The sequence below is a fragment of the Dromaius novaehollandiae genome, chromosome 3, assembly GCF_036370855.1.
Source record: "Dromaius novaehollandiae isolate bDroNov1 chromosome 3, bDroNov1.hap1, whole genome shotgun sequence".
Lineage (NCBI taxonomy): Eukaryota > Metazoa > Chordata > Aves > Casuariiformes > Dromaiidae > Dromaius > Dromaius novaehollandiae.
The window spans coordinates 40,752,699-41,011,116 of NC_088100.1; the positions used below are offsets into that span (position 1 = coordinate 40,752,699).

A 258,418-nucleotide genomic window follows, 5' to 3' on the forward strand; every position below is an offset into this window, starting at 1 on the left:
TCCAGAGGAAGCTGGGTTTCCATGATGTATTATTAAAGCGTGTATGTTGTTTGTGAACTACTCTGGTACCCTTCGGCAGAGAGACACAATCTAAACAAAAAATAGCATTACTGTGATAAAAAAGGAAAACTCAAAACTCTGTCGTCTTTGCTATATGCATGAGGTGCACTTGGATGATAAAAGCTACCCTCTTCTGCATGTAAAACACTAGTATCTTGTAGTTTCTTCACTGAGATCTGCAAATACAGGAGCGAAGTCTGACTTCTAAATAATTAATGCATGCAACTTTGCTGCGGGTCTGAAAGTTCATTTTACACCCACCTGAAAATGACTGACTGGTTCATAGTAAACAGTATTTAATAACACGAAGAAATGCCTAAATTAGAACAAGATCCTATCCCATCAGTTGACAGGAAGCCTATTAGACGTTTTGTTGATTCATAGCACACAAATGTGAGAACTGGGGGAGACGGAGGCTCGGAACTGAGAATACTTTATTCACATTAACCAGACGTCTCCCAGCGTGACGGGTATAATTCCCGCCCCGGGAGAGCTCCGCAGGGACCGCGTACAAGAGCCATCAAAAGTGAGGCAGTGATGACCCTGCTCTGTGGCACTCCTTTGACTTAATAGGAACAGCTGGTCAGTGAAGTGTTTGCTGGAAATTTAACAAGGCTCAAACAGTGAGAAGCATCTGCCAATAAATCAAAAGGGAGCACCCAGCTAAATGAGGTTTAATTTAAATTCATATCTAGGGCTGACAGTTGAGAGCTTCATTGCTCTTTCACATTGCATTAGTGCAAGCAGGTCTATACCCACATCAGCACCAGCTCCGGGAAGATATTTCTGAGTGACAGCACAGGATCTCGGGTTAAGCACACAGGGACTGCACAAAACCGCACATCAAATGCAACCGGGGGAGAGGGAGCGGGGAAATCATTTCTCCCCAGCAGTATGTTTCCAAGCCATTTGGACACGATGAAAGTCACCACGGCCACAGATGTTTTTCAGATCGTGACTTGGTTCTGCGGCCCCCTCAACGGGCAAACCGACATGTCAAAAAAGGCGGTTTTGTTACAGCGAGGATCACCGCAGTGGCAACCGGCGACAACAAGGGTTCGGAAAGTGTCCAGCATTTGTGCTTCCGTGCCTGAAGGACCCAAAGCAACCTTTCACAGAAGGCCGATGGAGACCTCCCCAGAGACCTCAAGCATCCAGCTTGAACCGACCCCACTTTGCATCCATGCCTCCATGACTGCAAGGTGTGCCCGAAGCAGGGGGCATCTGATCACTGGCTACGCTGGCATGGCGTTTCTCTAATATATACTGAGGGGAGGGAAGTCTCCTCTTGGAGGAAACTTCACCAAACTTCTTGTTTGTAACACTTTGCAGAAGTTTCAGATAGAAGAAGCAACAGAAGTTGAAAATAATACGCAACAGTGCAAATGGAAAGATGAAATTGGGAACAACTGACTTATTACACTTATTACAGTTATTGCACTAGTATATTGACATTCCAGTTTGCTTTTTATATATGAATACACAGGCATGTGCGTGCACACACACACACACACACACACACACACACACACACACACAACACACACACACACACACACACACACACACACACACACACACACACACACAAAATGAATTAGTTAAATTCTCAAGCTTTTGAGAACAGCAACTACAGTTTTTACAGTTCACAGGCAGCCATATCCCCTTCCAAAATCATCTGGTAGGAAAATATCAAAAGCAGAATGTGCAGGCTTTTAAAGAAATGTGTAGGAGCGAACCAAGCTTATTTCTGTTTTAGTCCAAACTGAATCATATGTCTTATGTCAAAGCTATAAAAAACAAGGAAGGTAAAAGAGGTAATTCTTGTACTCCAAACTTTTTTTAAAAAAATCTTACATTAAAATATTTCCTTCACTTACACAGAGGAAGCAAAAAATTGTAAATTCCTAGCAAGGCAATTTCGCCACTTTCCTACCAATAATAAGAAACCAAGGGGACTCATCTTTTTCTGGTGTAGCCTGTTACAGCTCCTCAGGCTTCAACGGCACTAGGACGATTTCCAGCAATGGAGGATGTGATCCTCAGATTTTTAATAAGTGAAAAAACATCCTGTCTGAAGCTATTTGGGAGAGGAAGTTTCTCCTGACACAGCTAATAAAATAGTTGCAATGTTCTGTAAAGGAGATGAGCTGATCTCTTTTTCCTGAGGAATAGAGGAGGTGCTCAGTGTAAGGCTGCTGCTGTTCACAGCCTGACAGGAGACTTGCCCTAGCCCATGGCCTTCTCCCAAAGCCCCAGCAGAGCAGCACTCAGGTCAGATGAGCTGTTCTGCTGGCAGCAGCCACCATCTGTCCTGTTGGCCACCTCTGCTATTACATAACGGGCACATATCTGGTCGACCATCCAGGAGACCTTTGAGAAGGATGGCTTCCAGATGGCAGTCTGTTGCCACCACAGATATTTATTATACTACTCCTTGCTCAGGTCTGAGGAGCTTGGGGGAAGGACAGCATCTGGAAACAGGCTGCATTAAGTTCTTAGGTGCTAGTAGTGTGCTTCCTCCCAGCATTTTTCATGGGGATCTCAGATCCTGCCAGGGAATGGGCTGTGCAGTGCTTACGCCAGACTTTCTTTGCTCTGCAAATGTACTGTGAGCCAAGTGGTTCTGGGAAGTACAGACACACTGTGCATGTCGACCCTGCGTGTACCATCAGCATGTGCTCCACATGTATCATGCAATGGGATGGGACATGCTCTCTCCTTTTCCCTGACACTTAAAAGAGGCTTGGGGTCTGCCTAGCCAGGAGAGTCAGACACCACAGAGTAGAGGGCAACATTGGGCTAGTACACAGGGAGACTGAAAGACCTAAAAATCTTGGAGCAACCTAAAAACCTTCCAGTAGCCTTGGAGCCATGTTCAGATAAATGAACTTAGGCACTGATGCACCAAAAAGAAGATGTCTGGTCCAGAGAGGATTTACAGTGCCTAAATTAGGCTTCTGTAGGACACACACCCACAGATTTTACAGACAGCTTCAGTGCTGCCACAGGAGGCTGGAAAGTCCCCGCTCTCTGGCAGGGACCAACCTCCATCCAAACGGTAGTAAACTCCCGGCACTGCTGCCAGGCCGCTGCCTGCTCAGTAGCTGCATTGGTGCATAGGCAGGTCCTGCAATCTCGCTCTCCACTGCTGCAAAGCAGTATGAGTCCACTCTTCTCTCTTGACACTGCGATGGAAGATGAGACCAGCTGCTGCAGAGGCAGGTAATGTTGTTTCAATGGTACCAGTAGTTTTTGCCTAGCCCTCTTCCGTCCTAGAGCACACTGAGAGCTCTTTGTAGCATGACTTCTCTACATGGGTCTTGGCCCATGACGGGGACTCCTAAATGCAAGAGCAGAAGTGAATTAAAAAAACAGGGCTTGTGGTTACCTCCTCCAGCTACTTGCCATCCCATCTCCTTCACTCAGGTTCTGCAGCACTAACAACAGCAGCAGAATTGAAGAGGGAACAGACCAATACTGAGAAATTCTGGTTATCTCTGGAAAATCTTCCCGGAAGAGTCTGAAGTGGTCACATTATTTTAAAGAAGCCGGGATGATGTCCCCGTCACTCCAAGACCAAGAATAATTGCTGGGCTGGATCCATTAATGCCATCTGAGCAGCACAGGTCTCCAAATCTCCTTCCCCTTCTGGGAACATTAGTATGATATCAAACTGATACAAAACTATCATCACCCCAGGCTAGATTCATCCAGTGCTGGGAAACTATCTCATGCCTTTGCACTAATTATACTGGCTCTGTATACTACTGAAATAGCCTTTATTAAAAAGATTTAACCAGGTTCAAAACAAACCAAAGACCATTTGGCAGGCCAGGAAGTTGTATAAAATCACTACTGTAAAAAGGAACACATTTCTGAGCTGCTGCCTATGTATTTATTTTTTGCATATGGAATCAGTCATTTTGTATGCTTGATAAAATCAAGGACAATTAAACTACATTGAGCTTTAATTTCAGACAGTGGGACATGTCTACAACTAAGCATTTCTTCCTGCAATGTCTGGAATTAATAACCAGCAGCACAATCTAAGCTCAAATATCAGACAAGATAGGAACAAGCTCGTTGCTTGTCAGAAAGCCGACAATGATAAAGGTGCTGGGATACCTTGTGTTCCTGTCAGAAAAGAAGAGTTCAGACAAGATCGAGATTGCAGTCTAGTGTATATTTAGGATGAGAAGCAGGACAGTAAATGTTTCAGGAGCTGGGGAGGGATAAGACAAGGTCAAACAGAAATGACCCCGCTAATGAGGAAATCTACCATCCTGTGCAAGAGGGTAGATAAATGAGCCCCATCAAAGACAGGGTCCTCAGTATTCATGAATGTCAACACTAGCTGTGCTCTTCGCTTCCCTCAAGCTCAGCATCACCTCTCTGAGCTGCACCACTGAAGCTCTGTGAAGAAATAATCCTTTATTTGCAAATACACAACCGCAACAATTATTTTTAATCCCAGCCTCAAGTTCAACCTCCCTATCTTGAAAAAACTAAAAACATTTTTCTATGTTTCTTTTAAGTCTAGTGTATAGTGTATCTGCCTGTTTCAGGGTCTGGCGCTTTTCTGAGTAGCTGGCATTTCCTGTGAACTCACTGGACAATCAATCTTCCATACAAAGTTTGGAAGTGCAGCAGACATTATTTCCATTCCACATTAGCTCTCAATTTGAGTCCAGTTTTGAGAGGTCCCCTGCTCCTGCATCTTTGATGGCAGGTCTGGTGTTAGCCTTGCACAAAGTGCTGGGTTGGGGTGATTTTCATCTTTTGCTTTCCTCCAAAATCCTCAAACGACCTGTGAGAAGAACAAAGCTTTCCAGAACACAGAGCTGAGCAGATGGTCTGCAAGGGGATACTTGTTTAGGAAGGGCAGGCTGTGTTAATGACTTTTTCAAAGTCTCACTGCCTAGTTGCCAATAACGTCATTACCAAAAACTGAATCCTGATGCAAGACAGCAAGGGAAGGTGGTTCTAACAATGCAGCACTAGGTTTAGTCGATGTACATAAGTTGTAAAGTCATTAAGGCGATACAAACACTAATCATGCTGAATTTTTTAGAGGTTCTGGTGAGATGAGTCCTACAGCTGAGGGGGGTGAAAGGAGAGGACTTACATTTTGTGGAAAAGCTAAGTCAGTTGAGGCCAATGAGTTTCAGTGAATCATTTAATTAGAGACCACACAGTGTCAGAAAAGGATTTTGATTCCATCCAAACCTTCTCTTACCAGAGGAAGCCACAGAGTAAAATATTACACAGCTTAGGGGAAAAAAATTAATAAATCAAACTCTTTATTAAATCTTTCTATTCCTCATTTGTGAAAAATCCATCCAGCTCACTCTCTACGACACAATAGCTGGCCTCTCAGCAAGCAGTTATTCAAATCATCCCCATCCAGTGATGGCTGTATTACAGCAGAGGTGTTAGATGTCTTACTAGAGTTTTGCAGAGCAGCTTACACAGGGAACTGTGAGTCCTAGCATTTGCCCCGCATCTCTAGCAAACACTCATATCTAAAACAATAAAGACTCCTCCTACTAGTGATCACTTTGAAACAAAAATCAACTCTTAAGATGATTAAGATGCAGCTCAGGTACAGTAAAACTTTCTAATGTGTATTTCAATCTACCTTTGAAATGCAGCCTGCTACAAAGAGGCAACCAAATGTCCTAGTTTAACCTCTTACATGGTTATCAAATGAAAAGGGAGAACAGTGAGAAATTCAGCAAATCAAAGGCTTTGCAGGAAGGTTCAGGATACATCAAAACAGGCTCTTCTCACATGCAATACTTGTGTGGGAGAACAGAAGGGAGAAAACAGTCCATTCAGATCTTCAGTCAGTTTAGGACTTACTCTTATCAGTTTCTGACAGCTTCTTCTGATACCACAAAATTTGATCCACTTCACAGGTGTGACTATTATTGCCGGTTCTGTTTAGCGACACAGTGTGTCAAGAAAAAAACTTCATTACCCAGAGATCAGCTTCCTGTCTCAATCTGCAATAATGAAGCTACCAACTCAAACGAAACCCCTTGACAGCAGGAATCTTTTTTTTCTATTATTAATTTTTTTGAAGGAGATGGGAGTGCTATTTGAATGATTAGCTGCTCAAGCACATCAGAGAACAGAATATAAATAGGATTCACTTGCAAAATGGAGGTAGAACCAACCACTTGCAATATGTTGAAAGGGGGTTTAATCATGCCTTGTTTTAAAAAAGTAGCAAAACTATGCCAGTGAACTCTATAACCCAAATATCACAGAAATGTGCAACTCAGTGAACTTTTCAAAAATATTAAATTATACACTGTGCACAGCTATGGTTGAGAAATTACCCAAAGATTTGTTTAAGAAACATCAAAGCAGCTAAATTCAATCACATTTTGCCTGGGCCAGTATTCTTTTTCATTTTCAGCAAGTTTAAGGAATTAGCAGTGTTACTGGCAAACATTTATTCAGGAAGTTGCTCTGCAGCACTCCTAGTTACAGCATGAAGCCTCCCTGGATCCCATTTTATACATTATTCTATCTACCCAGCAGCATTTTGGAACAGAGATCTAGGTGCTGAGGAAGTTAGCAGCAACAGAAAATGTTAGCGTTCATATCCAATAGCATGGATGTCATTCCTGCTTATCCACAAAAGTAGAGGAGGATCCTAGCGAAGCTGGGCCAGCTGTTCTGGATGCCCCAGGAGGGCCAGCTAATTCCTGCTAGGAACAAGCCACACCTAGAAGCTAGTAGGATGATCTGTTCAACAGGACCCTTCATAGGTACCTTGCTTGTGACAGCCTTCCTTACTTCAGGTCATCAAAGGCCCAGTCTAAAACATGTCAGTAGAAGGTCTTACCTTTGCATTGCTGTGTTTTGGATCACCTATTGTATTTGGAGCAACAGAAGTTTTCTCAGCACTGAGCAAAACAGAAACAAGTGGTCTTTGTGAGCCAACAGGAACTTCGAGTTCCTATTTGGGGAAAGTCAGACATAGAAATGATCTTGGCATCACAGATATGAAGGAATGAGCTTGGTTTCTTTTTTGGCAAATTACAGCATTTTAAATATACGGCTGAGAATGAAGATATTTTTAGTAAAATCATCTCGTAAATACCCCAGGCTCTCTGCATGTGTGTGTCCTTCAGTCCTCACGTCCTTGAGAAAATGCAGAAGATTTTGGGTTGTCAGAGAGGGTGATCTTGTAGTGTATCACAGGAGCAGAGCTGAGCAGAGAGGGGCTGTAGGTCAGCACAGCTATAGCTTTGCCAGGTGGCCTTCGAGACATTGCTTACAGTAACTCCTCTGGCCTTTTATTCCCAGCTGTAAAACAGGACAAACACTTTACCATCTCTCAGGAGTGTGATGGAGCATAATCCACTGCCAGCATTTGTGAGTTTGCACCCCTATAACGAGAGGTACTCCAGAAGTACAGAATTTTATTTTAGGTATTATTGCCAATTAATGCATTTTTGACACCAATTAAACATTTCTAAAAGGGCATTGGCCCGGACTACTTTGAGCTGTGAGGGACATTCACAATGAACTTGTACAGATGATATCTTTTAGATTTGATCTGAAATAACTTCTTCCATTCTGTGTGTGCTTTGTCTGTTGTCCCAGACATCACACAGTAGCAGTTCAGGTACAACAGAAAGTAACTGTGGTATCCTAGATGATGATTTGTTGGCTGGTTAATGGCTGTCACTGAACATAGTGTATATACATTAGCTGTCTTGTTTTAATGAGGAACAGAACTCTTTAACGTTCCCCTTCTGCCTTTTTTTCATTTTTAATATGCAATTAAAAAGTGACAAATACAACCCTCAAAAGGGGTTGGACTAGACAATCTCTATGATTCTCCTGAACTATTTAAACAGCATTAGGGGGATTATTATAACCTGTGCACTAAAGACTAACTAAGTCATCAACATGGCCAGTGACACAAATGATACTATGGTGAAATGCTTTTATCACTATAGCAGCAGTGTCTTTGCTTTGTAACAAAACATGTGAGTGTCTGAGCTCACTGAGTACCATGTCAGACAGATGTTTGTTCCACACAACTTGCTAAAGCTCCACCTGAAAAGCCCAAGAGGGCTCTTCCTATAGGCAGACAGCATATGAAAGAAGCACAAGGCCAAACAAAGTTTGCTCTGCAGGGACGTTAATGCAGTGGTCAGAACAACAGTCGGAAACCTGTTGTAAATACAGAGCGGAAGTTGCTCAGGCTGAAGGCAACACAGGCTTTTCCATTCTGACTTGCACGCAGGACATCAGACCTTTGAGGGCTAGCTCTGAACAGAGCAGAAAAACCAATTCCATTTTCACTGGGACTCAGCTCAGCCCCATCTCTGGTTCGCTGTCCTGCAGCACAACCCCAAGACCTCCTCCCTCTGAAGCATCCTTCAGATGTTACCCTTCGGGATCTGCAGCCAGATACAGCGGTACAGTTAAAAAGCAGACTCCACCGACTCCTGGAGGGTTCTGTCTGCATCGGAGAAAACACCCTACTATCTCACCTTGCAGCCAATCCTAAACCAGAACCTAAAGGATCAAAACCGGTCTCTCTCCAAAGATGTTCACCCTACTCAGAGGAAAGCAGTGTCGTCTTCCTTCTCTACAGCCCTATGTGCATCATCAACAGCAACAAGCCATTATTTACTGGATACATTTCCGCTGGCCCCCAGCCTTTCTGAGCCTTGCTCAATACTTGCACACTAAATGTGCTTCTCTGTAAAGGACCTAAAGAAAATTTCACATTGCTTTAAAAAAGTACACAGTGCCTGTGCATATTTCTGTGCTGTTACAACAGAATAAGGAAAGTGTATGCACCCTCTGGTACAGCTGCCTACCTCCTCAAGCCTTTGGACTAGCATCACTTGCCACAGCAGTACTCTGGTACAAGTCATGGTCCACAGCAGCAAGCCTAGGCTTCTTGTTTTCAGTTGGTAACAATGGTGCAGGACATCCTGCTAAGCTTGTGCTTGAAAAAACGATTGCCTCCTCTTCCCTGTCCTATCATCAAGACCACTTCCATAAAGTAAGAGAAGACCAGTCTGTGACACACACACACTTCCGTTTTCTGAAAGCTATCTTGGTTGTCTCTTACTAAAAATTTGCTTCCTGTGACCTTATGTCAAGATCTTCTTCATTATATCTGTTAAACAAAATTGCTGGTGTCTAATTCTTGGCCAGCCTTCCAATAGCCTAACAGAATGAATGCAGTCTTGTGTTGTAAGCCACTTTCATCGGGGGTTGTAGCACTGATCACTTGTCTGAATGTCAGAACGAATCTTTCCACTAATCTACTTGCAGCTGGGTGTAGCAGGGAAATGATGTGACACGTCCAATACCATTTCCTTTAACAAACAACAGGAGCTCTTTGGACGTGAATTGAGTCCCATTGTCACTTCAGATCTGTCCAGGAACCTGAAAACGAGAGTCTTAACACTTCTAGTGTCTGCACTGAAGTAATTCGCACAGAGTATCACAAGCCATTTTGAAAGAGCATCTACCAAAGCTGAAAAAATATGATCTATGAACAGGAAATGTTTTTTGGACTCTACCTACCAGGAGGTAACTGACTACTGCTTCTTAAGAGTAGATAGTGCTTGTGGGTAGTCTTGACACTGCTTTACCATTTCCTTTCTGCAGTCACCGAACACCATTCACCCCACAGACTGCCTGGCCAGCACTTAGTTAACAAAAAGTCCTCTCAGGCTTTTGGCAGTATAAAGGATCTCAGTTTTGCTAGGAAAACCATTCAATGACCACATATTAGGCAATTTTGAATGCCAAACTGCGTATTTTGTTCAAGTAAGGCAAGCTGGAAACAGCTGTTCATGCACATGGCTCTACCTACCTGTCATCACAGTGCTCAGCTCATTGTGAGCTCTGCCCGGTGGCAGGACATGTCCCTGGCAGGAGGTCCATAGCACATACCAGCCATGTTTGTTCACATTGCAATGTCTCCTGCATCCAGTGGCAGGGATGACAGACATGCCACATTTGCACACTGACTAGTACTTTCAGATTTGATCTACTGACCCTGAACATGCCCATTGCTATAACTAGGCTGAAAACATTGCTGGTTCCCCTTCCTGGGGCATATGGAACAACCTATAACCAGTTATTTTCTGTAAAGGCAGGCAAAGCCCACTTCTAACCTCTCCAGAAAGCAGCTATGCTAAAGATGGTGGAAAGAGTCTAAGCTTAGCAAACGGCAGGCCAGCCTCTCAGTGTGGCGGGCCATTATGCTGAATCTGCCTGTTCCTACTCCACTGACTGGGAAATGGCACAAGCAAAGGTGCATTGCAGGAGGTAACAATCTTTCCAGCTGTCAGTCCATTGGTTTTAGCAAAAGAGCTAGTGCACCGGGAAGGGGGTGGAGAACTAACGCCAATTTGCTCAGGGAATGAAGCCCTGCTGCTTTGGGAAGGAGGAATCCATAGTAAGAAATGACTTTTCGAGAAATGAGCATAATTGTGAGACATTTTGTAGTCGTGATGCCTCAAGGATGGATTTGCATTTGCATATCACACACTAACCAGTCCCTTGTGCATCATTTAAACTCTCTCTGTACAGGCAACGCTCTGTCAGTTTTCATAACCCAGCTGCCTATACAGGAATTGTTGTGCTTTGCCGTCTGAAACTGTGTGTGAAGGCAGAAATGTTCTGCACTCACAACTGGCTTTAGGGAACAGGCAATTTTGTCAAATCTCAATGAACTCAGAAAATATTTTGCCTGACGATTTAACAGGAACAGCTACGTAACACAGTATGTCTTATGTTTTACACTTTCAAGAGCTATTCTTTTTTCCTCTTTGCAACTTTCATTAGCAAATGTTCCCGGCTTTTGCTATCAGGCACACAGTCCTCAGCACAGATACAGGCACACATGCTAAACCCTCTTCTCCTTCACTGTGGCGAAGAGTCCCAGTGTTGCAGGCTGCTGTTTTTTCACTCCATTTCTGGAAGCCACACTATTACTCCCTGTTCTTCTGCAATTCTGCGCCAGGACGGCCACCTCTTGATGTGTCTGTCTGTAATTTTCTGTAAAGCATCAGGAAGCCTCAGTGGCACAGCCGGACTCTGAAGGAGCACTTATTATACAGAAATACACAAAGCTTCATTACGCGTGCATCTACTCTTGTGTCAGGGGGTTGGTGGCTCCTGTAAATTGGAGGGATATAAAAATTGCATGAGTTATTAGCTACACAGCTATAGCTCATAGTGACTTCCTTTTGCTTCAGACCCTTGTGGCTGGCTTATTTGTTACTGATGGACCGCAGGCCCCTTTCCATTAGTGGGGATGGCTCAGTCCTGCTCTTCGCCCCTTGCTAGAGCTCGATCAGCCTCCCATGCTGCCCTGGGAGCGACCTGCCTCCCCTGCGGATAAAGCAGTGCCCTCAGGGCAGAGCACATGGGGTGTCCCACCACCCCATGAGACCAAAGTATCCCTTTCAAACACCTACATCTTTCTTCTGAAAAGCTTCGAGCCCTGATCTGTGGGAGCCAAAAGCATAACAAACCTGGGTGCTCCAAAAGCTGTGCAGTGGGCCAACACACACAAGTCCACCAGCATCCAAACGTCTCTGCTCCTCTCCAGGGAGCAATGTTCTTGCGAGGTCGTGCTGGAAACTGCCAAGCTTATGGAGCGGAGATGGCTGCTCTACAGCTGTGGGGAAAACCATATCCAGCCCTCACGCTGTCCTGATTTTACTATCGCCCTCAGCACAGTAACATGATTAAACTGGAAGTTTCTCAGGAAAAGGGACACGGTGAGCTCAACCTAGCTGTGTGCAGCTATAATGCTGCATGAACAGCACTGCACTCACTTCTCCCTCCTCTCCGTCAGGGCCAAAGCTTTTGGGAACATGGCATAATACCCTCCCTGCTAAGCCAGGTGTACAGCACTATCCCAGGATCTGGAGGGAAGAAGGAAGGGTCAAGAACAGTTTCAAGCCATTTTTTTTGGACTTTTTCTGATACTAATGCTGGAGGGGATTGGGCCGGATAAATGACTTTTTCCAGAAATCTAAATGTTTGTTCTAGATACCTGAGGAAAGGAGGATGCGCCATCACCCTCTTCCCCCGTATCTACGCAGTCCTCCCCCTGTGCCCCAGAGTCCAGCGCTCTGGAAGTCCCTGTCCCCATTTAACTACATGCACTTTTGAAAAATTACTTAACTATGACACTAGAACTAAAGGAGGGTATGTTATTCTCCTTGACGTTTGTCAGAGAAAGAGAAAAACCATCCAATAGCCAAACTGGCTGGCACAGGCTCCACTCGGTTTCAGGGAAAAAACACACGGCTTTGATGCAAGCAACAAATGGTCAAAGTGCAAAGCCAAACACAACTGCTGCAAATTTCAGCATTTGTCTGCCACAGATTATTTTTGCAGAACACCAGCAGGCCACTCACTCAGGTGGTAAGTATTAACTGCCAGCAGAATTATCATTGATTTCATAGGATTGATTTTTCAGCATCACAGTAACATACTAAATCTTTTCTTTTAAAAGAACAAACTGACATAGCAGGAGAAAGCAAATTATTCCAAGAGCCCATTGCTTTAAAGACCAGAAAACCTTTCAGAAATGTGAGTTTTCCACTGCCTGATGGAGAGAAGAGGCTGCTTTTTTTGCTGTTTAGTGCTTTCTTAGCAGTTATTTATGTATCTCAAACCTCCATATTGTCAAACCAACATTCTTCATTAAAAAGATCCTGCATAAGATTGTCTGTAAACTGAACCAAAAGAGATTAGAAGTACTTAAATACACAGTGAAATAGCATTGTCTGCCAAACAAATTGACAGAGGGAATTCAGACAAAGATCTTTTTTTTATTCTTATCTTTGCTTACCCTGGAGAGAAACTTATTTCTGGTTTTCCACCCTGCTGCCCCTCTCAGAATCTGTCCCCCTGTCACAGTGCTGCCCGGGCTGTGCCATCCACATGACCAGAGATATCGCGGAGCAGCGTTTGTGTCCAGTTTCTGTGGCTTCGCACTCTGGAGTTCGTCAGAATGGTGCTTGGCAGGGGCAGCTGCCTCTAATTCATTTTATACCTCCCTAGTCCTGGGGCCAGCGCAGCTCCTCAGCTTAAATCAGCATTTACACTGGCAAAGCCTGTGTATTTTTATTGGCAGGATATGAGGCCAAAGGAAAGTGGCGCGTGTAATGCCCCTGCTCTACCAGGAGCCCTATTCACCCTACCCATGCAGCTTGCTGACAGAGCTGGTGGTGGGCAGGCCAAGCACATACCCTGTTGCTGGAGGAGTAAAACCCGTAACTGTGAGCTCTCTTTGGCGCTCCAACACTGCGCAGACATTTATACAGCACCGACTTACCTAATGGGTTCAAAGGCGTCCCCATGTCACTGCGCTGCAGGGATGTGCCTCACATACCTGCTATTTGCAGTTATCTGGCCCTCACAAAATCCACTGGCAAGTGTATAATTGCACCCCAGAGTAACTCTTGAGAAAGGGGAAACGGCTTACTTGTTCCTCCGCTCTTTCAGCACCTCATCCCGTACACTTTGGCTCTTGGTCCTACCTAATTGCTACTGGCCCCTTGAGAGGCAGCTCATTTCAGTCTTCCAGCTGTAGGGTAAGTACTTGCTCCTCATCCCCAACCCTGCTGCCTTCACCTGTTCCCCCGCAAGCCCCCAAGTCATCTCTTTGCATTTAAAAGGCGAGGCCTTTTCAGTGTCACTAAGGTCTGCTCTCCCGTCCCCTGTTGTGACAGCTGCCTCCAGATCTTGCCCCCTCTTCACCTCCCTCCTTCTGTAGCACATGAGACGATACTAGTTTTTACTGCCTTTCATGCCCTTTCTCTCACAAGACCGCCCCTGTAACGTCAGTAGTGGAATTCCCTGTACTTTTGTCTGTCCTTGAGTTGCTCACCTTACAGCATTTACACTGCTGATTTTCAGGTCATGGAAACATTCAGCATCTCCTCCCAAACCTGCTTCAGTCTTCCATGGAAGGCTGTACTCTTCTTCTTCAACACTACTATCTTTCCTGTCGAGCAGTCCTACCATTTTGAATTGAATTTTTGCCCTTTGGATTAAAATTTCCCATTCTTTGATGACCAAATTAGTTCAGACACTCTTTGAAGTGTGTTCTGGTAATAACAAAAATCTGTTCCTCCAGTGTTACATACTTAGTGTTTTTACAGACCTATTTCATATGATAACCTTATCACCTCCTCACATTAGAGAAAGTTCTGTGTAAAAGAGTTAATCAAAATTTAATTTTCTCAAAGTGTCATAGCTGAATGCTCCTGAACCCAATTTGTGCGCTTTCTTCTAATCCAACAGACCAAAAAATACTGAGGGAGGGAAGAAAGGGGCACGAACAGTATTTCTGATTAAATAAATTCCTATCATGGGAGTCAATATGACTATAATTTGATTTTATTAAAAACTATTATTTTTTACATCCAGTGTTTTCCAAATGAACTATAGATGGGTTGCATTTAGGGTTTATTTTGTTTTTGCCACACTGGAAAGAAGATTACTTCCTCTACTCCAGTTTGTTGAGTGTCTTCCACATGGATGCACCAACGTCACTGGAAGGTTCCTGGAGTAGTGCTTGGTAGAAGGTGCTCATACACTCCCTTACTGCTGACCATTACTGACTGAAATACAGCAGGTTAAAAAGAGCCCCTGACTGAGGGGAAAAGTGTTTTGTAAATGTCTCAACAGACCTCCAGCCTCATCTGGAACATGTTTTCAGCACATTGGGAAGGTTCGCAAAATCTCACCAGGGGAGCAAAAGTTAACCTATATTCTCACTGTAAACATTAGCTAATCTATCCACATGTCAATGCAAAGACAGTAGGACTTGTCTTTCTCTATACATAAAAAAGGGAGAATAGGGTCATGGGGGAGAGGAGGAGGAAAGACTCCTTGCTCATATGATGAGTACTGTCACATCTGATAGATTCTGCTTTGATTTCCCTGCATGAGCATGACACGTAGAGACAGTACTACCATATCCATCAAACTTTTAATCTGAAAGGCTGGCATCATAGGGGGAAGAGCACATAGGGTTAGGGTGGAGCATTGTCCTCTTGGAACATGAATGGATGGTCAGCCATGGTTTCACTCAGTCTGATGTCAGGACAACCTGAAAAGCAGCTAGGTAGGTGTAACACAGGAACGCAAGCTTGAAGCACTATGCTATATACACAAATTGTAGAAATTTGATGATGGAAACAAAGAGATATAGGTGAAATCTAAACTCCACAGAAGTAGTGATTCCTGCAGCAGTCACTTCTTAAGCCCAGGACTTGATCCTGAGTGTAAACACTCAGGTGTTTACATGATACACTTGTGCCACCAGCTTTAGGGTTGTGCTAGATGATAAACAGGCAGTGAAGACCTCCGAAGCTGCCTCTTCCACAGCTTTCTGATACAACTGCAGTTTAAGCTAACTCTGAATAAATAAGCTATACATGTTAGCCTGTCATAAAAGACATACTTCACACACTTTTTCGTTTCTTTCTGGTTCTAGTGGCAGGAAGAGCAAATTGTACTTTAAAAATGGCAGAATGGATCACGACTAAAAAAGACATTATTTATTGGCTTGGGGGTGCTGGGGGCTCCTATCTTAGAGAAAAAGCATTGGCTTCTGAAAACTGTGGAAAATTTTCTTGGAGGACTGAATAGTAATAACAACATAATTCTCTTGCTTGCACTGTTACCGGGAAAGCACAGGCATTGAAAGCAAACAGGTCCTCAGCAGAAGTATTTTAAACCATTGACTTTATTAAAATACTTAATACACAGTTTGTAGAGGAATGTACTTACATTTTCTGGAAACTCCACTGAAACCAAATTTTAACTATATACTTAACAAATGACAAAACAGTGGATGGATTCATGCTGTACACCAAAGAGTAGACAAGTTAGGGTTTTTATTATTATTATTATTATTGTTATTTTCCTGGCACAGACTCTTCTTTGCTTCTTAGCTTCAGTCTCTGAGTATCTAGTGACAGGAGAAGGGAGTTTAAGTTTCTCATAGCATTAGAACCTGTCTGGTGAAACTCCATTTGTTTTCATCAGATTCTTCATACTACCCTTCCCCAGGTGATTGACACTTGCTAAAAAGCTGCCGGGTTGTAGTGCAAGAAGAGTTCTACAGTCAAATGTGAACGTGGAGCTCTAAACTAGTTCTCAGTTCATTACTCTTTCAAAATATTCATTTCAAGCTGAGCATGGGAAAAAGACACTGTCAAAATACAAGAAGGACCACAGTGCATTCATGAACTCAGTGGAATACACGTGGAAGACAGCCTGTAGTGCTGCTCTAAAGCAAAAGGTAAATCAGAAACTAAGTCTTGTTGAGATAAGATGCAAGGGCTCAGAAGGAGACAAAAGGAGATGATCTGGATACATACTTAGAACAATGAAATGTCCTAACTCATTTAAAATGCTGTAATCATCATAGACATTGCAATTACCATAGACCATGAAGATCACTGAGAAAAACCGTTATGACAGTGTCAATGACAAGAGTATAATCTAGGGGAAAATACTTCTACTCAGTGAAGAAATAACTGTGTGTTTCAATGCAAGATGCTCAGAGGTTGCATAGGTTTTCACATCGAATTCATAAGGCTCTTTTGTAGGAGATAATTTTGCAACCTTGCATAGGTGATATTGTATCTTTTCTATAGATAATATGCAGAAAGTATGTACAGTTTGCTGAACACATATTTTCCCCTCACTTTGTTACCACAGTATAAAAAGTAACTTATTTAACTTCTTCAGTTCTCTAAAACACATACGGAATATCCCAGAAAAAGACACTAGGAACGCCATCTAAATGATACCGTGTGTATTTATACAACAGGTTGAAACAACTGGAGAAGCAACTACAAAGCATAGGCTAGTTCCCATAGAAAAAAAATACTGCAGCAATTAATTTTGTTTACAAACATTAAAACTCATTTAAATAGAAATATATTTTAGTCATTATTCCAAATTATTGATGTTTACTAATCAGATTCCTGATGTACCTACACATCAGGTAAACTATATAAACAGCCAATCAGATCCCTGCTTGTGAAGTGGTCAGTAAACTTTAAAATCTGCATTAGTTTGGCTTCTAATTAATCCCAGCTCAGAGCAGCTCCTCCATTAGACAACCAGAGTGCAGCCTCTCAGAATTACTGTCCTGAACAACTGTCAGCAGACTGCAGCAAGAGCCATCAGGGTATCTGCTTCTGCGTTCAGTATGAGAGAAGTCAGTGGATTAGGATGCTCTCATAGGACAGCCTACCCCACCCCTGAAAACGAGCATCCCTGGGATGCTAGCTCACTTCCAGAAATGATTTATCTTTGTCCTGCAATTATCTAAAACAGGAGACTTTCCTTGTGACATGGCTCTTTTCCGCTGAAATTTCCTTCTCCTTCACACAGGAGTTGTCTGGCATTTCTTTTGCCATTTTGTGCCTGGATCTAAGACATCGCTATTAGTACTGTTTATTACTCTTGCATATCACAGTGAAGTGTACTTTTTAATAATATTTACAACGGTATCACTGTGGAGATGTAAGCCCTGCACTAGAAACTGTCTCATAACAGAGACCTCAATACTAAGGATTTGGTGTATGTTCCATACCTACAGAAAAACTTAAAAGACAAAGCTAAAATCAGTCCGCTATACATTTGGTGTGTTAGGTTCAAACGGGAAAAAAACCAGACACACACCCAGCACATTTCCTTTCAAAAGGATGGGTGCTATTTACAAGAACAATTCACTTTCTTAATATTTCAACAACAAAAACTCAACTAATTTTAAAATTAGTGAAATCTAAGAAGGCTTTGTTTATAAGCAACACATTGCACAAACAACATTGCTGTTTGCTGTTAAACACAAGTCTCAGAAATGCAGGGAAACTATGATAAATTATACTATGGATGACAAATCCCAACCAGTTGAAAAACAATAATAAAAAACCACATTTTTTTTTAACACAACTTCTAAAAAGTACAGCATCCCAATGTCTTCTCAGTTCCAGATCGCTGACAATATAAATTAAAGGTGAAAAGATATCCGTATATAAACAAGGCAGCTTTCCATTGATTCCATTGTACTGTTCTTGTCTAAACCTTTGGAAATTTCATCTTCAGGTACCACAACGTACAGTTGAATTTTCAGTTACAAAAGAATGTCCATTCATGATGTAGAATTGAAAAAAAAAAAAACACACCTAACTATTTACAGCAATTCAGATTTTTTTTTCTCCAGTCCTCACACACTGGCATTTCACCTCTGCACAACTGTAAACATGCCATCTGCCGAGAGCAAGCCTTACGTTATGGTACGCGGCCTCTTGGGTGGTGGGGGCGGCATGAGCTCGGTGTCGGGATCGAGGTGGTGCTTCCGCGTCTGTCCCTGCGAAGCTGCCGTACACCTATCGATGAACTCAAACAGCATCTCCTTTGTGACTGGATTTTGGATACTGTTACATACAGCTGGGAACAAAGAGCATATTCTGAAGTTACTAAACCAACTTACTGCAGTCAGTGCTTGAATAATTTGACTGCCTCTTTGCAAAATAAGTAACATTTGTTTGGCATAAATATTGAGCCTTAAACACGTATTTTTGCAAGACTATTGTGTCAGGAGTCAAGTGTCTCTGCTTTGCCCCAGAGGGCTGTGGAGTACAGAGAGCAAAGCACTGTTGCCACAACGAGCAGCTACCTCATGTTGAATTACTCTTTGTAAAACAAACTACAAGAAGAAGCATGTAAGTACGTGCGTGCATGTGTGTGTGTGTACATATATATGTATATAGGCTTCATGCAGTAACTATAAAAAATGCCAAGAATTGACATCCTATCGAGGCAAGTGACAGCAACAAAGGCTTTGTGAAATTGGCTTTACAATGCTAACCAAATCATAACAGATTAAACAAAACTGGCTAAAATTGAAAAACTTGGAATTAAAGTCACTATTTTTCCCCTACTAACTACTACAAATACTATAAAACCACAATGTGCAGTACTTATTTTATTGCCCACATACCTTCATGTAGCAGAAAGAAAATAGAACATATATAAAATGTTTATGTTCACAAAAAGGTTCAATTCTCTTTAAGTAAATGGATATTTTTAATACTTTTCCTATGCAACTTTAATTTCCTCTAGTTAATCATGAGACTTAAGGAGAAGGAAAAAAAAAATCCCCAAAGAGCAAGAAATTAAGTAGGAATCCTATGACTATCTTTAAAAAAAAGTATAATATCGTTAAAAAATAATGCATTGCACAAAAAGAATGGCCACAGTATGTATACAATTTCATGCAAGACAATCTATTGACCTCCTACATTCCTGAACAAAATTAAAACTCCCTACGATTGACTTGAAATATAGCACTGTTATGAGCAACAATCAACTTATGATTTCCTGACTTTTAAAAACACTCCTTTGCTGCAGAACAATTCACAGCATTAATTTACATTTAATAAAACATCTTCCTAGCATTATTTTATGATTAGTAAATTTATTTTTATGCTTTAAAAGTTCTACTATGTGCAACTTCAGCAGTTAAAAAGCATTTTGATTGTAAGTAGTTTGCGGAAAAACTTTTTTCAATTTGAAGGGCATCATAATTCAAAAGCGAGATGGAGACAGACACTTATTTTGTTGCTTTTTCAACCACGGAGGAAAAAATAAATAGTATTTTTGACCATAAGATAGTGAACAGAAGAGAGAAAGGATATAGAGAAAGGAACAATGGAAGTCCCAAATGGAACTTTTGGAGATTTCGGAAACAGTCAAAGTAAAAAATGTGAGTCAAAAGAAAACTTTCTGTTCTAAAATTTCCCCATGGAAAATTTAAAATACTTCTTAAGAAATATTTTATATTTATAATATTTTATATTTCTTCCTGGGGCATTTTGTTTAGGAAGTTGATGGTGTTTTGGTGGAGAAAGAAACAAGAATAACATTTCAACTGCTCTAGAAAAGGAGAAAATTGGCAGTTGCATATGCCTTTAAAAAAAAAGGGGGGGGGGGGGGGAAGGAAAGAAGAAAGAATATGGTACCACTCAGAAGAGAAAACTCCAAGGAGGAATAACTATTGAAGCAATAAGGCAAAGAGAAATTTAGGTCCTGGTGGCAAAAAGAAGTCATTGTACTTGTATGTGTTCTGTGGCCCATTCCTCTTTCCCAGACAGGACAGTTCATCAAGGAATTCAGCTACATTCTGAGCTGGTGCCCTAAGGTGCCAACAGATTTATTGTCACCTGACCCAATGACCGTATTTTATTCTTTCAAGAAAAAGTAGTTACTGCTCAGGCAGAAATGCAAGTGGTAGAATGGTTTACAGAAAATCCCACATATTATATATGCGAGTCCTAGTAAATAGCATGGTCTTAAATATGATTAAACTTCATTTTGGCACTAAACAAAAGTCAGTATCAGTATGACTATTGTTGGACATACTATTCAGCCTTGCCCACTATCATTCAAATTCTTAAATTCCAACCTGGAAGTAAACAAGAGTGTTTTATTCACAGAACTTGAACAAATGATTTTCTGTAGGAGAACATAAAAGTACCACAGCTGTATAGGTATATGCCCACATCCTTCATTTCTTTCCTTCTTCTTTGCTGGAAATACTATTTTGGGAATTGAGATGACATTTTTTTCCTAATAATTTTCTATCCCATCTGACAAATAATGCTTTTTGGTGTTTTGAACAGAGGTGACACCATCATAGATCTTTTGTTCAACTTGTAGTGTGCCAGTTTTATATCAGTACAAGCCAACAAAGCACTAGGAATAAAGGTTTGTTAGTTAATTACTATTGCAGGGCTATTGCAAATAAAAATGTTCTTGGATCTCATTTAAAAGGCATATCCTACCATTTAAAAATCTGTCCGAATAAGTGTTTGCAGTTTTGCAAATACACAGGCACTTGCTTTTCTATTACCTTTGAAATACTGCCTCTAAGTATTTGTTTAACTGGCTTCATTAAACAATCCTGTTGAAGCCAAAGGACTCGTGGTATATAAACACTAAACATGACATAAGCCCTTGCAAGGTGAGGACCTACTATTGTAAGTTACATACATCAGGGCTCAAAACTGGTATGAGAATGCAGAGTACCTTTCCTCCTTAAGCTAGAACAGAGTTAAGAAATTAAACTTGGAACCTGAAAAACTTTTAAAGCAAATTATTCTACTCACCCATGGCAGTGCTGTATGCATTTGGAAAGCTCTTGTCTATTCTCTGTCTCATGAAGACCCAGCTGTTGTTTTCAAACTTGCACTCTATAATTTTATTGTCATACTGTTTCAGTTCTTTCGTCACCTGTTTAAAAAAAATCATTTGGGATAAACATATTTTATCTCATGTTTCTTCTTTCTTTTTGTGATAAATAATAGAAGATCAGAAGCTGCTCTGTATTTCTCAGTAACATGCCTCCATCCTACACAAAAAAACTGCACAGACTACATCTCCATTATACATATGTTTAGCTACTCAACATTTTAAAAATACTTTTCAAATCTGCTGTCAATATACAGCAATTATATTATGCTAAAACATCAGCAGCTCTAGCAGAGGGGAAAAAAAGTCACTTCTGGCCCAAATGCAAATGGGTTTCCATGGGAATAAACTGCTTCCAGTGTAAGTGCTACTGCCAGCCTAAGTGCACAAAATATATTATCCATGTTTCATCAACCTTCTTTGTTGAAGGTCTCAAAGCCAAATGTCAGGTTTCAGTACAAGAGCTTAGGAAAATCATTCCACTCCTTATATTATTACAGATTTTGCTTTTTTCTTCATTTTTCTTTAAAATATAAAATTGTAACCCCAGAATAATATGGTATTTCAGATCACATACATCCAAATATCCTTCAGGCCTCATTGTATTGATTCATAGATCTGTCAGCAGCCAATATCCTCAGTTCTTTGTCTTTCTATTTGGCAATACTGGGTGTTTTGGAAATGTAGTTTGTATGCACTGGACTTCCTAGTTGTTTTGGCTACTTCATCCTATGCATCCTAATCTATGACACAATGCAAAATATTCAAGTAACCATGGTAACTTGAGATCCTTATCTAATGCTTTAACAATTTTACCCATACACTTTATTTTGTTCTTCGTAAGTATAAACCTGTATTTAACTGCTAATTTTGCTTAACTCTGCAATACTTCACCAATCAAAAACTATACAAGGTAATGTAACATTCCAGATCCTATGGATAAGTGCTCTTATACAAGAGATTGCTTATTTCAGTTCACTAGCATAATTTTTCATCTCTGTTGTCTACTTACTCATGAGTAGTGACACGTGAATTTACCACTGTCAAAGGGATACAGATTTGAAAAAGGCCATGACTGTCTACAGGCAACTTAATAGCACATACAGTGAAAAAGCCCAAGAACCTGCTTTGCATTAATTTCCAGATAAAGGAATTAATTAAGGAAAACGGGCCCTGAACAAGGACTCACAGTCCTCCTACACTGCATGCAGCAGGTCTTATCTGTAAGCTGATAAGCAGAATCATAACATTTTGCTTGGTATTTACTCTGAATACTTCTGCTTATCCCAGGGAGCCCTGGGATTTTACTTGTCAAGTGAAAACGACACCGCGAGACAATTCTGTTAAACCTGCTCACAACTGAGGCCTGTTACAGCGTAAGGCCGAGACACAGAGCCAGCGGAACGATTCCATCTCCCGCATTATTCCTTCATCCATTCCCTCACCCACAAAGAGCTTTTCTCTAAAATCATTTAACCTCTTCAACGCAGTTTGCGTCTGCTGATGATCACCAGGATGAAAATAACCAATTACCCATACCACGAATCTTTATCTTTTTAGCACTCTCTGCACAGCACATTGGTTCTTTACATACATGTTGAAAATCTATATACAGTCCAGATGTTTGACTGACACATGCAGGGGACATATTTGTTTCATTAGCGTATTCAGGAAAATGCAATATCCTCTTCTAACACACTATAGATACATAAACACAGGAAGAAACTTTTGGCTGCACAATGATTCGGGAAGGTATATTACTTTGAAAACAGCTGCACAGAGGAATTGGCGGCAGTGTGTGTGGGGGTAAAACTCTGTGTCTGTCTTTCTGCCAAAGCAGGAAAATGTTGGAAAGATCACCTACTAGAGAGAAATATATAAAACTGCAAGTAGTTACTTCAACTAACAATCTTATAAGGCTTTGTCAGAGTTTATCATTCTCCTAGTGTTCAGATGCTCAGAATAGCAATAAATTATGTGGCAGCTCTATCTGACTGTGGCAATTAAGCAGTATTATTAACTGTCTATACAGTTGCTTGGCCATTCATTAGCAATCTGGGAGATAGATCTTTCCAAAAAATATGAATACCTGCCAAAGCACTGACTTAAATGATTTTCCTGAAATAAAAGTGGTGATCATAGCTTGTAACAACTGCAAGCTGTAGCAATTATCTTAGAAAAGAAGAAATACGGCACCTATCGTTTCCTGTATTATGTCAAGTGATCTCAGCCTTGTAAAAGTACTTATTGTAATGTTTACATACAATTTAGGAACTGTTAGGCATTTGATCAAGACTACAAGTACTCTGTGCACAGCATACCTGCAGCATTAAAATACTTTTCTACTCCTATGTCTTGGTAGAATTCTGCATGTGCAACGTCTATGCACAGGTCTGAACGAGCAACTGAAAAGCCCATAACGATTCTTGTATCTATCATCTGCACCCTATATCTACATACCACCTGCATGCTACTTTCTGGTATTTAGCTTTGAAGAGGGACAGGGAACCTTCAGATCTGCCTGTCTTGAAATTCCTTCCCTTTGTAAACTCTTTCTGAGATGATGTCATTGTGATTCTCCCTTTGCAGCACCGGGTTCATCTCTCCTCCTTCTCCGTGAGTCCTGCAGTCTGTAAGGGTATCTGAGGAATGCACCACCACCTCTCTTCCGGAAAGGTACTTCCTCCAGCTTGTGCTTAATAGCAATGGGAGAAGTGCCTTGAGAATGATGGCAGTCCTCAGCCAAAATGGCAACCCTCATCAGCAGTGATGCCTTTGGTAGGATGCCAATGTTTCTGCCATATTGTTGATAAATCCCTTGAACGAGCATCCAATGATTTTAGCTTGGAAACTTCTATCACACTACAGGCTTTGTGGAGCCTCGCTTAACTAAATATTTATTCCCTAGCCTGTTCTCAGAGAGCCAGTCAGAATCAGAATCCCAGAGGAAGACATATGAGACACTGGGCTGTCAGAGGGGCTGTACATCAGGACACTATTTCTGGTCAGGGCCACAACGGTGTCCTGCAGAAGGACGAACACCAACCTGTAAATCACTTCCCTACAGGAAGGCAAGCGCTCCCCAGGGGGGACACTTGCTGTTCCTAACTGCATTTGATCTAGTTATCAGGAACCAGCATCGTCACCCAATAGGAATCACCCACCAGAAACACAGATGGCTTCCTGTTGGAAACTCACCCACTACGTTATTGCTAGATGCGACAGAAAGAAAGTGGGCAAGAGCTGCATCTCCCTTTCGGCAATAGCTCTCCATCAAATCAGACCTGACATAACATAAGGCCATGCTCTAAGAATGTCAGAGTAAATGAAGAACACAGCTATCTTTTCCTCACTGCCGAAAAAGGTTTCCCACTGCCATCACCATCTATATCATTCACCGTGAAAACCTTTGGGGTGATAAAGTTATCCCTTTTTGCAAGAACGAAGAAAGTCAAAGTTTAGGAAATCTCCCACTTTTCATTCTCCCTCCATCCCCAATCTTCTGAAAGAAATTCAAAATACAAAAGAAAGTGAAGTATCTAACCCAACTCGAATCATCTCACCTAGCAGAGTATTGTAGCCATTTTGAGATGAATCACAACAGCTTGTTTATATGCAGCCATATTTTATAGTCATTTAGGTCACAATGTGAAAAAGTTGAAAAAAGAGGAGAAACCAGTGCCCTAGAATGCAGTTAGCTCCTGTGAGAACAGCTATATTATCTGTGCTGACTACCAATAGTCAAGGATTCTGTATATTTTTGTGCACTTATACAGTGCACTTTATCGTCAGACTGGGCCATAATTCCACCAATTGAGTCATTCTTTCCTTTATTTAAAGCATGTATACTTTCCCTGAAGATTTCATTCAAACATCAGTCCCTGACTCACTAATAAGAACGAAATTCCTGTGTAAGCTGCTACTTCACATAAGCAGTAATAACAATAACAATTTAGATTTTAAGGTAATTAAGCTAATATTTCAGACAGTATGTTTACACCAGGAAAACTCAAACTTATAAATGCATCTATTTTCCCCATATTCAACTTCTTTTGAAAGAAAAAAGGAAGTACATTGCTCGATAAATGAAGACTTGACTGAAGGAAGTTCTATGCTACCTTTCTATATGCATACTTTTTTCAAAGCAATTAAAATGATTTTATTTCAGTAAAATAAATAACCCACTTAAAAGGCAGTAATGTTTGTACGGAAAACCTTAACGCATTTCCTTTCCTTTCTCTCTTCAAATTGCCTTTTTATTGCACTTTTCCCTCTATTACCAAACATTTATGGAAAGAAAAATCATTCTTTAATTCACCTGTTTCTATTGCTTATTCCACATCTGAAGCCATCAGCCTATTTCTGAGATCCCAGAAGAAATGATCGTAATGGCAGACACAGAAAATGTTAACTTCCATGATAGAACAAATGAGCAAAAGCAGCAGTTGAATTCTTATAAAATCAATTCTATGCTTTTACTTCTTAATATAGAATAAAAAAAGGAATCATAACACACATGCAAGATAGACTCTAAACATAATGGCTTTCTATTTTCTAAGCAGGATCAGCTTTTATAATAGCTAACACACAACAAAAGCGTTCCTTTTTGCTATGCTCAAGTACACAAACTGGTTTTGGGCTTTTTTTTTTTTTTTTTTTTTTTTTTAATTTAAACACAAGTTCCAGTGGCTGGAGGGAAGAAAAGTTTAGCGCTGCCATGTAAAGTCTGGAAAGTAATTCTCCCCCTCTCTGATAACATAACTGATTTCTCTCCATTAGGATCCATTCTCATGGCCAAAGCAAATAAAGCAGTCAAGGCAACACATCCCAAAATAAACCACCAGCTGGGGGTACATGAGGGGGAAACCTTTGGGTCATTTCTGGGTCTCCTACTGTAAGCACACTGACGCCCACACCACTATTCAGCCATTCTGCAAAAGGTAAATGACACTTTTCTAAAATAAGTGTCAAAAGAATTTGAAGTTCATGAGCTCCTGATCCTGGATGTTACAAGGTACGTTCAGGCACAAATAAGAGTTTAGAAAATGAAACCTCTCAACAGAATAGCATGTCTCATGTCCTGATTTCTATATTACTTTCAAATGCTGTGACTGCCCTATACCACTCCGGTAAAGTATTAAAGACATCACTTCAAAACTTCTCAAGCAATGTGGAACATCCTAGACAACAGAGAGAATTAACCTGTCCACGATACTATGACTGTGGCAGCAAGGACATTATCTGAAGACCGGGGAGAAGCAATGACAACAGCCAGGGAACAAAAAGAACAATTGCATGGGAATTTGAGGAAATGAAGAGTGGTCAAGACTTCCTGAAGGAATAGGATGGAGACAGAAAGGAAGAAACAACAGTAACAAAACAAACAACTCCTGCAAGTATAAAGATAAGCCAAATTCAAAATGAGACATTTTGAAGACTCACGACTTAAAGGTGATAAGCAAACACCAAAGAGCATCACGTCAAACCAGGCCCACTGAGAGGAAACAAGCTGTGAGAAACAGGACTCCTGCTTATTTTAGGACTATACCTAAAACAAAGCTTCCAGTGATTTAAGTGCATACACACCCTTCCAGGAGGGCAATGCACAAGGACTGTACCGGGAAAGTATTTCCATGCGTGATTACAGGTAAGGACATGAATATAAGAAATTTCAATGATTTGACTAAGAACATCCAAGAGAGTCAATAGCCAAGGTGTTAGTAAGAGTCCCACACCTCCAGGGCATGATGCAGTGCACCATAGACATAACCGCGTTATTCCACCAGTGCGTCCTCCTAATGCTCGGACAGCTTGTTCAGACCTGGCATGGGCATAGCCCTGAGCTCACCCTTAGCCTGCCAAACTTCCCCACTCCTCTTCAAGCTGGCTGTCACCTGTGTTTAGCAGGGGCCGGCCTCGTGGCAGGCCATGTATTTAAGGGTGACAACAGGCAGAAACACTCAGCCCTAAAAATCTGAGATTTAAACTAGGTCTGAAGAAGCTAGGCCTCTAGGCCTCAACACTGAATACTTTTGATACAAAAAATTCCCCAAATGGGGGAAAAAAAAAACCCTCTAACTTTTAAACACCCTTTTAAAAAACTTCTTTCCCCTTTTAGGTAAAGTATCTCGGGTATCAGGGCAAAAGCAAAGCCTTCCGAGGAAATATAAAAATATAAGCGAGGGTTATTAAAAGCCTACTCATACAATTAATGTACACAAGACCTCAAATATTAACACTGTTGACTACAGAAGTTAATTGGTTAAGTGCTTCATATTTTTCTTCAAGCCAAAATAGATTTTATGGTGTAATTTAACATCCATATCATAATATGGTTTAAAAGATTATCTAATCTTCTGGATAAAATGTTGGAAGTGTTGGAAGTAAAATAAAAGCATTGGTAACCAATTCAATTGCTAAATTACACATACTGGTTATGTGTATTTTTAAGTAATATATTACCTAATACACAGTTATCAGCTTGGGTAAACATAATGCAGCTGATATGTTTATTCAATATTAAAGAAGGCTTCTAGGTGCAACTACACAGTATCTTGTGTACATAAGAAGTGGAAGTGCTCCAATTTTCAGATCTCATTCCTGGAAAGGAACATTAAGAAATATAAAAAATATTAACATTTTTGTTCACAGTGAACCACACTGCTAACATCAAGAATTGGAAAAATCATGGAATATGCCAAAAAGTAAAAAAAAGGGGGGGGGAGGAGGAGGGAGGGAGAAAGAAAGATGTTTTAAAATCCCATGAAAAAGGGTTTTCTTTTTTTTTTTTAACTGTTTTTTTTTTTTTTAAACTTCCAATGTCTAGCACTCATGGTTCATGATTTATTCTTTATTGTTAACATATGAGAATAAGAGATTCTCTGAAAACATCCTATATATAATATTTTCAAATATGGACAATTTTCTGATACATAGAAAAGGATGGAGTTTATTATTTTTTTTTTTTCCTGACAACTGACTGATGGGAACATCAGAAGTAAAAAGCCTTCCCCTTATCAGTGATATTACAAGGTTAATGACTCTCTGTGCCAGAGAGTCTCCACTTCCACTCTCTGTGGAAATAGATTTCTTAACGTATCCTGGAAGGCCTCCTGCACACCTGACCTCGCAGCACCATTTAAACTATTCTGCAAGACCTGTGCAAGAAACCAATGTTTTTTCTGAACTTTGTTTGAGACTCTCAGTGGAACAGAGGTATCTGCAGTAAAGCAGACCCCCCTTGCAACTGTTTCACCAAAGACTGCTAGACCTTGATGTGGGAATATATACGTGTTTGCACAAATGTTTCATTTCTTGATGACATACATTCTTCAAGATATGGACCTTTTTCTAATACTCAGCTGAGACTGGCGCGCCAAGAATAATGATGCCACTAATAATCACTAAGGTCAATGCTGAAACTTGAGGACATTTGTCAAAGTACCAAAGAAAACCAGGCAGATGCAGGCAAAGCCATAGAATACCACAGAAAACTGCAAAACCAATGAACAGATTACGCAAAAACAAATAAACAACAACAACAAATCTCTTGAGCAAAGGACAAAGGATCCACTGGAGGTTTCTGTAGCAAGCTACACCCTCACAAGGAATGTAAGCAGCTGTATGAGAGAAGACAGGGCCAGCTAAACCAGCAAGGATATGCAGTGAGAGTAGACAGAACAGCTGTAATGATAACGTAGCAAGGACTCCAGGAGGAAACATTTCACCCACAGACTGAAATATTGTGAGGACTGTATTTCCACTCATGAGATAGCTCATGAAAGCCAGTCTTTGCCCCAATTTCTGTTTCACTCACTCAACACTGCTTTTGCGAAAGGGAGCCAGCCCTAAACTGGGACCGCTTTATGCTAAGAAACCAGGATCCAGATAGAAGAGTCATGCACAGATAATACCTAATAGACTTTGAAGACAACACTTAGCTCATTCATAAGTTATGAATTTCATAACAGTATTCTCAGTTCGCAAATGGGGAAACAGAGAGAGTCTGTGGTCACACAAGTAAAGCATTTGCTTAACATCAAGTTCTCTAAACCCTATTTTAATTACCCTTTGGGTATGTACTCCCATGCTGCCAAGAAATCCAGGGACACAGGGCTGTTGACATATCTTTAATAATTTATCAGTAAAAAACAAAACAAATCTACCAGAGACAAAACAATGCTGTCACTATTTTACAGCCTTTGGCAACTCTATTTCTATACCTCAAAACAGGAAAAAGAATCTAGAAGACAACTGTCAGAAGAGACTAAGGAGAATTTACTCTGACATTTTTCTGTCTTTTGAGTGTTGGACTTCACTTCTATAATAATGGCTCTTTTAATAAATGTGTGTTTATCATACACAGATTTTAGAGTGTACTTTCCTCATATTTTTGTTTTCATCTTTTGCTTATACTCAGTTCTTCTTACTGTAGTATTCTAAATTTATCTCATTTTCTCTGTCCTTCTTACATCTTACAATGAGTTCCTTCACTGCTTGTCATACTACTTTGGATGGGTTTACACAGAGCATCTCTGTAGCAATGCTATCAGAAGCTTCTAATCAGCCTTTCTGTATAGTCAGAAGGAAAAAAAAATAATAATAATACTTCCACTATTCATTTGGCCCCATCTGTAAAAACTCTTAAGTTGCATACCTCTAAGCAGAATCATAAGATCAGCCACCTTCCATTATTGTTATCAGGACTCGGTCCTAAACTTACTTCTAGTCATTGCTTATCTGGGCTGTGAGATATTCTTCAAAACACCATTTTTCTTACTCTTTCTAAAAAGTGTCAGCTGACACCAGAATAAACCAAAATAAATTTAAACTAGAACGCAAAGTAGCAAATAATTGCAAGCGAGTCTTTTAAACCCACCTTCACTTTTAACAACATGCAGCTTTCAAACGACAACCATTACGAATCATGCTCTTTCCCTCCATTTAGCTCCCAAAGAAGCTAGTTTTATAAGCTTAAAGGTTTTTTTTTTCATAAATCAAAATTCACCACTGAGAACAATTATGTTAACACTACAAGGAAATTTGTTTGCTTTGTTAAATGGAGCTTCAAAAGCATCAATTGAACATACATTTGTGATTACAAGTAATGCCTATTCTTATATCCATTCAAAATGCTTACTTTATTACAGCTTATTATAAATGTACTGTCTAAAATGCGGCAGCATGACTGTTCAATTTCCAGGCCATAATTTTATGATAATCATATGTAATATATTCATGTGTCTACTCCACTGCCTAACAAAGCCCAAACTGGTTTGTTAGCAGCTCTGCTTTCCCCATAGCTCAAATTTCTTTGCCTCAGAACATTACTGAATAACAACATTACAGAAGATTTAATCATAATTTTGCTTTATATTCCTACACTACAGTAGGCATACAAAGAAACATATAACCTTGGAAGCTGAATTTGGTATACTGATGTTATCAGATGTTGGTATCTAAGTGATATGTAAATTATTAAACATGCTGTGCGAGCATTATTAGAAAGGTGGGGGTAGGGAGCAAGACTGTAAATTTATAAATGTTTTTAACATCTAGAAATGCTATCACTACCTGAAAATGTTGAGATGGATGATAGAGAATGTGCAAAGACAAGACCTAAGTGTGAGACCTAAGAACACGTGAAGACCAGAACTAAGTAAACTTGCTTTTAATCTCCAATATTTAATATGCTTTTTAGTTTTTGCCTAGGACACATTTACAGAAATTAGTCAATTTTTTTTCTTACTATATTTCAGAGGTATTTGCTAGTAATTGATAAACCTGACACTAGAACATATAAGACATACAAAGAGGTTTAAGGGACTTGTCGGAAATAAAAATTCAGACAGTCTCTACCACCCTTCAGTAGGTTGAATGGTTTGCCATCAACCAAGTCTCCTAAGAACCAAAAGGTCAAGCTGGGGAGGATAGCTCTGTCTTGTTCATTGCAGCTTTTAAAAGTACTAAATATTCCAAGTATTGTATAAAAGAGCACCAGATCTTGAAATTACACAAGACTCTTAAATTAGAATAATATCTTATTTTTTAAAGTAAGTTTGCAGTTTTTGTACTTATGGATAAGAAAGAATGAACTTTAAATTTTCAAATATAAAATGACAAAAAAGTCAAACTGCAATGATTTTTAAAATCTTGCCATTTGGAGGGGCAAGGTTTACACCAATTGCTAAGAGTTTGGAGTCCACAACACTGCTGACTCAACCTTCATTTTTGTAATTAGTTTCAGGTTACTACTAGGACCACCTAAATGAGAAAGTTGATAAATGCCTTAACAAAATACTGCAATAATATAAACACAAAACCAAGAAGAGCCAAACATTAACAAAAAGTAAAAATCTGTTCAGCAGTGCTATGCAATCAAAAAAGCAAAGATGTAGGAAAAAAAGTGGTGAATGCCATGTTAGGGATATTGTACAATTTTCATTGCATTTTTAACCATTCTAAGATTTCAATTAGAAGGAAAATAAGCTTTTAACTTTTTTCATTACTGATGTTACTATCACACCATAAACAGATCAATGGCTGCTGCCTTAATGTAGACTTTCAAAAATTAGATTTGATCAAAGCAACTGCTGTAGTGAAAGTCCTCAACTGCCCTAACTCACTTCTCAAATGCCTTTATAGCTTTGAGCCAGCATGAACTCCTTCCCTTTCTTAAATAGTTTGCTTTAAACTTCAAAGCCTAACTGGCTTTGAAGCTAAAAATCACGGAAAACTTTTTTCCTTCTTTAAAAATCAATTAAAGACATTTAGTATAAGCTCACCTATAACCTAAAATCTAAGTGTGCGGGTCTTCTTGATCACCACGGGACTATAGAAAGGAAGGGGCTAGATAGGGGACTGATGGTGGTTCATATACCGCAAATCATTTTATGGTGCCTGCCAGCTGACGAGGTCAGCCCTCTAAAAAGAAAGGTAAGCAAGGGATAATCTATCAATGGCACAAATTTGATGGTAAATGAGGCAGTAGGGAGGTTCTTACTGCTCTACCTTTCAGAGCATGCCCCTCTTTTCCACTCCTTGTTATTAATGAATCTGGGGATTTGGGAAACCAGATTTCCCAGGATACCATGGTAATGTGTGTTGGGGTGGGGAGACAGTCAGACCACAGTAATTATGAGGCAGAGGAATGCACAGTAATTGACACACAATATTTATGGACTTAGAAGAACTACAATTGGCTTCAGAGGATTTTATGGATTTTGCCAGAGGTGATCTGAGAAACCTCTGAACTTCTTGGTCAGTTGGGCAGCAGTCCATGTAGACAAATCAATATGAATTTTATCTGAGTTTCTGCTTTGCCATCAACTAAACAGGATTACAACTTGGAGTGATAAGTACTGACAAAAGGAGATACTTCACGGTTTCATAGTTGGTCTTCCCATATCCATGAAGGATAGGAAATTTGGGAAAGCCCTCTGTACCTCAGCACAGCTTCTCTGCCTTAGCTCTTATGCTTTGTTATTGTATGGTAGATCAATAACAAAATAAACAAGGAACAAATTTTTAGTCTTCATTCTTATTTCACAAAATGACCTCAGCCAGTTAGCTTGTGTGAGCTAAGATGAACAAAACAAAGAGAAGTCTCTTGGGTTTTCTAACTAGATGACGCTTTCCAAAACCTCTGCTAATAAAGCTCTGGTCTGCAAAGAGTTCTGCATGGACTGACTCTTAAATCCTCCAGAATTCAGCGTCTAATTTGAGCTCTCTACTCAAGTGCTTAAGTTCTGTTTGAGTGGTCCTCTTCCCACACCTGAGGCCGAAGACTGTAACAGTATTAGTTCTTCAACACATACAACTTAAAAAAAATTGATTTGCTTCTCACGTGAGATAACAGCATGACAAGCAACATCATAAACACATTCTAGAGACAGCTAATGTCACAAACAATTCTTTAATATTTCAGTCAGGAAAAAATCAATAGGAATAAATTAATCTTTAAAGGCTTTTCTCCGCAAGAATCAGCAGCACTGGAAAGAGGTAAGAAAAGAGAAATAGTAAGCAGGTAATAGCATGGCACCTCTGTAACCTGTTGCCTGAGATTCTCAACGTATGTTTTTAAACATATAAACCAACTTCATTACTCTCCTTTATATAAAGAGTATTACATACATAATCCTGCAGTTGAAGAACCCAAGGTAAAAAGGAATGGATTTGTCACACAGGAGTGCACATGGTGGGGAAACTCATGAATTGTTTTGTAGTTTCCTGCTATAACTACTAGCACTAATTACAGACTTTTTTCATTAAAGTTCTGAATGAAATATTAACAAGTTAGTAATTAAGCTTTTATTCAGTCTGTTTGCTTTAGTGTTAACTTTAATGTTGTAAGTCCAAAACCTCTGATGCACTGGTCTATAAATGTCCTTCTAAATTATTCAGAGATGCCCTCTGTTTTGCCTTCTGTTGTAGTCAAGCTACTCTGAAACCTCTTTCTATGTATTAATGGCATCCAAGGTACAACTAGTGGAAGCTCCTATTCATAGGGAAAGAGAATGTAATGATGTAGAAAAATACAGTAAGTCATATCTTGCATTATTGTGTAAAAGAACAAAAACATTCTTGCCTCTGATTTTGCTTTTGCATATTCCTGTACATTGCTTGAAGGTTTCTTCAGAGCTTTTGTTTACATAAAAGAAATGCTACAACATACAGTTAGACTGCTGCTGCAGTGCTCAGCAATCAGGTTTGGCTAACCATGACCCACTAATGAAAGTGGAAACAGGGTTAGACTTGTACTACTGTTAGATTACAACTGGATAGGTTAACATGGGATACTAATTGGGTATTTCATTTCTTGTGATGCAGCACCAAACATGCAGGCAATGGGCAGCTCCCCAAAGCAGAGAGGACCCTGTCTGAAGTCAGACACCTCTGGGAGACTGCCCAAGTACCAGCAGACTGGGCCTGAACAGCCATACCCTATTTTGCTATAACCTTGTGTCCTCTGTCAGGGCCTCAAAGGAAGACCCTGCAAAAGAAAGCCTATGGACAAATTTTGCATTGCTTAACTGAGGCAAACTGTCTGAGGCCTTTATTTCCCTTCTATACCAATGCTGACTGCTCTGCTTCACATAGGGGCTGAAGAATAGATTAAAAATCTTGCACCAATGACTCTACAGAAGTAGAGTGGCATCTCATGAATCTACCAACTGAGAACATACTCAAAGATTTTTTATTACAACACACACAGCTAAAAATCAATAGATTCCTTTACTGAAACAAATTTAATACTTCATCTAACGAAGAGAAAGTAACATTTTTCTGAAAAGAAGTGACATTTTATTATAGCATTTGGTTGTAAAGTCACTGGCAGAAAATTGTTTATATACCAATTAAATAATAATTCAATGAGGTTAGTAACATAAAAAGCAATACTGCATATCTAGAGTTTCCTCCCTAGTAAATGAAAGCATCTATAGTGCTTGGCAATTCAGATAGAATGACTACACAGTGGTTCTAATAACACTGCCACATCTTTGATCTTCCCTTTTCAAATATTTTTACCCTATTTTTCCCAAAGATATAACATGCTATTTTATCTATAATCAACCCTTTTTTCCTTTGCAGAGAAGCAGAACTGGCATTTTGAAAACTTCAATTTGTTGAAATATAACAACACCACTGAGCTCTATTGCTCTTCACCTTTATTCTCGTTTTATGCTAGAAAGATAAAACTGCAGTAGTTTTACTGTTATCTAGCAAAAAGTAAATAAATAAATAAACCTTTTGTTGGCATTACATAACAAGATGCTGCATCGCTATTACTAACCTGAGTTGTAGTACATATTTCTCTTTCTCAGATGTGATATTCTACAAATACGATAATAATTTGGGAGTATTTCCAAGCAAGCGTATCTGTGAGCCTTGCGACAACACATGTGAAAACAAATATGATGAAAAAAATCACGTAATTAGGTATTTCACTGTAATTTATATAAATATAGGATTGAAATAAGAATGCAAAAAGAGAAGATCTCACCTGATTTCCTGTCTAAATACAGTTTGATTTTTCCCTAGGGTAATTCCCTTCAGGGTATCAGAGACATTCTTCAAATTCTAGATGTGCTCTTTATCATCTCCTTGTGTAAGATATAAACATCTTTCTATTTTTACTAGTATGGAATGTCACCTTTTTGTAGACAGGTGAACCTTCTCTGGGCACAATCTAGTTTGATTCTTTCTTCCTCCTTATTTGCTAACCTTCTGCGTGAGTCACTAATTTCTCATCAGAGGTCTAACAGCACCTAAGCTTGCAGGACATATCTGGTTTTACAGATTATATTTGAGGATGTAAATGGTGGAAAGGACTGGGTCTTAGGAAATCTATTAGCAGTAGCTAAAGTGACTCTTAAACCACAATGCTTGTCTGTGGGGAGTACTATACTGGAAATGCTCACTTGTAGTTAAAACAGCTGTACTGTAACAATTTGTTTTACTCCAGCCTTTAATCTCATGATTGAAAATGTCCAGAGAGGCAGGCGAGAAGGCGTATTTACAGAATTACTTTAGGTACTTAAATTCAGGGCCTTGCTTCTCCCTGTAATCTGCTGAAAGAGACTGGCACCTCTCACAAGCAATTCAAAGGACCATCAGAGGCAGCTGTCAGGCTCTTTTCTTAGAGGTCCTCTGACCTCCCCTCTGGACTCAACTATCCTCCACTGCCTACACCGGGAGCCTGTGGGGTATATGGTGGCTGACATGAGGCAACATGACTATCTGCCTTTATGGGTATTGTAATTACACAGGATATTATCCATAACCCTTTTTCTTTTGTAAGCTGATATCCTGCATAATTATCTCATTTGATATTTCTTCTGCCTTCTGTGTTATTGTTTGTAGGCCTATTCTTATTCATTTATCTAAATTTAATCTGCTTGTGCCTTTTACTAGTCCTAAAAGAGCACAGTACCCCTCAATATGCTAATTTTGCCATCAACTGTTTTTCTCCAATCTTATCAGTATCTGACATTTAAAATATTTCTCATTCAGAATGTTCCCTATGTTTTATATATATTATAAAGAAAGGTCTCAGAAACAATTTCCTCAAAGAATTTCCCTGTTATAACATCTCCCACCCTTTACAACTTCAACATCTTGATTTATTCATGAGTAATTTATTTTAAAGAGATTATCATCTGTATTTTGCAAAGGTACTACAAGTTCAAGCTCATTTATCAAGTTCAAACTCATTTGTTCAGTTTTGACTCAAAATAACTCAAACCTAAACAGTTTAACAAATTCAGATCTATTCCAACTATAAACCATTTAGGACAACAACTCTCTCCCCCGTTCCTTTCTCCCCTCCTCCCTAATAGCCTGCTCTTGGCTGTTGTTCTTGGGATACTTTAAAACAATAACCAACTAAGAAACTGCTTAAAAAGACCTAAAAGATTTTGTCCAAATGCCTTTTTATTGTCTTGTTCCATTAGAATAAATTTCTAATAGACTCTGAGTTTATAATTTTTTTTTTAGAAAATATTTGTGTATCCACTGTTTCTCTTCATTATCCATTCTACTGCCTTTAATATCTTTTATTTCATTTGCCTAAAGTACCAACAAATGCCTCCGGTCTAATGCAGAAATAAAAGACAAAGAACTGATTTCAAAAATCAGAACAGAGATTAATCACAAATATGACAGGAATATGAGAATTATGGAAGGAAAAAACAGTAAAGACAGAAAAATAAGACATGACTTTCTCTGAAAAGACAGTATCTACAGTGATTTCTCTAAATTGCCTAAAACTGAGAAGCTCAAGCATATCTGCTATACTGTTGAATGTTGTGTTCTAGTCAAAAGAAAATGCAAATGCAATTGCATTGAGGGAAACTAAGCATGATATCTATATTAAAAGAAAAACTGTGTCTGCTGCAACTAAGTCAAGCACAGTAACTAGCCCCATAAACAGCTGCTGTCAGCGAGGTATCTACAGTTACTCAGAACAAATTAGGATATGTACAGAGATACACCCCAAACAGGTTTGACAATGCAGTGATAACAGGATTATGGCTGCAGCAACAAATTATCAATTTCAAGAGTTTAAAGATCTTTCTTCTTGGTGAAATCATCCTCCTTCTGCAAGGTCTCTTTTGTAAAACATAAGAAAGCAAAAAGAAAAACGGTGCCAGCTCAAAATCACAAGAGAGCCAGAATGCTCTTGAACATGGAAGTCTGGGAAAAAATAACATGACAAAGACGACGAGGACAATAAGAAACCAAATCTTGCTCTAAGACACAATAAATTCAGCAGTTTTTACAATGAACTGATCAGTTATTCTCCTGTGACAAGTATGATGATCAATGGATCGCAGATGAGAAACATCTGCAATGTCTATGCTCACTTACTGCTAAAACAAACCTCCCATTCCCAGTATTTTTCTCAGTAATTTTTTTACTTGGTGGTAGTGGTAAGCAGTAACTGTGTGGTTCTGTGACATAGCTTAGCCCATTTGTTTTGCCATCTCTTCAATTCAGAAAATTAAACTATTTGTGTATTAACAATAAGCATTTTTTTAATAATGAGACATAATTTGCATGTCCCAATGTTTAGATTTATCATAGTATGTTTTCATATCACTTGGCATAGGAAAGCTACAAGCACAATCTGCATATCACTTTGAAAATCCGATTTTCTGTATGACTGATATTTCTCAGAATAGTATTCAATATGGGGTCAATTGAGTCTAGTAAATTATTTAGAAAATTACTCGGAAAGGTAAGACAGCAGGTAATTCAAGAAGAAGGCATGCCAAGACAAAAGAAGAAAACTGCAAAAACTGAAGTACGATGGCACACATATAGGCTACTGCTGGTTTCAGTTCTCATTATTTATAAAATGAAACAAAATGGGAAACTCCAGATCAACCATCCCTAATGTGATGCTGCATTGCTGGCTGGCTTTACCTCACAGGTGTTATGACAAGAGCACAGCAATCAAAAGAAGAAATAAAAATGCACGGCCTTTGGGATTGCTGAAGAGTCACTGTAGGTCACTGTCACTCCCGGAATAGGACACACAGAGAAGATGGGGAAGAAGGGAAGGTATGCCCATCAGATGGCATTAACACGCCTTCCAAGCAACTATATTCAAGTTTTGTTCCTAGAAAACTCAGATGTCCTGTGTGGTGCATTGCTACCCGCTGGGCTTCCCTTTCCACAGCCATTACACGCAACACATGTACCTTATTTCACTCATTTACAAAGTCTCCTAGGCATTATTACATATAAGAGGTACACAGCCGCAGCTCTCGTATCAACCTATTACTCTTGAACTTTGCTACTAATACAGCCAATCTTGCCACTTTCAACTTCTTTTTTTCTTTGCTATCATTCTTTTAAAAATAGTTATACAGCTTTGAACAATCCATAAACCTCTTAAAATTTAAACATTACTGACAACACCAGCTTCTTCCAGTTCTAGTTATGCTGACAAATTGTAAGTTTATCCAGATCCTTTCTCTCAACATATACCACACACTCCATTTAAAAATCCATACTGTCTCATTAAGTGAAAATAGCTGCAAAATGACTTCAAAGGAAGAAACCCTTTGTTCTTCTAAATAAACATTTTAGTGAGGAAAATACAGCATGTTTTATGAAAGAAGATAATACAGTCTCTGGAATGTAATTCTTAATGGAAAAAACCCACATCTTTACATTTTAGATATTATGACAAAAGCATTCATTTACAAAGATAATCATTTAACACAGGAAAACAAACAAAAAACCAAAGGGGAACCAGAATGAAAGCACTGAAAGTCTTGCATAATGCAATAAGGGGTTGACAGAAATTATCTTCTATTCAATCAATAATAATGGATGCTCAGAAATATCGAACTGCACAATTTCCTAGTAAACATAATAAATGATACAAGTTTCATATATCCTTAAGAACTAGCTATATTTCACAGTGGTGATTGCTTACATTCTCAAATGTCTTAGAACCAGAAAATTCAGGTCACAAGGGACTTGTAGGGATCATCTATTCCAACCTCCTGCTCTAGACAGGGCTAACTTCAAGGTTCAGCCAGGTTGCTCAGGGCCTTGTCTGCTTGAATTTTGAAAGTTTCCAAGATGGAGATTTCACAACCTATTGTACCACTTCACAATCTAGGCAACCTTTTACTGTGCTTAACCACCCTCACTGTGATTTTTTTTCCTTACATCCAATTTCCCTTGTGCCACTTTTTCTATTGTCTCTTCTCTTCACTGTGCACCTCTGAGAAGTGCCTATTTTTTCTGCAAACCTATCTGAGATGATGGAAGATTGTAATTAGCTCCCACCATTGCCTTCTCTGCTCCAGACTAAACCATCCCTATTTCTTTAACCTTTCTGAATAGTTCATATGCTCTGCCCATCGTAGTGACCTCCTGAAGGAATTGCTCCAGCTGGATGATTTCTCTTGCACCAGGGAGTCCAGAACAGCATGCAGTACTCCAGATGTGGTCTCATGAGTGCTTGACTAGAGGACAATAACGATTTTCCTTGATCTACTGGCTATCCTCTAGCTAGCTCTAGCCAGGATGCAGCTGGTCTTCATCACTGCAAGGGTACACTGCTGGCTCGTGTTCAACTTCTTGCCACCAAGACCCTCAGGTCCTCTCTGCAGAGCTGCTCCCCAATCAAGAAGCCTCCAGCCTGCACTGATGCATGGGGTTGTTCTGTCCCAGGTGCAGAACTCTGCATTTCCTGTGTTAAACTTCAAAAGGGTCCTTTGTCAGCACTTATTTTTCTAAGTTTGCTGAGATATGAGGTATTATCATACTAATTTTCTATTGCTAAGATGTATTTGTATTGCAAAACCCAGGAAATGGGAGGCTTAAAGAATTGCAATCTGTTCATTTTTACAATACTCATCAAAAAAGCATTTGAAGATTTTTTTTCTTAAACAGCTAATAATGAAGTAAATAGAAAACTGAAAAAAGTATTAAAATCTAAAGTAAACCAGCTATTATTTTAACTTTTCCAGAAGGCTTAATTTACCCTATGCTTAGCAAGAACAAACTTAGTAGTTTTTTTGAAAATCAGTCCAAGAGCTGAAATAACAAAAGCTGCCCAATAAAACAAAAAAAAGAAAAAAAGAAAACATAGTCCAAAACCAAGCACCAATTATTCTATCTTATTGGCAGCAACAACAGAAATCTGCAGAGGTAATCTTCCTAAATCTGTGGACTTCTATGGAACACCACATGCTTTGCAAAGAACAAATTTTTTAACTGAATTCATAGGCATAATCATGAGAAAAAGCAAAACTGGGGACTATCTGATCTATCAGAACACAGGGAATTCATAAATTGCAGCCCATTAACATTTTGTTTTTACAGACAGCGATTGTGACAGTATACGAAATCACTGCTTCATTTCTTTGCAATGTTCATGCAGATTTGTTAGCTGTTACTTTTCTCCTGTTTACGCTGACATTTTGAAGGTTAGATTTTTTTTTCTTTTGCAAGAAAGTCTATAGAGGGCATGCCCACTGTATGCTGACATTTATTTAATATATACACACAGAAAATGTATTACTATTCATTTATATTATTATTATAGTGTCTAGCATTCCCAAGCATGATTGAGGGCTCTCATATTCCAAAGACTATACAAACACACAGGCGATCAGGACCCCACGTCCCTAAGAGTTAGCAATTGCTTTTGAGAAAACCTGCAACAAAGAATGCCAAGATGTAGAGAAGTGAAAGAAAGTCAAGGGATACAGAATTAAAACATTTCTTTATTTAATTCTTAAAGTAATGGTTCAAAAGTATCCCTTCTCAAAAAGGAGCTAAATTTGCTATCTTTAACCAGCATAACTTAAGAATCAGCAGTGGGAGATTTCTTGCTAACACCTTATAACATTTTCTAACTTGCAGTTTGTTCAGTGAGTTCTGTGCAGCACCTTCCCTCATGTTCTTTGCAGAAGAAAAACCGTGCGAGTAGCGTAGTGTTTTATTTTCTTAGAGTTTCTGTTATTGCTGTCACTACTTCAGAATTCTGTTTTTAAATATGTTCAGATTATTGTTTAAGACACAAAGTCAAAGAAGTACACCTTGAACTTGGGAAGGAAGATTTTGATATGCAATCACACTTAGATTCTGTGAAGTTCATTTGAAGCCCTAGGCTGCCCTCTTGAAAACCCTCTTGCTACTGAGAATTAACTTTACTCTTAAAGTAAAACCTTCCTGCATTCCTGATGAGTGCAAACACAGCTCTTCAACCAAAGTCAGGTAACCTGTTAGGCACTGCAAACCATGCGAGTGCCTTGAAGATAAAAATTAAGATGTTGAATTTGACTCAGCCCTTTATGTGAAATCAGTACAGAGGAAAGGAATGAGTGGTAAAGAAAAACAGGCTCAGGCACCTGAGGACATTATCTCCCTGTTATATAACTCTCCCACAGACTGACTAAATCTTCTTGTAACCAGAAACATTAGGAACTCTTAAATTCCCACTCAATTTGGAAGTTTACTTTGGCAATCAGCCCCACTTCTCAGGTGTTGGTGCTAAAGCTATTTCCATGTGTTGACTTCTGCAAGACACACAAATATAGGTGGCTTCCAAGAAAGCCAAACAGAAGAAAAAAAGGAAGAGAAGAGACTTCCTTATGTGGCTTCTCAACAGCTAAATACTAGCAACTCCAATGATACCCAGTGCAGCTGCCATGTCTTGCAAGGGCAAAGAGGACGTGAAAAAAACTGTTGTAACATCTCACAAAACTCTCTAAAATATCAGAGTCACCAGTTCTGTTTGGAATGTTGTTTGGAACAATAACAAATATATATTAGTAATGTTGATGACTTTATCCCAAAGATATATTTTCAACTCCAGAAAAGGTAGAATACAGCTTAATCACAAGCACTTTGGTGTGTGTTTTAATTCAGAGTTACTGTAAGTGTTTAATGAAACACAGAGACTCAGGCTATGAGGTCTATCTTCTTCTTTCACAGTCATCCAATCATGTAATTATCACATTCCTTCTTAAAACTACAAAGGCGTTTGCTCCAAGTGGAAGTTGGATCCAGATCTGTTGTTCTCAAAACTCAAAGATATTCTTCAGTTTTCAGAATAGTTTAAAATGATTTTCTCCCTTCCTTCTTCCTCCTGCCCATGTTAATTTTGCTACCGTATCTGCAGACAGAAATCATAATCGTTCTCACACACTGTCTTGATAAACTAAACAAGCCAAGCTAAATCTATTCTCTTCTTATCTGACGGGCCTCTGTTCAACCCAGTGGTGCCTCTGTCCTCTTCCAGTCTGAAATCATTTGTCTCATATGTGAGCAACCAGAACGGCACAGCTATGGATGAACCCGTGTCTCCTTTTTCTCAGGAATGGCTCCCTCCAGAGATTCTAGGGCTACATTTGCTTTTTTCATGGCTGCACCAATTCCATTTCTCTCAGCTCCCCTTTCTTGAGGGGGAGTCATTCTTGAGTCACATCACTGTCAAATAAGGAAGTCTCAGAAAATGGCAGACTTGTCTGTGGTCCCTATGTCTCCATAATTTTATGCTTTGAGCTATTATTACATTTCATCCTACCTCTATTAACTAGACTGAAGGTTCAGTCAGTCCTCGCTGTGCCAATTCTCTTTCGTACTGGCATTGCTTTCAGACTTTCATTATCAGTACATAGAACCTCAACCAAACCAAGCTTATTAATAAAATTATTAAACAAGCTTGTTCCCAAGGTTAATCCTTGGGGAGCTCTGCAAGCAATATGCTTCCAACCCAACAGCACCCCACCCAGCGGAACGCACTAACAACTGAAAATGACTTTTCAAGTGTACTGGCAGGTTATTATATGGGTAACTAAGTCAAGAGTGAACTGCAAAGCCATGCCAAGGTGACCAGTTATTTTCTTCAAACTAAAGGCATGATATCCCTATGTTTTATTCTACGGCATTTTGTATCACATAAAATACACTAACAGTGCAAAATAATAAGAAAGGGAGATATGCAGCAGAACAACACTCAGATTATGATAAACTAGAAATCCTTTCCTGCTGCAGTCATGAAGGTTAAGAACTCTGGCAATATTTAGGAAAGTCCAGGAAGCAGAACATCATATAATTACGGTGCCAACATACTGTTAGCTGCTGCCTATAGGCACAGAGGTATAACTTTCACAGGTACTTTGCTAAAAGACTGAACAGACCAGGTTGCTGTTGCAGAACTTTGTCAGGGTAGCAATTAGGTGGGTGGGGAAAGCTGGACCAGTTCTCCTCCTAAATTTGAACAGTCTGGAGAGCTGTGCTCTAACAAGGTGCTACACGTCTGTGCTTTGGGATTAGATTTGCCAGCAGTAGCCTGCCCAGCTTTGGGATCACTAATTGACAGTAGAAGTCACTGACACCCCAGGGAAGAAAAACATGCCAGGTTTAGTCAAGAAGTCAGCAGCTGATTCTGGCTTAAGAAACGAGCTCTTGAAAATGGCAGGTTCACCAGTTCATGTCACTGTAGTCTTCTTTTTGGAAAAGACTTGTGCAAACTGTGGCCAATCACTTGGGCAATCACGTACAGATATTTGATATTGCTGAAGGAGTCATGAATGAGATCTACCCTGGTATTCAGACAGAAGCATTAATTCATCCTCTATGTCTGGACAAGGGTGAAGCAGCTCTTTTGAAGATATTTCAGCTTTTGGGAACTTCACAGTAAAATCACAGAGGTGCTGATAACTTGCTTGCGGACCTTAGAGTAAAGGTGGATCAATTTGTATCTGGAAGATTTTCTGGTTTTGATGTGATCGGAGAAATTATTTGGGGCCAATTACCCATTGCAAGGCTCTCTTTGCTAGATCTTTGCTATGTTTTATCACGTTTTTAGTTAAGTGTGTATTTACTGAAGGAAAATGACCAGTTAGGCAAATAACAGCTTAGAACAAAACTGTAATCCCAGAGTGCATGTGGTAGTTTTATCTACCACAATCAGCAATACTGTTCTTAAGTTTGATAAAATTGCAGATAACAGCTACTGAGCTGCAGGTCAGAGTACAGAGCTGTATTCTGTGCTAGTCCTTGACATAACAACTGCTGTAACTACGGCAGCAATATCCCCAGAAGCAAACTTAAAACTTTCAGTATCTTTCCACTGGGCTTATAGCATAAAAACAAAATATTAAGAACATATCACTATTTCCAAAATACTCTTTTCACCGTAACTGTCCTCCTATTCTATTAAATTGAACAGTTCTACTGTGAACAAAGTAGTATTTATAATATAACCTTTTAATAACTACTCTTAAAATAAATCTAAAAATAAAATAGCAGTAATTAATCTTTATTTAAATGGTAATTTAATGTGTTAAGAGCCCAAAATGAAACTGGTCATTAACTCAATAGTAAAGACTGCCAGAAGATTCATTACTGATTAATAATGGAGAACACAGTGTACTGAACAGCTTCCTTTAATCCCAGAAGCAACTAGAGACTGAACTGCAAAAAACTTTCAAGCATAATATATTGGTGAAGCAATATAATTTTCTTTATAGAAGTTATAATTACCAGATATAGCGTACCTAAGTTTTCATTTTAATCTACACTGATCAAGTCTCTCTTTTAAAAACATGAAGACAGGTATATCATGAAGACTTCGTGTTCTATAAACAGTTTAAAAATCTTGTAACACACTCTTTCATCAGGTGACTACTGTGTATGCGGGAACAATTAATTTAATCACTTCTAATAAACACAAAATTTATATAATAAAATTGTTGCTTCAGTAACTCTATTGTTAAAGATTAGTAACAACATTTAATGTAAATGGATTTAAGAAAGTTTGCCAGTTAATCACATGGGATGTCAATATTTTATTTTGCTGATCGAGATATTGATCTTCAGAAACTTTCTTAATTTTATCCAGTTTGTAAGACAGAGATATTTAAATATGACCACACTTAAGATCCAAAGAAAAGCTGAAAATCACTGAATTGCTCCTAAGTTGTTTGCATGGACAAGTAACTATGTAACAGTAACGTCTAATGAATGTTTATATATAACTACCTAAATGGGAAGAGATACAAAAAGTAAACTTATTTACTGTGAAACTCTGTGAAAACCCTTTGAACAGATGCTAAAGTTAAACAAAAAAAATAGAATAATTTAATTTAGAAACAGAATAAAATAATAAGGGGAACTATCCTACATTAAATCAATTCCTTCAATGTAAGCTTAAAGAATAGCCCTCTGAAAATGCAAATGGGAATTCACTGCAATTATGAATTTGACTTTCAAATCTTTAATTCATTTAATGCTCTCATCAGCTCGCTGGTATGGACATCACTTCTATTAGGCCATTGAACTTACTGAAATTCACTGAATAAAAACTCCAAAACAAGAGCAATAACAGCAATAAAATATTAGTTAAGGGCTCTGTATCAAGACCTCCATTCAAAATAGTAATGTACAAAATCCTATAATATCTGTGAACAGTTACATAAAACTACATTGCTGGAAAGAAAAATTCCAGGCAGATTTGTCTTGTTCTAGCCAAGAAAGCACTCTATTTCCGTTTCTTCTAATTTACTTGCTATCAGATCCAGGATTCAAAAACTTCAGGAATGAATACTTCACATTCCTTTTATATAATGAAGCACAGAGATCAAACATCTGACACTACCACTGATATCACGTAAAGGAAGTCAGGGGGAAGGAGATAAGGTAATTTCAGTTAATATAACCACTTCATCCATGTCTCAGAAAAAGTATAAATATTAATATATATATAAATATTAATGAATTATTGCATATGAGAAAAAAAGACAGAGAATAATGGTCTTAGAAAAGATGTTAGTATTTCAAAAATCTTTTCCCAGATTTGCCATCTACAAACTTCATCAAAGACACTGTGCAATTATCTCCCTGTATAGTTCTGGAAAATCAGACCTGTTTGCCTTTGGGCAGGGATACTTTAATAAGGAGTCTCTCTCTCTCTCCCCCTCTTTCTCTGCAGTTACGTGTATGTACATAAACTGAAATAGGAATTTTTGAGTACTAACATGGCAGTTTATCTGTCTAGTATGAATATTTCAAAGACCTGGTAACATTCCTATTTGTCCTACTAAAAGTGCACTAAAATGCATTTGAAGTACTGGTGTACAATAATGGTTCACTTTGAGCAATAAATCTACATTGACAGAGGAGCGTAGTGGTTTTGTACATTCCTTAATGCACAATTTTGGCAAGAAATGCCTAACCTTAATATAATACCTTAATATTTAGGATATTTGCAAACGAACATGAGTGGGTAATTTATATTACAAGAGAGACCAACATATCACAGAGTGAGCAAAAGCAAATCTAAACTAAAAGGTTACAAAGAATCAGTTTTAAGTATATTCCAAGACAAAGTTTGGTTCACAGGTCTTTTAACTGATGGAATTATTAGCAACCATGTAATAAAGATTTGAAAAAGTACTGAAGCAAGAATTAAAGAAACTCGTGTCAACAGTTCCTAAACAGCATTGCATATCTCCAGAATATGTAAGTTTATTTTAGCAGCACCCACTCCTATGCTAAAATATGACTCCTTATTTTTTGTTGAAGATATCTGAAAAGTTGGAACCCCATCATTGTATATCAGCTCCTCCTGTGAAGCAGCTGAAGTCTTTCTAGAATCTCCAAACAACCAGATAGGAGTCTCAATAAAAAAAGCTCCTCTCTATTAATTGTATGCCACTTCCCAGTTGCAACTAATATTATAAACCATAAAAAATGTTTCTGAGACAAATTAGCTTACCATTTCAAGATTACCTTTAGCATCAGAAATTAAGCTGAGCAACACTGTACAAATTTACATCTTACTGATGAAGAACTATCCTTCTGTAGTTCCAAAAATAAATGCTATGCTTTAGACAAGTACAGCCATGTGGAAATAGCTCCTTTGAACATGTTTATGTAATCCAAACATAATTTAGTAGATAAATAAGGCTTTGTTTTCTCTAGGTAGTAACAGAAAGCTATTTTGAACATCCAAAGTGTCTTTTCTGTGATAAACACAACATTTAGGATGAAAATACAGTGGTACATTAATAGAAAGTCAAATACTAATCTTCTCAAATTAAAATATGTCAAACATTTATCAAGCATCACACCATAAATAAGGTGTGAATGGGAAACAAAGCAGAAAAACATTGCTGTGCCCATATCTTGAACACTGTGTGCAGTTCCCTAACTTAAAAAAGGCAACAGTAGGAATACAGAAAGGTACAAAGAATAACAACAGCGTTGATTGAAGGTACTGAACAGCTTGGATATAGGGAGTACTAAATGGATTAAATTACTTCAGCTTGGAAGATGCAAGACCAGGGTAATGTGAAAGAGGATAAAATCACAAACAGGGAATGACTGCCCACCAGTCCTCACAATGTAAGGCCTAGGTTAAACCGAATTGATTAGGAACAGGTTTAAAAGAAATAAAATAATACTTCATATACACTGCATAACTCATGGTAATAGTATGGCTTTGCATGTTGAAAATATAGTGGGAAATCCCTTAGACAAATTCAAAGAGGAAGGTCCAAGTCTAAGTCTATTAAGCACAACCATGAAGATACAACTTCCAGTTGAGAAGTCCCTTCCAAAACTGCAAACTGGCAGAAACTGGATGGCATACTTTGCATTCACCCTGTGCTTATACTCCTTTCCTAAGCATTTGCTAACACCACTATGGGACACAATAATCAATCCCGCGGTTTGACCCTGCACACTTAACAGCACCACAGCCAGTCTGTGAGCAGAAAGGCTTCTCCTTGGCTGCAAGTGATGGACAGAGCACCACAGTTGATTATAAATACCTGAAAAAGAGTGCAATATAAGCCTGTTAGCTTTCAAATCCACCCAGTGAATTTATAAAATCTTCAGAGCTGTAAGGAAAATTTTGCCATTTTGCTTAAAATTAGAAGTGGAGGAGACAGGTGGTGAGGCCCAATTTGGAAAGGGAGAGCAGTGGGAGAAGTCTGGCTATATCATGCCAGTCCTTTTTCTGTGGGAAGGATGAGATTTTTTCTTTGCTGCCTGACAGACTTGGGTAGCATGGGCTCTCCTTCCTCTGCTCAGCCTAGAAATTACGCATGTACATTACCTGAAAGATTCATGCTGTCAAAGCTTGCATGACACCTACAATTAGTCATTCAAGACAGGGTTAAGTTCCTTGGTTAACCAGAGTGAAATCTGGGGGAAGCAACTCTTGGAAGATGGCTCTGAGTGAAGCCAGTTCCAAAGACTCAGTTAATAAATAAATAAATAAATAATAATAATAAATTATCACTCAGCCCAGGCATGTCGCTCCTTAGGTGTTCCTGGATAACAGCATCTTAGCAACAGTATTGCGACTGCAGTAAAGGGATGGAGACTGATAGCAGCCCTCTATGGAGATTACAAAAATGACATACATTTCAAAGGAGGGATAATCTTCACCAGGTAAGTTATTGCCAGATTATCCAGAAGCATGGTCTACAGAGCTGTGTAGCTTATTAAAACAGATTTCTGGTATGTTTTATCCTGGAGGTCATAAGGCAATTACAGGTTGTCTTGCTGACTGAGTTAGAAGTCCCCTGGAGTCTTTTTGCATTCTTTATATATTTATATTTTTGTTTATTTACTTATATAAACATTTAAACAAACTCTGAAGGGTTATAACCAAAATTATACAAGTTTATGTGAGATGAAACTTCTTACAGCATAAAGTTTTATGGAGGAAACCTTTAAGTTGCTTATTAACCAAACTGAATAATATACATGTAGGAACTGGGTGTGCGTGAGGTTGAGGGAGGAAGCAGAAGGAAAGGAAGAGGGGAGGTGGAAAGCCTGCATCTATTCTTTGAAAGCAATTTTAATAGAAGTACTCGGGTTTTAGGTTAGAAAAAGCAAGCATTTGCCAGATACGGTTGAGAATGCTGTTCTTCAGTAATGTAATTAGGAATGGCAAAAGAATACATTTAAGTTTTAGAAATTAAGTTTCATTTTGATGTTAAAAAAACAAAACCCCAAAAAACCCAAGACATTTAAAATTCAGAGAGGCACAAGTGTGTGCCCACGGTGCAGGGAACAATGCTGCCACCAGTGCAGAATACACAGTGACTGCAGGTATCATCTGGGACAGGCAGATGTTTCTGCATTCCAAAAGAAATACCACATCTTCACATGCCAGTGTAATGACTGACATGCTAATGGCTCTCTTTCTTTGCCCTAGGAAAAATCCCAATGAAACTCATGAAAATCAGTCTATATACTCTTTTAAAACAATTTTTGTTTGCAAGGGACATGACAATAACTAACTAGCAACTGGCAATTAGAAATGTGAAACTATTACAGTTCAACTTACAAAAAAAAAATAAAAAGAGTAAGTCACAAAAGACAATTTTTTTTCAGCAACTGCATGAGTCTTTCATAATAAATCTAATAATACTGGGAATACAATCTGTGCTTTGACTGCAATGTCTTCCCTGTCAAGGATTTCTTGAAGAATTAGAGTTCCAAAAGTGGCTTTGTTTTGAAATGACAAGGTAATCAAAAGAAAAAAAAAAAAAAAGAAAAAAAAAGGGGAACATTTTCCTTTTGGTAATTATACCAGATTCAAATTTAATCAAAAGAAGATAATAGGAAACACTACACACTTCTTTGACAAGCTAAGTACATAGATGGAACTAGAAACAAATCCAGAATATGGTAAACATTGCAAAAATAACAATATTAACTGCTATTTTTCCTGAAATTGTATTGATGCACTTAAAGTTCTTCTAAACCAAGATTTAAAACAAACAAAAGTGAAACAAATTAAGTGGTCCCTCCCCCCACCCCCAGCTTGTTAATCGTACCTTAATTTGTGCAAAAGGTCTGTCAAAGTTTCCAACATAAAGAAGACCAACATTCTGGGTGAGTAGCCTAGAAAAACGAAAAGAATCTTTTAAGATATCACTTTACATTCACATAAGCTCTCTGCGTCTCCAAGAGCTGCCGCTGAACTCCAGCAGGGTAACCACCTTCATTACGGTACAGCAAGATCTACCGTTGAAAACACAATTACAGAATTCTGCTCTTGCTAGTGCAAAAGGAAAGACATGCATTAAAGATGGATGTGCCCTGGTAATTTGTGTTTATTGTGCAAGCAGCTCTTCAACAAAATAACTTCGCAGGCTCCTTTGTGACAGGCAAGAACGGCAGGGTACATGCCTATTCTATTTATCAGACACCATTAGAGACAGAGGAGCAGCAAGAGAAAAGACAAGTGTAAACACATCCAGAGCAGCAGGCCTAAGAGTTAAAACAGATTAGGACAAATAAATGTAGAGTAACATGAAAGTGACAGCACTGGAAGAAGAGAAATAACAGAGAATTTCTGCTATATTTTCTAATGGCTTCCTAAATAAAGAGAGCACTAGACACAGTTTGTGCTGGTTATTCTCTAAGTCAGTATATACACTAGTGAGATGCATAAAGACAGTGGGACAAGCGGATTCAAAGGAGTGGTGGTACTTCCAAATAAAAGTTAGTTTGATTTCTTCAAATACTGTGCAAAAAGTTAGTTTTACTACAACACAAAACCCAAACACCAGAGGAGCATTATGGTGCCATTCCTAAGAAAATGAAGACAAAAATAACATTGAAGACAAGTGACCAGCTAACAGTGTATCAGAATACTGTGCAGCGGAATGGTAGCATCACTGTGTTGCTATTGCTAAGCAAAGGTAGAGCTGTCATCGCCTCTCGCTTAGCGGTTCCTAACAATCTTGCACTGGGATGCAGAAATCCCATACGGAGAACCAACTGGTGACAGACTAACGAAAGAATTTGTGCTTTGATTAAGAGAGACATTCAAAACTCATCATAATCTGCAGTAGCTCCAAGTCTGCATGAAGTTATTAAACACTTTATAGTTTCCTTTGATTCTATATCCCATTTGCCCTAATAACAAGGCACTACATACAGACTACATTTCCCCCCAACTAGAAATATCCCCCAAAAAGCAGGAATGCAGATGTCATTCTGCTCAAGTCTAACAGTTTAACTGAGGTATCTATCTTTAATAAGATATTTATATTTTTATGCATATACATCATAGATATGTATTTTACATTCATAGAGAACTGCAAGTTTTTTCTATGTATAAACTTGTCACTTTTAAACTAATTGTTCATTTTTAAAAAAACAAAACAAAACAAAACACAAATTAGATGGCAATAAATCATTATTTTGGCCTTCATTCCACACAACGAACACATGCTACTATGGTTTTGAGCCTTCGCAGTTCTCATAACACACACGATATACGCAACTTTAAATTGGGTCCGTAACAACGTCTACTGGTGCAACTCAGTAAAATGGCAAAGTCGAAGCAGTCAAGTATATAAAACAGTAAGTAAGTGGTGGTGTCAAACTGTGTATCGTCTTCAAAATCCTTTTGCAATTAGATACTGTATACAAAAATATCCTCAGGATTGACAGGAATACCCAAAGGAAGAAAAGATTAGTAAAGACTGGAGAAAGTCACAGCATGGCCAGGCAAGTCCATACATTTTGCCCATTAATGTGCTGGGCTCAGTCTGGAAGACTTTTACTGTTTTGCAATGGTTCTGCAGTATTGACATATGGAAGTCAGGATAAGCTTGTCAAACTCATTTTCAGTCATGATAAATCAAATTCATTCAGAATGCAAGTCTCTGGAGATGAAAAAGCCAGCATATAGATCAAACATTTTTCCTAGGAGCATAAAGCAAAATCAGAAAATATTTAAGGGTTTTCTAAATGAAAAGAAATGTATGTGAAATAATCAGTGACAACTGGTTAAAAGAGAATCTATAAAAAGCATTCAAGGTATGTCACTAAATGTGAGAGAGGGATACCTCAAAGCAACAAAGCTTTTTTAAAAAGAAGAGCAAATAATTTTTGTAAGGCAGAGAAAGAAAAAAAATCTACCAGCTGCATTTCTATTAAGGGACATAAAGAAAAAAAAGATATACAGTGTGATTATTCTCTCATGGTCATGTTGTTTTCTTTACAGAATAGAAACGCAGGATCATTACAAATTTGAGTTTGTAGGATGGCTTCATTTAGAAGTAATGAACACCTAGTGAATCTCAGGACTGATCTCTCCAAGAGACCTCACAGCTGTCCATATTCTTTAACTCAGTATTACTGGTGTTCATCCAAAATCTGTAAACATACTCAAAGGATTGCTTCCCTAAATAGATTGATATGCACACAGAATTACAAGCTTACTACTATTTATTTGCATTTCACTACCTCAGCTGAAAAACATTTCACTTTCTTTTTTCCCCTCTGCATTCATACGCCACTTCACAATTCAATGCAGATTTTAGCAAAATGTTTAGGGGATGGTAAGTTGCTTGTGATTCTCCTTTGTATTCTCCTTAAATAAAAAGTGGTATTGTTTCTTCAGTTTAAGAGTCTTCTTGAGTTCTGAAGTTCAAAATTTTTATCACGAACATGCAAAGCTGGTCAATTTTCCATATAAGCACTCAATAGGGTTGAAATGAGCCTCCCAATATGATCATAATTTAGTCTCCAGAAATACTCTGTTTTTTTCCTCAAATGGCCTAAGCAATTAAAAAATTCCCAATCTCATGACCAGTATAAACTCATTTACTTCAGGGTTCTTCTTACCAACACAATTCAGACTTTGCAGGGATTGGGCTCGCATAGAAGAGCCTGGAGAGGTGAGAAGAGTGCAGTAAGAGACACTGTTGTGGCTCTAGACCAGCCAATCTATAGCAAGAATGGTACTTCCCCCTCAGTAACCAGCAGTGGCAGTATCAAAAAACCTACGTGCATCGAAGAGAGGGACGAGAGAGCAGGATGCGTCAATCTCCATCTCACCCTTAGGAACTGGGTTCAACTGATCTCTAAACTGCTCAGTTGATCATTAGAAAGTTCCTAAGAAAGTTCAAATTCTACTTAGCCTTTCTTTTTGTTCTTCTTTATAGCAATATAAGGCTGCGTCTTTTACGTACCTAAAATTAACTTTATACCATATAGTTTAACACATCTAAATTGGTATGGATATTCTCTCCTAATGCTTTCAATTAACTACCCTTTTATAGTAACGCAATAAACGTTTGCCTTTGAAGACTTTTCAGCTGCATGCAGCTATGGTTATAAACACTTATATGTTTCCTTTTGCCAGTGCCCTCTTAAAATTGCAGTCTACTATTTCTTTCGTAATTTCACATTTACATAGTTTTATTCTCAAAACACCACCAACAGTACTCGGCACCTAACCATGCTAACGGCTGGACATCACCACGCCATTCTTTTCTGTATTTGGCCAAAATCAGTGTCAGCTTATGAAATAGTGGCAATAGTATCACAGTGCAATTATCATATTTGTATTCACATTCAAATAATTACTCCTTAAAATTACAAAACGCAATCATCAAAAAAGCACATTGGCAGGTCAATGCATATATTTACTTTTACTTGAAAATCAGCTTACAGACTGCAGTGTATTTTATTTGTAGTCTATTCTATTCAATATATTATCAACAGAATTCTTATTTTTTCTGTGAATAACAATACAACAGAACAAAGAAAAGAAAACATCACTCTGAGAAGCAGTGGCTCCTTAAGATGTGTTATCCATACAGAACATTCCACTGCTGGTACTGCTGTCACTCAAGCGAGGAGACGTCTAGCCAGATGGGCATATCAAGGCTATACCATTACGTTCCATATAAACAGCATAAAAAACGCATAAAGACCAACTGCTTCTGACTTTTTCCAATATAACATCAAGATCATAAAAGCCTTCCCAGCACCAAGAAAGGGCTACCATATAGTTACAACCAAATGCCCTATTTTCTGCCTTCAGAATCCCAGACTTAGCCTTTTTTGCACTGCAAAATACATCTGCCTGTTCAAAATCCTACCTGCAGGAGCCAGGTACTATGTGTCCACAAGGGAAGCTAACTGAGGGAGTAGGTATGGTCAAGCAAACCAATACCAAGAAGGCAGTGGCAACAGTGGGTATGAGGACCAAAATTTAGGAAACGAGGGACTTTGATAAATGGGGAAAAGTGAGGTAAATGCAAATATAGGACAGGGTTGAGGGCTCAGGTGACAGGAAACTTGGCGTACGGAGGAGTATGTGACAGCAAGAAATTTGTAACTGAACGGGTATGAGAAGTCTAAAGGAGTGACAATGTAACCTGGATTAGAAAGCATAGGGGCAGAGCTCTGGGATGGGAAAGTTCGGTGCATTAGGGGTACTCATGCAGCAGGGGCTGATTTACCAAAAAGCTCACCCTCCCCGAACACAGCTAACTATGACCTTGCTTTGGGAGCTGGGACAGTCACAGTACCGTTGCCCTCTTCGTAACATCTTTGGCCATGAGAAGTAGATCTAGCCTTGACTATGGATTTCCTAAGCACAACACATTCCAAAGAAGATTGGTCACCTTCTCTTCTCCATACATATTCTATTTCTGACAATAACTTACTGAGAGTTGTCTATTTTAGATGAAGGCGGACATTTCAAGATATCCTCAACAAAGATTCAAGCACAGCTCACTGACACAAAATGCTTCAGCCAGTAAGTAGTACTTCATGAAAGTAGAAAGCAGGCATCAAACAATTCCCCCATATACTGTAGAGAGATAGGCTTCCAGGATACCACTTGAGCTTGACCAGAACCCTAAACATCTACGCCTTCAGACTCAAAGGATCGTCTTGCAAATCTGCGCTGGCTATCTCACAGTGCTATGCAAACCACAAGTCCGAAAGCCTAACTTGAGACCAGTTCACACACCATTGGTCTACCAACTGCTAGATTTCCTCTGGACTATCCGCATCCTAATGTTGCCACACAGAGTATGGAAGAAGCTTTCCAGAAAGGAGCATGCACAGAAATAAAGGGAGCAGGGGTGGAGCTAGGAGCCGCTACCTCTCACAGGAGCAAGTTACTGCAGATTAGCTGAACGCGGTAACTTGCTCCTGTGCGAGGCAGCAGCTCCTTTGCTTGCTCTGTTGCAAGGTCTGTGGTGCATTGTGCAGGAACACAGCCAGTGCTGGGACTTGCAGTTCTAGCCAACAGCACAGAGGTCAGACAGGCTTGGAAAGCAGGGAATATGCAGTGGAAAATACAGGGTGTGCAGTAGAATGGTTGGAGACAGGTAAGGTGCATGGCTTTAGAAAGGCCAAGTGTGCAGTAGGAAGACAAAGTACAGGGACAGCAGCTTGAGTTCCCTTTTTCCAGGGGGAAAACTGCCATGAAATAGGCACAGTAACAGAGGCATGCAGAGCAGCCTAGAGCAATGCTTCAAGTATCCACTATCCATCTAAAATGGAAAATGTAACTTCTTCCTCAAATTCCCACAATAATGCATCATCAAAATCCAAGAACTGATGACAGCTCACCAAATAATATCTTGCAGCATCAGTAGGCCATCCTAAAATTTACCTTGACATACATCCTGGTTGATAAATAGTTCATCACTCCACATAAATTGAGTCACTCCATTCTGTATTTTTTTGTTTTGTTCTTGACTAATACCTGCTCCTTTCACTAGCTCTTGCGACCAAAAAGCCTGATTCTAGATGAGTAGACTGCATACCAGTAGACAGCACCTGGTGCTTTTTATCTGGGTTTGGGGTGTCTTCATTAAAAAAAAAAAAAAAAAAAAAAAAAAAAAAAAAAAGCTCAATAGTGCCATAGCCTGCTGTCAAGGCTTTGTTAAATCTAACAAGACTTCACTGTTATATCAGATAACCAAGCAAGTTAGGCAAGTACTTGAGTGCATTCAAGATTGCAGAAATGTCTAAAAAACCTCAGCTTCACACCTGTGCAAATCTGTTCTTCTAATGATGGTGTAGACAGAATTCACTGCTTTCATCAACAGATGAGCAGCAGCACCTAGCACAATTTGTTCTGCTACTGGAAAAAACTCTCTTCAGATCAGAGTTTTTTGGTTGATCAAAGTGGTGGACTGATACCTGAAACATCCTTGGTGTCAGTATGGGAGTGATTTCACTGTTAACAGATACATTATATAGAAATACCAAGTCCACTGATGAGACAGCAGGATTAAGATGCATGTCCTAGTTCCATCTTACAGTCAAAAGCAGCAAAAGTGAGTTAAAACAGGGCTGGGATCTGATCTAACTACTTTGTCCTTCACACACTGCCCAAAGACATTTGCAGCCTTCACAGAGTTTGCTGGTCAAAAGATTCCAATCTCGAGAACACTTGTATCAAATGTGGAATAGATGTGAAGCAAAACTGAAAGAAAAAAAAATCCTGACACTCCGAAGTGCTACTGACCTTTGTGCACATCTTTATCTTTATTAGTAAGAGTATCTCAGCATATGCATTAGTGGATGATCAAGGCCAAAAATGGAATATAACCAATTTAATACACAAATGGGACAGCCAGATAAAATTTAAGGAAAATCACTGTAACCACTCACATTCTAAACCCCCATATTTAACATAACTATATCCCTAAATCCCTATATCAATAGAGATTAATATTGATTATGGTCTGAATGCTTCTATATTTTATTTTAAAAGATACCATTTTTGTGATAGGAATATACATAAGAATTCCAGTGTTACACTCCATATATGCTTTTAACTATTTCTGAAAGTTGTTCCTGATGCATTATCACATTTTAGGCAGAAATAATTGTTGCAAGTTACAAACACTGAAGAAGAGCAGTCCTGAGAACAAAAGCAACATCCTCATATGTTCAATAAGTATATTTTTAAACATCATTTGAACTGAGTTTTCACAAATACCTTTGAAGATAAAGGTAATGACATCATTTTACAAATTTTATACCTCAGTATATAAATAAATTATCCTAGTATGTCATTATTACAGAATAAGGCATGAATGCAAATAAAGCTTCATGCCATGGCAGAGAAGCCACCATATTCACAGGATGCTGTTGGCACCCTCTTAAGAATAGAGCAAACAAACTGTATTTATCCTGAGTTCACTTAAACTGTCAGATAGAACTGTGCACTGTGCTGCAACATCTTAACCAAGGAAAGAGAAGGAGTTTCTTAAACAGTCTCTAAAGCCATATTTTTGATTCTACTGTAGTGACATTACAACTGTATTTTGCTTCTTGCTTAGGCTAATTACTCTTCGCTGCTTCTCAACTCTTCTTATCATGTAGTAATATTTCTAGGAATATTAAATTTAAAGAACATGCAGGAAGAAAATCAGGAAATCAGAAACAAAATTATTAGAAATTGGTATTAGGGTCAAAATAATTAACTTTCTACATTCAAGATAAGTTTATTTTTTAAACATTAATTCATTATTTTATTAATTTATTTCACAGACCATCATAGGAAAAACAGTGAAAATATTAGATTAGGTTATTATGAAATATGAGAGTATACAAAAGGATCCAGCAGGAATTCTGAAAAAGGCTAATATCAGTGCAAGGGTAAGCTTGTGAATTTTAACTGAAAGGCATATATGGTCAGCAAACAATATGCATTTAATTCTGCTTCAAAAACATACAGAGCCAAAGAACTTGAGAGTAGAAACAAAAACATGAGTTTTGTATATGTAGTAGCGAAGACTGTACACAGAATATTAACAGATGGAAAAGCAGCAGCTTCACATACAAGACAGAAGAGCTCCTTCCTGCATGCTACAGTGATAAAAAAGGTGGCCATCAGACCACCTTTTCAGGCTAATGGTAATACTCTAACACAAATTTTTTACTCACCAGTCATGCAAGAGTGTTTTTTGATGGAGGAACATAAGCTGTTCTAGTAAAACCATCATGGTAAAGAACAGGCAAATAGACTGCGTATCTGATTTAGGACACTCTTCCTCAAATTACAGCACGCACTGAAAAAACTGTAAGGTGACCAGGAAAGATACTAAGCAGTTACTTACATGGTAAAGATGGAAAAAACCTGTGTTTGTACTCAGAGGGGAAAAAGGTTGAGAAGAGATACAACTAAGTAGTAAGGAAGAGACTACAAATAATTTTACAATGCTAAATTCTATCTCTGGAATAAAAGACCCCCAAAGAAATTTAAGCAAAACTTTTTCATTCAGTGGATTCTGAAGTAGCAGAATATCTCAAGCCAACTTGACTGCGAAATCCATTAACACAAAATTGTAAATACGTAATATTCATGGAAGAAAATGCACTGGATAGCACAAACCACAGACGTGAATTCAGCTTCCTCAGCCTTCCTACCACTAACAGCTTTCCAACAGGGTACATTGTTAGTCATATTAATAACAGTGCTGCTTCCGGAAACACACACAACTCAGGGAAAACATCAGTGTTACATGTTAACTGCCCTTCCTAGGAAAAGCTCCTATGCATGGTATTTTAAAGGCTTCATGGACCTACCTCAATCTTTACAGATAATAGGAATCTAGAAAGTAACTGGTCCCCGAAAGACATACTTCCACTAAATAACGTAACCACTATTCTGTACCAAATGCAAAAAGAATGACATTTAGAGAGCTTGAAATTGTAAAACAAAGAAGTGATGTATTCTCTCACTCATATTTGAGGGGATGGTCTGTAAGCGATTCTGGACCAAGGTCAAAAGGAAAAAACTAACCAATATCACGGTGTACGTAGAATTAGGAGAGCTTAAATAGCATTAGTTTTGATTATAAGTTTTTGGCTGTTTGTTTGGGGTTGGGGGGAAGGAGGGGCTTTGTATATAAATGCTTTCCTAGAGAGGGAGATTTTTAAGAAACACACTTGTACTTTATGAAGAAAAACATATCAGATGTTTCCAAAAACACGTTCTTCTGTTTGCTGCATTTATATCTAGTGCTGGTAATGTGTTTGTGATAATATGCTGATGTTTGTCCAGTCTTTGCCTTACAAGCAAAGCACATAAAGAAATATTTTTACTACATTTACATATACCTCATCTAAGAAAAGTAGAAAGGAAAAATAATAGAAAGAAAAAGTACCTATTAAATAATCATGTCCATTCCTCCACCAGTGGAATATTATTCCCTGTAGTATAATGAACAATTTGGCCAGGCTGGCCATAAATTATTTGAAAAATGAGGCTGCTTGCCTTTTCCTTTGGGAGATTGTTACGTAGTCTAAGAGAATTCACTAATAGAACCTATTTCTGATCATAAACCTCAGTTTTCCTTTCTGAATATCATGCCTTTCATCTCACTGAAATACAGGGCAGGAGTTAGGAAAAATGAGGCACTATTCCCCATTTTACAAAAGACATCCTGTGTGACATAGGCTGTGCAGCAGCTCTGCACAGACTTATCTACACACCACAAAGTAAGAGCACTCATATACCAGCATTAGATTAGCTGAACCGTAAATCCACATTTTAGTTTGGCCCTAGCACCCTGTCTGCCTGACCATCTTTTGAAGTAACAAAGACCACAGTATTAGCAAATTCAACACAGAGAATTAAGGTAAAAATTGACACTGTGACACTAAACTTTTCAACAGGAGATTTCAATAAAATAAGGAGTCTAGGAACAGAGGTTCCAAAGTGCTAATAAGACATTTTAAAAGCATCTCGGGAGCTACATAAGAAAAATAGTTTTCTAATAGCAAATAGATAAAGAAGAAACAAGGGGGCCAAGGCAAAAAAAAAAAAGAAATCTCAGGTATATCCCAAGCAAAGCTTGTAAAAAGTTCAGTAGATTCACTTGATCATGTGGAACTACAAGGAACAATTAATGAAAACAGGGATACTGGTGAAAAGCTAACTGATTTGTTTGTTCCCACTGCAAAAAAATTACAAAGACATCTAGTCAGGACCATATATTTCTAGTAAACAAAATGAAATGCCAGCAGAAATGGAGGTATTAAAAGCAAAGCTGGGCATAAATTGATAATTAAGGTGAAATGAATCACTAAACCCAGATGCTACATATCCAAGACTTCCAAAAGAGTTTCACATCAAGGGTCTGAACTGCTAGTAAAACTATCTTGTCAGTCCTTTAACATCGAAATAGGCTAATTTCTGCAAACTTCTGTTACCAGCTGTGAGTCCTAATCTTGAGTACAGCGTGGTTCAGCATGCCTACCTTGGCCATGTAGGGCTGTACATCCCCTGCATTCGCACTGCGGCTGCCTCTCTTTTGATCATTTCAGTGAAAAAGCATTTAAAAAGAGGGGGTGGGGAGGCAGCACCACATTGACATAATCAGTTTAGACTGCCAAAAGGCTTCTGTTACAGTCTCCCACAGTAATTAATTAAAAAAAAAAAGCTAGACAGTAAGTACTTTTATATATAAGAAGCTACTTATTGTTATGGATCAAAGCCTGATTAAGAGACTGGAAAGGCAGAATAAATAGTCAGTTTTCTTCTTGGCAAAGGCCACATGACTATTCAATCTACGCAGCAGACTAATATATTTATTAGTAATCTGAGAAGTCGTGAACAAAGAAAGTCTGCTGATGAAGCAAGTCATGAAGCAAATGCAGGCAACTTTAGCTAGATTACAAAGTTCATCAATTTGAAAGGGAGCTGATGCCATATTTGCCATCACCCATGCAACCTTAACTCTACTTTCCTCTGCAATGAAAGATGTGGGCACCTGAGAACATGATTTAGGGAAAGGAACCTACCTCATTTAATTAAGGACTGTATCATAATGTATATGAACCTGACAACTAGAATTCAGCTATTTCCTAATATTCAAAGGCTTCACTGTGAAGCTAAGTAAACGTTCTTTCCACAAGAGTTTTTGCCATTGCTTTGTCCTCGCTTTTTCTATTAAAAAAAGTTCTGCACAACTATTCATATCATCACAGCAGAGTTGAAAATTGAAACATTCAGCAGTTTTAACACAGGTTGTCATTGCTGAAAACCCATGACAAAGCATTGGCAGAAAAGCCCTGATGCGATGGTCTCATCTGGCTGTAATCTCTGCCGTTCTGCCCTTCATTTGCCAGTGCAGCTGCTCTAAGTTTCCTGCTGCTCCCAGTGCTCTGTCCCAGTGGTGGCATAACCCCGCGGCAGTCCCCAGCTTTGGCTGCTAGCACTTCTAAGTGAAACAAAACCCCATTCTGCAGGTTGGCCACATTTAGAAGGAACTGCTCCACCATAAGGAAAAGGCACTTCCATATCCTGCGGAGGTGACTCTACCATATATCAAAAATTTGATGAACTATGCATCCAAAAGTTTTTCAGAGAAAATACTGTAAACCACTCCTAAGCATAACAAGGTCTCCTAAGTAAATCATTGGCACCAGTATCCTTTTGACAATACAGAGCAAAACAAAGATTGATCAGGTGCTCCATACCTCCTTTCTCAAAACAAAAGAACAGGGAGTGGCTGAGTGAAGGAGAATTCAAATCTGATAAATATCACAAAACATGTAATTAGACTGGAGCTCATTGATGCTGCCATGGTAGAATAGAAAGGACTGAACATGTAGATGTATAATAAAAATTATACAGAGCATTAACAAATTCTCTTTAAAAAACAGTAGAGGATATAAAATTCTCTGGTATAGGTGGATCACAGATATAATCAGTACAAGAACTCCCACACTCCTATCGCAGACCCTCAGTGGGAAGGCATCATGAAAGAGCATGCTCAGCCGTATGCATGTGCATTACCAGACCACTCTAAGCAATTTCTTTTCTTCCTGACTCCCCACATCACCTTAATGATTTATTCAAAATAAATACTTTATTAATTAATCATGTACAACCACAACAATGATTGAATTACAGCCTAAGAAGCATTTAGGTATGAGTTCACATGGGACTGTGCAGATTGTAATCCCAAAGAGAAGCACAAAACAGACAAAGAATTCTTTCTTTCAAAGCGGGTATGATACACACACAACTATCACCTACCCAGACACGAGTGCCACCAGCAGAACTCAAAAAAACAAAAAACAAAAAAAAACCCACATCTGTTATGAACAAACCTACCACCTGAAACTGAAACAAGGCAGGAATACTGTTAGAGACTTCATGAACTCCTCTAAAATCTTCACTTTTATCTCTGTTCTTTCCAAATTAAGTTCTCTGCTTATTTAATATATGACCTTTTTATGAACTCCTGTTTTACAGGAATTCTTCAGGCAGCAATAAATGGAGAACAAAGTTTTCCGCATTCTGTAGGATTCAGAAAATTCTGTAGCATTAAGAAATGCACTTGAAGAATTTTCTTGAGTGTCATAGAGGCTCATTACCTCTGTAAAACTAACTACCAACACTGTAATACTGATCATTGCATCTGTGATCTGGAAGGCATCCACAGCAAAGCTGTACTGCTTCTCTGGTGTTTTGCTCTGCTCAGAAACCAGTATCCTCACCTGTAAGGTTGCCTTCTCCATAAGGGAAACCACTGCTCTGATATCAGCATGCTCTGCTTCACTCCAGAAGGGCCACACCTCCAGTTACCACTTTCTCTATTTCTCTTCTTTTTCTTTACTTCTAACTTTAACACGCAGCAGCTACTCTAATCTGTTGGTCCCTGGTTTTGTTTTCAACAGGCTTTTAAAGAAGATTCTCCTCCCCCTCCAATACATTTTGTGCCCCCCCCCCCCCTTCTCTCTCCAACTTGAAAGCCATTTATTCTAGGAATCTCAAATTGAGGGAGGGGAAACAAGCTTTTCTGGAAATGCCTTGGAGCTGCTTGGAGGGGAACGGGGAATGCACTGGGAAAATGGCAGCTTGGGCAATGCTAAGAAATAGAGGGCAGCTAGAGAACAGACTAGGAACAAAAAAACTTCTCTCATAATCCTAACGAAAGGAGCAAGAGTGCTCCCCGTAAAACCCACAGCCCCTCTGTGCTGCTTACGCACTCCCAGAGCCCAGGATCTGCCTCCGCTCCACATGCAGCAATGGCTCCCAGGCTGAGACCAGCTCTTCCAGCCTCCCCTGAGCAGCCACGATCTCCTCGGAAATAGAAATCAGGGATAGCTACCAAAACACATGTGGCGCTAGCTATGCTCCTTCTTTCCAGGCACTTGGGGCTACAGTCACATCAGAGGTCACAAATACTACGAGAGCTCTCCTGCAGCCAGATCCACTTGCTTCCATTTGCATGCTCCAAGTAGCAGTACCAGAAAGCATTGTGATCTTCTGCTTGCAGCCAAAACGTGCCTATAAGCAGATGTCTCATAAGAGGTGAAGACAAATGGGCTGTAACAGGCCATCTCCAAAGCAATCCCCCCCTGTGCATTATATTATAATTTTGTATTTCTAAACAAAATGGCAAAGAACAACCAACCGTAAATCAGTCAAAACCACGTGCACTTCAGATCTTCAGATATAGATAAAAAGTAAAAAAACAAAACACTCCACCATTTTTCAAGGTAATTTGCAACAAGTATATAATGAAGATGAACACAGAAAGAAAATACAATCAAAGCAAAGAAAGCACGTAACAGTGAGCTGCTTCTACAAAATTTTTGGTCTAATAGAACAATTTTGTAAGTTTTTCATATACTATCAGTATTCCTAGTCTCTTCTTTTTCAATGCTAGTTTTATAGACTTAAAATGACTAACCTATTTTGTGACGTGCTCTCTAAAAGGCAAAAGAACCTGGGCGCTGCATGATAAGCAACTTGCAAAAATATATCTTTCCTATGAACCGAGGGAGAAATACTGAATTCGTCATAAAAATTGCTCTATTATTATTACAGAAAGAGAGCATCTTTTCATTTACTGTCCTTAATTACGCATTTTTATTACGTAGGGCACAAGCAAAAGAACGACAATGATTAAACACTAAGCAGACAAAAATTTAGTTACTTCCAGTCCCTGGCTGATAACTACTGATTTAACTGGTACTAGGATGACCTGGCTCTGTCTCTTCTTTCATCTAGTTCTGAGAAGATTTATGTAACATAAATTATTAAGGTATTAATTAACAAATGTACAGTAAAGCACTTTTTTTTCTTTTTGCAATGTGCAAGACATCATTTTTTTTGCATGTCCTTTTGGACTGTATTTTACCCTTACCAAAATGTTTGCTGGAAAATCAGTGTAAGATTGTTCAGTGTATTTTGATTTTCCAAGTAGAAGATTCTCTTGGCAGTATGATAAATTACCTGCACAGATAAAAAGCCTTTTTAGGTACAGAGTTTATTCCAACTAATTCCAGATGCTGCAGAAAAAAAATTTCACATTATTCGTTATAAACACTGTGAACTTCAGTAAACAATGAATTCAGGTCTGACTTGAAATAAGACAAGGTCTGTAGGAAAAAGTTGTATGTTCTATTAAACTAACTGATATAGCTGGGAAGGAGGAGGACCGGAACATGCAAATTCATCTTAAGCCTGAAGAAAGGCTTTGATGTCTCAAAATTTGTCTATTTTTTAAATATATCAGATGGGTTTAGTAAAAGCTATTGCCTTTTCCTATGTATCCGGTCTTACCTACATCTTCAGACCATCGCAGACAAACATAGCAACCAGCATATAATAATGCAATTTCAGTTATTTCATGGAAATCCTATGCATTTTAATCAGGACTTTAATCACGTCAGAGTAGTAACTGAGCGCAAATAAAAAATAATCACTTTTACCATGACACCAATGCTGAAAATTCGTATGCAGATTTGGAGGAGAGAAAGGAAGAGAGAAGAAGGAATGAAACTTCAGCAGGAACACAAATATTGTTAGTCTGTATGGGGACAGTATCACAGAAGTGAAGACAAAAAGGGCAAACTTGTGGAGCACATTCCTGTAACAGATTATGGGAAACCTACATTTTAACACATCCCTGCTGTCAAGTTTTATAACAGCTAGGAAGCCCAACAACAAAGGGTCTCACATCTCCTTTTACAACCTGGTTTCCTCAGAGAACTGCAATTTAGAAGCGGTAGAAGTTATTCCATTTACTTAGCTACTACAGATCTGTGCTTTGGTTCTAACTGTTCCAGCACAAGTAACATAGAGTCCCTGGGGTCAACTCTTTTAGGGGAAATTCCAGTGCTTTTGAATGCGAGGCTGCCACCTTCACATTCCTTTGATGCATTTTAAGTGTATGGCCTAGGATCAATGTGACTACTTGTGCAGTTCCTATAATTTTATACTTTCTGTCTAATATATTTAATTTCAAACTCATATTATTGTGTGGGTTTTTTTTTTCAGCCAGCACTTACACAGGAAGAAGATTTATCTATGATTGATAGAAAACGCTCTATTGTTAAGTAGAGAAAGAATTAACTCTAGATTTACTTTATGAGCACACACTTATTTTCCTGAACCAGTAAAAGAACATTTATCAGATGACAATTAATATAAATGCTGCAAAATCAAGTTTTAATTGTTCTTTTAGAGAAATCCTTTATCTGTTTAAATACGCTATTCCCTTCTTTGACGCTACTTTCAACACCACCTTTTTATTATGGCTAAGAAGAATTATCAGACAGCAAACAGTCACTTAATTCAAGCATAAATCACTCAAGACTAAGACAGAATGTAATTACTGTGTTTGACATTTGAAAACTAAATGGAAGGAATGGAAAAGTATTTTTCTTAGTACTAGAACAGAGGAAGAAGAGCTTTTAGATCAGTTAGAGCATTCTTCTTCTCTAAGCTGTTACGGAGACACCCAGGCCAAAGGAGTCCGAGTGTGGAAACAGGGTGCAACCTCATATCTGAGAGCTCATGCGTTGCAAAATTCTTCACTTTTTCGAGCTCGTGCACACGGCCAAAATGGATTTTCAGCAATTGCCCTAATATCCCAGGCTGTTCTATAGATCCAAGCCAGTCCCGGTTTTTACAGCAGCTGAAACGAGGGCTGGTCTCCTGAATATCTCATCCTTCCTCCATTCACCAATTCACCACAAAACCTATGCATAAAGTTTATCAGTAGACTCTCCTTACATAGAGACTGGTAGGTATCTACAGAACATCAGAGCTCATGGGGATGGGAGGTGAGCAAGTGTTAAGTAGGTAAACTTGAGGAGAAAGCTGCTGCAGCTACCAGTAAATAGACAGATTATCCAAAATGAGGTCAGAGATAACTCTCTAGAGATAGTAACTGGAACAGCCCCCCCCCCCAAACACCATTGCCCTAAGTCATCCTTTCCCACTGCTAACATCTTATCTTCTGCATGGCATTTTCATCTTTAGAGGTCCCCTTGGTAATTAAACTTCAGAAGGTTTTTTTCCTCAAAAAGAACACAAAAAACCCAATTAACTTCTCTTGTTGACAAACTTGCTGTTTTAGAGCTTCAGAAACCCACTCAGTCTAAAAAATGCATGAAGTTGATTCCCCTCTCCCTTATTTTAAGTTCAGAAACTACTTGTGATCCTGGAACTACTATATCAAAAGAGTGAACTTAAGGTTTTTATCATTATATTCTTGCACTTTTATCACATCTACCTCTACTTCTATCACAACATCTTCTATGCACTTTGTCTTGCAAGAAATTCAACTTTAGTGAATCAAAGGAATAATTTAGGTTGAGCTATAATAGAGATATATCTTTTATATTAAAAAAAGTACTGAACTACACTGCACTGTTTAAATATTCCCTTGCTAAAAACAGCAACAGAAAAGGTACTCTGCAAAGTCCGTATCTATAGCATTTAACTGCTGTGGATTTCTGAATTCTTTAAAAATATTTCTGTATGTAGCTTTCATTTAAAAAGAATCATCAGTTTCATAACACTTCTTCTAGCAATAAACACAAGTTTGGACCAAATGCTATATAAAATCCTTTGGGAAATTACATAACAGAAAACAAGAGAATAGACAATGCTGTATAATTTCAATATTAGTTCTGTAAAAGAAAGGCTCATCTGCACTAGTTAAGGGTCATTCCTGTTCCTTAGGTTTGTCTAGTAACCTTCCTTAACAAAGTTAATAAAGTAATTTGTTCAACACCTTTAAAGCATGCCATACCCTGTACCAATTTATTTTTCACCCAAATGACAGTGTTTTACAAGGCTAAAACACTGGACTCTTATCTTGCCACGGACTGAGTACAGGTGCAGCTCTTGCCTCTACACATTCTATGAAACCACAAAAATTAACCAGTCAAATGACATCAAAGAGCCTTAATTTTAGCTCTGACAGAGGCAGCTTATCTTTAGAAGACATTTGGAAAATTCCACTGTAGTGCAGATCTCTCAGTATTATACAGAGAAATAATTCGCAAATGATACATGAAAGAATTTTTAACGTATGCAATAATAGCTCCCTTTTATTTTCAACGTAAAATAGAAACTAAGGTAAACAATAGAGATTATCAAGTTTGGGCAAAAAATATTCATCAAACTCTTTTTCAAAATTGAGTAAAGAAGAAAATGCCCAGTTTTAATCACCTAGTCTTTAATGACATAATTCAAATAACTGAAGTTTAATACTTATGCTATAAAAAAACCCCAAACTGTATTTATTACATGCCTCAGCTGGAAGAAAGCTTTTGTATGTCTTACCTCTTCTAAAGATAAAAATCAATCTAGTTTATCCAGATACACAATTCATCTTTCAAAATACGCTTTTCTTAATGCATAAGTAACGCATGAAGATTTTTATTGAAGAGATTATTGTGCAGAAATGCAAGTACATGCATCTTGGTCAGTGAGTCTTCAGAGACACTTCTACTTTTCTTCTTGAATGAGAGTAGAAAGAAGAATAGAAGTTTGGAATCAGATCTTTGTACAGATCACTGTCATCTTAAATTAAGACATCAGAAGCACTGTTATTACAGTAGCTGAGAAGGGTTAATTATGCCCACAATGAATTTTGCCTTCTGAAGGGGAGGGAATAATTCAGAGCCTTTAATAGCATTTATCCAATTCACTCTTGAGTTCATCAGTGCTAAACTCCCCAAATACTGTGATCACCTACATTTGAATGTCTATTTTTAGTAGAACTTTGTACTCTTTAATAAAGGCATAAAAAGTCTGAGCATTTGAGATTTGCTGCTCTAACATTCACCAGAAAAGTGAAATACTATTATAAATATTTGGCACAGATGATGGTTTTGATATGCAGACTTGCAGGAGGAGGAACTAAATCAAGTTCACTATGCTACTTCGCTCTCCTCATTTCAATCTTCTCTAAAGTATCCTGTAATTAGAGGTATACACATTGTACTTCAGTTATAAAACACTGATAAATATTTGCCCACAGTAGAAACTTTTAATACTTTGTGAAAAAGTTTTAATTGTTAAGTATGAAGATATCCAAAGATTATAGCTTTGAAAATATTCAGTACTTATAAGGGAAAAAATGCCATCTGCTGGGTACAGCTGAAGACAGATCAGATTTTTTTTTCCTTTTCTTACTAACATGCCACGTTACCCTGAGTTTTCTCTTAACTTTGGACCTCATTTTTCCCATCTTAGAACCTGATATAACAAATGCGGTGCTTTTGGGCAGCATGCAATAGCTGCTTCATTAGAACTGTGTAACATATAAAGCTTCTTACTGTGCCACTCAGAGCAGGGAGCCTGACAGTAATAGGTACGATCACTAGAATATAAATAAGGGTGCTTTTAATCTTTCAAGAACATTAGAATTGTCTCTAAAAATCCCAATACTTTATATGCTTTTGTATCTCCTTGACTATAAATTTTATGGTTAGACAATAAAAAAAATCTATTCAGCTTATACCTACAAAGCAGAGCATCATACTGTGATTTGTTTCTCTAGTAGTCATACACAACTTTCCTATTATTCATAAGCTGGTGATTGAATATTTAGTGTTAGAGAACAGATGCAGAATGAGCTAGTCATCTAGCTTAAAAGGCTGAAGCATAAAAAAATCCATACATGCTGTAAGCCATATTGTATAAGCAGAAAACAAAAACAAAAAGGAGAAGTCAAGAGTGTCTGGTTAAGAAAGATACCTATATGAAAATTTTCAAGAGCTAAGAATTAGAAACAGCAAAGTCTGATTTAATAAGATAGATAATTTTTAAAATTAACAAGTAGTACAATGAAAGAAGGACAGGTTACTCATACACAAATTTGAGGGGAAAAAAGAGAAGACTTTTGTTTTGATTTATACAAGCCAAAGGGATTCTTTTACAGTTTGGTTGATGTTTTTAATTTTATAACAGAATGAAGCAGCTGTCAGTCAACTCTGTATGCATATGTATGCATACACACACCTATGTATGTGCATATAGGTGTATATATTTATAAATAAAAAAAATGTGATTCTTTTCACTGAAAGCTGAAGCAGCTTAGAATCTTGGAAGTTTGGGTTTCAAAATTAAAATAAGAACTTATTTCTCACATATACAATGATTCAAAAAATGAAGGAGGTCTTGTAAATCAACACATCTTCCTTGTGTTTAAGATAAAAACACTGAAGTTGATTTCATAATAAAATTCAATACAAAATTTGGCACTTTACAATCACTGTCATAAGACTTCTTGGTAAAAAGCAAGCAAGCAGCAACATAAAAGGTATCAAAATAAGGAATACTGGCCTTTTTGAGAACCTCTGATAGGATGACATGCTTACATCTGTTGTCAGATGTACCAAGTCTCTAATGAGAACTATTGATGGCTTTCTGCAAGACATTTAGATACTTCCCATCAAAGCGCACCATGCACACAAGCTCCATACCCAGGAGCTCCCGTCCTTTCCTCTATTAGATAAGCAACAAAATGGATCCTTCGTTACCATTGAATCAGATTAGTTTTCCACAGATACATGTACACATGTACACATTCTAAAAATAATTACGTAAGCTTCTTTTCTAATGTCTCTGAGGTTTAAGGTAAGCATATGTACCAAGAATTTCTCTTGGCTATCGAACAGAGAAGGTGAAACTGCTGATAATCTCCCTGTGTTTTAGAACATCACAGTTGCATGCATACCATATTGATAACACCGCCATGGCAGAAATGCCAACAACCTGTATCAGGGTCATTTATTTTGTTGACATGCTTTGCTGATTCCAAAGTACTTGGGAATTCAATAAGACAAAAAAAAGCTGGGCTTCTGTTTTCAAAACCAATTTCAAAACATTTTTTTTGATGGTATCAAAGCAAACAGAGCGGTACTCTTGGAGTCATGATTGTCATGAATTATTTTTTATCTTTAATGTATTCATTACTTAGTACTTATATCTATTCTTTTATGATTTGTGTCTTTGGTATTATCAGAAAATTAAATAAAATGTTCAGAGTAAGACCGAGGAAGACTACAAAACATGTACAAATATCTTTTGTTCTCCAGGCTGTTTATCCAGTTCTAGCACAGCGAGATTTTTTTCCCCTCTAAGTCTGCTTTATTCTTCTTTCAAATGTACAACAGTGTGCAAGGAAGTCATCTGAGTTTTGTCTTTTTTTTTTTTAAATACCTGTTTCCTTAATTCCAAATATCATGACGAAACACTCGATTTTATTACATTAGAGATCTGCAACAGTTCTATACTAATGCTCTCTTCCAATTACAGGAGTGGTGCATTTTTAAATGCATTGATCTGTAAACTCAGAAAAACAGACAATAAAATCTCTTGTTAAGCAACAAACTAAAAAAAAAGTCCAAATATTAACTGATACTATAGGCAATTAATGGAGAAGAAAATACTCTAAATTATCACTTACAGCATATTCACAAAATCTAGCAAATACTCCTAGTCTGAAGAAGACCAAAAAGATACTATACGCAAAAATGCATTTCAAAGAAGTTAACATTGAATCATCAAATCCAGATTTAAAACACTTTGAAGAGAATATAAAATGGGCTTTAATAATGCCAAAATCTATCACTGATACCTTCTACTAACTTCCATAATTTAAAAAGTTAATTTATACTGGTTCAAAAGAAAAATACATTCACAATTGAATTTCAGTAAGTCTGACAGCAGCATACTTATTCCTCAAACTATAGCAAAGGAAGATGAACATCTTCCCTATTTAAATTAGACAGTCTTTAAATTACGCATCTGGCAAACCTTTACAGCACATAACATAGAACAATATCAAATTCCCCACTAGGAAAAATGCATGTTATTTTATTTTGCAACTTAAAAATCTTCTCTGAAAGGATAAATCTCCTATTTGTATATTAATGTTAATGAAGATGTTAAAGAATATACTGAATCTCACTATCGACCACTGAGGAACATCACTCAAAATTGGCCTCCAGTTGGACTTTGCTGACTACTGCTCTTTGAGATTGGCAGTCCAGGCAATGACTGGAGATACACATGATAGTCCACTTAATCAGCCCATATATCACTAATTTGGCTATAATGACACTATGGGGAACCATGCTGAAGGCCTGTCTAAAGCTAAGGTAAACAACTTCCACTGCTTTCGCCTTGTTCACAGAGCAGAGTTCTCATCATAGAGGGCAATTAGATTGGTCAAGCACAGTGTGCTCTTGGTAAACCATGCTGGCTGTTCTCAGGCACTCTCTGGTCTTTCTCATGCACAGATTTGGCTTTCAGGAGGATTTGCTTCATAATCTTCCTGTAGTTTCCCAGATACTTCTGGCCCTTCCTGAAGATGGGTTTGACATTTGCCTTTAAAGATGACAAAAAGCAGCCCATCTGGTTTCATAGGCTTATGTTTGTACACTTTGCTTAAGTAGTTCCTAACTTGAACTTCCTCATCTCACGGCAGTACTTCACTTCCCTACACTCTGCCATGAGATTCAGGGACCTCACAGACAGGCCTCAGAGTAGACCTCGACAGTCAAGACCAATGCAAAGAAGGCTGAGTACCTCAGGCTTTCCTATATCTTTTGTAGCTAGGTCTCCCACTGCATCATCAGCAGGCCATTTTCCTTAATCTTTCTTTTGCTGCCAATGTACCTACAGAAGTCCTTCCTGTTGCCCTTCACTTACTCTCAGCTCCAGCTGAATTTTGGCTTTCCTAATTCCTTCATGAGGCTTCTTCCAGTTGTTTAAAGAAGACTTTGTCTCCTTCTTCCTTTTGACTGTGTAGCAGATTTCTACCATGCTAACCCCCCTCATCTCTGATACTGATCCACGAGCTTCAGACCATTCGGCTACCCATTCCATAGCAGACCTCTGGGCATTCCAGTTGCTTTTTTGCAGATGGCACACCTTCTCCCATAACACAGGTGTAAATATAGCTATTTATTTCACTTGTTATTTTAAGAGGGCATAATTTTATTAATACATAGGGGTTAGTATAGGAACATGGCTAGATTTGTAAAATTATTAAGAAGATATAATAAAAAAATACATAATGGAAAGCTTAAAACATCAGATGTTGTTCATATTTCCCTGCAACTGGACACATATATAAATCAAATATTTGGGATCCTGATGAGCTTAATGCAAAACTGATTGTAAAAACTTTAATTTAGTCACTAACACTTATCTTCTAATTAGCATTCATATAGGAAAAGCTGTTATAAGATGGGTTAAATATAGCAGAGAGCTTGGCACTAAAGCAGCATAGCACTGCTATGGTCCAAGAGATTTCTGGTCAAACTGCTCAAAGGTAGTGATCAGGCTGAAGCATACTAAACACCTATCTGGGAAATGTAATCACAAAACATTGCCAGGTAAACTACTGAGGATCCCACTCACTCCATGAATTCTCCATCGTTTATTTTGTTCCATGTGAGTGAAAAGCCTTGCGGGGCTGTTTTTGTACATCAAAACCATGAAGAATATCTTTTCATTATTTTGATTCACGTTACTTCACCCTATACACACATAGTCCCTCAAGCAGTATTTCTATACCCCTAAATCTAAGCTACATGGGCAAACAGGAAATTTAGAATAAAATATTTATCTAAACATATAATAGGACAGAGTGGTGCATGAGAAATAAACAAATTTTAAAGGCATATGGTATTTGGGAGCTTTTCTTGATCTAATCTATGGATAGGAATAGGCTAGGAACTGATCTTTAACAGAACGGATAATTATAATGATAGCTGACATTAGCAACTGGAAAGACTACTTTAAGAAAGCAGAAAGTTCAGGAGAAAGAAGCAGGGTCTACAAAACTTGCAAGGCGACATTTACAATCCATTTTGCAAGCATATAGATAATTTTAGGATGATATGAGGCAAAGCTTTTAAAAATCTGGAGAAATGAGTAGCTAAAGTAGAATAATTATCTGACAGATGGAGATTGCCCAAGGCTGCCACTTGAACATATAAAAAGATGAGGCTGAGTTCATTTCTGAAATCCAACATTAGAAATTCCAAGAGCATCTTGAGTATTAGCTGTGGAAGGTACAACATTATGTTCAGTATACCAGAGTATAAATACTGCTTAGTTTCAAAAGCCATACTTTGAAAATAGTTTTTAAAAACTGAAGCATGACAAAACAATTTTAAATACTCTTATATAAGTAATATAGCACAAATACTGACAGCGTAGGAGACCTGAAGTATCTAGATAAAATGTACATCCTTTTACAGATTTCCATCACAATGCCAACGGTGGCAGTTGTCCATGCATATTCTACCACAGTAGTTTTTGTGCTTTGCATCCCCTTCCTGCTCTTTCTACCTATAATATTCTCTCTCAGTCAGCTTGCACAGTCCGGTCTTTAAATTTGTTCAGCTCTAGTAAGATCTACTGCAGTAACAGCTGACTGTCTAAAGATAATAGCTAAACAAATTACTCGTTTACTTTCATTTGCAGCTCTTTCATTCCGCAGAAAGTAAGCAACTTAGAAGCACACACTTGCTTTAACAACAGCATAGCCATAAATGCAGCTAATACATTCAAACCTGCACTCCCTCCTGCTGTCATCCCAACACTGTGCATCTTTGCATCTATTTGCAACATCTTGTCCTTATTTGTTCCATAATTGCTGTGGGACGTCATCTGCACTCTGCTTCATAACTCCACTGTATTCAACATAAATGCAGCCCTAGTCTTGACTGTGATCTCTGGAGGATACAGGAATAGGGGATCATTATTTTTACAACCAGAGTACTACTTGTAAAACTCCCATCTCTGATGGATGCCACGTGCAAGAACAGGCTTGGGTTGTTTGAGAGTGGGGCATTCTGCAAACAGGTGAAAAGGAAAAGAACTCACAACCCAAGCTGACAACTCATGAATCAAATAAAAGAGGGAAGGGAAAAAGGGAAGGGAGCAATGAAACACAGGTCAAACAACTATTACGTTAGTTCTGCAGTTCTTAGCCTATTCAATTAACACTTTTGATTTTTCAGTCATTTTTTTCCTAGAGTAGAAGAGTGAGAAAGACTAGTTTATAGGATAGTAAGCCACCTTGTGACAAAACACATATCTATATGAGACAGCAAAGCAAGGCTATCTTGAACCAGCTGTAGCTTTTTTTTTCAGATGCTCTTTCTAACTTACACTCACTACAGAAAAAAATAGTACAACACTGCATCTAACCAAAGCTGAAACTCACCTGCTTGAAGTCATGGCATCTACACCCCTTTGTCAATGGTTCAATAGATATTCCTTTCCCATTTTTTGCTGATTGCCAGCGTGTCCAAGATTTGAAGCCCTTGCTGTCCTAGAACGTATTGTACCTCATCTCCCATTTTTTATAACTTGGTGATGCCCAAGTTAAACAGAACTTTTCTGCAATGTTTTTTAATGTGGTTCACATAATCATGGCTATGATCAAGAAAAAATTATAGACTTGCTATTAACAGATAGTTGATATCTACTTCAAGTTATGATCTTTTTTAAAGAAACAACCTTTTAGATGAGCAAAATTCCTCTGATTCTTTCCAATAACTCAATGTTCCAGAAAAAATAACATCTATTTTGTGATTTGAAATGGCATTAAATGGCTGATGGTCTAATTCTTTGACCCAGTAAGATATTCCATTCAGCCAATAAAACCAAAAGCTTGCTTTTCCCTTGATTTTTAATGCCTTACTCCTATAAAAACTAAAGGAATTGCATAGGACAACTGAAAAACTGTAAAAGGAGACATGGGCATTTTAAAAATTCTGTCTTTGTCAGCTACTAATCTAGCAGTTTATAAACACTTTCAGTTGATATTTGTGACATTTAAAAGAAGGCTCAGAACTGGTTTGGGGTTTTCATTTTTTCTAAGAAATATTCTTAGAGTCGGACATTTTGAGAAAAGACATCTCTACTGTTTAAAAATAGTCTTCTCTATAATATAACTGAGGTTTTGCAGATGGCAATTAAATACCCTCCACATTCTCTTCTGATAAGGTCATTTAACTAGTAGCTCATTTAGCAAAGCAGTTGATGAGTTTATATTCCTGAAATTTTATTTTCCATGAATATCATAATAATTTAGGAAAAATACAGGTGATTGTCATAAAAGCAAAGGGTGTGGCTTCACATTGCTGATGTGAGACAACCACCTCAGTAAACCAGAAATGGTACAAAAGTGTTGGAAGGTGGTGCTACCTTTTTAAAGCACAGGGAATGTGAGGGCTTTTCAGTTCAACTTCTGTGTTTCACCAGCAAAAAGCAACAAATACTCTTTCATTCCACTGATTTAATAGTTACTTATAAAAGTAACTATACTAATGTGACCAGAATAGATTAAGCATAAACTGAAATTGCAGCAAACGCAAAAGAAAGAAGAGTTTATCTAAACCCATCAGCCTAGCGGTTGGCCGGGCTGCACTACAGGATTACACAGGGGACAGTTACCATGGCTCAGCTGATAAGCTGTAACTCACTAAGGTGCAATAATGCAGTTTCTTTCAAGTATGTGCACTGAACTGGATTGTCAGGATTAGGTCGTCTGGGTTACAGAAATCCTGCCTTGGGATTGGGTTAGGAAAGTATTTTTCCTTTATTTTCATTCTTTGTTATGCAGTATTCATTTTTATAAGGAAACTTGTAGAATAAAAGTACTTTACAGATCATAAGCCTGATCCTTCTTTTTAATTCAGTGGCAAAACTCCCTCTGATTTCAACAGTGAAAGAACTGAACCCTAGATAAAAACAATTGGTCATTCATCCATAACTGAATTACAGCCATTTCTGAGGTGAAACATAGCAGCTATTTTGCAGTTAACATTACTATTATAGGCTGATCTATGGATGGAAACGCACAACTGAAAGCACAGGGGAATAATAGGTAGGTGGAAAATAATCAAACCGACTAAAATCTGGCAAACCCCCTAGAGATAATTCCCTTATTCATATGAAAAATGCACGAGACTGTTTACTATTGTTCAGGATTTCAATCACATATGCCATGCAAAAGGCAGGTCCAAGAGCTGACAGCGCGCTAATGCTAAGGTACTGAATAAATAATGCTCCTATATGATTTGTTCCCTATTTAAGTGAACAGGGAGTTTGGGGGATTTTGCTTTTTGTGCAAGTGGGTTTTATTTTTTTCAAACATGGCTCAGCCTGTATTACCACAGGCTAGACTGTGAACTGTGATACGTTCGCACATGCTTGTAGCACAGATTTAGATATCTGCCTGCATTTCAAGGTTTAAAGATGAGGTGGTGAATCAGAGGAGAGGACTTGGAAATTATAGACAGTCGGTTCCCATGCTCAATGTTTCAAGCTGTCAAGTATTTGAGATCAGTACTTTGGCTTTGGCTCCTCGTTTGTCAGTAAGAGATCAATATAGAGACCTACATTCTGTTTTCATAAATAATATTGCTTAATTGTACCAAAGTAACACATGAATTTTATAATAGTATATTAAACACACCTGAATTACTCTGCTGTCAAACGTATGCTAAATTTCTTTCTCGATTACAGGAAAAAAAAATGAAATCCTTTTCACTTAAGAAGTTGAAACCAATATCAATCTCGTCCTTGCTTCAAAAATCTCAGTGGGCTGGGGAGAGGCAGGAAACCTAGTGTTGTCATGTTAGAATTGCCAGTAGCAAGACATTCGGTTCATCAGGACAGAATTTTTAGTTATACCAGAAATCAACCTAACAAGCTTTCATCATAGCCATTTTATTACGGCAGCGCTCAGAACTCTGGAACTGCCTTTTTAAAGTCTAAAATAAAATATGCTTCTTTGGAAATTATAGTCAACAATTTCAAAACCAGTTCTTATATTTTATTAAACAAGTTCATCATCTTAAGATTTTCCAAGCAATAAATGAGATACTCAAATTAACAATTGAAGCAGTTACTTTTGTAGTATTTTTTCATTGTTTGTGGTTAACTGGGCAGAAGCTACTGTTTCATAGGTCATTACTTAACATAAATACCTCTCCCCCAACAAAGGCAAATTATTTTTTCCACTCAGTACTTCATTAGCTTTTCTTTTTGTTGGATGACTGCACTTGCACTTATGTTAATACTGGCAGTCAACTGTCATATGAGATGAAGTAAAACGTATTTGGAAGAATTGTACTTTATTAATCAACTGTCAAATTTCTATTTTTTTTTTCTTCAGGCATGTGAGAGGAACATAAACATTAAAATACTTAAGTAAATCTATAGACTAATCCAGAAAATTATTTCCACAGTAGGAGCAATGCACTTATTTTTACATAACTGGAATATGATAGAACATTTTTGAATGGTAGAAAGTGTTTCCAATTCCATATGGAAACAATCATTATTTAATAACTTGCTACTAACAGCTTTCAACCCGACTTTTTGGAAACAGTTTTTGCTGGCTATTGTTTTACAGTGTTTTTATACTCTGATCAAATAATCCATAATCTAATATATTAAATATAATACAATAACACTGACATTTTTCTGTTTGAAATCAGTGTTAACTAGAAATGAATTATTCATTTGATTAATGTGAAATGAAAAAAATCTCATTTTTTGCTTCTGAATTACAGACTGCTGTACATTCATAAGCTTATAAGAAGTCATAAGAATCCCATATTAAAAATAGTTTTTTGGTCAGATACAGGATAATTTTCTTTATAGATAGTCTTGTGACTTAAAAGCTAGGCAAACATAAAACATTTGTAAATAGACACATCCGATTCTTTGAAGTCAAACATAAATGTTCCTATATATTCTCTAAAACAGCCGTGTTGTTACTGAGTACTTAATATTCAGTTTTCATACACAAAAATGTGAACAGATACTTCTAACCTTATGAAATGCTCAGATGTTAGCAGCTGAGTACATTTTGTTGAATAATCCCCATATCCTTAGGTTATCAGATATTCACCAAATATGTTCATCAACACAGCACACAAGTGTCTAAAAGTTAGATGTGCCATCATTAGCACTCCGGAATAAGCAAGCAATATATGAATTAACTGTTTAATCATATTCAGTTGCCTGTAGCATCAAGGAAGAAAAAAAGCTAAGTGTCAGTACTTCAAACTGTCAGCTGAAATGAGTCCCAGATGTTAAAATATTAGCAAACTAAAAATCAATTAACTTTATTTTAACAAAATCTTTTAAAGGCAAGCTTAATCTAATGACTCATAATCTTCCCCTTCTCTTCTCTGGCACAATCACACATGAAAAGTGCCCCTGTTTAATATATGCAGTGACTGGACTAGACAAATAATATGTAGAATTGATGTAGTCTAAAGACTTAAATGTCTTATGGCATTAGAACTTTTTCTTTCTTAATAAAGATTTTCATGGTTTTAAAGACAAAACTGAAGAATAACTATCAAATACACTTATTTATAATTTTGTTTTTCTTTACAAGAACATGTGCCATTTGTCATTGTACAGAATTCCAACAAGGAATAAAGCTTAGGTTGTTACTACTTTATATGAAAACAATGAAAAATAGTCATTTGACGTAAGAATTTAACCTAATAGGGCCTGCCTAGTTTCTAAAAACATACAAGGTATTGTCAAATTCAATAGGACTTTTTTATTATTATTATTTTTATGGAATTTAATTTATGAATGAGTGGATTCACATTACAAATATCAGTCATTCTTTTCAATGCAGCACTGATTACAACAGTTGCCTATATTTTCAATGGACAAATTCTACAGAACATGTAGAGGCTTAGCCCCAGAAAACTTCAAGAAATATCAGAGAAGAGATTTACTGCTAAGGGAGACTCATATAAATGTTTTGCATTTAGAAAGGGAAGAAATTACATACCCTTCTCCACCAATTCTTGTTATCTTTAGACGAAAATCAACAGAGTTCAGACTGGGTGGCTTCCATTTCAAGATATCATCACATCGGCCAGGCTTGTATTTCTGAAGCAAATTAAAAAAGCAGTTTAATTATGCTTATTGTTTTTTACTGGGTTTTAAAGTTACCATTCAGCATTTCAGAACTATATTAGATGTCTCTAATGAATTACAATACTTACACTAAAACAACGAACTCCATTACTACAAAGGTAGTTGTGCTTCAGTACTTTATTTGCTTTCGTAACTCCTTGGCACTGTAGCCAAGGCACTGCATATAATAAGGAACAAAGAACAGAAATACAAACCAGCATTCTTTGTTATATCTACTTGGCCCGCGGAATATTTCAAAAAAGAAAATAAGACAGCACAGTAATAAACAAAAATGCTGATGAGACATACATAAAGACAGGTTGTAGATAACCTCAACATTTCGAACAATTTTATGAGCATTGTTTTTGTTACCCACACAGTTAGCTGACACAAAAAGCCAGCAGTCACTATCCTGCCAATCATTAAAAAGGCCAGTCAGAAATACGTCTTTTTCTATCAAAGAAATCTAAGTTATGTAAAGATTAAAGAACATCATGACATATTATAACATAATTAAGGGAACATTTATTGCTTAAGAGAAAGGGTGCACACTTGACTGAACCAAAAGATGCCATACTTAACATAAAAGGAGCAATTTTCTCTTAAATCAGAGCTTTGGCATATCACAATCTCTTTTATCATCAGCTTTAATTTATTAAGCTGCCATTTTGTTCAGCCTAGGCTAATAGTGAGAGCCAAGCCAACAGCAGACTACACTCTTTCTTACTAGAATATCTTCATAGCAGAAGAATAAATCAGAATGAGTACGAATAGGGCAAAAGTAAAAGAATATAATTTGGAGATACACAGAATGAGAATTTTTAGTTGTTAGCTTTTTAATTTATTAGTCCACAGTGAGAAAATTCATGTAAGTTTACTTTAAAAAACAAGAGTGCTCAGTGTCTTTTGGAAACAGGGTGACCACTAGTCTCACATAGCACCTACACAGTGTTAAATATCTGCAAAATGCAAAAATTAGTGATGATAAATGTAACAGTTCTAAATCTAAAATAACAAAAGAAGATGAACAATTTTCTGTTTTCCGATGTAAAAATGGAAAGTTAGCCTTCCTAAAATAAATGCAGCATATCTTATTTATTTTCTATGGATGAAAAGACCACCCATGTGACTTTTGCTAGACAATTATTAAAGATAAGCTTCACCTAACCAAATCAGCTCCAAACCTTTTTAGCCTTATTTCTGAAATGCATGACAAAAATAAGCTACTAAAAGCTCCTTCTGGTATTTGAACATGGCTGGCTAGAGTGTTTTCTCTTCTTATTTTTTGACCATTGCCCTAGATTGTTTGAGGGCAAAGGCTTGAGGCAGTCTGTTCTGGTTCCTACTCAGAGCGTTATAAACACATTGCAAATGTCAGTGTTAAATCACCTGCCTGACTTACTATTCTAATCATGCACAACTCTGAACTGAATTTCTCCATAATCTTCTCTTCAACATCTGAATAAAATTTAAATTATTTGGCCTTGTCCTCAGTACAGCGCACAGAAGCTGTTTCTGACACCTCTTATCTATCTATCGCCTGCTTCCCTTCCACTTCTGCCGTTTTATTCTTCCCCAGCTATCATCTAGCTGCAACTTGTCTCTTGGAGAGCAACTTTCTCCAGTGGTCCCTCACATCTGGAACTTTTGCCTCTTTACACTTGAATCAGAAAACTAGTAAAATATAGTGTGATGGTAATGGTAACTATGTTTTTTCCTGTCTTTTCTTCCCATCCAGTTTCCCATTGGCCCAGTTTCTGTACAGTAACATCAGCAGCTATTTGAGGACGGCTAGTTGTCTATACACCTTTTCAAAATGGGACTTAGAAAGGTATTCTTTGAGCAATTTACAAAAAACAAAATGTTTCTGCAATCAACTAGAAATATTCCTTTAGTTGCCACCATCTTGCTATTCTCAGCGAACCTCCCACCCATTTCTCTGGGTCTTCATTCACAAGTATTTTAAAATCTCAAAGACCTCAGGTTTAAACTCTTCCAATAATGAGATTTATCTTGCCCCTTAGCTTTTTCATCTCCATTCTCAAACTAAAAATTTGCTACCATGCATTCTGGTGTTAAAAACATGCCATATATACTAATTGATCTTAAATAGATAAGACAACAAAATATACAACGTATAATGCTCAGTAAAGCATTTAACCTTTCCAGACCATCAACTTTTATAATTATATATGTATATACACACACACACTTTCATGCACAGATTCTGTATTTAGATACATTGTAAAGTATTTACATTCCATTTTAGAGAAAACATTTTTGAATATATTCAGTTGGATGTGTGCCTTGTATATGAGAATTATGGTTAAGGTGAATGGCACTGAAATCTCTTTTTCAGTCAAATTTTCCTGCAATTTTCTTGTACTTATATCTGATATTGAGGAAATATGGAATTAAATTATAACCTTTATTACTAAAATATATTCCAGGAATTATTCAACAATACAGCATGTGCAAATGTATTACTTGTTGCTCTCTCTCATCTGCAGTTTCTAATTTGTCCAGAGACGATTACTACTGCTAGGTAGTGACTACTTAGTTCAAATAAGAGCTATAGGGAACATACCAGTTTGTGGCAAATTTCTCCACAGACAATGAAAATTTAATTCATGAAACAGCAGGTTACCAAGAAACACGGCATACAGCTGAATAGCAGAAGTTTTTGGAACAGTTGTGGCTTTTACTGTATGGAATAGAAGATTCATCTTTATAGCTGTTCTTCTGTCTTTTCAGCATGACTGAGGTCCTCAACCACTACCTAAAAGTGTAACCAGTCAATCATGCAGAAGCCCTAAAAACTGATATTAGGGCTTGGTTTCTAATTTATTGACCTGCAATAATTTTCTGAGCCAGATTACTGGAGTGTTTACAGTGCTGAATTTATTCATGTATACTCAGATAATCAATTTCTTCAAGTTCTTTTGAGAACTTCTAAGCTGTTAAGACTAGACTTAGACTAATTGACTTTAGAATACCATCTTAACTGTTTTAATATAGGGGTCTAAACCAGCCTTTTACATGTCACTCCTTTAAAGAGAAAATAGAGACTAAATGTCCTCAAGACAGAGGATATTTTCTCTTCTGTACAGAGGTGCCAGTCTCAACCAACAAACATCCCATGTTTTCTGCCCAAAGGGTAAATGTGGACTGGTTCTGCATTCATAAGCATTAATATTTCCTCCCAACATTTCCTCCTCCATTAACAGGAGCCATATTTTCTGATGGGACAGATAACAGGATTGAAATGTACATACTATAGTCTTGGAAATCAAAGATCAAGATTTCTTCTACATCGTATCATGGGAAGAAATTCAAAGGCCTCTAAGAAAGCACCAAATGCTTCTTTCAGGATTGCAGACTTTTTAGCCTATTTCTTTTTACTTCTGCCTCTAACAAAGTCTGAAAAAGCTAGAAACTACTTCAGGAAATGATCTTTCCTTCATATACACACACCTCTCAGAGTCATAGCATTAAATGCCTGCAGAAAAGATGCATCTAAACTATAAAACAACACAAGAACAACCTCACTGGATCAGACAAAAGCTATCCTTACAGCGGCTAAAACCATATGCCTAGGGAAGGTTAAAGAAAGGGCAATCATACTTTCTACTAATACTCTCTGAGACAATCCATTTTCAGGCTCAGAGACTTCCTGACATGGATGCGATTTCTATGTATGTAGTTACTCTCAGTTTCCCCTGCATGAGCTTGTCCAGCTCCCCACTAAGAGCATGTAAACTTCTACCATCTATAACAGCAAAGTGTTTCACAGTCTAACTACTTTGCAAGAAAAACCACCACCTTTTGTTTATTCTGAACCATCAGGTTTCAAAAATTTATGCTGTCTAGGACTCATATTAAGAGAGACAGTGAACAATGACACGCCGCTCTTCCTATGCTACTCATTGTTTCATATGCTTCTATAAACAGAAGTAATTTCAACTCAGAGGCCATCATTTTATATGTGAAGTTATAAAAATTTTCTGTACGCTCATTACTCTACATTCAACTATGCTGATTCTCCCACACTGTTTCATTTCCCAGGCACTCAACCTTGCAAGGGCATATTGTAATTCTCCACAGCTAACACTAGCTCTTGATGATGATACAAAGCTACTTACACTAGGCAGCACCATCTTATGCTTCCTCCTGGTTTCCCACTGCTTATGTTGAGCAGCATACTGCAGGTGACTTCCTTCCATCGTGAGAACTGACCATTACTGCAGCCCTTGACTCCTATCTTTTAACCAATTATTTATCCATGCAAAAACTTTTCTTTTATGTCTGGTATCTGTTTTAGTTTCTTCAAGATCCTTTTGCAAAGAACTTTGACAGAGGCTTTCTGGAAATCTTACCAGAGAATATCAGAGGACCCTAATCTCGTGATTTTTGATCACTTGGTTTGAGAGGCAGGACTTCCCTTTCAAAAAGGCATGCAGTTTTTCCCTATTAAATCACATTTACCCAGGTATCAACTACTGTATTCCTTACTGTAGTTTCTACTACTTTGTTCGGTGCAGACTTCAAGCTTACAGGCTGTATTTCCTCCCCAATCTTCCTTGAAACCTGCCCTCCCCACCCCCTTTTTTTTTAATTGGCACCATGCTTGCCACCCTCAGGCCCTTAGGCACCAATGCATATATTCCACATAGAGGATCGTTTGTAGCATTTTTTTAAACTCTTTCTCAATATTGACAAGTTAAATTCTCCTAAAACTCAGTGTGAAACTAACTTTGCAACAGAAAAAAACCCAAATATTCCAAGATCACTAATAAAAGAAATGTTTTGACAGGATACATCTGCATAGCTGTAACTGCACTGTTGGATCCACAGTTTTGACCTAAAGCTTGATTATAAAATTAATTGGCTGGTTTGGTTGGCTGGGGGCAGGGGGAGTTGGGGAGTAGGCACAGTTCTTTAAGATGGAGTTACCATTCTTGCTTTTACCTCCAGGACCAGCAAAATGTGAATCAAATTTCAGCTAAAAATTTTTGTCCTATTAATAAAAAATTGTTCAAACAAACAAACAAGATATCCACCACACAACCACAATTAGCCAATCCAAGAGATCTTGGCTAGAAGACAATGGCAATAAAAATATACTAGTTTGGACCATTATCAAATAAGACTATTCTCACCTTGCAGTAGATTTGTTAACACTGAACACCTGGTAAAGTTATCAAGTATCTTACAAATGTTTTAGAAAAATATTGGTAAAGGCTTAGATAAGCTATCAGACCTTAAAGCTCATATTAAGAACAAGTTGTACAGTCTCCATACTTCTACTGTTACCACGAAAGACAGAAATTCACAGAAATCTAGCTTAAAATGAAAATTCAACCTAATAAAGGCCACATAATCCCCGAGAAGGGGATTCACTTTTGTAATGGGCAAGTCTATACGTACAATACAGCAGTAGTAGGTTCTTGAATTTGAATGCTAAGTGCTAAATCAAGTATTCTTCAAATATCAGCTGGAACCAAACAAGAATTCTGCTTCTTAAGTACTTGAAAACTTCGGTTTAGATGAATCACTGCATACTGAAGGCCTGTTCTGACTGAAGTTATTCTATATTCTAATTCCAAAACAACATGTGAAGCAATCTGTCTGGGATCAAACTACTCCCCAGAGTTTTAAATATAGCACTCACAGCAATGATATCCTAAACAACTCTCTCCCCTTAAATATGCATGTACATGACACTTTCTAAAACACATCAGGTCACATAACATCTGAAATACAAAGTTTATGCTTCTGTCTGAACCCTTTAGACCTAGGATAAAGACACCCTTGCCAAGGTAACTTTATCTTCCTCCTCTTGATGAGGCAAGAACTTCAGTCCTGATCATCTCCCTACCTCTTCCTTTACAGTTGTTAGGAGAAACGATTCATTTGTTGCATCTAGGCTTTTGGCTGAAGTTACTGTGCTCTTCCAGCTTCATGGTGGTCCAAAACTCTGGTCAACAATGTATACTGGAGTTGTAAAAGTGAAGACTCGCAAAAATTGCCTACCCCAAATATGCTGTTCCTCCATGATGAGTCTTTGTTGGGCTGATAACCTAACCGGAGACCAGAGGGGATATAGGCACCAGGCACCATAAGGAAGTGCTGTCTCATTCATAAGTGAGCAGGAACAGGAATAAGACTTGTGAGCCTTATATAGTGATGGTGGAGGTGGCAATGACACACTGCTATCATCTGTGTGAGATGCCAAAAGGTCAATGTGGCATTTTCTATAGTGGCCCACTGTGGGGCTGGCAATCCATAATCCAAAGGTTTGTGGAAAATAAGTCTCCTTTTGACAGCTTCAAACCATGCGTTCAATGAGAATATTTGGTCCAGGGGAGACCAAGACTAGCTCTAATTCCAAATAAATTCCTAAAACAATAGAGACATAGCGTCTTCAGCACCAATTACTTCCTGCTACTGATCAGCTTCTCTTGCACCATGTTACTTGCACCACTTATAGACATAATCCTTTTACACCTGAGGTTTGTGTCTAAAGCTCAGAGGGTTGTAGAGAGGTACTGTCTCCTAGGTGCTGGAAGCAGAGTCAATTTTTCCATTAAAATTCAGAGACTGCTAAGGTTTGTTTCACAGCCAAAGCATGCTGATTGTGTTACCTTTGCTGGTTACAGTCCTTACCCTGTCTGCAGTGACACAATTTAGAAACTTGTATATCCACAACAGTCAGAAATGCACCACAAATGACTAATACCAAGTATCTGCCTGAAATTTAAGCAAGGTTCATGCTTTTATAAAATATATATGAAATTCATTAGTATTGGCAGCTTAGTTAATTCAAGCTTCTTCATATATTTTGTTAAAACCGCAATTTTATTAAACAGTGAAGCAGTAAATAAAGAGTTAATTATTTCTGTCATGATGGTTGTTTAATTCTTTTAAAATTACTACTAGATTATGGTGCACAACTACATTTTAAAATAATACATACAGTAGTGCTTCTTCCTGGAAAAGGTGCAATAACTATGCCTGAATATGCAATAAATTATATAACTAAAATTACCCTTGAATATGAAATTGCTTTAAATCAAGTGTCTGAAAGTGTTAAGTTTCAAAGAAAATATTCATATTTTAATACCAGGAAGAAACTTCTACTATAATATAAATGATATTCTGATATTTAGTCAGCCTTACTTACCAGGATAAACACATTAAAAGCATTCTAAAAACAATTCTAAAACACCTCAGATTCACAAGCAGTAAGAAATATTTGTTATCTTGTAAAATCTACCCATTTCAGTTACCATACTCTTCTGTGTTTTATTTAAATTGTTTGCAAGCACCTTTGCATTCAATATGATACTAAACCTTTCACTTGAATGGAAAAGGTTAACTATTGCACACCTACATACACAAAGTCTGTTCCTCTCAGCCACTTAAAACAGTGATTAAATGTTCTCTCTGAAGTGGTCTATTTATTAACTCTCTTAATAGCCATACGGCACCTGCCCTGCCCAGTGTAATAGTTTTCATTCAGTCATGTAAATATAAGGACAGAAAAATTACCATAAATGTGTTTTTATTTTCTTGCATTTAAACAAGAGCCTGGACCATTTTAAAGACTCAAAAGGACTGATTATAAAGATGCCTCAAGCAATCATTTCAGGCTATAATTTCATAGTAAAATGAGCCAAAGAATAGAAAAGTTGTTCATATGGTTGTCTCATTATGTGAATAATTTGCATCAATGGATCAAAAAGCCACAAGATGAAAGGCAACCCTTGACGCAACTGTACGTTCATAGATTTTTCAAGGCTGGAAAGCATCACTGGGCTCATTGAGCCAGCTCTGTTGCATAAGAGAGCAGAGAAACTCAGACAACAATTTTTGAATCAAGCTGATAGCTTCTATTCAAATTACAGGATATCTCTCAGAAAGACACCAAGTGATGAAGAAATGACAACATATATTCAGGGAGGTTACCTTACCATGATCATTTATTATTCTCATGGTTAAAATTTTATGCTTATTTCTACACTGAACGCCACTGAATCTTGTAATGACTTAGTTTAGAATGAAGCCCAGCTCTCCATGTAGTTGCTTAAAGACTATGGTCAAACAGCCCCTAATCTTCTCTTTGTTAAGACAAAAAGATTGAGAGTCTCACTGCACAGCTCATTTCCCAGTTGGCAAAACTTTTATGCCACTGCAAAATTTGACGAAAGCCTTTAGCAGAGCAGACAACAGACCTGAACCTCCTATTCCAGTATTATTTCCACTGCTTATGTACACAGCAGTATACAATTTTTTTTTTAAATCTACTTTGCACCCTTTTGCATTACATTGCATTGATAGACACTGATAACCACTGAAATAATCCTTTTTGGATTAGCTGTGACTTAATACTCTTGCTCCTAGATGTATACTTCACATTCAGCTGTACTGAAACACTGACATAAGATCAGGTGATCCAGGCCTATACAACTGGTCTTCTGGGAAAATGAAGAAGTTTGCTGAAAAAGTTAGAAATAATCACAACATGATCACACACAAAAAACTCCAAAACCTATCATTACAACCCTTCATTCTAATGTACTTTTTTTAATCCATCACTAAAAGAGAAAAAAAAACACAAGAGAAGACACTAAAATCTAAGTGAGGAAAAAAGTTATGCCACAAGCAGTTAACTTGTGACTTTTGGCCTTCTAAAGTATTTTGTCTTCTGTCTTTCCTAGCTTCCCTTTTCAGTTCCAACTCCTATTCTTCAAAGTCCCCACACAAATAACTTACATCCTTTCCATATTCCCCATAGCCCATCTCTGCAATATTCCCAGCTCTATCCCATGTAATCTCTTTATCATTCCAGTTCAAAAGCTATGCAAAAGGAAACGTGGCACCATTTCTGGCAGTGACCAGAAATGTCTTGGTCAAGAACCCAGTTGAGACAGCTTGCTTAGATTTCTAAAATGCCTTTTATAAAATAGTCATGTGGGACCATATAGGAAAAGGCATTTATATGCAGGGCTTCAAGTTAAGCCTATGAAGCTGTATTAAAATTGCAGTTGCCATTGATCTGAATGTTTAAGTGCTCATTATCTCTGAAGGTTAAGAAATACACTTGGGTGCTTAAAATTAGTATTTAGGATTAGTGCAGTTTTCTAGATGCAGACACAAACTGGTTATAAGGCAATGAAACAATAAGATGCTGAAACTGAGGTATAAACAAAACTGGTTGATCAAGATTTGGAAGAACTCGAAGGCAACTTAGAACTTGGTATCAACGGATGCAGTAGATGAAGCTCATTTTTGACAAATGCAGGTTAACAAGGGGAAGATTTGTTGTGTTTAACTTGACTGTATATATTCAGCTAAGAAAAGGTGCTTCCATGAAATCTCTTCAATGGCACTCAGTGCCAAAGATAATCAGGGTTCATTTATTATTTAGAAAGACAAATCAAATGTACCCAGTACTGTTTTCTTTCATGTAGATGCTTTAGATGCTTTACATAATTTCTGTATAAGCCCTTGAATTTTTAGAGCAGGCAATTTTTATAAATATGAATCAATTGTTCCTACACTTGCAAAGGAAATCCACAAGGATGTGATTTTCAAGCAAGAGCAATCAGGCTGGAAGAAACTCCTGGGTAAATATCAGTACTTTCCAAACACCTGTCATTTGTGAAAGGCATTTTCATAGTTGAAGGAAAACAGAAGAATCTAAACACTGAATGGAAAACACAGAACATAATGGCTACAAAATTTGTACCCCTACAAACATCACCCAAACACTGTCCAGCTTCATGCAAATGCTGTATATGCCTTGTATCAAGCCCTTCATCATCAATCTGCATTTAACCACGGACAGATGGCCACGAACATATTACCTAGAAGAAGAAGAAAGCAAATTCCTCCCTTTCAAAAAAATTCTTCTCAACTAAAAATAAAACAATAAATGTTGCTTTTAATGTTTCATGTTCTAAATCAGAGATTCAAACTGCCTGAACAATCAAAGAACTGCAGTCCCCATGAAACATCGGCTTTTTGCCTGGATCTATAGTTTAATCAGAAAACAGAGATATACTGATGTTCAATAAGCAGCTGATCAGTTTTAAAATAAGGTTGTTAATGAATTCCAAACATCCAGTGTTGTGACAAGAGTAAATTGTAAGTAAATCCGTAGGCAGTAACTTCTAAAGCTTATAAAAGATAGGGAAAGACAGATTTATTGGCTAAGCTCAAATCATTTAATATCACAACTAAGCCAAAAGAATAATAAAGTTAATTCCTGATAAGAATATTCTATATAACTCATCACTTGATAATGAACAGTGGAGTAACAATGATGCTTTAACTCCATGTAGTCAATTCGATTTGTACTGATTCTTTCATTCCTACACTTCAAAAAGTAAAATAAAGAAAAGCTAAAATTAACACATGCTCTAAGACATACTAACTTTGGTATCTCCATAAAATTCTTTCCTCAGAAAGCGAAAAGGCTAAATAGGAATGACACCTTTTTAATACATTAACACTGGCTACCCAGAATAGAACTAGCAGTTTTTATTGTGAAATTGTTATTGCACCATAATTTGTCTCTTATGAAAATGTGACTTGAAGCTTACGAAGTAGAAAGAAAATGGTTATAATCAAAAGGGCTTCTGAAATATTCAGCTTAGCTGTCAGATCAGAGTGACAGGCAAAATATGCTGCTAATATTCACTCATTTAAATAGTGTTAGACTATATTTCACACAATGGATATTAACATTTGCATGTAAATAAGGTTTAGAAAGTTAACCTGTATGCAGAAATTATTCTGTTAATATTTTAATAGAAATTTTTCAATTGCCTTTTCCAAAGGCACCTGCAAAGTGCAAGTCAATGCAATATTTATTGGACCTTTTTTATAATTATTGGGCTAAATGTCTTCTAGTCTTGCACTTTAATTTAGCTTTATACCTCCGGCTTCATTAAACATCTTGTTTCATAACTATACTAATAGCTTTTCTTAATATTCCATTAAGCAAGGAGGAAAATGTGATGAAATTTTCTTCACAACTAACTACATTTAAATATTAATCCTATTAATATTTGATAAATGAAGTTCAATTCACAGCCAAAATCCATGTTTATAGCAATCAGAATATGGCAGTCAAAATTATTCATTGCTCATTTTTTTAAGCACATCACTGTAAAGCAGGAGCAACCTCTTCTCACTCACTTCTGTCTGCAGTCATCCTTTTATTTACTACTGCAAGTCAGACCTAGAAATTCCAATACCTGGTCTGAAGCAAAAAGGATAAAACGAATAACTTCAAATTGCTGGCTAACATATATGACCCAAAATGGACTAAATGCTGTCTGCCTTCAATTCTAAATTCTACTTTTGAAAAGGGGCAAATTAGGCTAACTATTAAAAAGCTGCATATTTGCATCTTTGCGACAACAGTACAGTCCCAACAACAGAACTACATTCCCATCAGTCAAAGGAACTCGTGATGTTCCATGGTTGCTGCTTAACATAGCTTTATATTGCTATTATTTTCTAATTTCTTATTCTTCACATCTAGGATTTATTACCTCTTTAAATCTGTGCTATGCTAGTCTCCAAGAAAAATTAATGCAATAATACAAACAATAAAGATACTTCAGTTTGCTTTCTATTACTTTCTTTGTTTCACTCTGCTTATTTCACCTTATCACTTACTTGTACTAAGATGATCCTCAGAGTATAACTGCAGTATATGCCAGGATGCCAATATGGTTGGACTACAGAATACTATTGTATTTACTCCCCTAGATGAAAGTTTAAAAGAAACTAAACTTCACAACTCTATAACAGCCTTAAGCTGAAACTGATATAATGGTAAAGATCAAATCTACATCATTTTACCTCAGCTATACACTGCTAATTTTTTTCCTTTAGAAATACAGATATAAATAAACCAAAAGGTAAGAAACTAAATAATTTTAAAACTGCACCAAAAGACTGGTAAATAAGAGTTTCACCCTGATCACCAAAAGACCCTATGAAACGTAAACTGTAATTAATCTTCTTTCATTTGCATTCACCTTTTCCCCAAAACAATTAGACATCTCTCTCATGTGATAAGGGAACCCTTTTCTTCCTGAAGATTGCTAAGAATTGTTGCTAAAAATTACCAGAGTTTACTTGGCACTAAGGTTATGGTTGTGTTTACTTTTATTAATTTTAAAAGAACCATAATTATTGAAGACTGCGGGTGAAATCCAGTCTAATTTAGGCACAGTGGAAATGTTAGAGGTATAGGTGCTTCACAAAGCATCTCTCCAACAAGTGCCTGTTCCCTCTGGAGCCAATGGAGAAAGGTGAGTAACTCAAGCTTTACACAGGTACACATACCTAATTTAGGAGGACAGTATTCCCTGCCATGTGCCCCTGCACAGTGACTACATGCAGTGCTTGGCACCTCCTTTACAAGGCTTAGCTCATACCCTGCTCTCTGTATTTTCATATGCAGTTACTCTTCTCCATATATAAGTATATAAATACAGATATATCATGTATGCATATATATGTACACATGTTCAAGTCAATATATTACCACATATCTGAAAGACCCAACTTTTCCTTAAATAATTGAAACTTACTTGATATCACTAATGATGCTTATTTTTGCTATTCTTTCAGGCCCAATCCAGTTTATTAATATATCTAACAGAAATGCATTTTTTTCAATGACAGGTCATAGCTTGGACTGTGAAAGAGAGAAGCAATTTTAATTCTCTTTAATTTATTAGCTGAGTTTATTATTTTCAGTCTGTAATTCTTGAAATTTAAAATGAAACAGAACAACCTTTGGACAATTGTACTGCTAAATACCACAACAATGCCCAGCTTGTTTTTTGTGAGCAAGCCATAACCTTTTAAAACTATTATATAGCTAGTAACTCTTCAAATTTTAAATGGTCACATTCTCCTTCACTACTCTCCTTCCAGAGTGTAATATGACTCTATCCAAATTCATCTCCTTAGGACTGTTGAAGACACTGTTCCTTAATTCATAGATATAGAAGCTGATGACCAAATATGAAGGGATGAATTTAAAGTAAACTGTTGGGACAGCTGAGATAATACAGAACTGTTCCTGCAACCCAGTTCTTTACAATTTTTTTTATCATGTCCTAAATCAATGTTTTCCTTCCTTCCTTCTCTCTCCCAGTGATGCACCAACTCGTCAAAAGATTCTTAGGGAGATCGTCTTCCTTCTTAATTTTAATTTCACATTTTTACTGTGAAAACATCATTAGTTACATGAAGTAATGTTAGAGAAAACACTGATTTTCATTCCAGGATGTGATAGGTGCAGCTGCTTCATTAAATCACTTGTTTTATGAAACTCACTGTTTCTGTCTCTTTACATGTTTAAAGCTTCATAGTTACATGAATTTATATTCATAAAATTCATTTATATGAATTCCATATTATTATACAAATAATTTATTTCATATTTATCATCCTAAAACTTCTCTCATTTCTTAAAGCCCCCCTGCAGCAGTCTCTAGCTCTTCTTTACATTCTGTCCTTCTGTTTTTACTGCCTTTGTCCCAACAGCTTAAATGTAGTCTCTTAAATTTACATCAGAAAAGGATGTAAAGAAGAACAGATGAGAGAGGAACTTACTTCTTTGTGGGTGGTTTAATTTGTGGTCAAAGGTTCCTATAAATTTGGAAAAACTGGATTAGACCAGCAGAAAGTATGAACTGCTTGAAGTCTGACAACAGAAGGATCCTCACTGTAACAAAAGAACCACCACGAAACAAGAACCACTGCTCTTCGCTGGCTATCTACCATAACCTGATCTGCAAGCTGGGTAGTCCATCAGCATTAAAGATCACATTCACAGCAGCTACAAGGCCTCATCATACCATTGCTTTTGTCGACATTTTTCTGTTCAGTATACCAAGAAAAATATTTCAGCAGATCACCTTAGAGTTCAGGAAGGTTAATGAAACCTACAAACCCTAAATAGAAGGGTGTGAAAATATACCAAAATACTCCTTGAGGAATGTCAATCTCAAAAAGCAAACACACACACCAACCCCTCTCATTTCAAGGGGAAGACAGTGAGCTGTACCTTTAAGCTAATCTGAACATAAGGAGAAACGTACAAGTACAAGCTAAGAAACTGCAGCATGCTGGTCTCAGATGTAGTCTAATTTCTCTTTTTAATTCCAGAGCTGAAAAGCCCCTAGAGCTGAACTGATATGCATGAAAGATGATGCATAGAATTGCCAGCAGGATTTTTTCTACATGTTGCCAAATGTATGTTACACAAAATTGTCATTAAGGGCTAGCTTATTACATTTTACAGGGCTACAAATCTCCTTGAATTAAACATTTATGAGTCTTGCTTGGAATACCGAATCCTGCAGTATTTTTAAAAAGAAAAAAACAAAAGCTATCCTTTTAGGCTACATATTCTAATATATAAATTATAAAATACTCATCATTAAATTCATCATTATGTATCTAGAATAAAATAGTAAGAACTATACTTGACATTCTTGGTTTCACAAGAAAACATTCACACAATTATTCTCGAGAAGGAGAGAGGAAATCCAACCAGTAGAACTCAGCATGTACTTGACGGCCCAACTGTTTCACAAGTAGCAAGCTGATGTATTTGCAAAGGTAAAGCAAAGTGGAAAAAAAAGCGTATATTGAGCAAATATTTGAGAATACGTATTTTCCCTTTCAAGTATTGAGCTATCAGATTAATACAATTAAAACCCTCATTTTGAGAGAGCAATTTGGATAGTGAGAAGGGAAAACTCCTCCTGCAAGAAGAAACACTGCACCCTAAAGGAGAAAATGAAAGAGTCCTGCCCACTTTTTGTGGGAAGCTAATCCTTGCAGTTCTGATTTAGGAACAAGCAAGTCAGTGGCTCTGGGTAAGTGCCAAGAATTTGAACAGAATAGCTGCTTCCTGACCACTGCAAGTAAAAGGTAAAAAAGTGTAGGCTGTTTAAAAAAAAAAAAAAAAAAAAAAAAACTCACTCAAAAAACTTCAGTTGCACTAAAGAGTAGTTGCTTTCCTTCTTAAGGATAGATATTGTCACATTCCACTTATGATGACCTAAAAGCAGTGGTTCCAAAATGGGTTAATCTTGCTTACAACTTCTAACCAATTTGAAAACACAACAAAACAACAATTTCAGCCACAGCAGAGGTTCTATCCCTTCCATAAAGCATGACTGCACAAAAGTCGATGAGGCATTCAACCCAAAATACCTAGTTTGAATGGTGGCATTGAGCAACTGTGGTGAAGAGCCTCTTCCAACATACCTGCTGCTGGCAGGGAACATTCAGGGTGTTACTAGCAGAATGGTTTTAGACAATTCCCAGTCTCAGTCACTTTTTCACCCTCTCCTCCTCTCAAATATTTCCTTCCCTTTCCTTATACCTAATGTTAAAATAATTGTGTGGCTATGCTCTGAGAAGACAAGCAGCTGAAGGTGCAGAGAATCAGGGAAGGGGGTAAATGACAATTATCATTTGCAAAAACAGACAATACCACATTTAGCCACACTACATAAAGTTCCACGCACTGACAAGAGAAGAGAAATATTGATTAAGCACAGCTTCTTCATAACCAAAACTATACTCAGAACTTTAAAATACAGAATTGCGCTTCTTAAGAGAACTGCTCCCAGAGTTGTCAATTCACAAATAACTATCAACTGAAACATTCAGTGTACGGTCACTCAACAATTCTGGGAGAAGAAAGGAGACAAACTTGAGCCACTTTATGAGAAGTTTTTTCACAGTCCAATATCCCTATAGCAGGTTTATCAGTTTCCCACGCATCCTTTTTGCTATTGCCATAAAAGGACCGAGTATCTCCCTCATAACTGAGAATGATGTAGTAAAAAAAAAAATTTTAGCCACTGGTCAAGCAGGAATCTGCAACAATTTCTGGAAGATACTGTATCTCAGTGGTGAGAAGGGATTTGTAAAATGAGGTGATCATTAAGGACTACCTTTCACCAACATCCTTCCAATGTAAATTTTACTAAAACACATGGATATAATAATAAGCACACTATTATGAGCTCAGAGCCAATAAACTAGACTTCCATAAAGCAGCATCTGATCTGTAATACACAGATAGATAGAATCCTTCAGATATTTTTCTTTTAGAAGAGTAGAAGAGGAGGAGTATGGAGATGGCAGCAAAGTGAACAAATGCACCTGTCTGATCCAGTAGGTATTCCAAAAAGGATTTGAGACTTACGTTGAACTACAGCTCTCTATTGACACCAAGAACACCCTGCGCGTTTTATGAGCTATCTTCTAAAAATCTTTTCTGCTATGTAATATGCCCTCAGCAGAAGGAGAACTGGGCTTTTATAGACCAAAAGCATTCAATAATCTATTTTTTGAAATAAAACGATTCTAAAATCTGGACAAAGAGCTTAACTTTACTGTTAGCATATTGGAAGTCAGTGGTAGCATCTTTGGCAAAAAGATCTAAAACTTCAGTTCAAGTGGAAACCAAAGCCATCTTGGCTAAGAGAGGCCTATAACAATGACTGTGATGGAAGTGGAGGGAGCATATTACGTGAAGCACCACCCTCCACTTCCTACACGTTTACTTCTAGACACTATCAAATACCAAAACACTAAGATAGGATTAAACAAAAATACTAAGACTAAACAAAAATTTTAATTGTATTAGACTGGACAATTCTCAGGTTCTCAGGCTGCACATATCTAAGAGTGACAAGAACAATGCTCCCTCAGCTGCACATGTATGTTTGTGCTTTCAAAAATGCAAAATTGGGTATACCTCTGGGGGAGAAAAAAGAAAAAAAAAGTTTCAGAGAAGGTATCAGCTCAAGTCTTGACACCTGTTTATAACTGCTGTAAGCAGACCTATCAGAGAATAATCTAGTCCAAGAAGATATCACAAAAGGATCAAATTTTCAGACTCCCATTCACAACCTGGCAAAAAAAGAAAGACTACTAAAAAAACCTCTACAATTCTAAAAACTAATCAGAGAGGAAGAGTGGTATACAAAGGTAAAAATAGTCAACAGTTCAGTAGGAACCGAAGATGAGCAATTTTGCCTTAGAGGTGGGCAAAGAACACTGAATAGTGCTTAATCCACCGCATCCCTCTTCCCCCACACCCTTCGTGCTGGTGAGAACAGGACACGCAGCAGTGTTCAACAATCCATACTGTGGCCAGCCTCCCTCTATTCAAGCACCTGGAGGACATACCCACCTGTATTAAAATATGTGCAATCTTGCAGGAGAGAACTGTAAGTACATATGTGACTGCAATCAGAAATTTTCAGTGTAGGAAATATGCAAAAGCTGCCGGTAGATTACCATCATATTGCATAATTATTGTTCTGGGGAAAAACAGTCAGCGACGAAAGCATCTCCTTTTTGAAGATCGCTACCAAATATTTCAAAAGCTGTGTGTCTTTCATCCTGAGAAAAAACGGCTTTTTTTAATTTTACCTCTGAGCCAATGACTGATTCTTGAACAGTGAAATACCTCTGGACTTGATTTTAAATCTGTCTGTTCTCCGTAATTCCACTCCATTAGAAGGCAGACCTCATAGTATAAAGCCATTAGCTACAGAGCCAAGCAATTTTTTCCTCAAATCAGTAAAACTCTGCTTTACTAGCTGTGGGTTTTTTTTAATTAACAAAAATATATACAAGCAGAGTACATTTATTCAGTTAAAACCAAGCCAGAAAGTCTAAGTCAATTTAAAATATTATAAAAATAACTTGCCTTCTGGATGCTAGAAGTTTTAACAACAATTTTTTTCTTTTTTTGGACGGTCACCATTAATATTCCTCACTAATTAATTAATATACGTTTGCCATGAGACACTGCAGAGTTTGCGAAGTAATGGAGTAACACCCACCAAATCTGACAGAGGACAAAACCCTACTTCTTTCAAAGGCCTACCAAAATATGCAAGCAAATGTCATGGAAACAGAAGCTCTCTCCATGGTAACACCATCCCTAGTATGGTAGCTAACCACTCTAATTTCTAACGTGCTCCAAGGCAAGGTATTAGCTTAATTCCAGTTTTCATTTTATAGTCTTCCTATAACATTTCATAAATCTATCAGTGGTAAAGATTTAATAAAAAATTAATAGTTCACAAGTATGCAGTATTAAAGCCAAAGCTGAATGTAAGTATAAGAGCAAACTGATTGTGACAAAGCAAGTGTGAGCAACGCTACCTTGGAGAAAAACAAGATCCTCATGACAACATGGAGAACAGTTGTATTCAACATAGAGAACAGTTGTATTACAGCTGTTTCCCATTACACCATCTGACTCCGTGCAACAATTGTCATTCGTGCTTCAGTGTCTTGCACAAACACATGAAAGGAAGTGCAGTATAAAAAGGCACAATTCATAATTATAGTTAAGCAGTCCTTGATACCTGCCTTTATACAGTATTTTAATTTTTTTTTAATCAACCAACCCAAGCAACCAACATTCTCAAATACAGCTGAAGACTGTTACTAGCATTGCAGCTGCTTTCCACAGCGATGGACCAGCTACATGTGCAGCAATTAGAGCTAAGTGAATGATTTTCAATGAATAATTTATTTGACAAATTAGGTCCTGTTTGTGGAATATCTGTAAGCAGCTCATGAATCTGACAAAATTACTATCCAAATCTATTCTACAATGATGTATGAGTATATTTTCTGATTTGATCACCAATACTATACATTTCACTTGTATCTACTAACAGGTAGTCAGATAAGTCACATGGTGTTATGTGCCCATCCAATCAAGAAACAGAAAAGACACAGCACTGATAATGTGTAAAAAATACATTTCTTACAGTATTTTACTTATGAAAAATACTATGTCTTGCATAAACATACAATACATACATAAAGCTGCTAATCCTGCAGAAATCAATTTGTTTTAAAATGTGAATAAATAGTCACGAAAATACTCTACCTTGTTGTTCTGATTCATCTGCAAATTATGAAGAGTACACTCATGTTCTTTTCCAGTTCAAATATTTTAATATTTTAATGTAAATGTAAAATTTAAACCAAGTCAGCTAACAATGATGAAAGCATGATGATTATATTACTTAAGCCTTTGGAAAGGCAAAAAAAATACTGATATCCTTCATTTGAAGAATTACATAGAGAAGGTTCAGTTTTGTTCATATATTTAACCAGTAGAATGGAGAAGTATGTTTTCTACAGTCTTATTACCTGGAAATAGTACTACACTCCATACTTTACAGAGGGTTTCTGATTCTCTGATTCTTCTCTCAAAAATAAAATGCACCCTCCCAAAACCTTATTAGTGCTCTGGAAAAAAGACTTGAATGTTTTATAAATACAGTGTATCTGATGTTACCCACTTCCTACATGATTATCTGCCTAACAGAAAAGTCTACATTGCTTAAAAATGTTATCTTTTATATTTTGTAAATTATGTATACAAACAATAATGCTTGTGTCTACTGTTCTTTCGTATTTGTCCTTGGAGCCAGAGGCATTTTCTTGTAAAAGCCAAAGCAATTTGAATTTGCTTAAAAGCTTATTCAGCTGATGCTAAAACCATTGCATAGGAATATGCTGCTTAAAAACTAGCAGAATCTGACCTCTGCCATTCTGTTCCCCAACTGAACTTTAATTTTTTTCCCCATCTTTGTGATACCACAGTATCCAACAGAAATCTTTTTAAATTTATTTAGATAAAAAATTAGAGCTTTGCATTGTATATATCAAAACACAAGGAACAGCCTTGAGACCATTATTTTGCTAACCACATATCAAATTTTTTTCCCTGGTTCTGAGCTCATCCTATGACCACTGGATCCCGTGACAGATTTACATTTGCTAAACAATGAAGCATTTCCAAAAACTACACTACTCTGAATTACTTTTTAATCTTCTGTTGTTCCAGTTATTTATTACTAGCGGAACAAACCATATTTTCACTTAACAATGGCAACATCAATTCACAATCTGACAAGTCCCAGACACATGTATTTTAATTGCTCTCATAAGTTGATAGCTCTCTCCAGAGAACCCTGTGTTGTATAAAATACATGTTTTGTTTCAGTAGTTGGATGAATATAGAGATAGGAGATCTTGGGGTTTCCAGTCATCATTGTTTGGAAACAAACAACCTGCTATCTGTCAGTTCAAACTTTTCAATACTTTCAGACAGTGTTTTATGAGTGCACTAATTGCTTCTTGAATCACGTTGTTCCAAGTACACAGAACATCCACATTTATGAAGACTGGGATATTTCCACCTAAGACTTTTACTCATTTTTCCCTTTTGCAATGAACTAGCAGATACTTCAGAGTTCCTCTATCTTGGTGGGCAGCTTCTCGAGTGACATGGAAAAGTCGTTCATTTCAAAAAACACAGTCAACAGCACTAAGAGAAAACAAGGTTTTGCTTTATGATTATCTGCAGTAATTACTGAAGCACATCGTTGGTTTCATGTCTCTGATTCCTTTGGTTATGTTATAAAGTCCAGCACTGCCCTTTTAATCCTATATTTAGAAGGGTATATCCCATATGACAGTCACCTCTAAATTATTCAGTATGTATATCAATGGAAGACAGTGGAATTTTCTTAACAGCCATTTATAACTTTCATATGAAGATCAAGACTTTGATATTACCAAAATGGTAAATGCAAGTCTAAGAGAGCTTTTGAATGACTCTGATGAATGCAACAGAGAATACAATTACGACTGAAACGAAAGCTACCAGCAGCCAAAAAGAGATCAAATTACTACAGTTATGTTCTGCCCTACTTTGTCAAAACAGAGTATAATTCAGCAGGCACCAATAAGCCTTGCAGAGCACACTATGTTCTGTACACTACAGGGCTAGGTAGCTAAGTGAATATACTTATTTTAAATGTGTTGATACTAAATATACATAGCTACCTTCATAGATTTATCTGATAACACATCCTAGCAAGAAAACTAAAATATGTTTTGATAAATACAATAATTCAGCTACCTGTTTGTGATACTGACTCTCCATTTTCACATTTACTATCTATAAGAGCATTGACCCAGTAAACCTTTCAAACTATGAGTAATAGATGCAATCATTGATATTCCTCTGAAAGCAACCCTGCTTTCACAACCCTCCGGTGTATATGTCATCCTTCTGATATGCTGTGTTACTGCTTACACTAAAACAGCAGGATGAAGACCTAGCTAAATATTTTTCCTTATACTGATACAAACTACAATGTTTTGCTTTGCTTTGCTTTACTATGGCCTTGACTAACAAAAAATAAGGACATTTAAGGAAGGATCTTCATGGAAACTTAAGAGGTCTATTGGTTCTCTTGGACATGCACAGGAGAAAGTCCTGGGAGAAAATAACCCCAACAAGGTTGTTCTTCCAGATATTTTCCTAAATCTTTTCAGTTTGATAGAAAGAGTATGGATGAATCATACATGAGGCATTCTGTGTATTGATAGCTATTCCAGTATCTGAAGAAAAGAGAGTGCTGATATACTTCCCACTGTATTTTCCAGTTTCCAAGTCATCATTCCTGATCTACCAAATCCTCAGTTCCAGAAAGACTGCTGTAAGATTCAGTATGAGTAGGAACACTGCCATGGAGACAGCTGACCATGTCCTTAATGGCAGCCTATGTTAAGGACAACAAGCAGAACCAACTAATAGGATCACCCAGTAACAAGCTCTCATTAATTCAAAGCAAAACCCAGACTTTCTTATCCAGCCATAGAAGAGACTTCATTTTTCAAAGTTGATCCACCACACACATAAGTTAACCTAATTTGTGTGAATACAACTTTATTCTCCTAAAAGCAGATATGTTTGCCAAAGCTGAACAATTGTGTTGGCATTCTCACCTGAATATCATGTTTACAGTATATATTCTTAACATTCACTCATTGTCTTTTAGTCAGAAAGTATGTGCAATCTGGCACAGCTGGGAGCATAGTAGCAAGTGTACTCAGCAAGCTCCTAGGCATCTAACTTTGAGACAAGAGCAACGAAAAAAATGTATTTGAAGGCCTTTATGAGCACTGATTCTATCCTAGCACAAAATAACATCTTTATTTTCCCAACATTTAAAATGGTAGCCTTCAGAAAAAAGCATCTTTTTAGAGAATCTCGCAAATGGCACAAATGCAGATGCCACCTTTTAAATGTCAAATGACAATCCTCAGGATGGCTAGTACACATAATGTAAAATGTAAGAAATAGCTCCTGTCTAATGCCATTGGCAAGCAATGGCTGCAGGATGATTAAACTGCACATCAGAAGTTTAAGAACCTTTTTAGATAACTGTCATAAATGCAATTCATTGCCTTACAAATCAGAGAACTTCGTATGGTATAGGTCATAAGCAAACAAATGAGATAACCTATCAGTTAGAACTAGTACATTCCTTAGGCAATCAGACTTAGGGCATTGACAACTATTCAGACAAAAGAAGGAAGTCAGGCTAAACAATTTTGGCAAATTACATATAGATTTGCACCTCTAAATATACCAGAAAACCAATTGTAGAAAGTTAAGCAAGGAAAACTTTAGAGACGTCGTTTTCTCACTATATGCAGAGCTAAAAGTCATTCGTTTCCCTCGCTTGGCCATTTTTTGTCAAGTGTGGATGCTAGGAGTTCGTACCTGTAAGAAATGTCCTAATTCCCTGAGGTGACAATTATCTCCGGTTCTTAGAAAGTCAGTGGAAATAATAAGTTTATTATGCTTGAAAATTATAATGTTTTTCTTTAGGAGTCTAGCAATTTAATTAGATGAGGACTCTACTTATTAGTTTTTCTGTTGGTTTTTTCTGTTGTTTATTAATATAAAAAGGGTATAAAACCACCTGAAGATAGCAAAGATAAACTTGAATTGGCACAAAAAAAATTACTTGTATATTCACAGAAAAATACTCAGAGAAATACTGTGCATTGCTAGTACATTTTAGCAGGTTCATAAAGCATATGATAGGATGGTATATTTGAGATCTGCGTAGCAATTTAAAAGAACTGCTAGGAACATTGCCATGGAAATTGAATGTAACAGCTATTCATAGGCAGAAAAGAGTTGTAAAGCTCGGTGGCATTTCAGGAGACTGACAGCAAGTTCTCCTTTAAAGGAAAGTCTACCACAACACAAGAAGTGCACGCTGACCTGACAACAGCAACCACTTTGACTGGTAATAGATTCAGGCAGAAATGTTCCTCTTACAGGGGAAATCACTTTTAGCAATGAGATCCTCTAAGTAAACATAAAAGGTTTAGGTAGTAGGGGTCAATACAAAGGCTGATGAAAATTCTTCTCCTCAGATTATCTTCTGCTGCAAAGTCTACAAAACGTAGGCAATCTACATTAAGGAACCACTACAAAATTGGAAAACTAAGTCCAGAAAGTTGTAAAAAAGCAAAAACTTATTACGGACGATTGTTAAAAGCAAAAATTTGTTATGTATATGATAGTTCCTAAGGCTTTATCCATCAGCTTTTGTATTGAGCCTACATCTGTAGCGAATACCTGCTATTGCAATAGAAATATTTAACAATAAGTGATGCCTCATCACTAGCAAACATGATGTCTGAGTTTCAAACGTTTGCCAGTAACTAACCTGATTTATGTTTTAAAATTCACAGCAGAGCCCAGAAAAGGTATTCTCTGCTAGGAAAGGCATACCAATTATATAGGGTTATTTAGGAGAAACTGGCCCTGTTTAATGAAACAAAACATGACCTTTTGGAGATATTGCGCTCAGTGGTACCTTTCAGAAATATTTCACTCAATTTCAGTAATTGAAAGTTGAGGTAACTTTAGTGATTTTCAGTGAGCTTTTACAATGATGAAAAATGATAATACAGCCTACTACACAATGGGAATAGTGCAAATAATTAACAGGCAATCAAGCATTTCGGACCACCACTAAGTCTGCCAAGGGAAGGGAAGGAAAATATATTAGTCTCATGCAAGTTAGTCAGTAATAAAAATCTGTTTATTATTCTCCTTTCAGTTTAAAAGCTAAGTTTTTTGTTAGTGCTTAATATTGAGAGTTATGAGTTAAATAATTCAGTTATTCTTTAAGATAACATTTTTCTTAGAAGACTGGAACTCAACAACTGTCCTTCTTCCTTCCCCCCAAAAATCCTAAACCCACACAACCAGATTTTATTCCTCATCCAAAATAAGAGCACAGAGTATCAAGCAGAAATCAGCCTGAGCCAAGACAAAAACATCATAGAGTTCAGGAGGCAAAAAGATGAAACAGAAAAGAATAAATCCTGATACAAGCTTTCCAAACATGCTCGAAAAGTGTCCTTAGGCCTTCCTAAGTGGTGGCCAGATAACCTGCTTTTAGGTTGCTCAAGGAATAAAATAATTATTTCATCCTTTTTCCAAGCAAGACAAAATAATAGTTCTAGCCAGCAAGAAAATCAGTTATGAAGAGACTGCTAGCATAAAAATTAGATAGCCTCAGGCAGATATCTAGTGAAGGTATGATTTACAAGGTAGATAGCAAAAGTAATTTCACTGATGAGTGGGTACAGGTCAGCGAGCTGATTCTGCTATCCAAAGATAAGAGGCCATTTTTGAGATTTCAATTAAAAACACAGGTTGGCAAACTGCAAGTGTTAAAACAAATGTACAAAGTTGTTCACTCTTTGGAAGTAACCTTTTAGAAAAAAATGATTGAAAGTTTCCAATCTTATATGAGCATTCAGAAACTGTGAATAATGCATTAGGCTTTTACCTGCAAACTACCAGGCAAGTTCACTCATGATCTGGTCATAATCACAGGGCAACATACCTGTCCATGAAGTTTCCTGCTGGCCTGTTTCACTCCTCCTAATTAGCACTTAGCTTCGGTCCCTGCTCTGCCAACCTGTTACATGTAGAGGGATCAGAAAGCTGATCAGATGGAATGGAGCTGACTCAGTAATATGGGAATTATATCAGTAGCATCTTAAATGGACAGAAAATGATGAAGGGAAAAGAAGCATCAGGGAGAAAAGACATAAAAGGGAAACCAAAAGGAATGTGGGAAATAAGCTACTGGACAGAGAGGAAGCATGAAAAGGAAACAGAAGAAAGGAAAAGAGTACAAAGGAAAGAAGAGAAACAATAGTAAGAAAACATTGTCTTATATTTGTCTCTCACCATGGAGTTGTTAGAGGATGGTAGGTATGACAGGGGATGTGCAGGGGCACTATGAAGCACACATCACATCAAATCACCTATGTAACAATCTTAGATCACAAACTAGGTAAAAATCTCCATTGCTTCCCCTAAACATGCTCTTCCCATGATCTGTGAAAGCATTTAGTCTCTGGAAAAGGAGGAAGAAGGGAGGCCTTAGTCATTGGCCTTTTATGAAATTAAAGTACTTGCATGTCCTGGGAAACACCGCAAATAAATAATTCAGATAACTGGTGAATTAGTTAGGAATAACAATGCAGAGTTAACATGATCTTGCAAAATAAACTAACCTGCACAGGCAGAATACAATCTTCTTAGTCCTTAACATTGTGTCTACCATCACTAGTCACAGTGCAAAACAATTTATGTTTCAGTACAAGCAGCTTACAACTCATATTATGAGTTTAAAAGGAGATGGGAAGACTAACAGAAGAAAATAGACCCTATTATACCTAGTTGAAACACTAAATTTGGTAGTAAAACTTTTCACAGATCCCTTTTCATCAAAATATCCTGATTTCTCCAAATTGAACTAACCCACAGGCACTATTATGCTGAAGCTCTCGATATCTGAGAGAAAAGTGAGAAAAACTGGACCTCTAAGGGGCTCCGATTGCAAGCACCATTCCTATTCATGAATCATTTCAGGTACTTTGATTTTCATTATAAGACATACTTAAACCAAACTTCAAAGTAACAAAATCTTCTTTCTCCACTCTTCTTTACTCTCAGTACCAGTGTTGCCTACTGTTAGTAGGGATTATATTCAGACACTCAGGTCTGGATGCCTGTATCTAAATTCACAGATCAAGAGAATAGCATCTTTGAATAAACTAGAAACACTTTCACCAAACAGACGGAACTAATAGGCTCAGCTTTCATTATACTAAATAATTAGTTAACTAATGCATTCTGTTTTAACTACTAAACTTACGGAAAGTGTCTCCCTCCTCCCCCCAAGCTTTCCTGTCTGTAAATGGTCACATCCCATTCAACCTTCTCTGCTGCCACTTTATCCCTCTTTGTGACCTTGCTCAAATTCCTGTCCACCTCTGCTTCCTTCTTCCTCAAAAACGCACATGAGACTTCATGAGCTCCCAGAAGAAATTCCTTAAATTTTGCTGCTTTTCTAAATGTCAGCATCATCTCTGTCTCTTCTTCTACACGATCAAACGTCAGTAAAAATGGTTGTTGAAAATTGTTTTCTTCTGGATATGCACTGTATATTTTGCAGTCTGCCTTACTCTCTTTTCACTTGAGACAAACTAGGTTTATCAAAGTTTCTAGGTCTCACCATGACCAAAACTCAGGCATCTACTCCACCCAGCAATAAACATCTTTCTCTGTGAAAAGCACCTAAAAACATCATAGATAGGACTGCAGCTATAATGTGAAAAGAAAAATAATTTCAGTTAGTATTCTCAAGGGATCATTAATGCATTGTTATACTCTCTTGCCCTTGTATTGTTGCCAATTATTCTATGCTCTCTGTAACGCATAAAATAAAAAAGCAATGTCATCTACATTCCTTCACTTTTTTCAGTTAAACAGGTTTATTATTTCCCAATTAATAGGTCTATAATCATTTCTTTTCCCTAAATATTTTATTTATATTTTCCTGAACTCCAAAAACCACTGAGAAAACTTAATCTAAGGAAAGATCAGTTTAACCACAGGTACAATGAACTTATGTTCAATAAACCCTGAAATAATACTGAAATGTGAACAATAAATTGGACTAAACAAATACAATCCATATTTTAAAGAGAAAAACTTATATAAATATTTATGCAGCAAGAGACAGTTTTTATTGGGTTATAAATTTCCCAGTATGCTAAATCAGTGAATACAAGTTCTAGAAACACAAAACATATCATATATTAATTTCCTGCAACAATAAGATTAGAGAGACATTTAGGTAATTTCATTTCAAGTGGAAAAGGTAATTTCAAATTTAACTGTAGTAAATCGGAATAGCATAACCTCTTATATTCAAAAAAGTGATCCTGGAAAACCTTCACAACCACCTTAGATTTTAACAATATTCTGTGACAACAGGATTTCCTATGAAAATACAAATTTTTTTCGCCCTTGTAGTTTCGCTTCGAATAGCTGTATATTAAAAAAAACAACCATTATGTTAAAGAAACAAAAGGACTAACTGATCATTTATTTTGTGGTTAGCTGATGCAGAAGTAGCCATGAAGAACAAGGTTAATCTTATTTCCAGATGGCAGTGGCATCACCCTTGCTAAGATCTACAATATAGAAAGTAGACCAGGAAAAAAACTGTATTAAACTAAACACAAATGTTTTCAACGAGCAGCTGTCAAGGTAGTAGTCTTGGTCCAATTTAGACAATGATTCCTTGCTTTACAAGGTAAGAAAAAATGTCAACAGGGATGATGTTTCAGTAACAATGTGTAACTACATAGATTATGTTTGTTGCATCAGTCAGCAGTAGCATCAGTAGATTGGAAGAGGTCACGCTACTGCTTTACTTTTACAAAGCCACTCTTGCTGCTTGAGAACGATCCATTTATACTCTTTTTGGGTTGCTAAGAAGTCTGCCTGCAACTCTTCTGGTCATTTCCCCCGTCCCATCCCAGTCGCATGTTTACATTGGTAAGCAGGTTTCAAAGATATATCATGCTTTACTTTCACTAAAATAGTACGTATCACATAAATTTTATTAAAATTTTAGCGCGTGAAACATCCTGGAAGAAGAAAAATAACCTGAGGGCTCAGATCAGTGGCTGAAAGATTCATGGAACTCAGGCAATCACAAAAAGTCCTTCCTGATTTAGGAGCACATCACATCACATATGTGGAAAAAAACCATGAGCTGATTTCTGGAAAATATTACTTTGGATCAATCCAAAGTCACACACGCACACACTATAAATTAGATGAAAACTGGTTGAATGTAAGCAGTTTGAGGAACGAGAAAATTAAAATCAACTTTGAAAAGTAATTCTGACCAAAACAAAGGTTAGGTCGTAGATATTTGGGGGGGGGGGGGGGGGGGGGGGCCAGGAGGAATGGAAATCCCATTTAAAAAAATAAATGAAAAAAAAAATCCATTCTTATACTACTTACTCCTGTAGGCTGAAAAATCAGTCCATCCACTTCATGGCTAACTTCTCTAGCAAAGCTTCCTTCAAGGAGCTGTAGAACAAAAGGAAAATACATCTTTTTGCACAGAGAAATATATCGCTTATAAGATTCCATCCTGAAGCAGCTGCTAAGCTACTACTGTAATTGCTCTCTAGCAAACAGTTTCAGTTAAGATGTAATGTTAGAGCTTGGGAAATGTCAACATAGAAAGCCTCAACAAACTAGCAGTTTTTCCAAAGAGCACTTGAGGTCCAAACACGTTTCAGGGAGGTAGCAACTACGGCAGCACTTCCAGAAAAAGCCGTCGTCCAAAAAGAAACATCAGAAACAGTCCACAGACTAGAAGAGAGAAGCAGCGCGGCTGACGAAAGAGCAGTTCTGAGATAGGACACCACAGTCATCCGTGGCCAAATTAAAAAACAAACTCACCACTTTAAAACATAAATAGTGCTTATTTTTGCTTGAAAATACGTATTGAAAAAATTAAGGGCATCATTGAAAACTCCCTTTTGGCACACTCCTTAACTGGGGCATATCCCAATAACACTGCTACACTATTGCTAAACAACCATCTGAATTATCTAATTATTTTAAAATAATAATATATATTTTATCTAAAAACTAGATACCTGCACACAATAATTCATCATTTTGCTATAAAATAACTAACCTTTCTTATACACACAATGGTTAGAATATTTCCGTTTATTCTGTATAAACAGTTACAGCTTTCATTATTCAATTTTTAGATACAATTTAGTTGAAAAGCATATTTTATGAGAGTATGCTTAAGTGGAAAAACACTTAAGGATATTAGATTTTAAGTCAAAAATAGTCCAGTGAAACACTATTTTTCACTATTTCAGCATAGAGCCCTAATTCAGAATTTGAAGTCCTAGCATACACTTACCTAATTATCATATCAAAATTTACAACTGAGGCTCACAAACAAGAGTTCATTAAAAAAAAAAAAATCTGATCTTCAGAATTGTATGATTACATGGGAAACCCACGTACATAGAAAAATAAACCATTCTAGATTTAATGCATTGTTTATTAGACAATTATACAAAATAGTGAAAAAAATAACCCCTCACTGTTAATCTTTGCTTCAGCAGAACAACGAGCACACTGGAAATCTTTCAAATACTCCAAAAAGTTAAAAAAAAAAAAAAATCAAAACAAGCTAAGTCTTCTGGGGATCACTTTCAAGATTACTGTGTTGAGCGTAATATTTCCAAAATCTACAGGCCAGTGAGAAATCTGTAATAAGAATACACTTGATACCTACAAAAGCACATGGGAAATATTTTATTAAATTCAAGTACCAAAAACCCCTCCCTTCAAATACAAAAATACATTAAAAATAAAATGCAACCTTCAAATTAGCTGAGACCATACTTATATATACACATTTCTAGCTAGCCAGGCAAGTGAAACCAATCACATTTTTACTTTATTTGAAGTTCTTAAAGGAATTTTAATTTGAGGACAGGGTTGCTTCAGTATTGGAGATTAAACAAAGTGTATTATTTAGTACTCCCCAAAATAAAACTTAAGAATAAAGAAACAATCCTTTAATTCAGAGTGTGTGACTCTCTCAGCTAAAACACAAAATTATTATTGTGCACTGTTTTACCTGTAGCTCTCTGTACTCTGGTCTAAATGTATTTTTAGAAAACTAGACTGAAGTATTATTACAAGTTTACAAATGGGAGGAAAAAAGTAAAAAAATAGAAAAAAAAGAAAAAGTTACCATTTAGAAAAATGTATTCTGGTATTCCCTTTTATTCACGTAATTTATAAAAGCACTACTCTCCCAGAACTACAAAATGCATGAGACTCCCTCTTATCACATTGACTTCCAGTTTCAGATTTGTTAAGCGGCTTGAACTCATTCTGCTCATTTTGGAGGCACCCGGTAATCTTACTAACATATCTTCTCTCAAGTGTCCATTAGATATTGAAGATAAAAAGATATTAGAAGCTAGCATAAGTCTCAATAGATAACTCAGCTTCTTCATATTCCCACTTATTCCACTTTCTGTCTCATTATGTCAACAAAAGTATTTCAGTGACAATATTCTAGAACAAAATTTTTTACTAGAAAGAATCAACAATTTTTTTTTGAGGGCAGGCAAAAAGAGAAAATTTCTCTGCGTTTCTTTCTATATACTTTTCCTTGACAATTTAACTACTTAGACAATATCTGTAAACAACAGAATACAAACCTATTTGACAATCTGGAAAGCTTGAAAAGACAGTAGAATGAATAGGAAACAGGTACTTGACTTCTAAGCAAAAACAGTAGTATTTTTGATACTATAAAGTATAGTTGATATAAAGGTTTCTAGTTTCATGAATTTCTATATGCAGATATACATGGCTCATCTTTTAAAAAGCCTATCTTCTTGTTTAATTTACCACACGTTAACATTTCTAATTAACTTGAACAGTACAATCTTTTTAATCAGCACCATGATAAATGGCACACCTGCTTGACTGGGACCACTGCCAGGGACCAGATAAAATGCAATGGATCTCAACGACGTTTTATAAAAGATGGGTAAATGATGCATGCAAGCCAATTCTTCTGGCATGCTATTCCTTGTAGCCTACCGGTATGTATTTCCACCTGTGAAATCTTTCGTTCAGATCTTACGGCTTCCTGCTTTATTGTGAACATCACAAGGAACCATATATTCATGCTACAGTTTATTACTCAAATTTTTTTCCATTATTACTTTAAAATTAAATCAAATTGAAAATAATTGCTACATCTAATAAGAGTATTCCTCTGATGAAAAGAGTGGTATAATCACATGAAATGAATGGAGCCGTGTGACAAGTAAAAGGATTTCTCCTTGCTGTTTAACCGCTGTGATTAAGAGCAGCAGTATGACATCAAAAGCAATACTAATAACCTGAATCACTGAAGCTGATTTTGCTAAAACTCTGAATCAGTCAGCAGAATTTCCCGAGTGGATAAGTGAACAATCACACGTTAGAGATCTCGCTACACTTTACAATAACAAAATCACTTGGCTCCTCCAGCAGGAAGAAGAGGAAATTTCCTTGCATACAGATTCCACATAATCCCAGTCATTTTTAACTAGTGTTTCTTTAATTCCAAGGCAACTCACACAATTCTTGTAAGTTTTCAGATGTCAATTTATTCATAAAATAAGCAAGTCTAGTAGGTACTACTGTGTCTCTGCCTTTTCCTTACAAAAAAAAAACTCATGGAAACACAAAATACTATGCAAAACACAAAACATCTATTAATGTCTTTCTGCTAAAAGTCGTATTGACTTTCTACAAAAAAATTTGTCTAGAGTCCTTGCACACACTTATTACCGATTTTGTCTGTATTTCTGATGCAAAGCTGATACCATTTATTGGCTTGTAAAATACTCGGAGATACAGAAAAAAAACCCACTTTGTATTACAAGACAAATATGTACCTGGTTTTCTTGCTTTTTCAATTTCACAACTGCTGTAGGCTTCGTTCAGTTTTAAGCCAAGCTACAGCAATTCTGCATGCATCAGCCCTCATGTGGTTTTTCAGTTATCTCCAAGTTCTACTTCTTCACTCCACAACCAAAGAGAACAGACTTTATTCAAAAGTATCAGATACAAATAAATTAACAGTTGAATTAACAGTCTGTTGACTAGCATTCGAAAGACCTTCAGACATGCACGTACTGTTATTCCCGACTTCATATAGCCCCAATATCTTAAGTCACTTAAGTTTCAGCTCACTTTCAAGGACACTAATTTTATCTAATGATTAAAGTCTTCAACGTGACACCACAGACTAATCCTCACATCCTAAGAACTGCCAGGTTTTACAGACATTGGTTTCACAAATGGTATAATCTCTATAAAGATACTGCAGATTTTTTCAAACATATTGCACAGTTTTCAGAAAAAGATTTATAAGTTACCAGCACTAATTATCACCTTATTTAAAAGGAAATGATTACTTAGTCTCTTTGCCCTTCTCTAAAAGAGATGGCATATTCTGTTTTAAAAATAGGATATTACTTCTGGTTTATTTTTGCATTAATTCGTCTTGTTTGCCAGTTTCTATATTTCTCTAATTTCTTCTGTCTTTTTTTACATGACAACCTCCTCAATATCTCTGTCTCGCCTCAGTATACCATGTTCCATTATGCCTTAATTTTACAAGTTCAGTAGAAAAATTACTCACTCTAACATTGGTGCCTGAAGTATTTAAGAGGTCCCAGAACAAGTTTACTTCCAAAATGGGAGGCACATATTTTTTAAAATGTACAGTGGTTAAGAGCATGTAACAAAACTGCTGAACATATTCAATGAATTTAATGCATGTCTGCTACTAGAGAGTTAGCTAACGCACGTCTGCTAACTCTTAAAATAAAAAAAAATCTTCACCTCTTTACTGCTTGCAGAAGCTTTTGAAGAAATAATCTCTGGATCACATATTCAGTTGAAGAACTGTGTAACAAAACCAGTATTTCTATTGGCTTTTACATATTCCCAACTTCCAATTTTCCATTTTTTTTAAATATCTCTAATATTTCCAGGAGTGGCAGCCCTGATTTTAACTTAGGAACAAATACTTAAAAAAACAAAACAAAACAAAAAACACTGCTTGGCAAAACTATTTTGCTTAAAAATCAGGACAGAAATCATGTATTTCGGAAATCCTGATTTTGAAAGACATCAGAAACTCTACTCATAACCCCGTGTACTGAACTGTTACGTTCAGTTAAGCTAAAACAACACAAAAAGGTTTGGCTCAGATTCATCCCAAAAATTCCATCTCCCAAAATAAATCAATAAAAGTAATTGGCGGCGATAAAACCATCATCCAACCTATTAACATTCTAACCTCCAGCTATCCAACATTACCTTTTGAAGAGGAAGCCTCCTGGAAACATTATCAATTGCAGTTTAACATCAGATGTGTGAAGCTGGTTTCTGCAGACTAAGGTTAGTCTCTGCTATTCTCTTCTCCCCAGAATTTTTCCAATTTCCCCTCTTCCATAGCACATTTTATTTTACTTTTTAAATCAGAGAAGCTATTAAGAATCAAACAGCTAAAAAGCTGATTTCAGTCCCAAAAATCAAATAGAATGAAATAGCATGATTAATTATATAAGAGGAAAGTTTCACATATATTGAGGAAAAAAAAAAAACTTAGAATTTCAAACGGTCTGCATAAAGTTGGCTAATTCATTTTTTAAGAGAATTATTGCCCAAAATGAAGTAGTAAGAGAAGTTCTGGTTCTCTGATAAAGTGGATATTTACTTGGACTGGAATTACTTCAAGTATGTAGTAAAACTTTCAAGAGTCCTTAGGGACCCAGGGGAACACACAGTTTGGGGGAATTAAAGGGAGCACATACCTTCTGAAAAATGGGACAAACTGAAGCCAGTTAGATTTTGATCTTTTTCATACTTGGGATACAATTCACCTTATCTAGCTTTAGCATCTAAAAGTAAACAAATCTAGTCCAAATTAATCACTTTTGGGGGAGAGAGGAGAAGACTCAAACAACCACCTCTGGTGATTCCGCTGCTTCCTTGCCTCCCTGCCCTAAAATAGATAAAGCCTAGATCACCAGTTTAGATTAACTTTCAGATAGCTACAGTAAAATGAGACAAAAAACTTATCCCCACATGCACATTAAAGTAACTTTTAAAGTGATATGCTCAAGTCCCAAGTAATCTTTTGGAAAAGGGTCCACTCTCAAGTTGCAGCAGGCAGTGCTGGAGAACCACAATCTCTGTTAAGTTGCTCTTATGAACTGTTGCATGCATAACTAAGAAAAAAGAGAGAAAAGAAAGAACTTTCCCATAAAAATCTTTTCTTGCTTCAACTTTTCTTCCTTGTTCCTCCATAGGTATCTAGACTCTGAAGTCACCTTAGTGTTTTTCTCTGAGAAAGAAACAAGCTTCAGATTCCAAAACATCTCCCAAGGATGCAGATTTAACTCTTTAAACATTTCGACAGTTTCTCCTCTAAACTTAGATTTATCAATTTTTTTTCCATTAGCTGAAGACATCAGAACTAGAGTGGACAGTGTTCCAGAAGAGCTGTATCATCAAGAAAAAAAATGCACTCCCCTTTACCCTACTCGAGAATCTCCTTTCAAGTAGATCCTTGGATACATTAACACTTGCCAAAGTATTTCACCAGCTGGTTCTTCATTACAACTGGATCCTTGACTGAAAGCGATTCTTAAGTAACTGTGAAGGTCTTCAAAGCACGGCCTATGATCTCAGAAGTGTGACTTGACACGCAGCCATAGAAGTAAACATTTTTTGCTTGTATCCAGTGATTCCAAATGCCATAAGTGGCTCAACATTAGCATTTATTACTCACATAAAAACACATAAATGAGAGACAGATTACTAATGATTTCATGTTTCCCTCCAAATTGCCAATAAGAATGAATAGCAGACTTTTAATCAATTTAGCATGACCCAGTTTCCTTTTCATCATTCTCATTTCCTAATCAAAACATAATATGCTACTTAACGTGAAATAAATGAGCTGAAAACAGTGTTAATGTATGAATAAAAGTGCATCTTTATGGCATGTTAAAGTCTGATTCTCCAATGTATTTTCAATCATTCATTGTATTTGGCTATACTTATCTTAAAATTTTTGATTTGCTGGGAAATGAGTCTTTTAAGGCAAGACAGACAATATAACATGTTAACTATGAGAGTAAATTCACGAAACCACAGTTAGTACTGCATATTCTTACACTAATACACTAAATTATCAAGTGAAAAAATATTTTCTGTCCTATGGTAATGGTCTAAAATATGCGTAAAGAAAGAGAAGGATCAGAAATTGTAGAAATTAAATGAAAAGCTTAATTTCCCCAAAATAATTATCTAAAGAAGTTTTATATGCTCATCAAAAAACACTAAATAGTGAAAGGTAATTGCTCCATTTTCAGTAAACCAGTGAAGAAATCTACTTTGCAGTAACTGCATAAGGAACTCAAAGTGTAAACTTTTTGGTTGCTTATTACTTAAGATGAAATTTCATGCTCTTTGACTGCAAAATCAGTGTGCAATTCAAGTTGCATGCAGATCCACTAAAAAATTATGCATATAGCTCAAATCCTAGTTTCATGCAGCCATTCCCTCACGATGTTGATTTGTATAGACAAGAGAAAAGCTGTAAATGTTATTTTGTCTATATAAATATGTACATGTTGAAAGCGTTTTATGTTAACCAGTAAACAGGAAGAATAAAAGTAAACTTCAAAGGCTCAACTATTTACCAAAATCACTACTATTTTAAGTAGGAATCTGTTGCAATGATGAAAGTTACTCCAAATGGCTGAGTAAAAAAAGGGGGGGAGGGGGATTTTTGCAGTTGATAACATTAAAAAAAATTTACTTTTTATAACGTATTTTATGGAAAGCTTTTCAGTTTGATAATTTACTAGAAGCTCCAAAAGCAATCATACTGAAAGACTAAAAGACTAAAAATAACCTCTTTGCCAAGTTAATCACACAGAACATTTTGGCTCAAAAGACATTAAAAACACCTAATTACTGCAATGGATTTGTTCCCTATCAGAATGAAAGCAGATAATGGCAGCAATGTGAGACTGATGTTCACTAATATGATCAAGAGACTCATTATTATCCATGAATCATTTGTAGCATTCAAAACTTGATTAATGTCAGGTCAAGTTTAACATGTGATAGGTTTTATTAGTAATGCTCGGCTATCCCACAGCTTATCAGTTGAAGTGAGTGCCATCTGTTACATGCAGGAATAGCCAACAGTCAAAACAAAAAGTGCGGTGGATACGACTGGTCACTGAAGTACATTTGAAGAATTCCGTAAGGCAGCGACACTAATAATTTTAAACATCTTAGACCAGAACCCAGCACAAAAACACCTGCTAGAGACAGCAAATCTGCCTCAAAATCAAGCACACAAGGTAGGCTTTTACCCTTTTAAAGCCTGACTGAAGGAGTACTTAATACTACTGGATTTAGCTGCACAGTTTGATCAGTGTCTAGCAAGAAAAAAATAAGTTGCAAGAGGAATATGCACAGCTTCCGCTCTGTAATAGTTCATCATCTTTAGTAAGCGTTTTCTTGCATAGAATACCATTTATTAGAACAGTACTTTATTCTAAAATATCACTCACCATATTCATGTGCATATGGCCCTATGGCTCATGTAGCACAACACTGTCAGAAGACCACAAACCTGATATTCACATTCCACGAGCAAACGCACTGACAATCTTTTACTTGTTTTAATTATAGATAATCACAAGAAGAAATCTTTTTGCAATAGGCTCACTTTCTAGTATTTTACAGCCACTTTGTGGGAGGCCAGCTTTACCAGTGGCCCCTTCTCCCATGTACCAGAACGTTCGCAGTACTTGCAGCACAATGGGAGCTCACCTGGTCACCTCCATGCGCCCTACCCGAGCTCTGCACTAAGAATAGCAGGAGCAGTAAGGCTGAAATAACACGAAGAGGCACCAGCCAGGTGCGTGCACAGAGAGGAAGGAAAGTGACCTCATTGCATTCGGTGCTGCTTTTGCACCTACCTACTCTCCTCTCTGGCCGAAAACTAGTTAGAAACTCAGCAGGAGCACACATTTATTTACCTCACAGCCACAAGAGCCCTTTCGGGTGTGCAATAAATCTGCTCTCTTGCCGGTTCTCTTGCATTCTAAGCAGATTAGGTGAAAGCCGGTGGATTCGGGCAGCAACTAACAGCATCTGTGGCCTGTACTTCAGCTCCGAGTAGCTTGCCAACTAAGAGCACAGCATGCAGGGCTCCCAAACACCCCTTGATGTCTTCAGGTGTAAGGCAAGTATTCTGAAGACTTGATGCTGGCAGGCCACAGTCCATAAAAAACATGGCAATTCAAAGAACCATAGCTACTGTACAGCTTCCTCTTTGATCAATTGTCCACACAATTTCATAGCAGATGGATCACAATGACCCAGACTAATAGCGTGTGTGCATTAGCATGCTAACTAACGGCATGACTCTTCATTGAGTCACGCTCTTTTTAGAGGAGCAATTCTGTGGAAAAGTCTTTACAGGAGTTAACGTATTCCTCCCAGGTGAACTGGAGACTATCAAAATTACCATGGAGGAAGCTGAAATTCTTTCTAGAAAGACTATCTTAATTCATAGCCAAGTCCAATATGGTTAATACAAATTCAATACAAGTACAGCAAAACCTGCCCATCATTAACCCTTCCTGCAACAGCCGCAAAATAACAGCAGTATCGCCCAGCCCTTTCATTCTGGAGATAGGTCACATAGCCTTTTATGAATATTCAAGAACTATATGCCTCAAAGCCTTCCTTTGTCATAGAAGCATATTTATCATGCAACCCAATGTGCACATCAAATTTCAAGGACACATGCACTACAGCTATGCTTTTGGTCAAATAGTCTTGTTCGTACTCAACATAACAAGGAAAGAGCAACACCCCAAGCAAGAAAGCCAGAGACTGATCCATTCTGTCTGCAACCTGCTTCCTTGTCAGTGATCATTCTTACAGAACATAAACAAGAGAAGACCAAATATATCATCATCTGATACTTGCTTCTTAATCCTTTCTATTACCTTTCTAAAGGATTTAAAGAAAAACTGTTTTCAGATACCAGATTGGCTGGGAATTACTGTAGTCAGTAATGGGATGCAAGTTCTGGCATTAAAAATGTGAAAAAACTTGCTACCTTGATTTCATTAACCAGCCATGGGCGGGGGGGGGGGGGGGGGCGGGGAAGCTATATACAACAATACAATATATTGTAATGGGTTGGAGGCAATGGTTGATGGTTCTTTTTGCTCTACTTAATTTTTGATTTCAGAGCTAATTCATTAACAGTGTTCGTGTTCATGTCCTTAAAAACACTACTAACACTAGCTGTATGTTTTCTTCCTTATTATTTGGATAGGGACACTTTAGAAAAAGGAAGAGCACACTGCAGTAAGAGTCCCGCTAAGCCATCAACAGTTTGCTAGTTCTGAGTGTACATATCCAAAAGTCATGTACCTAATATATTCAAAACAATACCCCAAAATAACACAAGCACTATGTCTGTTAATGCTTAATTTGACAGCACATCTGCATTACTGAATTCAAAATAGGCATTAGCCATCTCTCACTGTCACTCTCTTTTCAAAAACACAATTGAAAAATTGGCAATTACCTAAGATGTTTTCAAATGCTTCTTTCAAATAAGAGAAATAGGCCAGGCATGGAGAAAGTTTAAATGACTTTGGTGACAGTTTCAGAAGGAGAGAAACAGGGATTCCTCAATGCTATGGAGGAATCTTTCAAAGAGTAATAATCTTTCATATTTATTTTAACTGATGGAGAAAGAGGCAGTATATTTCATAGTTTTTCAGTTTAACTTACTGTGCTCTTCCCACTTCCCTACTTCAACCCACAAGGTACCTTTTCTCTTTCAGAGACTGAGACTTTGTCCTCATTGCTTTCCCCACCTCTCACCATCATTCGTGGGAGATAACGATTAAAGGTGTCAACACATTGTGCAAACTGGAAGGACACACCTGCCTGAGACTGGAGTTCTGCTGAAGCTGGAAGATGTTTAATAGGTGCCATTAACAAATTCTTTGATCTGTTGGTAAATGATCTACAATCTGTGACACTAGTGAATGGATGGCAGCAGCTCTGTAAAGGCTGTGTCCTCAGCGCAGGAAGATTCTGCCCACTAATGCTGAGAAGTTCCCCAAAACTCTGGTTTTGACCAAATACAACATTTGAAAGTTTCATTGTCAAATGAAAAAAAGATACAGAGTTGAGCATAAGACCTTGCAAATGTGGCCAAGTAGATTTTAATTTGTTCTCTAAATGATTTTCCAACATTTTAAACTTGATAGGTTTTATTTGTCATCCAGTCCCTGAGTAAACTGCTACAATATAATCCAGTCTCCAGTTGTCAAGAACCTGGACAGGCCTGTTTAATTAAATCAGATAATTAAGGTTCAAGTTTTATTAAGCATTCCCACTAAGACTCATCAACAAAGACAAATTTGTATATACAATAATTCAATTAGACCATAAAATGCATATTCAACAATACAGAATCTTCGCACATTTACTGTCACACTGCCTGATTCAAATCAGGTTAATGTATTCCACTGGGCACAGATGCAGCATTTTTAACACAAAGATTAAGATTTAACATTATATTCTGGATGCCTAAAAACATCTGATTTTTCAGCTATGCAATGGCACTTGAGGGCTTAATTTGCTAAGAAGCTGAATTAAAACTTGCTCCTGTAAGACCATAACAGTAAAATACTGCAATTTTGTTACGTCTTAATTAAAAAAAAGATTAATTTTGTACTTTTTTTTTTCCTCGCAAAACGGGGCATACCATAAGGAAAGAAAGATCTAGCAGGGATGTCCTATAATCTTATATCATAATAAATTGCTTTAAACTTCACCCCATCTTCCCCATTTTCTTTGTGCTTATATCCAAATTAAGTGCACGTCTCTTGAAAATCATTCCACTACAAGAACGCTGATGGCTTCCCTGTGGAGCTCGATTGCCAGGAGGCAGTTTGGAAAGTGACAGGCTGTGAAGTGGCACAACAGACAATATTAAACAGTTGCCCCTCAATTAATGAGTAGAGTGACCCAGTTAGTCACCACAGCTGAGTCCTCTAACTAATTCAGAAGACATCAAATACACCTTTTCAACTGCCCATACTGGGATACCAACTGGTAATTAGGTCCAAACAGATCTGCGTTTTCTCTGTTTAGGTAATATATCACAATGGTAAAAGTAGAAATTAATGTTAAACACCTATGGGCATCTCTCTGACAGAGAAAGGTGTATTACTTCCATTGCACAAAACACAGAATAATCTTTTGTAAATTTTAAAAAAGTGAAGGATGTTAACAGCTAAATATGTACTGTTCTAATGCTTAAATTTACAACATGCACTAAGTATAATGCTTCATCCACATGTGCTTATTTTTCTGCTAGTTTCATTGTTTTCTTTTCCACATTGTAACATGGAAAGGCAGAATTTAATGATATATTTCACATCTGAATTACACTATATTAATTTAATTTGCAGCAGTAGCAATATCAAACATGGGTCACTAGTTATGAAAATAATCCTTCATGAGAACATTCAAGACTGCTTGTTTTAACTTCATCAGGTCATTTCCTGAAAAATGTGAAGAGTAACTAATGCGTGGAATAATTTCTTGAGCCAAAGGCACAAAACTATCTCCCCTCTTCCTTAACCAAAATTACATCGTGCTGAAATATTATACTTGAAGTTCAACATCACAAATCATAATAATCAAAAGCGAGTAGCCTAATCCTCCTTTGTTAACTCTAGGAAATGAACAGAGATTCTTGCTCTTGCATAGGTCTCCTCAAGTGACCTCACCACTGCAAGGAGGCTCAAAGTTGGCCACAGCCAAGCCATTTTTTCCAGCACAGGGGAAAATTTCTTTGTGTAAATCCGGAAAACCTAGCTCTTGAGACAGTATTATATTGCTCGGAGATGCTCCTTGAACAAGAAGGGAGCAAAGCAGATTTCTCCCATGAGCTATGCCAATCTTTAGGGGGTACGTGAAGTGTCCATAGAGAAGCATTTTCCCCACATCAACCTTCATGCAGGCTTGCCTAGGCTAAGCAGATTTTTGAGGGGAAATACAGTCCACAAACTGCTTTATAAACAAGATTTCTGAAGCTACAAAGAAGTAACCAGTCAGACATCTCTGGCTGTATGATTATTGTTCACTGTGCACAAATAGTTCATTCTGTACAACAATATCTGTCTACCCAACTTCTTTCATATAATTAAGGAACAGCATATAGTATGCTTCTATTTGATATCACCACGGGTAGTCTAAAGCATATAAACAAAGTTATGAATTCTGCTTGGTGTTGGCAACAGACTAGAAACTCTACCTACCATGCAGATGAGATGTGAACATTTTGAGTGCCTGAACACTGCCTTCCCAATGGATTAAATACCTCCACTGAAATTCCTAAACTGTTACTCAGAGCTGATAAAGATTAATCATAAAAGCATGATTCCCACTCAGCAAGAAGATGGCTTGAAGATTTGGGGGGGGGGGGCAATAACTATTTAATAATTCTCAGAGTCAGTGTGCTTTCGAATGTTTCTGAAAATTGGAAAGGGTTAATGAAGGAGGTTCAAGCAGCGGTCACAAAACCCCAGACAGCTGGGCCATGGGATCTGGAACAGACAATATCGCAGCTTCTCTGGATCACAGAAAGCAAAGAACACCCAGAGGCAGCTGGATACCCCCTCAATGCTGGCCTTAAGAGTTCCTGCTTACCCTCTTCCTCCCACAGCCAAAATTATGTTTATCTAACAGTATCTACATCATTCCAGCGCAGCATCTGGTTGCATAAAATAACTCCCGTTAAAGCACCAAATTTTAAGTGGTAGTAACCTACATTCAGCTCAAGAGCCACAGTTTGGTCATGTATTTCATATTATAATATACAAGGCTTCCATTTGGTCTGGTTGGTGGTCCTTATCTTTAAAAATAAACTGAAGCACTGTATCACTCAACAAGTTTAGCATTTACATGGTAAAGCATTCTGAAAAATAGTCTGAAATACTACATGCTGGGATACAGGGCAGCTGTAAATTGAAGATTTCTCAATTTCAGAATGTTCTAATCTGAATCTGAGGTAACATCTTTCCAGCTTCTTATTCACTACTTATTTACTAAGTTCACCAGGTCAACCATTATTTGCATTTACAGGAAGAAAAGCAGTCAAAAAACATTTGAGTGTGAATAACCACCAGCAGAAAAGCGTATAGGAGGGGATTAAGGCGATACTGCTTTGATAGCATTTAACTTTCAATTTTCAGGGAGATGGCATAAGACAAAGTGAGGAAGCAAATGTACAAAGTAAAGAAATAAAAGCAAACACAAGCAAAATGGTAGAGCACAGACAGTTAGAAGGTAATTAAAGGAGATGATAAACAGGCCAAAAACCTGGAAGAGAACAGATGGAGCGAGGACTGTGGTGTAGGCCAGACACAAAAGAACGACTGCCAATTCTGGGTCAGGAAATGGAGGATTGACAGGTGAGCCGATTAAGCTACTCCTCAAGGCATAGAAAATAAAAACAAAAATAAAAACAGAGAAAAGAAGTCTTTTTGGCATAAAAAGGCTTCCAGATGGTACCATTCTTCCTCCACCAAGATACGTAATTCAAAATCTACGATAAATATACTGAGATTATTTGACACTTCTGCTGCTGCCATATCTACCATTTAATTCTTTTGGTTTTTATCCCATGACTGCAACCCTCCTCCACATCCTTGTCAATAGGCTACTTGGTGACCTAAGAGGAGGGCTCTGTGGTCTTTTACAGTCACTTTTGAGTTAACAGCTCTCTGAGCAGACAAGAGTGAGCTATGTCCATATATATTGTCTATTATTAGGACTCATTTTTTTCATGCCTGCACCTTATGAGCTCTTAACCATGCAAGTACTAGATCATTGCTGTCACAGTTGCCTGCAACTTATTTTATACCAACACCAGCATGTCATGCACCTACACAGTTTTATTAATCATGACAGAGGTCCACAGCCACTTAGTTATCCAAAGCAAACCATCAACAGCGCATATAAATTTATCAGAATAACCTTCTAAACATATTATGTTCCCAAATTACAAAAAACAGTTTCAAATGGGGGGGGGGGGAGGGGGGCGGGGGGGGAGGTTTCAAATGTCAAATAAACCAGGAAAACAAAATGAATGATCTGTCAGTCCACAGATTCGGCTGAAAACTTTCAAGAAGGTCCTAAACCATTTAATCTTCTAGCAGAGATTACTCACCTTCATTCTAATCCCTCTCGGACAAGCTGTCATTTTAAAATCAGATAATAGCCTAAGACCTGACAAGTCATTGATACACAGTGTGCTAGCATTTGCAACAGGCTGTTCATTTGACCTGTATCGCTGTTTAACCTTTAGCCCTGTTGTACCGTTGAGAGCAATCAGCAATTCTCCACAGGACCATGAACCACAAAGAAGGAAACTTTTTTCCACTTTCACTAGACAGCATATTCACTAGACACCAGGCTTTGGCCCACAAAGAAAAGCTTTGCAAAGCAATTCTTGTTTGGCTTTGGCAATGAAAGTCGAACACTTACATCATTTCTAAGAGTTTTATTGCCTATGTACCCATACTTCCTGTTCAGTGTAACAAAGATAACCTCACTTCTGAAAATCCTAAAGTATTTTTATAAATAAAAATATGACTCCCAGGCTAAGAATATGCAGCATATAAAACATTAATACTATTGGTCTTAAATGTTTTAGCATCAAGGAAGATGAAAGAGAAGATACTAAAATTAATAACTTTTTAAAAGTATAAACCAGAGAGGAAGCATTTTAAGTGTGCCACATACATCCATACAATTAGTGATTAAAAACAGATTAATCTCAAAAAATATTTCAGAGCTTTTGAGTGTACCAGAAACCAAACATCAATTTGCCATGGTCCTTTCTGCTCCCCCTTTGCTTAGAAAAAGAAGAAAAAGAAAAAAAAAGAAAAAGAAAGAAAGTATGCATTGCACAGATTCACATGAAAAATCATTCATTCTTAATAAAATCAATTTAAACTATAGCCCAAAGTTTCTGGGCAACAATGAAAGTGAATCAGGAAAAAACAAACAGTTTTAAGAGAAATCCTAAAACTCAGACTGCTGCCATCCTTCATGATGGGACAGAGAACTGATTGATTTGACCATATTATCCCTTTGAATTCTGTTCCACGCTAATAAATGAAAAGATAAAAGCTATGCAACCAAAATGACTAATCATACAAACGCAATGACAAAGACCAAAGATTCAACATTGCTCACAAATACCTAAAACGTACATGAGAAGAATTTGAAAGTTACATAAAAAGGTCAACTTGCTCCGTTCCTAGCTAAAAGAATAAACTGTGTTTAACAATTCTTTCACTATAGAAGTTGACAAATTTAGTGATACTGTTTTCCCCAACAACATCAAAGTTCAGCATGGTAAGATTTCTAAAGACATGCCAAGGGAATATAGCTGGTCCTCAGGTGACTGTCCCTTTCTTTTCTTCCACTTACAACCAAATCTCAGTCTTACCAAAAGAAACAGAAGCTCATCAAAAATTGTGTCAAAATAATGTCTGCGACAATGCTGTAAAGATATAGCCCTTACTTCTGAAATCTAGTACAAACAACAGATACCAAGGCGAAACTATAGATGCTACCATAATATTCAATAATTACAATTTAAAGCACCACACTTCATTTCACAACAATTTATTTTCAGATCAGAAAAAAACAGTCAGTGCTCCAAACCTAGTATTAGATTTCCAAATCTACAACTTTAAGAACAATTTAATTATTTGACATGATATATGCTACAAAAATTTACTGCTGCTTCAGGTAATTACTTTCACATTTTTATGAACATAGAAAATAACCAAACTTATGTGGACAAAGTTTGTTTTTGCTAGTGTAATTAAATTCTTGATCACTTATTCAGCTATTAATGCAGTGCTGAGACTCCTGCCCCTTTCAGCATTCTTCCTACAATCCAGCCAAACTAACCCACATTTACTTATATGTGATATTGTTAATAAAAGGAACGGCCAAAAGATTTCAGTTTGGAACACTATAGCTCTACTCATTTTACAAAAAGGAATGAAGGAGCCAGGCTTTGGAAAAAGAGGCCTATAATGTTTACTTTTGTGAAGTTCAAACTGTGTCCTGGGAGCACATTTCAAATATTGAAGCGTCTCAAAAGAAAAGTAAGATGTGATGTGTGGTTCCAAATGAGATGATTCAGAGGTACACTTGATTCTTTTCTTGAGCCTAAGCAAAACCCAGCTATGTTTCAAAAAAAGCTGAGATATTCTACTGCTGACACACTCTACTGTTTACACATATTAATTCAGGCACTCAAATTGAGACACCTATTTTCCTTTAACAGCAGCCAACCACTATACATACACCCTGTTTCTCTTCAGGCTCTATAAGGAGTACAAAATATAATATACATCTCTCTCCTCAATTTCTTCTCAAATGGAGCTGCTGGGATTTTGCAAGAATGGAGGGATGGCTACAAATTGTGTGTACATATTTCATATCAAAGAAGTCAGCCTATTTCCCTTTCAAATGCACACTGGCTTGCAACTCAGAGTGTGCAATTACGAGGTACCACCTACTTCACAGGCGGAATCTCAGCGTCCCTGATAAACTGTGCAAGAGTGCAAGACTGCTTCCCAAGCACAGTGCCTGACACAGAGGCAGAAAAGTGCTGCTGTGCAAAAAACCTGAAGTTGTACAAAGGACTCCAAGTGACTGACTTGCAGATGTCCATGATGAAAACATTATTAAAAGAGACCATGCTTTTTTTCCTGAATTTTGGTGAAGTACCTGCCAACCAGTGGTGTGGAGTTCCCACTTTTTCAGTCTCAAGTATGCTGATGTTACCAGAGATCCACCTTTCTCTCTGGCAAAAACTGCTACGTCCTTTGATTTTCCTGTGACAATAATGAGCCTTGGGGATGACCTGAGAAGCTACATCTTCTGTCAGTTAAGTGCAAGAGCTGGAGGTAGCAAAGAAACTCACGCTTATGAAAACACATACTTTTCCTGAGACTACTAAAAGGTGTCAATCTTTCAGGACCTCATCCAGTCAAGGAAGAAAGGATCCTGTTGAATTCTTTCTAAAGAAGAAAGAATCCTGCTGTTCTCAGAGAAGAACAAGTGAAACAGTTGGTTAAATACAAGGAAAAGATCTACCTTGAATGGTCCCATTTCATCAGTCCTTTAACATTCATTTCGCTGCCACTCTCTCTGGAGATGCACTGATGGACATGCTGAATCAAGCTGAATATGAACTGACCTAGAAAGTAGAAGGAATTCCTTGCCTCCCTCCGAACCCTTGCTGTTGCTGCACATAGAGCTGGTAAACCCTATCAAGACACTCGTGACTGATGCAAAAGAAACCCAGCTTGCTCTCTCAGCTATACTAATGCTGTATTCATAGCTATGAGTACATTTGTTGCTATAGTTGCAAAGGTGACTGAATAAACATAGGAAGATCTTGAGCAAAGCAATACTATTTTCACATAGTTCTTTTCCATAATAAGGCATCACTTTAAAAAAAAAAATAAAGTCTATTCTGACTATATATAATGAAAAATATTTTTCACAAAGTTGTAAACAATATGAAGATGTTATCCTTGTTTCGTTATATTAGGGGAATGTTAGAGGAATCATATATTCACCAAGTCTTTTACTGCTAGGATAGGAGAGCACAGCCTGACACTTCCAGAATGCAGGAAGGTTCCAATGCCACATTATCATTTTCGTACCAAATAACACTATGTGACCCACACACTTAAAATTGTTGAGATCTAGAACTGTATTTCTGAGGTAAATAAGAGCAATAATAATTTAGTCTAATTATTACTCTTTTGAGAATAAAAGTATTATTATAAATATTATTTCAAATATTTATCTGCTCAAAAAAATAAGTTTTGGGTCTATAATGATTCCTCTTAACCATTTACCAATATTGCCTTACATAAAATTTCTCATCAGTATTGATACTGCTACCTAAAATTCCCTTATTTATCACAGGGCATACAAACAATACCTAAACGCTGACATAAAACTTTTTATCTATTTAAAGCAACTATCAGATTTAAAGTAATTATCAGATTTAAAGCCTCCTTAGCTGTTTTATGTTCTAACAGTAGTACAGTGAACGTGTTTCACTAGAGAACAGTCATTTTAAGTCTACATTATTTCAAATCCAAAATGCAGAAAGCTTTAGAGTTTGTCCTGCCCATTGTCAAAAACAAATAAAAACAAAAAAACAAAAAATACTCCCACACAAAATATCCCAATAAATTAAAAGATAGTCTTAACTTAGAGATGTTTTTAAGCTGGTGGTAACACAGGATGAGAATTTGCTCACTGAACTGTACTTGCAACATAGTAATCTCACATGCAAATTACAATGTCCTTGAAGTTTTATCTAGTACTGCAGTCTTATTGATATTTTCAAATATTGTTTTTTAAAGTTTGAGGTGAGTAACAAAGAAACACCCATGGCTCACATTCTCAGACACCCTGCTCTCAGACTATGTCACTGCTACATTTGCTCCAACGGTATATGCATCCCTCAGAAAAGCAGCAAAACTCTCACAGTCAGAGTAAAATGCGGGGGGGGGGGAAGTATTACATGCAAACCAGCAGTGAAATTTACTCTATTTAGGGGGAGAAGATAGCTGAGCAAAGAAGGCCTATCAAAAGGAAAAAATGGGGATTTTTGGTGGAAAAAAACCTTTCAAAATATACAGTTCAATAAAACTCAGGATATGACTCCTCTTTGCTTTATTTTCTTACCATATCTGATCTAATATAAAGTGGGTAAAACACAAGTGGATTGAAATAATTAAAAGAAGAGAAAAATAACACTGAAGCTTGCTCTGCACTGAAGATTGCCTTCCCTGTTTTCTCTGTGCATTTCTGACTGCTGCATACAGTAATATTCTTCACAAAAAAGAAGAAAATTCACCAGAAAAAAAAATGCTTCTTTCCATAATTCACACTTTAACCAAATCTGGTAGCAAAGACAAGGATTAAAAAAAAAAAAAAATTGTCCAATCATCAATGTCAAAAGTAATTATAAACCTATTTTGGAACAAATTCGAGCACTGTATAACACTTTTTTCCTCTCCCAGCCACAAATACATTGAGACAAGGAAAATTAAAATAGATACACATGCAAAAAGCAAGTCACAGATATAGTCAATTCTTTTTCAAATAGCAAAAAAAGAACCCAACAGATTTGATGCTTTACTGATGGTTAATAAGACAGTCATTGTCTTAAAGAGTTTATGACGTTTGAGAAAGAAAGAGAAAGAATAGTAAATAGCATTATTTCATTGCTGACTTTGAAAAATGCCGTAGTTGGAAGTGCTAAAATCCAATATATTGGAAACGATATGGGCAATTAAGAAATCTTATTTAAACAGAAAAAAAAAAGCAATTGAGCAATTGATTTTAAACTCCTAGGTTTTGGGAACTCAACTTCTAGAACATGTGCCCAGTACCTGCTTCAGATTCCCAGAGGATCATTTCAACACTCCTCTGCTGACAACTCATTCTGAGTTGTACCAATTCTGACAGATCTACAGTACAAAGTATATTTTGCTCAACTTTGAACTTTACATCCTGACATCAGCCAACTCTTAATGAATGTCAACAGTTAAAAATTTCTTGTAAAATAAGCATTTACCATCTTTTCCCCTTTTTGAACTTTGCACACATTGTTTTTATGTTTTCTGGCACAGAGATTGAAATTTCCTTACTATTCCATCACACTAAAAAAGAACAATGATTATCAGTCACATTGTTAAAAAAAATGTCGTTGGCAATGCATACTAATACATTGTTCTACTTCTGACAGAAACAGTCACTGTAATAATTCCTCACAGCACACAAAATTCATTATAGAATTAATTAGCAGCTTGTTAATAAAAACCTGTTATCAGAATTAACACTTAAATCCTATTCTTCGAGACACCTATCTTCTTTAAGCTGAACTATTTGGTATGTTAATTTCTTTTCTTTTTGATAAGACTATTCTTTTGCCCTACAAATTTTGATATGTATATGCCCATGTATTGTTAGATAAAAGAAAAAGTTTAAAACAAAATGCTTATTTAATACCAATTTCATGTTGGTGTCTACTTATGCAAGTATGCAATTGATTGTTTTTGCAAGTAAAATAAGATTATTGGGGTTGCTTTGACTGTTTTCAGCTCTATCAAAAAGTTTTGCAAAATTAATGGTTTTTAACCATCCTTCTAGTGTAAGAATCATTCATTGTTTTAGAAACTGGTATTTGTCCTTGTTCTGCTATCAACAGATAGCAGATATCAACTTTTCTAAATAATGTTTAAGTACATGTCTCATGTTGGTAGAAATACATTTTACAAAAAAAAAAAAAAAAAAAAAAAACGAGTGAAGTGATAGGCCATGCTATAGGAGAAAGATGAAAATATGTTTCATATGTTTATGATTCCTTATAGAAAACCAGTTTTAAACCTCCCATGTCAGAAGAACTCAAAATTCAGTATGAGTTACCGGAGTCTTTATAGTCCAACAAAGGAAAGACTATAGCCAGAAGCTGCTGCTCTTCCGTGACTGCTGTTTTGAATTAGAGCTATTTCTTGTTGTTAAGTATCATTTACTCTTACAGTAAGAGGAGGAAAAAGAATGGTGGAAAATAGGACCCTTTCACTGTATTAATGCAGTTTCTCATTTTTTCCATCATTAACTGGTTTGGGATTCCCCAAAAGTGGAATATATGCACCTAGCCAGGCTAACTTCGGCTGCAGTTATGCTGTAAGAATTTCTCAGCCAGCTAAAGATGCCTCAGTCTCTCAAGTACTGTCCTCCCACTGGCAGAATCCCTAGTGAGAATCTGCTGTTCTCTCTCTATTCCCCAACTACATCTTCAAGAGAAGCACAAGAGATCACCTTCAGTACCAAACTTCAGGAAAAAAAGCAGTTTCAACATCTTCATCTTGTTGAATTTAAGGTATTGTGTTTCACCCTGTTCTTGTTTCACCAGGAATATTGCTTATAGATTTCACCTACAGATTTTTCTAGGAAAGCTTCTGAGCGTTTGTTTTCCCTATGATTTTAAATCACGTTAAATAGTCTGGAACCTCAGCACACTTCAAGCAACTAAAAAATTGCTTTCTTACATGAATATATAAGCTATTGGTTCCTTTTGTTCTAGTTTCTTTTAATCCCAAGCTTAAAGTGATGTGGTTCTGGACAAACAGCCTGTTTCCCTATGAAAATTCACTTTCAATTCATGATGTTCTTATACTACCTTAATTAGACAATATACCAACTTGACAATCCAAAAATGCAACAATACAAATAAAAACAAGTGATCAAAATGGTGCTTTATGTATATAGCCACCTGATAAAATTTTTCATGGCTTAGACTTTCCCAAGACTCCTACTCTCTGCCAGGCTTTTTCTGAGCCTAACTTATGCTTTATCAAGCTATTTAGTTTTCAGCCCCCACTTAGTTAGCCAAAAATTCCATTAGTACTCCTCTCAGGGCAAGACTCATTACCTGCTACACGCTCAAAGAAATGACAAAAGCAAATGGAAGGAAACAATTTGAATTTCATTGCTGATGAGACATGGGACCACTACCAGCAGCGCTAAGAGAAAACTGGTTACTCTAGAAGGAAGTATTACCCATGGGCCATTTAATTCACAGAAGAAAACAAAAATATTTTGCACAATGTTGGGATATTTCTATACTGAAGTAAAGAGCACACAATGAAAGATAGGAACTAATACATTTATAAGACATACACTTTACTTAAGATGACCTAGGGCAGTATATTAATAAGTAAAATGTGGAGACTTTAACTACCATGGGTTCTTAGTAATCACTGCTGAATATGAAGTGGGAGTTCAAAGATAACTCATGCTTCTTACAATATAGCCAAATCAGGACTGGAAGCAAAAGAGAATTAAATTCTCATCTATGAAGGAGGAGAGTGTGAACAAAATAGCTCTCAGACATTTCCATGAGCTCAGAGACATTTCAGACGTTAGCTATTAACTTTCTATAGCATCACTCAACATTATGAAAGGGGGTTTTGGCACAGCAGTTTTTAAATAAGGGAAAAGAGTAATTTAGGAGGAATAGGTAGCCTAAAACTCCTTTCAGAGTATCCCCAACTATAAAATCCCAGCCAAGGATTGCTGAACATTTGCTTTGCAGAGAAATTTGCTTAAAGCTAAAAAAGCTATGGGAAAACTTTTACTCAGCACTGCATTACTGCCTTCAGCACCACAACATAAACAACAACTAAAATGAAGTTTACCTTTCTTGCAGTGTAGATGTCAAAAAATGGTTTGTTTCGAACACTGAATGGCTCCTGTGCTTTGTCAATAAGACCAGTCTTCATCTTTTCATGCCGTGGAAATATAATCTCTTTTTCTATACATGCGAGTCGAACATTAAAATCACAATCTCCAACTGGCTGTCCCTGCCAAATTAAAAAAAAAATAGTACTTAAACTAATACTTACCAAATTATTTGAACAATCTGATGTTTTCCTTACAAAGTGTTTATAATTATACAGACATACAAATGCTATCAAATCACTAATATACAGGTTTTCGCTAAATATTTCGTTTTCAAGCATTTGTCTCAGGTTATAAGAGGTTTAATCAAATCAAAGTTCATAGAAAAATAAAAGTCTATAATTTGTATTCAAGCATATAAGAGCTAAATACCTTTTAAAATTCAGCTAAATAGTTTAAAGTTAAATATTTCTTAACTACAGCTTTGGATATAGCAACCACATACTTTTCTGCACAGTTTACCTGTGAAGTAATTTAGCTCATTTTGTTCATAATACTGTTAATGCCAGCATAACAATGAAATTTACAGAGCTAAGCAAACCCGCTGCTTTCAATGCAATATATTAATGCTTTGAAAGAAGCATTAGTTACATAAATTTTAGATTTTCTGTTACAAAAAAGAGAAAGATATAGCTGTAGTTGGAAAATTTTCCAATAAACAGTGGCAGCAAAAACTCGCAAAGTATGTTAAGATGCAGCCACCAAAAGGTAGTAAAAGTTCTCTAATTCTCAGTAGTATACTGACCTTTCAAAATCTGAAATAAATCACTGACTGTTCATTGTTCTTTATACATTTGGTGTATTGCACCAGATCAATACGAATGTTCAAAACACACATTTATCACATTAATAATTACCCATAATGGAGTTTATTGCATTCTGAGCATTAGATAGTGATGAGAACACACCGTAGATATCATTAAGTGAAACTGAGCAACAGGCAAAATAAAAATTCTAAAGTCAGAGTCAATAAGCTGTGCCACTTTTATAGCAAAGAGGCACCAAACGCATACATTAGTGTTGTTTCAAGCACAATATAGCAGCAGAACTTCTTTCAATGAGATCATCCCTCATTTTGCCACCTCATTCACACACAGAAATAACTTGGAAAAACCCTCCCTTTCATGGCCCACAGAAAGGAAGCCCACAAAGCTTCAGCTTTAATTACAGAATTTTTCAAAAGTTAGAAGCAATGAACACAGGATCCCGGCACTGCAGCGTTTACACCTCCAACCATGGTTCTCATCATAAATGGCAGCTGTACATAAATGGCAGGAGAACCGGTGACCACATATTTCCTATATTAAACACAACTAGAGGAGAAATGGACAGCATCTGAAAAGAAAAAAGCCCCGATCCTCAGCACAGATCAAAGTGAATCAGAACTGGTTAATCGAAAAGAGCACAAAGTAATTAAACAGCAAAATGATACCTGAAGAAATTCTGAATAGAGAAAAAACCAAGAGCTTATTTTAGATTAACATGAGTTTAACCAAGTTCTTTCAACATTTATCATCCCCTCACTGATAACACTGGCTTTCTCCACAATCTCCCACATTTCATACTCCCAGAGGGGCATTAGGTTTCTGTTGGATTCCTTTCTTAGCAGTAAATCCCTACTGGACCTCTATCAAAGGTCCTCAATTTTTCATTGTAACAGCTTGAAGAATTGTTCATTGTTTCTATACCACTCTGCTTGGAATAACATGCAACCACTTCCTCACACAAGTCAGCTTGGATCTATACCAGGAGAGGCAGCAGAGCCGCCATCACCTGCAAGGGAGGCACATCCTGTACAAAGCCAGGACTAAAACGGGTGAAATGCCTCCTATCCTCAGCTCTGATCATCAATCCCTGCATGTAAAGAAGAAAAAAAGTATCTGGTTGTTAACATCTTGCATCTGACACTTCAGCAGCAGGATGGTCAAGCCAGGCTGCAAAGCTTCAACTTTGCCTTCCTTGCATACGTTGGAGCTGTTATTAATTTAAAAAAGTATTTTAATGAATGGAAAATTAGCATATGGAAAAATCCTAGACACAGGACAGCAGCGCATTCTTTATTCACCCTTCACAGAACATGGCTGCGTGATCCAGAGAATTTTAAATGCTGCAAATACAACTCCAGAGATTCATTTATTCTTTCTGCCTCCATGTACAGCATACTTGAGAACTCATCTATAAAGTGATTGATCTTGTCTTGTTTTGTATTTCTAATTAAAATACAGAAAATTCCACCATCTTGACCTCTGTAATAACCACTGGAAGACTGTGTAATTCTCTCCTGGGAGATGTTCATACTTTATTATTTTTTTGAAGAATACCATAAACTGTTCCTTAAGTAAGTTTGAGCAAAATCTAGTGCATATGCTCTCTTTCCTAAACTAGCTTTCCCACTTGGCCACATTTTATGTGTAGTTCTGAAAGAACAGATGAACTAACTAACGTTTCAAATACTTGAAACCTACAATAAACAGTAAAGATACTTACAGAGCTTCTTTACAGTGATTCATTCCAATGTGTTTTAGTATAGTGACAAATTTATTTCAATCCTTTAATAGTTAAAATAAAAGCTCAGACAACCTTATACACTCCACAAGGTAGTCTAATCACTTTCTTTTCCCTTAAATAACCCTTTCGTTTTTCACATCTACTCAGCACTAATTATTTCCTGCAGCTCTGCCAATCATATATTTTTATTTCAAAGCTTGTTAAGCAGAAGGGTACATTACCACGAGGTTCCATCATATAAAGGTCAGAGCTAGGCTGACATAAGATTATATGGGATGGGAAAATACAGATAATGCTGCCAAGCAAATTCTTCATCAGTCAAGTAAACTAAAAAGTTGAAGAGTATTTCATTCTCCCAAAAGCACAGGATGGTAGCAGTAAGAAAATTAGCATAACTCTGAATTTAAATCAAGGACATATTGAATAAAAACAGTATTAGGGGAGAGGGCTTTTCCTGTGTAGCTTTTAGAAGGATCTTTTCTAGAAATTGGCCATAATTACAAGAAGTGTTGCTAATACAGGATATATTTATCTCAGACGATTTAAAACCTTCAAGCAGTAAAATCCTAGCTTTTAGCAAAAAAGTAGGAGGGTAATGTAGGCTGCAATAAGTAATTTGCAGACATTAACAAAAACAGGAAGAGATTATTTAGTATATAAAGCATCCATTTATAAGTTATCCAAAAACAGACTACAATACATTTGTAATCTGACTTGAGGCTTTGAACACGAGTATTTAGTCAATATAGATATATTATTAAACATTCTGATATTTGAGACTTTATTTCAATATGCAAGCTTTTTCTCTTTTGAGAAGGATGAGGGTCAACACTGCCTAAGGGCACAATTACTGAAGATGTTTCAGGGTGTTAGGTGATAACTCCTTTTCTACACATCTTTGTCCCACAGTAAGTTAGTTCGCATAGGGTAAAACACAATTAACAGGTAGCGTGTTTCCTAACTATGCTAGAAAGTAAAATTTCCTCCTCACTTACAGTAATTAAAACTTATTCTAAAGCAAAATATCATTTAGACAAGCCTCAAGAGAGAAGAGTCATCTGTTGAATCACCATCTGTTGCTAGATCAGCTGAGTTTTCTTCACCTGTTGAAACTTTGTGCACTGCACTAAGAGGTCACAGCATAAAGCAGGCTTGCAGCAGATGTGACATTGAAAAACTAGTTTTGATTTTAAATGCAATCCTCCACAAATCCTCCAAATGTAAAATGAAATCTCTAATGAAGCAGATTTCAAGCCCAACAGCTTTCAAATCTATACAGAATTGAACTCCTCAAAATTTGAACTTACTATAGTTCAGATGAGCTCACCAACTGAACTCATACGCAGTAAGTCACACAAGAACCTAGTGTACCACAAAAGAAATATGCTTAAATGTACTAAAAGACAGTCTACAGCTCATTTAGTATCTATTCTCCAAAAATAAAATAAAATAAAATAAAAATAAAAAAGGCAGTTTATTTGAGGAAATGCGCTAAAAGGGAAAAAAAAAATCTCAGTCCCAACAGGATTCTTCAGAGAGAGAGAGTTTGGTCAAGTGCAAGCCTGTTCTCTTCAGGTACATCAGAGGTGGCCAAATTGTAGCTTCACAGCTCCATTTGGCTGTGAGGGCTGGTGAGTGATTCAAATCTCAGGTCATTGAATAAAAGTAAAGCAGCAGGAACTGTGGAGATGGGTTTCACGACATAATGGGAATTCTGCTGCATGCCCAGCTCCGGCCTCTCTCTCTTGGAAAGCGGAAAAGTACCTCTGAGGAGTCACTGTCATCCTCCAATTCTAAGTCTCCCTTCCCCCTGCCTCCAAGGCAAGCCTTGTGGCCATAGCTCAGGAAATTTGGCAAGTCTTAACTATACTATTGGAAATCTTTTACTCAGATTGATGTGGCACAGATAACAAAGTGGGGTATGCAAGTATATGCTAAATCCCATAAAAACACTTTCCAAAAGAAATTGATACTTACCTGGCTACTGCCAAATTCAATTTTAATAAAAAACTGTCTGGGTTTATGTACACAGCTGATAACTAGCTTAGTCTAGGATAAGGTAAGCATATTTATTCTTTCTTCTATGAGATATGGTTTGAAGTCTAACTGCCAGCAAAGCACATTCCATTTGATTCCCCAAAGCACCTTAACCATGAATAATTCAGTACATACACGCATATACGTTCCACACACATCTTCACTTATCAGGCCATAACAGAACTTATGTCACAACTGTCTTAGCTTTAATGATTTTGAGAGAAGAATAAAGAATAAGCACAGGCTGATATTCTACCCTATGTTTAGCATTATTATTGACAATCAAGGCACCCACAGCTGACATCTGCATTTCCAACTAAAGCCCATTATTAGTTCTTTCTCGCCTAATATTTTACATTTTATATTAATGACCTAGCACGTATTTCTTTTGCCTGTGGCTTTATAACTGCTGCCAATTTTTTTTGCTGCACGTAGTTTTTAAAATAAAAAAAATCTAAAGGTGCTGTTGCATTCTCCAAATAAGATTACGATTACATTCAATCACTTAATAGGGTTTTTTTTTCCATTTGTGAAGTTTTCTTTTTAAAGCAGGATGAAGAGTAAAATACTAGAGAAACGAAAAATGTTGTAGAATTATGACCCTTAAAATTTTCTATTTCTAAAAAACAAAAGGCAAGATGACCATTATAATCTGAAAATACAATCTAAAATGTGCGTTTTCGAACTTCAATTACTCAAATATTCAAAACAGATATGTTAATGGCAAGGAATTTAGTAGTTTCAATATGTTTTCTAGAATTTATCTTGGCAACAGTGAGATACAGCATGTGAAATACTGTTTCAATTGTAACAATTCAACCAGTGTGCTGCAAAAACGTAATTACTATTTATATCTTGTCAGTTTATACAATGGAATGTTGCATTGATTTACCACAGATCAAAAATGGTTTGGGGAGTCAGACCTATTAAAAAGAATACTTAAGACAAGTATTGAATTATTTGCATTTCCTTTTTTTTAAAAAAAAGCTCACTGAAAATAAATTCAAATATGTATGAATAAACAAAAGAAAGAAGCTTATATCCCAAGCATAAAGGCCAAGGCCTAACAGAACAAACAACTGTAGCTGAATGCATTGCTTATTAGCAAACATAACTTTAAGGAAATAGCATGACAGTCAGCACTGTGACTAAGCAGATAAGATAAAAACAGAAAATGTAGATTGTACTACAAACATTGCTCCCTTCCCCACTTTCTTTCTTCTTGGATTGCTTAAAACAAAATACGAATGCGAGATAAAAAACAAAGCCTACAACTACAAGAGGACAAGCAGCACATTTCGTAAGTGTTAATGTAATGTATACAAAGCAGAGCATTTGTGATCATCTAAGTGATGGAAATATGATTCTTACTATTAACAGTGTGCAATAAAGAGGCAGATTTATGGAAACTGGCAGCTACAGTGGATGAATGCCCGAACCATCTCTTCTGAAAACAAGCTCTAATTAGGCACCAAAAGACGCGATCATTCTGGCTTAGTAGCTGTTAGTTTGGGCACACAGAAAACACAGTCCAATTCATTGTTCAACTGCATATACAGTGGGTTCATTTGGAAACCTCATAATCCTTATAAATCCTTTCGAGTCTTCAAAAACAAAATTCAATCTGTGGATTTTACTGGAATGTAAATGATTAAAAACAACAGCAATGATGCTCTGTCCAGACTGGTTGCCTCCCTCAAGTAATCTGAGGAATAGGTCAACTTCCCATTTTTAACTACAGGACAAAAAGTCATAATTCTAATAATCTGTAAGTGTACAGTAGATATTCCATCATCATCATTGGATATTTACACACAAAAAGATTGCATGTGGTCTTCCTCTGTGAATATATATTTAAAGAATTTATTTGGCACTGAATTTAGGCTATCTACAAAGTAAAATATTGAACACAGAACTTTACTGCTTCTAGTTTTTTCCTTGCTGTTTTTGCAAGTGCTATTGTTGCACATAATATGGAGGCATCCAGCTACAGCTATTAGATGGTTCAGTTTTCCTCTTGTCAACCTCCTCCTTTCCCAACATTTTCTCCTTCTGCCCCCTCATACTCTTTTCCTTCCTTTCACAGTAACTCTTCATGAGAATAGTTATTGTTGGCTTTTACAGTGTTGTCCTTATGATGAAGAATTATCATTCCAGTGAGTTAAAGGACCATGGGAAAATCCCAGCATCTTAGAGACACTGTTCAGGATCTTCCACACTTGAAAAGATTGTGGTTTATCCTTGCTTCATATTCAGCATGTCATCTGATACTTTTTTTCTGAAGAGTCTGGGTCATGAAGTCTATTTATACAGCTCAGGTGTTTGATGTCACTACCTAGGCACGGGTTCTTTAAGATAGCAATCACTTTATAGTATTTAAAATAAGGCTGTTACAGTAAGTGTAAAGTGCTGGGGTGGGGGGAATCAAGCAACGATTAGCACTGGTTTGCAATTGCTGTCTTAGAAGGAACCACATACCTTTCATAAACCATGACAGATCTTAAAAAATAAGTAGCTGCTTATAATAGATTTTTAAACTTTTTTTATTCTTGAAGAATTTAAAAAGCCTAAGTACATAATCTTTTTGTCTCTCTGGTATCTAGCTCATTGTGTGCATTACTAGTTTACAAATAAATAATACGGAATAATTGCTATTGCATTTATTTCAAAAGAAAAGTGGCATTTTACTTCATATTTCTTCTAAATGAGAGAAATAATCTAAACAGCATGAAAATACGGCCTTCCTATTCTTTCCTACCGCAAGCCCTGCACTAGACCATAAAAGTCATTCAAGTTATCAGAACACACTGAAGATAAAATGGAAGACCTTAGAGAGGTCCTGCTTTCAACTTCACAAACTCTATCCTAAATTATGTGGTTACTTTAGATTTGGTAAATCCTTCTGATTAACTCTGATTTTTTTTTTCTTTAGTTCTTTTTTGATGTAACTCCTCATAAAAAAAGAGGAAAGAGGTGGGAAGACAAGACACAGAGAAAGCTAGCAATATGAAATACCAGGGGATGGGTTAAGTGTAGAATAGGAGGAATTAAAACTAAGCTAGGGAAATAAGATATGACAAAATTTGAACAGTCTCCCTTTAGTTTCCTATAATATCTCATCAGCCATCCTCCATTTTGCCTACCTTGATGTATAAGCTCTTAAAAGTTACATTATACTTTTTCCTTTTTTTCAAATATACTGGACAAAAAGCCCTGTGTTAGCCTCCATGTCCACTCTCCTAAGGCCTGGCAATGACCTGCCCCACTGTAAAGTTTTTCATGTTCAGTTGTGACGACTGCCAGATTTTTGAGAGGATTCAAGTATTTGACTGAGACAGAAGTTGGGTCCAGTTCCACTTGGCAGCTCCTACGGTATTGATTATTACAAACTGCAAGGAGAGGGAGACACTTTCATTTAATCACATATCGCAGTCCCTAACACAACAATAAAAAGGTTAAAAAAAATCAAATTAAAAAAAAGTGATTTTTAAGGCTAGAAGCATCAGAAATAGAAAACACAGAATTTAGTAGAAATAGTGAGAAAAGCTCTTTAAAGAAACACTCCAAGAACAAAAAGCATGTGGACTTTCTTCTCTGAATTATAGCAGGTCTGAAATATTTCAATATTACTTTCCATGTATAACGCAACTTAAACATTCAGGTCTCATTATGGTTTGCTGAAAAACCAGCACGTCACAATAAATAACAGTAAAACTTATACAACCCAAGCACCTGAAAATAAAGTGGATTTAACATTATGACAACTTCTACAGCTGTTCCTGGAGAAGTACTTGTCTGCTTGTACCTCCCCCAGGAGCAAAACTGTCTCTCTCCTCCTGACAATTACACTGGCGGTAGTCTGCTATTCAAAAGGCTCTCATGAGCCACACTTCATATTAAGCTATGGAAACACTTACCTTTGGGAAATAACAAGACATGACAAAATTCAAATGAAGTCCCTTTGCTTTTAAATAACATCCCATTAAGCATCCTCTATTTTGTCAAATGTGAGAAACAAACTACCTTCACTCCAATTTGTAACGCCCTGAGGTCGGGAAAAGGAGGCTCCAACTCCGAGGTGCAGGGGAAAGGAAGAAATCAGCTGCATTTTTCAAACAATCAAATCAGTAAGTAACACTGTCATACTTCAGACTCATCACACTGTAAAAAGACTGCTTCCCCACAACAAGCAGCTTATTTGATAAAAAATACAGTAAGAGAAACAAGAAAACACCAAAGCTATCCTGTTCAGCATTCACTAGTTATGACACTCAGCAACCATCTACTTTTTGTAGGCCTCACAGCAAGTTTTAAAGAGGGATGCAAAAGTGCATAACACCACAAGTTTTCAGTTGCCTATGCTCTTTTCTGAAGCATGAGGAACAACAGGCAAGAAAGTTCAGGGAATAGGTGAGAAGATTTGCACATTTTGCTGACCAGACATACAAGTCCATTTTTCAAAAATAAATAAAAGATGATCAGCAGAGAAGAGGGGTAAGTCAGGTAAAACTTTCAAAAAGACAACTAGCTAAAATACATTTCTGTCCTGTCTTTGCAGCCCTGAAAGCTTCTGCACCATCATTCCCTTGTTCTGTGTGGACTCTGTCTTACAAGCTCTCCTAGCCCACGACTTGTTGCCCTCTCTATTCTGCAACACTATCCTATTCATACAGCCTAGAGAACACTAGAGCATACTACAACATGTAGGTTTACCTGGCCAAGCTGGCCCTGCTCTCTAATCATCATCCAGCAAATTGCACTATAAAATCAGAGGAGGAGAAGAAAGCAGTGGAGCTGGCAGCTCTGTAACCCCATGAATTCAAGCATGAAATAGCTGAGAGGCTCTGGAATCAAGGTGTCAGAGCACCGCAGCTACAAGCAACCATACCATACTTTATCCAGCGTTACACCAGAAAGCAAGGGTGAGGTACAATTTAGCCTACATAATTAGTTAAGTAAATGCTTTGTATTTCATTTACCTGGCAGCTCTTAGCCATGATAGAAGAAACAGAAACATTAACATTTTCAGACCATAATGCAACGTAACCTCACTGTTAACATCTGGGCACTTGTCTAGTATGTCTCCGCACAAAGTAATTAATAGAAAGGATGCAAGAATAAACATATACACAGAACCTTCATTTTCCAGGGTACTGTTAGTACTGTAGCACCCAGATTTAAAAACATTTTAAATCTGTATTTTTAAGTGACACCATTCGAGAAATAACCTCAGAATAAAAAGCAAGAGCGGAGGGTCATTGGTAGTCAGATACATTTGTAAAGAGAAAAGATTCTGCAATTAAATTTGCTTTTTTGAATTGTGCCCTCAAAATTTTCACACTACATTTTTAGATAAGGTTAATAGACTAATGAATGAGAGACAGCATGTACTGTGAGCTTTAAATCATTTTAAAATGAGGTTTATAATGGAAAAGTCTGACACGGTAGTATTTTACAGGGATTTAAACAAAAATTTTTCATGCAGGAATTCAATGAATGCAATAGCTGTGGGCAGGATTTATAACCAGAATATCTGTTTACAGTGACAAATTTTATTTAATAGCAACTACATCTTTATCCATATTGACAACCAAAGAAATTTTGGCATTAAATATTACGTTTTAAGCAAAAAAATTAAGAAAACTCAAGCAAAATGCTATCTCCTTCCCAAACATTAAAATTATCATCTTCCTTTCAAGCATTCAGTCTATTCTTACCATTGCAATCTGCTCTCATGAAATCTTGGCTAGAATTTAAAAATTTTAAAGGCCAGAGTTAGAAAGGAAAAGGAAAGTACTATTCATTTTCAGTTTCTCTGCTAAGAATGCATTAATTAGATCCCACATTATGCCAATTTTACTTTTTAATTACTTTGCTAAGGAAAAAAAAGTTGCATAGCTGTAGTGTTTACACACCTATATGTAGCTACTGCATAGAGATCTAAGAAAAAGCTTCTCCAAGGTTTCTCATGAAGAGCTGTCTCAAAGATGCCTAACTAATGAAGACATTTCCTTTTGTAGATTGCTTCGGATGAACAGGGACTTGAATTTACTTTTATTTACTTCTAGGACTGTTAAATATTCTATTGTCAGCTTCCTCTCTTACACTAGAATAACCTACCAAATCCAAATTTTTCATTAACTATTTGGATTAAAGAGGTAATGCTATAAAACTACAGCTACTATTAAGATGCACTCAACTACATACACACCCAAATCAGGAAGCTGGAAAGTAACAGGCATTGAAGGGATTTAGCATTGCAGGGATTTAGCTCTGTACTCATTAAGAGTAAAAACAATAAGGAACGTTGTGCGCTGTTAGCCTTTTATGTTCAGAGGTAAATGAAAAATCCAGACTTCATGCGTGAAATCAGAGCACATACATAACCAGTGACAAAAATGTGGACAAACAACTTCAATTAGGATTTTAAAAGCCAAATAAACACATGCAGTTGTAAGCAATAATATGTCATTTTCCAGTAAGAAAAAGATTCTTAGAAAAAATTCTATTTAGCTTGCCTTGAAAGATAACTGATACAATTGTTGTCTACTTCTAGAAACATTTCACATGCCGGACACAAGACTTGACATGATAGTGACATCTTCTCCATAGACAAGCAGAAGTGACAAATTAGTTTTTGATGCTTCTTTCACCCTCCATAACACAACTCTTCCATATTTCATGATATACTACTGTTTCTTATTCCACCTTATTTCCACTCTTTTTTTCAGTATAAGGAGCCTTCTTGTCCTCTACTGTACACCCCTAACGGCTCATGAATGGCAGAATACCTGACATTTCAAAAATAAAAAAAAAGCACTTTCTGAACTTCAGAGAGGTTGAGCTCAACATTTGGGAACCAGAAGACACCTAAGGTACATCTACACTGGTTAACTGAACACTGCCCTGAAGCCATTTAGCAGTCTGACCACGTTCATACTATTCAACTCTCTTACTCTCCAAAAGAGGACGGCAACATCTCAGAATGCCTGCTAAGAAAAGTCCCTGAGCTCTGCTAACTCTTGAACTATTCCTGGGAATTGTTTGAGGGACACTAGCCAGCCAGGGCCAAGACTGTGCCAGAGATCATTCTAACTACTCAAAAGAGGAACAAGTTTCAGTACCTGGACCCTGTCCCTTGCAGTATAGCCTCCTAGGATGAGGTTTGTGGGATGATGTTATATACGTTGAGTTGCTTTTTCCAAAACGGGATGATGTTATTATATATGTTGAGTTGCTTTTTCCAAAACAACAAAATGAAGCAGGAAAAAAAAGTAGGGATTGTTCTGGGTTTCCTCAAAGACCTGAGGTTGCAAGGTTGACTTTATTCTACTCGTGTATAGCTTCCTTTCTATGAATTTGATTTTAGCATGCAAGATGAAAGCAGTAATATGGCAGTGTCATAGTTTGAATTACTATTAATAATAATTAAGGTTATATTAAGATAGAAGAAAATAACAGTAAAATTATTTTTTTAATCTCCTAAAGAATCATTTGTTTTTCCAGACACAGGTATCCCCTGTAACACAATGGAATGCACTACCACGAGCTTCTAGAGATGTCACAGAAACAGTGATTAAAGAGAAAGGAAATCAAAGCGTTCCAGAAGCATCCCTGAAGACTACAACCTTTTCAGCAGCTACAGGTGATAAGCATCAAAACTCAATACAAAATTCATCACGGAAGCAGGCAGCCAAGGCAGATTGTTTGTGTCCCTTAAGAACTCCAGTACAGATCTCTCCCAATCATAGAAAACAAATTTTTCTTTTTCCTTCTTCCTAATATTTCTTCTGTCTAGACATCTGGAGCCAAACGTTCAGAGTATATTTCAACCACAATCTATTTTGTCTGTTTCCTTCACTTCTGTCTAGAAAAGCCTGTTGTAGTTCATTCCAGACACATCACAGTAACACTGAAGTAAAAGCTAAGCAACAAGAAGTTTCAATGATGACAATGTGATTAAAACTTTTAAAAGGTAGTTCTTTTTCTACTCTTCCTGGGTATTCTCTTTCGTTTATATAGCCTCTACTCCCTGTAAAGTTTCTGTTATCATTCTCTCCTGATGACCACTTCAGCTTTACTTTGCCTTCCTTGCCTTCTCTTGGACATGCTCAAATGAAATGCTGACTAAGCCTGAAGAAAGACACCACGATGTACTGAGACATTGACTCCATGACTCCATATGTTCTCCTAGATCACCATATTGCACATGAAGTGAAAAACCTTAATTTTACGCCCAGCTAATCCGTTACAGGCTGACAGCTCCTGCTCTTAAATCTCAAATCGACATTTGTCTCTTAAATAGTTAACTTAAAAAGGGCACAAAGTTGCAAGCACAATTTCAACACACCTATTTATAGTTTGGTTTGTTTGCTTGTTTTTTAAGGTTGAAAGTTTGTACATAGAGCTTTAAAAATAAATGTTCCATCTCTGTAGAATTTTCACTACTGCTCATAAAGGCAACTGTGGTCAAAGTATTCTGTGACCCTACAGACAGAGAAGCCAGGCTAAGCTCTGTAGGCTTCATTTAGGTATCAGTCTTCAGTCTTTAATGCTCCCTTGTTAAAAGCCATAAAACTATGGCATACAACAGAGAGATTGCCCTGCATCACCTGGTGTATTTCCAAACATCAGTGTAAGAATACTTAAATCCCTCAAAACAAGAGAATGAAGAACTAAAATACAAGTACAGAGTGCATCCCAATTCTGAAGCACGACAATAGTACTGGTTGAAAATACTGAGAATAGTCATATCAAAACCATATCACAGTAAATTACATTTGGAAATTTAAAATTATATGGCATTATTTTCCTGTGGTCTAAAACTTTAATTCCATGATTTTTTGGTATGCATATTAACAGCCTTCACTGTACTATTTACAGCCATTCCAAGGGCACAAAACTTAAATCTTACTACAAATATACAATGTATTCTGTAAAAGAACTATATATCACCTTATTTTAGTACTAATTTCTATATTTTTGTATTGGTACCAGTCATCCTAACACACAAATTCTCATCAGTATTAATAGTTCACATAAGTCTTCGGGACTTAGTATGGAATTTGTGAATGCCATATTTGAGAAGTAATCTTCTTGACAAGCCAAAAGAAATTGCAAAATTTAGCTAGTATGGGAGGGTGTGCAGGCAAAATAGGGTCAGCATTTGAGAATGAGGTCACCTGAAAGTCTCCCTGGTTCACTGTATCTGACTAAATATGAGGTTTGGCTGAGCAGACAAAGGTGTTTATGGATGGGGTTCATACCCACATTTCCTCAAATGCAATACAGCATCTCTAACAGCAGGGTATGCTGAGTCACTGCTCAGGAATGGCAAGGGCAAGTTTGGGTCCCAGAGCTACACATCAATTTTGTTTACAGGGATCTAATATGATGGACGAACGATCCATACTAAAATACTGGCACTTTAAATATTATTGCATTTTCCGAATTTTGCTTTTTTTCTTAAAGATTCCTTTGGTCCCTATATTACCAAAGTTCAGTTCTCCACTTTTACTTGCATGTTGACCGTGCACATTCTTGGTTCCTCCCCTCAAATCAAGGCTAAACTCTTGTGCTGTACACTGAATATGCTTATAGCTTTCCACCACCCAGAGTAGCTTTTGCTCCTCTCAAGAGTATGCTCTGCTTCTGAATTTGGGATTTTCGAAAGGGTCCAAACCATCATTCAAGCTTGTCACTCATATGCTGACCTTTAATAGGTAGGCCAGAGCATAACCTGAAGCTGCAAACGTTGGTAATGTAATAGACTGATATAAGGCCCAGCATGGGGAATTGGCATCACTGCAACGGGCGTGTTGTTTAGGACTACAATCATCATTTCATCCTAACATGATTTTGTAGATTGCTGATTGGGATAGAAGATGAGGTAGGGGGCAGGCTGGAAATCCTTTCATTTACACAACGGCCAGTCAGTTCAGTAACTCCACCATTCACCTTCAGAGGACACAACCACTTTCAAGAACAAAAAAACAATGCAGAATTTTTGAGCACATCATATGGCTTTTTTTTTCCTGAGAAACAGAACTGATGCTTTATGTAATTATTTGATTTGAAGCTCTACTACAAAAATGCTGAATTACACAATCTAACCTACACAACCTAAACAAGGAACTTGTCCTGTCTTGCCAACTACAGGTTTTCAATACACCTACCTCTCTTACTGATAAAATTCTGTTGATCACTTCTTGCCAAGCCAAATATCCTCGCTTGCCCAGTTTTGTAATTAAGCTTCTAAAATTAACCTAAAAGCCACTGTACTTTTTAATCTTTCTAGTAGGACCACTGCTAATGAATTCTTGCAGCTGCAGTCCTGTTCATACTCACACATTGTCTAAATTTGTCCTTGACATCAAAGTTGTATTACTCTCTCACATTCCCACTGCATCCAAAAGAGGAAGGGACGGGGAGGACGACCTGAAAAACTTTTCAGCATTTATAGCCCTTTTCTCCAAACCTTAACAATCCTCTGAAAGCACTCTGATCATTTTTGCTGTTCATCAAGCAGGACTTTTTATGTTAAGTCTGAACACTTTGCTATATATGAGGGTCTATTACACCCACCTCATTCCCCAAAATACTTACGACTTTTGAAAAACTTATTTTGCTGAGACAGTGTATGTATATCCTAAACTGAGGGAAGAGGGAAACTGTTCACTTCTTACCTTACTTTTGTTTTTCAGAGGGAGAAAAATATCAGTAAGTGACAGACTAGACACAGAGTAAGATCAGAGACAAGAACAATGATGACATGAAGGAAAATAAATGTGGAACGGCAGGTGGAGGGAGAAGTGAAAAAAATGTAAAGGACAAATAAGAACCCAGGAATTATTATAGATGATGATATTTTTCAGAATTCTACAAAGAATTTTTGCTTATTGAAAAGTCTAAACCATAGAAAGATCAAGGAAACTACCAACTACTCATCAGAAGAGGTTAAAAAAAGTTCAGAAGCTTCACCCATTAGAATGTGTTAACAATAAACTTGTATTCCTAATTTAACATGTATTCCCACAAAGTATTACTTTTAAAAGCAGATAGCCAGAATGATATAAACAGTAGCTGTTCTAATTCACAGTATGGCTATACTGCTCAGAATAGTATTTTTCAAAGACCTAATTCTGCAATTCTCCCTTACACTGAGGGACCTACTCGAGCTGAATAATACCGTACCGAAGTCTGCAAGAGTCAACAATAGTTTAAGAATTCTGAATTGCATTGTGTCTTAGTAGAAATGTTCATCCTATCAGGAAGACTAAAACAATAATTCCATATTTCCAGAAACATTAACAGATACTACAGTGTTATTCCATGGACTACTGAGTCACAGCTCTAGTGACCAAATTTAACACATTCTGTTTTCACAAAATTATTTTAAACAGTTTAAGAAATATACATAGTTAAATTAATCCTTCCTAAAAGACATTTTCTCTGACTCAAACATAACAAACCAATCACTAAAAAATTTATTTCATAATAAGGGTTGACCAGTGAAACACTTTGTCAAGGTTTCAGGGGGGAAATTAACAAGAAATAAACAATATGGAGAGTGGGAATGAACAACTTTTCTTTAAACCAGCTTTCAAACCTAGTAAAGATTGGAAAGTGCCCAAAGGGCTCCTGCATGCTTTCTTTTTCTAACCAGGACCATACAGACTTTGTTCCCAGCTGTCAGCAAAGGCTCCTTCTTGCCCACAACTCCCATGTTTCTTCCTTACATATTTGCCCTACAGCCTGTGTAAACAGGAGAACCTGCTATTGAGCACCTAAGAGAGGACCAATTGCCTGGTTTCAAAGAGAAATTTGAGAAAGAGGTGATGGAGTAGCCTAACAAGAAGCACTGGGAACATATATACCACTTACAGGCTAACTTCTCCACCCCCCTCCATCCCATCTCAATTTCCCTATCTACATAAAAGATAACTATCGCTATTGCAATATAGATTCACCTACTAAAAACCTAGATTAGGTATACCATGCCAGCGAGACCACCTGTTCCAGAGACAATTCCATGATCATGCAGTGGCTTCTGCACTGATTTTGGTATAACAAGTTCATTATATGAAATAATGTCAAAACCTTGTTATTGCTTCTTACCCGTTCCAGTCAAACTATGAGAAAATAAGACAACTACACGTGTACGAAACTTTTTTGCTTCTTTGGGATTGCAAAAAATGTCAGAATTTAAAATTGTGCCCAGACTGTAGCTGAATTACTTATCTAATAATCAGTTTTACATTGGGGAAAAAGTCTGATTTACTATTGCTAAGACCTAAATTATGTTCAAATATGCTCAAATATACTCTAGAAATGGAACATTTTTAAAACAATGTTTAGCAGACCTTTTCAAACCACTACCTTCTCTTGAGCAGGTGTAAATAAATCAGTATCTACTACAAAGCTGCTTTCAATCTTAATTCTGATGCATTGCCTGTTACCAAGCTACACAATACCCAAACACTTCTGGTGTTTAAACTTACTATGAATTTCTTAATTATACAAATAAAATTAAAATAGAAATGTGAATCATAACTAATGATAAATGCAATAAAACTGAAAAAGTACTTACGTTAAATTTAATAATATCATATATCAGGTACCGAGGGACAATCTGTCCATTAACCTTGTCGATGATCATTTCCTTAAAAGAAAAGAGATGACATTTACATTTATTTCATGAATATAAAAGAATGTGAACACATTTATATCTAGTGCATATACCTGTAAGCATTATGTAATCAACTACTGGCCACATCTTACAAAAGAGATTGTTATAAAAAAGATTTTACAATAGATCAAGATTATAAAAATAATATGATGGTGTTAAATGCTTCTCATGAAGCATTCAATAAAAATCCAGAAAGCTCTACTGAGAGTCCACATTCTGATCTGCAACATTTACACATCACTTTCTCCACAGCGTTCAAAACCATTACCTTTCTTGAGTGAATAATATATATATATTTTTAAACCTCAGTAAAAACTGTGATGAGTTAAGTAAGGACTTTTGGAAATCTGCCCTACAACAAGCAAGTACAACAGCAAGGAAGTAAAGAACAAGCATTAATGTCCATTTTGTATGTTGAGATTCTATCTTTTAACATTAACATGCTCTAAGCAACAGTAACAGCTACAATTTGCTTGAATGTTGCATTGTGACTAAGCAGTAGGATTCCATCAAATGGAAATATCACACAGAATAGCTGCATCACATGAAGTTATTTAAAATTCAATATATACTGGTAATGTGTCTTGAAAATATGTCTGCCAGGACAAAGTCTATTAACTATCAAGATACAAACGCAAAAGTGTTTCCTGAAATTATATTACAAATACACATACATCTTACATGCTGATACTTGCACCTGAAACAGACTGGCTATTATATGAATTGGACATAAAAATGATTTAGTTTGATAGGAATTAGCCATGATTGAAAATGGTAACAGTTAACTGCAGTAAATCATCGTCATAGACAATTTTGAAGTATTCCCTTCCCTAAGTGCAAGCAAACTCCCCCCTCCCCTGCAAAGTCTTGGATAATAGGAAATCTGTGCCAGCTAAGGATTTTTTGCTGCTCATAACAAAGTAAAATGCTAAATTTACACATATGACATGAGACAGAAGGAAACGGTAAAAACAGTTCACTATCGCATGAGGAAAACAAGATTATGAGCTTGACAATTAACCCAAAAGAGAACCTTAAATCAAATTTATTTCTTGTTAGGTCAGTAGCTTTTTTACATTTATAACTTTTTAACCTCTCTTAGAATCCATTACTTCTATAAAGTGAAGCAAAACAAGACTGGCAGTGTAATTTAATTCAATGAGTGAAAAATACTCCTTTGAAATATTGCAATATCTTATTCTTAACTCTAAAAATCATTTAGTCATAGATTCTGTCAAATAATATCCAGAAAAAGTCTTAGATGTGATGTAATGAAATGCCATTCCATCACTTCCCAAAATTTGGTAGGATGCTGGCAGACTACCAAAGGAACAGCAGAACAACTTTGACAGTAAATTTGGTAAGTAATTGTGAGAACAGATGGAATGGGTACACCCTAAGACAGAAGATGACGTGATGCTTAAACTTGGAAGAGTGTGTAAAGATACCACTACTAAAGAAAAAAAAAAAAAAAAGAAAAAGAAAAGACAAGACATGAATCAGGAGAGTGTTTTCCCATTAGAAAAAAGGAACAAAGTAAAAAGGAAACAAAAAGGCTATCATATTCCTTTAAAGTTTCACTTGAATTATGTAATAAAACTATTTTTTAAAATACAAATAACATATTTAAGTTTGGGGGATTCATTTCCTCAGAATGCATATTCAGAGATTCAGCTTTGATAAAGCTAGCATTTGTATGCAAAACTGAAAACTTTCTAATGCAGGATATTGCATGATTTTATGCCTAATTTTCAAAACCTGAATTATCTGAAAATGCAGTTTAAGATTTGTAAAATACAGCCCAAAAGACCAGGCGTGATTTTTAAAAGTTCTCTGGAATGCTTAGTTTTAACAGGAAACTAATTTCATAACAATACTTTTTCTCTACTTCAGACATCAACTTTTTTTGCCTCTATTACTTGTCAAACTAGCCTCCTCTCATCATCTCTTCATCCCCTTTTTTTTTTTCCTTCCCCACCTCTTGTTCTCTTGCCACATTCTAACATGCCAGCCCCTGAGGCAAATACACAATGACTCAGTATGTCGCAGGAGCAGAGCTGACAAACTCCGAGATGCTCATCTCTGGCATGACACTAACACTCACTGCTCCATTAGGTATGCCAATACAACTGTCATAGGGCAAAAGCTGTAAAGTTTATCATGAAAAGATTCAGATTAAAGGTATTCTAACATATCATCATTTAGGATTCTGATTTCAAATATCTCCTTGAAATTATGAGAATTGAAAAATACCTTGGGATTAGATCCCAAAAGGAAGTCCATTGCATAGACTGTTGGAAAAATGTAGTATTTGAGACATTAATCAAATGTGAACCCAGTAAATCTGATTTGATAAATAACCTGATACTACAAGATTGTATTTAAGTCAACTTTTAGATAACTGAAACAAAACTTAAAAGCAAAATAATCAGGTGACAACATAATAGAACAAAACTACCCACAAGATATAGCTGTATCCATGCATTTCCATTTACATAGCCTGTGTAGATTTACAGCCGCTATAGTGTGTTTTAAAATTCCCACTACTAGGACATACGATCTTTACCACCTGTCCATTAGCCATTACTTTCAGTCCTAGCTTAACCTTCAGGTTTGCAGAACCGGGTCCAGTGGCCAGCTCCTTTGATGTAAACTGACAAAACTGCAAGTGTTAATCTCCTTTTCTTAATCTTCTAGTGTTGCAGAGCACAGTCTTAGAAGCAACTGTGCTAAGAGCTTCTGGCTGGACAAGCGCCAAAAGAACAATACTGGAGCGACAGCTCAGGAACAGTTTTTTTTCCTTGAATCATGTATCTAGCAACAGCTTGGACTTAAAAAATAATCCAAAATTTAATCACAAATCAAAGGATCTTATCTTACCAGCAACTTGCAGAATGTATTTTTAGTTGAGACAGAGTATGAAATCAAATCTAATCACACATTTTTTATTGTTCCTTTCCCCTCCTGTCCCTTGCCTTTCTTTTACTTTTTTACCTTCAACATAATTTTAGCTGCTGCTATATTCTAGGAATGAAAAGATCTTAAAATCTATATTGCACGAAGTGCCAGTCTTTGCAGGCTTACAAGGCTACAAGTTATGCCACTTCCAGCAGAACTTACAAGTAAGAGAGAGAGAGAGAGAGAGAGAGAAATAAAAAAGCCCCCACACAATAAGCTCTTACCCTACAGTAACTGCAGTTCTTCTGTATGCTGTCACCAGTGTAGATCTCGCACTGTGCTCACGTGCCCAGTAAGCATTAAATCAGAGCTCCACGAGAGCCACGTCCACCTCGGACCACGCGCGTCAGGTACTCCACCTCGAGGGCATTAGGGCAGAGTAGCTGTAACTTTCCCTTAGCCCCTCCATCTGAAGACTAGGCTAACCAGAGACTCCAAAAGTGGGGAGTGACAGACTCTCATAAAACAACACATACGCCTATATCACTTTTGCTGTTTTTAAATGTAAGTAACAAAATTTGACAGCCTTAATTGCTTGGAGAAAACCAGAAATGTATCTGTTTTCTTCTAGTGTGGGGTTACTAAGGAAACCCTCACACAGCTGAATTTTATTGGATGTTCTGCCACACTTGTGAGCGGTTTTGAACACCAGATGTATTGCTCACAAACATAGATGGCTAACAACTAGTTTTATTTGTGAAATGAAAGGAACAGCCTGGCAGCTCAAAGATTACAGTTTATCGCACTTGCTGAAAAAGAACATTTTTATATACTTAGATGCTTTATATTTACAATAAACTTACAAGTTCCTTGTTCACACAAATAGTAAACAGCAAATCAAAAGAACAAAATTTTTCATGTCTAAGGGCACCTCTGCATCTTCTATTCAATTGTTGCAATGACAGGTAGAATGCCAAGAAAGTTCCTGGAAACAACTAACTAGTTTTCTTGCATGACAGCCAAAACATTTAAACAAAAGTCTTTCCATTCCCTCAGACAGTAGTAGGGAGGCAAAACACTTGGCTTCTAAAGAAATACTTCATATTCTACTTAGTCGCCTCTGGGTAATGTTCAAATTAGCTTTGATGAGCTTTGCAGAAAGCTGTCTTCAATACCACAATAAGTTACAACTCGAGAGCTGAAGATGAGCAATGAGCCTTCCAGCAGATCTCTTGCCACCCCAGATGTAATTGATCATACTAAGAAATGTTTGCATTTGATAAATATATCTAAGATTCTCAGGGACACCTGCATGAAAGGCTTCCATCACAAGCATTAAAGCAAGTTAATAGAACACTGAATTCACAGAAATTGTCTTTATGGAAGTTTTGTACATTGTCATTTTAGGTAAAGGTTGGGGGTGGGGTGTTATCATATCCTTAATACAAGTAGTTGTTTCACTCCATGGCAGTGATAGTCAGAATAGGACTGTTTTGTTTTTTCTTCTTTCCAATACATTGATATTAGCTTCAAACTTTGTAAGATTAATATCAAGCAGCACCACTCGGGTCACACCATTCTACACTTTCACTCTCTTGAAGTGAAAGAGCTACTTCAAGAGTAATATGTATGAACTACTTCTACATGTAATTAAAGAATTAACTGCAACAACCCTTCAGTACTAATTAGCAAAATACATTAACGCAAAAAAGCCAGAATTTTCTTGCCATGGATTAAAAAAAGAAAGCAATCGTGCACATATAGCCAGAGTAAAGGAACAGTAATGGAAATAATCATTTGGTACCAACATTAAGGAAACATTCAGCTACTGAGTTGAGCTGTTGTGATGCTTCAAATAGGCAAATTTTACTCTCAAACATGTTGACAGGAATTTCTGAACAGACAGTAAATTCCATCATCAACTTTTTTTTTTTAATTCATCGTACTTAAATTTAGAAATCTGAATTAGCCATAGAAAAGTTTTAGTTTTATCTCGAGGTACTTCATTCAGCCAAGACTTCTTAACTTCATTCTATTTTGCTTTTCACTTCATGAAAAAAACTGAAAAAGATCACACTAAGACTAACTTTATGCCAATAAAGTGAAATACTGTGATGCAATTGTAGTTCATGTCCTGGGTAACTGAGAGAATCTGACACAATCAGTAACTAAGTTTTTCCAGCTTCATCTCTTCTTAAGAGACTTCAGAAGCTATAAATCTGGGAGTTACTGGCCTCACAAAACACAAGATCAGAGCACCCCAATAGCCACTGCCACATTTATGCACATTTATTGAATAAATGTGCTTCCCTGTCCTCTGCTGTGTATATATTAGTCACCCTTACTAAATCATCTGCTTTGAAACACACAAAGAGAAGCAGCTTCACTCAAACACAGCCCTTTGAATCATCTTTTCCAAAGACTTCCTTGCAAAAGCCTGACAGCAAACAATTTGCTCCTTTTCAATTCTGGTGAGAGACAACGAAGGCGAAGGCAACCTACAATTTCACTTGGAGACCTGCCAAAGTTCAGTCTAAAGACTTCACCCTATCTTAGTAACTTCTGTGCAACTTTTGCTTCCTGAAGTGTTCTTTTTTAATAAAACCCTCAGTCACTTTCCTGGGTAGGAATGCTCTGCACAGGTCATGGTGCCCGTTAAAAGAAAGGCACTATAAGGACAGGACATACTTTACAGCTTATTCCCCACTGGTTGATGGCCATAATGATACGATATGTATTGGTACAGTAAGCCTTGTATTCTTAAAAGTGTCATGGGCCAAAAACATTTCTGTAATCTTTCCCCAATTTATCAGCTCTTCCATTATCTCCTCCAGTGGCAGTCTGCCATTTCCTCTCGTAAAGGACAGTTCAGTAGTTTTCTTCCTGACACAGTTGAGACCTTGCCAGGGACTCAGGTACTAAAAGGAAGCACTCTTTATTCTGCGATTAACTCTGATCGTTATCAGCAAGATGATTCTGCTCATACACACCTCCTTTGACCAATGTTAATATGAATCTCAAGTTCTCTCCCTTCTATTTCACCTTTTATACAAAACTTACTCTGGTCTCCCTTTCCTCTCTAAGCATCCTTTATATCAAAGTTATTTCCTGGACTCCAGACCCTGCCTACTTCTATTAAATTCCTTCATCCTGCTAACCAATCACAACTAAAGAATCCTAATAAATATGAAGAAGTGCTATTTTCCTTTTAAAGAAACAATGCTAGTTTAAAGCTAACAGCCTGTTCACTTGATCTCAAACACCTGACATTTCAACAAGTTTAGCTGCTCCTGAAACATGATGTAGTAGTCCACAGTTATGGATTACACTTTTTTTTTTTTTTTTTTTTTTTTTTTTTTTTTTAAAATCCTGCAGTCCTGGTACAGTAGGCTATTCTAATGAAGCACTGCACATGTTATCTAGCTGTTCAGGATAGCTCTTTCTGAAGCCCCTTCAGGAACAAGTGGCATCAAGCTACTTGGTCTGGTTTTGTTCCATCTTTTATTCTTCCATACAGTGAAAAACAGTAGGTTTAAGGTGCATACCAATTTGTTTTGATAGCACTAAAATCATTTCACTGCGATCTCCAGTGCTAGTTTCAAAAGGACAAGCTCGCATTTTTCTCATGTTTCACTGCAAGCTTATAGGAACACCCCATAGTAAGTACAAAGCCAACATTTCCTTCTTTCAATACAACCTCTAGATCCTCCTTCACCAACACAGCTACAGAAGAAGAAGAAGAAGAACCACAGAAAAAAAAAAAAAAAGCCCGAACCCACACTCCCCAGTGGTTTGGCTAGTGGTGAGCTGAGCACTGTCACTCTTACTGATTGTCTTCTCACAAGACATATCAAGTCAGTGCAGGCAGAGCTCTAGAACAAGTTCTGATGGCACACTCATCCCGTTCATCTCTCAGACCAGAACCGGTATATCACTGAAAGCACTGTCTGAAATATACTGACTACAAGCAATTTCATCAAGTGATTCAAAAGCAGCTTCAGAGACTTTGCCAAACCATCATCCACAAGCACTGCTTGGGTGAGGGATGAATAGTTCCTACACGGGTTCAACAAAATAGAACTGCAGTTTATGGACATTGGCAAACCATTATTTTTTCTCAAGAGCTTTAGAAACAGCAGAAAGACAAAAATAGCACCAGTCTTATCTCAACAGTATGGAACCTAAAGTATGTTATTAATAATGTTCTTAAGTATGTCATTAAGAAGCTGTCTGGCTGAAGAGGTTCCTATCAGACATGCCAGCTTGTGCAACTACTTTTGGGCTGAGAACCTCTCATTTATTGTATTATTCTCTCAATCTTTCAGTGAAGTAAAAATGGTGGAAAGTATTCCATTATCTGCTTCTCTGTCTCTGACAAGGTTCACTTTTCCTTGCAATAATTCTCCTCACAGATTTGATTTATACATGCTTCAGGTGTAAATATGTGTTCAATAGGGCAGATTATTCACAGAAGTGACATTTCAAGGGGGATACTGACAACAAAGGCCCCAGAAAGGAAAGAAAATAACAATGAGAATGACAATATGGTCTTCCATATTTGAAAGTTGCATTGGACCTCAGAAAACCAAAGTGGAAGATCATCGCAGACGCTCAGCATTCCACCAAGAGTAACACAGCCAGGTCAAGAGACTCCAGCACTAATGAAATATGATAGCAATTGACATTCATGTACATTCACAGATACTTAGTGTAAGAGCTAACAAAATCTTTTTGCTAAAATAGAAAAGTCAAGAGGAGTATCCTCTTCTTGTGGCTACTGTTCTGAAAAGCTTAGCAAGCAATAATAAACACTTCAGGACAGCCTTTAAAACAAGGTATAAAATGGATGTATTTATTGTTTACAAACGGTATTCAGAGTTCATTAGTCGTGCTAATTTATGTAGACTTGCTACTTAGAAATGTGCTAGTCTTAAACACATGCAACTAAACAGTTTCTAAATTGCAGTCAATAATTCAGATCAGCTGAAAATAAAGATGACGAAAGCAAAATTCTCAATTAACAGAAGTATATCAAAAGACTACCAAAAGCTTATCAAATTTTAGAAATATATATTGGCAATGCTTACTATAAAGCTATAATAACAAATGAGGTTCTGCACTTATTTCTTTAGATTCTCTTCAAGCCTCTTCTCATATTCAGAGAATATCTCAATACATCGATTTACTTTAAAGTAAACAGCTCCCCCCAGAGCAGTCATCACTGCTATTCTATAATATAAGAAGTGACATAAAACAGTGTGATTCCCACATGTAGCCAGCGAACAAATCTATATTACTCCTAAAACCCCATAATTCACTGATCCAGGCATAAAACTTGGGCCAGTTTCTGAACCAGATACGACAGCACTAAAAACATTAGATGTATTATATGCTCCTTACCCCATCCAGAAGAGTATTTGCTAGATGGCTGCGAAGATCTTTACGAAATGGAAATTCCAGATTAGATACATGAAAAATTGAATTATCTCTATCAATCATATAAACTTCATTTTTGCCATCAATCAGCATCATGTACCTGTAAAGACAAGGTTAAGACATTATACTTATAGATATGTCCTCTAAATCTCTATTTTAATTCATATTAAATGTTAAAAAGCAGCCATGACAGATGTTATGAAAAAAAGCATTAGAAAAGAAAGTTTTTACCGTTAGAAGTTAAAACCTTTTGCTTCATAAAAACAGTGAATTTAATTCAATACAATTATGATTGAGGAAATATTTCATAGCTAATAGCTTAGACTATACACATAACGATGCCTGTGCATACAGATACAATGGTGCCTGAAAATCTAATAAAAATAACACAGGCTTCAAAACCATAACAAAAACATGAAGCTAATTCAGTTAGGTTCAGCTAAAAAGACCTCTTACTTCTGCTTTTTCTTTATGAAGCGGACCAGAACTTTAGCTGGTATAGATCTGCAGAGTTTCATCAAAAAGAAAACCCTTTTCCTAACTATCACTGGTTATTTACATTGCAGGACTGCAAAGTCTCAGCCAGCTATGGAGCCTCTTTCACTAAAACATTAACATATTTAGCTAAGGAAAATTCCTCCTTCAGTACATATAAAAAACCCAAAACCCCAAATCTTACTACAAGCAATTTTTAAGCTTAGCTCAATTGCAAATTTCTAAATTTTCAAAATATATGCAATTTGTTTATGTTATTACAGCATTTAGGAGCCCAGGTGATGAATTTAGACATCTCTGTGCTAAACACACAGAAGACACTTTTAGCCCTATAGAGTTTACATTCTGTATTCAATAAAACCCAGTGAACAAGTTGAAAGACAAGCTATAAAAGAAAATAAGACACGCTAACCATCATGATACGTGTAACACACCTGAATTACCTTTGTAAAGTTTCTCTGATCTTTGCAATAAGAGTATTAAAATAGAGTTTCAGGAAGGACAGCAAGGTAGCTGAGCAAAAAAGTACTTCTCAAACATGTGCAGCAGCCTAGGAGAACACATGCTCTCACTGGAGGAAAAAAAACCCAACTACTAAGATATTTTGGTGGAAACTAATACCAAGGGCCAGATGCAAGAGTCAACATCTTGGCAATGAATGATAAGCAGCCCTGAAACTAAACATAGCAGCCTGAATCTGATACGGTAAAATAAGGTAGAAACTGCTGAGGGACTCAGAAAGCTGGCAAAGTAAAGAAGACCAGAAAAGGGCCTTTTCAGAACCACTAAACAGATAACGACAAGGCCTGGCTGCACTAAGTAAAACCAGTGAAATGAATGCCATCAATGCTATCAATGTGCGTTATGTTGTGAATATTATGAAATTCATAAGAATTACGGATGTTATCAAAACATGATCCAAAGGCAGCCTGAAAGAGCCGTTAGGTGCACAGACAGGAAAGATCACAACTTAAAAGTGGTAGGAAAAACATCTACAAGAGAGAAACTTGACACGAAGATTCAAAAGGAAGTCTGAGTTTGGTCTCAGTCAAAATTGAGTTATGTCAGTAAAACAAATTACCACCTGCCAGCTGAGCTGCCATAACTGAATTTATGCCCGATCATGCCGTAACACCCACATTTGTGGCCTACAACAAAACTGGGAGCATTAGCTTAAGCAGAAGTTTCTTTCACTGAGCCTGACATTTCACCTTGCATGCAGACAGGCTAAAAGTACAAACATGGTAATAGAGTTTCTACTGACTAAAGTCAAAATCACAGAAACCAGAAAAAGAAGAAAATAGGAGCACTATCAACTGCCAAGATACTACAGTGGTTCTAAAAGTTCACAACATTCAGCATTCTCAAATACTCTCGGAGGCAGGAAGAGCAGGGGTATAAACCTTCCCAGAGCAATTAACCCCTTCGGATTGCAGTACAGTTTTCTTTGATAGCACAAAATAGGGAAACGCTTCATTAGAAGTAAGCAATGACAGGAGTTTCACCATCCACATCAGGCTGTTTTGAAACAAAGAAAGCAGGTTTTGAAGACTAACTCAGGGGGAAAAAAAAAAAAGGAAAAAAAAAAAAGCATTACTTCTCCTTGAAAAGTCCTGGTTTTGCAGAAATAACAAGATAACGGTAGTCTTTTCTAAAATTCACCGTTGCTCTCACAAGTAATGCCCACAGAATCACTGTTGCCCAAGCAAAGCAGCAGCATTGCCCAGAAACCCTTCAGGCACACGGTCCCCACAAGCAGCTCAGTTGACTTCTGCACAGATCCTACCACTCAGTAAATCTGCTTTACCAATCAGTTATCTGAATTTACCAATCGGTAAATCTGATTATAGGAGCACAATACCACCTATGCAGCTTAAATAAATACTTTCTTTCAATATTATGACTACAATAATAATCCACTATAGATCAGCTTCACTAATGTTTCTCCACTTACGAGTACTTAGAGATGTTCAGTATCAGTTGTATAAAAAGAAAGTCGATGTGTAGGAGTGGAAAGTGAACAGGAGAGCTACTGGACCCCATTAAAAATAACTGAAGTCTTCAGGAGGGAACAAGTAGAGATTATATCAATAAAATATTAGGAAAGCTGCACATGAGATGCTTTATAAAAAAATAATTCAGTAGACGTGTTCAGCTACGTGACTTGACACCATTGCTTTAGCGGTGAGAATCTGCAGACAAAATTAATTCTTCAAACCATGTAAATTTACTCAAAATTAAAACTGATTATAAAAAGTATGCCGCTTTTTTTTTCTAAATTAAAGAAACCATGGGGAGGGATGGACAGATGCATAAGCAAGGGGGAAAATTACATGCATTAATTTACTGTTTTAAATAAAGCTTAATCGGCTTCCTCTGCAGTCTCATATTCATTACAGTTTTAAGGTGCATGTTTTCATTGCAATCTGCCTTACATATAAAATAGCCTCAGAAACAAGTTCTAATGCGTCCAAAGAACTAGCAGTTACAAAAACAGTATTTGTATCACGATTAGAAATACATACAAAATAAGATCTTATAACTGCTTTGAAAATAACCAAATTGTTAAAAGCTTTGGTTTTGGCCACCTGCAGTAACCAGAGGTTCTGATGACATATGGAAGCCTTCAAAGGCTGTTACTCAAACAAAAGTAACAACTCTTTCTCTAGATCATTCACTCAGAATTTTTTTTTTTTTTTTTTTTTTTTTTTTACAGAAATGTACTTAAAAATTGATAGGTGGATAGCTCAACAACAGTGCTGACTCCTTTTCCTTCAAACCACAGTGCTCACGTTGCATCTCTTCTCTCTCCATTTATCTCTTTCTCTTTTTAAATTATTTTTCTTTATACTGTAAATTCAAAATGGCAAGAGCATCATCAAATTTTATGGACTGCATGCAAAGGATTTCGAATCAGAGATCATCAGGACTCACAAGCAAAGAGAGAGAGAGAAAGAGCATGGGCTTACTTGGCAGGGGGAAGGGGGAGAGATCTGGGTCACAGGACAATAAATTAGCCTAATGTAGACCATTTGTCATCAGCCTCATGACAATATATTTGTCTAACTTAGAAGCTGCACAAGTTATTTGCATGGGTAAGACAGGAGACAGACCCAGGTGCGCCTGTTCTGAAAGAGGTTTTTTTGTTTTATTTTGTTTTTAACTGAAAGACTGGACTCCCCTCCTGCCCCCAAGATTTGATAAACTATTCTAATTTATAGATTTAATATATTCAGGCATAGCAAGGAAACACAGATACACACACCACATAAATATTCTACTTACCGCAAACTAGAACTCAAAACCAATTAGGCAGATGGAAGAAACCTTTTACATTATCTAAGCCATCACCTTGACATAAAACAGCTTCAAATTACATACTTATATACTGAAGTCTATCTTTAAACTGTCTCCCATAGCTACCTTTGAAAACACTTTTCGTCAAACCCATCTTACGGTATTCATCTATATTCCCTCTTTGAATTTCTTTTTACTGAAAAGAGCTAAGTATATGCAATTCATATTTTTTTTTAGAGCAAGGACTATAGGAGGAGTCCTTGAACTAGCATTCTCTCTCTACACTGTGCTATATTTAAATCATTATTACATATTCATTTCAATTATCAAAGTTTTCTCAAAACAGAAAAATCAAGTTATTTCAAACAGTAAATGCAAATTAGCAATACTGGCAAACCAGCTGGTAGAGGGAAATTTGTGCTACCTGTGTACAAGTACAGATGATTAATTCCACATATACATTATCCCAATCCAGTGAAAGGGAAAAAAACAGCCCTGAAATTCTAATCCAGAGACAGAGAACTGCTCTGTATAGTGAAAACCACATCTCAAAAAAAGCTTTAAAAAGCTTAAAACTCATTAAAAATCTACATATCAGCCAGCAAAACACATAAAAATTAGCATAAAAGCTATAATTAGATACATCTCATATCTGCATGGTTACTATCAGAAAGCATTAACCTTTCCTTACGGTTATTTTCCTTAGGAAAATAATCAGCAAAAAGAAAAAATTAAAGAGATTTTTTAGAACATGACTTCTTGCTGCTAACACCTTGTTCCATCTTAGCACTTAATATTAAGTTAGGTTTACTTAAATAAGTCAGTTTACTTAAATAAACTCAAACATCTAGAAACATATGACTACGCTCAGCAGTAACGTTTATTTCCACACATTACTTTGAGTTTGTTTCCACATTTACCAGTAAAAATTTGTTATAACAAACATCAACTTTCTATGCAATAATTTCAAGCTTTCAAACAGTACTAGCACACACAGAGTATATGGTGGGGGCAAGTCTTCTTCCCCAGAAATAACATCTTAAACTTGCCTTCAATTATCCCTCAAGGTCACAAATACAGCCTAGGTGTTAGAAGGCACTATTATAATTCAGTAATTCAGAACAGCTTGTTACAGCTCACTCACTCTCCTGCTATGCAACATAGTAAAATAAGCAGCAAGCCTGCCAAGTGAAAAGGTAGATTTAAAATATATGTGCATTTCTAGGAACTTGTCACATTTTAGGTAACTTACAGTAATGCATCTGCTTGGATTTCCTAACACTTCAAATACTACAAACTCACACAACAAGTGACCTATTCCATTGGCTAAAGCTGTAACGGATTCAGTGGCTGGAAGTGAGTTTGATTTGTTTAACAAGCCATTATGGAACACTGAGATAAAGCCTATTGCAAGTCTAATTTAATCAAGCTCTTCAAGATGTATGATAGATATTTAGCATGCTCAAGACCAGATTTTTTTTTTTTAACCAAAAATATTTATTTATTTAGTCCACACATGCATTCAATACACTGAAGCATCCTTATTAAGGCTGAAAAATTTTGGGACAGGGACTCAGTCACCTCAAGTTCTTATTTCATAGCATATAAGTTATGCCTCTTTCTCCATGTACTCATCCATAGTTATATTTCACTTTCCAGTCATCTGAACCAATGCATGCCACGAGTTTTCTTGGTTCCTTTAGAGTGCCACAACCACTGTGATCATTTTTGTTAGAGTATAGCAGCTGGAAAAGACATAATGCAATCCATAAAATAAGCTCACAGATGTCAAATATGGGAATATTTCTCAGCAAATCAGCTAGAGTTACCTGCTTCTTTATATCTACCTCACCCATAAGTAATTTGGCCAATAGAAAATTTCTTTATTCTACCTCACCCATAAGTAATTTGGCCAATAGAAAATTTCTTTATTCAACAATCAAGACAAAGGTAGATATTTCATTAGCCCTGTTAAAAGTTACAAGAAATTTAAAAGGCTGTCTAAAAAGTTTTGTTTCTTTAATATTAAAAGTTAGTTTTTAAAATATCCAGACCACAAAGTTTAGTTTCACTGTGATTATAAAAAGCAGGATTTAAGAAAAGCATGGATAAACTAACTCAAGTCAAATAAAATACCCATTCTTTGTATAAAAAGTCTGAAAGTGATCCAAGCAACACAGTTTGTCAGAATATGAATTATTACCAACATAAAATAGAATAAATTTGGTCAAGGATGGACAAACAACTCTCAGAAGTGTTCCATAAGCAGGTGATAATTGAAAATGCACAAGAACCATAAAAGCTATGCAAACATGTCAAGATTTTGGTTAAACTGAATTTATCAATTTATCAGATTTTTTTTTTTAGTCAAAAACAGAAGTTCACATGCTTGACGTCAGGCTTCAAGTTTTCTCCAGACCAAATTTTAGACTTTCTCAGAGAAATCTTGTAAACTGCTGATCAGTAAATTTCTGAGTATTATCTGGACATGCGCTGACAGCATATATTTGAATAAGTTAATTAAGATATTAGCAGCATAAGCACTTACACCAGACTATGGAGTGAGCTTCTGTGGACAACACCACATACACAAAAGAAGAGAGGCAATTTCTCATATAAATTCAGTAGGAATGAAAACAGCATATAGGAGCTTAACTGTCATGCTTTGTACTGCATATTGTGAACCATACATGCTATTACAGCTGTACATTTTTTTTTATTACTAATTATCTCTATTGTGCAAGCACCCAAAAGCTCCAATTAGTAACTAGGCCCCATTGTACTAGATTCCCTGTAAGTACACAAGATGACATGGTCCCTGTATCAGGCAGCACAATCTGAATTTAAAACCAGACAAGTGAAAAAAACAGCAGGACTGGAGCGGCAATAAAAGAGTAATAACAAAACCTCACATTCATCTATGTTAACTATACATAAAGCTGGAGAACCGTCCTTGAACGACAAACAGCAGCTCTCCAAACTGCCAGTCAAGCCATTACAGACCACCGGATACTCACCACAGCAAAAGTTCTGATGAGGACTTAAAAAAGAAAGGGTTACACTGTCCACACAGATTAATCTCACAAGCAGATAAAATACCTGTAATTATAGAAATGGTGTAACCTACAGCTCCATGAGAAGCTACTTTTCCTTCACTTCTGGTCCTGAGGCAAGGTTTATTACTAATTCTAACTGGACATTAGTATTAATAAGATAATTTAGGAAATAGGATGAAAGTTTCATTAAGAAAAATTTACAGTTCTTGGCATTAGACAAACAGATCTCTAAATCATTTGCCAGAGTATTAACAACTTTCATCTTGAAACTTTTCAAAATTTCAGCAACCAAACATCATTTTGAAAAGTTTCAGTCTCCTCAGAAGTCAATTATTTTTAGCATGTCCAAGGTAACTGGTTCGGAGGCCCAAGTTTGCTTCCTTCCTAAGATATCCTGTAGTTGTTCACACAGTGCATACCACTCAGGCACAAAACAAACATGTTAGAATTTTATTAAATTTTCATTTTTAGGGTTGCGGGGGGGGAGTTGGTTTGTTTGGTTTGTTTTCTTTGTTGTTTGGTTTTTTTTTTTTTTAACAATTCCAAGGCTGACTCAAGCTATAGTGAAAATGACAAATCAAAAGCTCAAGTTTCTCCTTTCTATGAATGTTTAGTATTTTTCATCATTAAATTTTAAAGAGAATTTCAAAGAAATAATATTGAAAGCAAAATCAGGCAAATTATTTATGTCTCCCTCAATCTAAAGTCATTCAGCAAGCCAGCAACAGAGTCATGTCTCCCAGACTCCAAATGCAGTCCTGCATCCCCTAGAGCATGCTGCCTCATTCCTCCTTCCCAGCTTACGAGCACTGATAAAGCTGACTTTGAAAATGCTCCTCAGCACAGTGGCTAACAGTCTGCATAGCAACTGCCAGAAACATTTATGGTGAAAGTGGCCTCCTACAAGTTCACAGAAGTTTTGCCACTGACTTCATCTTATGATGTGCTTTACTTGTTTAACTTACTTCCCTCATTCACAATCCTAGCAGCTACTCTACTAAAACATTACATCTGTTTATTATGTACTTTTTATATGGTTTTACAACCTTAGGTATAATAAAAACAGTATAGCACAGCTTCCTCAAACTTTGAGAACTCATCTTCTGAGTTTAAGTTCAATACAAAAAGAAATTTCCGAAATCTATAAATAGTGTTTGGATTGGAAATAGTTTTTAAAGGAGGCTTAAAAATTCAGGAGCTTTCTTTGTCCCACATTATTTCATTAGACAGGATATATGAAAGAAGATTATTACTATTTGAACAGGCTATCATTTTTGTTGCTCTTTTTAATACACTAGTGTCTGTATCATCACATTAAAAGACAGCAAAACATAAGGATTTCCATCATTAACTCTCAGAGCAAAATACCTTATAGTTCTTCATTCCCATGGGTGATCACTACACAGGCTGGAATTCAGTTTTGTGAAAGCTCTGCCATTCTCTACGAATAAGCATTACCCATTTCAGAACAGCAATTAGTATCACTAATACATTTGCTGACAGAGAGGCAACAGTGAAATCTTGTTGTAGATATCAGTTTTAACTTCTTAATTTCCTTTAATAACTTGCAACACTTCAAAATCATAAACATGTTGCCACACCTTAGATCCATCCCCCAGGCCGGATTCAAGTCACTCTACCACTTCACTTTGGACCCTACCACTCCTTTCAGGCAAGACATCATCAGCTTCTGGCCAGAAGCATCAAATGCTGTGGAAAGGCCCAGGAGAAAGAAAATTAATCACTCACTGCCCTCTATCCACTGACACTACAGAGCATCTATCAGTGTCACTAAAGCACTTTCAGTTCCACGTCCTGGCCTGAATCCAGACTGTGCTGGGTCTAGAGTAACAGTTTAGATTAGATGAGTGTGAAGTTGGCCTGTGGCAGATGGAGCAATACACCCTAAAGTCCTGATAAATGGTAAAGGCTCAGCTTGCCTTCTTCTCTTACATTAACTGCTGCTGGCAATGGTCACCACTTCATACTCTGTCTTCTGAAGGATAACAAAACCTGGATATAGGGACACTAACATGGAAAATTATGTGGAGATTAGTAATGCAAACAATATATTTTTAATAGCCTACCAACAGCTATGTCACAAATACCATTTTCAAAATTATAATCACATTTTCAATTGTACACGCAAATAACACATCAAATGGCATAAAATACAGTTGCATGTAAACACTTGTAGAATTACATATTTGACTGGGTCATCCAAATTCTGAAAAAAACCCAAAAAAACAAAAAAACAAAAAAAACCACAAGCCCTTGGAATTTAGCCCGCTCTGAGAACACCAACACTTTATATTTCTCTCACTTGCTTCTAGGTCAAATTCTGCCATCAACACTCCCTCCGCTATTTTGACCTAAAAATTAACCAGATTCTGACTGGCAGTCATTTCCAACAAACAGCCTCCAGCACCAGTATTTCTTATTCATGACTTTGCATTTTCTACAAGTACATTCCCTTCCAATTTTATTATTTCACTCTTCAATGTCTTCCAGTCCTTGTAGTGACTTGTCTTCTTACTTTGCTCATCAGAACATACTTGTTTTCTGTTTCAAAATTCTTAACAACCACCTAACTGGTTGGTCAGACAACCGGTCCGATCATCTAGCATTCAGAGACTTCCATTACGGCTTTCTAAACACTTTCTTCCAAAGCCATAAGTTTATATTTTCTTTCAGTCCATTCTCTATTTACCTTACAATTCTAGTAGTAATCTTCATTAGCTTTAGTCTCTATAATAACCTAAAGAACATCAAAATTTTGCTGAAGTCTAGATGCATAAAATCTATCACTATTCCTTTGCCAGAAAACAAATTATTTCCACTTTACAGGTATACAAATTACAAACTGTTAGAACTCAAAAGAAATTTAATTACTCTTCTACACTGAAACTTTTGTGTTCCTCAGTTCCTAACTCCATCAGCTGGTTCCCTTAATTTATCCAAATCTGCCATTTTTGAAATGGGAAACCTGCATTATTGATCCATTTTTATCTCACGTTACAATCAAAATGCTTTAAATTTAAAGCAGAACCTTTCATCAATGAACCAAACATCATCTACAGGCAAGATTTGATTTTTTGTTTGTTTTCCTCAATATTAAAGTACCATGTTGCTAGGCCACTGTTTGATAAATAAATGTATCTGCTATTATTTCCAGAAGCACCTGGATTTGTCAGTCCAATCAATCAATTTCTCCTCCAATCAATCCCTGGAAAGAGAGAGTGGAATTCAGCTTCTGATTAAGTTTTCTAATTGTAAGATGTCTATTTTAGGGAGAAATGAACAGCTCCCTAGGCTTCACTGACTGGGTTGGCTAAATTCCTATTACATCCATGGAAATCAAGACACACAACTCGCATTATTGAAGCATGCACATGACAATTCTAATGAAGTCGGATTCCGCAGTAACTGAATCTAACTGAAGTCAGACGTTTATCTTAACAATCCTACAGTGATTTTTTTTAAAAAACCCAAATTCCATGACATTTTTCTAACCTTCAGTTACCAAGAAAATGTTATCCTTCAAGTTTTGTCTCTTTCCTAAACAATGAATGCTTTTCAATGCTTGTGCTCCAGTCAAAAAAAGTTATCCTACTATATCTGCTATCCCAATGCCTAAGTTCATGAAACATATTCCAGAATGATTCACATTCTGAATCACTTGTTCAAACGACTCCAACTTGCCACCCTGGCTTTATACCAGTATAGAAAAAATTCATTTTCTCTTCTTGTTGATTGCATCCTATATCACGATGAAAGGGCTATGCTTAATTTCAATATTGTATCATTCATCAGTTCCATCTGCATATTTAATGTTAGAACTTCCTTTCTACAAAACTCTTTAAGGTGGTATTCCCTGCATATATACACCTTGTATAAGTTACCACTATAGGATAAAGGACATCTCACAGCTCATGAAGGTGATCAGTCCTCATCATCTTTAATATTGATCAGTCCCCTACAGTGTTGTGCCACTCAACATCATACCCTTTTTCTTATTCTTGCCTACCGCCCCTGTCCTTTCACCAACTCTGACGGGGTTTCCTTTTCATTTGCTTCTCTTGACAGCTCAAGGTCCAAAAATTTTTTTGTGACTATCACAACCCAAAAAAGCCACAAAAAGCAAAGCAGTGAATCTGCAGATGACAACATATACTACAGAAATCTTCAGAACACCCCAAGCTGCAATAATGAACAAAGTAAGTTCCAATATCCAAAAAAATACCAAAGCTCAGGCAGGAAGAGGTATGTAAGACCACACACACACCCCTTACAATGTTCTAACTTAACTCTGCTGGCTGAGAAGGCAGATACAGCAGCTACTTTACAGAGGTCAGTGAGAGCACTTAAGTGCAGCTCAGTCAGAAAAGAAAAAAAAAAAAAAAAACAAAGAGGCAAACAAGTCAGTCATTAGGTCACATAACTAACAGGGTGGTGCATAAATACCAAAACAATATAGCATCACTATACAACTTACTGGCATACCCTCACCCGGGATACTATGTGCACCCCACATCAATAGGGAAACCAAGTTTTGAATGAGAGATAACGGTAATGCTATGGAGCATGAAAAAACTCATGCACAGCTAGTGTAGAAACTGGCACCGTTTCTCTCAATAAAGTATCATAATTTAGACTTAGTTCAAAGTTTTGTTTTTCTTGTTTTATAAATCAAGACTAAAGATGCATTTGATTAAATTAACAGATGGCAAATTCAAAACCAATGTACAACTACATTTTCTATATAATGTATCATCAGACTGTGCAATTCTGCAACAGAGTTGGTAAAAAACAAGAATTTAGCAAGGTTCAAAAAGACTATCCAGTTGCAGAGTATCCAGTTTCTTGACAGCCATCCAGGGTTTTAATTAAGTTAGAGTGCTGCAGGTTTTTTGTTTCTTTCTTAAAGGATATTAAACCTTACGGGTTAAAATTAAAGCCATCTTGTTATGTATGATTCGACCTACAACAAACAGTACATTTATCTATAACTAATATATGTTGGAGAGATCTTAGAGTTCATTAAAAAGTATCTGATGTTCAAAAGAAAGGAAGAGTAGTTAACTAACTAGACAAGATGTGATCCAGATAAAAAAAATCTGATAGTACACAAATCATGTAATAGATTTGCTTCATGTTACCCAAATTTTAATGATGCTAAGTAGCCAGCTACGTATTAAAGTAGATTTCTATATTCCAAGGAGGAACACTATCAGCAAACAACTGCCCAAAAAAAGTTTCCTTAAGTCTTCTAAAATTACCCTCTCAATTCTTATTCAAGGTAAATGTTCTGATTACTGCTTTGAAAAGCTAATCATATGTTCCATTAATCTGGTATCTCAAGCTGGAATGAACTACTGGATTTTCTTACCAAAAATAAAGCGTAATATTTATTGCAAATAATTCAGCTTTAAGCTTTCTTGAACTTTGTTTAACTACGTGCCTCCTCCACAAATTTTAGTCTGAAAATACCTTGTAGATTCAGAGGGAAATTCATGCCTGAAGCAAAGGGCTCAAAAATGCAAAGTAGGTGCTATGCAGAGGTGAAATGAATACACAAATGAATTTAGCTTCAGACAACAAGTACTTCCTTACCCAAACAAGAGAATCATGAAGTGTCTCACAAAGGTCCATAAAGTAACAGTCAAGAAAAGGAGTATCACAACATTGAAAAAGCAGGCACCCTTAACTTTGAACTGATAATGACAGAAAGTATGCTAGATCTATTCAGTCTGCATATATGGCACAAGCCACAGAACAGTACAACTGCCACTTGTCCTCACAGGTTGGAAGAGCAGCTGCAAGTGAAAAGTGCTGCCGTAAATATTTATGTAGTTCTACTTTACAGACAGATTTTCATTCTTCTCTGAATAAGCTTAATAAGTTACACTTCATGAACGTGCCCATAGTGCCCCCCAAGAGAACCAGCAGCACTGGACAGTGTTCCACTCTCAAAAATGGTCTGTGAGGAAGGAAAAGGGGGGAAAAAAAGTAATCATTGATGCACATAGCTTGAACATCAGGTACACACGTAGGCACACCATTTATCTTGATCTAATTAGAACATTTTAGGACTGCAGCTGAATACTCTAAGATTAGTATTCATAACACAAACTACTCAATCAGCATTTTAATACATTAAATCTTTATACATAATCAAAAGAGCTTGCTTAGCAGACAATCTGTCCAAATATTCAAACAATTTTATACGAATAATTACTTAAGTAATACTTTTCAAAAGGCTTAAGTTACCCTTCAGAATTATGAAGCATCAAGTCTGGTATTTCACAAATACAAAAACACATCCTCTTCTATGGTATGCTGTCATACCAACAGTACTCCTTAACCACCAAGGAAAGTGACACCAAACCAACAATTTTCTTCTATCATTTCATTTCGTTGTTACCACCCTATAGCCTTGACTCTGTCGTAGGCACATATGAAGGAAAAGCCACAAACCATCTAGAGTAAGAACACACCTTCTTTGGCCATTCAAGCTCATTTGAATCCAAATTGGGGATGATATATCTTGTCATACCTACTTATTCATTTCTCTACATTAATTCAAAGACTTAAAAGACAGATGTCAGAGGATAGAAAAGAAGCAAAACAATACAGATGTGCCTTCGTAATAAGTAAATAAATAAAAACACCAGCCTACTCCAAATGCAGGTATCAAAACAATTTCAGACGCATCATCTAGCACAAGAGCCATGAAACTAATATGCCAGCCTGTAATACACATCTCTATTTTAAAGCCCAATACTTCCTTATGGGAACTTCTTAGGACCAACATTAATTATATACAGTAGTTACAGACATCAGTCTCTCACCTTATGACACACTGTGCTGCCTCATTTGACCTAAGGTCTTTCAATTAAGACAGACTTTTCCTGGTTCATAATTAATATAGTCAACAAACAAAACTAATGAGTGATCCGGTTACTCCCATGGGTCTGACTACCAAAAAAAAAAACAAAAAAAAAAACCCAAAAAACAAAAAACTGACAAATCCTGTTGTGCTGCAAGACCACCAGAAAGTCTAAGTCTGCTCTCATTCCCCATAGAACACACAGGAGAGCAGAAAAGGACATGACCTATCAGGTGGGGATGATGAAGGCAACCTTGTGCTGGAGATTCTTTACCTTGAGACAGGGGACACAAACTTAATATGCTGAAAGTGCCCCTAATCTTACCTCAAATTATCAAAGTTTTGTTTTTTGTTTTTTGTTTTTACTCTTAAATAAAAACCTCAAGTAAGGATGCAATACTCCTGGTTACTACCACTCCAGGAAACAGGCTGATCTCAAACAAATCTTGTAATCATAAGGTTATTGCCCAATGCACATAAGGGATAACTCTTAAGATGCAGAGTGAGCAAAAACTCGCATACCTCAGGTACCAAAAAAAAAAAAAAAAAAAAAAAAAAAAAAGCATCTTCCTACTCCCAAAATACATCTTGCCTGCTTCCTCCTCCCATCTCCTCTTCCCCGCCTACCTAAATACACTACATAAAACCATGAATCGGGTATATGCTTTTTCAGAAAATGAAAAATTATTTTAGAGTGCTGCAACATCTATGAACTGTTCTTTTCAGCAATCACTAGAAAAGGCAGTTTACACAGTTTTCTCTTCTCAAAAAGCATAAATCAAGTAGGTGCAAGTTTTGAAAGAAAAAGAAAAAGCCTCACTTTTTAATCTAGAATTCAGCAAAAAGCTAAACTATTCTCAACTTTAGAACTGACATATGTGGCCCTTATATACTTTAGCAGAAGCTTAATATTATATCATCATCTCACACTTCAGAGCTAAACTGCAGGTGCTCCACAACTGATTAGTATCATAGCCTATAAAAGTTATTTGAGACTTTTACACTAGATTGGAGGGATAAAAAAGCTTTATTTCAATAAACTCCACAACTTCATTTTTCCAGACAGAACAGATGCTACCTCCATATTAAATATATTCTTCAAAATAAACTCAGCAAAATAAATCTTTCGTGAATTCCTGACTCATCCTAGACCAAGGTTCCTCCAACTGTGGAAGCAGAACTACAGAACTAGTTTAAAAACGTGCAAGTTTGTTTCCTCTTGAACAACACCACCCAATAGTTAAAAGCAAGGACCACACTAGGGACTATGCCACATAAACAACTGAAGATCTAAAATTGTAGGATACAACAAAGTGGTGCAGATTTAGGAATAAGGAAATTGCAACACTTACTTTACCCTTTTAAAAGCTAAGGTTTCTGTCTCACGTCTTCGCTTTAAATGCCTTCCTATTTTGATACAGTTTCATAGGAATAACAGAAAAACCCTTGCAACTACTACTTTGAGATATGCAGTGAAAATAATAACCAGCGTTTGAACAGCAACTGTCCTACACACACATGAACAAAGTGTATAATTAGCACTCAGCAACTGAGGCTTTGCACATCGCTCAGTTATATAAGCATGTGCTTTGAATACAGCTTGTTTAGCTTGGAATCCAACCACTTGAGTTAAAGTCCAGTTGTTCACAAAACCTGTCACTCCCATAATAAAAGCATTTGTTTCTGAAAAGTCTGTTCAATACATGTTCAAACCCAAACCCCTGAACATTTGTCCTTTAAAATTTCAGACCATAACAACATACCCCAACAGAGTAAGAGATACTCAGCATTACCAACCAATAGTTCAAAAAGTTGGTAAATATTTAAAGTGTATTTTTTAAGATGGCAGTGGGGGGGGGGGGGGGGGGGGGAGAAGGACGAAGGGCAGGGCAGGGCAGGGCAGGGCAGGGCAGGGGTGTTTAAAGGTTAAAAGTGCCCGGATGAGTCTAGTGTGGGGTCTTCACCCTGTCATATCATTATGGAGCAAACTTTCCTTCCTGACACCAACACAGGTGACATGTATAACCCTGAGCATGACTACATAACAAGACACCCAAAATGCAATACACAATTCACTATTATCCACCTAGGGTCATAAAGGAGGCCCCAGAAAGGTGAAATCCATACCTGAGAAGAGCTCTGTGCTGATACACATTTTTCACTCACAAATGGCCCTAAACCTTCTTGTTTGATCTTGATGATCAAAGCCATCTGTCAAATCTCAAAGCCCTACATCTTTGTCCTCCTCCTCCAAAACAGGGAAGAATCCACTAACAATTTTGTAAGCCTCCACTTCAGACATTTTCTACTCCCTGGCATAAAATTCCATGTCCACAAGAATCCAGTCATTTTTACCAATCTGAAGATTAATCTATGGCTTCTTTCTTATTCCCAGAGTCTCCTTCAAGCTTAACTCCATAGTAATACCTTTGCTCCCAGGAGACAATCTTTCTGTTCTCTAGATCTGCTTTCATTAGTACTACTCTCCAATATTCTCTATCCTTCTTTGTTCTAGCTTTATGCCAACTTTCTCTAACCTTCCCCTCTCTCTCAGTGATGACAGTTTTTCATGAACCCACTTCACTCTCTTTTTTAATCGTTTACAGACTGACCACCTTTTTTCTTCCTTGCCACTTTATTTTACATTACCTTCTTTTACCTTCTGATTCCTAGAAGAGCAAACCTCTTTTTCAGTTTTCTCCTTTTCTTGTAGAGTTGTTCTTTAGCAATGATCATGTATTTTAACAAGTTACTGTCCTCACAAAAGACCTTTGGATCCTTTCCATAGTAAGGGTCTGCAATTTCTCAATTATGCATGTAAACTCCAACTCATCATCTACAGGGTCATAGGACAGGAAAAAGTACATATTGTGCCATTCAAATTCATCGAAAATCTTTAAGCTCTGTGTTTGTCACCTTTTAACAATATACATGAAAAGTTATCATAAAATATAACAAGTAGACATCCTTCAAGTAATTGCACAAATATGTTTCTGGAGAGCCTGTAACTTCCAGTGACAAAAGTTCTTCATAAAAATAGGAATTTTCTTCAATTTCTACAAAAAACTAAAACTTGTGACACCTGGGAAACTATCACAGGTTTAATAATTTTAGTAACTTACATGCATAGGATTAATCATATTTATTTAATAAACACAATCCAAAAACTTTGACCATCATTTTTATCACACAGTTAAGTGCAGTTTTGCTGTTTTTATTTTGTACTACTGTACTAACAAAATGAAAATTGATTAGGCAACAAACTCTTTTCCATAATGGAGTGTGCTAATCATGTAAAAATTGTCAGATATTTGTAAATATTTTGGTACAAGGGGATTTTAGATAATTAACAGCAATTCTCAAAGAGGTGCTTTACACTCTGTATCTACTTATTTGTATTTAGATCTTTGTAAGCCATCAAATTCATATGAACATTTTTCAAATACAATAGCCTTTGGCAAGCACTACCTGTTCTTCATTTTTTTAAATAGCTGCCTTACCATAATTGAACAGCTATAATATAAGGACTTTTTTTTTTAAGTTAAAATTGCATGTGTACAGATGTGAAAAACAAGAGGTACTCATACAAATGTAGAAAAATTATTAAAGCTATTAAGAGCTTGCCTCTTGTTCAGGTCACATTTTAACATTTTAAAATACATGTCCTGTTTGATTGTACTATTTTGAATTACTCTGCAGATATTTTAAAGATTTTTATTATTTTTTGTGGTAATCGTCTTTCTTTCTTTCTTTTTTTTTCTTCTCAAAATTAGCGTCTCATTACCTTACCTACACTATTCCTGTCTGAACATTCAGCTCCACTCATTAGAACAAACATCTGCTACAAACATTATTAATGAGATATGTATCAAGGGATACATGCAAGCCGCTAACCACCTGGGCTAATCACTTTACAGTACAAAGTTGGTAACAGTCATGCAGTATGCCTGGAACATACTGTAACAATTATCTGATCCTGATAAGCGACTGATATTTCTGAAACCTAGCCTTACATAAATTGATACGTTTCTAAAGCCATACACAGATTGTAGCTACTGCTAACATACAGCATATACTTGTATTAACAAAGCCAAAAGGCATCATTTTAGTAGGGCAATTTTTTCAATTTGCCCTTTGAATTTCTGTGCCTCATGAATAGATTAGCATTAAAATACTTTAAAGACATCAGAGGTTTAACAACTATTCCAATAAATATACAGTATAGAGTTCACACCATCCAAGCAAAATAGTTGCAGAGAATTTTTTTTTATATAATTAATAAGTGGTTTTTTTCCTCAGAACTGAATGGCTTACAGATAATATTTACATATGTGCAAATAATTGGCATAAACAAAATACTTTTCCAAACGGACACAACAATAAGTGAACCACAAAGCTTTCTTAATTCAAAGTTATTTTGTCTATATCTGAGTTGAACGCATATGCATGTTTATACATAAGCTTGGTAAGTTACTATTATAGCTCATGAGATCTAGTCAACCCAGAAAATGAGACCTTGAGTGATCCAGCAGACCAGTCACAAAGTATCTACTGCAAACCTAACTGAAACACTCTGTACAAGGCACTGACTACAATGGGAGTTTAGTTACCTCCCATGCCTGTAGCTGTTGGGGTGTGTTAGGGTGGGACTCAGTTCAAGACTAACTGTGGATGCCTTTTCCATGCCGCATTGTGCTAGTGCTCCGTGGAGCACTGCGTGTAGCACACGGCTTGCTCTGTCACAGTCCCTCTGCAAAGAAAGAGGAGAAAATGAGATCAGATCTCAACAGCCCTCAGTACCTATCACGCTACACACCACGGCTTTCTCATATGCTTCTTGACACCCATGGAGACATGATAGTCCTGAAATACTTGCTGTCATTTTTCAGTTTAGAAGGGTATAAAATGATGAGAGCGCTGTACTGCCAGAGCACTGTTCTAATAGCATGTGCTATGGGTATATATTACATACTAAGGCATACAGCGTAAGAGCATTTAGGAGTGTTTGAGAGCACAAGACCAAACTGAAGGACTACCTCAGGCAGGAAGAGACAAGTATTTATCCATACTGTTTGCTTACGCTAAAAATTGGACCAAACTATCCAGACAAATGTACCCAAGTTTCCTTTTGGAGCAAAGACATTGGTTTGCTCCAGAAGGAAGTCTGGAGAGAGAACAAGGTGGTGTGCAGTGGCGATGCTTGTGGAACAAGGGCTCAGGAATAAGGCAAGGAACAAGCAAAACCATCAGTGCAGACACACACACTGGGAATAAGTACAGACTAGGAAAGGATAAGCCAGAAGTTTTTGAACTCGGACCTCCATGAGAAGGGAGGAAGATGAGTTTCTACCCAAATCAGACTTAGACCCCATACATTTACATAAACGCGTATGATGCTACTCCAACTAAAATTCCCAAAAATACTTTATAGACTATTTGCCAGTAATTCTAACTAATCAACTACACATTTTAGTCAATGAAAAATATTAAATAGCGCTTTTACGAAAATATATATATTTTTTTAATCAGGAGAAGAAAAATAAAGCCATACTAAGAAAGCGAGAAACGTGCACTGCTGTGCCTCTGTAAAACACAGCTCTTAAAACCAAAAGGGTAAAAATTCAGCTCCAGCTGAAATCAATAGGAAAAATAGATGCCTTTGGAAAAAGAAAAAATGTCCTCAGTGAAATTACTGACATTATATGTTGGTTTAGGACAACCTATAAAAATGGCTTAAACCATACAACCTCTTGAGAAAGCTACTGCTGCAGGAATAAAATGCAAATATTTAACAACAGCGGAATATAAGAAGTTTGGCTAAGCTGAATAACTATTTTTCTTCACCAGAATGAGAACGTTTTATTTAAGTGAGAAAGTATGAGATAAGGTTTTTAGTCAAATATCTACTTTTCTGTAAGTCAATATAAGGGACTATATAGACTCTGTAAGAGTCTATGTGAGTCTTCTCTAACAGTTCAATCAGGTTGATGAAACAGCAGTAGTCTTTAAAGGAGAAAGAATAAAGCCTGCAAGCCAAATAATTTTGTAATAGGCAAGCCTCAGACTGTTATACCTAAAACACACTTAACAGGACAGCTTCAGAATAGCAGTGGATTAGTAAACAGATCTCCACTAACTTAGTATGGCCTAATATTAAATTCAGGAAAATCATGCCTGTCAACACAAGCATTCAGAATAATTAATGAAAATCTGTTTAATTGCAAATGGAGCCTAGATCTCTTGAGAGTTTCTGGAATTATGTCCAGTGTAAAAATTGCCTCAGTCATCTTTCATTGTTGACTAGGATAGCTATCATGACACACTGTCTAAATGTCCAAATGGCAGCTGAAGTTTTCATCTGTAATCTTTCTTTTACAACATTCCTTCAGCTCAGTTTCATTAATACTGGATCTCTGTAGCACTCTCCTCTCTGAATATATCTAGCAGTCTGAGCATCTCCACACTCAGCTTTAGGTTGCCTTATGATCTGTATTGAGAAAATTCAACAAAACTATTCAGTTCCCTCAATTTTACTCTTCAAGATCCATTCTGTTTAGGCAGCAGTCTAGAATTTTAAAAACACAGGATATAGTGTCCAAAATACTTAGAATTACTATACAAAATTACATGCCCATTTTAATTTCTTTCACAAAAGGCACTCTTTCAGGTGCACTACTATTGTATATACAATTATTTCACTATTTCCAATGTGTGCATCCTGTATGCTTGAATAAGAAAATAAGAATATTCCATAAAACTTCAATTTTCCAAATGAATAACAAAATATATGACAGAGAAATACTTCCCATACTGAAAACAAGAACACAAAAGGAAATGGGAAAGAAAATAGCTTACAATCCTATAGCATAGCACTAATTATGCTTTTTATAGCCTCTTAGTATTTGTTCTAAATCATATCAAATTACATTAGCTAAGGACTCAGGGTTTTGAGCACAATAAAAAAAATGCACACAAGAGGCATTGCAGATGAAGCTTTTTTTTCCTTTAATACCAAATGGCTTTCTATAGATAAACTGTTTTAAAAACATAAAATTATTTTCTGCTATTTCTATGAAGCAGTACACTTAGATTTTTCTAAAGCTTTTTCATAAGCTAATACCTTTAATATATACAAAAGTACTGGTGTAAATCAGTCTCTAAAACAAAGGCTTCCTTAAGGAGAGATATGTAAGAAAAGACAAGGATTACCGATATGTGAACTACACAGAACATTAATACTTCGTAAACATATTTTCATAGTTTCATGAGTAAACTTAATGAGTAGTGTACCTGGAATGTGGATTAACTGCATAATGAGTGCAAAGACTCCCACCTGCGCCCCTGCGCAGTCAATTTAAGTTGGCTGGATTTGTGTGTTTAGGCTCAGCAGCATCTGAATGCACCTGTACTACTCTGAGAATAAGCCCAGATCTCCCAACAGCCTATTTCTGTAACCTGGCTTTCTGCGAACACCTGCATCACATTTCTTTTGTGGCTGTGCATACAGTTAGCCAATGTTAATAAGCCCAATATTCCCAGGCAGCTCTTAATGCTTGGATGCAATACAGAGTGGGAGCTTACTTTACACTTTCACATCATGCTCTGCCCAAGCAAATAAATCACTGAAATACAGAGAGCACAAGAATTCAGGAAAACTCTAGAAGACAACCTACACTATTTGTTGGTTTAGTATCAAAACTTTGTCTCAGGATATGAAAGAGTGTACGCTTTCCATTACACGGTGCTAAAACCAGTTTTTACCTATGTCAATACACAAAAACAGTAGTTGAACTTTACCTGTCTGAAAACACAAGTATCTCCTCCTTTTTCTGAAAGCATACATCTCGTCCATATAACTGATACTTTCCAACTTGAGCCTGTGCGCTAGTCTAAAACACTAAGCAGAAATGAGTGTAACAGTCCTCTTCTTACCACATGCACGTTAATTATCACACTTTTTCTGATGAAGTCAAAGCAGACTAAAAAGATATAGTATTTAATTTTTATTCACTTAGAGCAAATGAAGTTATTCCACTCAGTACAGATTACAATCGCTTTAATATTATCATATGAGAACAACATATTTTAGAAATAAAAATCAAACTATTGAAATGAATGAAAAATACCACATTATTTAAATTCTTCCTGCTGTTGAAACACTATTATATGATGCAAGAAACGCCATTATCAATTACTTCATGGTAATGCCCACAGTCAAAAGGAAAATTGTCATCTGAATGCTATGAGTAGCATAGGTTAAGGCCATTTCCATGAATATCTGGGCCTCTTTATTTTAGTTTTGAAACCAGAAACACTGAAGAGAGATAGACGTTTCAATCCCTACTTACGACAGTTCCAAAACCTCGAGAGAACGGTCGTCATTTCAAAAACGTTTTAACCTACTAAAAATATTCAGATTACATGTCCTATGAAAATAAGTACAATTTTGGAATTTTATTTGCGGAAGAATTGTTTATAGGAAGAGTCACAGTATCTCTCTGTAAGAGTACAAGGACAATGGAGTATCTAACACCTGGGGTTTTTTGAATGTGATTTACTGTAACAACACACTGGAATAGCAAATATGTTCTATCCCTCACCCAAGGATTTTTTTTTTGGGGGGGGGGGGGGAGTCTGGGGGCGAGGGTGGCAGACGGACAACCTGTGTGACAGGACTTTTTCCCTACAAGACTGAAAGCAAAGAAAGGCAACATGGTAGAAGATGTTCAAATGAGAGTCTCACAAACTAGTCACCTTGAGTCCCTGTCCTGGAGGATGCCTCAAGCAGGATGCAGTGGTCTTAATAGGCTAAATTGCTTTCATCGTTTAGGAGGCTCTGGTTCCAACCAATATAGGGAAGGTGATGCCTCGTCATGGTAGGAGTTAGCTAATACTGAATACATTTGCGAAAACATTTACAAGTATTGATTGACCTATGCTAGCAACAACATTCAATAAATGAACAGTTAACACAGTACATAATACATCATAATTCTCATAAAGCTGTTCAGTGATTTTGATCAATATCATAAGGTCTTGTTAACGCTCAAGTAAGTGCTGAAACACTAAAATTGCAAAAAGGCAACTGCAGTTGTAGAAGTTACAAAGTAGTAAAAGCAGGAATTCCTTGTTTATTAGCACTCTGTTGCTGGTATTTTACTTCCATCACTCATACTGTGGAAGTAATTCTTTGACTTGTATATTGAGAAATAATTTTATTATTTTTGCAAGTGTAGCCAGCTGACTTCCAGCCCTTTTCAATACGGCTGCTTAGGTACAGTGGACACCAAACTAAATATAAGCCAACAATGTGCTCCTGTCACTGAACAAGAGCCTCTGTATACAGGGCTACATTAGAGGAACATGGCCAGCAGATCAGAGTACTTATTAACTCCTCCTACTCAGCACTGGTTAGCTACCCCAGAGTCCTACATCCATTCTTGAGACCCTGGTCCTAGAAGGGTGTAAAGAAATTGAAGAAGCTTCAGTGTAAAGCTACAAAGATGGTCAGGAGCCTAGAGGACAAGACCTGCAAGGAGAGGCAAGAGGATGCTAAGCAGTGATCTAATGCCAGTCTACAGGTTTCCGAAGGGCAATTAAAGACAGAGCCCATACTCTTCTCAGTAGTGCCAAATGATGCAAAAGGCTATAGCTACAAACTGTTCCTGGAAAGGTTCACTTTGGATACCGGGGTGCAGAGGGAGGTGTTTGACTTCCTTCCTGGGTGGGTGGTGCAACACTGAACAGATTACCCAGAGGCTGTGCAATCCTTGTCACTGGAAGTTTTCAAGACTTGACTAAACGTCACAGTTAACCTTGTACAGTGTTGGCAATAGTCCTGCTTCATGCAGAAAGTCAGATTAAATGACTACCAGAAGTTCCTTCCAACAGGCATTTCCATAATTTTATGATTTTTGTATGCAATGCCTCAGAGTCTCTTAAAAGCAAAATATTTCTGTTTTGCAAAATACAAACTGGCAAATATGTCAAATGAACTGGTGCCTAGAATCCTATTACAATTTTTCTTACAGTAATCAGTCATGATTGGGTGGGACTAGCTGCCCAAATACAGGCACCTAGTACCATCTGAGTACCACAGAATAGCTCAGATGCTCTCAGGATGGGGCAAATATGACACAGAGCCTGCGTGAAACCTGCACTATTCTGTACTAGCAGTTGGATACAAGGCAGAGCATCCTATGACACCTAAAAATGATACCAGATGCAAATGTTTAGGTCAGTGAATTCCATCCTGTTGAGACAGATACATAATCAGTTACAATCAGAGAAAGAAGTTTCTTGCTATTCTGTATTTTGGTAATATATGAAGTTTCTTCTATTTTGAAATGCTAACATGAGGAAAACCACAGAAGTTAAATACAAGGATGTGTTTCAAACCAGATTTAATATCACTGAGTAATTTCAGCACATCAATCTGATCAGGTTGTAGTCTGTTACAAGAAAACATCACCTCTGCAAAGAAAGTATAAGAACTGGCCTGCGAACACGAAACTATCAGCTCTCTAACCAACCAGACATACAAATTTGAACAAAGGACCACGGTATGAATAAAAGAAACTTAAGAAATTTTTAGTATTAGTTGGCCTCTGAAGAATCAACTAGGAGTTTTAATTTAGTTTTTATATGACAAATTCTTCAGCTTAACAAATGCTTACTGTTACCTTGGATTATTTTAAGACCTAGTGAGTCTTGCCTGACAGATAGGCAAGGGCCATGGAGAAGAAGAGTACATACATTGAACAGTCAATCTACAGAACAGCTGCTAAAAAGAAACTGGACCACAAACTTCAGTAAATGTTGGGTACCCAGACAGCAACAACAACAAAAAATTCACCTTTGAAGTCAGTTTTGTTGTTAGACTATGCTTTGTCCATCGTACAACCAAATTTGCTTTCCTGAGAAAATACAGACCGTCTACCCTATTTGCCAGGCTTTTTTCTTTTTCCATTTAAAATAAACTTACCGAGTGCCATCTGCTTTCCAGCTAACTTTGTATGGCTTCTGCTCTAAAAATTTAATATTTTGCTTGTCCATGGAAACAGGCTGTGCTCCAGGGAATCCGGACCTAAAAGAAGAACCATGTTTATTTATGTTCTACAAAGGGTAGCCACAGAAGGCAATGCATTTTTTACATCAGACCTAGAGAAGTCACACTTTGTACTAGACTTGCTGCAAGGTTAACTTTCAATTAGAACATCTTCCCCAATAAGGTATTTTGCAGGAGAATCCACATGCTTTTTGATAAGAACATAGTTATTTGTTCATGACAGAAACTGAATTACGTAGAACTTCAAAGTTGTATCTTTAGGGGAAGAGAGATTTGAACTCAAAACTGAACTATAAGCAACAGCAAGTTAGGAAAAACTATGAGCAACTCCCTGAGTCTTCCGTTTTAAAAAAGAAGTTTACAGTGTGAAACATTAAAAACAGTGTTTCCATTAACACCGGACACAATTTCAAGTTGGCTTTAACTATGTTAAAGAACTAAAAGTGAATACTATACCTCAAGACTGAAGTGTAATTGCAGTTGTATGAAAAAGTCTATTGCTTGGACAAACGCTAAATTTTACACAAATAACTGGACTAGACTACACTTGGAATTTGCATAGCAACTATTCACACGAAAATATTTTGTTAATCTCAGTGTAGAAGCAATTTTAGAATCCTGTTTCTTAATTTCAACAGTTGATCATTCTATTACATAGGAGCACGTATGATCTTCATCTGTTTCACTACTGAGCATTTCTGAGGCTGCTCTTTTGTTTTTTGTAACAATCCACCTGCAAAATCAGAAACGTAACATGAACTTCTAGACAGTATAAATTAACAAATTCTAAATATTCTTCTCATACCCTTCCCATCCACAGAACTGCTGACATTTTTGCTGTATCCCTCCTAACTTTGGTTGCGTTGTCACCTGGGTCACACATCTAACTGTTACTCCTTCCAAGAAAATTGCACCCTAAATAAAAAAAGAGTATTAAAAAAAAATTAGTATTGAAGTCTTCATAAAAGCAGAGCAGAAAACAGCTGTGAACCTCTATGCTAAAAGTTAAAGTCAAAAAACTCCTTGAGATAGAGATTTTTTGTTCTGCATTTTAGAACACAACGTTGACATGTCAATTCAAGATTTAGGCTCTTTTACAATACGTGACCATCACTAGCAGTACTAGCTTAAAGATTTCTTCCAGTCTTCCTCAACACTACTTCTTCTCCAAATACCAAGATACCATCATCTCAGTTTTGCCATATTATGGCAAATTTATTTGTGAGCCATATTATGAACCTAGCCAGTGAAATGAGTTATTGGGGGGCTGGGAAGAGAGGTAAATGGTAATGGATAGGCACTATCTAGCTAATATTCTCAGTGAAGTTCCCATGTCAAACTACAGCATCAGTTTTGCGCATTAGAGATCAAATTAAAATCCTTAGTATACAAAAAATTATATAATAAAAATGTAATGTAAGGCATGTATATGTGGATGTGAATCTGAACTTAAACAGTATTGTAAGACAGGAGCAAATCACTGTACATTAAAGGGTATAAAACTCTCACATTTTTGTGATGCCATTTTTTAGTTATATCAAAAAGTATGGCCTCAAAACAAGCAAACTGGAAGACAAGCACAAAACTGAATTCTGTGAAATATTAAATAATATTTTTTTAATATGACTACAAATACATAAAGAGTATTTTTAGACCAACAGTCCAACACTTTCCCTGATTCATAGAAAATAAAAGCTTACCACCAACAGTAGAGATATAGCATATGAGACAAATTTAAGTTGGTAACGAATGAATTAAAGTCACTGGGAAACATCTATGGACACTACTTTCGTAACAGTAATCTCGGCAGATGAAAAAATTAAATCCTCTAAACCTCTTTGAGAAGCATGGTTTCAACGGAATATGTTAGTTTTATCACACTTAGATGGTAATTCCAATACAAGAAGTTTAAATACTTCGATTTTACCTCCTCTTAGGTGATCTAGCACATTTTAAGTCTCAAAACAAACTTAAACTGAAAGGAAAAAAATTAGAAAGATTGAATATACTCATGACAATGAATATGGCTTCCCCCATTTTGCACAGCACCACATTCCAGGAGTCTTAGCTGATCTAGCACAAACTCCTTAACAAAAGGAGTTGAGAACACAAAAAGCTGATTTCTAACAAAATTATTTGTGTAAGAATGTGCTGGCATAATTTCATTCTCAGTCTAAACCAGGTTGCTGTAGTGGAGAAGTTATTCTGAATGCCATAGAAAAGCCTAAGGAGTGATCGATAAAAGAACTCTAAAAACAAAACTCAAACTAAAATAACGCATGTATTCCAGAAAATGTTTGATGGTGAATGAAATGAAAACAACTTCTGCACAACAGAACACAATAAAACCCGAAAGAACCAGAAAGTTCCATAATTAAAGACTTCTACAGAGGACCCCAAACCTACCAGACTTATTTCAACATTTCAAATAAATTCTCATTGCAGATTGAGAAGATCAAAGCATGAAATTATATTTACTTAGCCATGAATCCTGTAAATGAAGATAGAAATATTTCCTGCCTGTTCTGTAAAATGCTTGAAACTTGCCTTAGAAAAATCTAACTGCACTACTGATGAAATGAGCCTTCTTGCTCCCCTCCCCTTCCATACACTGTGGCACTCATCTGCTGTACTCTCAAGCCAGTTTAGGAACGAAGCTGGCAAAAAATGACAACATAAGTTAATAATTTTCTGCCAACTGAGTATCCTAAACTAGCTCATCTTGGCATGAGTCAGCACCAGCACCAGCCCAGGGGAAGCAGAAGGCACACAAGGTGGGCAAGGCAAGCTGCACCATACTTTCCACTAGCAGCCTGGAATTACTTACGCTTGCCCCAGTTGCATCACAGAATCACACTGTAAGAACAGGACAGCCTCAAGCATTAAGCTATTTTGTGACCTTAGTTACCTTAAGCTCCACAGACTTTTGGCAAGCCCCCCCCCCCCCTTTTTTTTTTTTTTTTTTTTTTTTTTTTTAAACGTGGACACCAGCGGGAAGGAGGCAGACAGCTACACATGGTGAATTTTCAAGCACTGGTTAAGCGCACCACGGAATAAAGGAAGATGGTTGCGACGCTGCTGAAAATAATGCCACAGTGTGCTCACCCTCAGGACTAAGATTAAAGCAAAAGGCAGGCAACAGGAAAGATTCCCCCCCAAAAAAACATGAAACCTGTGCCTGCCATTTGAGAGCATCTCTTCTGATTAAGACAGTTATGCAAATTCACAACTGGTTTTGGAGCCACTGATATCGGAGTGCACAGTACAATCAAGTTTCCCAACAAACTGGAATCAGCTGCATGCTGCTTTCACACTCAATATAATTTTGTGCAGTTTAGAGAATTCTCCATATGGTGAGAAAGGAAAAAAAAGTTAGTGACTTATTCAAAATCACAAAAGTGTTAGCTTCTTAGAATGTTTAAAAAAAAAAAAAAAACAACCTAATTTGGTTCCAGTTACTTTGCTTACCAGCTGGTGTATTTTTTTTGGTTTTGTTTATTGTAAAAAGCTTTTAATTGTTTCTTGATTTTAAACACCTGACCAGACACAACAGGTTCTGCTGCCAAGACACCATGTGCTTGATGTACATAATTACATATACATATATATACATTATTGTGTTCTGAGGTTGAAGAGGGGTGAAATTTTGAAAGAATTAAGGAAATAAGTACAGCTTATAATTGGGCAAACAAGCCCAGTTCCTTTTATCTTCTCACAAAGACTTCTCCATTCCCCTGACTAAGCAGCCTGGGAACCCCTCTGTGCAGCACTGTCAATGTGAAAGACATAGAGGACTGGGGCAGGGGAGAGCAAAGTGCTGAGGACCCAGGGTGAAGAAGAGGTTGTGCACTATTAAGACAGCAGAGACAGAACATTTCAGTTGACTACAGCAGGCTGAGACTATAACCAACTCAGTTATCCAGAGACTTGATCCAATATGAGGATTAGAAAATGCCATAGATGCAGACGGACCAGAAGAGGCCTGACCTTTCTTCCTGCAAAGCCTCAAGTATATTCACCAGCTAAGGCACAGCACTATGAAAACAAGGCGCACTCCCCAAAGCCAGCTCAGCAAAACTGTACTTTCAGACAGTATCAAAGTTTGCTCCAGTTCTGTCAAGAGCCACTTGGCACTCGGCTACCTCCATGCAGCAGTGGGAATAGCCCCAACCCTGCATGTCCCAGACCCTGCTGGCTCCCACCGGGCCTGGGTCGGGGAGAGCCATCTTCATCTCCTCAGAGAACTGCCTGAGTGCAAATATATTCAATGAGAGCCCTCCAGAGGGAAGAAACAGTTCAAAAAAGTATCAGAAAGAGAAAGAATGCGTAACTTCTAAAAGGGAGGAAGGGAGAGCCAGGGAGTTAAACTGACCAGCTTATATTTAACTCCTAGAAATAGAGGAACAAATCACAAAACCTGCTTCTGACTACATACAAGCAAAAAAGGATACAACAAATTCACACTCATTTTCACTCAAGAACAAACTATGTTCAGCTAATCAATTGTCTTCTGTGGTGAAACAGGCTTCAGAGCATGGCGAGAAGCAGAAAATATCACATCTTTTGGATACTGGCTTTTGATCTTGCCTTGCACAACATTCTCATAGGTGAACTCAGAAAACATGGGCTAGATGAAACTTCTACAAAACAGGAGAGCAGCCCATTTCCAAACCAGGTTCAGAGGGTTTATCAGTGTTTCACTAACAAACTGGAAGAAGATAGTGAGGAGGCTCTGCAGGGTCTGTTTTAGATGTAACAGAATTAATTCCTTTTCCCTAACTTGGGTAATGGAATATTCTTAGTTTTGTGAAATGTGAATTTAAGAACAGGAATATAGACTGTGGTGGTAGCTTTGGAATTCAATGCTATCTTTAATTTTATGACTGAGCTGGAAAAAATAGGGTGCAATTCATTACAAACAAATGCAAAGTTCTACACTTAATAAAGAGTAAGCAATTGTACAAATACGCAAGGGTTGACAACTGGAGAAAAAGAAACAAAGGCAGCAACAGACCAGAAGCTGAATTAGTGTCATTCTGTCTTGTAAAAGGCAATTATATTGAGATATATAAACAGAAATATAGCTTTAAGACATGTGGAATATAGTTCCTCTCTATTAGCACTGGGATGGCCCTAATCAGAGGCTTATGTTCAATTAGGGGCACCATAATCTCAAAAAACATAGGTCAACAAGACAGAATACAAAAATGACAAGAATAGTTAGAAGCCTAGAAATAGAGAATATAGGAAAAAGTGAACAAATTAATATTTAACATGAAAGACAGAAGGCTGGAAGGAAACAAGACAGCAGTTTTCAAGTATATAAAATGCTACTGCAAAATAAGAGAATAATCTTTTTTCCATATCCATCAAGACATGTCCACAGGCAGAAGAGTAAGTATAAGGGTTAAACTTCAGCAAGAAGAAGTAGGTTAGATATAGAGGAAAACAGAGTCACTAATATTTAGAATCAATGTACTTCAATAAACAGTAAATATTATCTTTGCTGATTATGTCAACTACAACAGTTAATGGTTTCCCTGGTCTTACAGATGACCACAGGACACTTGCCCTCACAACTGTGAAACCATTAACAGTAACAACCTCTTCCAGACTGAGATATAACCATTCATTTCAGAAACACTACATATTACACCCTATATTTCCTGTGAAATATGCAATTTACATGGGAATATAACAGATGGCACTCCTTACTAAACAGTAGATCTGGCTGACCCATGAAAAGTTTGAAAGTTCTGGCTCAGAACTGTAACTGTTTATCCTATTTACAAAATACTGAGATTTTTTTTTTTTTTTGATGAAATGAGATTCCAAGCATCAGCTAATAATGTTGCTGCAATGCTACAATCATTTTTGGTGTGCACAAGTCAAAAAATGTTTGGATTTCTTCCACAGCATCAGAGACTAGAGTAGACTTCCTGTAACCTGTCAAGCACATTCAGGGAATGATGAAAGAAACTAGAATGGCATTATGTTCTAACTGTCCCAACAGTTTGTATACTGCAAAAAGAGAGGTTGTCAAGACTTCTTGCCATGAAAATACAGAAGTTTTAATGAAAGATTCTGCAGAAAAGTTTCTCATGTTCAAGACAGAATTTCTGAAACAGAGCACACGTTAACTTCACTTCATAGGCTATTTGGGCAGTTGCTCCTGTCTATTGATTACCCTAATGAGATGCCAGGGAAGTGTCTTTTCCTCTAGCCTAAAACCTTCCAAACCTCCCTCCCTGCAAAGATTTGGGTCCAAGGGAAAAGGTTCCAGAATATCAGTATCATCAGACAAATGTGTTTCAGTCAGTTCTACTTTAACACTGCATGACAACTCCAGGTGGTTAGAGGAGTCATCAAATTAGAATGCTGAAAACATCGGCTGCAAAAAATAAAAATCAATTGCAATTCTGACAATTTAGCCCTTTAGACAAGGAGTAAAATAAGAGAATATCTAAGTAAGAGGTATTTACCTGATAATCGTTCTCCTTGTGGGTCGCATATTTACAAGGAATCACAAATAGACTGTATCCATCGCTACTCAGTTACAGAAGCAGTCCAATCTGTCAGCCAAGAATCATGGTAAAGAATTCGCCCCGTCCTTCCTCTTCGTGCCAAAGAACATTCCTCCAGAGCTGTAAAACCAAATTATACGAATATGCATATTAACTAGATGAATCTTTCGTAAATTCTCTTACTCTTAATTATGTTTTGGTTATTAATATGCTTATTCGTATAATTTAGCTTCCAGCTTTCAAAGGACTACATTGGCAGGTAAGAAAAAGCCTGGGAAGCCTGTATCATGATTCCTGTTAGACAGATCAGATTTGTTCTATGCTTGAGGAAAGGAGGCCATCACTGGACCCCACCTTCACACCTCATTTGCTAATGCATCAAAAGGCAAGTCAAAAATCAGTCTCGCAACTGCAGAAAAAATTTTAAAATATCAATGTTTTACTGCAAGGCTAATGGATGTAACGGCCATTTCCCTGAAAATATTTTGACTATTTATGGATATTTACAGTTGTAGACAATCTTTTATTCCAGCTGATGAACTATTTAAAAGTTTTCAGAGTACATCTTGCTTCTTTGAATCAGATTCTGTACTCTTTTCAGGCTAATTTCTTCCGTACTCCATCTGTAAACTGTAACAAACAGCTGCAGTAACAACAAGCGCGTTTTTGCAGCATATGTCATGCGAGGATTTCCAAGTGTTTGCAAACAACACACCTCAGCACACAAGTAAAATAATTCAGAATTATGCAAAAAGAACTGAACATATTTTTGCACTTAGCAATATTCTCCCCTACTTTATTTACAGATACAAAAATGATGAGTTTGGAGAACTGAGCCATCAGTCTTCAGGACAATACAAGTACATTCTTCCTATTTGAGTATTAGTTCCACAACATAGAAAAAGCAGCTATAGTAACTTAATCATTATTTTGCAATAAATTTGCATTATTATCACAATAACTTAAAGACTATGGCTGATCACTTATCTTTATATAATTTAAATAACTTTGAGCAAAGTTATTTGCTCAAAACTGTCTTGGGGTTTTTACATATTACTATTTCCTAATTAAGTTCTCAACCCTCTAAAAATTTTCAAAAGCAAGAATATTTATTGAAATGAGCACTGAATTTAAGACTACTCTGAATTTCATCCACATGGCTAAAAATACATAAATAAATAAGTGAAAACAATTTGTGTGTTCACCAAAATATTTTACCTCTAAAGATATAGTGTAAATTTAAGAAGTGCTTTATCATCTCAATTCAAGCTTAAAAAAAAGTTATATCAGAAAAATTTTAAGTCATTGTTAAAACTAGAACAGCTGAAGTATTGAACACTGAAGTTTAAGGTTCATATAAGAAACTTTGCACTTAATCTACCTGTTCTGCATGCTTAGAAACAATACTACCAGTTCCTCACGTGCAAGTGCACTGGCATTTATACAGCATGTGTTATGTAGTAACGGGTGACTACGAGTTTATGAAATTCAGTTTTGCAATTAGTATTTTAAGTTTCAATCAAAATTACCAGTTTCAGGCGTTCTTTTCTCCTTTTGCCATAGGAAGAGCTTGATGACCCAGGTTCTGATTCTTGGCCTCCTGTTTTACCATTATCATCATCCTCCTCTTCATCTTCATCAAAGCACCATTCTGGTAGCTCAGGTGGTGATGGTGCATCATCTTCATCTCCATAACGACGAAATAATTCCTTCAGATAGTCACCTTTATAAATACCTGGTGGTCTAGCCTGAGCAAAAGTAGCCACAGCTGCCTCAACACTGTCAAAAAAAATTGGTAATTACTCTGGATGCTTATTTTCTGTTTTACTCATATTATGTCTTAACAAAAAGTAAAGTTATTTTGGTGTTAAGAATTCAGAAAAAAATATCCAATGACAATTGCAAAAACATTCATTATATTCAAAGTTAGGTCAACACGGCAACTGCTGTTCCTGCACAAGATTGTGCATAATTATGTAGGTACTGCTTATGTTCTGAGAAGTAACTGTAGTTTGCGCTTCTTTGACTCTATATTGTAGCTTACAGCTCTCTGCCAGATTCCTAGGTCATATTTTCATTAATGCTACAGAAAAGGAATGGGTGAAACATATGTAAGTACAGGGCTGAACGGACAGGGAGAAAGACCAAAGAAAAAGATGAATAAACTTCATAAGCAAAAACATAAGTGTTAAAATTCAAATATGGCTACATTTTTCCCCTAAGACCTATCTTCCTTTTCAGTAGTTTTGCCATCATGCTGAGAAAAAGCATCCAAATCCTTTGAACTAATGGCTCTTTCCAGAAGTTTCTCACAAAACCTGTAATTTGGAAACCTCTTCCCATGCAGCTAACACTTAAAAAAAAAAAAAAAAAAAAGAAAAAGCTGCTAGTCATGCAGGTTTACAATTCAACTGGAAAGCCCTCCAAAATATATGGCAACGAGCACAGCACAAGAACCTTTAGACAAGTAGCTTCCGAACTTCGGGAGCCAACAGACTGATATCATCATTCTACCGTCTTATTGCTGTTGTTTTCATAAATGTTATGAAAGTTTTCAGTGGAAAACACTGAACATAGTTCCATCTAGAATTTATCATGGTTTCATGGAGCAGTACTGCTCCATCTATCAACATTTGTAAATCATGCTATATAAAAGGAGAGAGATCACTAAAGGTGCACCCCCCTGTTAGGCTTCTCAAACACATATCTTAAAGCTGGAATAAAAGCATGTATTCCATGCTGTGAAAAGAACTTTTCCAGATAAGATAGCCTACCACTGGAACAAGGAAAATAAGCATATAGCCAAAATGGAAATAAATAAATAAATAAAAATAAAAGAGTTTAAATACAAAAGGCATTTCTTCTCTGAGCTGTCCAGTATGGGAAGGTGCCTGAGAACTTTAAGAGGCAAATTTCCAAGAATAGACAGAAACACCTCCTAAGAACCAGCAGGTGGGTTCCTTCTTCTGATATTTGGTAAGAGGAGAAAACAAAATGCTGTCATGAGTGAGACTACGAGATAGTCATCAGACCTCAGGAATGATAATGTAAGAATGTGAGCTACTTAGATGGGTCTTTCCTCCTCATTCTGTTTCCTAAGACTCCTAATTTCCTCCTCACAAGAGGGATTTTGTGTTGGTACCTTTCTTAAGTTGTTTCACATCTTTAATCAATGACTTTGAAAGACAAAAACAAACCCAAAGGGGATGAAGCAGGAAACAAGCTCAAAGTTTGTCTTTGGAGATATTAAAAGTCTATACTATTATGGAATACAGGATAATGAAAGCCAAAATATGCAGTACAGATTTCAAGAACAGAAATATAGCCTGACAAAAAACATACTTTGCAAGTTCTAGAAACATGCAGTCTTAGGGGAAAATGAGTTCTGAAAAGAGAATCAAGTAAGGTTTCTGCTTTCAGTCTGGATGACCTTTCTTTAAACTAGCTGTAAAACACATCTCAGTACTCACAATGCATCAGCAGCAATCCTGCATCATACGCTTAAGGAATGAATACGGATGGATTTTTCTACAGGGAAAACCTTATTTCCTCATCAGCCAATAACAGTGCCTTATTTTAAAGAATGATACAGCAAACAATTTATCTTGACACAATGCTTACAGTTCACTGACACCTTACAGAAATTCCTTCTTTTGCTGTAGACATTTTTACCTACCAGGTGAAATCTGGTGTTTTTTAAAAATAATTTGACAGAGATGAGCAAACTTAATACAATTAACTACATGAAAGAAACAAAAATTAAGACTTGGCTGCTAAGTTTTAAGGCTTTTAACACAAAGGTTTGAAAATACAAAAAGGCTGCATAAAAGCAGAAATTTTAAATAAATTTAAGTGCATTTCCTCTTCAGAACAAAGGACCAGTGCTGATTCTAATGGTTGCACACTACTTTTAGGTTGTTAGAACGATTAAATATACACAAATCTGGTAGTTCAAAGGATAAGCTATAGCCATAAAGATGCTTACACCTGTATCTACTTCCTATACTCAGCTAAGATTCAGCCACCTATCATCAACGGTGTTCTATCTCCATTACTCCAACATCTTTATTCCAAGTTTACTTAAAGACAGAAAAAGACGACCTAGTTATTTTCAATCAGCTTGCATAGACATGCCAATCACCAAATAAGCTGTATGTTCAGTCATAAGAAAATGTAGCAACAGGAGTAGATTCTTAAAGGACTGTACAAGAATATCCTCAGAATCCTTAAGGGGCATGGTGGCATGCCTTGCATCTGACCTAGTAAGACGGCAAAGAAACAGTGCTTCACAAATACTGTCAAATATACAAAAGTCATGCTCATCAGCATGGTTATTTGAAAAGGATCACTACTCTGTGAAAACACCAACATTTTTAAATCATCCAAAATATAGATGCCTCATGCTGCAGACTTTAGTCAAACAAAAAAGCTATGACATGGACTGTCTCCTCCCCACTTAAGTAGCATTACTCCGCTGCTGCTCTAGCTAATCTGTTTTTCTCAGAACTCAAGAAACTAAAAGAGCCGCAACAAAACTACATGGCAGAGTAACAGAATTAATCTTTTAGGTATCTCTGAACTCTTCATATTTGCACACAACGTGGGACATGACATACGGAAGAGACGCAGTACAATACATACGCTTCTAAAAGCCTACACACAGCAGGTATAGCTGACTGTTGGCCTAACAGACCTGAAAAGCTTAACTGAAACAGACTAACCTGTCACATGATGATAGGAATAATGCTAATACAGGTCATTATTCAATATTAGTATTTTCCAGGCAACAGCTATGGAAAATAAAATTTCAAACACTACATTTGTTGTTAGTTTTAAGTAAGCATTCCTCAACTGAAGACAAAAAAAAGGTTTAAAATAACAAACAGTGAATAGATTGCAATAGCTGTCAGGGCAATGGGTGAAACATACTGAAGATGCCATTGGTCATTCTCCACAAATCCCCAAGAATTAACACTCAAAGTTACCTCCAGTCCAACTTCTCCACCAAAAAGGCACAGATCAGAAATCCAGTTCTATTGAAACCATGTGTGCAATGGACACCTACAAGACAAAAGAAAAGGATGCAATCATTTGAAAGTAGTTTTAATAAACCAGCTTTAGTTTCACTACTATATTTTTTGGATTGTTCTATCTTCACAGCAACATTAGAGAGTTATCTCCCTTCCTTTTACAACAGCTCAGACCCCATAAGAAACATAAACCTGAAAGGCAATTTATTACATTTTTCCTGCAAATTATTAGGAACAAGCATATAGTACACTTCAGTTTATCCCAACTCAAGAGCACAAACTTAATACAACCAAAATATGGTTAATACAGATAAGGTTCTAAGGGTTTTTATGACTGTTCAAATGCTGATCAGAAGACAATACAATTAAATTTAATAATTGTGCTTTTATTGGACTCAACAAGCATTACATTCATTTCACACCATCAGGCATAAAAATCATATTCAGATTACCCTACTTCAAGCTTGAAAAGCAGTGTCAATAGATGAATTCTGTTTCAGAATTGTTATTACCATGCTAAGACCAGACTTACTAATTTTGGAAAAAAAAAAACAAAAAAAGGAAAACTATACAACAATACAATCACTTTGAACTACTTATCTCCTCAGTTTAAGAGGAAAGAATTAAATCTTCAGCCTCTATTTTATAAAATTCTTTCCATGGAAGAGTCAAATACATTTGAACTGCCTTTTTTTCCCCTCTCTCAAGGCAACAGCACCATCTACTGATAAATAAACCAAGTCTGAAAACTTCTGGTATTAAAATTGTGTGAAATATTCAAGTAAGATGTTGACTCTTCCAATTCTTCACACTGAATTCTTAAATGATAAATATCACAGTATTAAAGTTCCCCCTAATCCCAAACCCAATTTTTCTGAACTTGAACATATTTTTCAGCTCTGAGTATGAAGCAAGTCACTTGAAAGTATTTTATTGATTTCCTTATTTCTCCACAATATTTAGAAGAGTAAGTTTAGCAGCAATTCACTTGAAACTTATTTCATCAAAATGTGAACAGCTATTTTTCCTTTTCTTGTATACTTTCCCCCATATTGTAAGCAAAATTTTTAACAGACAAAGAAAATTGCCTATAAGGATTAGACTAAGACAAGAAAAATTGCAGTTTCTTGGATTCACACATTCTAACCATTTAATAGTAAAAAGTGTGTAACTTTCATCAAATGAAATTAATTTTAGCCTGCTTAGAAGATTCGCTCCCAGTAATCACTTCTCTTTTGTTTTCTGCTTAAGCAAAATCTTTGCATTTTGTTTTCTCAAAGTTGGCAAGCATACTCCAATCCTTCAAGTTGCAAAAATAAAGCTTCTATCCTATATTGTTAAAGCTGAATAGAAAATTTTGTTCATTTATCATTCACATTTCAGTCTCTTTTCATATCTAATCTTGACACTGGAAATTAAATTGCACGCAGTTGCTATCAATAAGCCTTGCAGCAGTTACTGCTACCAAGAAGGTTAAGTCAATGATTTTATACACATGACAAAGATAAGCATAGCAGCAATGAAGCCAACAGCTTGGCAGGGAAAGATCACACAGAATGCAGTAGCATCACTACTGCAGACTGCTTTCACTTTTGATTAAACATCCTACACACTGGTCTCTGTGGTGATCTCTCAGAGGGAAGAGGCTTCTACAACATGAAGCGACTTTTACATAACTCACAGAAAGAAAATGCAAAATCCCAGCATTTGACTTTTACTACTAAAGCCCAGACCACGGGTTATCTAAGAGTTAAAAAAAAAAGTCAAGAAAAAAGGTCAAGAAAAGAAAAAACATCCAGAAAAGGGAAGAGCATTCCAAAGATTATAAAAGTCAAAAAGTTAATGGTCCAAAACTACAAATGACATTTTAGAAGCTAAAATACCAGTTAAATAAGACTGCTATTTCATGCATATAACAATGCTATCCATATTCCATAAAAATTGCTGTCCCATAACAGTATTTCAAGTTTTGAGATACTGTTGATGGCTGACTTCATTCACTAATTTAACAGTTCCTCATTTTTCATATCATATGCTTGTGTTACAGTTTAGGGAAGAAAAGATAGCTCTCAAATTAAAATTTCATTCTATGTGAAATAAAGAAATAAGAGAGTATCTAAAAGAAAATTATGTCCTCCAATTACATCTCCCAAAAATTGATTTAAAATAAGATCCTTAGTGGTATCTACTGACAGGACAAGAGGCGATAGGCACAGATTGAAATAAAATGAAATTCCATTGAAATAAAATAAAAGAAAAAAAACCCTTTTTTACTTTAAAGGTGATAAACACTGGAACAGATTGCCAGGAGAGGCTATGGAGTCTTCATCCTTGGAGAGATTCAAAACCCGATGACACAATCCTGGGTACCTGCGCTAGGTGACCCTGCTTTGAGCAGGGGACTGGACTAGATGATCCCCAGAGTTCCCTTCCAAACTCAGCTATTCTATGATTCTATATCCTAAACACTATGAACGTAGTAGCTTAGTTTACCAAGTTCTTATCAATGACACCTTCGCAAACTGCTGTTCTGTGCAACTCCCTAAGTCACACAGACACTCAGATTCAGTAAGGCTGCAGAATTACTATCAATGATGCCTGAGGACAAAACCCCATATGACTCTGGAAACTCAGCCGCACAGGCCAAGGAAGGAAATAAAAGAAAAAGGAAAAAAAAAGAAAAAAAAATCACCGTAATTTCCTACCTCTGACAATTTGCAGATAGAATTAAACATTAATATGCTTAAGAAAAAAAAATAAAACAATTTAAATTAAAACTAGAAGCCACTTGAATTAAATTCAGAACTTATTTTGTTACGAAAAAATTAGCCTTAAGATCATTCAAATATTCATTGCGAAACAATATACCACAGAAGAAAACCCTAGCCTAATATTTATTATCATTTTCCAGCAATTTATCACCTGCTTTATGAAATTAACCAAATAATCAGAGATTCTTTAGCAATCTAATATAAATTCCAGTAAACCAGGATATCCCATTTATCAAATGACAAAAAGAAAAAAAAAAAGAAATGTTTTGGAAACACATAACCTTCATTTGTATCAACAGAAGTTACAAAACCATAATGCAGGTATCACGTATTTGTAGACAATTCTTAAGCCTCTGTATTTTTTGCATAAAATTGATAGCTGTAATCAAATTGGTGTATGCAGAAACATTCAGCTTTGTGTGTTAAGAAAAAAATTACTTTAGAGTTAAAGCGATCAATTTGAGATTGGTGTAAACACCGTAGTGAGGAAATTCCTTTGCTTAGATTTTCTAGAATCAGGAACTGTAGCTGCAAATGAGTAAGTTATAAATTAATGGGAAAAACTAGTGAAATAGAATAACAAGATAACACACACCTATAAGTTCCGAGGGATTCTTATCACTGAAGTGTTCACATATTCGAATAAATGTTTCTGTATTCTCAGGTGTAGGACACTCACCATGCCTGAAAAAGAAGAGAACACAAAGGTTAGGAGACATTTGGGGGAAGAGAGTAAAAAAGGTGGTTACTTCAGTGTGGTCTTTCAAATTAAAAACTAAATATTAAAAAAGTGTAGTCAACTCACCCTTTACATTGAAGTTTTATATATTTAATCCCCTCTTTCTCTATATCATTCCTATCATAGAATCTAGTGGTATTCGTCAAGTCCACCAGCAAACCCATTTTAACCTGAAAAATTAAAATAAAATAAAAATATTTTGTTCAGATATCAGTGCATACATAGTAATTGGCTAATAAAATACAAAATAAAAGCAACAGCATGCTATGGTTGCAAGTTTAAAATTTCTTTAATATTGTATTTATTCATAAAAATCTATAAAAACTTGATTTTAGCACCATCACACTCATCTGTCTTTCTCTGTAAAAGTTTCAGTGCTTGAATCATTTCAATCTCCTTAGTGTGTTGCCACTAATATTTATAAATAAGGAAAAGCTGCTAACGGCAAAAAAATACCTGTTAAAGAAGTATTTTAAAGTGTTAAAAGATAGGTAATGCTAAATCAGGTGCTTTTATGCTGTAAGTAAACCAGTGTTAAACACTGGCACAGTAGAAGTACCATAAGAAAAATTAACTACTGAGACTTCCATGTAAGTATCCTTTCAGAAAAAACTAACTCATCTTCATTTATCCTTCCATTAAACTTTATTGCAAAACAAATGAACACATTTTCAAGTTTTAAACAAAAATTCCCTGAAGTTGTTAGAAACTTTTGATTCAAAGCTAAAATGAGAAACAACTTAAAATCTTCAAAGATGCTGTGGGTAATTCAGGTGGCAGTTTCAACCACATGGACTCTAGGAAGCAGCTGAATTAAGGCTGCCTTGCCCACTCTGCCCTAGTGTCCCCCCTCCCCCAGAGAATCAACTTGCTTTTTTTAGTGTTTTATTTTACTACTGTAAAAGTACTATTTCAAAGCAGCCTTGTGGAAGCTACTGTGGTTTCAAAAAGCAAGACAGAAAGCAGAAATTCCACTGGGTGGCATCCTATACACAGGCATCACCTGTAAAGCACATCCTGCAGATGCCTCACTGCAGCTAACAAAGCAGATGCGTTAGTAGACGACCAAAGAAGGGAACTGAAACTCCTCGAATTTTGTAAGATAGTTGTTATCAATAAAATAGTGGAAAGCCCTATATTCTGGGCTCTGGAGAAAAGTGTTGCTTTAAGCCATGGTCATAGGAAATCACAGAAAATCAAAACAGGGAAAAAAATAAAAACCAATTGCAAGGTGGTCTGCTGACTTGATGCAAGTCTGCTCCATCCTAGGAAATTTCATCTGTGGTCCAACCAACATAACTTCTTCCAAGTATAAAATCTCCAGCGTTAGTGTACGTGCAGCTCACTAATACACCTGTGCACTGAAAGTATTCCTGGTTTCTTGCTTTGTAAGTACAACATATACTTCACATCAGATGCCTCTTTGGCATATATACTATACTTCGTCAGTACACACTATACCTTTCGGTCAAAATGCTGAATGTCACACTATCAAAAAGGATTCTTACTATGAAACCAAATGCCTTTTAAAAGCCATTTTGACAACGCTATTTTAGTAAAATCACTGTTTTAGTTCCATGGGGGGGGGAGTTAAAACATAGTACATCAATAGTGCACTGAATTACATGTGTAACATGCTTTAGCGTTGACATAAAAATGTAACAGAACAATGCATCTTCAATATATTCATAAAGCTGCAGCACATATTAACAGGATTTTGATTAATAAAATATAAGGGAGATGTTTGATTTCTCTTTACCTTAAGGCCAACACTTTGGCTATAATTTAAAACCACATTTGGAAGAGTTACAAATTAAGAATCATCCTTTGTGCCAGCATCTCACCTCTAGGGTGGTCTGAGTTGGTGAAAAGACTGATACAAAAATCAGGTGCGATTTTCCCAGGCATCTCTAGACTACCAACCCATGTAACTGCTTTTTTCCCTAATTGCTACATTTGCTACATAGTTCGTCTTCATGAACTATTCTCTTATTTAAAATATGAGGTTAGGTATAATATTTCCAAGACATCCTTAACAAAGGAAAAAAAAAAGGGTTATTTTCAAAGCACATTTTGAAATCAAGTTTAAGATTTAATGACAGCATCATTTTAAAGTAAAGCTTTTTGCCTTCAGTTCTAGTATAGTAAGAAAGAAGACCTTCGACAATGTGAATTACTCATGAAATAATCCTATACCATCTGTCCTAGTCTGGAGATAGAGAAAAAGAACTATGAGAAAAGCAAACAGTTTAATAAAAGCATGAAGACAAATTAGAAGTCAGCACTGTTAAATATTCCAAATTGTTAAAGGAGAGCAACAGAAGAAATGTGAATTGCATTTCTTCAGTTAATTTGCAGAAGTTTCACATTTCCCCATTCAGAAGTAGGAGAAAGAGATACAGTTCCACTTCAGTGCTGAAAACTCATACCTCTAATTCCCAACCCCACTGTTGCTAAATGCCAGCAGCCTCAAGTGTTCCCACCCAAACCTCCAAACTTCCACAAACTCCTGCTGCAATGAAGTTAGAGTTGGCAGTGAGAAGATATGTGAAAGTACAAAAAATTAATGTCATGTCAAAGTGTTTAACCTCAAAAAATACTTTAATGATATTCCCTTAACTTTTAGAAATTACTCTTTTGAATATATTCATCTATAGATTTCAGTTTACCAACTGACATATGCAAGCCAGGACAACACTACAACATATGTTAGATGCAAACTGTCACCAGATGTTTGGGGATTTTGCTCCCTAATTTGAACAGAAGGATGAAATTCAGCAACGTGTCTATTTTGGAGGAAATTCAGACCTGGAGGGTGCTAGGACTTCTGGCCACAATTACCATGAATCATATCAACTATACACAAGTGAAGATCCTGTGAAGCCACCACGTTCTTCACACTTCAAGGAGCAGTAAACCTTCAGCCAAAGCTATAGGGCATACATGGCACAGACAGCATATCACATGAAAACAAAGTCTCCCTGTTCTATACAAAGCAAACATTAACTCTCGCAGTTCATGAGATCAGCTGCATATAACACACTGCAATCTAGAGAGGGCAAGGAAAAAGGATGGATAAAGAAAAAAAAAGAGTAACATACTGAAGTAGACAATTACGATATTCCAAAAATTAATGTGAAAAAACACTATTATCATAGGAATCAAAACATTTCAGTCACCAAACTGGGGTTATACTGTGCTTGCACCCAGTCTGACCAACGGGAATGCTCACCTAGAGGACAGTCTAGTACATGTATGTTCATCACACCCATAATTTGATCTACTACGAAACACTGGCATCACATCACTGTCCTCAGTCATGTTCTCGTAAGTTTGCTCCTAGAAAGTTCTTAATTGTAGCTGACTTCTGAAAGACTACCCAAAGTAAAAAAGGTAGTTACCCACTGAAAAAACTCTATTTCTAACCAGTGTTTTGCATGAATCATGCCTTCCAGCCCACCACGCCTAGTTTCTATTGTATGACACAGCTTTGGAAGAAAGAATATTTTTGAATGGTTGAGCAACTTATCACTAAAATTTACACACATTTCTCACAAGGACTGTTGCAACACTAAAATCTTGGACAAAGCACTGCAACACAGTAAAAACTAGTTATTTTTCTTTCTTGTAATCATAAAAGATGACTGAATAGGGGGAAAAAACACACACACCCCACTAGAAAGCTCAGCAATACTACAAATCACAAACAATACTACAGTCTTCATACCGCATCTCCTCTCAGCTCATGATTATCTTGGCCAGTCTCTCTGTGCCCACCTATGGTTATAAAAACCTTCCTCCTCTCACCTTCTTACATTCCAGCTATCTCAGGCTACTACTGCCTTATGCATGGGCTCTTCTGCTGCTGTGCAAATAAATTGGCTTACAAGGTTCCCAGCATTCCCTTTGCACGACCCCAGAAGCTTCTCAGTAGATGCTGGGACTTGAAAATGTCCTCCCCAAGAGAGAGAACATACTACAATACAGTAAATTGTCTCCAGTTCCAGCATATTTTCTTACATTTTATATTTGAGAAAAATTCAATCACTGATTTAAACTACTAATCTGTGAAACCCACAATGAGTCTGAAAAACGATAACTAGTTTTTCTAGTAGGAATATTGCAACTTGCACATATAAATTGCCCAACCTTTCCTATCAGTTAATCTCCTAGCACTACGTAGCACGAATAACACTACCATTTATAAAGCACAGCCAGCACTTCTAACTTAATTATTTCAGAGAGAAAAAAAAGAAAATACAACTCACACTGTAGCAACTGCTCCTGCAATGTCTTCCTTAATGAGACCACTAGGATACAGTGTCAATAGTGGCAAGCATAAGAGAGCATATTTTAGTCATCTTATTCTTTTGATGTTTAAGCTCTGGTATTGTTAAACAAGCCCAAAATTAACTTAACAACAGCAAAATAATTCAGAAAGAAATGCCACTAACATGGTTGGTTTTAACCACACATACAGCCAAAAGAAATACTTCCCATCTTCCACATAACAGTTCAATTAACAGATTTAGAAGATTTAAGTTGTAGGCCTTTCTTTGTTTTGAGAGGTTCAAAATTCCATTTCCCACGTCTCCAGAAACACTGGACAGACCTCTGTACTACATGCAAAGGTGGAATGCTGCTGTTCCGCACCTTTCATGTCAAAGCTGTGCTATGATACAAAAGAACATGCAAGTTGAACTAGACAGACAGAAATGGGAAATGGGCTAGACACAGTGAACAAGGCTAGACAGGGAGCACCCAGAAGCACAACTCTAACCCAATGATAAAGGTGTCCACCTTGAAGAAGAATATCTTCTAACCCACACTCCTAAAAATTGTTTCTATTTATGCTTTTCACTAAGAAATTACTGGATAAAATCCAGAAACTGTTTTGTTCCATATTCAAATATGACTGGTTAGATATTAAAAAGTACTTTAGGCATCAGAAGAAGAAAAAATCTTTGTAGCAAAAACACAAATATCAGAAAAAAATAATTTTCTGTACAGATGTCTCAAAAGAAGCCATTTTCTTAAAGCATTTTCTTAAAATCTGTAAAGCAACATTCAAATAAATATTAATAATAGAAGTTATGTTTCAATTAATAGAAAAATTTAACTTTACCTTCAAACTCTTTAAGTAGTTGGACAACATACTTGGGTGAAAACGGTTTTCTTCAGCAACCTGTTCATCATATCTTGGTCCTAACATTGTCTTCAAAGGTAAAAACTTTCCTATGAAACATAATCAAATTTTGCAGTATTTTACGTATACTTATGTATATGTAGACTAACAACTTAGTGATTTCAAAGCAATATGCTGAGCAGTTTTAGAGGTTCATCTTCAATGAAAAATAATTGCAGGAAAAGTATCAATGACAATTTAATTGGAATTATTAGTTCCAGGTTCTCAGAATTTGAAAATAAATTTAGAAGTTTAAAGGAAATACAGATTACCTCATCTAAAACAGATGCAGCAATATTTTAAAATATTTAGCTAGCTTTTAGTCTGCTTTAAGATGTGGAACTACAACACATTAATAGAATAGACAAAATTTAAATTCAGTGGTTAAAAACTTGAAAAAAGAATTTTAAATGACAGTTTGTCTAGCCAACCTTGTAAACCTCAGTTTTGATTACCTGTAAGCATAAAACGTAGCAAAGATAGCTGTAACAATGCTGCATCGTATCCAGAACACCTGCACACTACGGGCACACTCTTTCTAAAGAGTGTTCCTTAAGGCTCTTGGAAGAGTTCTGTTATTGAGGAACAGCAGGGTCACCCTTCCCTCTAAAACGCAATGCTTATGTGTCGTTCAGACACCATGCAAAACAAAACCGTGGGTGAAAAACTTGCTCAGAATTACCCCTCGAAACCTAAGCTTTTCTATTTATTTTATTTTTCATTCATCACATCTACCACAGAACGTGTAATAAATTCATTAGAGAACTCTAGCACTTTCTTTCTAACCTACAGTAAGCTACAGATATGTCACTGTACTATGCAATAATCAATTGGTTATTCTTAGAAATTAAAATACATTGCATAAATTCCTACTCAGAAAAATACCAAAAAGTTATCCAATATACATAATTTCTACTTGCAGTTCTGAATACAGAATATTTTAAAAATAACTTTTAAATACAACATTTTAAGAGTGTCAGCCACTAGCAGTCATCTCTAACTATAGCAATGATTCTAGCTTTTATGTTTAACAGGTTGATATCGTGTTTGATTATGCTCATTTCTATACTACCAACTATTTCAGCTGCAAATGTTCTGCAACCACGAATTAAGAAAACATTTCATTAGGATAGTATCGGAGATTATAAATGACAAATTAAACTACTTGTTTTGTAAGAACTAAGAATAACTTACTAGAAACGACAACCAAAAGCTACTCAAACAGGTGAGAGAACAAAGCTTTCCCATACCCATTCTGTGGCACACTACAATTGCATTAAGTGTAACCTAATTTTGCATATTAAACCTTCCCAGGTTTATCATTTTTGATGATATTGCAGGCAGCAAACACAGACAGAATCCATCACACTACAGACATCTGAACCTCAGCCCCATGCCACGGGATGGAGAACTGGGTGCATTCTCACAGTCCTTGCCAGAGTCACTAATCAAGAAACCAATACAGAATAGATTTTCCTCCTTCCTATTAGTTTCACTAGGAAGACTAATAATGTAACAGGCTGTTGAGACTACTTGAAAATGTTAACGATGCAAAGAAAAGTCAGTCTTGCAACTTCAATAGTAACAGGGGATGAAGGAAAAGCAGTATTATGAGGTAAGATGTCAGAAGAGACGGGCGAGAAGATTGATCTTTGCCCAGGTGAGTTGCTCAAGAATAGGAACTCATCCATACACCCGTGTGGAGAGCAGCTTCATCAAACTGGAAGATTAGCTTTGCAGGACTACTTGTACCAGAGAAGCATCTCCTCCTCAGACTGCAGCAGGAACAAGCACTCGTGCAGCAGGTACCAACTCAGCAGCTCAGTACCTCTCCCTGCCCTTCTCCATGGACAAGAATTTGGAGCGCAAGTCACTGCCACCACGTACATCTAGGCAGCAGTGCACCTCCTCTTGTGTGTATCTACGATCCTGCGCTGCCGTTAGTTGTGAAAAACGAGCACGGATTGAGAGTGAGAAAGAGACCCGGCATATCTGCCAGGCACACCAAGGTTAATGATATGGGCAGGCAGTAAAACTGGGAGAACCTCAGCATTCTCTCTTATGAAAATATTTAAGTGAATGATATTCTGAATTACATTCCAAGACTGATCAAACAAAAGCCAAAAAGCAAAAAAGGCTTTTGCCTGAAAATGTTTATTTAAAGAAAATCCCATACTTCTTTTAATAAAATTGTTTCCATGTTATTAAAAAGGCAGCCTTTCTATAAACTAAGGAAATGCAAGCATGTAATTGTATGGCACAGAAAAGTGACGAAGTTCTTAAATGCAAGAAGAACCTCAGATTGAAGCACCAGACATAAGTGTTCCAGAAAGCAAATGGCTGATAGTTCCTGAGGCTGTGGAATTATATGTTTTAAATTCTTCTACTAGCAATTAATCTACCTATTTCCTGGAGAAAAATAAAGTTAATTCTATATCTAACTAGAATAGTTTTTAACTTCAACAGCTTAAAAAAAAAAAAAAAAAAAAAAAGCTATTTATAACACAAATACCAATACCCACGTGACCTCTTGAACTTACTAAGGAAAAACATGCACCTTTCGATACTATTTCTGAAACCATTTTATATAGCTATTCAGCTGTGTAATGTAGAGTAAAACGTAGAGTAAAAAGCAGCATACCACCCACTAGTCTTTATTCAGTATGTAAACTTTCAGTACCATATTCTCAAATGAATCAGCACAGCCAGCCCTAATCCTCATAAATTCTCCTAAATTAGAAGTACTAATAAATTCTCCTAAATAGAAGTACTGCTTTCTGATCTAGATAAAATCCACCTCACATTTGCAGCAAAACAAAGGCACATGGACTGAAAAGACACTGTGCTTTATGAAACTAGAAATTAAGTTTGGAGATAGAAGTTCACTAACCTTTGCAAGAATAGAGAAATGCATGCAATTTTCATCAAATGAATCTGAAAATGACTACTTTTATGTAGTAAATGAAAACTCAGGTTTTTATGCAGAAAATAAATGCTTTTGGTACAATGATACAAGTCAGAGTAGTCATCACGGGAGTTCTTTAAGTTCTATCAAACATCTTATGTATGTTCAAATAAATACATAATTTTAGGAAAATCCATTAAAAAGAAGAGAAGATAGTTATGGAAAGGAAACTGAGAAGCTTTATACAATATGTTAGCTCAAATTTGATGTTAATCAGCAACATGAGAAACACCCTTACTGTTACACTTGCCTAAGATAAATCCAACCTTCATAGCTTAAATAAAAGCTATAGAGTCAAAATACTCATTTAATTAGATGGTAATAAATTTATAGTCACTTTAACTTCAGCTTATTTGATTGTTAGAAAGTTTCCTGACATTATTCTACTTTCCCCTGCCTTTTCATTCCACAAGTTATAGAACATTCTCCTGGGCCAGGATTACTGTCCTCCATCCCCCTTCCATTTTCTTATTTCTTCATGTGTCTAATACAGAACACAAGGAAGGAACAAAATTGAATCACCTGCCCTACCTCCCAACACTAACATTCAGTCTCTCTTGCTATTAACCCTGCCTATTAACTTGTAAACTTCCTCTGTATGGATTAATTTTGCAAGTCCTGATTTTGGATGACTTTAATGCAGAAACCTGTCATCACCACAAATTTTGGAAAACATCAAACATGCTTGAAAGTGTTTTCATTAACTTGTCATTCCCATCCTAATACGTCCCTGCACCCATTAGAGAACAGGAAAATCATATCTAAACTTTTTTTTAGTCAAAACATTAAGTTAAGAAAAGGAGTTGCATTGATAAAAGAGTCAGCTGGTATACAGGAAAATAATCATCCTTTAAGAGATGCAGGGAAAGAGGATAAAGTTGGAATACAGTGCCTCTGAAGACTCTTCTGTTCTCCATCTTCTATAACAGAGAATGGACACGTTCAGTCTCCTCTCAGTAGATGTGGCCTTGATTTAGTGGTCTTCCCAGCATCTGATTTTCATTCCTATTTCCTTCTGAGTAGCCATAATACCTTCCTGCTCATAGCCAGTAGAAGGCAGCTAAAGTAATCTTGTCAGCTTTCACTGCCAGCGTCTGGATGCCCTTACACAGCTGTGGAAGTGATGAGTATTCTAACAGATTCCCTCTGATATCCTTTGGCAAAGTACTAAAACCCAGATCCTTTGAACTACTTAGGTGCCCCAACTCTTACAGATACAGATTGCAGTTTGGCACTATCATTGAGAAACAGAGCCTATATGGCAGCAAAGAAGCTGTCCACAAAGGTCAGAAAAGAGCAGTGCATTCATGTGTATTTCACTCCAATTGGGGAAATTTTGTAATCAGATTATGAAAACAATGGCTTTGAATTTGCTTTTTCTAAATAAATGACATGATACTCTACAATCCCATCATACATCATCCATTTGCAGTAAACACTAACTTCCTAATCATTTTGTTGTATTGTATTTTCTACATTGCAATTGCTTCATATCGATCAAAGATCTTGAATACGATCTCATATTGTTTCTCCTATGACAGAAAGCCAGATTTCTCCAACTAGCAAATTTTCTATTTGATTTTTGTACAGAAGCTTGAAAATCCTGCTTCCCAGCATGCACGTAAGCCCCTCTCAGATAAGTGTCATTAAGCTAAAGAAAACCTAAGCTTTTATTCAATGAAAGACTTCTAGCCTACCTCAGTAATAAGAACAAGTATGAACTGAGACAGTAGCCTTCTTGCAAGCCTAGGAAAACATTGCCCTTGCTACAGTTTCTGATAAAGAAATGTTATAAGTGTTACTAAGACACAACTTAAGCTTCCAGAACCTTTGTTAAGTGATGATGTATATGGATTTAAAAATTAAATAACCATTTTTTATGTTGAATTAGATGAACTTAAAGTAACAGGGGCATGTTTTTCATGGAAATCAAAACATTCCAAGACATTAGTGCATCTAAATTATAGTAATAATTATAATCCCTCAATCCAATTTTTGAATTAGTTTCAAAAGCTACTGGAACTTTGACACTTGATCATTACCTACTTCCACGATTAACTTCAAATTTGGTCTAAGAGTTTTGGAAAGTGGTTATTAGAAACTGGTTTCAGAATTAGAACTACCTGCAGAACAAAGAGCATTTCTTTAGGCTGAAAGATGAGGAAAAATTCTAAAAATAAGAGCCTAATGTGTGAAAACACAAACATCACATCACTAAACCTGAGAGAAATTAAAGTGAAGCACAGAAGATTTCAAATGTCCTGCATGTAAAATATGTTTTTCCATCTTTTCTTGAAACTCCAATACCAGTGAAAAAGCTGCTCTTAATTCAGTCTAATTTTTCATAATATGAAAGTGTTAATTCAATGTGTAACAGTACCATTAATTAATTATGATCATGGTGTGTTCAGACTGAGGAAAGCTAAACACAGAGGAAAGAGACTAAGATTAAGAAAGGGAAATTTTACTAAGTTGAGGTAGTCAGTCAAAGCTGCGATAAAAAAAGAAAACAGTTAACAATCTCATGTTTCAAGAAAAACTATACCAGATCAAACCATCCATTTAACCCAGTATCTCATCTCCAAAATAGGCCAGTAACAGATGTCTAAGAAAAAGCATAAGAAAATGACAGGCACAATACAGCATCAGATTATTCTCCCAACCTGCAAGAAGTTACCGTTCCGCAACTTTCTGAAACAGAGGTGTCGCAGTTCTATTTAAGGTGGTATCTCCATATCTATACCCAATATGTATGTTTTTAAGAATATCTCTCAGTTCTGCATGCGGTATGTATGACTAAAACAGGATTAACTAACACAACTCAGTAATAAAACCTGAAGTGTTATTCAATCAAAAAAAAAATTGTGCAAGAGGAAAATGAGAGATTCACTAGATCAGAGCAGAAACTAAGGAGACTAAAGACACAACAGAGAAGCATCTTAAGTCTTATCCTCAGCATCTTGATACTGTTCAATATGGTGGGGAAAAAAAAACAAAAACAAACAAAAAAAACCACAGAGCTGATTTTTGGTGGTTATAAAAAGTAGATACCTGCAGAGATGAAGATCCTAAGACAGCAAGGCTAAAGCAACCCAATAGTTTCAGCTCTAAGAATTAACAGAAAGCTCTTTTCCCTCAAGTACATGATTGAAATGCTAAGACAATGCAATAAAAATCCTATATGAAAATCTTCTCCAGTGAACAACTGCCATACCATACAACTGTAAAGCGGCAGCAAAACACCACTCTTTAGAAAGGTGAGCAGGAAAGTAAAAGGAAACGGATCAATTCACCTCATTCAGAATGAAAGGTCTGGCTAACCTGAATGAACCTCAGGAACACAACAGCTCCAGGCCTCATTACACTCGAATTTGAGGTCACCTAGAAATGCCAGATGCCACAAGGATAAGACAAGAGGGTCGTGATCAAACATTTGATGAATACTAGTCCACAAAAGTCAGGCAGACTTCACTCAACCGCATTGCTACTGTTACACTATCAGATGGGAATAAAGTCATGCACAGATGCTTAGAAACTTGATGGAAGTGCTAACCAAAAATGGAATATAAAACATCTGGGAGACAGTAAAAACATCAATACATTCTAAAAAATGTCTCACTAAAATAATTAGATGCCTTTGAATATAAAATAGCAAAAAAAAGGATAGAAGACTGATGGTTTATTATGACTTTCAAAAAACTGGTAAGTTTTATGCAAAAAACACTAAAGATTAAAGTGAATTAACATAAGAACACACTACCATACAGCAGCCAAAGTACTGAATCACCTGCTTTCCTTTTTCTTTGCGCAGTAACTTCTCATGTATGACCACACTGAACAGAAAAGAATCACCTTGCAGTTACTGAAGGATAGGAGTAGACACACAAGCAGTCTTTGCACAGCGGATGATATGCTGATGAACTGCGTTCTTGCTTACTTTATGTCAATTAATTTGTGTAGCCATATTTTAAGGACTTGTGGCTTTAAAAAGAAACTTTTAGAGATCAAGAACTGGCTGAGAAGAAAAGAATAAACATTTGTTAGTCTATTTTTGTTGTGGTCAAAGGCTAACAACTTAGGCTATCAAATTTCTTATCAGATGCAGTGCAATGGATTTGTCAGTGATCAGAAAAAGAGGATAAGGATGATAAGCAATAAGATAATGCTGCCTTCTAATAGAGCCAAACTCAGAGAAGTATAAAGAACTTGAAGGGGAACTAGTAAAATAGAAAAACTCACAAAATGAGTAACTGAAATTAAATACTGGTAAATGCCAAATGATGCAGATTTGTAGGAATACTAAGCCTGCTTTGATGTCTGACTACAAATGCCAAGGATCACTGGTGACCAATGTCTTCATTCTGCAGCTGAGCTGATGTTGCAAAACTGTGGGATAGGAGGATGCAGAAATTTTAACTCTTAACCAAATTGTGGCACAACCCCATCTAGAACACTATGCTCAATAGCAAATATTGTGTTTTGAAAAAAAATACCTTAAAATAGTCACAGATAGGAAGATGAAAGGAATGAAAACTAGAAAACACTGTGAATAAAGCTGGGTTTTGAAAGTGTATACTTTATAAAGGAAATGAGAACATGAGAAAACTAAAAACGGCAAAGTCTGTTTACTCTGCCTCATACTAGACAGGAGGAAAAACTTTCAATTGAAGTCACAGGGAAGCTCACTATCAAAAAGCGTGAGTTAGAGGGTACGTAATTCCCTACCGCAGGATGCCAGCAAGGTGGACATCCAGGACAATTCAAGACAGCATACTACAGATAACAACACCCGTGCTCCCGGAGCACGCCGGCCACCGCGCAAGGAGTTCAGCTCGGCCTGGTGAGAGCGACGCGGGCAAACACCGGCAGCTCCGCAGGGCGAGCAAACGAGGAAGGGGCAGAAGAGCCGCCCGGGGAGGCCCCAGGGGCAGCTCCGCGTTCCTGCCCGCCGCCTCCCCCGCCCCGCGGCAGCCGCCTGCCCGCCAGGCCCCGCTCACCATAAGGCCGCCGCACAAAGCGCCCGGCCGCGCCGAGGGCCCCGCGCGGCGGCCCCCGCCGGCAGCGCTGAGGAGCCGCCGCTACCCCGGGGGGGCGGCAGGAGGGTCCCGTCCCCCCCCCCCCCCCGCCCCGCTTACCTGCCACGGGCTGCCCCCGCCGGGGGCAGTGCAGCCAGCGCGGCGGGATCTTGTTGTACGACATGGCGGGGCCCGGCGGCCGCCGTCGCCTCCCGCCCGCGCGGGGGGAGGGCGCTCAGCGCCGGCAGCGGCCCCTCGCCCGCGGCGCCTTCATTCAGACCAGCGCCGCCTCGACCGCCGCCGGCCCACAGTGCATCGCGGCGGGGGGGTGGGCGGCCGCTTCCGCTTCCGGGTGCGGGGCCGGCGGGGAGGGGAAGGGCGGCCTGCGCGCGGTGAGGGGCGCCCGGCGACGGGGCGGGACGGAGGTGCTTCAGCCGGCAGTGGGGGGCTGCGCTGCTCCGAGACCCCGGGGAGCGGGAAGCGGTTCCGCCGGGGGGTGGGAGGAGGCTCCGAGTGGAGCATGGCCTTGTGGGGCGCATCGCGTGATCCGAGTTAGGGGGAAAGAGACGGAGGGCAAAACGGCCTTGTGCCGGCGTGTAGCTGTGCCGTCGTGTGAACATCAAGTGCTGGCTGCGCTTTATTCCCCTGCTCTCAGAAAAAGGTAGAGTGGAGCGGAAGAGTTTCACCCAAAGAGGACTAACTAGAGTAGGACTCTCCAGCCTGGAAAAGATTGGCATAACGGGGAGCAGCCTGGGCAGAGAGGCAGCGACAAGCTGCTCGCGGGCCCCTGCCGTCGAAGAGCATGCTGCCCGTGACGGGAGACTAGCAGTAACGTGGTGCAGAATAGCTGGAGGGGCTCCTTGTTCAACAGGAACGGGAGCTGTGTAACTCATTGGTAAAGGATGCTGTGGATGCAAAAAGTTTGTGTAGGTTTAAGGGAAGATGAGGCAAATTCTTAGAAGAGAAATTAATTGAAGGTTACCAAAGTAGCAAACCACATCAGGCTCAGGAAATGTCCTGAGCTGAAACTAGCTGGAGGCTGGGACAAGCATGCTTACCCAGTTAATTTTCTCTGCACCTTTCCTTATGGCCTGGGCTGGAGGTGGGATTCGATGGATCCAGCTAACGGTGCAGCCGTCCCTCCATTCTGTATGTTACAGGTTTGCTAATGTAGAGGATGCCTCTGTAAGTGTCCTGTCCTTTCTTTTGTAAAAAGGCATGGCCATAAAAATCTGTCTTTGCGACTAGAGTCACGTAAAACCCGTATGTCTGTATAGGCAGAATCACAGTGAAAGCCCTCTATGGGATAAAAGTGGTCTGCCTATGTGGATTCAGTTTAAGAATTTCAGCCTAATAGTATTTGCCTACATAAAAGGAATGTTGAAGGTGACTGCAGTGAAACGTTAGAAAGCAATAGCAATAGATTATTTTTATTTTGGTAGTTTATTTTCCGGTTACTTATATTTCAATACTGTTCTGTTTGGACTTTCTGCTTTTCCATAAGCCAGGTGTTATGGAAATTAGGCTTGTCGGCCACCATAACAGGGTCCGACCCTAGGTTCCTGCAGAAAAGTTCAGAGCCAAATCAAAGCAAATTAAATAATTAAATTTTAATTACATGCGTGCAGTAATTACAGCTCGAGCTGGGTGCCTCCAAAGAGGGACCCCGAACAAAGAAATCCCTGGGCAATTACAGCTTTTTCAAATTAAGTTTCCCACCCCTCACGCAGTAGTTCACACCAATAGTAATTTTTAGGTCTGGGGTCTCCTGCTCATTATTGGGTCTCATTGTTGTTCCTAGGCAGGCTGTTTCTCCCTTATCTTTACTGTTGCGGTTTCTGCTGACGGTTGTACCTTTGTTTCTTGTTGGGTCTTAGTGTTGTTTCTCAAGGTCCTGAGGAGGAGGAGGTGATTCTAAATCATAACAATTAACACTGCCTCAGCAGTGAGCTAAGGCTTTGTCCCTCAAGGTCCTAATGCCTTGCAGTGGTCTTATTTCAAAGCCTTGACATCCTCCCTTTTGGAGTGTGAGACGCAGGAATGCAGACTGCTTGTAACTTCCTTATCTTCCCAGCTTGAACCAGCTCTGAGGCCCTTTTCTTACTGGACTAAGTAAAAGTTCATTATTTTATCTAAGTGCGGCCTAAGGCTTCAGCAAATTTAGCTCCTCATGCTAAGCAAGTTTTAGAGAAGTTGTGCTAAGCGGCTACCTCTAGACAGTTTCAGTTTGCTATTCTTTAACACCAGGCATGCTGGTTTTAAGAGTTGATAGGTGCAACAGTTTCCAGAACTAATTGCCTTTCTGTGTTCAGATTCAATGAGAATTCCTTAGGTGTGTGTGAACACAGCAAAGCAACTGAAATAATTTGATCTGTCTAGGATTTATGACAATCTTTATTATGCAGTGACCATGTTTCCTGCTGCATTTAATCACTCCAGATTTTATTAGACATAGTTTTTTTTTTCTCCAGAATATGCTGTGATGTCAGTTGAGGCCATCAGTTAAATAGTTTGTGTATTTGAGTCATTGGTTCTCATACTACATTAGAAGTTTTTGAATTTTGTCATTAAGACTGTTAGATACTAATCTTTTCATTCTAGTTAAAATTAACACAGTTTTGCCACATCGAAAGACAGTAACTATTTCAATTATTTTCTGTAACTGTTCAGTACAGTTCCATTAAAATGCTACTGTGTGATGTTCTGAAAATAAGGTACTAGTTTTCCCTTAATAGAAGTAGCAACAGTCACACACCAGGTGGTGCAAGAGACCAGCCGGAGAAGAAAATGAAACTTGAGTGTAAGAAGTCAGAATCATGTTCAGAAAGAGCAGGAAGGAAAGAACAGCCACAAGTGGCTCAGTTTCTGATTTCGGTAGGATTAGGAGCAAGGTACAGCAAGGTCAGCAGCATGGCAAAATTAGGAATGAAACCATTTGCAGAGGTGAAAAACAGTATAAAAATATGTTGGGGACTCTGGTATGCTGACTGAGCAATACTCATTTCTGTCCTTGTCATCTAATTTTAAAACTGTCATGTTTTAAAACAAAATGAACAGCTACAGAAAGCAAAAATACTTGCATGTGAAGATATATAGTTAAACTGAGAGTATACATACATCTGCTTTTATTTAGCAATGCAAAAGGCAAATAAAATATTTGGAATGTTAAGTATAAGATACAGAGTTAAAATGAGGCATACAGCCAAAATGAGCTTAAGAAGCCGTCACTCGTAATTTAGCCTTTTGGTGATTCTGGGGTTGGCTGAGCGGAGCTTAGAAAGTCCTTCTGACAAACCAGCACAAGGTGAATAGCTGTTCAGCAGAACACCTTCAGCCACACTGGAGAGCTTTTCCTGAGTTGTGACATTTGTCCCATTTGCCACATACCTTTTTGCTCCACATCAGCTACCAAAAACTATATGACAGTTTGAGCCAGGGGTCTCATTTAATTTGTCAAATGAGAAAGGCATTTCTTAGAGTGGGAGCAGGCCGTTCCAATTTTTTTCGCCGTAACATCTGCTATTTAGCAAGATGACTGATCAGTTGATAGTTACGTGGGAATGGTGGTTTTCATCCAGGTTTTAACAGTGAGTATGCTACAAATACAACATTAAGATGTGGAAAATGGGACACAGAATAATCCTTGTTACTGTCATCATTTCTCAATATATTCCTTAGGGAATTTTACGTGAGGGAAAAAATTAATCACCCAAAATCCCAGTATTCACTAGCAGAGTAATAGAGGATTCACACTTCTGGGAAAATGTTGCCTCCCACAGATTCAACCCAGATTTCAAGTGGTTCTGTTTACTTTTAAACTGTTTTAGTGCTGCCATAATGAGATGTTCCTTCTGGTCTGGAAAACTTGGTTATTTACAGCTCGTGGTAGGCTGATGTTACGTATTCTGCACAGATAGTTTACACTGGCCTTTGCCATATTAGACATTTTGAAATGCTTTACACAGAGATAGGCTAATGGCTTCTGTGTTGCATCAAGCATTCTTTGTGAGTGAACGTACTTTCCTCCTTGACTATGTCACGTTCATATTTAAGATCACTTTTTCCTGTTGTACCAGCAGAGGGCACTGAGTTACCAGATTGTTCTTGTGACTGTCAAAAGTCTACACTCCCTTTGTTGAGCAGCAAAAACGTAGGTGGACTTAGTTGTTGTTTCAAGAATTGTTTTGAGAAAGCAACCGTAAATGTTTTACACAGACAAAAGAAGACTCTTTTAGTATGCATACTGAATTGCTCTTGATCAACTCAATACTCTGGTCTGATTTTCTTCACTTCTTCTCACCCAAATGATGAGGGCTATTTTGAGAATCTGCTGTGATAGCCAATCTAGAACAGGACGATGCTGATTGTGGCAATATCATCCAAGAATATGGGAAACTGTGTTAAGGATTAGGACCACTAATGATACCAGGCCATTCCCAAAGATGGCACTGTTGCCTTTTAAGTAATTCTTTCTCTTGGCACCACAGTCTTTGACAAATGAATTGCAGACAATTATCATCTTTTTAGTCAAATCAGTTATTCTCAAAAAATGATTCAGGAATAAAGGCTTCACTGTATACATATACTGTGGCACAGCTTCTACTTTAAGGAATTTACTGCATTTGCAGGCATAAAACCTATTTTAATAGTCTATGAAATAACATTATCTTAGCTCTTCTTTGTATATCAGTTCTCTTTTATCTAGAGGCATTCTCATGCCTATATGCTCATCATGGTATCCAGTTGCCATATTAAATCCTTTTCCTGGCAGAGCAGACACTGTGATCCTGAAGCTGCTTTCCCAAGATGAGGTTCATCTTTTGTGCCGTGGGCTGATTTCAGTTCAGTTGCATTGTTTGTTTGTGGTAGTGGAGGGCTGAGTTTGTGTTCTCCCATGACATAAAAGAAAAAAAATAGATTTTTTTCCTACTTACAAAGTGACCATTTATCCAAATTATTGCTGATTAAGAATCTTGCACAATGTCATATATGAATATTGTAAATAACTAAGTTAAGTACATCAGCCATCTCGCCTGTTCTAAGCAAAGAGGAAAAATAGGCATTTTGCCTGAAGGAAGAGCATATAATGTGGCTTTCTTCTGTACAGATATAGGTCAACAACTCTATTGCTGTTCTGGTTCGGTATAGTAGTATTTTCTATGTATTCAAAAGAAATATTGAATGTAATATGAAAATAAAACCATCCCTTGGGGGGGGTTGAAATAGACATTTCTGACTCTGTAATAAATATTCTTAAAAAACAAAGAAGAAATGGATTATTTGCTAAACTGAAACTACAACTGGATTTAAGTGAAAGTAATTATGAAAAAAGCTAACTATGAATGCAAACGTGCTTCACACAAGATTATTTTTCCACTGCATGGTAAAAGCCTTAACCTAGAAAGAAGCTTGATCCTATGAACTAGTAAGTTATGGTATAAATAATGTAACATAGCAATATATGAGGTTTTTTTATTTACTGATTCAATTAATTCATTAATTGATTTTTTTTCTAATGTTCACAGCAAACAGTTTTTGTTACTCATTATTTATATGTTCAGGTTGACTATTACAATGTTACATCATGATCGATTTATTTTTGGCATATATAAAGCTTTTGTGGGGAGGGGTTAGTACTATTGAAATTCAAATATTTATTTAGAATTAATTGTTAATCTAGTCATCTTTTGTTGTAATAGTACTTAGATTCTAATAGCATCAGAAGCAATAAAACACTACAGTGAAAGTACACTTTTAGATTTAACTGAAGATTAAATTATGGCTGCTTATGGTTAAGCTCTCTAATACATATGTAGACTTCTGCATTTAAAAATGCTGAGCATGCACTGACTCTTAAAAAAATCAAAAGAAAATGCTTAAGAGCTCAACATTTTTTAATTCATGCCTGCCTGCTTGCCTGCTTGTTTACTGTCAACAGATAATTGAGAACCTAGCTTGTGAGACAAATAAAATTGTTTTCCCTTTTTGAAAATGAGAAACAGCCTTCAAAGGAAATTTATTTTATTCCTTATATGTATACTATACCAAAAAGGGAAGTCCAAACAAACTTTTGAGTGCTCCAGTATTTTTGAAAAAAATAAAATGGCATTTATAGTGTTCTTGCTATAGAAAGCTTTGAGAACTCAGCAGTGAACAGAACTAGTCTTTAGTCCTGAAGACACTGGGGGCACTACAACCTCACAGACTTAAAATGATGTAAGCCTGAGTACAGCTACTTTTCCTGTCCAAAGTAAACAGGAAACAACATGAAAATAGCAAGGTCTACTTGTGGAGTTGTTCCTGGTGCAAGACTGTAATATAGTTCTTCATAGAAATTCCAACATAAAGAGAACCCAGACATTTAGTAGAATATAGACTACACCCTCTTTTCTGTAAGAACAATAAAACCAACAGAATAATGGATAAGCAGCTCACTTTCAAGCCTTTATTTAAATCTTAAATTTTCTAAAATTCTTTCAGGGTTTCATTCTTGGAAATGACATTTTCAGCTCGAGCCTGTAAGGTATCACAGTGTTAATTCAATAGGTAGAGTAAAACTCTTTACAGGCAGGGACCACACAAAGAGCTTTGGATGGAGCCAGTTTAAATGCAGGTCCCTGAATTAGGCACAGGGTATTACAGTATCACGTTTGGGCTGTCAGACTACAACACCAAATGTGTGCACACTGTAATGATGACATGTAAAACTCACACCAGTACAGGACACATTAACAGTTGTAGCTCTAACATGCAGATGTGGCACATGATTTACTTAGCAGGTCTATCTACAAGGGAATTGGAAAGATGTGTGTCTGTGCACACATGCATTTGCATGGGGTAGAAAGTGCCTGTCTGTCCACAGGGTTGCTATTCTTGCAGAAGGACAGCAGGCGTGACTTCAAGCACAGACTTGCAGGCCTGAAAAACAAGATGCCTTGCTGTTGTTCCTCTGCAGCTGAAACGGCCATGTGTTTGGTGTAACAGAGGCAGCTGGACAACAGGTTCCTGAGCAAGGTACTTGCCATTCACTGATGGACTAATACTTGTCTCCTCAGAGTCCCTAGGACTTGACTTAGACGCCTGTGACTTGACCTCGCCTGACTTGCAGGAGCTGTGAAGGATAATTTGCAGTGGAGATCTACACTGTGAAAAACATCCAGATGTAACATTCAACAATATGTCATCCACTGCATGAAATGAAATCATAGTGATAATAGTGTTGTTAGGGTATGGATAAAGTAATCAGCCAATTAAAAATTTGTAATCCAATCTAATTTATATAAGTGGAAACCATGACTCAGTCTTTGGAGTTGGGCTACTGAGTGACTTGACTCCACCCAGTGAAACAGTATTCTGCTGCTGAACTTACTCATGGCTGTACCGTTGGCTGTACTGTCTGAGTATGGAAACCTTGGTAAAAATCTTTTCCTGAATGGAGGCTCTGGTTAAAAGTAGCAGAGTAACTGAGCCCCTGGTCAGTGGGGAGGCGGACTCTAGAGCAGTCAATAACTGCTAGTGGGTTATTGCTCCCCTACCACCTGAAAAATCCAAGAGAGGGTATTTCAGCCTACAAACCTTCTGCCTACATGAAGATCAAGTTCTGGTTTGCTATACCAGCAATGAAAAAATCTGTTTCTCATGTGATCTGCCACACAAAGTAAAGAATATTGCCCAAAGGTACTCTATCTGACTTTTCTTCCCACATCATAAGTTTGAGCTTACGGATATATATGATAAAAAGCCTGTGAAAAATAATATATGTATGAGCTATAATATTAGTATATACAAACCTATTTTTATTTATATGCCTGTATTAGACAAATTATGCAATATATTGTACAAATGTAAATGAAGACCACAGTCTCTCTCTTCAAGTGTTTACACTCTTGAAAATATCCCAAGAAACTGGCCAAAGGCAAAGGAAAGAATTACTGAGTACAGCAGTGTCATCAGCCTGGTGGCCATACAGGCTCTTTTATCAAATCTGATTATATATTTACATTGTATACAAATTATGGCAAAATGTATGTATGCAAATATGTATAGAAAATCAGGTGTTCAAAGTTGCCCTTGTGAGGTTAGTTTTGCTTTCTGTTAGTATGCATTGTGGAACATGCTTTACAAGATCCCATGCTACTCTTTCCAGGAAAAGCCTCACTCAAAACCAAGTCTAGGACTAAAGGAATATCCTAGTTGCCACAATAAATGAGAAAATAGGGAAGTTACTTCACGTCTCCCCTGTGCTTCTTACAATACCAGATCTATACTCTTAGGCGTAATTTCACATGGACCCTCATTTCTGCAGCATCACTTATCCTGGGAACCTTAGCAATAAGTTGGCAAATATCATTCTAGACAATGACGCTGTATAGGTTGAAAATTCATCTCTTCCAGACATTCCTTAGAGAAAGGAACAGGTTTTTTTTTTATTAATACATATTTGGAGTTCCCTAGAAATGCTGTTTTCACATTCTCACCACTCTTTAGTGTTCATAGCATAGTAACAACGTATGATGGATACAATGGAGAGGACTTTGCCTCAGAGTACATGCTACCCACAGTTTGTTGTTGCTCGTATAGCTACAGCTAAAGTCCATGCCACTTCTTTCCACTGTAGATTATACCTGCTGTAGGTAGATTAAGATTAATACAGATAAACCTACTCTCCTTGTACTCAAACCTTCACTTGGTATGGGTAAGAAACTGATTGTCCAGATGGACCTTTATGGAGTTGCTCAAAGAGATTAAGGTCCATGAGAAAGAGGTATGAGGATGATTCTGTACTTGCCTGAAATAGATGCCCTGGATGTATGAGATTCATACTGCATCCCAGTGTTTTAAGTTTCTGGGTTTGGTTAACAACCTTTATACTGAAATGGTCCAGACTGGAAAATCTTAACTCTTCTTCAGTAAAGTCATTTTGTGATTTCCCTTATCTACCTCTGCTCTACAGAAACAGCTTTTCAAAAATCCCCTTTGTGAAAAACCTCCACATATTCTTCCACCCACTGGGAGTTAGATCTGCTAAAATGAGCATAATTTTTTTTTTGACTATAATTGGATGTTTTGTCGGAGACCCACTATGGGACGCATTCTAAGCTTTGCAAAGTGAAGTGAAAGATTTTTATCAGATTCAATGGACTGTGTGAATCAGGCCCTACCTATACATATTCACTGACACGGAGAATTAGAAAAGCATGCTAGCAAATGTTTGTACTCCTCAGCAGAGTGTCATGAATAGAAATAAAATCCTTTATTAAACATGTTAGTGACAATGAAAGGGGCATAGAAAGAGTCTCAAGTGAGTATAAACAGTACGAACACAATCCTGGTTATATGATAGGAAGTGTATTTTGTTTAAACTATTTAGTTCTTATATACAAAGTTGGTTACCATAAAGGGAGCAGGTAGAATAAAGAAAAGAGGCATTTTATCCTGGAGCACAACCCATTTAATTTTATTTCCATGCTTCTTCACACTGTCGTTTGTATCAGCTTTCAAAAGGGTACAGCTGTTGCTAGGTAATCGTCCTTTCCCACTTGGTAGCGGAAGTTTCAGTCACACAAAAAAGACTTTCTATACATCAAACTGCATAAAATTACAATCTAAGGCATTGTTTAATGAATGTTTCCAGTGCAACCCTGTTTCTACTTACAGGCCTCTTGCCTGGGAGGCTTGCATCCCCGGTTACCAGCACAGGGAACTTTCTTAGGCAGCAGGTCCACATATTTTCAGTGGCAGTAGCTGCAAGCCATCCCCGAGCACTCCTTTATCTCAGCTATGAGCATCAGGCTCCCTCGCCCTCTTGTCTCCGTGTCGATTCCTCCCTGGTGCTGAACAGCGGTCTGAGCTCTCAGGCGGTGAAACAGGCCACCAAATTGATTCGGCGGAAAAGCAAACAACCCCCGTGCTTCGCTGGGCTCAGCTGGGGCAAGCTCCCCAGCCTGGCTGCATACATGGCTGCGTGAACAGTGTGGATAACCACACCGGAGAAAGCAGTGGATGGGCAGAAACGAGCAGGAAGGGCTGGCACAGGAAAGGGACCTGAGTTCAGGCTGTCTTAAATGTATCTGGCACCAAATGTCAGAACATGGACTTGGTTGTTTTTTAGATTCATGATCAACTGAGGACGTTAAGGAAATGTGGGTCAGCTTGAAGTGTGAAACTTAACTAATAAATTACACATTATTCCAGTATAAGAGAGATTTTCAGACAAGTGTTTCACTTATTCTTCAGTAGAATAACTGTGGGAATTTTATGGCTGTATCTTTTAGATTTTCCAATGTGGAGAAGACCAAGATAAAGTTAGACTCGGGACAGCCTCAGGATAGATCGTAGTCAGCAAACTATGATCAGATTCACTGGGGTTCCTGATCTAACCACACCTGTTACTGACACCCGCCGTCACCACAGAGGTTTTTTTTTTAATCTATGGGTGGCACAGCTACAGATACAGATGAGCAATTTGCAATTGCTTTCTTAGAAGTGTGGGGTACAAATAATGGTTCTATTATATCCATCATCTGCTTAACATCAAATATTATTTTATTCTACGTGAACCATGGCATCCAAAAGCATTATAAATAAATCTGTGTCCAGTTTTGACAGTCTCTATCAATCACCTCAGAGATAAAGTAACTTGTGGCAGAGGGAGAGCAGCTGCAGTGAGTACTGGCATCCCCTCGTACACACACTGACAGATCTGTGAAGGGAGAGCCAGGCAATGCAAGAGCTGACTGGCCTGTTTATGCTTTCTTGCTGAAAGCAACCTGGAGCCGCTCTTCCAGATCTTCCCTGGGGCACTCCACAAGAGAACTAAGAAATGAAAAGGGATCAGAAGGAAAAATCCTTAATACATAGAAAGGTGTAACAGAGAAACTTTTTGTTATGACTTCCCCACGTTTGCATCAACCAGCTGCCTTTTTCCAGAAGTAATACGTAATATTAAAGATAGGCTATCTAGCAGGCAGCAGTGACAAGTCATTCCACTGAAAGTACACTGTGTAATAAGAAATCGATTTCCTATGTCCAACCTAGAAACTTTTGTTTCCAAAATATTATGCAAATCACTGCCAGCAGAATATATGAATCATATAATTTCACTTAACACATTTGTAGAGAAACAAATGCAGTTTTGACCCAGTTTTTGTCTGTTAGCTAAATATAACATATTTCTGGGGCAAAGTATTCATCCCTATCTGAAAACACAGTTCAAATAATCAAGGCCAAAGACTACGTGCGTTTGATTTCACAACCATAAGTGCTGATGAATGAATACCGCAACCAAGAATTTCTACAGTGCTGCGTAAATTCCAGTAGTCATCAACAAGTTACACAATTTCACTGCTGGTTTATATTAACACATAAAGGAAACATGTTCCATGACTCTTACTTTATATAATGCACAAATCAGTTACTTCACTTATTTAAGGTTCAGTTGAAGTGTAAGAAATAGACCCTGCATTTGGTTGGACTGAAATTTTTGTAATTGTTATTGATAGGTATTTTAATAAAAAGATTGTACACACTTATTAAGAACTGCCTAGTTGATATAATTAAAACTTGAATTTTAACAACTTTTAAGCTTGACTTTCGACAGCTATTCAACTCAGTCCAGCTTAACATTAATTTTTGTTTTTAGAACAGGTATTATAAAGCTTATGTAGAACTAGTCTGTTGTTTATGACTTGAATTTGTCCACTGGCCATGCATCACTGACGGTAAGGGAAGGAATAATCTTGTTATAAAAGAAATTATTTCTCTTACTGAAATATGTAAGCTTGAATCTTGTTCAAAAAAATGGCAGAATCTGGTGTGGTATATCCTATGCTCCTTAATATTCAGGTCAATCTTTTTTTTTTTTTCTTTTTTTAACCACTGTTCATTTCCAAGGTCTTTTGCAATTAATAAATAAAACACATCCTATTAAGGCTCTAAATTCCACATAAATATAAGCAGCTCCTATTAAAGTCATTGTATACATGGCAAAAGTAAGGTAGGGAGAACAGAATTCTATTTAACAATCTTACTCTAATATTTACTTTATCTTTCTATGATTAAAAGAAAAAACAACATAGTTTGCTTTTGGGACTTGCATACATTTCACAAATATTGCATCACCTTGCCACATCATTATGACATTTGGTATTCTATAATCCAGTTCTCAGAAGCAAGTGTAAGCAGCAGCTGATTGATTTTCCTGTCTCTTACAAGATGCAGCACAGCACACAGTTATACTAGCATTATTTTACAATTTTATTTGCATTTCTCTTTGCAAATTATTAAAATAAATCAGAACCAATTAAGAAGACCCAGCTCTAGTGAGGTCAAAGGAGAATTAGGTCAAGGAAGCTGCAAAAGCTAGCCTGTGCCAAGATCTGAAGATAAGTATTTTGAATTTGAGACAGAATATGAAAGAAAGGCAGCAAGGCAAGCTGAAAGAGGACACAAAGGAAAAGCAAATAAAGAAGCTTATCCCCCTTGGTAGTATGATAGTACAACTGAAGTAATAAGACATGCAACTGAAGATAGAGGTGGGATGAAATAATAATGCTGAGAAACAGTAAGGTACAGAAGAAGGACATGAGGTACAGCTGATGGCTTGCCAAAGGTGGGTCAGATTGTGTTACATTTTAAATCGCTATCAGCAGACACAAGAAAGCTGATGACCTCGGAGCAGGAGAGCAGATAAAAAGCTCGTAGTAGCAAATCTCTTTCTTTGAAGAGAAAAACAAAACCAAACTAGATTCATATCACCAACTATAACTTACATGCAGGAAGCTTTGGAAAATGGAAAATCCCAGTGTTGCTCAGGAGAAAAAAATTCCCCTCTCCTTCCAGCTCAGGAAACGTCACTGGAAAGTCCCAGCCTGAAAAAAAAAATCTACCAAGCAAACAAACTGCCTATGCAGCAAAAAGAGAGAGAGGAACAAAGTCAACAGATACTTTCACATGAAAGGAGTTTATTTTCAGGTTAGAATTTCTTTTAATGACTGCAGTTCAAGTTCAAACAAGAAAAATCTCATTAGGATGAATAAGCCAGTAAACTTCATTCCTGGTATTAGGCTACAGAAAGAAAGTTCATTTACAAAAAAGACAAGACCTTCAACTTGGGATTTTTCTGGTTTTCCACTGAGTGTAGTCAAACAATCCCAGTGACAACACAGATACCCGGGATTATCAGATCGCTGTAAAATTAGAAATGACCATCTGGCAAGTTTGTGGGTTGTTCTTCCTCCCCTCCCCCTTGATTGACATGTATTTTTAGACAAGGAAGCTCTGCTCCACAATATGCCTCCCGACAACCTCACTGGGCATGGTTGCTTGTTTTTCAAGCAAGTTCAATGCTGGGAATTTTTCCAGCATTGTCTGCCAAGAAAACAAGGAAACGCCATGGCCGGTCACTTTGAGACAAGACATACAGCACTGGGCAACACTCCAGAATTCTTCCCTAATGAGCACTGATGAAAACAGAAGTATTAACAGAAACATCTACCTTTCTCTGAAATAAACCAAGATTCAACAAAGTGGCAGTACAACCATACTAACACAAAACAGATGAGTTTGGGAAATGTCACTTGGACTGCCTTATCTCCAACCCTATAAATATTAAAATAATTATGCAGTATTTTATTATTCTCAAGCTCAAGTTCTCTCTGTCATCATCAGGATTCAAAGCAACCACAGACAGCCGTCTCAAATGTGCTATCCCCAGCAGCCAGTAATGGTTAATATTTATGAAACTGCAATCCTATTTACATCCTCACAAATGTGGAAGAGAAGGTCACTTGGCAGTCTTTTGGGGGGAGTTATGTTTGAGATTTTTTTTTATGCTTTGCTCTTGCTGTATATGAATAGCAGAAGGGAAACAAAATCACAGGGAAGTCTGCAAATGCCATTCTTTATCATTCTTCCTGTCACTAGATAAGGGCATAATTCTACTCCTGTTGTCATAAAGGAGGGTAGGAGGACATTAACTTCTGCACTGGAAGCTCAGGGCCCAAGTCCATTGATCACATGTCTAATTCTCAAGCTTTGAACAGCAGGGATTAATGATCACCAAAGCTTTCCCTTGTCACCAAGCTGGAGTAGCAAATTTCAAAACCAATCCAGTTTCGCTTCCTGTATCTGATGCAAGAATTGCATTAAGCTCTCTAAAGGAGAAACGTCATGAATCTCTCTTGATCTTAACCATACTCTTACATACTCTGAAGAAAGAGTACCCAGAATGTGTGTCCTGGAAGAGGTCAAGCAGAGGTGAGGACAGAAGTGGGGCCAATATTCACATAAAATGTACAGGCTGGATTCTTCATGATTTTCAGAGAAGTGTCTTTGCCCTTCTCGAAGCAAATTTCTAGCAACAAATAAAAGTAGGCTGTGACTGCAACATGAACACGACCTGTTGATCTTCTAAGGGCTTTTTTTCAAGTGCGCTTGCCAACGTTGATCAGTACAAGGTAGTGTGGACAGTAAGAATCCATTATGTTGGATAATGCCTACTGCAAGAGGCCTCTACCTTACTTTTAACTGTTTTCACAGCTTGAGTTAACACAGTTTGCTACAGTAGCTGATGTACTACTGTACTGAAAGTGGTAGATAATTCTGAAGCTGTAAAATTCAGGGTTTTGTATACTGGCAGTACAGACATGTTATTTGAAATCATTTCAAAATAGTAGCATCTTTAATGCCAAGCAGAATGCTCTTGCACTCAGCTAATTTTAAGAACCAGAATGCCGCTCCATACTACATTTCATTTCTCACATACCCATAACTGATTGAGGAGCTTTGCTCATGGGAGTAAGTACAACCATAAATGTGGAAATTCCAGCCAAAAGAGCTACTTATTTTAGTATCTGCCTGGTGGCAAGACACACAAATCAGCTGCGAATAAAACATTTTTTTTTTAAAAAAAAGGTTGATATATTTGAGTACAGAACACCCAGTGAAATTAGGCAACACTGAAAAAAGCCAAAAAGCTGAAATATCAGTGATATTCATTCATGCTTCAGGTAAGTTTGGGGTTTTTTTTACATGTTGTAAGGTTTTATTTTATAAAGCTTCTTCAAACAGCATGGATATGGAATCAACTAAGAGCCAGGGAATACAAACCCTCACAAAGGGAGAAGGGAGGAAAAAAACCCTTGAATCAAGCAGGACCAACCACACCTTCACCGAAAGAAGGACTTCTTTAGTCAAATCAGATACGTGACCCAAATGAAAAACAATAATTAACAAACAAGCCTAATATAATGGAGTCGGTGATGGTTATCAGAAGAGGAAAGTCATTTCCAGAACACAGCTAATTCTGAATCTGGCATTACTTAGAGTCCTGTATTTCATTTTATTTTGTTATTTTTCCTTACTGACCTTGTTGGTCTTGTTATGATAAAAGTACACTTGGCAGCTGATGAGAAAAGAAAAACAAGATCAATTGTACAGCTGAGTGATTAAGCAAGAAAAAAATATGCAAACACATTCTAAGTTCCTGCAAATGCAAACATGGTTTCACTCTGCTCACTGACAAATTAAGCAAAAAAGGCTAAAAGAACCTGAAAGCTTTCAAGCTGAACATCTGAAAGTTGGAAAGTGCTAAGAATTAATACAGAACATGCACAGGAAACCTGGACTAGGATTAAAAGGCAGTACAGCGATTACTAGCTGCAACAGGGACAGGTTACCCAGTGAGCTGCAGGTAGCTTTCCAGCAGTTCAAATGCAACTCCAAGGGCAGGGCTGGCATCAGAGCTGCACCGATACAGACACAGCAAGTGTCACCAGTCCTGCAGCGAAGAAAGTAGATACCAGACAGGGAGGCTGTAAATCGTAGTAGCTATGTGTTAACATACTGCGATTGATTGAGGCAGCACAGAACAGGTTCGTATCAATCCCCCAATGCCTGCCCCAGGGACGGTAAACTCGTGGCAGATGTATGAGGTGGACACCTGGGAACAGGAACCACTGCGCCCAGCTCAGCTAAGTCTGCCTTCAAACAAGTTGGAGCCTTCAGACTGACAAGGTTAAAAAAAGAAAAACCCATAGAGTGTAATTACCACTTCCTTCATGCTTGTAAATCACTAGTCATTTCTTTTTCATCACATGAATGACATCACTGCCAGAAATGACTACCTGAGGATCCAGATTGAAACTGTCACAGCAATCACATTAATGGGTCTCTGTGCAGATGCAGGAGCAGTTTAAATTATCTTTCGAATTATTTTACCAAATAAGAAAGGCCATAATTAAGAAGAGAAATACTTCAACAACAACTGATCACTAACTATTTAAAAAATGTAATGTTTTTACTCTATAGACTTGATAATTTAGCAGGGAATGAGCATTAAATGCAGCCTGACTGCAAATGAAATACCGTTAAAAACCATTTGTGTACTAAAACATGTATGCTTTAGGGCTTAACCTTAGGCTGTATGAATAAAGTGGAGTTGTACTTATTTGGCTATACAAATTAGCTTGCAGGTCTTCTATGTACATTTCAATAATACTTCATGTTAACCAAGATTAAGCTTCAGTTTTAACTCCTGATACATACAGAATAAAAATGTACTGGGTGAAACTACTGCATCTCCATGATAGACAATACTATTTCAAATCTTTCCAAGAATGATGCCCCAAAACTATTAAGATTACAGCTGTTGCTATGGTATCATGAATCTTTTAGGCTCATGGGAAGTAATGACCTTCTAGGCTCATGTGCAGGGGCAGTAAGTTCTCCTTTTTATCTCCACTAACCTCTACTCTTTAATGATCTAGTCTCTTTCTGAAGCCACAACCATTCCTTAGAAGACACCATATACCATGGGAGCTGCTGACCACAAGGAGAGGGGAGCACAGCACAGCCCACTCCCAGCCCACCCCCACTGCTAAGGCTGTAAGGCCTATGTGAAATACATCCCTCTTGCTGAGGGAAAATGTGGAGGCACGGCCACGTCGAGAGACTCAAAACAGGCCACAGACTGGCATTACACAAATCAGGGTAGCAAAAAACCTAATTATTTTGTTACACTATAGTAGCACAGTGTATAATGATGTTTACCTCTCACTCTTTGGTACTGTGTAATAAGGCTATAATGGGGTAGCAGCTGCCCCCATCATAAGTTTACCGACTCTTCAACCAAAAGTTACAGGACTTAGGCAGTATTTCTGGATACCTTTGCCCCAAGGTTTTTAGGAGCTGTAAGCCACCAAAAGCACCATTACACACACATAAGATCACAGTGATCATTTCTCTGATGAAATCTTGTTGCGAGGATCCATACACTTGTTACCTAACTGGATTGCTACGAAGCATCTTACAAAAGGTTAGTTGCATAGGAACCCCAGCTAGCAGAAAATTCAGCTACTCTCACAACTCAGGAGAAATACTTACTGATACAGCAAAATAACTTCTGCATACAGTGACGCTTATACAAAAGCTCCAGGTTATACAAGCAAATTCTCACAAAATACCCTTTCCAAGATAGTCACACATCTTTGTAATGCCATCATGTATTCATATTCCTCAATTAAATAGGTATTTTCCAAATTGGGGGAAGAAAAATCACAGAATGATTTTACAGCGACGCCAGTTAAACTTCTACACTGTGAAACCTGTAGACACTTACATAGGCAAGACATATTTTATCTGGAATTTGTTTTTAGAACTTTGCTTGTCGATTTGTTTCTATCTGAATCTCAATTACATTCCATTGATTTTATACTCTTCTCAGAAAGTAATGTCATTGTTACATGCATTAAATTTTCTCTTATCTATCCTCTCTTATACCAGTGACTTGTAAGAGACAGTAGAATTTTATCCTGCATGTTTCTTTGCTGAAATAAGGATTTTTCTAGATAGGCACTAAGTCAACTAGGAATAACACAAAGCCTGAAAACATCAAACAAGTATTCAAAACAATTTATGTTTTGGTAGAAAAAAAATATTAATAGGTGCTTTTAGTTAAAGACTTCCATTGGCTACTTTTTCCTAGCCCTCAATAAATAGGAAGTGTAAGGCATGTGGAATCAAAATTCTTTAATGGAACTCAAGCTAAAAAGCACTGTGTGCAATTTTCCAAGTGATTTAAACTGGGACCTTTTTCCTCCATAGTCTGTGAAAATGTCACTTCCTCCAGTTAAAAGCAGGGAACTGGCCACAAATGTAGGCTAGTGAACATACAGGGCAACAAACAAACAGGAAAAACACAGACGTGGAAACCTCAAGACACTGGGTGCAAAAAAGGTGACGGGGCCTATTTCAGAGGGGTTGCAGCAGGAGTGCAAGGCTGAAGGCCGCTGTGTTAAAAACACAGCATTGCTTCTCAGAGTGACAGTTTTAGGAAAACACGGGAGCCAGCCACACACAGCGGGACAGAACCATCGCATTTCAAGCCAAGGGAGCCCAACAGCAACCACACTCTGGAAAAGCAGCGGCAGCTTCTCTCGCTAAAAAAAAAAACCAAAAAGAAGTGAGGAAAAGCTTGAACGGCTCGTAGGGGTGCGAGAGGCTCTTTAACAGTCGCATGCACTCGGCTCGCAGGCCCAGCGGCAGCGGTGGCCCCGCAGCTGGGACTTCGGGCCCCGCACGTCGAGGCGGCCGGGCCCGGGGGCGGGGGGCCGCCGGGGGGCTGCGCGGCCGCGGCTACTTGCAGAGCCCCTCCAGGCGCTCCAGGGTGCCCTTCATGTCGCGGATGCGCTTGGCCAGGGCGGGCACGGGCTGCATGGCGCGGTCCAGCTCCTCGCAGCGCGCCACCAGCGCGTACATGGCGCGGATGCTGAGGTCGGCCGCCTCGCCCAGGCTCTCCACGCCGTCGCGGTAGGTCTGGATGCAGCCCACGCTGAGCGCCGTGAGGGCCTGCAGGCCGCAGTGCACGTTGCGCAGCAGCTCGTCCACCTGCGCCGCCACCTGCCCCGCCAGGGCCACCACGTCCTGCAGCGCGCCGGGGTCGATGGCGGGGATGGGCCCCGCCGCCGCCGCCTCCCCCCGCGGGGCGCCGCTCAGCCGGATTCGCCGCTCCAGGTTGTTGGCCACGAACTGCGTGAGCCGCCCCTCGCGCAGCACCGTCCCCTCCAGCTCCAGCGCGCTCGCCAGCGTGGCCCGCCGCCCCTCCGCCGCCGCCGCCTGCCGCGCCGCCGCGCCGCCCGCCAGGCTTAGCGCCTCCAGGCTCCGCTCCTCGCGCCCCCGCGCCGCCGCCGCCCCCTCGGCCACGGCCGGGGCCGCCCCAGCAGGCCGCAGCGCCGGCACCTCCATCCCCAGCGATGCGCATCCGCCTCCCGCCGAGGGGCGGGCCGTCCCGTGTTTACGTCCCCGCCCATTGGCTGCGCGGCGGCGCGGGGGCGTGCCCGAGCCTGCCTGCACACCGCCCCATTGCCCGGCCGCTCTCGAGAAGAGAGCAGCTCGTCCCGACCCTGCGCTTCGCACTGTGGGCCCGTGACTTGGAGACCGGGGCGTGCCCGTTGTTTGTGTCTGCCCCGATTGGGCGGCGTGCGGAAGCGGGCGTGACCCGAAGTGTTTGTGTCGCTTCTGATTGGCAGAGGCGGGGCCACCGCAGCGGTCGTTTCCCTGCGATTGGCGGTACCCCGCGGAGGGGCGTGCTCTCCGCGCCTTCCTCCCGCGGCGATTGGGGCGAGGGCGGAAGGGGGCGTGCTTCTCTCGTGTAACAACACTCGGGAGCCGCTATCTACTCCTTTCACTCCCCCGCCATGTTCTTCTAGCAGCGGATCTGATCGCGCCACCATCTCAGCCCACAAAGCCCAGGCAGACACTCTCCAGCGACCCGAACCACCCATCCCCGCCTGGGCTCGACCCCTCTACCCTGTACAGCTCTGGGTACCCACAGCCCACCATGGTTACCACCACGGCGCCGCCGCCCTTCCTGGCTCGGATCTCAGCAGGCACCGAAGACCCCAGGCGGCTGCCCTCGACTCTACTCCAGTGCCTCAGGCGGGGGGACAGCAACTGTGAGAACCAGCCCAGCTGCTGCCTGGCGGGTCCGGGGGGCAGCGCGCGGCCTGCGCTGAAGAGAGTGAGGCGGAGGAAGGGAAAGATCCGGCCCAGCCCCGCGGGGCTCCTTCCGAGCCGCTACCAGCAGTACCAGCAGCATCGCGCCGGCCTGGGCAGAAGGACCCCGCTGGGAACGCACGGCCCGGGCGACCTTCGCGCTCACCCCGCACCAACCGTCTCCGCCGCCCCCAGCATAGTAACGAGCCCCGCCGAGGAGTCCCCCGCGCCCGTCCCCTCGAGACCAGCGCCCAGCAAACCCCTCAGGAAGGAGGTAAAGCAGCGGCGCCGCTACTTCGCTTTACTTCTCCGCCCTGCTGGCGCACTCCGAGACCTGAGACTGTTTTGTCCCTGCCGGCGGGGGTGGGCGAGCTGCCGCCCCCTCCGTGTGCGGTCGGGGCGGGGGGTGCAGAGTTTCCGTTACGCGCACTCGGGGCGGGGGGGAGAAGAGGAGTCGCGGGCGGCGATTGGCTGCTTGGCTCCACCAATGAGGGCGGCCGCTGCGCCCAGCAACAGCCGGATTTAGCCTGCTGGCGGGGCGCCAGCGGCCCCTGCGCGCGCAGGCGGGACGTGCGCGGGGCGTAGCGCCCCATGGCGGCCGGGCCGGGCGCTCCCGCGGAGGGAGGATGAGAGCTGCGCTCTCTCCGGAGCCCGCCTCGGGGCTGGCGGGGTTGTGGGGAAGTGCTGACGATCTAGCGGCGGCTTCTTGTTCCGGCGCTGCCGTTGGGGTGGGAGTCGGCTTTGCGTTGCTGTGCCCCGAGCAAGGCAGGCCGAGGTCGTCCCGGGAGCGCCTGTGCGAGCCCTGGCGGAGGCCCCCGGGCCCTCCTGTGCATCAGCGGTGCTGGGGGCCCTTCCTGAGGCGAGGGGTCGTGCCTTGACGCGAGTTCTTTGTCTCCGCAGTTCTTAAAGAACAAGATGGGAAAGGCTGAGAAGGCTGCCGTCCCCCACAGCCAGCCTGTTCACAGTATACATCTGTGTGAACAACCAAAGATTAACAGACAGAAGAGTAAATGTAATATGCCACTAGCAAAGATCACCTCTGCAAAAAAAATTGAGAACTTTTGGCAAGATTCCTTGTCGCCCGAAATAATTCAGAAGCAGGAGAAAAAACCACTTAAAAACACAGAGAACTTCAGAAATGCAAAGTCCAAGAAACCTATCACCCTAACCGAAGCAAGCCAAAAAGAAAATTATGCTGGGGCAAAATTTAGTGACCCACCATCTCCTAGTGTCCTTCCAAAGCCTCCCAGCCACTGGGTGGGCAGCACTGCTGAACCTTCTGACCAAAACAGGGAGTTGATGGCAGTCCATCTGAAAACTCTCCTAAAAGTTCAAGCATAGTTTCCAAGATCTCTGGACAGTAGCAAAAAAAAAAAAAAAAAAAAAAGTCCATACAGGAAACTTAAACATGCCTTGTTGCAACATGAATTGCAAAAGACTGTCAAGTCTTACAATCACATACAAAAAAAAAAACCCTTGTATTATATTTTTTATGGTTGTGTAAATAGTGTACATCATGTATTATGTGTATATTCTTGTTCATACTTTGAGAGGTACATTTTAGTTTTGTTATGAAAGGATGTATTTTGCACTGCCTGAATGGTAGATGTCTTGTATATAAAATATGGACAATTTTAAGTGTGTGCTTGACATATGAAGACTTGACTTGATTTGCACAAGGTAATGAAAATTTTGAAAGGAGAGTACGGCTTTTTGATATTAAGGTTCCAGATCAAATGTGAATGGTTTATTCATGCACTACTGACAATAGTTTTACATTCTGTGGCCCAGTCAAGTATAAACATGGAATTTTCATGCCAATGTGAATTTTTGCTCTCTGCTCTGGAAACAGTGTCTGGAATTCCTGGTCATCTGTTTGTTGTAAAATTAACTGGAATTTGAGTAAAGTTCCAGCCCATCAACTTGAGCACTGCTGATTTCTTTAAAAGGAAAAAAAGAAAAGAGCAGAGCTTTCTGCCAAAAATATAATTGGTTACGAAAAATTTAAATAAAACAATTTGGCCTCCCCTTAAACATGTCTGTATGGCTTTTTTTTATTGCTTGTGTCTTAATTCAAATGTTTGAACATATATTATTTCATTGCATTTGTTAGGGCATAACTAAATAAGATTAATTTTTATGTCCTTCTCTTGGCCTTTATTTATCTGAAGAGTTAAGACATTTGATAGCTCATTAATAATCCCATAGGATTGTCACAATATATTTCCTTTGAGATATATTATTTGAGAATCCCTACTCTTTTGTTTCTTGAAAATGTGGATTTCAAGAAAGTTCATGGATTAAGCATTCAAATTTCTGTTGTAATGTTACTTAACTGTTTTCATATTAAGTGATCAATAAGCTAGCTGATACTGAGGAACAGCAATTAGAAAGGCATGAGGAAAGTTCATGCTTTTCACCAAATTTTTCTCTTGCTGAAAGCTGCCCTGGAAATCATATTCTTCTGGTCTAAAATTCTTATGGAATTGGACTGTAGATTAATCTGCTGGGGATGCTGGGGAGATAGTATGGACTTGGGGTTATTTTAATCATGTAGTATTTAAAAAAAGATGTGTAAAGCAGAAAATACAGAAAAGCATATTTAAGTTTTCAGTTTCACAGAGAAAATGTATTCTCTGGGCACTAGTATACGAGGAAGACTACTGAGGAAGAAAACTCTGCTACCAGAGTCCCAGCAGAGCTGGTTTCTTAGCATGAATGATGTTTTCAAACAGTGCTCAAAAGAAGTTGAGTGGACAGTTCGATCTACATTGATTCCACATGCATTGCTATTCTGATATATATACACTTACTTTGTTGCACTTGTGAGAGTTGATAGTATTAGTAAAAATAGTCCTGAAGTGAGGTTGTTTAAAACCTAATGGAGAGAAGGGAGAATTTTTTTCCTTTGTTTATTGAAATGAACTATAGTGTAGTTAGAAAATTTCATTATAATTTCATTAGGCTGCTCAATCATGTGTGTTCTAAACTAAAAGTTCATACAAAATGTTAGGTCCATCCCAAAGACTTTCAGGTTTTCCTGTCTTACAAAACGTACTTGTTCTACTTGATTAGTAACTGTATGTGCTTGAAGTAAATGTGTGGCTTCAATAGCCCAGTTTGTTCCCTAATCTAAATACTCCATACAATCTGTCATGTCCTAGCTTGTCTTCTGCAAGAATCCACAATTTTTTTTTTAATTAGTAATAGAGGGCGTGAGGGCAAAGAGAAATTCCAGTAGAACCTCACTAAGAATGTCTCTCTGATCATAGGTTCCAGCTTTAATATGTTTGGCACGTGCTGTATTGATCTACGGGGTTTTGTTTTGTTCTTTTGTCAAAATGTCATCAAGCACAAAGGAAAATGCCTTTCAGTATTGTCCATAGCTTTAGTCAGTGGTTAATTTTGTCAGCTGAACTTGTGATCTTTTTGAATTTTGGTAACTAGCTTGACAGGACCAATTTTCCATGAGCTATGTTGGTTGGCACTAATTAAAAGACGGTAACGTTCTTTTTCCTGCTCGTTACCTTTGTTGCTATCAGGCTTCCTTTCCTCCCTCCCCCTTGGGACTGACATCAAATTATGTAGTCTGAATGCTAACTCTGATCCCACATAACATATATCTTCTGGTTTTACTCTGTTTTGCTGGCACATCCCGGGAGATTACAAAATTTGTTAGATATTAGCATCAGTAGTTCTCAAGCTTCTGAGGCAAGTCTTCTAAAACTCTTGGATGAGAGTTCTGGAGTCTTGAAAATGTAAAACGTCAGAAGGACCATAAAGGTTATCAGGGTGAGATACGAGTGTATCTTCCAGTCTGCTTTCAAACACAGCACAAACAAGCGTATTTAGCTTTTCTTATTTCTGCATCATTATCGATGGCCCTGATGTGAATCTGGCAGAGTGTAGGGGCACTTCATGTTTACATGTTGTTCTTAAAATCTTTGGGTTGAATGCCTTCCTGGACAGTGGCCTGGATTATAAAACAAGGCCTGCAGGCAGTATACACTTCATCCGCAAGAAGATCACCCGGCAAACCAGGGCATAGTAGCCTCATAGGACCACACTCTTCACTTAATTTATCATTTTCCCACTATCTTCTGTTTTTACATAATTTTTTCTTATGGTGACTTTGAGTTTCAGGGTTTCCTTCACTTTACCAGATTTCTCATCCCAGTTCCCTGGAAGCTAAGCATTGTATTACATGAAGATACTATTATTTGATTGTAGAGTCAGTATCTCTGAAAGAAAATAGTTCCATGTTTGTAGGATTTCTTTGCAATAATATAGTCAAAAATCTTTTTTGGTGTAAATAGACTTCAAGGAAATGATGTATGAACAAGCTTAATGGATGTGATGAGCTGGGCATGCATCGTCTGTGTACGAACTAAGAAAATTTTATTAAATCGTCTGAGTTCAGAGTAACAACACTGAATATATTGTAGTTTAGTTAGGTCAATTAAAGTTTTTTCCATTCAAAATAGTTTTCTCCTGAAGTGCGATGCTGCTGTGCTGCTAGATTGCAGGGGAATCAACTGTGCACATTAACTACCAGCTAACTTTTAAATAATTAAATGCTGTGTGGTGATGGTCCTAAAAATTGGCTTTCGTGGAATGCAAACATTATCTGTTGTTGGGTTTTTGTGCTTGGCTAATTTTCAAACCAGCAGACACAGCTTCATTAATAATTAGTGGTTGACGTGATGTTCTACTAAAGCTAAAATGCTTCTCTCTCCTAATGCAACAGGAGGAAAGGCTATAGCACTCTTAGAAATCCCATGTGCGCTTGAACTCTGTTATACCACTGTCTCTTGGGAGATGCTGCTAAATTCGTAAGTAGTATATACAATGTTGTAACTTTGTCCATAAATTGATTTTTATTTCAGCTGATTAATATTTTATCTATACACTGTCATTTTAAGCAGTTCCTGTAATTATTTGGGGGTGATATTTTTGAAGTTTTTGCATTAGAAAGCATTTGATACCTGCCCCACTTGCATTTAATTTTTTTTCTGCTTTACCGAGTTATGAAGCCTCCATCATAGATTGTTTTGGTTGTAATTTTGGAAATAAGTTTGACATAATTCTGCATATAAGATCTTTACACTTCTCTATCATGTAGTCATACACATCCTTTCCTTGTACAACTTGTACTCTGAATTTTGATTTCACAATTTGTTCTTGAATATTATATAAAATTATTTAAACTTTTAATATATGCCTAGCAGAACTGTTTAAGGGGAATTATTTTCTGTTGTAATTTCTAAGAAGATTTTATGTTATGAATAGTCTGGTCCTTAAGAGACTAGAAGGTAAGCAAGTAAGAAGAGATGAAAGTTGTAAAATGTTAATATTTAGTGCGAAAAAGTCATACTACCTTGTTGAACAGGAATCACTGTATTAACATTTTCAGTAACAGAAAATGTTTAGTTGCTGATTCAATAGAAAAGATTAAGAGAACACTTCTAAATTAAGGAGAAATACATTATCTGATAAAAGGACCTTACTGTACTGGAGTTCGGCAACAGAATGTTATCAGCAGTGAAGAGGCTGCGAGCTGTTTGTTTTGCATTTAGAGTTTAGAGGAATGTTATCAGAACTAGGACAGGAAGGTCAAGAAATTCAGTTGATTTTGGAAAAAAACCTTAGGAATGAATTTTCATGGTGAACACATCCTAGCAGAAATACTTCTTCTGTACTGAAGTCAACATTCAACTGCAACTTTGTTTCTCCATGCAGATGATAAAATCTCACTTACTCCATGGCTGGTTCCCAGAAAATAGGCCTTTAGATGGTACTAAGCCATGACTGTGTGAGAAGAGCTGTAATGGTATTTCTGTTTTAAGTTAGTCTAGCAACATCACTGCAGGTTACGCACATTAGATTGTGTGCAGTAGATGCATTCATTTATTTTGAGTTTATAAATGCATGTCTTAAATCAATTTAATAAAGAATTACACTGGTTGTGTGTATTTGTGCTATAGGTTACCACTGGTGAGTGAACTTGTGTGACTTCTGTAAATTATAAAAGAAGTATCCTGAGATCAAGGATGTTTCTGAAAGCAGTTATATAGTTCAGTGTACAGTTATATGTATTTCAAGTAGTAGTGTAATATCATTACCATTTTGCTATTCGTCAGAAGATTGTGAAGCATTAAGTTTTGAGAAGATGCTGTTTTTATGAGATGTCACTTGCTCCTTTAATGAAGGGGTGTACTTTGATCAGGTAGGTATATGAAGCTTAATTTACAAATGCTCTTACAGAAGGTGAGGGCAATGGCCACCAAAATATAATTTATTGATGTTTTTATGCCTTGATAAAACATCTAGAGCTACATTCAATGAATGGTTTAGGATAGAGAGTCAAGCCTTCCTCTTCCTTTCTCTTACCACTTGAATCTTGCATCCTTTATTGCCTGGTGACATAACTTTACCAGAAGGAATAGGTGTTCTCTTACCTAAAACAGTATATAGCTTGATATATGTAATTTGTGTTATATATAGCATGAAGCTTGTGTAAATTGCATTCTTAGCATATCATCAGATTATACAGAAATTACATGTCATATTTAGAATAATGATCAGTCATTTTAGGAGTTTATGCAGTAGTAAATTGATAGGCCTTGTCAAAACTAGGCATGTCGTGTATGTAAGCACCAAAGAAAGTGCTGATACATTTTTGTGTCGTCTACTAGATGTGATAAACAAGGAAAAAATAATGGATGAGACAGGTACGAAACACACTGAAAAGCAAGGTCAACTAACCAGAGATAAGAGAGAAGCAGCATAGATGTCCCCATTGAATTATGTGGGAAAGAAAGATATTCTAGCAAAAATTATTTTCGGAAGTGTGTGATGTTATTGCAGATTTAGGGGATTTGAATGAATAGAAGAAATGCAGTTTCCTGCCAGTTCTTGCCTGGGACCATCTAGAGAAAGGTGATAGGAGCTGACAAGTCCTGCAGCTGATTTTTTCTCTCTCTGATCAGTACATATTATTCATGACCAGAAATTGCATCTTCTGGCATGACATTCTTAATGGCTAGAATGGCTTTAGATACCATAAAATGCTATATAAGTACTAATTGCTCTCAGGTTTTCATGGTTTTGCAGATTAATTTCAGAGATGATCAGTTCAGCTGTTGACGATGGGTTCTTTGACAGAGTGATCATATGCCATATTCTTTAAGGGGAGGGCACTACCTGGAAAAGCAGTGTGCATTTGTGTTATTTTGGCTCACAGCACAAAGATGTGAGGATTCAGCTCTTCAGTGTGGTGTCCCTGAACTCGTCAGTCTAGCATGGCACAACACACAATAACAAAATGACTCCACATACAACTTTTAACCTCCATTTGTGATGATTTAAGGGAAAGGGAAAGAGAGTGTTGATTTTTGGTTCATGTTTTTGTTTTGATTGCCTAGTTGTTTTAACAGGAAGAGTTGCCTTGGGTAGATATTTAGACTGCTGAGCTATCATGTAAGTTTACAGTTGATGTCTGTATGTGGATGATAGCAGCCTTCTTGTTTTACAGTTGGAAAAACAGGCATAAAGATGTGAACCAGCTTGTTTAAGGTCACTCAACAGACCATTCACAAGCCCAAGAATAGAACCACAGTTTCTGGAGCTCCAGTCAAGTTTCGTCTTTGCTAGGATACATGGTTGCTATGTGATTGGTAAGTATTCCTCATCCCTCTGTGCAGAATGTTAAAATGGAATGAAAACAATGTTCTGCTTTGAAATGTTTGGCATATGTAATTGTTGACAGGGCTGGTGAGATAATCAGGCTGGGTTTAGGTTTTGTGTTGTGGACAGTTTTATTATGTGATAGGTTCAGTAATTTGCACATGAAAGATGACTATTATATTTTTTCCACCTCTATTTTTGACCCTTTGGTACAATATATAATACATACACATCACTGTCATTCTCAGTTCATTCTCTCCTCTCCTCACAGTCAACAGTGAGAAGACTGATGATATGTCAAAACCTGCTACTTGTTGGCTGCTACTCTCCACTGCTGCGTACACATACTGCAGGCAGCAGCGAGCTTACAGGCCTACGGGCTTGCTTGGTCAGACAGCCTGTGCCGTGCCCTGAGCAAGGCTCAGCGCCCGCTATGCCCTTTCACACTGGTCTGCATTTTGGCTGGGTTTTCTCCATCAGGCTTCCATCACACTCTCTCCATTCCCCTCTAAACAACTTGGGTCCGCCAAATTTTGCCTTGCCTTCCTATTGTTATTGCATGCACAGTATCCTCGTAGTTTACCTGAGTTTACCTTTGCATTATCTTTAGGCTCTTACAGATCCTGGAAAACAGAAAGAGGCCCAGTCTTTCCCAAGGAGGGAATCTTCCTACAGGAGGACAGAATGTGAAGTTTATTAGGGAGCCAGCCTCTCTCTACGATCAACCACTCCTTCTCAAGACCTTGAACCTCCCCATCACCTTCCCTGACTATCTGTTTTCTTTTACTCTTCACTGCAGCTGCAAGTTTCTCTTTTCTTGTATTTCCCCCTTAAACTCATTTCATAGTTCTCAATTTCCCTCATTTTCCTGCAAATGTTATACAGATATAATTTATTTCCTCTAAAAAGTCAATCTGAGAGTGTGCTACATTTATCTGCTTTATTGAGAGTACATTTCTTCCAAAGAAGAATATATTTTTTCTAAAGGACAGATTTTTTAAAGATGCAGTATTTCTCTCCAGATTTCTCCTATAAACATGGTTTGAATTGACCTGGCAAGCACGAAGGTGAGGCTCAATAACCATAGCATGCCCTACTTGATAAGAAACCATGCTGACTAGCCAGTCCACACAGACATTCTCTGCCAAACCCAATTTACAAAATCAAGCAAACATATTTGAAGAGTTGTTTTCACAAAGATCAGGTGGTCTGAGAGGTGACCTAGTCTCTGTGCTATCTCAACAGAATGAGGTCATTCCAGGAAGATAAATGCAGTCTGCAAATACTAGCTCTGAGACACATGAATTGTGCCTTTCATCTATTTTGCCAGGCGAGGTCTTCTGTTCAAGAGTCTGTCATATGTGCTGCATGCTTGCTCCATGTGTCCACAATTCCTCTTCTCAGCCTCCCACATGTAGGATGGTGTCATTTCACATGTTCGGTAATCATTCTGTGGTTAACTATATGTTTCTGATCTGTTTGTGTCTTACATGATTTAAAGTAAGGGCTTACACTCCTCTTTTTAGGGGATCTTATGGTTCATATTCCCTTTTTAATTCATTGCCATGTACAAGATTAGCTCAGCACCTACAAGGCCTGCCTTCTCTCAGGCACAATGGCAGACATGTATATTAAGACAAAAGCAATAAAGTATTATACAGCCATACAGGCCACATATGAACAAAGCATACCTTTTTTTCTCACCAGTAGCTACAGATCCAAAACCCTACAATGTCTGTTCACAGCTGCAGGGTGATATTCTGCACCCTTTGTATTATTTTCCACCCTTCATTGTTCAGCATCCTTTACCAATTTAATGATAAAGGACTTCTCTTGGAGGGAAAGGGTCCTTAAACTTACTTACCCTTGTGTCAGTTTAGTTAATTAGTCATCCACCTTCCCATAAGGTAGATCACAAATACGATTCTCTTTGCTTTAGTATGTCATTTGTGGGTAAAGTAGTCTTTTAGTCCCCATACCTTCAAAAAGACAGCTGTCACAACTGACTTCCAAAGGGAAGAGTTTTGACCCTTTCAAGAGAAATCCCTATATATATACAGGGTAGGGGAGCTGGATTCATCTAAAAGCCAGACACAGGTTAGACAAAAGGGTGAACCCTTCTACTTTCACACCCTTGGCCCTAAAGTTGCTGCTTCCAGTGCCCCATCCCTTTGTTATATTCCTCTTGACATATGCCACCTATTTCTTTTGCTTTTCTCCATCCATAATCCTTATTTATGCCAGATTATAGTGCTTCTTTCTGCCCTGAAGAAAGGGAACCATTCTCTCCTAATGCTTTATTATAATGCTGCTTTTCTACCAGTCATCTGTCTATATATATTTGATTCCTGTGAGAAATATTTTCAACATCCTTTGAAGTATTGTACTGAAATTATGTTTTCTTTGCATACAACTGAAAATGAATATTCCAAAGGTTTTAGCAAAGAATCTGCAAAGGATTTTTTTGTTTGTTCTCTCTCTCCCTATTTCGGCCAAGGGCAGGATTCAATTTGATAATAATAGAGATTAAGTTCAACAGTTACCGTATGACTTCTTGCAGTATGTAAATTAACTTCCAGAAAGAGAAAATGGCAACACTTTATTTTGTCCACAGAGGTAAGTGCAATCAAATAGCTATGCCTATGCACTGAACTCCTCTTTCCATGGCTTTCATTTTTACTCTTTATTTTTCAAAGGAGCAGTGACTACCATATGCTGTTTGGGATAAATATTGAAGCACTGAAGAGCCATAGCTGGATACACAAGAATGAACAAATAACAGATGGATTAAAATTTCTACCTTTAGGAAATACTGGGGTGAGGGAAAGGGTCAGGCAAGACTCCCTGGTTCAGATGACACCCCATCTGGATTACTTAGTCATCACCCTCCGTAATCTCCTCAAGCACACCAAATTTGTTGGCAATCTAAGCATATTTTTAGAGGGTTCAGAGAAGCCAGCCTTCCAACAGAAAGGGGTTTTCCCTTCACTGCAGCAGAACTAATGCTCTTCTCAGGCTCTCAATGACAGGACAAAGTCCAGAGTTGAACAACCCTGAAACGAAACAGAAACTTCTGTGCAGACAAGAAAGCCTGTTTTTATTCCTCCCCTCTGGCAACTCTGAAGAGCGAACTTGTATTGATATTATAACTGATTACTTGCACCCTTCCTGTTGCACTTTTATGTAATTTTTACTACAACCATGCCCTACATTTTAAATACAACATGAATACAATAGGAGGACGTGGGGGAAGGGCAAAAATGATTCAATGCAATCTTGATTCAAATGCCAGCTTAGTCACAATTTGCTTAGGACTTTGCTTATTTTTAACATTATTGAGATAGCTATATGGGTAATCCCTAAAGGAAGGTGAAGGGCAGTGCTTTTTCCCCTGGAGAAAAGAAACAAGGTGGTGAAGGAGCAGAAAGCTGATACATGAGGACCAAAAAGCAACTGAGAAAAAAATAGGACTTTCTTTGCTCACTTAGAAACCTTTCTCCATACTGTCTTCTTCAATTACAGCAAGGCCTGCTAATCTCACCTTTTAAGGTCATCAAGCCAAGTCTCCTCCCTTCCTTAATTTCCTTCTTTTTCTTTCTTGCCACTGTTTTACCCAGCCACAAGTAATGAGAAGCACATTCAGTTACGTTCTCCTTCACCATCAAAGAACACTGACATCGCTTGGACAAGGAATTGATGAGAAAAAGAAAGGAAGAAAAGAAATGAGAGAGAAATAGTTAAATAACTACACTAATGCTAATTCAGAAGATGAAATATGTCATGTGCGTGTCTGTTTTAAATGAACAAGCATGGAAAAAATTGCTGAAGTGTTATAATGGTGGAGATATAAAAGAACACTAGCACATGCAGATGGAAAAGCATGGCAGGTGTATTTAGTAGGTATATGTGTATAGCCTTAAGTAATTTCAAGTAAATGTCCAGATGAAAACTAGGAATACTACCAAATGTACAGTACAAAGGTCTGGTAAGATGCAGGCGTGAGCACCCTCTAGTGGCTTTCTGGCATTTCACAGGGTTGGTCGTGAAAGGTGATGAACCGTTTCTTTCATGCTCTGTAGTGTAGGGTAGCCGCCCATCATTCTTCATTATAGATTTGCCCAGAACCCATGTTTTTATTTGGCAGCTGGATGATAAAATCACACAGTAATTCTCAGTGAGTGCTTAACTGCAACTTAAAATTAAGTGAGTTATATAAACAGATTAACTGAATCCTTCCCTGTATTTATCTTTCATTAGTTAGCATGCATACGCAGCCACCCTTGAAAGTTCACTATCCAGTTTAGCTCTGCCGCTACACTGAGCAAAGGTAGATTGCTAATACCTCCCTATTGCTAGTAGCCGCACTAGGGGCAGGCTTTGTGAGATCTCGGCGACTCAGAATAATCTATGGGATGTCATTAGGCAGTTTTGGAGAAAGGCTCTGCAGATGGGAAAAAAACAGCTAAATAACAGCTGGAATTATATCTGTAGCTCAGTTTAATGCATTTTTTTTAAATGGGCATCACGCAGTTCTTTGTTAGGTCAAAACATTACTGTAAGGGCTAGTAATAACTCAACTAGAGATTCTATGGTTTTAAATAGGCAGGAACGGTAGGGTTATACAGCCATTGGTAGTGACACTGTCCTCCCGTGAATGCTGCGCTACATGCTGACACCTCTCCTCTAGTGCATGCAGCAGCCTAGAGCACCTAATGAGCATGAGCACATAAATCTTGTATATAGATACACTATAAAAAATGTCTTTAAAAGGCCAATGAAGAGCATTAGAACACTGAAAAAATAGACAAGAAAGAACAGAAGGGTTGGTGTTAAAAAAAAGTTTACGTTTTTGTTTCTCTTTAGCTCATGCTTTACCACCCCCCCCCAAAAAAAAAAAACCAAAAAAACCCAAAAAAACAGGAAGATTAAGGCAATAGATTAGGCAGGAAGCCTCCACTTCTAAAAGAAAATATCCTGTGCGCTTTTGGCAGATAGTATTAAAAAGTACTTTGTAAAACACAAACTTATGATATATTAATTACTGTGCCCATGGTGTTTTAAAAATACAGAAAACCAGATTTTCTACTGTGATCTTATGAACTTACGAAGACACTGCAGTAACTACTAGTAAAACCATACCTTCTTGCTCTCTACCTTGTGCTGTATGTCTGTATTTTTATCATCAGATACATACTGTGGAACTGCTTTCAATTTTGAAATCTGTTGCAGTTTTTGAAGTAGCTTGGTCTCATATCATTGTACCACACAATACCATTTTTCATATTGAAGTTTCTTTGCATTCAGACTTCTGGGATCTGACAGCTCTGGATTTGTGTTGCAAAATTAGTCCCATGAGAGGTAAAAAAAAAAAAAAATCTTGTGAGGAGGTGCTATCATTGGCTGAATAAATATAAGAAAACATTTATGAGATTGTATTACTGTTACAATCTCCTCAGAATAAATTAGATTCTGCTACATTTTTGTGACTCTAGGCCTTTGTTCTAAGTAGTATCGTAGGAGTTCTTTTACATATTGTATGCAAGCTGAATATTCTGTATGAGCACAGAATCTGTAGAAGATAAAAGCAAGGGAGACATGTAACAAATGAAAATTTAAGGCCTTCTTAGCTATGAAGCTGAATAAAGCCTCATTAATGATTTAATCTCTTGTAATACTGAATGAGGTGAAGTGCCTTTTAGGGAACCAAGCTTGCAGATCCTATTAGCAAAGGTAACATCTATGAGTATTTATTTTGAGAAATATTTTAAAGATACCTAAAAGAGGGATTCATACAAAAACCTGATTAGCATCATTACAACCAGATGTAAATCCCATAAAAGAGGGATTCCTCCAACAGTGGAAAATGTATCAGTACCTACTAATATCTACCTAGAGAATGCAAATACTGTCTAGCATAGGGAGAATGAATTTTCAGAAATGCTGCTGTTTGTTTAAGCCCTGTTTTAAGAGATATTTCAAGACTGGACAGGCTTTATCTTAAACAGATGTTAACTTTTCACACTGTGGTTTGTTTTGAGCTATCACTTCTTGGAGTTCTTTGCATGGAATTAGATAGGTCATGCCTGAGGCGGACAAGAGTCCCTCTTTATCTTTGAGCAAGATGCATCCAAAGCAGCAGAAAGTGAAGCAGCTGTTCTTTGCATAGTTGCAATCTGTGGGCAAATACTATTTGGACAATGTTACTAACTCTTGGTCTTAACTGTTCTTACAATCTCCTTATGATGCACCATTGGAAGAGAAAAAGAATTACATGTTTTATTTTTTTCTTTTCTTTCTTAGTTAGAATTCTTCTGGAGACCTCCAAGTTTCTTCTTATTCTTCCTCTTGTCCTAAACATGGTTGAAAGGAGCTCTGGAAGCTCCCATCTTTCTTGGGTTGTTAACTGGTCCTGGTTGTAATGGTGTACAAAGGAGTCAGTGGTGACGGCAATGCAGAAGCCGAATATCAGAGTGCCAGTGAGCCAACACTGAGTAAAATGTCGTGTTCTGCTAAGTGTTGGCATATTTTTCTGAGGCAGGGAAGAGGGAGAAAGAAATAGGGACACTAATGTCTGGCTGAATATCAAGAGATGGCTTAGAGGGTGCTGATTTTTTTAGGTTTCTTTGCAGAAGACTATACTGTATAGTGACCTTGCCATCTCTTAGGAAAGTAGGCAGCTGAAGGCTGCTCACCTACTGTAAGGACTTTCTGCCTTTGCTCATCTGTGAAGAAAATGCATCACAAACTGAACTGGGATGCAATGTAAATCGGAAAGATATTTGCATAGTCATTTATCTCATGAATTAGAGCCAATCAAGATGTGAAGCCTTGCAGAATTTGAGCCATAACATAATGCTGAGGATAACTGGGTGAATACCCTGACAATTCTGTATAATTGGTATAAAAAACTGAAAAAAAAGAAGGCATTAACTGTCCTGGGGGCATGATTTCAGCAGAGCTGTGTGCACTCTGCAGCAACAGTGCAGGAACTGAGATGGCTGCAGGTGGGAAATGGCAGGAGGGGCTCTATACAGACAGTGGCAGAAACATCCTTCTAGCCAAAGAGCTAGATATAGTTCTTCTATGGAGTCTCACAGTCAGATACCAGAGGTACCAAATGCCTTAAGTCTGAATGCAAAAAAGCCTCAAAGTTCCCTCTTCTAACAGTATCTGAAATTTCCCAACAGTGTCTCATTTTATCAGAGGTTATATGCTGAGATTTAGGCAGTTTAGGAAAAATGTGACTGAGCTAAAATACCAGTGGTGCTAAACAACTTTCAGCATCATCAGTCTCCACAAGGATGACCACGTAAATCAGTGGATATTAGTGCAACCCTTCTCTGCTCATCCTGTTCTGCTCTTACTCATTTGCTCATAAATTATATACAAAATCACTTCAAATGATAACAAGTTCAATATTTTATTAGAATAATATACATTACAGCCTCTAACAGGTGATTGCTCAGATCAAAGTTCATATCCTAATTGACTCTGGCATCTATGACACTCAAAGCTGTTCATTTAATTAATGAAGCATGATAGTAGATCTATTACTACATCTAAACGATCACATGAGTAAATACGTCCTGCCATTCACAGATCTGAGACCACAGCCAAAATATGTAATTTAAAACTTTATTCGACAAGTTCAGCACTCAAAGGGCACATGATATTGGGAAAAAAGTCTCACAGAATAGATTATTTTAAAATAATCATAAATCATAAAAATAAACCCTAAATTTAATTCTTTCAGATATGAAAAAAGTGGCAGTGAATACTGGTCCTGTGCCAAACCAAAAGAGTTGAGCCCATCTGCTTTCACTGTCTGTCTCCTTCCCATCACATGCTCCTCACACTGGGACCGCCACCACATGTCCAGGTCTGTCTCTCACTCTCCTGAACCAGGCTTTACCACATCTGCCCACCTATCTACCCCAATTCTCCAGCCAACAAGCTGTAACTGTATCTATGCAAGCACTTTCCTCCCCCAAATCAAGCCTGTCCCCGCACACATACTCACAGGTAGCACACAGGTAGCAGGTCCTATCTGCATGTAGGTGTTACCCAACCAGTGAATAAGGACGTCCACCCAAGCAGGTGCTTGTATAGGTGTAATTAAGTTTCTCCACATGTAGTCGGGAGCTGCCTCCACAAACCTCTTGAAAACAGCTCATCTATCATGCATTTGGGAGTCCCCTAAATGAAGACGGACATTTTTACAAAAAATAATGCATTTTTTTTGCCAAGTAATTGGGGGTTGTGGGAATCACTTTAAAAATGTGCTCATACTATAATACTGTTTTTCTGAATCTGTCTGAAGAAAAATTCATTCAGCTTTTATCCATTTAAGCTTAACAGGGGTCTGGATATCCTGTCCAGACAGCGAGACATCTGGAATACCCAAGAAAGTGTATTCAAAAGCACTTCTGAAAGAAAGTAAGTGCAAAAAACACACAGTACATGTATTTGATCTCAGAAAATGTCACCATAAAGCCGAAGGCCTGACTCTATAGACACTTTCACACATGCTTTTTTTTTTCTCCTAGTGAGTGGGCTTACTAATACGACAATTCACAGTAACAAAATTAAGCGCATATCGAACATGTCTGCACACTCAGGGCTTTACCAAAGATCCATGTGTGCGTGCTAACCATGGAGTTATGACTAATTTCTTCATAAACTGTATGTGCACCTTCATCACTTTCAGTGCCCCAAAGGAGGAGCTAGAGTTTGGATCTCATGGGGGCATGAGGGAGACAAACATTGTTGGCAATAACTGCATGGACCGGGGCAAGACCTGCCCTGTGAGAAGGGTGAGTTTTTCCTCCACCATCACCTCAAAGTGGTACACACTCACATGTACAGCACAGAAAGGACCGTCCGTGCGACACTTCAAGGCAGGAAGAAACATGTCAGGTGTTGCAGGTCCACTGCCACAGGTATTTGTGAACTCGTCATGATTTCTACCCCTCCGTAGCCAGGGAGAGGGCAGCAACACTGCCGCCACAAGTGGGCCATGTGGATTCATGCCTTGCCTGATGGGAAGGTCCATGCGCCGTGTGACACGACAGCAGTGCTGCTGCGGCTCCCTGGCGTGGTAGCTGATGGTCAGATGTCTGTAGTAAGGGAAGGAGAAGACAGAGAGGCAATAGCCACTCAGGAAATGAGCCATACATTTTAAGGAAATCTACTTATGATCTGAGTTACTCTAGGAAACTATTTTCCATTAGTGTTGGCATAGGCGCAAGACTCCTCCTTCGAGGCAGGCATGTGGCTCCAAGATGGGACAGCTGAAATGTTTTTGTGGATACTGAATACCCCAGCTATGGAAAAAGCTGTGTGTCTATTAGTTGCTTTTCATCCACACTCTATATGGAATGTTTGTGGGTTCGGAAATTGCTTTGGATACTCAAGAAAAATCACTTTGCTAAGATTCTCCATAAATAAGTCTAATACAAATAGTAGTTCCAAATACCTAATCATAGGATAATTCAAGCGGGAAGGGACCTCAGGAGGTCTCCAGGCCAACCTCTTGCTGACAGCAGGGTCAGCTATGGAGTCAAACCAGGTAACTTCAGACTAAATCTCATTGTCTGATATGAAGCCCGGCAATGGGTTGGATGACTGAATTCCTTTAACCTCTTCCTGTCATATATTTCTCCCTGTCAGAGTTTAAAATGTTCCCATACTCTTAATGGTTTGGAAAAATGTTTTCATACCCTTGTTTCATTCCTGACATTTGACCTCCATCTGTCACTTTTATCTGCATGTCAAGCTAAAAATGTCTGAAAGGTACACATTGTTTAAGAATGAGCAGGAAGGATTAAAGATCATGATGGATCTTGTGTAAAGTGTTTTAGTTATACCCTATGCAATTGTTATCTAAATACAAATTTAGCCTATTGTCCCTTCAGGGTGTTTGTTCCAGTGTGGGAGAAAGCAAATGCTTATGGTACATGCAAGCAGCCAAGTATATACACCACAGTCATAACTGAATGCCAAATAAATCTGGCTAGGACAAGGGAAACTTGTTTAAATCTGTCTGTACAGATTTGAATTGTAAAAGTTTGAACAGATGAAAGAAATTAAGTGACCCATACTGGATAATTAATTTCTTATATTGTTCTTACAAACAGGACACTCAGCAGGCTTAAGTTAGGCTTAAGATAACTTGTTCCATTTGCCAGGTGTCAAATAGTAGCTTTGTATTAGCTGTCCATAAAATCAAGCAAATACATGCTAACACTGTGAATTTCACAGCCATATTACTCAACGAGCAGAGCCCAGCAAAGTACTGAGGTAACTGTAAGTTCTATTTTGCAGTTTTAAATTTTGGCAAAGTTTAATTTTGCTTTATACATATGGAAATCTGGAAGGATTTGTATGCACTTTGTTTAAGCAAAGCTCTGGGAAAGGTAAGATACCATAGTTAAAATCTGTGGAATTTACAAAGACTGTTGGTATGGGAGGAGAGTGAGGACATTGATATTATAGGAGCAAACACAAATTTAGAGATTAACCCATTAAAATTAGCAGTAGTACTAATAGATAGTATGTACCCTAAAGCAACTGTAAGAGGTGAATGGCAGAATCTGACATTTTTATACGTATGGTGCTTGTGAAAGTACTGGATTTTTCTTTTTCTTCAGAGAATGAAATACTTCACTTCTTGTTAAGGGTCTATTAAAAGTAAAAAGTGATATTGTAGAATCCCTGTACCAACCTGACTCCAGAAAAGACATTGGTAGGGTTGGTAAATTAAATTTGCTCTTTTGACTCACTCAGACCTTAGACTTTCTGCCAACCTGCAAAGCAATCACAGTAAAGAGTCTTATGATACAGGCACCTGCTGCTAGTGAGCCCATATTAATATTACCGGCACATATTGCGTAGGCGACAGGACAGCAAACACATACTAATGATGTTCCCGCTGCCAGTCAGCTGGCAACGCAGAGATACTCCATTGTCAGTCCCTGAGCTCTGCAGTCGCCTCAGCTTCCCCAAACAGGCACTCAGTGCCAGAGCAACTCCTTTCCTGCCAAAGTAGGTCACTCATGCCATCTGTTGACACTTAGGAGCCCTAGAATACTGTAGATTCCCTATGGTATCTTACAGTTTTATATATATATATATATATATGTAAAAAAATATATATTTAATTCCCCTTTGCTCTATCTAGATATTGTATGTATTGAGAGCACTAATCAGTAGGATTCATTTGGATAATGATTTTAGGAACTAAGTGCAGGTCATGTAGCTATACAATAGGATTGAAGACAATTCAGTGGGGAGGGAATGCAACAAGAAAGTCCTGATTTTTTTCCTGATGGTGAATCCTGGGCAAGCAGTGCTGTTCAGTGAAGAAGTACTCTTGTCCTTCTACTTTCCTCCTCTCCAACAGCCCTGTCAAAGGCTAAGGGAAGTAATCAGTCCCGGATGGCTATATAGTAGGGTTTGTCAGGCTCCAGATAAAATTGCTTCTCTCGTTATTGGATGTGAAATAAGGAATGTTTCATATTGACTGTTGTGTCCCTAGCTTCCTTTCACAGTACCCTCAGCTCTCTCCCAAGTGTCTGTTTAGTGTGGATTACCCCCACACTGCAAGGATGATTTCTTTTTAATAGTACTCTTGATTTGAGTTTATCCATAGATAATTTTCTGGAAAAGCTCCTCTCTGTGCGGGTGGATAGGGGATACATCACTGGCACCACACACAAGTCCTAGCCAGCACCTTGTGGACAGCTCTGGTGCATGACAAAATAAACAGGATTGATAAGGAATGGAGGGGGTCACAAGCATGTAATATAAAACATACATAAAACATACTACAGAGCATGTGAATACCTGTTGGTGTATAAACACTGTGCATGAGAATGTGGGAAAGGAACATTTTAATTATAGGAACTGGGCTCTGGCCATCTTGCTACAAACGATTTGCTGCTGTGCAAGGCATACACGTGTTCCACCTGTTAACGTCGAGCCATCTCTGTCTCCAGTTCTATGACAAGATTAGAGACGGTAAAAGGAGAGTCAGACTCTACAAAGTATAAATGCACAGGCCAGATCTGAGATTTGTAATAAATTGTGGCAAGGTAATCAGGTTACGTAGTACATGAAGAAACTGCAACTCAGTCTCTAGGATGTGTTTAAAAACAAAAGAAATAGGTGAAGGGTAGGGAGTAATTAACAGGCTAGAGTAACTAAACGTCAAGCTCTCTTGGACTAGAAACAACTAGAATACATAATCTAAATTTACCAGATGTCACTATGCAATGCATGACTTAATCTAGAAACCATTTGCACCATTAGCTGAGACCAATACTGACTGGCCTAGCTATTTCAGTAATACAGTTGGAGCACAACCGTATTATTTTCAATAGTCTTTCATGGGTTTCTGGATATACTGGCTGTCCTAGTTTCCTTAGATTTTAAAAATATACATACTTATTTCATCTCACAAAGCAATGCAATGACTGCACATGTTCAAATGACACTAAAACTCCTCCAAAATCTATATACATGTGTGCTACACTGACCTGAAAAAAATCAAACTTCACTCTCACGAGTTATTCATGTACACAAGGACAGCTCTAGACATGTTCACAGTAATGGAAACTAGCAATATGATATTTTTAATAATCCTGCAGATGGGTATATTTTTTCCCTCGTTACTAGTATGGTTACGTTTTCCAAAAAACTGAAATAAACTTGAACAAATCTACAGATTTGCTATATCTGTAAAGCTCTTGTCTGCAGTAAGCCCAGGAGTGTACTCAGTGTATGTAAACATGTTTTGTAAGCACTTATTTAAGTCTGTGATATCACGTAAATTAAGTAAACACTTTGTGTGTTATTATGGCTATTGCCAGCATAAGTGTTATTTGGCTTTCTATATTCCCACTGTGAATAGATAAAGTTTGGTTATGCAAATATTTATTTTTAAATGAATTATTTAACCAAATAATCTCTATAAATGAACACCTATTAAGCTTGTTGTGTATGTACTTAAGTGATTGGTAGCAAATCTGTTCAGTAATAGGAGCAAAAATAATGGCTCTATTTTCATGTAGTCTCTCAAGGTATTATGGAAAATGTCAACTCTTAATACAAGTATTTTTATGATTATATAATATACCATACCTCAGGTTTAAAAAACTAATAACAAAAAAGCTTTGGGGGTAAAAGGGATTTGCAATTAGACACAATAAGCTGCTGGTTTTCTGTTTCAATAACCCCTTAGTACCACTAAATCCACAATTAAGTATTTAATAGTAATACTGTGATGCCTAACAGAAATAATCAATTTTTCTGTGGATTGTATCATATTTTAATGTATCATATCACAATTTTATTGTGATTGTTTATCTGCAGATTGTTTATCTGTTTATCTGCAAAACAGTAGACTAATATGAGATAAACTAGAGGCTTTTACATAAAATTTTGATAATAGCTAAGATAAAAATCTGCATCTGTATTTAAATTGAAATTTAAAAATTGAAAATTGGATGTTGAATTGTTTTGATTGAACAATCATTTCCCTTTTTTTTTTAAACCCATAAATGGATACTTTCTATGAACAAACAGCCGTAATACTTCCAAGAGTCAACGCATTAAAAATAAAAATCTATAAGAGCTGCAAAATAATTTTTTCTCTAAAGATCTGAAAGTGCTGGGGCCTGACTGCTGCTCTGTTAGAATCAATGGCATAATTAGACTTAATTTCCAACAGAAAAGGACCTCATTGTAAATAACTGGTGGCATACATATGTTAATAAAGGGGTATTTTAACGACAACAAAGATCAGACCTTTCTTCAGTACTTCAAAAAGTTCAGCACAGTCTAGATTTCACTTTTCACTTATGTTTGCATTGTCATAAATATTAAAAATACGATTAACCACCTTTAAAATTCACAGAGGAGAAGAAAGAAAAGCAATTAAATATGTGGAGATGTGTTTAACAGTATTTTATTTTCTTTTTAGCTGTATAGAGATTTAACAGGGAAAACACTTGGTCCCCTGGAGAATGAATTAGCAGTCTCTTTTACAGGAAATGGGGGGAAGTTAATGAAGAAGTGGAAACGCCTGCAATTTTTGACTATTTTGGCCACCATCGGTAAGTACTTAATCGTGGATTTAGTGTTTTCTGCGTGATAGCCCACTGTGTTGTTCATGTAGTTCATGTTACAGAGGATTTGGCAGTAATACATATAGGTACATAAATTTAAGAATGAAGAAATAAAATGGTATGTTTGAAGCAGGATTTTTTACTGGAGGAGGAGGAGGGGTTCAAGCTGGTTTTCTTTGAGCTAAGATCTCTGACATCTGCCATTTTTCTTGCTCTTACAAAGCTAACGAAGTTTGAATATGGAAGAGGGAACAAGCAGTCAGTAGGCTTTACAGGGTAAGAGTACTGGATATCAGTAATACCAGAGATTTAATTCTCTCCTGTTTACATTCTGCTGTGCAAAATTTGCAGAGCCCAAAGTAGTTGGTAAGTTTTATGTAACTCTTCAGAGAGAAAAAACAAAGAAAGAGATACAAGTTTATCTGCCCCCGTCTGTTAAACAGCTACCTGCCCAAATTGGTAATACTTAACTCAGACAATTTTTGAAGTTTACTGATGTTTCTTGTTAAAAGAATGACACTCCAAATGGATAAGAAAAATAGCAAAAATACAGAATACAACTAAGCACTGTTTGCATTCTTGCAGCTTTGAAAGTGCGAATGAAAATTTGCCCCAGATGTGAAAGCACTGCTTCATTAAGCTGGCTTAAAGCTCTTAAAGCTTATACCCGGGTCTTTGTTGTTAATGGTGCATGAAAATGAGTGTTTTGAAAATAACTGTATCAGTTTAAAATATCACTGCCTCTCTCCCAGAGGTACCACCCACACAGCAGAGTCATCAGAATGAAAACACAGATATTTCTAAGCCGCTTCAGGGCAAAGTCCAGTGATTTAAAGCATGAAATGCAAATGGGGGCTAGCTTGAGATAAGCTGTTGGACTTTGCACTGAAACAGCTCAGCGACATTTGTGTTTTTCTTTCTACCACCAGAACTAGGGCAGGCATCTTTGGCAGTTACAAACAACTGGTGAACAGTAACATCTTAAATAGCCAAAGCTGTCTTCTAAATGAATGTATCTGAGCTCTTAGCGTGGCTTTTAATTTGCCCTTTTGCATAGAAGTTCACAGTCTTTGGATAAATGCTGAGGTCGTAACCATTGAGTCAAAAATGCACAGATGCCTGGGAAAGGAAGATGAAAAAGGTCCTGAGGAATAAAAATGCTGCATGAGGAATTTCAGAGTTAATTCCAAGTTCTGTATAAGATGAAACCAAATCTGAGGGAAACATTAAGTTCATGTTTTCTAACTGAGGCTGGTCAGGACAATGAAAATTTGACTATGCGGTGATCAGCTCTTAAGTGGTGGGAATGGTCTCTACAGAGAGAAGGCTTTGCTTCTCTGAATCCACCAGTCCTGTATTTCTTTTCCTTTCATAAGCAATGTGTCATACATAATGGCTGTCTTGATCCATTAACAGTTAAATAAGACAATACACTTTGGCAACTTAAGACATTTCTCAAGATCTTTAAAATTCTTCTGCTATACTGTAATTTTGACATTTTTGGTCTGACCAAAGACCCCCTTGTCACACTTTCTTTTTAAATATATGATCCACTTTTATAGAATTTTATATCTTGATGAGTACTTCATAATAGAAAACTATTTGTAAAGCAGATTGGAATGTTATTTTAGGCAAGTCAGTGTATTGCTCCTATACATGGCACCAGCTTACTTTTTTGTTTTTAATCCTTACTGTGCCTTACTATTTTTAAAGCTTTGGATTTTGGCTTGAAATCCAGGCCACCTTGAATTTAATAGCAAAACTTTCACTAAGTTCAGTCAGATCTGGATTTCAACCTAAATGCCTAATGTTACTAATGTGGGATGTGGTAAACTTGATCATCAAGCTTTTATGGCCACAACAGATGTTCCTTCTTTTAGACCAATGAGAAGCAACTGAACCTCATCCACCCTCTAAAAGAAAAATACAAGCATTTGTTTACAGCTTGATTCCAGGAATATGAATTGAACTAGCAGCTGCAAAGTTCGTTCTTGCTTAATTACAAACAAATATATGCACGATTACTTGCTTTTCCCAAAGTACCATGATATCTAGACTGTATTTCCTCTCTATATTAATAGTATATTTAAAAGTCTAATACTGCATAATAATGTGTTTAGCACAATAGAAATATCAGCATAGTATTTTTAACCTTGTTTTTTAAAAAAATGCATCAGTATATTTTTGTTTCTTATGCCTAGTAGACCACAACAACATGTTTGGGATTTATATATTTTGCATTTTGTAGATTTATTATGTAGATAGACTAAAAAATAACATTCTAATGATCATAAACCAAGGCACAATTTGCAGAAACTGAAACTAGTAAATATAAATATTTTCTTCCTACTGGTGCCACTTAGCCAATACGTTCAATGAATTTTTAAACATGTCTAAAACACTGAAAGGCTAGTGCAAGCCTGCTAGACACAGATAAAATAGGACAAAAATGTGATACTGTAAGTACTTTGAACTTAACTTTTCTAATATAAGGAGCAAAAAAGTTATTGCTTGACTTGATAAGTACATCACACCTCTAGTACTGTAAATATCCAAAAGTTTTTCCACATAAAAAATTAACATATGCTGAGGAAGAGTGACAATAGGAAAGCAAGGGCCTTGTATAAAACAAATAAAAGCCTAATTTAAAATAATTTCCATTCAGCCAAGCTTGTTAGCTCAAAATGTTTCATGACAAAAGACTTTTGCAGTGGATTTCAGGTGCAGGCATTAGCACATATACATTGCTGATGGATAAAAATACTTTACACATTTTCACCTGTCTTTCCTAAATTGATCTAATTTCAAGAGTCACATCACTGTTCTTATTGCTACAGAGAAAAAAATCTTGTTGCCTTGCATAGTCATCATCTTATATTAAGCTATTCCTTTGCTTCACTCACAGCAAAGACTCCTTCTCTGCCCAATAATATGCTACAAATGCAAGTGTCCTTCGTTTCTCTTCCTCCAGATAGCCTAGACAGTGATGTTCCCAGTAGTTCTGCTAGGAGGGGATTTAGGATGTGGCTCGATCAGACAGGCTGAGCTGACTTAATGGCTTGCTGCTTCCAAAGAGGTAATCTCACTACACTTTCCTTGCTGCTAATCATAGCAGCAAGTTCCACCCAATCCTGGCTCTTATTGGACCCTCACCTGAGCCAATTTAACTCACTAAAACAGCAGGAAATTAGCTGTCTGTGGGGTGAGTTATTTTTCTGCCATTTTAGTGGATTACATTGGCTCAGATAGAGGTCCAACAAATACCAAAGACAGCATAGCATTTGGAAGGAGTGTTTGTCTGGGAGAGGGAAAATCATGGTGGAATTATGGAAAACTCTTTTGGAAGCAGTGAGCTATTATGTGTCTTGTGAAACCATATCCAGCTGAAAGATATCCACTTTCCTTTCTGAGTTGTTTTTCACTGACTTAATTAGCTCATCGAGGATCAAATGTTTGCCAGACCCACACAAGAGAAGCAGCAGGGGCTCATTCCTAAGATGGAGGAAGCGTGAAGGGACATTGTCCCCTTCCACTAACAGTCCCTCTCAAGGACCTGCACTCTCAGAAACACTCTTCTTTGCCCTTTTGTGTACAGTGGTCCTCATAGAGAAATAATGTTTTTTGCTGGTAGTGCTGTGGTTTCCCTACTTTGAAGGATAGTCAAGTCCCTTGAAGCATCTCTTCTTTGATTAATTGTTATGATGTGCAGATGCAAGCACATTTTATATAATTTGCCTGTTGTATTCTTTGGATTTGTCCTTTGAATGTTTTCTGTCTTCACCTACCATTATTAACTGACATGCTGTGAAGGCAGTTTAACAGCCTTATATGCTTAAGAGGCCTCTGTGGAGGCTATCTCTAAATCTGTATCATGTGTCAATTTATTGATGTTGTGTCCTTGAAAAGTGAGCCCTCGTATTAAAAACCTATCACTAGTACTAAGTATGTAATGGGAAAGACCTGAAATAAGGGGAAAAAATGGGAGTAGGGCTCCATTCTCAGCAAGCGTTTGCAAAAAACCTGCTAGTTTTTATCTTTTCTTTGTGGGAACGGTGGCTTCCAGCTCCCATTGAGCTCCTGCAGGTGAAAGAGCCATTGCTCTACAAGGGCCAGAGCAGAATTCCTGCCCCTACCAAGCTGGATCCCTGCTGGAAGCCATGGTAAATTTGACTGTTATGTCTGAGGACACAAGGGCATCTCATCGTAGTGGTCAGTCCTAGGATGCATGAATTTTCAAGTTGCTGACAGACATTTTGGAAGGCAGGGACCACACATTTTCCACTTATGCTTGGTATTCTGCCTCTCAAGCTCAGAACCCAGTGGAAGAAACCCCCCCAAAATTCTGTGCTAGATACTGCTAGTTGGCTGCACCCACAACCTGCAACATTGTCCAGCTCTTTCTGGGTGGTTCTTCTGGTACTTTGGTGCAGGTGGCCTCACACGTGCAAGGCAATGGCACAGAAGGCAGTGCAAACCATTCGCCTAAGAAAACAGCAACTTGGTGCTGTTCCATACACAGTAGCAGCTGAATAACTTACTGCTTTGTCCAGCCTCACTTTGAACACTATCTTTGAGAGGCTGCAGCATACAAGAAGGCCACTGAGAGTTCTTGAATTTCTAAGGGATAGTCCACAGCCCTCTTTACTCCAACCTGATTATCTAGGAAATGCTGATGACGAGAAAATCAGCAGCAGTCTATGCTTTTTCTTTGTGAAACAAGGAAAACAAGTAGGGAAATATTACACAGTGATTTTTCCTCAGCTACATGAGATAAACAAAAGAACATCTTTCTTTTGCCTACCTGCCTGTATCCTGTACTGAACACCTCACACTTTTGCATCAAGAAAGACAGATTCCGCATCTCAAAGGCTCATTATACAAAATTAGTATTGCCAACATGGACACCTGCCGAATGTGCCGTATTACTTAGATTCAGCATTTGTTAAAGCCTAACACATATACCACCGTACAATACTGTAGCCAGAAAGATCAGTTACATACAGAAGGAAAACTGGGACCCGTCACAAACAGACACACAATACTAATGATAGAAAATTATATCACATGTGGAGAATATAAATTATCTGGGATTGTGAGGTGGAATGTCTCAAAATAACATGCACATTATCATGTTATCTGATGTTATCACGAATAATGGTATGTACTATCAGTTTTCAAACAAACAGTTTGGAACTGTCAGGCTGGCATAAACTGTAATGCTTAATTTTTAAAACTTATTAGACCTCTTGCTGATTCATGTTTCACAAGTTCTCATAACAGACAAAGAGAATTTTAAGTACATTCTAAAGTTAATTGCAAACGATGAAGACTGTGGTCACACGAGTAAGTTAACCTTGTGACAGTTTGAGATGTCTCAGTTAAAAAATAAAAAAAGCAGTAAGCAGATGACATAATCCTTAAAAGTAATTCAGCTGCTCCCCACAAGTAGTAAATTTTCCTCAGATGAGCCAGAGCTAAGTCTGTCTCATTTGCACATGCCTGCATTCCTGTGCACACCCTGCTTTTCTTCAGCCTTTCAAATGGGCACCCTGTTTGCCCAGAGGCAGCTGCCACGGTGCAATTTGCCGCATGTTCCAGCCTGGCCATTCCTGTGCCCACTAGCTCAGATTTGGCTGCGGCTCAGAGCCTCAACATCTCAGGCTGTGGTGCTAGGGCAGTCAAGGCCAGTCCTAGACTGGATCCAGTCTTTGTACTGGCTGCTTTGGTTCTGCCCTTCCTCTCACAGTCACCCTGGCCATGCGTTGGCCTCTCCTCTGCCCTGCACAGCACTGACCCTGCTCTCACCTGACCCTGTGTGGAGCTACTTCAGCACAATGACCCGGCAGAAAACTAACTCAGCCAGAAAGTCAGTAGTTTTCAATTCGCAAATCACAGGCTACATCATGAAGGGAGATCTCTGCATCAAATGCAAATGGAACAGACAGGTCAAAAAGTACAAGAGCGGCAGAATTTTGAAATTGATTTTTGAAATTGAAATTGAAATTTGATTCTGTGATTCTGTGAGGTAGGAACTGCAGCTACGAAGAGGACTGGAGTCTAGGGGTAGGAAGGCAGTAGATCAGAGGAAGAAATGGGACAGGAGAATTAGGATCCATTAGGTGAGGAGAATAGGACTGGAAGCTCTGACTTGGAGCCTGGAGAGGCACTGTACTACTTTTGGGGCAATGCTGAGGAGTGAAGACTAGAACTGGCTGGATGTGGAGAGTGAAGCTATAGCAAGCACACAGGGATGGACGAAGACAGATTGGGAGGGCATTAGGAGAAGAAGGTCATGGCTAGGGAAGGAGGGGGTGAAAGAATTTGTGTTCCCTGGAGGACACTCCTCTTTTGAGCTGAAATGGAGCCCGAGAGTCCTGATTTGACTCTCTATGTTTTCCCCACTGTCAGCAGATATCTATGAAACCTAATGCAGTACTATTCCATTTGGAAAATTATGACTTGCTGTGTTGCTATTGCTTTGTTACACCAAGTGGATGAGGACTATGCAGTAGATTTTAAAGAGTTCAATTCTGCTGAAGAATCACATGCATGTCACTTAAATGTCACATCATAGAATTTTTATTTTTCCAGTTTACAGTTTTTAAACTACTGAAAGCACCTGCCTGTAAGTGCAGAACTAGTGATCAGCTATATCAATTTATACAGTGTATACAATTAATCTGTTCTAAAGGTACAGCAGGGCTGAGTAGGACCCTGCATTTTTCCTGAAGAAATTTGAAGATATGTAGTAAACAACAGTGTCTCACAGAACCATGTACTCAGAAAGCAAAAAAAGTGTGCTTTTTTTCCCCTCATTAAACCTTGAAGTAGGAGCCAGCTCTTTCCAGACATGCGTGTGTTCTACCCTTCTCAGAACAGCAACTCAGCAATGCAGAAACAAATGAGCACAAAAGCGACTGAGTTTGATCAATGTCTAGAATGACTGTTTTCAAACAATGCTGGCACAAGATTTGGGAACACACAGTCCCTGCTCCAAACATTTTCCAGTCCTAGAAATCACTTGGCAAACAGACATGCATTATGCTCCCCCTTGGCTGAGTATGTGTACACTCTGCTACTGATAAATACTAATTCAATGTATTGATAGGGTAGCAGAAAGTTTAGCTCATGTTTTTGACTGGAGGACTTCATCTTACTTGGTAGTACTTCGGAGTGAAGGGACAAAAATAACCACAGCCATAACACTTGCTGGAATCTGTTACAAGAGGAAAAACAGCTCGTGACAAATATTTGTATAAAGTACATGGGAGACTTAATTCTGGAACGACCAAGGA

The 258,418-nt window shown here is 37.6% G+C and overlaps 3 protein-coding genes across 5 annotated transcripts; 1 reads left to right on the plus strand and 2 right to left on the minus strand.

The window, feature by feature from the left end:
* Positions 1 to 15,814: 15,814 nt before the first annotated feature.
* Positions 15,815 to 209,664, minus strand: RNGTT (RNA guanylyltransferase and 5'-phosphatase). 3 transcript variants are annotated; one of them, XM_064508768.1, is made up of 16 exons: positions 209,440 to 209,664; positions 201,280 to 201,389; positions 196,221 to 196,324; positions 196,011 to 196,099; positions 192,600 to 192,675; positions 189,144 to 189,393; positions 181,896 to 182,005; positions 181,007 to 181,108; positions 156,250 to 156,385; positions 147,853 to 147,924; positions 130,676 to 130,840; positions 107,688 to 107,756; positions 79,245 to 79,345; positions 50,187 to 50,253; positions 21,273 to 21,396; positions 15,815 to 18,552 (listed from the first exon to the last, which is right to left on the minus strand). In XM_064508768.1, the coding sequence occupies exons 1-16, from the start codon at positions 209,501 to 209,503 to the stop codon at positions 18,389 to 18,391; spliced, it is 1,803 nt and encodes a 600-aa protein (XP_064364838.1). In that variant the 5' UTR covers positions 209,504 to 209,664; the 3' UTR covers positions 15,815 to 18,388. The 3 variants fall into 3 exon arrangements, with proteins under 3 accessions (XP_064364838.1, XP_064364840.1, XP_064364839.1); XM_064508770.1 differs by lacking the exon at positions 201,280 to 201,389; XM_064508769.1 differs by lacking the exon at positions 107,688 to 107,756.
* Positions 209,665 to 222,261: 12,597 nt separating this feature from the next.
* Positions 222,262 to 229,100, minus strand: BORCS6 (BLOC-1 related complex subunit 6). Its single transcript, XM_064508771.1, is given in 3 exon segments — positions 222,262 to 228,639; positions 228,641 to 228,976; positions 228,978 to 229,100. Coding segments are annotated over 3 exon segments (1,146 nt in total). The 3' UTR covers positions 222,262 to 227,952.
* A 56-nt stretch (positions 229,101 to 229,156) lies between these two features.
* Positions 229,157 to 231,345, plus strand: PNRC1 (proline rich nuclear receptor coactivator 1). Its single transcript, XM_026093412.2, has 2 exons — positions 229,157 to 229,585; positions 230,212 to 231,345. Exons 1-2 carry the CDS (start codon positions 229,157 to 229,159, stop codon positions 230,650 to 230,652), a joined length of 870 nt encoding a protein of 289 aa, XP_025949197.1. The 3' UTR covers positions 230,653 to 231,345.
* Positions 231,346 to 258,418: the final 27,073 nt, after the last annotated feature.

Bases quoted from the DNA above. Each gene is read 5' to 3' on its own strand.
- RNGTT (XM_064508768.1), bottom strand. From the start codon at position 209,503: ATGTCGTACAACAAGATCCCGCCGCGCTGGCTGCACTGCCCCCGGCGG. The intron at 201,390-209,439 runs GTAAGCGGGGCG...TATGTTTCATAG, and splicing joins GCGGGGGCAGCCCGTGGCAG to GAAAGTTTTTACCTTTGAAG. The intron at 156,386-181,006 runs GTAAGTTTATTT...TTGTCTTTACAG, and splicing joins TGGAAAGCAGATGGCACTCG to GTACATGATGCTGATTGATG.
- PNRC1 (XM_026093412.2), top strand. From the start codon at position 229,157: ATGGTTACCACCACGGCGCCGCCGCCCTTCCTGGCTCGGATCTCAGCA. The intron at 229,586-230,211 runs GTAAAGCAGCGG...TTGTCTCCGCAG, and splicing joins GCAAACCCCTCAGGAAGGAG to TTCTTAAAGAACAAGATGGG.